Source organism: Indicator indicator, chromosome Z (genome assembly GCF_027791375.1).
Source record: "Indicator indicator isolate 239-I01 chromosome Z, UM_Iind_1.1, whole genome shotgun sequence".
Taxonomy (NCBI): domain Eukaryota; kingdom Metazoa; phylum Chordata; class Aves; order Piciformes; family Indicatoridae; genus Indicator; species Indicator indicator.
In genome coordinates this window covers 33,273,759-33,483,820 of record NC_072053.1, presented here as the reverse complement: position 1 = coordinate 33,483,820, position 210,062 = coordinate 33,273,759, and the positions used below count along the sequence as shown (strand labels likewise).

At 39.7% G+C, this 210,062-nt stretch overlaps 2 protein-coding genes across 3 annotated transcripts; one reads left to right on the top strand and one right to left on the bottom strand.

The window, feature by feature from the left end:
• The first annotated feature begins 13,891 nt into the window (after window positions 1-13,891).
• JMY (junction mediating and regulatory protein, p53 cofactor) lies at window positions 13,892-70,370 on the top strand. Its single transcript, XM_054397262.1, has 12 exons — window positions 13,892-14,344; window positions 14,387-14,782; window positions 33,424-33,597; window positions 46,466-46,616; window positions 47,482-47,651; window positions 50,099-50,264; window positions 53,691-53,878; window positions 60,807-60,893; window positions 63,219-63,314; window positions 64,580-65,120; window positions 67,461-67,771; window positions 70,321-70,370. The coding sequence occupies exons 1-11, from the start codon at window positions 13,892-13,894 to the stop codon at window positions 67,766-67,768; spliced, it is 2,730 nt and encodes a 909-aa protein (XP_054253237.1). The 3' UTR covers window positions 67,769-67,771; window positions 70,321-70,370.
• A 17,540-nt stretch (window positions 70,371-87,910) lies between these two features.
• On the bottom strand, window positions 87,911-156,622 carry HOMER1 (homer scaffold protein 1). 2 transcript variants are annotated; one of them, XM_054397726.1, is made up of 10 exons: window positions 156,443-156,622; window positions 145,012-145,143; window positions 139,763-139,855; window positions 133,644-133,786; window positions 125,700-125,705; window positions 125,198-125,214; window positions 110,865-111,034; window positions 94,910-95,020; window positions 93,277-93,357; window positions 87,911-88,099 (listed from the first exon to the last, which is right to left on the bottom strand). In XM_054397726.1, exons 1-10 carry the CDS (start codon window positions 156,620-156,622, stop codon window positions 87,911-87,913), a joined length of 1,122 nt encoding a protein of 373 aa, XP_054253701.1. The 2 variants fall into 2 exon arrangements, with proteins under 2 accessions (XP_054253701.1, XP_054253702.1); XM_054397727.1 differs by lacking the exons at window positions 125,198-125,214; window positions 125,700-125,705 and having other exon boundaries at window positions 110,865-111,021.
• Between the last annotated feature and the right edge of the window lie 53,440 nt (window positions 156,623-210,062).

The following is a 210,062-nucleotide window of genomic DNA, read 5'->3' as shown; positions in this document are numbered from 1 at the left end:
TACTACCTCTTTCTTCAGCTTCAGCAAATGCAGCTCCTGGAAGACAACTTGTATTCCTGCCCTCATCTTTTCACTTTTTCTCCTTTTCTTCTCCAACACATTCTTTCTGCACCTTTTCCTACATCTTCAGCTTATATCTTAGCAGGCTGGATCACTCTTTTTGGCAGCACTGATGCAAGTCTGAAACAGGAAGGCAGAGTAAAGCAATGCCTTTAAATAGTTCAGTGCTCATAAAAGCAAAATGTTGGAGTCACTATGTGCTAAGCTCAGTCTCCTCTAGCAATGTTGCACATTGAAGTCAGGAGTAGAAACAGAAGGTACATTTTTTCCCCCTTTCCTGTCTTATATGTACTTCTGTTATCATTGAGGAGGCTTTTACCACAACAGTAATAACACCAGGTCTGGCTCATCATCTTAACCTCTTCTTCATCAAAGAACAGTTATTCCTACCTTTAATACCACCTAAGAGGCTGCCAAATACAATTGTTTCCTTTATTATAAGATACAAAATAAAACAAATATCCACTACTGCTGATATGAAGATGGGTTTAAAATCTCCCTCAATCACATTCCTTGCTTTTTTTCTTTGTGGCTAATAAAGGTTTAAACTTCTGAGTGTTTGGGTTTTTGTGGTTTTTTTGTTTTGTTTTGTTCTGTTCTGTTTTTTTCTTTTTTTTCAGATGTGGGTGTATGTTGAAGGACACTTGGGTGTCTAAATGCCCAGACTTTAAAGTATTCAGTATTGTACAGTGGGTCATATAAATAAATACCTTTGACCCTCCTGACTCATTAGTTCCAGTAAAACAGGCTTAATGCTTCTAATTAATACAGGATGTCACTATTATCTCTCCATCCCCCACAGATGACTCTATAAACACTGTGCCATTGTTTCTTCATTATCTTCTTCTTACCAGCATTCTTCCTCTCACTGTTTAGTTGCCATTTCTTCAGTTACCTCACTATCCTTACTGACTTAGAACCACCAACAATCTCTGCTCTCCTCGGGGACAAGCTGCTCTTACCCTGATATGCTTTACTGAAGTGAAAGGCAGTCCTTTATTTAAAACTCAGAAACTTTACTTTAGGTTACATATATCTGAGAAAACACAGTTCTTCCACTAATGATGAAATGAGACCACAGAGCCTTTCTATAGCCCAGATCATTCATATTTTTGCCTTCAATATTATGGTCTATAGCTATGGTATGATTTATTACTCTTTTGAAGCTTGCTCCTCCATTTTAGCCTCAGCAGCCACTGTGAGATCTCCATTTGTTCCCACAACATCACTCTGCCCTGTCTTCTGTATAGTCATTTTCCTTAGAAAGACTCTGTGAACCCCAGGCTCCCAGACATCCCAATTTGTTATTCTCTGCTAATGTCACAGATTCTAGTCAATATGGAGCAAAAGGACGTCACCTGGTATTGAAACTGTAGAAGGTATGCAAGTTAGACACAAGGAAACTTCTTCCCATCACAAAACAACCAAACAATCAACCCCCCCCCGCATCCTCACTTCATTTCTCCATAGCTACAGTAGTGGCTGTTTATTTTGTATTGCATATTATAGTAAGAGAAACTGTTATACTTGGCACCCTTTTAGATGGTATTAAAACTTTATGGTCCACCTAGTAAGACTGAGGAATCTCTGTTGGTCACATCAGACAAAAGATGGCAGGAACATCTAGCACAGATGGGTTACCTGGAGTGGATTACGTTATGGGAGAATGGATGTTTTACCTGGTCAGTTAAGATCCTTCCCAGACATAGTTCCTAATTCTCTAATAAAAGTAGCAACATCTAATTCCACTTAAGGCATATAAGCTCATCCTTAGTTCTGTTCAAGCTGTGGTGAAATTACATTCAAGTCAAGTGCTCAGTAATTATTTAAACAAAGTATGATGTCACCACCTATGGCCCCATTGCAGGCTGCACTTTTTAGACTAACTTTTTTTCAGATCACCTCCTCTGCTTCTTAGTGTTCTGACTGCAAACATGTTAAAAGAAACAGCTTATGTGGAATATTTGTCATATTACTTGGAATGGAAGACAATTCAGGGTAGTAAAGTTAAGCACATACATGTCTATAATGTATCAGTGTAATAACAATGTAGATTGGAGTGACCATGGAGACTCATGTCAAGATAGCTGCAACAAGGAATTACAAATGAACTACACTGAAGTTAATCTTTGATGTTTGAAGTGACGTTGAAGCTTTAGAAATTCCACAAATTAAAAATGGGGTCTTACAGTAAAAAATAATTTTCATTGTCATATAAAATACATTTGGTGTATCCTCAGGAAAATTCCAAATACAATTTGTAAAATTAGAATGAAGGGATGCTAAACAAAGACACCATACAGGAAATCTCTGTTATTAACAAGGTCACCAAGGAAACATTCCTTCCCAGAAGGAAATAATCAGTATCTCACTGCAGTAAAGGTAAACAAAAGATGAGATGACAGGAATTTTTGATTCAAGATGTTGAACTCCTCTGACACATCCAATAAAACCAGAATACATTGCAGCTGACTTGAATTAGTTGCAACAGGTGAAGGTCTTCAGTAGATTAATTTCTGTCAAAAGACATATTCAAAATTTTGGCTGAAAATTATCAAAATATTGAGTAGGTTTAAGTCCATCAAAACTTACAGAAAACAGGAAGCCAGTAAAAAGAATGTAGCTTTTAATTACAGATGAACCAGTGACATTTTAAATAAGTGTGGTTAATGCAGAAATTATTTTTCCGTGTTGGCAGACAAACAAGGAATTACAAAGCAAAAGAAACAGGGACATCGTTCAGTGTTGAACAAATAGAAAATAACATAATCATTAAGAAAATGAACCTTATACTATCAAAAAGTATCCTGTGAACGTTGTCAAGGAAAAAGAATTAACAGGTACTCATAGTATCGATTAACAATATTTAAAGCACATTTTCTCCCTAGCTATTTTTGTCTAATAAAAGAAATCTCTCCTTTATTTTAAACATTTTCAATCTGTATTTTTTTATAACTATGATTATGATAACCTGAATATGTCCAAAAGGAGTACACATACAAAATATAGCTTTGGAATAATTAAACAGAAACATTTTGCCACAGTATAATGACAAGAAATAACCACTAGGAACTTGAATAACAACTCAGAATTCTTTGGAACTTGCATCAACAACAGAGGATGTTGAGATGTGTTTGTCATATGATGCAGTTCTAGGAATAAAGACTGTCTGGAAAAGGTGTCAGCAGGTAATTAATGACAAGTACGTGAGAAATCATCAATAAAAACTATTCCTATGGATAAGGAGCTTTTCTGCAAAAAAACCCCGCATGAACACAGCTTTAAGGCAAATAACAACAGCAAATAAAAAAGTTTGTCTTATGTATGGTGTATTATGTTACATCCAAATAGGTGACTGTTAAAATATAGGATAACTGCTTACAGTGTCATTAGGTTTCACTTCAGTAATGTCAGGTGTGGAGCAAATTTGTTCAACAGATGCTGAAAGTAAACCTTCGTAATATGAGAAGCAGAGCCTGAGCTAGCAAAATTGAAGTGTCAACCTCGGAGTCAACTCCTGCATATGTTACACCAGTCAGATCTTCTGAGAAAACAAGGCTTATGCAATTCCTACCCATCAGCTGGCGTCCCTGCCACTCCACACCTTGTAATATTTGAATGTCCCAGCCAATTTTTGCAGTGAATTGCAAAATAATTCAGGTTGGATGAGTCCAACAGCTGAAGCATCCACAGGTAAATTAATTTTAACAATGTTGAATCACAAAATTATTCAGATTGGATGAGACCTCAAGAGGTCATGTGGTTCAGCTGGTGACATGCCAATGGGTAAAAGCACTTTTTACAAGTTTCAAAAAAATGTACCATTAACATACAGATATATACAGAGTTTATGCTTTGCATCAGCTGACTGACCAACTAAGAGACAAACAGCTTAGGTGAGTCATAGCACAAACTGACGCTTGCCCAGATGGAGTGGCACCTTGTGAGGCTGAGTTAGGGCACTGAACTGAGGACACAGAATATAAATCTGTACAAAAAGTTTTGAATATTCTATTGCTTGAAGAATAAACTGCTTGCCTAAGCCATAAATGTAAGAGCTGAGGCCACAGACTCATTAAATGGACAAGAGAACAACAGCATAAAATCTGACATGGGTAACCTTCTAATTTCAGTTTAAAATTTCATTTCTGCATACAAAGTATAAAGTAACGATATGGACATTGTTTCTATTCTGAAGGGCCTGAACTCAGAAGGTGGATTTCTGTGCAAAGAGTTTGAGCTACTGCTTTAGAGGAAAAATATTTATTTCTAAAAATAAAAGCTGTTCTCCTTTTTTACAACCTGGATTTTCTTTCAGCCCAGCTATTAATCAGAAATCATGTGACACGAATAAAGAATCAGAGAAACAACCACTTTCTACAAATGATGAACAGTATTTGGAATCAGAATGTGTATTATTTCTAACATTATGCCCTCTTTCATCCCACATCCCTGAACTTGGCTGCTTCACTGCAGAATGCCTGCTTAGAGGCTGCCACACAGTAATGCCCAGTGACATTACAAAAAGAAACAAAATTAATCTCCTCTTCCTCACCCTTATTTAAAATACAAATTACAGCTCCATATAATCTATCTCAGAATTTGTTACTCTGACCATCTGGATCTAAGAAGCGATTTTATCCATCTGCTGGGAGGCATGGAAGCCCATCATCAGAAGATCTGGACTTCTCTTTACCACGACTATTTCCCTCCCTCAATGATGGCAGTGGAATCACATGGCAGTTCAGCTGAAGATGGAACCACATGAAGATACCATCTGTTTCTCTTGTACTGAGTCACTGGATCACACTCAAGTATGTAGCAGCTTTGGGTGTAACTATGTCTATAGACAGCAGCTGATGCTATCCAGTATTTCTCCAGAACAGTTTAATATGGATAAGAACTTCTTTACTAAGTGAAGATAAATGTCACACCTTCTTCTGATGTACAGAGGATAACACCTCAGATCTCTTAGATGCAGGGGTCTTGTTCTGACATGCTTTGACATAAACACTCAGGATGAAGGCTCATCTATACTCTCAGTGGCATTATTTTGATATTTCACTTCATAAACTGAGTTTATGCCATTGTGTGGAGTGTTCCCATAGCACTCTGGACAACTTTGTTCCAAGACTTTCTTACTGAGGCACATTTCATTACCCAGTAGAACATACTCTGTCTTCAGCTGTCACCAATATTACCGCATCCCAAAATGCTGGCACAGATCCGCCAGATTATTTCTGCTATCAGTAGCTATTTCTGCCCCAAAGCTGGTAAGACTTCAAACTTCAATCTAACCTGCTAACTTGCACTTTACTAGGAGACAGAATTTTCAAAATGCTTAGGAAAACATTGTTTAGGAAATATCATAGAAGTCTAGTATTTTTTTTTAATGTTCTGAAGTCTGTTACTACCAGTTTTAGTCTGCCTTGTGATTCAGCTGCTGACCCCACCTTAGAAATGCTCTGTTCCTGTTGTGTCAATCAAAAACTAATTTTCTAAGATGCTGCTCTTCAAAGGCCTTAAGTATGACTTAACTGCAGCCAGAGCTGTGACAAACGCATACAATACAGCTTTAACATAAGCAGGTTGGGTATTTAGAATAGTATAGCTGAAATAGCAGGGAGATTACATACAGGCTGAGATGTACCAGTTTCTGTGGTAAGGCTAGCAAGTGACTCAAAACACAATGAACATCCTTGAGATAGCTGAGTGAATAATAAAGAAAATCAGTAAATATTCATGGGCTTTCCCAACCTGTACAAGAGAGGAGCAGAAAGCTAAACAATGGAACATTTTGGTGGAATAAAACATTATAACAGTGTTTTTGTGACAAATTTGATAATTGAGCATGCTTAGAATCTTAAGCAATATAGAGAGAGCAATGACATTAATTGTACAGCAAAAGACCAATTTCCTGCCATTCCCTGAAGACTTAGGCTTTGACTGGAGATCAAATTCATTGCCAGGTAAGTGTTTCGAAAGTCGCAAACAACAGCAAAAAATACTGGTGCTTTCTTGGCTGAGTGCATTTTTTGGTCACTTCAATAAATTATTTTTTTTCATATTTGAGCTAACAACTCTTCAGTATTGGCTAGAAATGGAACACTTACCCATAAACCATGTAAATGAGTAATTTATGTCCATTACTCAGTCTATTCTTAGCCTTTTAGAGATTTCACCATCCAAACTGTGACTCGTAGACAGCATTGGTTGTGCTTAAATAGTTGGTTAGGTTCATCTCAGCCAGCATATAATGCAATGACATAAAGCCCTGAAGAATCTTGCAGGGGTCAGATGGCCTGGAAACATACTGGAAATATGAATGACTCAGTGCTCAGTTTTGCTCTGCCAGACCAAAGGAACAACAGCTTACTTGTTTATGGGAAATGACAGGCTCACACATTGAAAAGATAAGTAGCTGTAGTTAACCTTGGTTTCCAGGTGCCCACCAAGCTCTTTATCACTCCCTTTCCCAGCTCCAGAAGAGAATATAAAATTAAAGTTAAATGCTCACGGGTTGAGATGAGCCCCCCCTCCTCCCACAAAGTGTGGAGGGGGGCAGGGAATAGACATGGCATTCATTCCACTATACATCGCTGTTGCTGCTATTTTCTCCTTACACTCTACCTCAGCTCCAGCATGGGGTCCCACCCACAGAAGAGAGTCTTCTATGAATTTCTCCAACCTGAATCCTAGACACCTAGGCTAGAATTCTCCACAAACTGCTCCAGCATGGGTCCCTTCCATGGGAAGCAGTCCTTCATGAATGGAGTACTCCAGTGTGGGTCCCCTGTGAGGTCACAGATGCTGCCAAAAACCTGCTGCAGCATGGCATCCTCCCCATGGGTCCACAGGAGCCTGCTCAAATAGGTACTCTTCACGGGGTGATGGCTTCCTTCTGGGCATGTCCACCTGCTCTGGCATGGGATCTTTCATAGGCTGCAGTGTGGGTATCTGCTCCACTGCTTGGAGCACCTCCTCCCTCCTCCTTCTTCACTGACCTTGGTGTCTGAAAAGCTGCTTTTCTCACACGTTCTCTCCCAGTTGCTGTTGTACTTTTCTTCCCCCCTTGTCTTGAATAAGTTCCCACAGAGGTTAGCTACACTGCTGATGGTCTCAGCCTTGGCCAGCAGCAGGTCCATTTTGGAGCCTGCTGGCACTGGCTCTGTCAGAAATGGAAGAAGCTTCTGGCATATTACAGAAGCAACCCTCTGCTAACAAATCCCACATAAACCCAATACAGTGGTCAAAAGCAAAGTGGTCTTCAAGTCACTCTTTTCATCCAAAAGGCAATCTAGATTTCTTCAGATAAATCTTCCCTCTATTCAAATTATTTTAATGTAGGCCTGGCATGATCTTGCAGACAGACCAGGACTGTCAGGCTACTCATTTCTCCATCAGTGTATGAAGGATAGAGAGGATGGCTGCTCTAAGACTACCTAAAAACATCTGAACTGTTTTATTGTCACATGTTCCACTGATTAATCAGAAGGCAGACTGTATTCACTGCCACAGGAAATATAACTTCCTGGGTTTACATTCATGTAGGTATTTCATCTGTTGTAACTCAATGCTTGTTCTGTGGTTTGTGGCCTTCTTGCTTAGTTACAGATGTTCTTGATTGAGTTGAATCATGGATGTGGCTAAACATATTACTTCCTCTTTCCTTGAATAACATCTTTCAACGCTCCACCACAGCCTTCATAGTCCAGCATAGCTCAGTACTCTGTATTCAGAGCCAAGTAGGCATCAACTTTATAGATCAATATTTTGAGGAATCTCAAAATATTACCAGTAGAGTTTTTCACTCCTGTCCTCAAAGAAAATATGACTTTTGGGGAACTGCTTGGTATAATTATATTTGTTTAATTATGGGATATTAATCATGATAAAAAGTTATTTTTGTTTATGTTAGAAATATTTCTTGCATTTTTGCACTTAAGACAAAAATGAAATAATTAAAACAAGCCCCCACTTTATATTTCTCAAATATACACACTGTCCTTTCTGTCATGAGGATCTGATCATTTTCCCTCTCCTCACATACTTGGGTAGAGCATGTAAGAATATGGTTTCTTTAAACAAACGAGTTGATGAATTGCTTTATAAACCACTGAAGAGAGTTACAAGCACCACCACTCCCAAATCATTCAGCTTGCAAGACAGGACTGCTCTAATTGTCTCTCTCGTTGCAAACTCTTTTCATACCTACTACAGAGACTACTCATAGCTTTCAGGCAATTTAGTGAAATTCTTACTTAGTAGTTATACTTAGAAATTACTTAAAAATATACTTAGAAATTTCCACTATAATGGCAAGTCTAAAGTGAAAACAGAGGGTTTTGTATCATCTGAGATATCAAAGAGGGCTTTGTTGTGTATTACCAAAGTAATTTTTACTCTATTAAGTACATTCTGCCTTTCCCTTAGACAGACTAACTTTGCCAGGGTGCTTGTTTGGGTAAAAGGGAAAAGATTAACTTTTATGAATGACTGCTTTCAAGGAAGGATTGACTTACATTTAAACAACTAGGTCCTCTGAACAGTAAGTCAGAGATCACATTACATGTTCAGTTTATCACACATTTGCAAAGCTCACCACACAGTAGTAACTCCACATCTTCTACAACTGCAATAATATTTAGTTGCAAAAAAAATTTATTTGGTTTAGAGCCAGCATAAATATTCACAGTATACAGTTTTCCTCTGTAAAATGGATGGGCTATCAAATGCACTGAAGCTATAGGGGTTCTGCTGTACAATGCAATTCTTCATCCTTGGAAACTACTTCAAATCTCTTACATCAAAGCTGTTAAGGGTAGGCACTTCCAGAATTTCAATTACCCTGTTAAGGGTAGGCACTTCCAGAATCTGCAGATACAGATACTACTACAAAGGATGCTTTTTGCTGGATGTTTCATTGCTACTAAGCCATCACAAAGTCAATAGTGCTTTCACGTAACCAGCGTCTTGTCTCACTTCACACAAAGATTCCCCAAAATACTCTTAAACTATTCACGAGAAAAAAAAGACTTCTGACAACATACAGACCTTGCTTGCCCACAATAAATCTGAATTACACTATCAAGAGAAACCTATTAAAAATGCTTGTCGAGCATAGCTGTGTTAAGCACAATGCTAAACTGCAATTTCAGGACACCTACAAATACTCCAAATGCTATGGTCTTTGAAGCATGATACTGAATGTCTTCCCTGCTTCATTTTGACTACCATAAGAGTTAACTGAGAATGCAATAGTCTTGTATTTGGACAGAAATCATGTTGCTACAGCAGTCATTTGGAATTGATCAAAGTTTAAATCAGGTTTCCCAGATGAGATCTGGTTTCCTCAAAAACACTTTGTGTACTAAAATTTGTTTATCCAAGGTATTCAAAGATTCAGATCCCAAATGGTATAATTTCAGATCAGCCTGCAGCATGCTGTAGGAATCACACACTAGGTGCTGGAATGTTTGTGCAAACACTTAGAGCAGTATTTCTGCCCTCCTTCATAACATCAGCCTCCAGGTGATAATTTAGGATCAGATTAGTTTGCAGTGGTTCAGGCTATTCAGTCAACAGAGGTCCCAACGGTTTATGCCCAGCAATAACTAATCCACCTCACACATGTGCCAGTACACATAGGCAGTACTGTAGAGTTTCATCCTTTTCCCAGCCTGGTTCTGCATTTATGTATGGAGCTGCCTAGGCAGGCTGCCTTTTGTGCCGAATTCAGATTCTGTAGTTTCCTTGTCATGGAATCATAAAATGGTTTGGGTTGGAAGGGACCTCCAAAGGTCATCTAGCCTAACCCTCACCCTGCAGTGAGCAGGGACATCCTTAGCTAGATCAGGTTGCTCAGAGCCCTGCCAAGCCTCACCATGAATATCTCCAAGGGTGGGGCCTCAACCACCTCTCTGGGCAACCTGTTCCAGTGTTCCACTACCCTCATGGTAAACAACTCCCCTGTAATGTCCAACCTAAATCTGCTCTTCTTTAAAACCATTGCCCTTTGTCCTATCACTATAGGTCTTTGTAAACAGTCCCCTTCCAGCCTCCTTTTAACCCTCTTCAGGTACTGGAAGGTCACTATTAGGTCTCCCCAGAGTATTCTCCGGGCTGAACAACCCCAGATCCCTCAGCCTGTCCTTGAAGCAGAAGTGTTCCAGCCCCTTGATCATTTTTTTCTCGGTTCTGGCCTGAACTGAGATTATGTTTGAGAAACAGCTGATACAGGCCCAACAAAATGATACTGCAAGGCAGAAAAAAATACAAAGTAACTCTTGGAGGCTCACAAACTTATTCTTCACTGGCTTGCTAATTCAAGATCTGATTAAATATTACTGCCTGGAGACTGCCCAGAGAAAGCAATGAGTCAAAGTATATCCTTCCTTAAAAGTTCTGGCACTTGACTCAATTCTTACCCATAAAATAGGACATCAATTGAATTCCTAACCTTACGTTTCAGCTCACTAGCAACAGGAAGCTTGGGGCTCTCCAAAAGCTTTGGCTTTATAAAATGTAATAACTGTTACCTAAGTAACTGCTGCTTCCAACTGCCCTCTTGGTAAGGTCAGCTAGACCTCTAGTATGTGTAGTTTGCATGATAGCAAGGGGATCCTCATGTGCTCAAGTGCCACGTCCTCAGCAGCAGCATGGCTGTTGTTCCATTCTCTCCAGACAGCTTGCGTTTTCTTCAGAGATACTCCCCAGTAGTTCTTTCATTACTGGACACTTGCCACCTTTCCAAATTGTGGGAATCAACCACAGGTCAGATCGATAGGGCAACACCTAAGCATTTCTGCTTAGTGATGAAGAGTACACCCTCACCAGAGACCAGTTCAGAAAGCAGCCTAGGTTTTAAAGAATTTAAGTTTTTGCTGGTTTATTTGGTAGAAATCAGTGACATATTTCCTTTAACCACCTTTAAGAACAATTCACTGACATCTGACAAGCCTGTTCATATTCCTATAAACGGCAAGTTATACACATTTCCTAACAAAGAAGTTACTATGAAAGCTGCACAGAACTCCTTCATAATAGGATTTTGAAAAATTGTTACTTCCTTGCAGGTTATTCCGTAAGCATACAATTTTCTCAAAGTATAATAGCTACTAAAAGCTGATGGCATGTCTTTTCTGCTGCATGAAAAAAAGGCCTATCAGAAACTCGACCGTTGCCAAGTGATTTCCAGCCAGCTTTTGATGTTCCATTTACCTAGTAACTGCTTAATATCATACCAGCTTTCCCCTCTGCTGTCTGAAAACATCCAGGTTAATACTGCTTCAAACTTATTAGCCTCTAGAGTAATGCATCTGAAAGGCTCAGTCTTGTTCTTTGGCTGATGAGAAAGTTTTAAGTTCATGTTTAATTCTCTTAAATCTTGACATATGTGTGTATATATATATTTCAATCTTCATTGTTTTTTCTTTCATACATTACTAAAGACAAAACTGGATTGCTGCTTATATTAATCTCCTGAAAATTTGTTTCTGAGTCCTTAACAGACTGTATTTCCTCCACCAATGTATTCCTTGCTTCCTTGGACATATCTACATGGTGTATAATCAAATAGTTCAGAGCATTTCACAGGTGCTTTGATCTGATGACTAAACTGACAGCAACAGAAAAACATGCTGCTTTCCAAGCTGTATAGCACACATCATCCTTAGCTTTAGAATAGAGAAACAGCCCTTCCTCTGGCTACTGACCCATAATTTCCTCATATTTTCTAATACCTGTGACTGCATATTCCAGACGTAACTTTTATTCTCCTGCATCTATGAGATTGCTTTATTAACAACCAGAGTATGTTTGGATTCCCAGATGCCCTGCTCAAATACTTGAGCATTCAAGGAGAGGATGCTAGTCAACCCAGTTAACTTTAGAAAAAGTTCTGACTCACTCTTGATTCTCTGGCAGATATGAATGTTTTATTTCCCCAGTACTTCCTTTATTTGGAGCAGGACAACATCACAGAAGGGGTAAGGTCTTATTCTTGTTATACTCAGAAATATTTACTTTAGTTTTGCAGGAGGAGAAACGGAATACTCTGAAGGGCACCAGCAACCCAACCCTTGGCCTTGGTATTGCAGGTGATTGATCATTCCTTCCAGGCATGCCTATGAGAATTCTTTTTCTTGCCTTACTGTGACCTACACACTCTGCAATATACTTGGAAACCTCAGAGAGCACTGTAGGATCTAATTTGCGAGTAGGACTGGTCAATAGGAATGTAAAAGGTCATATTTTGGTGCAGTTAACTTTAGTTATGAAAGTACACAATTGCCCAAACCTGCTATTTCAGGGGATGGCCATGTCTCAAGGTCTCGCTACAGATGTTGCACTTTTTTACAGCCTAGCCACAACTGCAATCCATGGCAAGCCATTAGGAGGTCTTGATAAGGGATATTTAGGGTTTTTTTTGTTCAATCACTAGTCAGTATTAGTCATACAAATGAAAAAAGCTGCCAAAGCAACACATCCATTCTTGTAACCATGCAGAAAACCACTTTCAAAAGCTGAAACAAATCCTCTACAGGTATTATTTACCTTTGAAGGGATTTGTTGTCTGATCTCCATACTTAAAAACCTTCTGTCAGCTTGGAAGCAGAGGCTCGCGAAAGCAGCACCCGCTGCAGTCAGCAGGAGAGTGGGCAGAGGAGCTGCAGTGCAGGACCTCTGTAGTGCAGGACCTCTGTAGTGCAGGACCTCTGTAGTGCAGGACCTCTGTAGTGCAGGACCTCTGTAGTGCAGGACCTCTGTAGTGCAGGACCTCTCTAGTGCAGGACCTCTCTAGTGCAGGACCTCTCTAGTGCAGGACCTCTCTAGTGCAGGACCTCTCTAGTGCAGGACCTCTCTAGTGCAGGATCTCTCTAGTGCAGGACCTCTCTAGTGCAGGACCTCTCTAGTGCAGGACCTCTCTAGTGCAGGACCTCTCTAGTGCAGGACCTCTCTAGTGCAGGACCGCTGAGGCCATCCTGGCTTATGGACCTGGCTACATGGGCAAAATCGCGGCAGCCAGCGCTTCCCTGGCTTCCCTACCCAAGTCCCCGGGAACTACGGTGCAAGCACAGCAGAAGCAGACCTCACCCTGAGCGACCCCCGCCTCCCCCCCGGCTGCTCCATCCCGCTTCCTTCCCGTACCAGGCGCTGCTACCGCCCCACCCCTCAAAGGTCGCTGCCCGCCACGTGCCCTTCCCAGCATGCAACGCGGGACACTGAAAGGCCGCGTCAGGCGTCTCAGGGAAGGAATGGCGTATGACCCTCCCCCGCCCACCACGGGATGGGAAGGAGAAAGGCAGAGAAACCGTGAGCGTGGCCCACGGAAAGGGGAGCTCCGCCTATCTCCCTCCGCCGGAGAAAACAGGACGGCAGCCAATGAGAAAGGCTCTTTGAGGAGCGGGGGGCGGGCCTTGCAGAGGCCGCGGGGCGGGGCCGGCGCTGGGTTGCCGCAGCGCCAGCTCCGCTTGTAAACAGATCCTGTCCCACGTGACGCGCGTGAAGTACCTGTGCGGGGGCACTGGGCATTGTCCGCTGCGGCGCCAGGTTGATGTCCACGGCGGCGTCGGGGTTCCTCCGCGGCGTCGGGCTCCGAGCAAGAGAAGGAGGTGATTCCTCTCCGTCCTCCATCTCCACCCCGTATTTCCCTTGCCACTCCAGTGGGGATCCAGTACATCCTGCCGCCTCGGCGCCCTCCAGTCCCCGCTGCCGATAAGATGGCTGATGGTGGGCGGTGAGGCAGCGCGCGGGGCTGCGAGGAGCCGTTGCCGGCCGGCGCGCGAGCGGGGAGGGTGGGGGGTGCGTGTGTGGGAAGCCGCGCAGCGCCATGTCCGCCTTCGCCTTGGAGGAAACGCTGGAGGCCGATTGGGTGGCCGTCAGGCCTCACGCCTTCCAGGAGCGGGAGAAGCACAAGTTCGCCTTCATCGTGGCCTGGAACGAGATCGAGGGCAAGTTCGCCATCACCTGCCACAACCGTACGGCGCAGCGCCAGCGGAGCGGCTCACGCGAGCTCCGCCGCAGCGGCCCCGCCGGCCCTGAGGCCAGAGCCGCCCTGAAGGCCAGCAGCCCTGCGGTGCGCAGGGACGCCGGTGTATTGCGGGGCTCCTCGCATCCCCGCGCGGAAGCGGGGCTGCGGAGCTCCGAGCGGGGCACAGCGGCTGAGGCGCTATCTAAGAGTCCGCTGCGCACCAAGAGCAACGGGGCCCGGAGGCCGCAGCGGGGCCCGGAGGCGACAGGTGCCGCTGAAGAGATCGAAGTGCTGGAGCTAGGGAAGGAGGAGGCGGTTGCCGGGGCCCTGTCACTGCGGCCGTTGCCTTTGCAGGCAGCCGAACCGGCCGCTCCTGACGCGGAGCTCGGAGGGGAGGAGTGCAGCTGGGCCGGTCTTTTCTCCTTCCAAGACTTGAGGGCTGTGCACCAGCAGCTGTGCTCGGTGAACTCGGAGCTGGAGCCCTATCTTCCTGCCTTCCCCGAGGAGCCCTCGGGCATGTGGACGGTGCTGTTCGGAGCCCCGGAGCTATCCGAGCAGGAGATGGACGCTCTCTGCTACAAACTGCAAGTTTATTTGGTCCATAGCTTGGATACCTGCGGCTGGAAGATCCTTTCGCAGGTGCTGTTCACAGAGACTGACGACCCTGAAGAGTATTATGAAAGCCTGAGTGAGCTGCGACAGAAGGGATACGAGGAGGTGCTGCAACGGGCTCGCCGGCGAATCCAGGAGGTGAGACTACCACATGGTCCAGATATTTCCACGTTAGCATTACGTTTTCCTTAGTGATGTCTTTAGCTATCCTGTCTAGCTGCTGTCCTCCACCTTCGCAGAACTGAGGAACCGTGGGATAAAAAAAAGCAGGAAAACTGTCTAATTTTGAAAAAGATTTAGGAATCTTAGTAAGAAAATGAGGCTTAACATTTCCAAGTTCTCTAGGGACAGGGTTTTAAAAGGTGCAGATTTTCATAGTCATCTAAGTGTGACTCAGTGCTTTATTCTGTACAGTCCAATGTAGATGTTTGTGAACAAGTATCTCATGGGTTTAGCAAGGTCTTGCTTGTAGATTTTTTTTTTCCTTGCATTGCTTTGCACCAGGATGTGTTGGATTCTTGAGTTTTTCTGTATAGTAGGAGCAGCAACATGTGGTGGTTATTTTGACAAATTAGCCACTTGAGGCCAAAAAAAAAATAATTCTAGATTTCTGCAGGCTCTGGGTGCTGAATCTGGTGTTTCAAGTGAGATGATGTTTTCCAGCGCAATAGGAGTAACTACAAGTTTCGTTCATCCAGTAAGTTCTTAAGAGTTGGGGATTTTAAAAGCAAGCACTCTAGTCCTAGCAAGCATTTACTGCTTTTTGGTTACTAATGTCGCAAGGCTTGGATGTTTCAGAACACATCATCTCTCTTTCTCAAACCATGTACTGTTTAGACAAAAGTAGTTGAGGATGTAGCATCAATGTGTGAGATTTTTTTTTTCTCGTTCTTGTGGACTGATTCCACCAGTGTAAAAGGAGAATTTTCCACTTTCTTTTATATTTCAGTGGCCTTGGCCCAGAATGTATCAGGATCTATGTAGGTGTGACTGTGTGTGGATCGGTTTATGGAATTTTTTTATTTTTGCAAACACCATCTAAACTGTGTTGTATGGATATAGGCCAAGTTTGATTTCTTCAGCTGCCTACATGTGTTATACAAATACTGCATGTACAAATATGTGTGGTAGTGAATGTTTTTACCTTGGTGGACCATGAGCATATCTGCTTGCTTGCTGTCTGTCTCTGATGGTATAGTTCTGATTTTTGGTAGGATTCTTTGGATTTAGAGAGTATGAGGAAACTGCTTTATAAATGGTGAAATCATGATAAAAGCATCCAAGTGTAGCATTGTCAGGTAAAAGCTGATTTCCGAACTGTCATGTTAGTTATATGATTGTGATTTTTCTTTTTATCATCTAGAGGGCTGAATTCATCCTCTGTAATTTTGGTGTACAACTGGTAATTAGTCTAGTAGTCTTCTTTAGTAGTTTAGTCCAGAGTATCAAAGCATATTGTCTTCTTTTTTCTGCACACACTCAAGCTGATTTAGCCTTCAACTTGTAAATTTTTGTAAGGAACTGAGCAGAGAAGTTTCTGTTCAACATGTGGAGTTTGGGAACTCAGAACCAAATTCAAAGCATCTGGTGTTTCTGAGGAAATGCTAATTTGAAATTACTGAGCAAGAGCTATTTGTTTCTTGAAGAATCAGAACTATTGGCAAAAATTAAATCAGCTATCAATAGGCAATGCAGGCTTTATCCATGAAGATCCCTAAACTACAACATCTTATATAATGTTCAGAACTTGGAGCAGACAAAACGGCAGAGCCTGTGCGTGTATTTGACTACAGTACAATCTTTCTCTCCCATGGTAACCAATACAGTAGTGTACTTCAATTTAGTACAGCTACACTGTTACTGTAAGTTGTGTAAATTTGATACTTCTTTAATTAAAGATAGTTCATGTTTAAGAAAAGAAACCAGTAGAATTACCTGTTCTTTTCCTCTTGGCTCTCAGGTTTCTCTTTTGCTCACCTGTTGGTGGTTTACTTGGTCAATAGAAAATGTCTTCAACAAATACTGTTTGTCATTGCAATTCTAAGCAAATGAAGCAATGGATAAGGAATACTGTTCAGTATTTCTGAAGTAAAGGTTTTTCATACTTTAAAGAAAACCTATTGAATCCACATTTCATCTCACACTACAATTTACTTTTGCATCTGTGCTTGAAGTCTGCCTGTTAGCTGTTTCTAGGAATGCTGAATTCTTGCAGTTTTAAATGATTTTACCTCTTACAAGAACTTTTGTGAAATGAAATGATTGAGCAGCATTGATAACTGAAATGGTATCTATGATCATAATGAATATTGAAGATCTTCATTAATGTAAAATTGTGTAAAAACAAACATCCCCCCAAAAATCCCCCAATCAACCTCCTCCCAAGCCCCCACAAAACCCAAGAAAAAACCCCTCTAACAGATAAACACAAAACCCCACCCACCCACCACTACCAAAACTAGAAACCGGACAAGTTTAGAACTCCAAGATGTCTTAACATCTTAAAATACGCCTCTGCAGTATGTCATGTATCTCACTTTTCTAGGCCAAATTCCTCTGTGCACTTAGGACATTACTTAGGAAATGCTTGCAGCTCCCTTTGATTATATTCTTTATATTCTTTCTCATGTTTCTTATTTCAGCATCTACTGGCTGGCTGTGGCTTTCCGTAAGTGACACACAAACCAGTTTGTTTTTGCAGCAGTTAATAATTGTTGCTTTTTGTAATAGTCACTTTTATCTATGTCTCAATTATAAACCTTTAATAAGCCAGAAGAATGTTGCAAGTAGAAACAGATCCAATATGAGGAAAAAGTAGTTGTAGAGGAAATGTGTGACCTGGAATTAATTTCTTACGCATAATTTGTAATAGCACTTTTTTTTTTTTTCCCCAGAATTTTTTCCCTTCCCTCTCGCTGTAAACCTTATTAATTCTGGAGTAGTTTAGTAATGTAATTTAGTAATGTAAAAGCTTATATCTAAAGGAGCAAATATTGTTCTGCCTCATTTTGGAAACTAATAAACACTTGTTTGGAGCCTTTGTTCAGTAAGTTTTCCTTGAGTACTCAGCTAAATGTCTAAGCTCCTGAGAAGAAACATGATACAGAGTAAGTTAATGACCAGATAAAACAATGTTATTATTTCAACAGAGAGGATGCTGCTGAATCCTCATTTGGAATTCTAGCTTCTTGGCCAGTATTCCCAAAACGTTAAACTTTGTGTCTGGAAGCAGAAACAGTTTGCCTCTGTACTCCTGCTCCTGCCAGTTTCTCTTCTATGCTCCTCATATAACATGCTTGGAAACTTCTGTGAGTGTGGTAATAACAAAAATGGTGACGTATTTCTTTGTGCTCTGTTGGCCAAATGTTGAATTTAGTCACAGTTTTCCTGAATAAAAAGTGATGTTAGTATAAACTGATTAAGAGGGTTTGGTAGCTTAGTCATTGCAATAGACATACTCCATTGTGTACTTACCTTTTTATTTACACACTCAACAGTGTGTTGTAAGCTCGGGAAGCCTGTCTTTACATTATGTGCCTGTTTCAGCATCTTTGAATTCATGCACCTGTTAATCTTGATGTTACAGCTCTTAAATGCCATGGGAGTTTGAAATGCCATAGGAGCCTGAAATGTGTTGGATGATAGTCTCTAGGATTTTGTATGACAGTGATAAAACTAGACAGAGGTTTATTTTTACATTCTTGTAAAATCTATGAATTCTAGTGTCTGCAGCAGAGTTAAAGACCCCTTGGCATCTCTGTTCTTTGTGCGTTCTTTTGAATTGCATTAATACAGAAGCTCAGAAACACTGTCAAGTGCATGATTAAATTTTGAAAAAAAAAATCTGGGAGTATTTTGTTTTCTGTGGCTAGTTTAAGACTAGCTTGAGAGTGCAGACCTACTGATTTTTTTAAAAATCTCCTTCCCCTGTAAAGTGGAATATTTTAGTGAGCATGAGAACAGAATTGAAAACTTTAATCTTGTACTGGCTGTCTTAATTTTTGTTTGATTCAAAGGGCTAGAGAGGCTAAAAAAAGTCTTCTACCTATTTTTCTGCAGTAACAACTTGTATAAGAAAAAATGCAGATTGGCTTTTTTTAATGGAAAGCTGTATGATCACTTTATTTTCTTAAATCAGTATAGGTACAATTATTTTTTTCAAGTTATGTTTGCATAGTTTTACTAGGCAATTTTTTGTTACTGTTTTGAATGTATCAAATATTGCTGTCAAATTAAACAAATTGGTAAGTAATTGGTTCAGTTATAAATCATGGTTACTTTCCAAGAGTGTTACCACATCTGTCTGCTTACATCAGAAAAGCTCAATAATATCCATGGGTTATTATTATGCTTTGTTGAATCTGTTCTTTTAGTGAACAGGATCATCTTAATAACTAGGAAAATATTATTTCTTTAGTTTTGGTTATGTGAATTCAGTTTCAAAATAAGCGTGTGTGGTAGTTTGTATGGCACTCTACCAAAAATACAAGTTTTCCGAAGGTAAGGTGACCCGTCTGTTCAATGATCTGCTGCTAGGCACAATGTGATTTTAATAGGGATTTGAACACTGATCTCAGAAATAATGCAGAAGTAAATAACACAAAACAGTACAAAAAAGTATTCAGTAATAAGAAAACTAGCAGTAGTGTTTCCATTGATACAGGATCACAAGATGTTAGGGGTTGGAAGGGACCTCTGGAGATGATCTAGTCCAACCCCCCTGCCAGAGAACACCATAGAATCTAGTGCAGGTCTCACAGGAATGCATCCAGATGGGTCTTGAAAGTCCCTAGAGAAGGAGACTCCACAGCCTCTCTGGGGAGCCTGTGCCAGTGCTCTGTGACCCTCCCAGTGAAGAAGTTCCTCCTCATACGGAGGTGGAACCTCCTGTGCTGTAGTTTATAACCATTGCCCCTTGTTCTGTCACAGGGTGCAACTGAGCAGGGTCTGTCCCTTCCCTCTTGATACTCAGCCCCCAGATATTTATAAAAAATTATTAAATCCCCTCTCAGTCTTCTCTTCGCCAGACTAAAAAGTCCCAGGTCTCTCAGCCTCTCCTCACAGGGCACATGCTTCAGTCCCTTATTCATCCTCATAGTCCTCTGTTGGACTCTCTTAAGTAGATCCCTGTCCCTCTTGAACTGGAGAGCCCAAAATTGGATGCAGCATTCCAGGGAAGGTGTCAGCAGGGCAGAGTAGAGGGGGAAGAGAACCTCCCTCTATCTCCTTTTATATACATACCCCTTTTAATACACCCCAGAATACCATTTGCCCTCTTGGCCACAATGGCACATTGCTGTCCCATGGATAACTTGTTATCCACCAGGACTCCCAGGTCCTTCTCCATGGGACTGCTCTTTACCAGATCACCTTCTAACTTTTATTGATGCAATTTGTTATTCCTTCCCAGATGCAGGATTCTGCATTTATCCTTGTTGAACCTCATTAGGTTCCTCCTTGCGCAGCTCTCCAGTCTGTCCAGGTCTTGCTGAATGGCTACACAGCTTTCAGCTTTCAGGTGTATCAGCCAAGCCTTCCAGTTTGGTATCATCAGCAAACATGCTGAGCAGATGCTCTGTCCCCTCATCAATGTCATTGATGAAGATGTTGAACAGCACCAGACCACCACTCTTTGGACTCTATTTTGTAACCAATTCCGAGTTCATCTCACTGTCCTTCTATCCCACACTTCCCAAGCTTGCTCACAAGGATGTTACGGGAGACAGTGTCAAAAGCCTTACTAAGGTCAAGGTAGACTACATCCACTGGTCTCCCTGCATATACCCAGTCAGTTATGATGTCACAGACTGTAAGCAGATTAGTTGAGCATGATTTCCCCTTGGTAAATCCATGCTTACTGCTCCTGGTCATTTTACTCTTTTCTGAGTGCCTAGAGTAGACTTCCAGAATGAGCCACTCCATCGTTTTTCAAGGTATGGAAGTGAAGCTCACAGATCTGTAGTTTCCTGGAACCTCTTTTCTCACCCTTTTTGAAGACTGGATGACATTGACTTTCCTCCAGTCCTCAAGCATCTCTTCTGTCTGCCATGATTTTGCAAAAATGATGGAGAGTGTTAGAGCAACAACATCAGCCAGCTCCCTCAACACTCTTGGGTGCATCTCCTCAGAGCCCATGGTCTTATGAATATTCAATTTATGTAACTGATCCCTAACCCAGTCTTCACTGACTAGTGGAGAGTCTTCCCTCCTTCACGCTTCTTCTCCTTCATCCAGGGTCTGGAATTCATAGGGGAGTTCAGTCTTAGGAGTAAAGACCAAAGCAAAGAAGGCATTCAGCAACTCTGCTTTCTCTTCATCCTCAGTTATCAAGGGTGCCTCCTTGTTCGGCAGTAGGTCCACACTTTCCCTATTCTTCCTTTTCCTACTGATATATTTGAAGAAGTCCTTCTAGTTCTCATCAACTTCTTCTGCCAGTTTTAGTTCCAGTAGGGCTTTGGCCTTCCTTGTTGCCTTCCTGCATCCCATGGCAACTACTCTAGATCTCCCAAGTGGCAAGTTCCTTCTTCCGTGAACTGTAAGTATCTTTCTTCCATGAGGTTTCCTTCAGAAGCTCCTTGCTCATCCATGGAGGTCTCCTGGCACGTCTACCCAATTTTTTTATTCAAGGGAACACACCTATCTTGGGCTCGAAGGAAGTGCTATTTAAAAATTGACTGAATTTCTTGGGCTCCTTTACCCTCCAGAGTCTTAGCCCATGGGATTCCTGCAAGTACATCTCTGAAGAGTACAAAGTTATCTCTGCGGAAGTCCAGGGTTGTAATCCTGCTTATAGCCCTGCTTCTACCGTGTATAATACTGAACTCCCCCATGTCATGAAGACTAAAGACTGAATAGTCTGGAAATCCAAACTATTTTTGTTTGAATGCCTCTTTTTACATACTTGTAATTTGTAGTGTTTCTAGTAAGAATATTTGGATTCACTGCTAAACACTATGTAAAGATTATTTAAGTACTGAATCTGTAATGTAAGTTAGTACTAGCCAACATATGTCAGCAGTGGTATGGCTTGTTCTATAGAACAGGCAAGTAGCCTCTTAAGTTCTTAGGTGACATCTACATGATAGTAGTACTCTAGCTAGTACTTGTGTTGCTATCCAGATGGAGTAATTTTCTCAGTATTTATCTTTCCAACCATTGTTATTTTATTTATCTAATTTGCAACCGGAGTTATTAACAGCTATTTCTGGGTGTTACAAACTTACCCAAAAAAGTTCATCATTTTAGGCATTGGAAGTTCACACCTGCCTCACTCTGCAAGTGTCAAATGCAATAGTAAAGATACTGTGATAGATTTTCAGGTAAGCAGAATTAAATGTTAACTAGTTCATCCCGTGCCCTTTCGTGAAATAACAAAGCTAAGCCGTACAGATGTTTTCAGTGTTGTCATTGAGTTTCTGAATTGTTTTCTGTATAGGTAAGTCTGTTTTAGAAGTTAAATGCTTCATGATAATATGTGTTACTAGTGGAAGACATGGAAGTAGGGTAGAAAGGGCTGTATCACTTGAGATTCTTGGACCCTTATAGCAGCAAGGATAATTAAATATGCAGCAGTAATTAAAGGACATTAGACCACATCACCATAGTATCTGTGCCTCTCTTTGGGCTGTGTATTAAAACCTGCAAAGTCCTAAGCAAAATAACTATTTAATTGAAAATCTTTTATCTTTTATCTTTCTTCCATTTGGTATCTTCTTGAGCTAACTGTTTAATTTTTTCTATTGCCTTTCCCTTTTACTTCTGTTTTATAGGTAGCATCAAATTGTTTCAGATATTATAGACTTTTGATTGTAAGTTAATTAGATTTTGTTGGGTTTTTTTGTCAGCCTTTTTGTTGTCTCTTTTCCAGTTCTACTGTGATACTTGTTTAAAAGTTTAAGATTTTTTCCTTTTCCCCTTTTTACAGTGTACATGTGGCATGTATGTGTGGATAGACTTTTTGCATTGGTTTATTGATGCCTTGTTAATTTGACAAGAGGTAGCTGAAGATGATGAAAACTGCAGTTGCACCTGAAAATACTAGAATGCTTAAAATAATGTACATTTCTTCAAAATATGAACCGATGATAGTTCACAAAGAAAAGGACATTTACTTGAAAAAATAGGTTGGTTTTGACAGAACTTAAGTCTCACTTGACAAATAAGAGTCCAATCTGCAGAATATAGCAATACTGTTCAGTATGATGCTTAGTAAGCTTAGCTTACTTTTTAAAGACTGAAGACAGCAGTTTGCTAGTGTCGTAGTTCATTTCCTTATCCAAGTACCTGGGAGAATAAAAATAAAAAAAGGAAAATGCAGTATATGTTCTGTTTCACTACTAAACTGTCATTGTGAAACCATTTGTGCCCTGTTGTGGGAGTATTCTGCTGATGAGATTTTCTTTGATATTCCCATTTAAAATTTGAAATGTTTAATTTCCCTAGGTGTAGAGGTAGGCTTTCTGTTGTTTTTCGTTTGAGGCTGTTCTAGGTGATACTCAGTTGCAGCATTTTCGTATGCTAGAATATTTTCAAGAGGAGTTAACAACCTGTCTAATACACACTGTGTAATCGATCGTACTTCTTGGGATTCACAGTGCACTTAATTTCTTTGCTTTTAGAGATGGTGTTGGGTTGGAGTTTTTGTGTGTGTGTGTTTACCTTAGTCTTCTTGCATGTTTTTTCCAATTTTTCCAGCATTATTTTCGTTCTCTTAATTGAATGTTCCACTTTCAAGTCAATGCCTTCTAGAACTACTTTCTTAATCTAGTAACTTTTTTTCCTCTCCATTTCTGGCTGAGATTATATTACCCAGTCAGGTTTAGAATTTGAAAGCAGATTCATTATAACAATTTAATATTTATTTTTCTTTTTATAATATGGCATAACACTGTTTGCATATGGTTAGTGATATTTATGCCCTTTCTATACGTAAGTATTGCTACCGCAGAACTAAAGAAGGCAATAAAAAGCAGAGGTTTTCAGAAATGGCTGCACCTATATTTTTCCCTCTTTGAGGAGATGCATTTAACATTTATTTTTTAATATTAATAGAAATGTAACATTGCAGTCCACCAGGATATTGCTGGCAAGAAATTCAGTTGAAGTGAGGATTCAGTTAAACTAAATATACATTGGCAAAACCTTATAATCTTTTCAAGAAATGAATAGTCATAATGAATATAGTGGAGAAAGAAGAAAGATATGATAGGTAGAGAGGGAAGAAGTGTGTTGATATTCTTAAGATGCATATTGACTAACTCAGTGGTTGGAGTATCTTCTAAAGAGACTCAATATTCTATTTTCTCCAGAGAAGAATGAACATTTCGTGATGCTATAGTTTTATTCTGGATGATTCTGTAATGTCACACGATGTTTTTTTAGTTATACAAAAGCCACAGAAGCAAACGAATGTGCAAAATGAACTCTGTAGAGGAACCTGCACTTAGAACCTGGGCAGCTGAAGTACTGTGAGTTGCCCCTAATGTAACAGCTACATGGTTTATTTTCTCCACTGAGAAAAATGTGATTGCTTAGTGGAGTTTTTATTGCAAACATGTTGCTCCTGTAAAGGTGTTCTAAAACACTTCCAGTCATTCAAGTTTTTCAGTTTTTTTTTTCTGAAGGTAAATTGAGTACCTTTGGTTTCTTAAATGTATAAACCAAATAAAAATGTCCGTTACCTACTGTTTTTGTTTAGTTTAAAAGATGCATTTGTAGACAAGTATGTACACAACTTTATTTTGGAAAAAATGCCATGATACTGGTGGGAGGGAACTGGATGGGTGTTTTTTTAATTTGAATTATAGTGTTTAAATAATCAGTAAGAATTTGCTTGTGATGACTTGGCAGACAGTTTTTGTGGGTCATCTAAAAGTAGTAGCACAATTTTTCACATAACAGCATTGCATCATGACTTGTTTTGAATTATATTCTGGAGACAGTATTGTAAAAATTTTTCAATAACTTACAGATACTATGTTAGAACCTCACTGGGTTTTCTAGTTGAATCTCATGTTAAAATAGAACTAATTTTGATGATGGCTTTTTTTTTTTTTTGGTGAAAAAACCTCAGACACCAAACCAAACCAAAATGAAACAAAACAAAACCACAACCTTTACTTAACACTGTGTGCTTTATATCTCTTTTAAGGAATGTTTAAAGAAATAAAAACCCAAATTTATTAATTCAGTTGTGAAACTTTTGAGTGAGTTTTAGAATTTTCCATAAGTCTATTTTTTTTTTTTCTACAAATAGCGTTGTGTATTCAGAGCCCAAATTCTTCAGACTTCAGTACTGTGGTATTCGTTTATTATCATAGGGACTCACTATTTTAAATTGTACTGTTTGGTCATGTCAGAGTAGTGTAACTCAGCAGAAAGTATATGTGGGAAGAGTTTAAAAAATCCGAAACTACTCATAATATCAGAGCTATTCTGGAAGAATTCAATATGCATTATTTCAACTGTTTTCCTCATGCTTTATCACAATTGATTTCATTTTTCCGTATTTATCTGTGAATCCTTTCTTATTTGTTTCTCTGTGAAAACAGGAACAAAACCGACCCAGACAGGTAGAACCACAGAATACAAGTCTGTTTGCCTGATAATATAAATTGCCTTTGTCTGAAATAATGCTTTGAAGAAAGGGTTTTAATAGCTTGTATGCTGTTGGAGTAGTAGGAAAAATACTGTGCTTGAATTTCTTGTATCTTGTTTAGCCTTGTGTGGTAGGCTGTAAATGTGTTCTTTCTGTTTGGCCTTTTAACTTTTATATAAAAAAACCCCATTTTTTTTAGCTTAGAAATTTTAAATTTTTCATTTAGTCATATTAAGTGCTGGTTCCTTCTTAGACTTGCTTTCCCAGGATTTCACAGTTTTAAAAAGGTGTTGAAGAGGATGAAACAATGTTGAGCTCTACCAGCCTTGGGAAGTCACAGAGGGGAGGGCATTTGAGTTATCTATCAGCTGCTCAGGGTCTAAAGACAGTTCATCAGTCTCATTGTTGATGGCCGCTGAAGAACTAGGTTATCAGCTTGCTAGTGCTGAAAGGGATGAATCCTATTGCAGACGTCCTGTCTTTGTGTTCCTTCCTGTTTTGTGCTTCTCTGTACTTGCAGTGTGCTAATAGAACTCAGTAAATTAATCCAAGAGAAACTACAGAAATAACTATCTGCTAGATGCTCAGTGAGTTTGTTGAAGTTTCTGGGATGTCAAATCCAGTGCAATAGAGGAAGAAGGCAGCCCACCAAAGCTGCTCTATCATTCCCTTTGATGAAAGGCTTGTGGGTCAAAGAAAGGACAAAGAAGGGTCACTTACCAACTGCTGTTGTGGGCAAAATGGACTTGGCTTGGAGAAATTCATTTATTGTCAATCACATCAGAGCAGGACAGTGAGAAATAATAACAGATTTTAAAAACAACCTGCCTCCCCACCCCTCCCTTCTTCCAGACTCAGCTTTACTCCTGTTTTTCTCTGCCTCCTCCCCATCAGCAGCACAGGTGGAGAGGGAATGGAGGTTGTGCTTAGTTCATCACATGCTGCCTCTTAGCTTCTTCCTCTGAGGGAGCACTGATCATGCTCTTCCTCTGCTTCAGTATGGTGTCCCTCCCACAGGATACAAAGTCTTCTATGAAACTTCTCCTGTGTGGTTCCTTTCCACAATGGAAAGTCATCAATGGACTGCTTTAGTGCAGGTGCCCAACGAGGTCACAGATCCTGCCAGAAAACTGGGAGTAGCATGGGCTCTTCATGGAGTGACAGTTTCCTTCAGGGCACATCCTGCTCCAGTGTGGGGTGTTTCATGTGGATATCTGCTCTACTAGGGACCTCCACGAGCTACAGGGGGACAACCTGCTTCAGTATGCTCTTTGCCATGGTCTTCAGAGACAGTATGCTTTGGTGTTTGGAGCCCCTTCACCCTCTCCTTGACTGACCTTGGTGTCTACAGAATTTTTTTCTGTCACATATTCTCACTTTTCTCTCCTGGCTGCTGTTGTGCTGTTTTCCCCTTCTCAAATGTGTTACCACAGAGGCACTAACCATCACTGATGGACTCAGCCTTGGCCAGCAGTGGGTCCATCTTGGAGCCAGCTGGCACTGTTTCTGTGAGATGTGAGGGAAGCTTCTGGCATCTTCTCACAGATGCCATCCCTGTAGACCTCTGCTACAAAACCTACACCCACATGTATTGAGGTGTGTGCTCTCTGCATGGAGGTATAAAGCTGTTTTAAATAGGATTTAAAGAAGAATAATATGGCTTACTTGATAAGAGCAGCTCTTCAGAGGCCTAGAAGATACATTTTAACAGAATTGTTCCTTTTTTTGTTTCTAGTGTATTACAAACTCTGTCTCTTACTTTCCAGTGTGGATTGGCTTTTGTTTTGTGCGCATGTGTATCTCTTTGTTTCTTAGAATAACTTCAGGCTTCAAACCTGTTTATTCTGTTTGTGTACATTTGGGTTACGTTTTTTAATTAATGCAGTCCTTCTGTAAACAGCCATTTAGAAAATCCCCCCAAAAATCCAGAGTAAACTTTGCAGTGCATCAGCATACACTTGTTTTTCAGAAGCATTCCCTGTCTTCAGAAACCTGGTTGAAATAATTGGACATTTTGGTCCACTCAGTAGATGATAGATTGCTTTGCATACCAGCAATAAACTGTGTGGTTTCCAGATAAGTTTAGGATGGAATTAACTTGTCTCTTCTTTTAATCTTAGCAGATTGTGAGCTCTAGGTGTGATCTCAAAGATCTTTTCCAGATTCAGCATTTTTATGGTTCTAGGTAGTGCTGGTTCCAATGCTCCTCATGTTGGGCAGTGTTGCTTTATTTATGGTAGTCCAACTCTATCCATCTTTGTGTTCTATTAGATGATTTCTGCTACAACAGTAGAATATATTTTAGATTTATATTGGAGAGTCAGACTTTGGTCTGTTACTGGGGCATTCACCTGCTACAATAATGCAAATGGTCTTTTTGTGCTGCTAAAGAAGGGGTAAGGATTGGTGTTGGCAATGCAATCATGCAATCAGAAAGCTGACTTTCCTCGTCTTTTAACCACAACAGCAGTGACATTTAAATAAAGGGCCATGTGGGTAAGAGAGAGAAAATCGGTTTGCATATAGAACAGAGTCCATGTAGTTTAGATTTCTGCTCAGTACCACAACATGTGGGAGTGTGTCTGTTTTTAACCAGATTGTTTTTGTTTGTTTAAAGATAGCTTGAAAGGAGAATATAAACAATTTAAAGCTCTCTCTGATGTAAGAAATTGCAGTCTTTAGTTCAATGCTAAAGCTTTACGTACAAATTTTATGTACTTTGGAGCTTTATTTCTTTGGGACATGTGTAGAGCTCACTGCAGACTACTTCAAGTGTATCAACAAGGGGGTTTGGTATTTTATTCTTAGGACTGCTGTTTAGTGGAAAGGATGGAGTATCTAAAAACTCTCTGGAAATAATTATCCTTAGTTTTACTTGTGATACTAAATAATGTTGCTTCAGTTAAAAAATATTTAGAAATTTTTCCTGAAAATGGCAGGCAATATTATCAGGCTTAGAAGAATATAAATTAATAGGAAAATACAGTGTTCAGTAATTACTATTATTCCAAAAATACCAAGAAGCTGAGGAAGAGGCTGCAAATTATGGTACTTTTTGGCTAAAAATGGACCAGTGTCATATTGCAATGCTTTTGTAAAATAGGAATAATAGGGAATTTTTTTGTTAATTTAAGAGTCAAGTCTTGAATTATTAAATCAGTCTTTGGATTATGCTTCCATCTGAGCTGAACCTGCACATAATTAACACTGTCTGCTGTAGTGCTTTTAAAGCTACAGACAAAATACTTTTTTACAAAAATACGGAATACTGTTCAAATATGTGTACTGTTAAATTGAAAAAAAATTGTTTCCTGCTGGTTAGAGTCTGTCTGCATAATAGTTGCCTAAAATATACATATTCATTTAGTTGTGAACAATGTAACATCTGTGAAACATGATTCTTAAAATAAATGCAGTATTCAATGGGTGTAGTGCTAGTCAGTCCTGTACAGGATGTTACTCTACCCTCCTCCACTGGATTCTTTAAATAATTTAAAAATTGTGAAAGTCAAAAAATCCATACCAGGACAGTTGAAGTAAATGAATACTGAACATCTGTGCTGAGAATCATAAATGAGTCATAAAACATGTCCTAAAAGTTATTAATGTATTTTATTCTAACATCTTGAAACTGCCTGGTTTTAAGGTACTGGGATGGTTTAGACATTCAACCAACTAAACCAGCGTCTCCATCTTACTAAAAGGTACTAGCTATATTTTTCATCTTTGTTGTAGAGTGTATTTTGTAGGTAGTGCTGGTGTGAAAATTGCAAAATACACAGTTAAACTACCTGTGAGTCTATGGAGGGCTTGGTTTGCCTTATGACATTATTAATTCAGTGAATTCTGTGCTAGACCCAGTGTTACTGTTATCTGATAGTCTGAATACTATGTGGATGGCAGTCAGCTAAAAAATTGCTTCAGTAGACTTTGATATAAGGCAGGAAAACTTCCATTGGGCTGTTTTATAGAAAAAAAAGTGGGAAAGGTCCTCTATGCAGCCAGTTTAGTATCATTTCTTTCCTGTGATGGCAATAACACAGCCCAAACTATTTACCAGACTTGCAGCTTTGTCGAGAAGCAGAATAAAAGCTATCAGTCTCCTGCTCATACCACACTGCATTGGTAAAATCTTGGTGATTCGTAACAGTTCCAAAACGTGGAGAGTAGTCTGACCCTTCTGTATTTAAACTGTGTATAAAGAACCATAGAATTATTTAGGGTTGGAAATGCTGTTAAGATCACGGAGTCCAACCTTATTAGGTGGACTGTCAAATCCTTGATGTCTTTCATGTAGTGAAGGGCCCACAACTGAACATAACATTCGAGGTGTGGCCAGTACCAAGTACAGTGGAACAATCCCCTCCCTACTGCCGCTGGTCACACTATTGCTTATACAAGCTGTGAGACTGTTTGCCTTCTTGGTCATCTGGACATGTATCATAACTATAATTTCAAATGTATGTCATAATTTCTGTGTTGTTTTAAAAACTTTTTTCCCCCCACATTTCCCAGTTTCTTCTTCTCATGCAACTTTTAAGCCATGTGAAATTTGAGGCAGAAAATGGTGTTGATCTGAAAAGAATTTCAGTTTTAGCTGTTTTTTAACCTTTGTAGAAAAGCTTAATGTTTGGGTGTTTTTCACCAAAACTCCATCACAGTGGCCCTGTAGAAGAACATGCTATTATAATTATGGGTGTATTGAGATTGTGTGTGATCAGTGCTCACAGGTTGTTAACTTTTCTACCTGTTTTGAGAATATCACTATTTCACAGCTCTTTGTTCTTGGCTCCAAGCCAGGTAAGATGATACTCCCTGATTTCCAAGTCAGTTTTCATGTTCTGTTCTGTCTTTTCTAGCAGCTGTAGTTAAAATGAAATTTCATCACCATTTTCATTCAGAAAGATCTTCATTAGGAACAGGAAATGGATTCTGTATATGTCATTGCCTTAGGAAGGAAGAATAGTTGTTCACATTCTGTTAATAATTTAAGAATACACATACTAACGTATGAATAACCTACCTTCACTTGTATTTTCTTTTTTCTTTATTGGAGATTTGGTATTTCTGAAGGAGTTGAAGGTTAGGATTAGGATTGGGGTAAACCCAGTAGCACACCTAATAGAACTGGGCATGGGCAAGTCTTTGAAACAATGGGCATTTACTTATCCAACAAGAGCAGGGAGTGGTTGTGCCCCTGTACGTGTCCCTTGTGGGGCCACCCACAGCTTGAGTAATGTATTCAGTTCTGGGAGCCGCAATAGAAGAAAGATGGTGAGGTCCTGGAGCATGTCCAGAGAGCAGCAATGAGACTGGTGAAGGATTTGGAGGGCATGTTGACCAAGGAGCAACTGAGGGAACTGGGGTTGTTTAGTCTGGAGGAGAGAGGGATAAGGGGAGATCTTATTGTGCTCTACCTGAAAGGAGGTGGTAGTGAGGTTGTTGTTGGTTTCTTCTCCAAAGTAACTAGAGGACATGGGTTTATGTTGTGCCAGGGGAGGTTTAGATTGGATATTTGGAAGAATTTTTTTACTGAAAGAGTGATGATGCATTGGAACAGGCTGCCCAGGGAGGTGGTTGAGTTGCCATGCCTGGAGATGTTCAAGAAGTTTGTATGTGGTTCAGCATATAGTTTAGTGGTCGTGGTAGTTGGGTTACAGCTGGATTTGATGATCTTAAAAATCTTTTCCAACTTCATTGATTCCATGATGCTGCAATCTTCTGTATGCACAGAAAAGTAATGAGAATTCATTACTTTATCCATACTGTTTGCAGTGATAGACATGCTTTTCACTGAACAACCCATTAATTATAAGTTGATACTTAATTTTTCTTCTCTTAGGATACCTTTGTACTATACTGATGGTCATAAAATTGAAATGGCCCTTCACTTGAATTTTAACTTCTGCAAAGTTGTGAATGATTTCAGAATATCAGAACTATTAAATAGGCCTTAAGAATGGTCTGTTAAGGGAGAAGGGAATTGTATTGTTCTGTCCTTGGAATGAAATTGCCCTACATTCTACTTTAAATGGTGATAATTTTTCTCTTCATTTTTGTTGTTTTTTGTTGCATCTAGATTTTGTATCCTAGTAGAGCAGTTGTAAATTTTTATTTAATAAGAAGGTGGTAACAGCTTAAGTAACTAAAAGGAAATTAACATTACGGTGTGCTGTAGAGATGGTTCTAATAGTGGAGAACCTCCTTGCAATGGTTGGCTTGGGAAGAAGGGTTTGTTTTTTTCAATACCTTGACAGAATTACAGGTTTGGGACTGCAAGAGGGTTTTCTGATAGTGCCAGGAGGAAGCAAGAGGAGGCAAACTCTGGGTTTAGGCACTAACAACAAGAAAGAGGAGCTGAGGGAGAAGATGGCTTCATAGACTACATGGTTAAAACTAATCCAGCCTAGTGGGCTGGCATAATGTGTGAAATCCACAGGGATTTAGATCCCAAACCCAAGAGCAATAGGGATGATTTCTGTCCCTTTAATTGAAGGTTATGCTTTGTGTATTTAACCCAAAAGTTGAAAAAATGTGGGGTTTACAGACTACAAGCCATAAACCACTACTCAGTAACTCTGAGTGAGAACTCAAATGCCACAAAATGTTACCTGCTGCTGGAGGGGAGCTGAAAGATGTAACAAATGACCCTGCAGTAGAAACAATTTCCTAGGTGAAATTGTTTAGATAATACACATATCCTTTGTGCTGCTGAGAGATGTCACTGATTGTACACCATGTCTCCCAGACCTTTCATCTCTGCTGAGCCTTGCTATGTGAAAGCTCTTGTCATCTGACCATTATTTTAATGCGAAACATGTAAATAAAGCTACTACGAGCCTCTGCGTTCTGCTAATCTTGACCGGTCTTCAGGGTGTCAAGGAAAGCATAGGTAGGATTATGTAGATCTTCAGAAGCAAACTACATTACGAAAAAAGAGAAAAGTTTTCTATCTTGTCAGGTAACTGAAACATAGCATAGTACTATAAATGTAATGGAGCAAAATTGAATATGCAGTCTAGTAACTGTGCCTTCTCTTGAATGTCCCAGGGTATAAATGAACCGGGCACCAAAAGACTGTTGACTAAAGCTTCAATTTCTTATCCGCAGTTCCTCTATTTATGTATCTTGTTATAATGCTTGATGTAATTGAGACCACTGAGAATATTTTATGGAGGTTTGGCATCCAACGTAAACAGATAGATAAGATGTTCTTCCTTAGTGTGCCCAATCTTCATTAAGTTTAAATAAGTGTGGACAGGGAATATACACTTTTAAGATGGTAATATGGAGATCAGAGACTTTGACTTTGAAAATTATATAAAAGGGGAATTAATTTCAGATAATCTAGTCTTTGTAAATACATAAAGTACTCCATATGTCTGTATTAGTTTTTGTGCAACTGTTGAGTGTTATTTTTTTTAGAAACTGCAGCATGTGGGGTCTGTCCAGACAAAAGCCCAAAAGAGATGCAAACCAAACATATATGTTAAAAATACACATTGTAGCAAATTTATGCAATCAAATACTGATGTCATGGCTTTTTATATGACTTAAATTAAGTATTATTTAAAAGCTTATAATACTTAGTTTGTTTCATTAAAAAAAAAAAAAAAAACAAAAAAACCAACAAACTAGCTGAAACTTCATGCATTTGAAATTTTACACCTAAATTGTCTAGGCTGAAATTATAAACCAGAAGGCGAAATTACCAGAAACATAGATCACTGGGGTTTTTTGTTTGGTTCGTTGTTTTTTTTGTTTGTTTGGGTTTTTTCCATATAGATTCTTCTCTTGTGTCTGGAGCTTCACTGTTGTAATGGGACTGTGTGAGTCCAGACCACATCCAAACACCAAAATGTATGAAGCAGTATTTCCTGCTACTGTACTATAGATTCTTGTACTAAGTTGCTTTTTGTGCTCGTGTTCATTACCTTCTAGAGGGTTTTAGAAAGAAAAAAAAAATACGGAGTGCTGAACAGTTTAAGTTATGGTTATGAGACATGCTCATACTTGATGGGCTAAATTCACAATGTGAGTGGGGATTAAGATTTTTTTTTTTGTTTGTTTCTCTGAATGATGATTTTGTGGGACAGGAAAGATGATTCAAGAGGCTAAGCTAAAAATGAATGTCACTTTTAGCAGAAATGTATGTTCACTAAGATTGGCACTTTTCCTACAGCTTCTGGAAAAACATAAAAACACAGAAAGCATGGTAGAGCTGCTTGAACTTTATCAAATGGAAGATGAAGCCTGCAGTAGCCTTGCAGAAGCCACCACAGAGCTCTACCAGTATTTGCTACAGCCATTCCGAGATATGAGGGAACTTGCAATGCTTAGAAGACAGCAGATAAAGGTATGGTAAAGGTAACTGAATTTCTTATTAATGGGAAAATCATGGGTTTTAGTTACTGTTTAGTACTTAAATCATACAGTATATGCAGTGATGGTTTCTCCACTAGATGTTGACCCTATGTTTCTGGTTTCTTCACTTAGAAGTATGTTTTTGAAGAATCTCTGACATACCTAGCCAACTATCACCCATTCAACTTTCTGTGTTTGTTCTAATTGATTGCTGAATGTAATAGGTGAAACTTAGAATGGTGTGATTGCAAGGAATAATGACTAATATATAACACAGAGATTTACATACAGTATCTCTACTATTGAGAATTTTTTCAAAAGATTACAGAGGAAGTTTTTTTTTTTTAGTTTTCTAAAACAATCTGGTAAACCATAAGAAGTCAATAGCTTTTAATCTAGTGTTGTGAAAATACTTAAATGTGGAAGCGTGATAGAAGTACATAATTTGTTGTAATACTTGAGTATAGTTGCTTAAGAGCTGAAAAGTACTGACAGATGAAGAATACTACATTTTGGTAAAATTGTTTTGTAATGTGGATGTTTTTTTTAATTAAAATGAATACTAGTTCTAAATACTTAACTGAAAATGACAAGTGTCACTGCTTATTGCATTCCAGAAGTACTTTTGATAAAATCATTAGTTCTTATGGAGATTATTAAGACTGCAGCTTTCTGATTGCTCTAATATGTATGAGGCTGAAATGAGTTTGTTTAATTTAATCTCTAATTGCAAATGTCACTTTTTTTCAGCTTGGCACATTGTTCAGATAGCCAGCATAGTCTTCTCTGGTTTAAAACTACATTTAATAAATAGCCTTATTAAATTGTTTAAATTTATAGCAGAAAAAAAAAAGATTATTTTTTGTTGCTGTTCTTTTGTCAGTCAAGAAAGTGTGTTTTGCTTTTGCTTTTTGTTTGGTTGGGTTTTTTAACCTCAGTGAGCTCTTGAATTCCACTTTAAAAATACCTAATTTTCCTGAAAGAACAACTGTGGTAAACTGCAAAGGCTTGTTTTATGGTTGATTATTTCAGTTGTATATAGTTACATCTGATGCATAGTTGTTCTCTTCCTGGCAATTTTGAGTTCCAAAACTTGGTCACTGTATTATGTGTTAGAGAAAGATGCCATCTCCATTTTTTTTATTTCATTGTTTGAAATAAAGCGGTACTGTGTCTGTGCTGGCAAAATACACATTATGGTGGATAGCTAATACAGAAGAATCTTTATAAATAGAACTTGTGCATGAAATGGTTTAATGCATGAAATTGCGCTAACTTACTACATGTGCTTTTCTGGCAGGCCTAATAGTGGAGCAAAGATCCTTAAGTTTTAGTAAAACCTTATGGCTGGGGTTAGCTCCAGTTTCCTGCATAACAAAAGCATTTCTGATGCTTGCTGCTTCAGTGAAACGAGAGTCATGAAAATACAATACTCTTTACATATAAAGAATGACAGGGTATCATGGTTTTAGCAAGGGCTAAACTGCCTGCTCCCCCAACACAAAAGTGAGGGGAAGAGTATCATACACAACTCAGGGCTGAGCTAAAGAGATAAGAGTTTAATTTAACATAAGATATCATAAGCATAATGGGTAATTACCTTAGCTAATAATCTAATTAATAATACAATGCATGATTATCTTACTTAGCCTATTTGCAGAAGCAGCACAGTGAAATATACAGGGAAAAAACCCTGCATAAAACAGAGAACCAAACCCAGCAACTACCAGACTCCCACTCTTTCCACCACCATGCTTGCAGAAAAGAGCCCACACCCAAAAGGTGAAACCCAGAAGCAGCAACTTGTGGTGGAACAGGAAGCCTCCCATGTTGCAATCTGAACTTCAAGCCCTATAATACTTTGCTCCAGTTAGCACTTTCATTTTTTGAAGCAAGCATGACTGCATCATGGTATGAATAACAGCAGCAGGTTCAACTAAATCCACGACACAGGGTGAAAGATGAAATTTGGATGTAGATCAGGGTATGAAGCTTATTTTAATTCCATAATGAGAGTTACTATATTACCTCAGGGTGATTAATTATTGAAAAAAATACAAGAAAAAAAGTCTTCAAAACTCATAATCATGTTCATGTTACTGTTTAATGGTCCACATGTGCTGCCTCTGTTGTAGTGTGGTGGGCTGAAATTCCCCTCCCACATTAACAACACCAGACTAGCTCAGTTCGGAAGCAAATGTAGCTGTATTTATGAGCAAAACTACAGTCTATAATGGTGGCAATGAATATGTACAAATATACAGTATTTACAAATATGTACAATTAACAAAAACAGCACAAAACCCTCTTGGCCCAAGCCAGGAAAGCTGCCTCCCCTATCTCCCCCTTCCCTGCCTTCCCCAGGCCCCTTTGGCAAAAGGAAGAAAGACAAGAAGCAGAGAGGTTGTTAGAATTTAGCTTTCAAGGTCAGTATGCAAGTATGTTACCTCTGAAGTAAAGCCAGAAGAGAAATGCTAGACTGCCCAGCAGAAAAACACTAGACAGACAGACTTTGTTTTGAGTACTGACTCAAACATTTCTATCTCACCAATGGAAATGTTTAGAATGATCATTTTGCTTTCTTACACCTGATTATGTATTATTTACATTCTTTTACTTTTCTGCTCAGACTCTGTGAAAGGAAATTAAAGGCATAACCTTAAAACCACCACAGCACCCCATTCTTGACTAGGATAAATGAAGAGTGGTCACTTCCACTGAGGAAGTGTTGTCGGTGAGGAGGAATGTTGCTATGCGTTCTTCATATGCTGCAACCTCCAGAGGATGGTTCCCTGTCTTTTCTCCCAGCTTTTCTCCCGATTACAGCAGCCATCCCTTAGTTACACTACTTTTTTCCCTAGTTCCTATGGTAACATACAACTCTAAATAATAGCTATCTTCTATATAAGTAAACACAAATTACATTATTTAAATGGAATTTTACGATTTAATATATATTTCTATATTTGCTCTAGTGGCAGCGCTTTAGTGGTCTGAGTCTTAATGGCCAGACATCCATTTGGCATGGGGAACCATATATATTTTATCATGATGTCTCAGTTGCTCAATTCTTGTTTCTCTGGCAATTATATGTCCTGTTCTGAGAAAATAAATTTAATGACTGGGAGATTATAATAATTTTTAGGTATTTTGGACTTGAAAACTAGTAATTCATCTCTCAAGAGACTGACAGTTGCCAGTATTTACACTCACAATATGACCATCAGTTTTTATTCCATGTATTCCTGAAACATGCTAGGTACATGACCAAAAGTGGCTGCTTCTTGGGCACTCTGTCTTTTAGCTTGTTATAGTTATTTGGTTTTGATTATAAAGAAAGATAGTAATTACCTTTGGAAAGGCTGCTAGCAGTATTTTTACATTAGTCTTTTTAAAATATTTTTGTCTTACATTTCTTGATGGAGAAATTGAGTCAAGTAGAATTAATTGGCTGGATGGAAAGAGATTACTTTTCCCTATGGAGAGTACTGAAGCCTGTTCAGGCTCTTAGACGCCACAGGGTCTGTTTGTCAGGCAAGCTCAGAAAAGTAGGCTTGCACAGGAGCACAAGCCTGCAAGGAGCAGCAGACAGCTAGACCCCATAGACTGCAGCTTCCAGGGTACCAAAGAGAGCTCTTAAAGTTTGTTGGCACTCAAAGTCATTGACCTGTGTACTGGTCTTAGGGCTATGCCTTTAAAATTTTTCACAGAAAGTAGTAAGAATGTAAATAAATCACTATTGGGTGTAAAAAGGAAAAATAATGATTATTCTAAACGATTCCATTGGAGGGATAGCTCCCTTAAGATTTAGTTCTCCAAACAATGTTCAGTTCTATTGCAGCAGTCTAGCAGGGTGTTTCTGCATTTCTCTTCTTGCTTCCTTCACTGGAAGTAGCTGCCATACTAACCTTGGCTAAGTCTAACATCAATCTCTGTTTCTTTTCTCTCTTTTTTGCCTTTGAACAGGGGGAGAAGAGGGAGAGTCAGAGAGACAGCTTTCCTGGCTTTGGCCAAGAACGTTTTGTGCTTTTTTTAATTGTAAATATCTGTAAATATTGTACATACTCAATATTAGTATATATTCATTGCATTCCATTGTAGATTGTAGTTTTGCTTGTAAATATAGCTCCATTTGCTTCCAAACTGAGCTAGTCTGGTAAAGTTAATGTTGGGGGGAATTTCCAACCCACCACATTACAACAAATTATTGGTGCCTAACATGGAGCAGTGGCTCGATTGATTAATTCCTGCTCAGACTAAGAAAGCAAAATGAAGCTGGTTTAGGTTTTGTGGCATCTGATATATTCTGTTTTGACTGTGGTAATTTATAGATGGTGTGTATTGGTGATGACATATAAAGTAGGTATATATTTAGCATATAAGCTGTTCCTTTGGTTTGAATGCAAGTTAAAAAGTCTGGGTGATTACTGTTTGGGATTTATTGGATTAGGAAAACACAACTATAACTGTTCCTGCTGAAATTTATGAGTTCACCATTCCTGTTACAGAGAGCTATCTAAGCAAATGGGATTCTGAAATAATCTATTTGCTATTCTTGAATCTGCTGTTTGTGATAATAATTGTATGTCTGCTGATAGCACTGTACAGAGAGAGACGTATAGCTGTTTGCCATGCGTCTAAGCGGAGTAGACATAAGAGATGTGAGTCTAATGCAGGCAGTTCCAGTGGTGAGGAGGACACAAGCAGAAGAGGCTGAGGTTGCAGGCAGTTTCAGGCAGGCAGGAGTTAATGGAAAGACTGGGAGAGCTGCTCGGAACGGCGAGACTGTCTTCGAGCGGCTGCGGAAACCCTGCCAGCACCTAAAATGGCGGCAACGGCTTCACAGGCAGCGGCCATTAACGAGGCAAAGACTCTTCCGCCCTCTGCAGCTGGAATGGAAGCAGCAGCAGCGGCAGGGTCCCAAAGGGTACCTGCCGTTCCTGTGAAAAATCCCTCTGCTTCTGCCGATCTTGCCGTGAATTTAAAAGCCATACCTGCTGCTTTGACCAGAAAGGCTAAACGCAAGGGAGCTGCTGATGGAGGTGCAGAAGGAGGTCAGGATCCTGCTGACCAGGATTCTTCTACTGATCAGGGGACTTCTGTTAAAAAGGATGCTTCTGATACATAAGGTTATCTATGGTGATCCGCAGTTGCAGGGAAGCCCCAGTTACAGTGAGGATTTGGAGAACCTTTCCCATCGATCGGGTGGTCCTGCTCAATGTGTCAGCTCATAGGTGAGGCTTCCAAAAATCACTGCAAAAGGGTCCAGCTTTTATATTGTTTAATAAAGAAGTTTGTGATTCTAAATGGAGAAACCTCCGACTTCATCCTCCTCTTGGGGTTTCCTGGAGCCAGGCCAGGGCCCAGGGGAAACCAAGGGCGTGTCTTTATCTATTTGGCTTTGATCACACCCCTCCTCTCAAGGCCAGACATCTGACTTCATGGCCTTGGTGCTCTGTCTCTAAATAAGGAAAGCTGAATACATTCTTATGATGTTTTGATGAGACCTCTACAGGCAGCTGAAAGTAGCTTCAAGATCAAGTGCCCTGGTTCTCATGGGTGACTTCAGTCACTCTGATACTAGTTGGAAAGATCACATAGCGAAACATAAACAGTCCAAAAGGTTCCTGCCGTGCATTGATGACAACTTTCTCCTCCAGATAGTTGAAGAACCAATGAGGAGAAGCATGATGCTGGACCTTGTATTAACAAAGAAGGAATGGCTGTAGATGATAGGGTTGGAGGTAGTCTTGGCTGTAGTGACCACGACGTGTTAGAGTTTAATGTCACTTGACAAAGAAGCAGGGCAATAAACAAAATTTCAACCCTGAACTTTAAGAGGGCTAACTTTACCTTCTTCAAAACTCCACTTAGAAGTATCCAGTGGTCTAGGGCTCTAGGAGGAAGGGAGGTGGCCAAGAGAGGTGGTTAATATTCAGACATTACCTCCTCCAAGCTCAAGAAAAATGTATTCCCTTGGAAAAAAAAACCCCAAAACACCCCCAAAAACAACAGATAAGGGAGGAAGGAGACCTGCAAGGAGAAGCAGGGAACTCTTGGAAAAACTCAAAAAAGGAGGTTTACAATATGTGGAAAAAAGGTCTGGTTAGTTGGGAGGATTATAGAAATATTGCCAGAGAACACAGAGATGTGACAAGAAAGGCCAAAGCTCTCCTGGAACTAAGTCTTGTCATGGAGGTGAAATAAAACAAGAAGAGCTTTTTCAAAGACATCAATGACAACATTAGAGCACGGAAAAAGTGGGCCCACTACTGAATGATTAGGGAGATACGGTAACAGAGGATGCAGAGATGGCAGAGTTGCTGAATGCTTTCTTTGACTCAGGCTTTACTCCTAAGACCAGCCCTCAGGAACCCCAGTCTCTGAAAGGGAGCAGAACTGGAGGAAGTAGGACACTCCACTAGTCAATCAGGACTGGGTTAGAGAGAACTTGTACCAACTGGAAACATACAAATCCATGGGCCTCAATAGGGTGCATCCACAAGTGCTGAGAGAGCTGGCTGATGCTGTTACTGAGCCTCTCTCTGTCATTTTTGAAAAGTCATGGAGAGCAGGAGACTCCAGTCTTCAAGAAAAGCAAGAAGGAAGACCCAGGCAACTACATACCAGTCAGCCTCACCTCCATTCCTGGAAAGATGATGGAGCCAGTCATTCTGGAGTTCATCTCTAATGACATGGAAGGAAAGAGAGTTATCAGGAACAGCCAACATGGATTTACCAAAGGGAGATCTTGCTTGACTAATCTGAGAGTATTCTATGAAATCATGACCAAATGGGTAGATGAAGGAAGAGCAGTGGATGTCAGATACCTTGACTTAAGCAAGGCTTTTGATACTGCCTCCTATAACATCCTCACAGAAAAGCTCAGGAGATGTGGCGTAGATGGTTGGTCTATGAGGTGGATTGAAAGCTGGTTCGACAGCAGAGTTCAGAGGATCGTCATCAGTGGGACAGAGTCAACTTGGAGGCCTGTGGCCAGTGGTGTTCCCCAGGGATTAGTACTGGGCCCAGTTTTGTTCAAAATCTTCATTAACTACTGGGATGAGGGGATTGAGAGTGCCCTCAGCAAGTTCGTTAATGAGACAAAACAGGGGGGGTGGCTGACACCTGTCAGGTTGTGCTGCCATCCAGTGAGATCTGGGCAGGCTGGAGAGCTGGGTGCAGGCAAACCTCATGAAGTTCAGTAAGGACAAGTGCAGGGTCCTGCACCTGGGAAGGAGTAACAGCAGACACCAGCATAGGTTAGGAGTTGCCCTGCTGGAGAGCAGCTCCACAGAGAAAGACCTTGGAGTCCTAGTGAAGAGGAAGTTCTCCACAGGACAGCAATGTGCCTTTGTGGCCAAGAGAGCCAATGGGATCCTGGGATGCGTCAAGAAAAGTGTGTCCAGCAGGTCTAGGGAGGTTCTCCCCCTCTACTCTACCCTGGTGACACCATACCTGGAATACTGTGTCCAGTTTTGGGCTCCCCAATTCAAGAGAGACAGAGACCTGCTGGAGAGAATCCAATGGAGAGCCACAAGGATGATGAGGGAACTTGAGCATCTCCCCTATGAAGAGAGACTGAGAGCTCTGGGGTTGTTTAGTCTTGAGAAGAGAAGGCTGAGAGGGGATCTGATCAATGTCTATAACACACAATGTCTATGACAACATTAATAGATGAGGAGAGAGCAAGTGATGTCATTTACCTGGACCTGAGCAAAGCCTTCAGCACTGTCCCACACCACATCCTGGTCTCCAAACTGGTGACACATGGGTTTGATGGGTGGACCACTAGATCGATAAAGAACTGGCTTGGTGGCTGCACCCGAAGAGTGGCTGTCAATGGCTCCATGTCCCAGTGGAGGCCAGTGACAAGTGGAGTCCCTCAGGGATCAGTCCTGGGACCAGTCTTGTTCAACATCTTTGTCAGTGACCTGGACAGTGACATTGAGTGCACCCTCAGCAAGTTTGTTGATGACACCAAGCTGTGTGGTGCAGCAGACACGCTGGAGGGAAGGGATGGCATCCAGAGGGACCTTGACAGGCTGGAGAGGTGGGCACAAGCCAACCTCATAAGGTTCAACAAGACCAAGTGCAGGGTCCTGCATCTGGGTCAAGGCAATCCCCAGCACAAATCCAGGCTGGGCAGTGACTGGCTGGAAAGCAGCCCTGAAGAAAAGGACCTGGGGGTGCTGGTGGACAAGGAACTCAACACAAGCAACCAGTGTGCACTTGCAGCCCAGAAAGCCAAGCAGCGACTGGGCTGCATCAAGAGAAGTGTGGCCAGCAGGTCGATGGAGGTGATTCTCCCCCTCTACTCAGCTCTGGTGAGACCCCACCTGGAGTACTGTGTCCAGTTCTGGAGCCCCTATTCCAAGAGGGATATGGACATGCTGGAATGTGTCCAGAGAAGGGCCACCAGGATGATCAGAGGGCTGGAGCACCTCTCCTATGAGGAGAGACTGAAAGAGTTGGGGCTGTTCAGTCTGGAGAAGAGAAGGCTCCCAGGTGCCCTTATTGTGTCCTTCCAGTATCTGAAGGGGGCCTACAAGAAAGCTGGGGAGGGACTTTTTAGGCTATTAGGTAGTGATAGGACTAGGGGGAATGGAATAAAGCTGGAAGTGGGGAGATTCAGGCTGGACATGAGGAAGAAGTTCTTCACTATGAGAGTGGTGAGAGCCTGGAATGGGTTGTCCAGGGAGGTGGTTGAGGCCCCGTCCCTGGAGGTGTTTGCAGCCAGGCTGGATGAAGCTCTGGCCAGCCTGCTCTAGTGTGAGGTGTCCCTGCCCATGGCAGGAGGGTTGGAACTCAATGATCCTTGTGGTCCCTTCCAACCCTGACTGATTCTATGAAATATCCGAGGGGTGGGTGTCAAGTAGATGGGGCAAATCTTTTCATTGGTGTGCAATAATAAGACATGGAACAGTGGATAGAAACTTGAACATAGAAGATTTCACCTCAACATGAGGAGAAACTTTACAGTGAGAATGATGGAGCACTGGAACAGGCTGCCCAGGGGAGTCTCATTCTCTGAAGACTTTCAAACCCACCCAGATGCAGACTACCCTAGGTGATCCTGCTTTTGGCAAGGGGTTGGACTCAGTAATCTCTGGAGGTCTCTTCCAAGCTCGAACATTCTGTGATACTGTGATTTCATAACTATATTTTGTCTAAGCTACATCTTTCACTAATAATCAGATACCTATTTTGCTAATGATCAAACACTAACAATCATAAGCAGCAATCAACTATTTTCATTATAACATGTCTTCAAGAGCACAGTGCAGGCTGTGTCCATTGAATTAGTTTCTGGATTCCCATTCTGACAAATCTACTTTCCCCAGGATTGGATCCTCTTATAAAGTCAAATAATAGAGCAAACTGCTTTCCTTCCCGCTTGCATGAGAATCTCTGTCTGCTCTAGGTAAAAGACTACCTGTGTCTGCAATATGCAGTGCCAAGTTCTGGTATGCTGACAGTTAACTTTCCTGATCTTCTGCCCTTCTTCCCTCCCCCATTCATTTGACTTCTACTGCACCGTGAATGGTCTGAGATATCTTCTCTTGCTAATGAGGGGCCTCAATGTGTTACTCTGAACTTCACTAGAGTATGAGTAGAGTTACACAGAGTAGTAAGGATCTTTGCTGCTGGAAACTATTACTCCAGGAATCAGCACAGGGGACTGGATCTTCTGAGCATTTGCACCTATTGCTTATTCTTGAACTTTGTCATTCTGAATTTATCACGTTGAACCTGTTGTCTCTAGCTGGTGTTAATGTTCAGTGGTTGTTGGAGCAATAAGTGTACTCTAGTCTAACAAGTTTGAATGTGAAAGAAACAAGATTCTCAGTTTAAGGTTCATCCTCAGCTCCTAGGAAGCCACCTTTTCTAAGGAAACAGCTGGGGTTTTTCTCCTGACAAAGACCGTTCCCCACTGGCACCTATGTTCTGTCTTCACCAGTTGATTGAACGTTCCCTTTTAAATAGTACAAGTTGTTGTTGTTTAACCCCAGCCAGCAACTAAGCACCACCCAGCCACTCTCTCTGGATGGGAGAGAGAATTGAAGGGAAGAAGTGGGAAAACCTGTGTGTTTGGATAAAGACAGTTTAGTAAGTAAAGCAAAAGACGTACACACAAGCAAAAAAAAAAAAAATCATTCACCACTTTGTATGGGCACAGTTATTCAGCCTTCTCCAGGAAGGCAAACACCATCACTCCAAATGCACCTCAGCTTTTATGGCTGAGCACAATGCCATGTGGAATATCCTTGTGGTGAGTTGGAGTCAGTTGTTTCAGCTGTGTCCTCTTCAGACTAGGGCACTTCCAGCCTACTAGCTGGTGGGCCATTGTGAAAAGCAGAAGAAGCCTTCATGCTGTGTAACCACTGCACATTACTAATGAAAACGTTAGTTTTCATTAATGTATAATGTTGTCTACACTATATAAAACATAGCCTCATCCCACCTACCATGAAGAAAATCACCTCTGTCCCAGCCAAAACCAGTACATCCCTCCTCCGTAATTTCATGTCTTCAGAACCAGAAAGTTAACAGTGCATGGCCCTTGTCAAAGCTGCAGAATACCAAGTTCAAGGATGAACATTAGCTGCAGCTTGGTCTTCCAGTTGTGCTACTTGACTCTTAAAGAAGAATTTTCAGTCTATTCATGTTCATGGTCAATAATTCTGAATTCAACTGTCCTGAGAGATAACAAGCTGTAGATATAGGTATAGGTATATGTTACGAGACTGCTAAGCATTACGATAGGTCAGCTTAAGCATCATTAAGGACATGTTTGTGTCCTATGTATCTTTCTGGGGTTCCTTTCAGGCTTTCAGTAAGCATGTACGTGTTGTTGCATCCTTACGGCACGATGTTGGGCAGCTTTTGTTTATGCAATTACTTGGAAACCTCCTTCCTGATAGTAGTCTTTTGTGGAGTATGCTGCTCAGTGTCTTTTAAACGTGAACGTGTATCTGAGCAGATGTGTAAAGGTTAGTATGAAACTACTATGTTGAACTGATGCATCCTCATAAATATTTGCAAGCCCATCTTATTCCTTGTTCCTCCAGTTTCTGAAGTTTTCCAGGATCATGACCATCTGCTTATGGTTACACATAGATACGCATACTTGTACGGGTATGGCTAAAGCAAAGGCTCCTTGGGTTTTCTGTGCCTTGCTATGTGTATGCCCTTGGTGTGAAAGATGGCATGGATAACATACTTGGGAGTTCAGTCAATGAAAGGTGCTGCTTCTTTTTGTTACTTGTAAATACTTGCTCTAAAGAGCAAAGATACAAATATATTATGCCATCATAAATCTCTTTAGCTTGCATCATGTGTGAATAATATTTTGGCAAGGAAAACTTTATGAAGAAACAACACTTCAATGCTTCTTACTTTCTTAGAATCGATGCCTAGCAAGAACATTGCTCACATTACTCAGTGATCTTGTGTCAATTCCAGTATCAAATTACCCCATATTTACCAAGGAATAGGAAAGGAAAATTTTTAACTGTATTGTTTCTTATCTTGCTGCTCAACGGAACTTGCTTTCTGTAAGAGTTCTGTGTAAATGGAAAGGATAATATCACCAGCTGTCATTCACAGTTTGACATTTATTTGGAAACTCGTGTCTGTCCACTCATAAGCGTTCCCTGTGGGAATCATGGTCCATATATACTCCATCAATTACATGTTACAACCTGTCTCATAAAATTCACTTACCGTTTGTTTGCATTTGTATTTTGCCTATAGCCTTTCTAAATTTTTTGCAAATATTTAAGTAGATTCAAATGCCTTGCTAAAGTAGTTCACACATTTTTCAAGAAATAAAAAATTACCTAGAAGGTATCTATATATAATTTTTACTTTTAAAAGTCATCCCTCTAAGAGATGGGTTAAATGGATATGCAGAGGTAGATCCTGAACAGTCACTGCAAGACCTGTCGTTTGCAGTTCAACTATAAAGTGGAATGACTCTTTGAAACCTGCTGAAGTCAAGATTAATATTTGATGCACTAGAACATCTGGTTAAAATATCTGGGGATAAAAGGTTATGAGCATTTTTGGGCCTACAGTAGTGAGATGTTTTGACTGATGTAAATGAATGTTATTCAGAGTTAAGGTTTTGGGGTTGCAAGAGGAGGCTTAAATAGTTACTTATACATATAGTCTGTTGTCTGTAGTGGTAGTTCTTAATGACTTTTAAAATGTGCAAAAAATGCACAGTTTTGGGAAAGAAAATGATGGTTTTAAATTTTATACAGAATTTTAAAATCTTTTACCAACTTCATGTAGTTGCCAGTTCAACATAAAGTTGCCTTGATCTCAGCAGTGAAAAGATATTTGAATTCTCAGGTACTAAGAAGATAGATTTTTTTAAAGTCACTTATAATAAAGAAAAATTTCTGAAGTATTTCTGGTTAGCAATACCCCAACACATCCATTTTTTCCATTTGCGTTATGACTGATGAGCGTTCATTTAGAATGAAATATTTCAGGCTGGAAGAAAATCTGTATGAAACATGCTTGATATCTGAAGGTAGTAAGGCATTTAATGAAAAGATACTGCCAAATGAAATTTACAGGCCAAGGAAAATTACATTTACAATGTGAGTAATACTGAAACACAGCAGTATTACTGTGCTTCTAGTAAGAATAGTAATGAAATAATGGGTGTACTTTTTCAACAGAAAGGAGCACTTGAAAGAGGTTTATTTTCTATTGAATACAATCTACAGTGATTTCCTGGTTGTTTTCTCTCTTTATTGGTTTTCTTTCTTAGCCACCCTGCAACTGGTTACTGTTGGCAAAATAGCGACAGTTGTGTTGTTAATTATGAACTGATTTATTTTCAGATCTCTATAGAGAATGACTATCTAGGACCCAGAAGAATTGAGAGTCTACAAAAAGAAGATGCTGATTGGCAGAGAAAAGCTCATATGGCTGTGCTCTCTATTCAAGATCTTACAGTTAAATACTTTGAAATAACAGCTAAAACACAGAAAGGTAGTTATTTTCTACTCTTACCAATCAAAGAAAATATATTAAAATGTTATTTAATGTTCACCAAGTTCTGTTTTTTACTATGATTTATTTATTTCATGAGTAAAATGCAGTTGTCATTCCCATTTGTTTTTTCTTTGGTGTTTATTTAAATCTTTCATCAGTAACCCTTTTCAGGATATCAGCAGAAGTAAGCCAAATACAAATTTTAGAAAAAAAGTTTCACCACTTTCTCAATGTGACTGTAGTAGCTGCAACGTGTATTTGCAAAGAATTTAGGGGCTGTAGAGTCCCTGATGGTTTCTGACTTTGATACTGGATATGGCAGTCATTATTGCTTTAAAGTCACTTTCCTTTTTCTGTTTCCTCTGCCTTTCAATAATCAAATCATTTTAATAGCTTTAAATATTAAGAAATTAAATGCCTGGAAACTATTTGCAACCATAGATCTTTGGTATACATGTTGCTTGCCTGTTACAAATAGGAACTGGAGACTTCAGTCAGTGATCATTAGTGCTTTTGGAAGCAGGAAAAATGTAGCCTTATGGTACCATTAGTGAGATTTTTATCGTCAAGAAGCCAGAACCGGTGGTCCAGGTATTCAAATACTGTATATTCAGAATGGGCTCTCTGTGGATAACAAAAACTGGAATTGTAATGATGAAATGATCAACCAATAGCTAATTTCCTATTTACGTGATTCCTAAGAGTGCTTACATTCTGAATTTGAACGTTAATATATAATGCCTGCTCTCTGCTAAAGGAACTTTGTATGCTTTTGGACACAGATTTGTGTGTTGTCCCTGCAGTAGAAACACTAATGATCTGAAGAGTACAATGGTAAGCTGTCTACCTATTCTTTCTGTAGCTGTATATGATCGAATGCGAGCAGACCAGAAAAAATTTGGCAAGGCAGCATGGGCAGCAGCAGTGGAACGTATGGAAAAGCTTCAGTATGCAGTTTCTAAGGAGACTTTGCAGTTGATGCGTGCTAAAGAAATCTGTTTGGAGCAGAAGAAACATGCACTGAAAGAGGAGGTAATTTTTTTAGCAATAAATAGAGAAATAAGACATGCAGAATACCCCCCAACCTTAAAGACTGTTGATGTACTTAAAGCAATTAAACCTCAGACTTGAAAGTTATTTTTAATTTTTTAATAATAAAAGAGTCTCTTACTATGCTCTACCATGTTAGAGAAATGGAGTAGCAAGGTAGGTGTGGTGGTTTTGTGTCACTTGGGTTTTCTATTCACTTTTTCCTGGTTAGTCAACCAAGAAGACAGGTTTTACTGTTAATGTTTACAGCTCTCCACTGAGATGAATAAAATGAACACAAGGCATAGGACCAAAATCTGCTGCTGTGTTATCTCCGCACTTCACCTCTCAGAAGCATGACCCCTTTTATAGAATAATTCTGACATTCCAGGTGGAAGGATTTTGAATATTAGTAAATACACAGATGACTAGCTTGTTACGCTGCTCTCTCTCAACTTACCCTGATTATTAAAGCACTCTTCCAGAGTGCTAACTACAGCTTTCCTGAGGAAACCATTAAACTGTTTAAATGTCTTAGCAGAAAAAAGCCACCTTTATTGGATTTTATTGTACCTGTTTAAAAGCAAAACAAAAAAAAGCTACAAATTCTCTTTTAACATTTGCTATCATATGGATATTCAGTGCTAAGCATTGATAATCGTACAAATGCTTGTTTGCATTCTTTCTAATCAGATACTTGGTTTTAGTGCACATTGTAGGTGTTTTATCAAAACTTGACTACATCTGGTCGCTCTGTTATGAAAGGATTCAAGTGACTTTAGCACTGTATAGTTTGGTAGGTTTGTGCGCCTGATAGACTATGCCTAATTTAGGAGCTTGTTGGAAAGACAGCTTGATCTGCAAGGAAGAGAGAGTTCATGCAATACCTGGAGCACGAAAATAAAGTTTTCTCCATTTCATTGCTTCCTAAACTTAGAAAGCCAAACTGTCTGGAAACTCTGTTTATCGGGTTGTTGCCATCCATAGCTAAGAGCTGATGAGAGAATCCAGCAGTAGTACTACAGAATATCATTTTGAATGTGTTCACATATTTAGAGCAGCCATGCATCCCCTTTTCTGTAGCTCATCTTCGTTTTCTCTCAGTGGAGAATTTCTCTGAATTTTTGTAGAATGAGATCTCGGTCTGAGTGATTGTTTTGATGTACAAAAGCATTAGGGCTTGCATAGGAAAAAGAGAAGCTGATTGGAGGAGTATACAGGGGTCGAAGGGCTCTGAAATGAGAGTTTGGGGCTTTTACGAACAGAGAAACGAGGAACTTCTGATAGGTGTGCATGGGCACTGTGTTTTGGGATGGTGTATTACAAGGAATAGACTAGAGATCTTTAATTCAAAAGATGATGGGGAGATAGGAAGACCAGCTTCTGTTCTGGAGTGTCTTTTTTTGTGCTTTGAGAATATAAAACCTCTAAGGAAGCATGCAAAATTGGATGCAACAGATAGGACTGGGAACCCCATACTGGAGAAGAAGGGTTGCAGTCTTAAAAAGAAAATATCTGCAGAACTGAAACATGTTCTCTGGCAAAACATTTACCTCCTGGTTTCTGGACACAGAAGATAAAACCAGGATATTCTTTTAAAGATAATAAAATGCTGGAGAAGCTAGTTTATCAGGGTTTGAGGTGAAGATTAAGACAGAGAATTCAGAGCAAAGACCATATCTGACTTTATGGAGGATTCTGTCACTGTTCAGCTGGTTGTCTATAGATTTTGAATATTTAGTCTTGGAAAAGGTGAAAGTTAATAAAACCAGTGGAATGGGCCCACTTGTCAAGCTCTTGTCCAGGTCTCTCTTGGTAGCATCCTATTAACTTAGGCATGTCAACCACACGACTCAGCTTGGTGTCACCTGCAGACTTGCTGAAGGTGCACTCAATCCTGCTGTCCTTGTCATTGATGAAGATATTAAACAGCACTGGACACAGTACAGATCCCTGAAGGGCACCACTTATCACCAATCTCCAGTTGGACATCGAGCCATTGACCATTACCCTTCTTATTCACTGAGCAGTAGCTATCTCCATATCTCCAATTTAGAGAGTAAGGTGATAATGGGGGGGCTTTAGTCCAGGGAGATGACATCCATAGTTTGTGCCTTGCCCACTGGTGTAGTCACTACCTCACAGAAAGCTACTAGGTTGGTGAGGCAGGACTTGCTCTTGGTGAAACCATGCTGATGGTCTAGTGCCATGACCTTTTTTTGTTACTATATAGAAAATACATCAGATATTAAAGATCTCTAAAAACGTGTAGCTGATCAAAACCTATTATCTTTATATATTTGATTTTAACATGTTATAGCAGACTGTGTGTAGATGTAATTGTAGTTTGTGGGGTGTTTTTTTCTTATTATCCTGAAGTTGTGTGGGTTTTGGGTGTTCTTTTGTACTGGGTTGTTTTTTTTTTTTTTTTTTCCTCTCTTTTCATTTAGATGCAGAGCCTGAAAGGTGGTACAGAAGCCATAGCCCACTTGGACCAGTTAGAAGCTGATTATTACGATCTACAGCTTCAATTATATGAAGTGCAGTTTGAGATCCTGAAATATGAAGAGCTGCTGCTGACAGCACAACTGGAAAGCATCAGGAGAATGATGTCAGGTGCTCTATGCATTTTAATTAAGACATAAATCTGTAAAAAATAATTCTCTTCATAAATGTCTACTTAAGCCTGTGGGAGTGAAATGAGAATAGTGGATCTTCTAAAATAAGTATTGTTAAATTTAAATTTACACCTGGTTTTAAGGCATATGCATACACATACAGAAGTTTCAGTCTGGTTCTTATTACCTTTGTTTGGAAATAAGCATATTACTGTGTAAGTTTGGGAAAAAGAAATGTGTGGAGAAAAAAATGTCTTAATTACTTGGTGTGTCTCATTAAGTATTTGCATTGATTGTTTATTTCTTTAATGTGATTGCAGGAATACCTTTTGAAAACCAAATCAGAGTCCTTCAGCTAAACTTTGAAGCTTGTTGTATTGTCATCTCACTGATTTAGAGCATTGATGCAGTATTTCCAGAACCTACTATACCTTGTGTAGTTAAAAATCATGAATAGGGTATGGGTACAGTGTTTTTTGAATGCAGTGTCCAGTGTCATTTGGACCTTAACTATAAATAATGCTTTTATTCATGTGAGCCCTGCTTTGTTGTTTAGTACATTAGGGCTTGCATAGCAAGTTTTGTTATAGACGGAGAAGTTTCTTAAGAAGAGAGATTTGAAGTTGGGTTGTGTTGCTAGTCGCCTCTGGGAAACCAGAAAACAATAGGTATCACAGCTTCTTCTTACTGTTGTGTGAATCTCCTTTTAGGCCTGTGGTGGAAACAATTCTGCATGTATGGAAGATGAGGTCTGAAATGACTTGAGAAAAATGTGTCAGCTTTGATGAGTGCCTCTGTTGAGAGCTAGTTAATCCTTCATAGACAAATAGTTTCCGTACTTGGAAAATTGGTATGGCTTGCTTACATGAGAACTGAAGGAGGTATCTTGAACAGGAGGTTGAGGAGTGTGTATCAAAATCCTGATGTAGTGATAGAAAACCTAAGGGCCCTCTGAGATCAGGCGTGCTTTTAAAAATGTGATAGGTCATTACCACTTGTCACTAATGTTTTCACTAGAAATAGGAAAAAATCACAAACCCCACAACCTTACTCAACAAATCTCCCAGTTAGCTGTACAACCAACCCTTTCCTTCCACTATGGCAACATAATAATTCAGGGTGCTGTCTTCCTTTGCTGTTCTAAGTTTGTAAATTGTTTCTTAGTAATAAATCCAAAAGTTCTTGGTTGTGGTGGGTTTTTGTGGGTTTGTTTTTTTCCCTTCCTGTTTTCTGTTTAAAGACAGCTGTATATGTTATCAGAAATTACTGGGTTTTAACAACTCTCAGTTAAAATCCTCTAGGATAGAAATTGAAAATACTATACTTGAAATGTGTGTTGAGTTTTGTTCAAAGGATGGAAATACCTCTTTGGACTTTACGTAGATGGACAGGATAGAATATGAATATGAAGAATGTTGACACTAAAATGACTGCATTTCTTCAAGACTGTTCCGATTGGAATAAAAGCGTCTGAACCCATGGATTTAGTATGTTTTGTCTCCCTGTGCTGTGAAAGAGAAAAGAATGATCTGTTGCATCTTTTGTTATGCTTTGTAGTGTGCCTCACAGTCAGTAAAGTAACAGCCTTTTAACTGTGGACATCTCCATGATTTGGAATACATGTGTCCTAGCGACTCATAGAGGCTGTTACTGTGCTTCACTCTTTGACTGTATTGGCTCTGCAGAGGTATTTCAGAGAATTTTGAATTTTGTTTTAATTTGAGGGACATCAACAGTACTACTAATGAAGTCTCAACAGAATTTTTTCAGAGCGTAATTTGATTTTAGTTGCAAACTAGTAGAAAAAAATACTTTCATCTGCAAATTCAGCACATGAAATCTGAAAAGTATCAGATGATAATAGGTTGTCATGTTCTAAACAAGAGTAGTAATTTTATACTGTCATTAAGCAAATACCTACTCTGAAATTCACAAAATGTGAATTTATTAGATGAGAATTTTAAAGGGTCAAACTGTATCGACACAAACACAACTTGTCCATCCTTGTAACATGGTTTTGTGGTGGATGTGTTTGTAAATTCCTGTCTTTTTTTTTCCACATGAAACTGTTATAAATCTAAATTTCCATGTAAATGCTCTCATTTTATAAGTATGTGGCAAAATATAGTGGTTGTTAGCCATGACTCTTATTTTTACTCTCTGATGTCTCAAAGTAGGTTCATGTGACTTGGCAGTTTTACATATAAATTAAACTTTGGGGCAGTTTTTTGTGGTTGTTGTTTGTTTGTTGTTGTGGTTTTTTTTAACTGAGCACTGGTGTAAAGAAGCTAGCAGGTCTGGTTTTACTAGCTTTTGTTTTGAAGCTAATCCAGTGCTGTGCTTTCTTTTATGGTCAATGTTTTCTGCTGAGCTGAAATTAGCACAACAATCAGAATTTGGGTTGTGGTGGAGACTTTACACATAAATAACATGAAGTGACAACAGCTTTTAAAACAGTGTACTGAAGAAAACTCTACCTCTTTCCCCAAACAATCTAGTAGAAGAAGAAGGAGGAAGTTATGGTCTTGCTGAAGTAGTTGATGAAACTGATACTTCATCAACTTGACAGTTATGACAGCTGTATCTGCCTGTGTCCACCAGCAGTAAGGCATATCCCTCTCAGTGTATAACAAAAATATCTTACTTGGTATGCTGGTAAAAGAAGGAACAAGAGGCCATTGCTGCTGATTCTTCCCAACATTCTGCAAGGATTTAAAATCATCACTCTCTCCTTGGAGGGAAGTCTGCATACAGAATTGAGTTCAGTTTTGCAGTGAATGTGCCACTGAGAAGGCTAAAAACCATGAGTGTTGATAAAATACTAGTAATGATGTCCTTTTCATGCCTGTAATACTTTGAAGAATTGCTTTGGAATTACCTTCCCTCTGCTGCCTCTGAGCAAAAGCAATAACTAGGAGGTCACAAACCTCCTAAGAGAAGATTTTTGGTATTTTGTTGATTGATTCCCATTTTATGAAATTAATAGTTGTTTGTGACAGAAGAATCTTATGCCAAAGACTTCAGATAGTCTGAACTTCACAGTGAAGATCAGGAGATGCTACTGCATGTTATGGGTCCCTTGTATTAGTTAATAGATCCAAAGACATGTGAGGATATTGTACTGAAGTTAGGCCACAGACACAAGCATACGTTGACAGTTAATGTCTGTTTTTTAATGCTCTGAGCTTTTTGCATGCCCGACTGTGCTTCATTGTTAATTGATTTATATTCATACAAGCTTTAAAGCCCTGCAGTGCTTTGCTATTTAGTGCTTATCGTCTGACCTTTCGATAGTCTTCTGAAAGGACTGTAGCATCCTTCTACATTAAATCTTGCAACTGACAGTTGTTGTTAAACAAAAGAGAAGGTTAATCAAATATGAACTACTGATTTGACTTTTTCGTTGCTGACACTTTTAAAACAGAAAAGAGAGATGAAGTGGTATATTATGACACTTACGAAAGTATGGAAGCCATGCTGGAGAAAGAGGATATGGCAACACCTATACATGTACAGAAAGAGGAGCTGCAGAAGTTACAGCAAAAAATCCGCCAGCTGGAAGCAAGACGTGGACGTATTTCAGCCAAGAAAGCCTACCTCAGAAATAAGAAGGTACTATTAAATTGCAAATTTCTAACATAATAGCAAATTTGATAAAACTTCAACACTTCAGATGCAACATCCAGGTCTTACAGTTTTTTGTGGGTTATATTTGCTGCTTAATAGAAGTTGTTTTCAAGAGTACTAGATATATTAGCATGTATTAAATACTCAGTTTACTTTTTAGCTTTAAAGCAGCTTTTAATTACTTTGAAGTTAACAAATAAACTTGTTTCTATTAACTAATCAGAATACTGCCATGTGTAAAGTACGTGCTAGAATGTGATTTTTACAGAGAGTAGTTTTATATATTTCAGCATTTTCAAGCATATTTTCTCACTGAGTTCTGTTTTCATTCTTGTACCTTATCCTTTTAAACTTATGTCACGTGTCACTGATACTCTGTATTAAACAGGCATACATGAAATCCAGGATATATTCTTAATTTGTAGAACTAGGTCTGCTGTTTAGGGAACCTTTCATGTGTTACATGATTAGGGTGTTGTACAGAAAATTCTTTCAGTATAGGTAACATTTTCAAAATCATGTATCAAGTGTATGTAAATATGTTAATTCCTTTTTTCTAGAACAACATGTTCATTGTCCTCTAGCAGTTTGTGGTTGCATCAATATATATTTTTAATGATCAGGGTGGCTTCATGAGTAGAAAAGACCCCAAGAATTTAGAGACCTATTCAAAACTGTCAGTTTGGGATCAGGGTTGGTGTGTTTGTAAATTCCTAGTCACGTCCCTTGATGTGGGAGATGATCCCTCTATCTAAACAGTTCTAGCAGATTGATGATAAAGCCTTCAGATCTTGCTCCTCCTTCACAACTAATACATCTAGGTTTGTACCTGGATTTGAAGCATAACAGAACAAACAAAACAGTAGTTGATACATTTTAGATTTTTTTTATTTCTCCAGCTGCTGTCGTGTCTATGAGTAACACAATATGGAGAAAGCTGCAAATTGTTATGAAAGAAATATGTCATTAGCCAATTCTGTGAAGCAGTAGTTTGCTCAGAGTAACTGAGTTTGTAACAAGAAAAAATACCAAGAAGCTGGCTTTTTGGTGCTTTAAGGAATAAAGACTGTCTGCCATGTTGGGCTAATTAATACAGGCTACATAATTATGTTACTTTCATCTGAATATGAAAAGATACTGCTGGCATCTTACAGATTCAACAAACCTGTTTAAGCGAGAGAGCCTGATTACTGTTCCTTACTTAACCTTAGGGGAGTTAACATGTCAAGAAGGAATCCAGAAGAAGGAGTTGAGATTTTTTTTTTTTTTTTGGCATGGCTTCTTGTGTGTATAATGAACTAGTCATCTTCAATTGACTCATTTGTTTCAAGGTTATGCTATGAAAGAATACCTTGTTTAAGATGAAGAAATCAGTTCTAAGCTGTAACACTTGTTGCAGCATGCATACTTGTGCACTGAGACATGATGTGGAGTTGTACATGGTAGTATTGCTTGTCTTAGTTTGGCTGTAAGGGCAATATAGTCATGTCTGCTCAGCATTCTGCTGGAGGAACATGGCTATACTGCTTTCAGGACCTGAGGTAAAGTCTCTGTGTGGAACTTCATTGCTGGGCATCACAGCATGGACATTGCAGTGCTCTCCGAATTAGTTCGAGCTCTTTACTGCTCTTGTTGCCCATTGTAGCTATATCAGCAGTTGAGTGCCAGATTGAGACACTTACCGTTCAGCTTCTAAAGAAAAAAACCAGGATAGTATGTATTTAAACTTGCAAGGGTAAATCAAAATATTTTTATTCAGTCAACAGATTCAGGCAGAATCTGTTGCCATGTGCCATTTTGTTGTACTCACTGGGCAGAAAAGAACATAGTCATTCTGATGGATATTTATCTTAGAGGTGTTTACTGTAGCAGCTCTTTATTATTGCCAAATAACTCATAGCTCTCCTGAGTTTACTAGCAATTGACTGAAAATCAAGACTCTTGTGCCCTGGATTCAAACATAAACAAGCTTTTCATCTCAAGTGACCATTATAGAGATGGTGTAAAATGTTGTTAATGAATGAAATTTACAGTGCCTGGTGTAGGTAGTTGTACTTTACAAAACTGGGAAGAAAAAAGGGTTCTTGCTCCAAAGAGTCTACAGTTTAAATTAAGCATGCAGAGCAAAGATACAAATGGGATGCAAAACCAGACTGTAAATGGTGAGAATGAGTGCAGTGATGATTGAATGCTAAGTGGAGAAAAAGAATTTTTGAGGATGCATTTGGAAAGTACATATGGTAATGTGGTACATCTCTTTTTCAAAAGTCTGTCTGTTTCTCTCAATTAAGAAACATTTACTATTGAACTGAGATGGGAGTGTACTTAGTCCTTTTCAGTTTGTATTCTGACCGTGCTTGTTTCAGCAAAGTATAATAAGACAGACCTGCAAAACAAGCATACTATTTTGGGTTGTGTTGGTGAGGTTTTGGTGGTGTGGTTTTTGTTTTTTATTCTCTTCTTCTATTTTACTTTATATTGCCAGGCCACTAGTTGAAAATGAAAACCAAGCTGGACAGTAAGTGGTGTATATCACAGTCTTATGATCTGTTTCAAAAATTGCTGTCCTTGTTCTTTATTAGGTTTTCGGCAGCTGAAGATTCCCTTTGGAGAATGCCTCCTTTCTGGCAGCAGATATGATTAAGAGAACAGTAGGGAATCATTCTGTGTCACCAGTTTTTAATTTTCAGAGGAGGTCATTTCATCATCTGGGAATTTGAAAACCTTTCTGTGGAGGAGATAACACAGTTATCAAGGGGATCACTTATTCTGTGTTAGAGCAAGACTATAAGTAGTACAAATATAGACTTCTGTGACTATAGACTTATAAAATGGTAGCAGTTGGAAGGGAACTCTGGTGATCATCTAGTCCAGTCCCGTGGTAATGCAGGTATGTCTAGACCAGGTTGCACAGGAACATGTCCAGTTGAGTGTTGAAAGTCTCCAGAGGAGGAGACTCCAGAACTTTTCTGGGAAGCCTATTCCAGTGCTGTCACCTTCAAAGTAAAGATTCTCCTTAAGTTTGAGAGAAAACTCCTGTGTTCTAGTTTGTACTTATTGCCCCTTCTCCTACCACTAGATACTGCTGAGACGAGCCCAGCCTTGTCCTTATGACCTCCACACTTTGATATTTATATGTAGTGATAAGATCCCCTCTCAGTCTTCTCTTTTGCAGGCTAAAAAGCCTCAGGTCTCAGTTTTTCCTTGTGAGAGAGATTCTGCAGTCCCTTAATGATACCTCTGTTGGACTCTCCCCAGTAGCTTCCTGTCTGGGGGAAGCTGGAAGAACTGGGGAGTCTAGAACTGGACACAGTAGTCAAGTGCGGCCTCACTAGGGCAGAGTAGAGGGTGAGGAGAACCTCCCTCAAGCTGCTGGCTGCACGCTTCTTAATTTACCCCCAGATACCGTTGACCACAAGGGCACATGGCTGGCTCATGGTGAACTTGTTCTCCACAGAGCTGCTTTCCATCACATCAACCCCTAACCTGTATGAATGCAGGAGATACATTCTCTGTTCGTTTTGGTTTTCAGAAGTCTCTTCTCTGTTTTTGCAGTTGATTCTTACATTTTTTTAATGGTGTTGTCAAATATTTGTACTAACAGTATATTTGGAAATGTTTGCTAAAGATTTATTAGAAACCTTATTCAGTTGTCATGATGTGTAACTGAGCCAGCATTATTCAGAAGTATGGTCTTACAGAGGTTGATGCTCTTTCACTGTACTACTGTGAGGAGTATAAATTCTTTATTTTCTTTTTTTTTCTCTACAAAAGTACTCTATTTGTTGATGACAGTGAATTAGTTAATCAAAAACAAGATTTTAATAGTGGTCTCAGTATTTTTCCTATTTCTTGAAGCTAGCTATGAATTTTTAATGCAAGGTATCATTATTGTTATCCCAGTCTACCCCCTACTGGCTGTGGAGTGGTATTAATTAGATTATCATATGGAACAAGCAGCTGTTTTCATTAGTGAGCTGGCTTTGTAGCAAATTGTAAAGATGAAAAAGGTGGAGTGGTGTCGCAGGTGTCTCAAAGAATATATTTGGAAAAATGGATATGTGAATAAATTGAATTATTTTACACCCAGAAAAAGTAATCATTATTATGAGAGGACCGGAAGAATCCTCTGGTTGATGAAGCTGTTTGGTGTACGTTCCTAATGTGTGCTTCGATCTAGGAAGTTTCTTCATGTATCGCTGTGTCCATTTAACAGGACAACTTTACTGCTTTGCAAACTACAATTTAAAGCAGAGTCCATGATAAAACAAGTATCATGTAGGTGCAGTGGCAGCTGGGATAGGATTACTTAGTATCATCGTCATCACTAGGCTTTCATGATTTTGTTGTCGTTACTACTGTTGTTGTTCTTATGACGCAATAACATAAAAGCATAACTACACAGAACAGTCAGAGTAAAATATAGTTTGTGCACATACCAAGCTAAGTGAGAAACTAACCTTTTAATTGGATGCTTTTCAATCTGAAAGCAAGACTCACTAGAATGATTTAATGCAGATTAAATGACTAAAGCAGATCTCTTCTGCATGCATGTTACTAGCTTCAGTATGGTGTCTTATGCGGTGATGAGGATTGAAATGGTTTCTCAGCTCTCCCTTTTTGTCCTTTTAAAGAAGTACAGTTTGATACTGTTAAATTAGTCACATGATTAAAAGAAAAACTAAATTACTTCTTTATGATCTCTTAATTCCATAAAGTTGGTCAAGAGCTTTCTAGAAATATGGCTTTCCCCAGACATAATGCTCCTTCTTTCCTAGTGCTGAGAAGGAGGAATCATTCCACATGTGCAGCAGGCTGTATTCCTGCTCCATTCATCCATTTATGATTTGGGGGTATGTGTTTTTTTGCCGGAGTTTGTTGGTTTTCAACTTGTCGCCTATAATCATCCAAATAGTTTTATTTAATGCTGCTGCCTGGCTTTTGCCTTTTTTTTTTTTTTTTTTTTTGTAGTCACTTTATCTTGTCTACAGTAGAACCCTGCATTTGACCCTAAGAAATTGCAAACCTTGACCCTAAGAAATTGCAACCCTTGTTTTCTTTTAGACCATTTCTGTAATTAGTTACAATTATTTAGATTTCTGACTTTGTACTGCGGCAAGTTTTCATCTCTTTTTGGTCTTTTTTGTTATTTGAAGATACAGAGATCTAAAGTAGTTTGCAGAAAATGTTTCATGAAATTGTGTGTATTTATGAGGCATGTGGAAAAAAAAAAAAGGACCCAAACCGTACATTTTCTCATTATTTTGTAATACTTTTCTACATCTCTTAATATGCATACCTCATTAACTGAACTTAACACATCAATCGAAAATAAACTAGAAAGTTTAATCAGTCACAGTATTACAAAAAAGTCTTTCATATTCTGAAAGTATTGCTGTGTCTTTGAAATGCAGGAATGAGGGAGTTTGTGCTTTTGCAGTTACAAACTAAATGGAATAATTCTCCAGCTGTATTAATTAAAATCTTTTCATCAGGGAAAAAAGCTCCACAAACACTGCTAATGAAGCAGGGACAGATTTCCACAGAAACTTATGCTTTTCTTGTTTCCTTGATATATGGTAGTGACATTGATGGTTCTACAGTTCTAGAAACATTCAAGACAGCCTGGAATTTCTGTCCAATACAGGAATGCTGTGTACCTTTTTGTGTAAACACAGTATGTCAGTAGTCATCTTGAAGGAGAACATCGCTTTTTCAGCATTTCCAAGTATCCAAAACTGTGGGCTTTCCTTATCCCTCTCTTCCTTGTTTCTGTGCCTTTTTGTCACTACTGTAGTATTTTTGTGGATGGCTGATACCTCCATCAGCTGCCCCAAGCTGTGCTTTCAATGGTAACACTCTTGTCTGGCTCCAGCCAGCAAACCAAGTTTACTGATGTCTGGGAAGCCTATACTTCAGTGTTCAAGTTGCTTCCTAACACTGCCCCTTTTACAGAGCTGTCTGTTTCTAACAACACATCAGACTTTGTTCAGTCTGGTGCTTGTACCTAATGTCATTGCCCATGCTGTCTGATTTCCTGGTCCTCAATATTGTCGTATGAACCTGTCTTGTTGCTTTCTGTAAATTCCTGCACATGCTTTTGTAACTGGTTCATAATTCAGTTCTTTTTATATTACATACCTGAAGTTTGAGTGTCATCCTGCTTCTTATCTGTTGAAACATGGCCTGGTTTTAGGTTTTTCTGTGGAGTTTTTTGTTTGTTGTTGGTTCTGGGTTTTTGTTGCTGTTGGGGTAGGTTTTGTGTTTCTGGGGTTTTTTTTTTGGTTCATTTGGTTTTGGGGTTTGTTGTTTTTTGTTTTGGGGGGGTGGGGTGTGGGGAGTTTTTTTGTTTGGTTGGTTTTGCTTTTTACCCACCTGTTACCCACCTGTTTTTTACCCACTGCAGGCAAAGTAATAAGTGCTTGTATTTAAAGTAGACAGTACTTGATGAACTTGATATAATAAATACACCTGCCTGTACATGCATAAACTTGTAATGACCTTTCTGTTTGCGCTTGCTGATTGTTCATGCAAAAGATAAACTGACACTTGTAAATGGGAAGCTCTCTGGTTATGTAATAGAAATATGTTGTATATTTGCGAGTGATTATCAATGTATACAAATATATGGAGTTACACAAGGGTTTTATGAAATATTTGACAAATTGGTGTTTGTTGCCACTTCTAAACTGACTTCAGTTAGGTGTTATTTGTGTATATTGACAGTTACTAGGTTTGGGCTTACTTGTCTTGATTTTGTTTCCTTTTTTTTTATAGTGAGTAAAATTAGCTTGTCTGACATAGGCTTTGTCATTATTATTTTCTAATCCTTTGTGCTGTTTGCTAAATATGGTATTACATCCTGTAAATTGATAAATTCATATTTCATGGATTACATTTTATGTTTCTACAGGAGATCTGTATTGCAAAGCATAATGAAAAGATCCAGCAACGTCACCAGAGTGAGGAGGAATACAAAATGCACCACGCTGTTCAGCTTGTAAGTTTGAATTGCCTGCTGTTAAGTTTAGCTTTTTAGTTAATAGCTTACATTCCCCTCCTTACATTAATTAGGAGAGTATTCAGTGATAGCTATTTTAAAAAGGTGTTAATGTACCCCTAAACTTTGAACCATTCTGTACCATATTATGCTGGCATATATATAAATATATATATATATATATATACACACACACACATATATCTAGATCTAGATATGTATATAGATATAGATATGTATCTATATATATAGATATATAGACCTATATTTATATCTATATATCTGTGTTAGGATGACATGGAACCCAAGCAAATAAAGCAGTTCTTTAAAGCTAGGTTCACAGTCACAATCAATGTTAGATTTAGGCTGCATGCCATTTGTTACTGCACGTGCATAGATGATCTCTGAATGCAGCCTCAGATATGCTGAGTAAGGAATACCATACACTTGTTTTCCTTGAATCTTACTAAGCTTGTTCTTAATTTCTCCTCACCCTACAAAAGCAGGAACTTGGACTGTGTTGTATAAAGATGTAGCTCCTGCTATGTGTTCCACAATTCTCTGCAAAATCTGATCACAGAGAACGGGCTAGCTAGTCTTAACTCTCCTGCTGAGCAGAATAGACTTTATCTTAAAGAATATTCAAATTCTAGGTCTTGGGAGCTGATACAGTTTCAATATTTAAAAACGATCACTGACAAAGATGCATTGAAATCTAAGTCTTTTTAATTCAGGCTTCAATTACATTACTGAAAGTGATTCTGTTTCATCCTTATACATTTTTAACGTTGATATATTTGTCCAGGAAGTCAGCTGTATAATTTATTTTATGAAAAGGCTACTTGCAAAAGACAGTATGTATTGACATATTTTTTCAGGAACTTAATAAAATATTTCACAACCCCACCCCCCCCTCTTGCCCCCACCCCTCCCAAGGTTTTTACATTAAGGCAAAGGAATTTGCTGTGTGGGTTGTAGTCCATATGTCACTCTTAAAAATAAGACTTTACAAAGCTGAAGGACTTTCTTGTTTCTCAGACCCTTCAGAGCTTTTTCATTATTTCATGGAGTTTCCTCTTTGCATTATGTAGTGTTGTGCTAATTTTGGGGATCTTTTTTCTATTAATAATGTGACTGAAACTTTCTACTATTACTGTAAAATAGCTATTGGTTTTCCTGAAGAATTTTGAAACCTCAAGGATGTCCAAACCAGAGACAAATAAAGATGTTCATGTTGCTATTCTTATTTAAAAACAAACAAACACACAAAACCCAAACAAAACACATATACACAATAATACCCCTTGAGTTTGAAACTGCTTCAGAAAAAGTTTGAACTGGTTACATACGTAACATGCGGGTGTGGTGGTAGAACGATATTGCTCTATTTTTTCTTTAACCTCTTTTCTCTATTGCTGTGTTATTTTTATTACTCTTTTACTACGTGCTTCTTGTCCTCTTCACCTTTTCCTGTTTCCTGTCCTTAATATTTTTCAGACATGTTCTCATGTTGCTCTCCCTCAATGCTTCCTCTCCCTAATGCTTCCTCTCTCTACTTAACTTCTTTCCATATCACAGGAGTTGCCTTTTTATGAAGGACTCCAGTACGAGCTGTCTTCTAAAAATGTCAGGCAGGCAAACACTGCTTTTGTGTTGACTGAATGACAAGGTCACATTTTTAATTTGATGATGAAGATGAGGCTTTAAAAGTAACACTAAACATTGTGAGTCAGTTAGGAATTAAATCTGCTGTTTCTGCTCAGAGATTTTTTGTTTATAGTCACCTATTCTCCCACTTTACCTGATAACTTCTGAACTTGTATACATTGGGTTTTCCTGTCACCTGATAAGTAGCAACCCCTTTCAAATACGTGTAGTAACGTTGCCTAAGTTTTGTGAAAATGGATGACTTAGTTAAAGGAGGTGGATCCAAATGTGTGTTTTCAATTAGATAAGATCCATGAACAAGAAAACATGCAACTGGCTAATTTATGCCATTTTTAATATAATGGAGCTTTTTTCATTACAATACTCTGTCACATGACTACCTATTTCTCAGTTTTCAAGGTAATAATTCAACTGTTCCAGTTCTAGATTGAAATCTTTCTTTACTGAGCTTTGCGTTTCTTCAAGATTATAAAACATGAAACATAATATTTTTTAAGAGAAAGATGAAGGTCAAGTTTTGAAATTAAAAATGTGTTTATTTAAGAACTAGAATATTAGATAATTCTTAGGAGTTGGCAGAAGAGTTATTTTCATTACTTTAAAAAAATTATGTTAAACCTAGCATTTGTTGTAATATTTACAACACTATTTTCTCAGAAGCGAGATCAGTTACAAGATGAAGAGGAAAGAAAGAGCTCCTGGGTTAGCCAGGAACGACAGAAAACACTGGACAGACTTCGAACATTTAAACAGGTAACAGAAGAAGAGTTTTTGTTTTTTACCAGTTTCTTTTGCAAAAGAAATTTTCAGTCATTCTAGGGCTATACCATGAGCTATTCTCCTTCATTGTGCAGTTAACTGCTCTTTGCAAAATTTATTAAAAAATATAGCATTAGTGGTAATTAATTCCTCCGAGCCTTGCATTCCCAGTGCTGTAGTAGATTTCTGTTCATTTTTACATCTACAACGTGTGACAAAACACTCAGCAAACCTTCCCAAAGGAAGCATATCCTATATGCTATTTCCCACAAAGAGTGTTGCATCTCACATACTCCCACTACCAAAGAGAGCACCTGGCAATACCTGCCACTTCCTATTACAATGCAAGTGTCAAAGACTGGATAGAAGATGGAACAAAGGGAATATAAGAAAGGGGTGAAAGTGAAAGAAAACAGATAGGATTGATCTGGATTAATTTTTCTTCTGTTCTACCGAATACATCAAAAGATATGGGATAAGTTTCTTTACTCGAAAGCTTTCTTGCTTAGTGTCACGTTCTTCATAGTCTTCTTTGCAAAGCTTGTGAATTGCATAGCATCTGTTAATTAAAGTAGATTTATATATTTTAACCAGAAACTGTTAATAAAGTGACTATGTATGTTTCTATTTTATGCTCTCTATTGCTTTAGGCCTACACAAGTGTGTAAAATGCATAAGACCTGTTGTTTTTTTTTAGAATCTGTTTAATTTTTTGCATAAAAATGGCTTTGGATTAAGCTAATATAAAAAGCCAGATACTGAGGCAGCAAATTTAAGAACGAAACTAAAAATAGTTTGGAAAGTCTCAAAATGTTTTATGCTTTCAAGAGATACTTTTTCAAGCAGTATGATTCACAACTGAGGCATATGTATTAGATCAGAGAGGACTTTGTTGCAGGAGTTAGCCACTGACCAATTTTAGAAAAGAAGAGCAAGAAATTTTAAATTTTACTTTAGAGAAGAAACAGTTTTGAGTGTACAATATGGTTCTTTGTGAAATCCTAATTCTAACCCATATATGTCCCTGACCAGAAAAATTGCTTAGACATTGTGGCTTAACCAAGAATAAAAATCAAGAAAGTGAATAGTTTTTGGAAAAATACGAGGATATATTTACTCTATTTGGACAACTAGAGCAAAACTAATGAAAATAGCAGATGAATTCTATTGTCAAAGACAAACCCTAATGACAGGTACTTAAAACCTAGAGTAGCATGTTGCATGCACTTATCTAATTGTCAATAACTTACTCACTTTAGCGGTACCCTGGGCAAGTAATACTTAAATCAACCAGACTACGGCTGGCTCACGCAAGAAAAAAATGCGCAGCCAGCTCAGTCTCCAATCAGCCTCAATCTTTGCCAGCAACTATACAAATCCAAGAGAAAAGTGAAGAGGTGGAATTGGAGAATACAGTTCAGCCGTTGCAAGTGCAGGAATCCACAAGCTTAGAACAACTTCAAGATATCTCGTTACCTCCCAATGGTGTTACCTCTGAACTGCCTCATGTTAGTACTTCTCTACTCACCAATCATGAGCTTCAATCAGAGACTGTTTCTGTAGTACCACTTCCACCCCCTTTGCCTCCACCACCACCACCTCCGCCTTTGCCCTCCAAGGAAGATGCCACCAAATCCTTAGAGAGAAGCGAAAGCTTTGTTAAACGTCAAAGTGAGGAGAAGGGAGTCCAGCACTCTTCTGGTGTCCCACCAGCACATCTCTTTGACAGCAGTCAGCTAGTCAGTGCCAAGAAGAAGCTTAAGAAAACAGGTGATCTTGAGCGTTTACAGAGGAGGAGAGGTAATGTTTCAGTTTCTGTATTTAATTGCAGTTCCTCTATATTGGTCTGTGTTTCTCTGATTCCTCTGTAGAAAAGTGTATGCTGTAATTCATTTATTGTTATTAATGGGAAAGTTGTTAAATCCTTTTCAGTTGACAAATACTGACAACAGAAAGCTTTGGACCTTTATGACAGCATGTTCAGTTAGGCAGAAAATACTGATACACCATTTAAATTAGCTAGAAAATGGAGCTAAATGTTGTCTGAAAGAATCTTTCCCTATCTAGTTTAAAGCTAGAGCTGCAAATGTTACATGCTTCATAGGAGGGTGTAGTGTTTGTTTTAAAAACAGAATCTTACATCAATTATGACCCAGTAAAATGACTACTTGTCTTGGGACATAGCAAACCTTGTGAATGCTTTCTTCAGATTTTTATACAGAAATCACAAACTCTCAAGTACCCTTGAGAGACACATATAACTACATATAACTACAACTGGAAATTAAATCTGTGATAATTTATCAAAGTATGTTAATAAATGCTTAAAAGATGAAAAATTTCTTTGGAAATTGGAGAATGAATGGAGCACATGCCTGATCTGGATGATTGCTACAACTTCTTGGTTCCATGCTACTTGTTTTTAACTGTTTATCTTTTATTCCACATATAAAATAAGGAGCATGGCAGACATGGTGTTCCAGTAAAATGGAGCAAAGGTTTTATTTGCAAATCAGAGATGAGATTTTCAGAAGTGCACAGGTGAACTGTTTTACTGGAAGTCACTGAGAAAAAGAACCTGGAGTGGACCTTGATTCACGTTTCTATAATACAATTTCATTAAACATTTTATAACATTTTATTAACAATTCTATCTGGCTCTGTCAAAAATTACAGAAAACATTCCTCCTTGAACATTTTCCCTCATCCAGACAAAATTGGAACTCTTCATTAATCAGACAGAAACAAAGAGTGTTTCCTCTAGAATTGTCCTTAAATAACTGAAACCCTTGAAGCAACAACATAGTTGTAGAATTGTTAAGCTCTTAGGAATCTTGGAGGTCAAATATACTGTGTTAAAGTTGATAGTTTTTTGCTCTTGCTGCTCTTCTTTTTTTTCCAGTAGTCCTATTGCTTATTTTTCTGATACCCCTTTTATGTTGCAATCTTATGCAAAGCACATCATAAAATGACAAATATAAAATGAAATTATACACTTCCTGTTAAGAGTATTGTTAATCTCTGCAGCAGCAACTCACCTGCTGTTCTGTATTCCCTGAGGCATGCCAAGTCTCTTGGCTTGAGAAATTTGTGTCTGTACGACAGATGAGTGTTTTAGCATCCTTCCTTCCTCCTCCAAATGTGCAGTCCTGTATTCTTCTTTCATTTCTTTCTATTCCAACTGTCTGTGCCACCAGTCTGATGCACACTCATGAAAGCAAGACAGGTTTTAAACTTGTTTATTCTACAGATTATACTCTTACTCTATTCATGTAAACCTAATACTCTACAACATACAAAAAAAAAAAAAGATGTATGTAAAAATTAAACAGAGAAGAACTGGAAATGGATGTCTATTGATTAATGTGCACTGGATGTTGTATGTGCTAACATATGTGAGCTATTTCAGACTGTTGTACGTAATTATTCTGCATTCTCTGGGATAGAGACCTTACTTACTTGTAGCTCTTCAAAGAGCCAAAACCTGGTTTTTACTTTAGCAAAAAAACCCCTAGTTTCAAACTGGTGATAAATGAAAGGCTTGTGATAAAGTATTAACTCTTATGTATCAGTTTTCACTAATTATAAAGGAAAGAAATTTATATAGGCAGGCTGTGACTAGGTGCTCATTCATACGTGAATCCAGAGCAGCAGGAAAATGCATGCTGTTGCAGTTCACTGTACAGCTGCTTGCTTCACTGGTGTGTAGTAATAGTCATACAGTAGGTAAAATCAGCCATAAAATGCAAGTGCTGAGAATGGACTGCACAGTCCAGTACTTAAGATGTATACTTATTGCCAGAGTTTCAGAGTCAAGAAAGATAATGAAATGAACACTTTCATTGTGTTTAAGTCATTGCAGCGATTTTGATTTTTCCTGACTGCAAACAGGAAAGCCATCTGTTCAAATAGTTTCACTACCTGCCCAATTGGAGGTTGAGTGGGTTCAGACATGAGAATTGTCTGTATACATCAGTTTTGATAGGATAATAGGGAAGATAAAGCAGTATTGGAGCTAATGTTATGATATGGAACTATCACATTAATAGCATGCAGCTGCTTTTTGGTCTGTAGGAAGTATAAATGAAGACAGATAAAATTTAGCAAAAATAACACTAAAGGTCTTTTGATTTACTGCAGTGAGTTCCCCAATGGATGAAGTGCTGGCTTCCTTGAAACGTGGCAGCTTTCACTTAAGAAAAGTTGAGCAGAGAAGTCTCCCTCCTTTTCCTGATGAAGATGATAGCAATAACATCTTGGCACAAATCAGGAAAGGGGTGAAACTGAAGAAGGTGCAGAAAGACGTTTTGAGAGAATCCTTTACAATTCTGCCTGATACTGACCCTCTGACAAGGAGCATCCATGAAGCATTGAGACGAATTAAGGAAGCGTCACCTGAATCAGAGGATGAAGAGGAGAGTTTGCCTTGCACAGACTGGGAAAATTAACCTGTAATTAAACTACATTTTAAGTAATATTTCTTGAACACTTTCTATACAACAATAGTGTCTAAGCCTCAGGTTGTGCATTCTAGGGGATTTAATATGGATGTGACTAAACTCTGACATCCAACATGGTAAAACATGCACAGAAGAGTTTGGTATCAATAGCTTTTCCAAAAAATTTAAGCCTTTTATTGTTTGAATACTTCTGCTGAAGATTGACATGATTGGTCCTATAAAAAGCTTTATTTTATTTAATAATTTTGAAGGGACTGTTTGCAGCTTATTGAAAAGCTTTAAAAAGCATTTTAGTAACAAAGCAGCACAGTCACTCTTCGACACATCTGTACTTACTTTCTGTTTACTCCTGGCCTTGCAAAAATTCAGTGTTTATCGCTTCAGACTGAGTAAGCTCCAAGTGAAGGACAGTTAGTTTTGACTGCCAATCTCATTGGTTACCATTTGTGACTGACTCCTTGATAGCTTGGTTTCAATCTGTAAACTCTTTGCCTTAGCTGAATTTCCAGACTACTAATGGTACTTATACAAATATAATTTATACTTCTGCTACTCTATGAATCCCATGAACTTGCATTATACTAAGCTAGTGTGCCTGAAAGTATAGATACTAGATGTCAGCAGATGAAGTTAATGATTTCAGAGCAAACCACAAACTGGTGCAAGCTTAGTTTTCAAAATTTTGGCGGTATCAGTAGCATGAAGAGATTCTTGGTTACATCAGCAGCACACATCACTACTCTTCTGTGGTGGTTCTTTTCTGCATGTGGATGAAAGTAAGTGTTAATGAAATTACCCAGTAAACCTAAAACTTGGAGAAACGAGAGGTATGGCAACCTGTTAAAGAGTTTAAAAATCTGCTTTGAAATCAAATGCTATTTCCAAGAATGTAGAAGATAAATACTTATAATCCTTGCATCATGGCTAGCAGTAGGAGAAGAGATAACCTTCCTGGATGTTTACAGTCAAACATTTGTACCCTGGTTAGTTATTACTGCAGCTGGAGAGTGACTACCGGTAAAGTGCTTCAGCTGTCTAGAAAGTGATGGTGACTTAGGACATCATCTGCTGAATGTTGTTACGATTACAAAATACTATGTCTCAAATGGTTCCCCTGCTCTGCTATTTTTGAATATTTGAAATTTTTAAAAAGGAAGAAAATTGTTGCCTTAGTTCCTCATGAGCTAGCCATTGGCCATACTAATGATTTAATACTTATTCCATACCAAATGTACTGCTGATTTGGGAGCTGAAAATACAGGAGTGGAGGTGTTCTTAACTCTTGCTGAAACTCAAAGTGAAAATAGTTTTGTTTGGATGTAACTTTTTTCCTATACTTGCATACTGAAAACTCCCACTTCCACAGCCTTTCAGAAATCAAGTGACAGCTATAAAAAAAGACAACCCTTAAAACTGACTTTGCTTTCTGAGTGCAATTACTCTCTTTCTTCATTTCCAAGTAACTAAGCAAATTTAACCTTTGTGATTTGACTTTGATTTTGGTAAATCTAACTTATTCTTTTGGGATCTTGTTTGCAATTTTTAGCAAGAGTACTCTTTAATACTGTGGTAAAAAAAGAAAACGGGGAAGGAAGGAATTTTGCAAGAGTAAATTTTTAGATCTAGTTGGTGAGCCTTCCAACATTTTTTCTATACAATGTTATACTGCTGCTGTCTTTTGCAATCCCACAGAAGCAGTTAGGTCAGAGTGCAAGTTGAAAATCACTGTCATGCTAGTGCACTGGTTCTTGTGTCCTTTTTAACCAGTCTACAGATTTGGCATTGTACTCTCCTGTCAAATGCTGAGATTTCACAAAATTACTTGGACTTAAAGCAGGATGTACTGTCAGTGTATGAGTGTGTGCATCTTGGAGTTCTTTCCTGGGACCTGATGACATGTAGACTGGTTACCCAGAATTTATTACACAAGAGTGAAATCTGATGAAGGTCTATTGTAGACGAAGTAATAGTAACTGATTCCTTCAGGAGATGTAGTAATCTTTTGGATTAAATGCTTTGAGTTTAATTTCTACATAAAGTTACAACTAACTTTTAAGAACAGCTCAACAGCTGTTGAGGCATTGAAGTACATATGAACAAGCAGTGTAAAGATGAAGTGGCTTCTGTATGAAAAATCAGAATTGCTGGTTATCTGAAGTATCTCAGGCCTATCTATGTGTATGTAACAGTACCCATAAATTACTATTGTGCAGTAAGAGTACTAGAAGTAATGTGAAACCTGGGTTCCTGAGACTGACAAAGTAACAGATAAGAAGCCAGCTTTTGCACTCTGTAGTCTTCTTACCCAGTATTTTGGGCCTCATCAAACTCTAATCTGTGCCAATAATACAAGAAGGCAAAAAAAGACCTGGCTGTATTCTTGTATGTCCAGTAGGTCATTACCCTAGGACTAAAGATAATCAAGTTTTTTGATTACAGTGCTCAGTATTGCATGTTGGAATTGCCTGATGAATTGATCAGAGAGTATTTATACAGCTGTTGAGCTTTTCAGATGTTCCTTTTTCTTTTTTCCCAAACAGGTGATTCACAGCCACTGATAGGAGAAAAGAAACCTCAGTTGAAGATCACTTTTCCTCTTCATTTCTGAAAATTCAGACCCAACAGTTAACGACCATCAAATTCCGCAGGAGGCTTTCTTTGGCAAAGAAATAGTCTTTCTTTGGCAAATAATTCAGTATATGGGGAAATGGCCTGAACTGGTAATTTTCAGGTCACTTTCTTCTTTAGTTAGTTTAAAAAATTCTGGTTTGGGTAGAAAGCGGAGTTGTTCAGATGTGCATTTTATGTAATCACAAATGCCCAATTCTTAGTACGTTTTATATCCATGATAATAACGTGTGGCCAGAGAAGCGAGGGGAGCATTTTGAGAGAATGCTTCCTGTTAGGAGAACTTTGAGATTCACCCAAGACATCAAACCAGCTATAAAAAAATCCTCCTCACTGCACTGAATATATCAGCTGTTTGAAAAGCCAAGGAAATGGCTCCTTGCAAAGAAGCAAGTGTGATATTCCAGAAAGAGCAGAATTTCTAGTTGCACTGCAGTAGCTGAAATTCAGTAACGTGCAACTAAGACCTTTTCATTCTTGGTTTGAAAAACTGTGTCAGAATGAGAAGTAACAAGTGACCACAGCACAAGGAGAAACAGGAATTAAATTGAGTACATATTCCAGAATGTGTTTCCAACATGGTACATTTAGCAAGATACACTGCAGCACCTTTTTAGAAGGTCACTTGTAGTCTGACATTTTTTTAAAGTAGACATTCCCATGCTTTAAAAAAAAAAAAATAGCTATGCTGAACTAAGTTAGTTATACTTTTATCATTTGTTATAAGAAGCAATATTTTATAATTTCATACTTAAAATTATTTTTCTCTTTTGGTTCAAAATGGCTTTTGATTAAGCAACCTTCTTTAAAAAAGATCCAAGCACTTAGGCAGACTGATAATTCAGTTGTGAAAATCATGCTTCCGTGCTAGTTTTCACTGTTCCTTTAGTGGCTGTAAAAATGTTTGTATTTCATACCCAAAAGCTTCCTGACTGAAAAAAAAATAGTTCCCTTTTGATTCTGACTTTTTTTAAAGGAGAGTTAAAACTTCCTCTGTGGTTTATGCTTAGAATTAAAGCCTAAACTTCATGGTTAATGGCTGCAGGCAGCTATTCTTGCAATACCACCATGCTGAGAGGTACAAGTAGCCTTGTACCATGTAGAAACTCCATGTGATAATAAAGTCAGCCTGTTACAATTCTTACAAAAACTGCATTTTCACTAGAATTTTATTTTTACTAGCATGACACACATGACTGTGTTTCTCAAACACAGTCCCTGTCTTTTGTGTAGTGTGGTCCATTCACTGTTTCTCTTGTGACTGACAAAACTACTTTGTGGATTTCGTAGTTATGTTTTCTTTTGAGTGGAGTTGTGCATTGCTGCTGTCATATAATGGAACATGTACTGTATTCATTTTGTAACAGGATATTTAACTTTTTGCCATTTACTAACATAAAGAGGAACAGGGGACTTGACCTTAGCAATAGAGTCATAGAGTGCTTTGGGTTGGAAGGGACCTTAAAGATGTCTAGTTCAAATCCCCTGGTATTGGCAGGGACACCTTCCACTAGAACAGGTTGCAGCCTGGCCTCAAACAATTCCAGGGAGAGGACATCCCTTTAGGTTACATAGGCTATGTATCACAAAAACACAGAGTTGTCAGGGTTGGAAGGCGCCTCAAGGATCATCCAGTTCCAACTCCCCTGCCATAGGCCTGGACACTAGATCAGGTTGCCCAGAGCCACATACAGCCTAGCCTTAAAAAATTCCAGGGATGGGGCCTCCACCACTTCCCTGGGCAACCTGTTCCAGTGTCTCATCACCTTTATGGTGAAGAACTTCTTCATAACGTCTAATTTACTCCTCTACCTTGGATCTATTCCCCCTAGTCCCAGTACTACCCAACACCCTACAAGTCCCTCACCAGCTTTCTTGTACACCTACTTCAGATATTGGAAGGCCACAATAAGGTCTCCTCAGACCCTTTTCTTGTCCAAACTGAACAACCCCAATTCTCTTAGCCTGTCCTCACAGGAGAGGTGCTCCAGCTCTCTGGTCATCCTCATGGCCCTTGTCTGGACATGGAACACGTAACATAAAGGAACCTCAGCTCTTTAACCCTTCAGTTGTTCTGCTGTGGCTGTGCTGACATTAAAGCTCTGGCAGACATCTCAGAAAGGTGTCACTTGCTATCAACAGGCATTTTCTTAGCCTTGTTGCCTTATTTATAAAGTTGGTGAACATTCATTTTCAAGCACCTGTGAAGAGCATTACTGTAGAGCTGTATCACTTTTACTGTACTAGCTGTCAGGTCTGTATTTTCCTGTCCCAAGATCAGCTCTATGAAACACTTGATTTTGACTTTCCAATGATCTGTAAGTACACATTGGGGTTTTTTTTCTTACACTGTTTCTGTGAATCCTGAGTTACTTGCTGTGGTTGCAAGCTGTCTACTTCAGTGTTCATGCAGCAATTACAGTGGTTTCAAAGTTCATCCTCTGCACCATAAACTGTGGTATATTTTTGCTCAGCATTTGTCTGTACTTCCAGTCACACCACATGTTAAAACTGAGGTAATGGAATACATTTTATGGGGATGATACAGTTAATCTGAAATGTAATGCTAAATATTAATTTAGCACTTTTAATTAATTTAGTGGTGATGGAGCAACTTTTATGTCTTTTTTTTTCCTATTTTACAGCCTGCAGTTTTATTCCTTAGATTATGCATATGGGACACTAGCAAAATTCCAGGCTGAGAAGAAAAAGTGTAATTTTAAAGTGCAGTGGTCCCCTTGCAAACATTTCTGTCTACAGTTTATCTCTGTGTTGCAATTTATCTTAATAGCTCTATGCTGTACCGTACTACAGCTTTCAGATTTGTTTGCTGTGTAATCTGTCGTATTGGCCTTGAAAAATGTGTGCATGATTGAGACAAATTACTGTCCTACATCTGTTTTATATTTAGCTGAAATCTTAGATTCCTGCAGTAGCTTAGTTGATAGAAATGGAGCTCTCATAGAAACAAGTATTTTGTGTGCACACAAAAAGTAGTTACACTGAGCATAGCAGTTTATATCACTTCACAGCTGCCATCTTCAATATGGAAATAAATTGTTTCTTTTTCCACATAGTACTAAAAAAATTAATTCTGTTTTTTAATTCTTCATGAGTCACTAGATACCACACTTTCACATAGTTCACTATTTTGATGTAAAAATTGTGCATACATAGTGTGCAGGCTAACACATAAAACTTCCCATCTGCTGTAATGTGAAGCTTTGCAGTGGGGATATAGCCACAGCAGCAAATGGGGAGAGTTAGGGTAAGCTTACAGGGGATCTACAGAAATCATGATAGTCCTCCACTGAGTTTGGTTACTCCATAGCTGAGGAAAGCTATAGTAATTGTCTTGATCCTTGAGACACCTTAGAAAGCACCATGACCGCATAAATACCTGCCATGGAAGAAAGCCTCCAGAGAAGACCTTTGTTACTATTGCTGGTGTTCCTCAGTTGTGGCAGGACTTCATTGTTGCGGCCGTGGTGTTCTGTTGCTAGTCATTTATCTGAAGCAGTTTGTCAGCTTTCAGGCTTTTTCCATTTTTAGAAATGTTGTTCAAATTAAGACTGTTTTAATGTAGTGTAACTGATCTAGTGAGGTGAACAGTTAGAATGCATAATGTTTATTGTACGAATGCTTATGTGGGGACTGAAAAAATCTTTTATGAGTGGGAACAAGAAATTAAATACTCAATTTCTACTACCATAAGCAAAATGTAAGGTAAACGGCAGTAGTCTTTTGATTAGAAATGGAATTTGCATCAACATTAATTTCATGCTCATTCACAGAGGTTCCAGATACTTTACAAATGACCAAGTCTTATTTTGTTACATTTTTTTTCATATACTAGTTAATTTACTTGTCTAGGGTAGGTGAAAGCTTTTTTATTTTTTGTAAACATAACTTTTAAGGTGTTTGGTTTTTTAAAAAACAAAACAAAAACCCAAGCAACTGACAGTCTGCATCCTATGCCAGACACCTGTAAAATAAATGATTCTGTATTGTGTTCTTTTATGGCTGCATCAGGGGATAGAGCTCAACATACTTCAATATTTGTAAAGAATAATTTTGAGCATAAGCACCATACTCTGTAATGTTTAAAGTAATTACAGGTGCATTATTGAGGGTGCAGCTTACTAAGGACACAAACTCCTGTTGGTTAATGTTACCCTTACTGTGTTTGCACTGAATTTCAAGAGTGTATGTAAATCAAGTTTGTTCACGTGTAATTGGACTATTTTCATTGTAATGCTTATGTAATTAAATTAACTGTTTATGCTTCTGGTAACGATTCCATAAGCATGAACAGTATGTTGTTATGTTTAACACTACAGAATTAATGTTAGGAACAAGCAAAGCTTCTTGCAAAGAAAAGGAGTAAACAGAAGCACCTTACTGGGAGAACACATTGCATGATTTCAGTGCTGCTGGAGCCGACAGACAAGAGGTCATCCTAAACTTGACTGCAATTGCTCTTTGGTGTAATAAGCACATTATCATACTGCTATCAATTCTGTAAAAAAGTACAGCAGTGGCTATTTTTAACCTATAAATATACTGTAATTTAAAATTTTCCTATGAAACAAATTTATATTTAATTACTGCCTAATACATAAATACTTAGAAGTTTTAGGAGGGTCAAGGGTGGGTGGGCATGCCAGTGTATTTTTGGGAGGGGCTGTTGTATATAGGGGTTTGGGGTTTTTTTGCATCTCCCATTCAGTTTGACTATTAATCCAAAAATCCCAGCTCTGACTGTGTACCTGACACTTAATGTATTATTATTGTGATTCAGGTCTTACATATTCTGTGGCCCGGAGCTTAAGAAAAGCTCATCTTTTTGATAAAAGATCGCCTTTCAATTCTCAAACGTCAATGCTCTGATGTACCTTTACATCATGGAAAAATGACCAACCAATGAATTTCACTCTGCAGAGTTTCTGATATTAATGTAGAATATTATTTAAGGCTGATCTCTAAGGCTGTTAACCAGTAGCATGCTATGTGGAACAAGTAACAAGGATGGTGGCCGTTTTGTTGAGTGTAGTTAAACTCTGCAGAGATTTTATTACACCATAATTAGTTTGCTGTAGACTGGCTTAATTTTCAGTTTTAGAAACATTTTTTTGATTTTTGAATTAGGAAATAGCTGTTAGGATATAGGAGTATTGGGGATTAGGACACAGCAGCTACCAGTGTTTCACTGTGGCTGCCCCATGTTTTTAATGTCATATTAAATGTACACAAATACATCATCATATGATGAAGCTTAAGCAAGGGAGATGGCTGCAGGTTGTCTTGCATTAATGAAACCAGTGAAGTTTAATGAAACTAACATCTTTAAGCTTGTTGAATAAATAAGAAATAACCAAGACCCATTTGCCATTGCTAGCTTTGTGCAATATTATTGGTAGATTCAGACACTACTAGCACATTGTTCTTGGCTTTGAGAAAATTCTTTAACTCCATCATATTCAAAAGGACATATTAAGTGTGTATTTTATTGTAAACAAGTCTGCAAATTTTACAATGCCTAAAAATGCTCAATGCTGTAATGTAATAAACAACAATTATGTTTAAAAAAAATGGTAAAAACTAAACAAACATTTCTAGCAATACCTAAAAAGTAAAAAAAGTTCTGCTTTTTGACCTTTTCTTTAGTACAGCCTTTCTGCAAAGCCTCTTTATTGTTGTGTATTTCATGTTTTTTATTATCACAACTCAAACCTGTACACAAAGTACTGCACTCATCTTCTTGTACATGCAATGTAACATCATACTCACAGTTTTGGTGCTTTAAAATTATTCCTTTTTTCTTTCTTTTTTTTTTCTTCTTTATTAAAGGATATTTATTTGACCACTGTCTGGTTTTAACTTTGAGTCGACCAACATTAAAAGACTTTTTTTGTACAGTTTGGTACCCTCCTCTTCCCCCCCACCCCCAAAAAAACCAAACCAAACCAAAACAAAAAAAAACCCCAAAACCCAAATTCTTAATCTAGTTCATTTAGGTTTCCATTGTTAGTTCTTACCTCCTCAAGCTGCCTGTTGTGGCTTAATGGCAGATGGTTGTGCCTAAGCTATGTTGCAGCACAGAGTAGTTTAATGTAGCTTAACATCCTTGTAAACTTAAGTCACTTAAACTATTCAGGTATTATAGAAGAATCTTGCTCTTAATGCAGGTTAGTTGTTCTTAAACAGAAATCACACATACTTTCCACCTCTTAAAAGACAAAATCACTCAGTGAAAAGGGGTAAAAATTTAAACCCAGAAACAGTAAAAGCTTAGCTGCCTTATTTTCCCCTATAGTTTACCCTCATAGAACTAGCTGATGGCAGTGAAGTTACATGGAGAGCAAGTCTCCTGCAATCAGTGACAAAGATGGCCCTTGAAGACCCACATTAAAAATATCTGATTTGCTCACTAATTCCTCTTTTGGGTATATGAACAATACTATTTCCAAAGCAAACAAGATTATATATGAAGAACTCGGATACCTTAGGAGTACCTTTAAACTTCTTTTCTGGGGGAGGGAAACTCACCCAAAACAGGCAACTGATCATCTGTCAGATGAGCTGCCAGCTGTTCGTTGTTTGGTTTTTGGGTTACTTGGGCTTTTTTGTTGTTACTGTTGTTTGGTTTTCCTATTTTGTGGTGTTACTTCATAGAATCATAGAATTGTTTTCTTTAAAAAAGACCTCCAACATCAGCTAGTCCAACTGTCAACCCAAGACCGCTATAGCCATTAAACCATGTCCCGAAGTGCCATGTCCATGTTTCTTGAAACATCTCCAGATATGGTGACTGTACCACATCCCTGGGCAGTAGAGTAGTGAGGTCTCCCCTCAGCCTCCTTTTTTCCAGACTAAATCCCAGTTCCCTCAGCCACTCCTCATAAGACTTGTTCTCTAGGCCTGTCACCAGCTTCATTGTCCTTCTCTCTACATGCTCCAGCAACTCAATGTCCTTGTAGTGAGGGGCCCAAAACTGAACATAAATCTCACATAAGATTTATGTTAAAAGAACCCTATTTCCTTTCACTCGGGAGTGTCTGGTGCAAGAACTACGGCATGGGTTAAGTGCAAGTAGATTCTATGCTTAGCTAGTCCCATACCATGAGGGAAAAAAAATGATCAGTGTATTTCTGGAACAGAAGTTTTCTAGTGCAAATACAATCCTAGGAAACAAGAAACAAGGGATGACGTTTCTGATAAAAAGGTGAAGCGATGGCTGCTTTTGCAGTACAAGTCTTAAGAACTCTCAGGCCTGTCTGGCTCAGGTTTTCTAATGGTGCTTTTCACTTCTGGCGATAGTGGCTTACGCTGTTAATTCTGGATTGTGGCAGAACGTGTAGAACAAGTAGGGAATGTGTTTCGATGTATGAAAACTCTTTGATCATCTCTGACTTTTCATATGGAAGAGGATGGTGTATAGCAGCCAAGGCCTGTTCCTAATGCTCTTATGTGCCCCACCCCTGGCAGTGTGTGTGGACCTGCTGTGGGTACCTTCAAATGCTCTCTGCAGGAGAAACTCCTGTTCCAGAGTATTTGCTGCCATCAGATGGTGTCTACTTTGGCACTGGCTTCATCAGCTATATAGCTAACTTTCTATGATTCATGGCTATTCCCACAAGTTGGAAGTATATTTAATGCATGCATCAGTACTGCAAATTAGTGAATACATCTGTGGGCACACTTTTAAGGCAGTGGTATGCTGCTCAGAATAAAGCCTAAATGTATAATGCATAGAAGATGGGTGATGGGTAGAACACATTCATTACATGTCAGATGTATATAAAGATTCACTGGGCCATAGTCCTCAAACTGTTAGAAATTAAACCCACACCTTCTTCACAGAAACCGTTAGTTTAGGTAGGGTTTGATTCTGTTACAATGCTCAATACCCAGAAGAGGGAACAGGTAGAAAGAAGAGATAGACAAATGGAAAATAAGTTTGTCGGATCTCTTTCCCCCAAATCAATGAACTGTTCCTTTTCTCAGCAGTTCTTACTGTTGCTTCCCATTGTAGGGAGAAGCCCATTTTACTGGCTTTAGTCTTCCTGCTGAAGGATGGAGATTACACATCCTGGACGTCTTCAGTATTTCTGGATTGCCAAACCACTCTTGTGTCACTGCCACCAGCAAAGCCTGAGCTTTAGGTGCATGTCACAGATCACTTACCAAAGTGTACTGCTATAGAGTTTTGCCACTGTTTTTCAGGAGGGAAGGATTTAATTAACCTAACAATAAAATGACCTCTATAATCTCCAGGTGGAACATATCAGGTATTTAACTGTTATGAGAACCGTGTTGTGACACAACGTGAAGCGCATACAGCCGAAAACAACCCCACAGGTTTGCAGCTTTGCCACAATAAACTGCCTTGTTCACAGATGTGCTGCAAGTTTCTGTCCAAACTGAAAACCCAGCATGTTCCCACAGAGATGCCCTCTTGCCTTTTCCCCCTTTGCACTGAGACTTCCTAAGTCTCGCTTACATTCTCTAAACTTCATGCAAATGAACACTTGTCATGCTGTCGAGATTTTCACCAGCTCAAAGACAGCACAGTACATGTCCCTTGAAATGTTGCCTCAGCAGGAAGGGCTGGTGGATAAAAACAGACAGATTCTTATCTGTGCTGTTACAGCTGCTGCTTGTCTGTATTAGTGCTGGCATTCACTCTCTTCTCATTAACTGACCAAAGCACTGAACAACAACAAAAAAACCCCCAACAAATCAAAGAATCAAGTTCAGAATCACTCTCTGTGATCTGTGCTCTTATCCCTTTGTTCCTACTGTATCTTCATACTTTCTGTGGGATGCTGGAGATGCTTGTGCCACAGGCAAATAATTTCTGTTGCCATCTTTTCATGATCCTCACTGCTGATGACAGTAGACTTCTCCTAGGCATCTATCCCCCATATTGCTTACATAAGGCCAAGCACATTCATGATCTTTCAAACAGAATTCACTGTTTTATTTTAAACAGCTTCTCTAATTGGCATCACGCTGCCTCTGTATATTTCTGCTTAAAAGTAACAGGAATAAGGAAAAAAAAAGAAAAATCATGCAAGTCATACAAAGCATTTATAGTAACTATACTTCTTTCTCAGTACTTCTTTTTATCCCATTAAATTTCAGTGGGAACATAACTGAGCTCTTAGCAGACAAAGTCATCGACGCATGCTCAAACTGCCATGCACATTAACCGTACAATTTAAACAACACAACAGATGTTTTATGATGGCCTTTTTCTTTTCTCCCATGCTTGCTGTGACTGTAGAGGTGGACAGAGTGCTCTCTTTGACAAAGAATTCACTGCACACTGCTCTTTCAAAAAAAAAAAAAAAGTCTCGAATGGTATTAAAAAGTTGATACTATATTTTTTCTTTTTGTTGCTGGAGGACATATGCCTGTATCATGTCTGTAAGTTTCCTGATGGAAAGTCACAGCCTCTCCAAGTGATACATTGCAGTTCCTACTGGTCAAAGGCTTCTCACTATCAAACTATGGTCACAGCTGTTTCTCCTGACCACTACCACAGTATGAACAAATTATTTCCACCCACTCTCTGTTTTAGGTGTTCCATCATCACAATCCCACTTGCTCCGTCACTCAGCTTTAAATTAAACTGTGCTTGGTGGGTCAGCCTAGGCAAGGTCTGACTATTCATGGGCCATTCCTATGGTGCCCTTGGCTAGCACTCAGGATGAAGAAAAGCTGCACAATGGTGAGTGGCACTTGGAGAATGTTTACTGTCTTTCTGATTAGAGATGCGCAGGACTTGTTCTCAGTCAAAGGTAGCATTAGTTAGCCATGCTCAACTGAGTAAATCTCTGTTCTGGAGATGAAGCTTGTCAATTTTCCTTAAAAAAAGGAAAGAAAGAAAAAAAAAGTGTCTACTCAGGCCATGTTTTCAGGGAGAATGTGAGCCACAGGTTGCCTACCAGGACATGGTTCACTTAGATTTCTATTAAAACTAACATATATTACATCTAAGACACATGTAAATACTCAAAAGCAGTTACAGTTCTAAGTCAATGTTATGTCACATTTCAAGAAAAAAAGCAACCAACCCTTCAAGTCTTCAGCAAGAAACTTTAAACAGAACCTCTGTGTGCCAGCCAGGGTTTGTCAAAACTGCACTCTCAGCCATCAGGGATAAACCTGTGTTCTCATCCCAGCCCTTAGCTACCCAACAGATCTAAAGTCTTCCTGCCTCTCAAGGTCCAGATACACAAATTTGCTGCTGTCCTTACTGAATACTCAAACTTCTGAGTAAGAAAGTGTGTGGTAGTCAGTGCCAGCTTGGGTGACTGAATGCAAAGTTTAGCTCCTGGTCCTAGTGGAGCTCACCTAGTGAAAGGAGCCTAGTTGTTTCCAAAGATGTTTTCCATTAGCAAGTCCCTGTGGCATTGCAGTAGTCGCAAAATTTTAAGATTTCCTTAAAAAAAAATTCTAATATGCTGAAATACTGTACATTGGAATTTCTTCTATGTGTCAAGACCTTCCAGCCAGTGAGGGCCTGATCCCTTCACTGTCACCAGCTATTTTCCAAGTAGCTACACTCCAGCTTTTATCCAATGTAAGGCACAGAGCTATGCTTATGTGAGTCATGGAGGTCACCTTGCACCTTCCTCAGGTGGTAGCTCCCTCTTCTGGTGCTGCAAGAGGAAAGGGAGACTTAAAATGTCATGGTGTATTCCACCTTCACCTAGGAGCTACTCCCCAGCCTCAGTGGCTGGTTAATCTGTTTGCTTTTGTCCTGTAAGTAACCTCTCCTCTCTGACAGGGTTACAGAGGGGATTGTGTGCCTGGATGTACCAAGAAGTCACACTCCAGTGTTATTGCTTGTTATAGGAATTTTTCTGCTATAAAGAATGCACAAAATTCTGTGTTCTGGAAATACTTGCATTGCTCTCTGGTTTAGCCAGGTTGGAACCAAAATACTTCCTCATGGTATGCTTCAGTATTGCTTGTTTAGAACATCCCCGATGCATCCTCATTGTCTCTTCTCTTGGCTGGCTGATTCCTTTGCTGAAGCTAAGAGATGTCCATGCACAATAGCCAGCACTCCATACATACAGATATCTTCTATGTTTTTTTTTTTGTCTGGGTTGCTGATATTCCTTCCTGCTGAGCAGTGCACTGGGCATTCATCTATCTTGTTCTGTAAGCACTAAAGGCATTTTTTACACTTACTGTAAACGTACTTGGCTGCTCCACATTATGCAGGAGAAAAATTAATATAGGTAAAAAATAGGAATAATACAAGAAATGCAGGAAAAGAACTTGACTTGTAGGTTCAAATTACAAAAATAATTGCCCCAAATAAAGCTTTTGTATTTTTTTTCTTTCAAAGAAGTGGAAGAAAGGTGCTTGCATCAATCAAACCAGCACATTACTCTGCTTCTATAGAATGAAATTTCCCCTCTGTTTTCTACGTCTGCCAGTGTATCTCCAAATATGCAGAATACTCTGCAGCAAAAGGGCTTCACTGGTCATGATGGGGCTATGGTTCAAACCCACAGCTTCTAAACAAAGGACAACAAACCCTCCAGCATTGCTTCTCTAGACAGGGAGTGCAGCAAGTGCAGCCGCATTTGAGGTAGCTTCCTCACAGCTAGCTGAGTGTAGCAGTGAGGCTGAGCACTGAAGACTCAGTGCAGGATGCTCGCACTAGACACTGCATGAGTTTCTCAACTACATGTTACAATCCTGACTCCTCTGGCTAAGTGAAAGAGAGAACAGATCCTTTCAGTGATGGATTTCTGGTTCCCATTGCTGCAGATTTATGAGAAAGAACACTGCTGGAATTATAGAAATAACAGTATATTCATATACAGAAAAAAATAGATTTAGTTGTTGTATTTCCTCTCACAGGCAAGGGCTCTGATGTCCCTCTTGCAGGGAAGTACAAGATCATTTTGCTTCTCTTTTGTTTTGCTGTCGTCACTTAACAGAATACAAGCCAGCCTCAGAGAATTTCAAAGGTCTTGTTCCCTCTCTGAAAATCTTAAGCTAGCAAGTATCTGCACGACCATATTTAACTCGAAAGAGGGAAATCCATACACACAGATTATATTTAAACATACCTTGTTACTGTAGCTCTTCCTCTCTCTTAGCACCTGGATGCACGTTAGTGTTGTGAAGGTCCTGGGCTCTGCCTCCTTCTTGACCTACTGGCAAAAAATTCCTCCTCTTCAAGAATTACTGCGATCACACTAATGCAAGTTCTCTTCCAAGAAAACTCCTAAGTTGCTATTTTCAATTTAGTGGAAGTAAAAGCATCTGATTCACTCTTGGATCCATGCAGTGAAGTAAGACTTGATGGAGAGACGATGAGAATCCCCAGAGCAGGGATGGGTAAAGTTTGAAACTACTTCAAGTTTAAAAGAGAAGAAAGTGCAGCTCCAAAACTCAGCTCGGAGCTTTGTAACACACACTACAGGCAATAGGAACTGATGGCAGGAAAAGATACAAAGTGTTATCAACCATCTCCAATGACTAACATAGATAGCAAGCCTCTAAGGCGATGCAAAGTCTGAGAGGACATGCGGTTTGCAGAATGTCAGGACTTCAGCTGCATTCATGAAGCACACACCTAATCTTGAACCTTGACAAGCCTACAGCAGTCTGAGCAGAGTTCTGGGGCAAGACAGGTGTGTTCAATATTAGTGATTACCTAAGGAAAGTAAGTTCCTTTTAAACAACCCTTTTTGACTGCTGTGCAGTTCAGAGGCATCTGTCCTTTGCTGTGCAAACCATTCCCACCTCCTGTAAAACAGCTTCTGGCTCCATGTGAGGGAATCTTCTTGAGAACTCACATTTCCACCCCTGCCCCCCCCCCCCCGTCTAAAATACCTTTGACAGTTACTTCTCCCCATACCTGTATTTGAAAATGACACAAACTGCCAGATGTGTTACTGCAGCTGAGCTTTGCTTGTGTGAGACCCAGCAATGACGAGCAGGTGGGTATGAGTTACGTGTTTCTTTGGTCCTAGGATGAGCTGCCAGTAGTGGAGAGGCAGTACTGGAAGCTACAGGTCCCTGAGAGGTTGTGGTGGGCAAGCTATGAATCCCCATATAGTGTCAAAACCCACTTCTGTCTACAGTATCTAAAGGTATTGTGATATAAATAATTGCACCTGCTTTATGGCTATGTTGCACAGCCAGAAACACGGACATGAGCTGAACTGACTCCAGGACCTAACACAAAACTCTGTTTGTTGTTCCCAAACCTTCCGCATAATGGGGAAAATTAATCCTACTTGTCTGAAGTAAGTGGAGTAAAGGAAGTAACTGATGCTACTAAGCAAATCCAGAAACTTAAAAACAAAATTATTAGTCTGTATTATGTTCTCTGCTTTGCACCATTCAGAGGTAGAGCACACATGCAGCATTGCTAAGAAAATGTAAACAAGACATTCTGAATGTTGCTTTGCAGAGTCAGGTCCATTTCCTGAAAAGAAATCAGCATACAGCTGTGCACTTAGCAGCATGCCCAGCTACTGTCCTATGCATGCTTATGTTCCTTTTTTTTTAACTGCTTTTTGACATCCAGAGCTAATCTCTAATCAGGTTTATCTTTGGCCTCAAGATCCAAGATTTCTGCAATCAATCAGATTAAGTGCTTTTACTGACATCCAGAGTTCTGCAGAGAATGAAGGCCTGCAATGGGTGGTATTTCTGAAAAAAAATAAAAGAAAGTTTTGATTTTGGTTTTTCAATGCAGTGCTCACAGAGTGCTGTTCAGGAGCCACTTCAGTACAGAATATTATAAAAGATGATGTAAGGAATTGAGGTTTAGCCTGTAATTCAAGGTAAACCTGAAGTTAATCCCTAAGTGGTTGAAAAATGAGCTGAAATAAAAAATCTTTCAAAACTGACAACTGAAAAGACACATCCCAAAATATTAATCTTTAATTGATGCATTGTTCATTCTTGCAGAGTTTGCTAGAAAGGAATTATCCTTGGAATGCCATCAGTAGCATGAAAGAGTATTTTTTTTTCTCTCTGTGTGTGTTACATCTGGTTTAGCCCTTTATTTATTTATATTTTACCTGAAAAAGACCTTATAATAACATTTCTGCATTATCAGTTCATTTTGTTCTCCTACTTCCTGGATATATTAGCCAGGAAAAGGAATCCCCAGTCTGTAACAGACAGATTCATTCACACATTTTACTTTGTCCATATAGGAAAATGCAATTTCTGGATCATTTGAGGCATATGGATTATGAACAAGACACTCCAAAAAACTAACTACCCAGATGGGGATACACTTACAAAAAATCTTTTATGTTCAAGTCAGGATTTCACAACATAACATGCTAGTGCAAAATCCAGTAGCACCCAAAAGATAAAGGTAGCTGCTGCTATCACTTGCACATACTCGAAGAAGTATTAAGAAATAAAGATTAGAAGTACATTCTCCAGAGAACAGCAAGTGTATTCAAAATTAAAAAAAGAAAAAACAAAACAAAACAAAAAACTGTATTTTTTCTTTTTTTTTTTTTTTTCTTTCCTTTTTTGGTTAGATGTTTCTGTCAGGTTTTTGGTAATTCTTTTTGCCTTTTTTCTTTTACAAGATTGTAGTTGCCAGATAACTTCTGTGTGATGTGACTGCTCTCCCCTGTGGTGCAAGTTCATGTTCATGTTTTCAGGCTGCAGGACTCAACACTCTTTTCTCCTGTGCATATTCCCATAGTTTCATGACAGACAGATATGATGTATAATACCTGTCTCTGGGAAAGTAATGTTTCAAATAGGCAAATTTTTCATCTTAAAACAGAAGTGGGGAGCCTACAGTAGGTACAGTCACTGAAGTATGAACTTTAGGTTACAATTTTTAAACACTCATCTACTGTACATAGACATAAAAAATAGTCTTAGCAACAGGATTTTATTTATATGTGCATGGATGTCCACTTTACCCCATATTTATGTTTGGCATCTCTTTGGGAATTCAAAGGTGCAGCCCTCATTAATTTTGTATTTCAAAGAAGGAAATAAAGTGTTATCTACTCCATGAGAAAAGAAATTCTCAAATATCAACTTCCAATTTTAAATTTAATTTCAATAGGAAAATATTAAAAATGTGCACGTCTAAATTTTTCTATGTTCTGTTATATACATATGTGTGTGTACGTATACATAGAAATACTCAAGTACCACACATAGTCACAAAATTTTATGTGGAAATAGTCTGTTCACTGTTTTTCCCACATGTAAATGACATCATATTTAAAAAATGTTAATATCATTTAAAATAATACTACATTTATTCCATTATCAGCTTTTTGTGTTTTTATTATTTCTTCATCCTTATTATGTCCATAGAGCATTAACAGGCCAGTTTCTCCTTACACTTTAACAGCTGTGATGTCAACTGAAGGTAGCTGACATCACATCAAAGGACACATCTGGTTTACAGCAGCTTCAGTGACAGGAGAACCAGGCCCAAACATCCCCAGGTGAGTTAAAAAGTTGTAGCTGCTCCTCTGGACCTGATGAAGATGCACACATCACCATCTAAAAATCCACCAAATGAAAAACATGTAGTTCACCACAAAGTTTTCAACCAGTAGTAGCACGCTGAACCAAGCTCCCCCCACCCCTTTAATAAATAAAAGGAAAAAATACCCTAAAAATATGGAGAAAACATAAGCATTTTGTACATTACATACCATATAATACATGATGGTTTAGCATTTGGCCCAAACCGTTTTCCTGACTAGTCAGGAGAGACCTGATAAATCACTGGTGAAGAAAAAAAACAACCAGTATTAAAGAAATAAAGCATGTATTTCTAGTATCAGTGACAACCTGTGTGTATTATATGGTATGTACACACAGTATACACATGAAAACAAACTTATATTTTCTAGTTTTGAATAGCAGTCTCTAAGTGGAGAAAATTGTGTTGTACAAATTTAATAAGCAGTTAGATTTCATGTTTAACATTCAAATTAATTTGGGGAGCAAACAAAGGTCCGTGCATCTGTTGACTGTGAAGTCTGACACTCACTCATACATTTTAAAAAAGCCCTCTTCAACATTACAAGCGGTTTATGGCAAGAATGTACTTTGATGCAAGACACATGACACTTGGCTTACCTGTCAAAGAGGTTTGTTTTGTTTTTTTTTTTTTTAAATAAACCTATTATATAAAGAAATGTGTCTTTGCCAAAAGTCTGTTAAAATTACATCAAAACAACTTTAAAACCTGCTCCCTTAGGATAATTGAATTCTCCTTCCTGTTTTTAAACATTTAGTTAACAGTTCGGAATATTGCCTGGTGTAGTTGCAGTAAAGATGTGATATGAAGACCCATAAAAGAGTAAACATGTCTCCATTTAAGTTTTCTATGACAACAGAACTTCTAGAAACAGCTTTGTTGGCTGGACAAGTTCAGTGTATGAGTAATCCCTTGCAATAGCTGTACGCCCTTAATGCAATCTGTAATAAAACAGTGCTCTCCATAAGCCATTATTCACAAAACCCGAAACTCACGTCTGACATTCTCAAAAGGTCTCCTGCAAAACAGGCTAACACTTAACTGAACATACATATTCAAGATACCAAGCAAGGCTATTTCTTGTTATCTGTGCATGTCAAATTTTACATTTAAAATTATCAGGTTTTTTTTTCTTTCTTTTTTTCCCCCCCGCCCCGGGGAGACTCACCTTCCATCATTGGTTGGCTTCAAAATATGGTTAAGCGGAAGATAGTATCTCACTGTAATTACATGAAATTCATATGAAAAAGTAAACCTCACGTTGGACAGTATTGTAGAACACCAGAGTAATCTCCAGAAATATGGTATCTTCCAGCACATATATATATGTGTATAAATATATATATATATATACACATATACACATGTATATAAACAAAAAACAACCAACCAAAAAAAAAACCCAAAAGGAAGAACTTTATACAAGCAGTAATAGCAACTTTGTTTCAATTAAAGATGCAACTCTCTCTCACTCCTGGCAAGAATAAATTGGTAATGGCACTGCTTCTCCACAGTGCAAATCCTGAGAAATTATTAACAACAAAATACAGGGCTGTCATCACTGAGTTCTTGCACAAAACACAGCAATTAGATATCTTAAATAAATAAAACAGCAAATAACCTATATTGTGTCTATCACAAAAAGGGGATATGACCTGGGACACTGCTGATTCTTCCATTATTGATAATTAGAAAAGGTTTGCATTCAATTATATTAATATCTTTCAAGTTATATGTGGCCAATAATGTACAAGGAGGTAATTTGTAATTCAAGTTTTTTTGGTTTTTGTTTGTTTTTCTTTAACTAGCTACAGGCTGAGTTTTAAATTTTACATTGAAATATGACTCAAATTTAAAACAAGCCCTCTCAGAGGAGCATTTTCTGATTTTGTGCAACTTTGATGCAGAGCCCAACACAGTCCTATGAAGAGAGACAGTGCATCTTTAAGCTGATTGGCACTGAAATCCCATTTTCTTTAGCTGCATTCTATTAACTTGGCCAAGTTATCTCGTAACTCTGTTAGTTCAAATATTTTTCCATCAAGAATTTCTAAAAGTGTCTTCAAGTTATTGCGAAAAGCTTCTTGCTCATTCTGACTTTTCTCCAGACGTTGCTCTAGATCAGACAGCTGGCCTTCCAGGTCTTTGTTTCGAATTTCTACTTCCTTCAGAGAAAATACATAACATGTTAATGTGTCAAATGCAAACAGAAAGCAATCTAACCTCCTCCTGGTATTTGTGTGCTACTTTTGCCAACTGGTTTTTAAAACAATTTGTGACCCTGTACAGCTTGCAATAAGCCAAAATTAAAACCAACATCGTTATTACTGTTGTGTAGATGCTACCAATTCCTCTATTTTTTCAGTAATTTGTCTGAAGGACAGAAACTTTTGGAGTGGGATAACATTTGGTCATGATATATTTATTGAGGTAACCTATTGCTTCTATCATTCAGAAATGTTCTACCTAGTGAAAACAGCTCCTCAAAGGTTTACTTAAGTTCAAGTATTCCCAGTTTAAGACTACATGAATTGTTTGAGGACACAGTCTCCATCAAACAGTCTCATACAGTACAGCAGCATTGCCTTAACTGGTATCTCACATTAAAGGCCTTTTCACCCTGAAAATTGAGACAGAAACATAAACTAGCATGACTGATGTCATAGTGACATTGACTGTAACAAATTTAAACCAGCAAGTGCAAGCCGAACATCTTGTCCTGCTTTTTGATGCTCTGGAGCACCCACCTGTGAGCCCCACAGCAGCACGAAGCAAGGAAAACATGCGAACCAGCAGTGCTGTGTTACACACAGATGAGGGGATCTGACCCTGAGCAAGCTCAGCTCTCACTCAGGAGGAAGAGAAACCTGCTTGCACCAGCCCACATTTGCTCCCCCCGCAGAGGGAGGTCATGGCTGCTCAGCTTTGTGCAAACCAAGTGCCCTCTCTTCTATCCAGTTACTAATGCAAACACATGGGTTCTGGAACAGGAATTGTTAACTGTCCATTCATTGCAGGTCTCCTAAGTTCAGGATAAATTTTTTAGTTTCTGATACAAAAATCATTTTCCAAGGCAGCATGGGGAAAGTGTTCAGCACACCACACACTCTGTGCAGCCACTCTGTGGGAAAGTGCATAGTGATTTGGATTTACACACATTAACACCGCTTCCCTTCACGGCAGCTTCGTGTCACCAAGATTCAATGGTCCTGCTCTGATTTTTTACTTTATCCCTCCCAGTGCAAGTGGGAACAGGGACTCCCTTTCTGCCCTCCACTGTTTTAGTTATGATTCTTCTCTCTCTCTCTCTAAGCTAACAAATATATTAATGTTTGCACTGGACAGATCTCAAGCTAACTGTAAGGAAGCTGACCCAGAGTATGTATCTGGGCAATCAAGAGCAACAGCTATAAAATGGCAGCCTTGTGTCAAAGTCCATCCTCAAGACACTTTTTCACCCATAAGTGATCTGATTGGCAAGTGATGAGTGGTCACTGCATCTGGGCCAGAGGAGGGATGGAGTGATGTGGCTGGTGCCCAATTTCAGCTCCAGGCTCTGCAGTGAAGGAGGGCTCTGGAACGCCCAGCAGCACTGCAGGAGGAGAAGGCAGAGCCTCAGGAACTCTGTCTCCTCATAACTGCGGTTGCTTGTGCAGCCAAGGGTTACTTTCAAGCTGAACTCCCTTGTTTCTTGTTTGTAAGTGAGTAAGTCAAAAACTACAGAGTTTTGGGCACTGGTCTCTAATGGCACAGCTGAGAGCAGGAGTCACCCCTTGCTGTCAGGATCAAGGAAAGAATTAGCTTAATCTGTTTAACACTGAACAATGTAGTTGCCAAAGCATTGAAGAAAGCTAACTGAAAAGAGTACTTGTAGAAACAATAAAAATCAAAATACAAACATGTTTATGTAGTGATTAGCTACCCCACCACTGAACAGGATAACTGTTTATAACCCAGCCACACCCTCTGAAGGCTCTTCCACTGAGCCTACTCCTGTGCTCCAAATTGAGTACTGACAAGTACTAGCTGGTGTAGTGACTGCAGGGGATCAAGACCATTTGAGGCCAAGTGACTGCCATACAGTACAAAACCGGAAATGTAAGGTCCTCTCAGGTCTGCAGGGATCACACAGTTCTTTATTTAGTGCCTACAAACCTGACTGCTATTTTTTCATGTTTGCTCACACACCCTGCTTCTCCTGTCACTGCTCCTCTTCTGCTCACCAAAATGTGCGTTCTCTAGGAAGTCTCCTTTCCGCTGCTCTTACTCCAGATACAATAAATTCCATAAGCAGGCAAGCCAGTAATGAAAGCGACCACTTTGGAACAAATTCATAGATACATACATGGCTTTATTTTGTGGTATCTGGGCCTGAGGACCATCCCATTGACCTGTATCTAGCACTGAAGATCATCTTCCAGGCCTTCCTCAGACACACTTAAACTGGGGAATTGTTCTGTTGTGAGTTATTAGGGTGGGAACATTAAGGCAGTGGAAACTTTTATGTTACATTAGGAACTTTTATCCATAATCAGCAATGTGCTAACTCTCTGCTGATAGTACTTGACCTGTATCTCTTCAAATCAGAAGAGTTCCCTTCTTTCTTTTAAACTTCCACCTGGGGTATTTTACTTATATTGCCCTCTTCACATCTCTTTTCTAATCCATACACATTTAGCTTCCCAAACATTTACTCAGATATATTTTCTCGCACATTTCCTCCTGTTTTGTTTTCCCCAGATAATGCCTAACATATGTAATGACGTATGGGAAGTGCAACTAATATGCCAGAAGTGTTGCTTTTTAGTTTCTGAAAAATGTTTCTTCCCAATTTTTACATTTATTCCTTACACATATTTACCCTACATTAGTATTAACGACTTTTGCAATATTATTGCTTTACAAGTTCCTGTCTAGCTCATGCAGTCTCCTATTATAAATCAGTCTACCCTCCAAACTGTTGCTTCCTCACTGCAAGAAGAGAGGTGTCCATATAATGTAATTATAAACTATAAACTAACTCTTGCAGTACATACAGGCCCTTTGAAAGCTGCATTTTGCACTGTTTTTCCAAGCTCTTATTAGAGAAGACACGATTTGTCACACATAGTTTTGTTTAGAAAATAAGTAAGTAACAAGTTACAGCTCTTATAGAGTCCAGTGCAAGGATCTGAATAAAATATTCAAACCATAAACCCTAGCTATATTTAGGAATCAGCCATAGCAATAAAGATATGCTGATTTACTGTGAAAGTCACACTGATCATGACTCACTGTTATGTCTTCTCTACTTTGCAAATGAAATTAAGTAACATGGGCCCCAACACTTACCCTGCACAGTGGTAACACATTGCTCTTCACTGGAATTTGCCCATGATGGATTTCTAATCCATTCCCTGACACGAGTGTGTCAGATATGAAATAGGCCTTGAAATAATTGTAATTTCTTTACATAGCATTTTTCATACAGGCTATATTCCAAAATATTTTTGAGTTATATAATCCGTTTGCAAGCACAAAGAGGGGGAAAAAAACAAAGCAGAAGAAAAGAGTGAGATGAACAGACACAGACCCTACTGACGATCACCCTGAAAACAGAGGATGCGTCAGCTAAGTGACTAGCAGTGACATGGTTAGTCTAGAGCTACAGAAGAAATCATGTTTCACTGATGCACAGATGGAGGCTGAAGTGGCTCAGAGAAGGCCAGCATAATCAAAGCAGGATAATTATAGCAAAGCAAAGATTCAGCGATCGTTTAGGTGGGCTGCATCAGGTCAGTAATAAGTTTTAAGCTTAAAAAAGGCAACTTCTAATTCAGACCCTAAACTATTTGTAAATCTACTTGAATAGAACCATAGAAAACTCTTTTCAGAAACTCATCACCTATAACGTGATACATGGAAACATATACCCTTTACATCCCTTTTGTTACTAAAGATATACCAGTGGGAAGCTACAGAATTTAGAAGGTCAAATTTTACAAAAACTTAGCATTTTCTAGTTTTCCATGTTGTGCTAGTCTCTCATAACTGCTTGCTAAGGAGAGCTGATTCCTGGCTCACTATCACTTTTCACGTGGTCTTTCACTGGAATTATTGCCCATGCTACTGCTGGAACAATTTCCAACTTCCATTATAATCTTTTGGAGTATCTCAGATAAGTGCCTTTCCAGCTGAAATCTCCCATTTTTAGACTAAAGCTAGCAACAATTTTTGGAATAGTGGAACAGGCAAGCTCAGCTGTATTCAAAACAATCTTTATAGATTGTTTCAAGTAATAACATTTTTTTCCCAAATAATTTGACTTAAAAATGGGGCAAAATGAAAGAACACATTTTGTTTCTATGTGGTTTATTCTGTAGATTAAAAGGAAGAGATTCAAGGAAATTCCAGTTCATGTAATGCATTTCATGAATGTCTACTTTATAATTTTTAAGCTGTGGCTAGTTTGACGGGGCATGTTTTCAGCATGATTTAGGTCAAGCCACAGATCAGCAAGGGTCACCTTTTTGTACATTGGATTTGGAGATATTTAGGGCCTGAGTGGGTCCTGCCAAAACTCTGAAGTATGAATTCAGAGTTTAAGCCACCTAAGTTTTGAGTCAGCCTCATTCCAAAGGCAGATTTGACAAGGGATATGATGAACAGTCAGCCCAGTGACAGAGAGGAGTTCAGATGTAGGAAGCCTACTTATTCCAGTAGGCTGAGGAATCTAGCTTTACAGACAGTAAAGAAACAATTCAGAAAAATCAAAACCAAACCAAACCAAACCAAACCAAACCAAAAAAACCAAAACCAAAACCAAAACCAAAACCAAAACCAAAACAAAACAAAAAAAAAAAAACAAAAACAACAAAACCCAAGAAAAGTACAATGATGCTAAATAATTACAAGAAAATGACAAAGTGTGTTTTTGAAGTCTGTACTACACAAGCATGTTTTAACCTTTAATTTCTCAGGGCATATTTAAAAACTGAACACAAACTTATCTCAACCTGATGATACACAGCCCAACAGTTTCAATGGCACTCAAGATCTACAGGAAGACAATGTAGTGAAAATGAAACCAGAATTGCCCAGGACATCGGTCAGCCTGAGAGTATTCTGTGGACTTCTAAATGACATCTGGGGTTGTTCCTTGGGGGAAATAGCAAACTGCAGCAGGTGGAAATGGTGATACAATTTCTTAAGGATTATTCCAACCCACTACTTTGCAATACACTCTAACTTAGATATTTATCTGGTACTTTCAGTGGATATAGCACAAGTTGCTGATGTGAAGTGCTCACCTGATGATAACTTTTCCCTTCTCTCTAAATTCAGATGATACACTATAGCTCACCTGTAACTTCTGAGTCAGAGAATCCCTCTGTGCCTGGAGCTCTCTGGCATTGTCGATCTCTTGTTTCAATCCTTCTATTTCCTAAGGGAGAAGAAACAGCCTTGCTAGCAACATGTTACCTAGTACGGTTTTAGTGCATGTATGCTGACTACTGCTTCTTCTCCTGAGCAAGCCATTGCAATGACACCAAAGCTAGAAGTTGGCTATTGTCCATCACAGCATATAAAGTTTAAGCCCTGATCTCAATACTCCTGAGTCACGGTTCCAAAACAGCGATTCCACTGTGAATAAACAAGAATTTTCTTTTATAAAAGTCCATGTTTTCCCCTCCCACACAAATGATCTGAAATAATTTTTTCCTGGAAAATGAAGAGTCCTTGTGATTAGAGAGGCAATTTTATACTTTAAAGTCTATCAGAATCTAGCTACTTCCATTTTTTCAAGAGAAAAATCCAATTTTCATCTGTGATCTGCTTATTATGTCACTAGCAGCGAGGCTGAGCATCAAAAAATTGCCTGCTTTTACAATTGATTTCTTCAAAAAGAGAGTCTAAAAGAAATGGTATCTTTAATTTAGCAAGATAAATTACAAAAATAACATATATAGATAAAATACTGAATGGGAGAGAAAACTTTCCTTAGGTTACTTTCAGGAGAAAAGAACAGAAACAGTTAATGAAACCAAAAGTACTAAACTTAAAACTATTAAATACTTTTCTCCAGAAGGGCATATTCACCTTCTAGAATTTCTTTGGAAAGATCTCTTTGCAGCCAACAGCTTAGCATAATTCAAAAGGGAATGTGCAACAAAATGGGAAATATTACCATCCTGAGGCTAATCTCTTAAGAATGAGGAAGTTTGGAAAAAGCTTTGTTTCATTTTAGAGGGATATGCTGTAACTACTGTGCCTCTCCTACAACTCTACAGAAACATCTAGCAACTGCCCTGCTGCAGGTAAAGCCTGCAAGACACACTATTCCCTCCAAACTCACATATCACTGCCCACTGCATCTATTATGGAGGGCTCAAGGGATCTGGCCAAATAATCCTGTATATATGACTCTTTCTGCCTCCTTTTTATCATCAAAGAGGTAATTCTCAATCACCATCCCATGCCACAAATCTTTTCTCTAGCACCTGTGCCAGTGCAGGTGTTATTCCAATTTCTTTTTTCTTGCTGGTGGTCCAGCCCAAGAGGGATGACACAATAAAAATCATCAAGTTTCAGGGGAGGGCCTTGGCATAAGTTTAAGGAAAGTTATGACTTTAAGTATCATAGAAGTCAGCTGTATTGCCTTTGAAAAACAGATTGGCCTGAAAGAGGCATTGATCTGTCACTTGTTCCAAACCTTTCTCTCTGGAAACAACTTAAGACTTACTTTTGCACACAGAGATGACTGGTAAAAGCACACAGAAAAACATATTATTTTTTGTTGTTGTTCAGATACTCAGCTCTGTGTTGGAGTAATTATATAAACAAAGAAATATTAATCATTTCAAAGAAGATGAAAATTTTTTCCTTCATAACACCTATCGGAAATAACATGGTATTTGCCAGCCATCACAAGCTTAATGTTGAAAGCCCTTAGAAATGATGTCACAGAAAAATCATGAATAAATGTTAGCAAATACCTCTTCTTTTTTCTTCAGCGTAGACTCTAACTCCTGTATTGTCTGGTTTAATTCTGTTTTGTGTGTGTGGACTGCATTGGCTTGACTGCTCACACACTCTAGCTCAGTCACCTGTTGAAATAAGTAGAAGCAAAACATACAGAATTAGTTTCAGGAAATTCAAGGTACTACTACTTCTTTGCTTTGATGGCTGCATTTGTAATACAGCCGTAGTTCTGGGTGACTTATCTTGATTATAATGGTGAAGGTTCTTTTTAAGTTAGCATAAAACTCCTTAACAAATTATTTAGTGTAAAATGATTGCTATGACTTCTTGGAAATGATAAATTGAGTAAGTTCCAGGCTGAGAAGAACATTAATTAAAATTTATACTTATTAATTACTCAAATTTTCATGAAAGAAGCTGAATTACCAGTTCAGAAACAGTAATGGCTAGATGATTAAACACAGATCAGTCTAACTAACCTCTCCGTCTGACATGTTTTAATCTTGCGTCACATTTATCAGCTAAGCCACGATGCTCACTTACTTCCTAGCAAGCCAATTAACATTTCACAGCCTGAATTTCTGACTTGGCATCAACAATGTAATAACAGACACTCTGCCACCAATGTACAGCTGCCAGCTTCTTACTTCCTCTGGTTTCTGACCTCCTCTCTCCAGTCCCACAGCCAACAGCTAATTGCACAATTTCGATTTGCACAGTTGCTCTTTATTAGCAGACAGCCAACACTCTCCATCTGCCTTTGGATAAGTTAAGTTACTGGCAGTGGTATGCCCTTTTAATTTTATTTTTTAATCAAAGGATATTAATAACTCTCCATTCACAGAGAAGCAGTTGTCAGAAAATAGCTTATGCACTGAAGATATAAAATCCATGCAAACAGAATCTACACAGTAAAGAATCTTTATGTACCTGTCAAATTACAGACCAAAATACCAGGGAATTTTCACACTGTATGTCTGCATGGATGTGTGCACTAACTCCTTTTTTTTAATTAAAAAATGTTAAAATATTAAAAATACTATTTAAAATCTTTTAACTCATTTTTTGTTCAGAGGATATGAGCCTGTCAGTCTTAGTTGTACTGTCTTGAACAGTGCTGCACCATTTACCTACAGTAATTAACACCACAGTGCTCACTAAATCATGTCCCACACTGCCATGTCCTTTTTAGGACTTCCAACTCTACCACTTCTCTGGACAGCCTGTTTCAACGCCTGATCACTCTTTCAGTGGTCTAACCTTCCCCCGGCACAACTTGAAGCCATTTCCTCTCATTCTACCACTTGATACTAGGGAGAAGGGACAGACACCCACCTCACCACAACCTCCCTTCAGGCAGATGTATAAAGCCTCAGCCTCCTTTTCTCCAGACTAAATGACCCCAGTCCTCTCAGCTGCTCCTCAAAAAGCTTGGTCTCCAGACACTTCCCCAGTTTTCTTGCCTTTCTTTTGACATGCTCCTGCACCTTGATACTTGTTGTGTTTTGAGGGGCCCAAAACTGAACACAGTATTCGAAGCGCAGCCTTAGCAGTGCCAAGTAGAAAGGCACAATCACTTCCCTACCTCTTCTGCCCACACTACTCCTAACATAGGCCAGGATGCTGTTGGCACTCCTGGGCACTTGAGCATGCTGCTGGGTCATGTTCAGCTGGCTGTCAACCATCACCCCAAGTCCTTTTCTGCTGGGTAGCTGCCTAGCCACTCTGCCCCAAGCCTGCTGACTAAATATTCACCACAACAATTACTGAAACACAAACAAGGAGAATTGAAACACATCAGTTGGGAGAAACCAAAGTCTACACAGTGTCTTAACATCTAGTTACAGGAAGAATCACAGAGGCAAAGAATTATTTAGGCTAGAAGGAGATCCTGATGGTCAGCTGGTTGAGGTGTCCTGCTCAAAACAGGGCCAGTCCTGGAGTCACGTTTGATCACTCAGTCTCACCCAGTCAAGAACCCTTTACTATTGGCAGAGCTGCTAGAGTTCTATGCAGGTTCCTGCATTTCTGACACCGTGCATTCGTGCCAAGCTCTAGCTCATTCCCAAATTTTGCTGGAACTGTCAAACTCGCTCACCTCATTCACTTTCAGCCCTTCTGATGTTTAGCTTCTTAAACATTTACAAACTTTTCTGCTGAAGTGAGTCTTGAACTGGAGGCAGAAGCCTCTGGGAGCCCTGAGCTAGAGTTGTCTGGGGAACCCAGGGTCAGGCCCTCTTCCACCTGTTTTTAAAGACTGAGACATTGTATGGTAAACTGCAAGAAAGTCTCTCTTCCAAAGCTGCTGCACTCAGCAATACCCACTGGCACTTACCAAGCACTGGCACAGTACAGTCATTTTCACAAAGTGTAAGAGCCTCTCTGGAGAGACAGAAGAAAACTCAGCCCCTAAACCACCTCTGTCCTAGCACCTAGTGCCTTGGAAGGTCTCATGCTGTGTCTAAGGAAAAGCCTGGACTCCCACTGTTCTAGACACAGTCTCCTCTGGGCTGATACACACAGGGAGGATACATGTACTGGTGCAAGCTTGGAATCCAAAGAGAATGCTGCATGAAAAGTTACCGGTCTTGGCTGCATGTTTTGTGACAGACTGAAAGCAGCTTCCACAAGAGCCAGCTGCACGGCTCACATGAATGCTCCATGGTATACTCTGGTCCATACTAACTCAAGACACCTATTGCAAACTGATTAAGTAAACACAGCTCATTTTGCTTGAGCAGAGCAGGAAGTGTTCTCACTAATCTTCTTGCCAACAGAGGCAACTGCTGTCACAAGGGCAATTAATTACCCACACTAAAAGGGCTGTATTGTCTTACTCTGGTCTAGCTTTTCTCTGGGCACACATCCATCTCTTACTGCTTATGCAAGAAAATGATGCATTGTTCAACTGTTTTGTTTACTGTTCACTGAAAGATTAATCCGTTGGGAAAAAAGAACAAATTATATTTAAAAAATGGGGTTAGTTTAATTGCAGTCTTATTTAAGTGCTCATTCCTACAGAGAACTGAAAAGGTATCAGGTATCTTCTTGAATGTACATACAAAAAGAAAATTACATTGTGACCCTTGAAAAAAAATTTTTGAAAAAAAAATTATGTTGAGTAAGATGGGCTGGGAAATGATATAAAGAACATGCAATTGAAAACAGAAGTAAGAAAAGATAAAACTCTAGGGAAAAAATATGGATAGCATTTACTTACTCTATTTCCTTGTTTCAAATTGAATTTATTTTTCTCATGGCCAGTTTATGCATAACTGTTTACGCATGATGCACAGAAGGGGGCAAAAAGGGAAGCTAAAATACTTTAATCAAACACTCCCACGTGCTATTTTCAGGGATACCTCCTCGTTCAGTGGTTCACGCTTAAGAGCAATGCTCAATCAATCATTCAAGCCTTTGCACAGGAACACTGAGCAATGTACCTGTGATTAAGGCTTGTTTCCACTACAGAGTTCAGCCTAACAAAAGTCTTTGAACAGTAACTGATTAAACAAGGGTATTCTATTATGCCATTGCAAGACTGCACTGACTTGCATGTCTGAAAAAAAAGTCAATCCTGTGGCTTCATATTTGAGACTAAAAAATAAAAAAAATATTGCTCTTAGCCTCTGCTTCTTTATTTTGCCTTTACTATCCAGGTAAAGATTGCCCATAGGTAAAAAAATCCTGAAAGGGCATTTTATTGACTATTTGAGTTAACACTTCTAGTATACAGCTGGAATTATCATGGAATCATAGAACTGTTGGCCATATGCCATGGGCAGGGACACCTCACACTAGATCAGGTTGCACAGAGCCACATCCTGCCTGGCCTTAAAAACCTCCAGGGATGAGGCTTCTACCACCTCCCTGGGCAACCTGTTCCAGTGTCTCACCACCCTCATGGCGAAAAACTTCTTCCTAACATCCAATCTGAATGTACCCATTTCTATTTTTACTCCATTCCCCCTAGTCCTATCATTACCTGACACCCTAAAAAGTCCCTCCCCAGCTTTCTTGTAGGTCCCCTTCAGATACTGGAAGGCCACAAGAAGGTCTCCTCAGAGCCTTCTCTTCTCCAGACTGAACAGCCTCAACTCTCTCAGTTTGTCCCCACAGGAGAGGTGCTCCAGCCCTCTGATCATCCTCGTGGCCCTTCTCTGGACACTTTCCAGTACATCCAGATCATTCTCGTGATAGGGGCTCCAGAACTGGACACAGTACTTGAGGTGGGGTCTCACCAGAGTGGAGTAGAGGGGACCCTCCCTCAACCTGCTGGCTATGCTTCTCTTGATGCAGCCCAGGTTGTGATTGGCTTTCTGGGCTGCAAGTGCACACTGGTGGCTCATGTTGAGCTTCTCATCCACCAGCACCCCCAAGTCTTTTTCTTCAGGACTGCTCTCAAGCCACTCACTGCCCAGCCTCGATTAGTGTTTGGAGTTGCCCTGACCCAGATGCAGGACCTTGCACTTGGTCTTTCTGAACCTCATGAGGTTGGCTTGTGCCCACTTCTCCAGCCTGTCAAGGTCCCTCTGGATGCCATCCCTTCCCTCCAGCGTGTCTGCTGCACCACACAGCTTGGTGTCATCAGCAAACCTGCTGAGGGTGCACTTAATGCCACTATCCATGTTGCCAACCGAGATGTTGCACAAGACTGGTCCCAGGACTGAGCCCTAAGGGACTCCACTTGTCACTGGCCTCTACTTGGATGTGGACCCATTGACAGCCACTCTTTGGGTGTGGCCATCATGCCAGTTCTTCATCCAGTGAATGGCCCATCCATCAAACCCATGCACCAGCTTGGAGACCAGGATGTGGTATGGGACATAAAAGTCGAAGGCTTTGCTCAGGTCCAGGTAAATGACATCAGTTGCTTGGCCTTCACCTATTAATGTTGTGACCTTGTCATAGAAGGCCACCAGGTTTGTCAGGCAGGATTTGCCCTTGGTGAAGCCATGCTGACTGTACCCAATCACCTCTTCATTACTCTTCTGCCTCAGCAGTGCCACCAGGAGGATGTGCTCCATGATCTTACTGGGCACAGAGGTGAGACTGACTGCGTGCTGTGGTGAGAAATACGCTCACTGAAATAGAAAGGCAAGTTGTTCTGGCCGAGACTAGCCCTTCTCAGCAGTCTATTCTACAGTTTTCTAGATATTTTAGTCTATGGACAACAGTCTATAAAGACAGAAAACTTCCAGGCAGTTTCCACTGGAGCAGATAGCTAGCACAAAACCCACAAGGACTAACAGCCTTGATGTGAACATAAGGCAGTGACTGCCTGAAGCTACAAAAGACTGAAGAATCTCTCAAAGAAAATAGTCCAAAGCAAATCATAAAGAGAGGACATTGCATCAAATCACAGCTACTTCACAATTAAAGACTTCAGTTAGACAGAGGCAAAGTGAGAATGACAGAAATCCTTTGAGTGGTCACCTTTCACAAGCAATTACTGACTGAATGAGTCTTTGTTATGTTTGCTGCAGGTTGAGTAATTTTTTCAAACTACTTCCTTGAGATAGGTTTGTACATTTCTGCTCTCAAAAAAAAGTTTTTATATGGTGTCTTAAATTCAGAGGACAATACAGAAATTACTTCAACTACTGTAGAAATCTAAGGAAAGATTAGAACACACAACAATAGCATCATTTGGGTTGAAAAAGATCTCTGAGATCCAGCCCAACTGTGAACCTAGCACTGCCAAGCCCACTACTAAATCATGTGCCTAAGCATCACATCTATACATCTTTTAAATAATTCCAGGGGTGGTGACTCCAGCACTTCTTAGGCAGCCAGTTTCAATGCTTGCCAACCCATTCAGTAAAGCAGTGTTTCCTAATATCCAATCTAAATCTTCCCTTGCACAACCTGAGGCCATTTCCTCTTTCCTATTACTTGTGACCTGGGATAAGAGACCCCCCCACCACACTACAACCTCCTTTCAGGTAGTTGTAGAGAGAGCCTAGATCTCTCCTCAGCCTCCGCTTCTTCAGACTAAACAACCTCAGTCCCTGCAGCCATTCTTTTTAAGACTTGAACTCTAGACCCTATACCAGCTTTGCTGCCCTTCTTTGGGCATGTTCAAGCACCTTGATGTCTGTCACGTAGTGGGGGGGCCAAAATTGAACATAGTATTTGAGGTGTGACCAATGTCAAGTACAGGGGGACAATTGCTTCCCTAGTCCTGCTGGTCACACTATTCCTGATACAGGCTGAGATGCTGTTGGCCTTCTTGCCCACCTCAGCACGCTTCTGGCTCAGGTTTAGCCAGCTGTCAATCAACACCCTAAGTTCCTTTTCCACTGAGCAGCTCTCCAGACACTCTTCCTCAAGCCTGTACCGCTGCATGGGGTTGTTGTGACCCAGATGCAGGACCCAGCTGTAAGAGACTAAATCTTGTCTCTCTTGATGTGAATCAAGAAAGATAAAATCACCTTTGCTCCTTGCCCAGACAACAGCTGCCCAGAGATGAGGTGGTAAAAAGAGCCTCTGGAAAGTCCGACAAAAGATAAGACTGTTGTGAACGACCTGCCTGATGGGTCAGCTCTGCCTGCTGATAGCACACATGGCAGTCAGATATGCACTAATGTTACCAGGCATGGGCCAGGGGGAGCTGCAATTAACTGAGTAAAAGACAAGGAGCCTTAGCAGCTCAGACAGAGATAAAAAGACTAAGAGAAAAACCATCACCATGAACATCCAGCCTGGTAGCAGTCCAGGAACCCTCTCTCCACCACTACCAGCAGCAAAGCTGTGCCCTATGTTTTACCTATTGTAAGAAGAAAAGAAGAACTCCTGGAGAAAAGACATCTTTACTGAAGACACATGTTGGAGACTGCTCAGAGAAGGACTTGGACTTTGGGATCTCTCCTTTCCCTCCTCCATCGGAGGACAACACAGCCAACAAGGATGACTTCTCCTCCAAGCCAAAGCGGCAGCACCCTTCCTCAGACCCGAATCATCTTGCAGGGGAGGATGATAATGTATTTCCCTTCCTGCTCTCTCTCTTCTCCATTTTTTCCCTCTCTCTCCCTTCTTCTGTTCCATCCACTTTATTCTGTTAATAAATAGCCCTGCTTTTGATATTTGGCCTTGTTTGTGCCTTTAATTTTACAAGGCCAATGGGATCTGAGGCTGCACTAAGAGGAGCGTGTCCAGCAGATGGAGGGAGGTTCTCCTCCCTTTCTATTGTGCTGAGGTGAGACCTCACCCGGAATACTGCATCCAGTTTTGGGCTCCCCAGTTCAAGAGGGACAGGGATCTACTCGAGAGAGTCCAACGGAGAGCTACCAGGATGATTAAGGGACTGGAGCACATGCCCTATGAGGAGGGGCTGAGAGACCTGGGGCTTTTTTGTCTGAGGTCTAAGACTGACGGGGGATTTGATAAATGTTTATAAATACCTGAAGGTTGGGTGTCAAGAGGGAGGGGACAGGCTTTTCTCAGTTGCACCCTGTGATAGGACTAATGGTAATAGATATAAACTACAGCACAGGAGGTTCCACCTCAACATGAGGAGGAACTTCTTCACTGTGAGGGTCACAGAGCACTGGAACAAGCTGCCCAGGGAGGTTGTGGAGTCTCCTTTCCTTGAGACTTTCAAGACCCATCTGGATGTTTTCCTGTGCTACCTGTGCCAGATTCTATGGTCCTGCTCTGGCAGGAGGGTTGGACTCAATGATTTTTGGAGGTCCCTTCCAACCCCTGACATCCTGTGAACACAGGAACGTTCAAAAAAGAACCAAGTGTCTCTGCCCCTTTGGACTGAGGCACCAGCCCTTGGACATGATGAACGTCAAACCACTAGCCTTGGCCCATCAATCCAGCTGGTCCAGATCCTTCTGTAAAGCCTCCCTACCATCAAATAGATTGACACACCTGCCCAAATTGATGTTGACTGCGAATGTACTGAGGAAACATTCCATTCCTTCATCTAACAAAATTATTAAGGGGAACAGAGAACAGCACTAAGCCCTGCAGAACACTTGTGACTGGCCACCAGCTGGATTTAATTCCATTCACCAACATTCTTAGGACCTGGCCATCCAGTCAGGTTTTTACCCATATTATCGACATATTTTCAGTGTAGCTGAAGCCTATTTTATATAACTGGCTCTATAGTCTTGTCGTTTCCTAATGGCATTTTTATTCCTTCTCTCTACTGTGGAATGCAACATCCAAGGTCTAGCCTAGTCTACAGTGCAGCACAGGTGGAGTGCTCACATACAAGACTCATTTTAAGTAGTAATTATGTATTTTTAGATGGTTGAGTAACATCCCTAAATGGATCATAACTATGACTTTGGCAATATTATTCCATCAATAATTCATGATGAACCTCCCACAAAGAAAAAAGAGCCCATTGCTTTCCACAAGGAGAAGAGAAATCATATTGCATGTTTCAGCAAAGCTAGGAATAACTGCATAACATTTCACATAATTTATTGAGAAGAAGTTTCTCAGGTCTTCATGGTAGACAGTAAGACGCAAGACAACATGCCACAAGACAATCATGAGAATAATTCCAGCACAGTTGCCAGGAATAAAAAAACTCTGGAAGGACGTTTGGTGCTAAGAAATTTGAAAATGCCATAAACAAGGAAAATTACTTTTCAAGATTACTGCTGAAAGAACAAAAAGCACACCATAGTATTATTCATATACATCACTTCTGACAGCAAATTAATTATTTCCAAGATTTACCCATAGATAAAATGATAACCTAGGAGAAGGAGGGAGTTTTGTGCATTACCAACAATTTTTCTCTGTGGGCACTGATGCCTCGAGCCATGGAAATATCGAAATGTCTTCCTCAGTTATTCATTTCAACAGTGATGAAAGAGAAATAATCCATCATCTGCAGTAGGAATACTTGAAAATATTTCAAAGTTTACTAAAGTGGATACTTTGGGCTTCAGACACGCATTATTTGCAACTGATAATGCAAATATCAAGTCCCTGCAATGTATTAAGCAAATACTTTTCCCAAACATCTGGCCAGTTCGTGAAATACATGCAATAGCAAACACAGGATGTGCCATCCTTTAATCCTGAGGATTTTAATTCAGCAATTTCCTCATTCTCCAGCAGAGTTTTAGAATTATAGAATATATTTCGTTCTACAAAGCATATTTTGTGGTATGCCTCTTCAAAGTATGCTCTTCATAGCTCACAGATAAATGGACCTTAATGCTTTTCATAGCTTTTTTAGAAAAACGAAGATGAGGATGAGAGACCCTTCTGTGAAAACCTCGGGTTTCTTTCTTTGGTTGGTGATTTGGGATTTTTTTCAAATTACTATCTTGTATATGATACATTCAGAGAAAATGAATTCCCAGAAATAAAACTAATGAAATAGTCTTGGGTCCCAAATGCTAATCAGCTCTAAATTAAAAAATCAAGGCAAACAGAAGAAGACAGAAAGATTTGCCTTTGGTTCAGCTTCCATTAAAAGAAGCTGAATTCACATCTAGATTTCAAGAACATAACCTTTTTCACCTACTCTGTCTGAAAAGAGATTGTCTTTTTAGTACACGCTAATTATTAATCCAGGGTTGAATCTTGATAAAGGTTAGATATGGATTATTTGCATTAGGAATCATGCACAGAAAGGGAGCCAAGAGTGTGGTGGATATTAGAAACCCTGTCCTAGAAAATGCTACTACAGTCTAACATCAGGCCTGACAACACACACCATTTGAAAAATTATATAGGACTTACAATAGCTGAAATAGGGAGGAGCAAAAATGTACATCTGAGAAAATAATTACCCATCCCTTTAGTGTCCCCTAATGCCATGCAAAGAAGATGGTTAGCCTCTACAGTAGTTTCTTAAGAATTAAAAAAAAAAATTACTTTGGATTTCTTTCTATTAGAAACTACTTCCATTAACAAAAGGATAACCAATCTTACACAGACAGTTACAGCCTGCTCGGAAACTCTTTCTTAAAGTCAAAATTATCACTTAAAAAATAAAATCCAGTCACTATATTCCCATATGTCTTCTAAAAACTCAGCTATCACTTTTAGAACAATTAACCTTTCCAGATAGTAATGTGTCACAGAAATGCTCCCCAGAACATCTCACTTGAACATTTAGTCAATATTTAACTCGTGTTAGAGCTGGCCTTTTTAGGATTTTCTAGAGCAACAGGAGTTTGTTTGGAATTCCAGATGAAAGGACTGAATATGGAAATATACTGACTCCAGTTGTCCATATTTTGTGCACTCAGAACCGCTCCATCTGCGCAGACATTTCTTTCAAATTGAATGCATAGACAAACACTAACAAAAAGATAACCTCGCTCTTTTGATTAAACTGCCAAGACACCCATATCTACCCTGCAAAATGCTCATTTATTTTCATTATAAAAAAAGTGACACCAAGCTGCTATCTAGCTGCATGCTAATGACAGTATCTTAAGAAGAAGGAAGCTATACTTTGATTAAAGAAAAAAGTTGTCCATCGACAATTTGAAATATAACGTATATTTGGATTTTTCAGTAGGAGCAGGAAGAACACAGTCTTAAAAGCAGAATCAAGACAGGCATCACATTAAAAACTTTCATTACCTATACATTTTTGTATCAAAACTCCATTCGTTGATTTCTTGTTACTATACTCTAGTGTGAGGTGTCCCTGCCCATGGCAGTGGGGTTGGAACTAGATGATCCTTGTGGTCCCTTCCAACCCTGACTGATTCTATGATTCTATGATTCTACACTTTCAGTCACTGTCTTTCATATTTCCACTTCTAGATAATGTCCTTCAGCCACACAAAACCCAAAGAGATATTAGTAAGACAATCCAGCAAGAACGAAGCCCACAGTATGGTTTCTGATTCAGTAAGCAACTTTATCACATATGCATGTTCAAAATTTAGTTTTCATTATTCAGTTATTAATGCAGCTGTGAAAACACGAAGGTGACTGCTAAAGGGTCAGTAAGATTTTCCATAGATGACCTAAGCAGATTGCTTACATAGCATTCCACACCTTTTGTGGACTTTAATAACTGTTTTTATAGATTGTTATTTTCTTTAAGAGCACAGTAAGAGCCCAATAAAATGACCATAGTTTTATTTCTGTATGTTCATCCTTTTTTTTTTTAAATATACACTTAAAATGTTCTTTTAACAGTAGTGAAATCAGGGCCCATTGTTTGTCAGGCAGTTTTGATGACTGCATAGATGCCTTCATACTTATTTTACTCGTTGAATAAAAGAACCATAATATAATAGGCTAATTTTATCTATTTCTAAGGAAATTCTGGTGAAATAACAAGCTAGAATTCAAGACTTTACCTCTCTGTTCTTTCAGGATTACCCCAAAGCTTCATCATGCCATTCATCTCTTTTTATCTCATATTTCTTTTCCTGCAGATAGATGATCTACAAGGACTGCAGCTCTTATTATTACGCACTGGTTTTATTACATTGTGCTGTTTCCAGAGGATGATTTACTTTAGCACTTAGCATGCAAGAAAAAAAATCCATACATTTCATTTTTAACATGATGAAGAGCAAACTTTCAGTTATTTTTCATAACTCATCTCACCCTTCAATCCTTTCATTTTTGTGGTATCAGGATCAGTGTAGTACCAAAGCTATTCCATTTGTCTGAAACAGCCCACTTAAGCGTTCTTCTTTCTGTTAATGAGCTATTCTAAACTCACAAATGCCTTCTGACTTCAAAAAGCTACACAAATTGTGTAGGAGTGCTCCCCAGCCACATTTAAGGGAAATCCTTGTTGTTGAGTTGCTTCTCAGCTGATTAGATGAGAGAAGGCTGAGAGCTCCGAGTTAAGCTCTTGACTGGGCATTTTATCTTCTGAGAATTATTACCTCTGTATTCAAGAGGAAAATATCCATGCACTCATTTACTGAATCAGATTTGCCTAAATTGGAAAAGACATTAAAGATCTTCAGTCCAATCATTAACCTACCACTGACAAGTCCTTGACTGAACCATATCTCTAAGCACTATGTTTACACGATGTCTACATGTCTAAATACCCTGCAGGAATGGGGACTCCACCACTGCCCTGTGCAAGCTGAATGATAACCCTTTCAGTAAAGCAGTTCTTCCTGATACCCAATCTAAACTTCCTTTGGTGAGACCTGAGGCCATTTCCTCTCATTCTACCACTTAATACTAGGGAAAATAGACTGATCCCCACCTCTCTACAACCACTTCTCAGATAGTTGTAGAGAGCAATAAGCCTTAGCCTCCTCTTCTCCAGACTAAACAACCCTAGTTTCCTCAGCCACTACTCGTAAGAGTGGCTCTAGGTGCCTCAACAGATTGGTTGCCCTTCTTTGGACACACTCAAGTATCTCAATGTTCTTCTTCTGGTAAGTGCCCCAAAACTAAATACAGTATTCAAGATGTGGCCTCAGCATTCCTGAGTACAGTGGTAAAATCACTTCCCTACTCCTGCTGGCTACAGTATTCCTAGTCCAGGCCAGGATGCAGTTGACCTTCTTGGCCACCTGGGCACAGTGCTGGTTCATGTTCAGCTAGTTGTCAATCAATGCCCACAGGTGTTGATTCTGAAAATTATAATGTATGACAAAAAATTAAAGTACAGTATTTTAGACTTAAATATAATATATCAGAAGGGAGCATAAAACTTTAATTTATGGAAAACTGCACTCAGCCAGTGAAAATGTGATACACAGAAAAACTATTTCAGTGAAATCTAAAAACAACTACAGAATGAAAAATTCTGGGCTCAAAATAATTTAAAACAACATAAAAGGCAAAGTTTGCAACAAATAAAAAAAGCAAAGGATGAGATATAATGTAAAATCAAATGATATTTATATAAAACATGACGAAGTTCAAACTGTGTAAAAAGGTCCCATGAGAAGTAAACTTGTAAGACAGCATTAGCAATATTTTTAATATAAAGAGGAAACTGTGTACATAAGGCTATTTATATAAAAAAACGCAGAAACTAAAGATGGAAATAATAATGCAAAGTTTACTAATTAATATGCATTACTTCCCCCTACACATGACACTTGACAGAGGATACAAGTCTGCTGTAGCTCACGGACAAATGACTCAGGCACCAAAACTTAAATAGAAACCTAAAGCACATAAGGAGTGAATACCACAATTACATTGTATGTAAGCCATACAATACATTACTAAAATACAGCAGTTAATATTGCAGTACCATTCCTCATTTGGGTGCCTGGTCTACTTTTTTTTTTTTTTTTAACCACCTTTCAAGTGAGTATATCACTGCATTGCATATATCTCTAGATTCGTCTTCTCCAGAGGGCAAGATGCTGTGGCAGCCAACTATTCCATACGATCACAGAATTTTAGGGGCTGGCAGGGACCTTGAAAGATCATCTAGTCTAACCCGCCTGCCAGAGCAGCATCACATATACCAGATCACACAGGAATGCACCCAGGTAGGTTTTGAGTATCTCCAGAGAGTCACAGTGAAAACTGTTTCCTCATGTTTCCATGGAACTTCCTATACCCCAACTTCCACCCACTGCCCCTTGTCCTATCATTGGGCATCACCTGTAAGAGCCTGACTTCATCCTTTGGGCACTCACCCTTTACATATTTGTAAACATTAATGAGGTCACCCCTTAATGTCCTCCTCTCCAAACTAAAGAGACCCAGCTTCCTCAGTCTCTCCTGATGGAGAATAACTTCACTACAACTGAAAGTGCAAACTTATTTCCAAATTTTTCTTTCTCCTTGAAATAAAAATTTTCTATGAGTATATCTAAAAATCCAGTCTATTCAACTTTTTTGTTTCTTTTGGATGGAACCCCATTCTTCTTCTGAACAGACAACACATGCAAGTTGCAGCACAGCAAATTCCACTTAGAAAAGATATCAGGAAAAATAATCTGACAAAGTGCTCAAACATTAGAACAGGCTGTGGGATTTCCCTTTTTTTGAGACCTGATTCACAGCTCTGAGTAACCCAGTGTAACCCTGGATTTGGATCTAACTTCAAAGATGGTCCTGCTTTTAATGGAGAATCAGACCAGCGGAGAACTGAACTGCAAAACTCCAAATTCCTCTCTATGCTAAATTATTCTGTGGTTCAATGAACTAAGGATGGAATTTATTTCATCTGACTGAAAATACATCTAGAAGATTATTCTATGGAGAAAGAGAAGCATTTACAGAAGCAAATTCAACTCAACATCTTGGTTTTCTTAAGACTGGGACATTTTCTCTTTGTGCTTTTGTCTCTCCAAGACTTACAAGAAAAAAGATTACCATCTTAGACTTGATATGTAAGTTCTACATAATATCAGATGAAACATTACAGTTTGAGGAACATTTTTTGGATCAACTGAGGCTATGTGTTTATACTGAGCTTAACAGAAAAGCTGAATAGAAAGGTAACATAACACAATGACTTAACACTGCTTGCTATCACATGTACCATATCCAATAATTATCCAGATCTGCCATTTTAACACAACACCTGTGCAAGAGAGAAACATGTGAAGAGCAGTTTAGTTTGAAATGGGGCACTACTTAAATCTGAAAGATCAGTATTCAGCAAGCAGGTTGGAAGAGCTCTTCTATCACACCATGTAAGTTACAGATTGAAACTGACATTTTTTTAACATGATCTACCTACTTTTGCCTAGAGAGCTTGATTTATTGAGTTAGCCAAGCCTGTATTTTTTAAAAAGTAATTCCAACAGAAAGCAGAATTCTTAATGAACTATCCTGTTGTAAATTACAGGTATGCCCAGAGAGACATATGCACACAGTGTTCCTATATTCTGTGCAAGACATCATCAAGACCCAAAGTCACAGATCAAGAACATTTAATTGAGGCATTTAAACAATGATCAAAAGAGCACGGTGTAGATGATTTTGTGTTGCCTCAGAAATATAACACAATTACAGGAAATTTGCTGTGGAAAGGTTATGAAAAATAATCATGTAGTAATGAATGTAGCTATAAAGATTTGGTTACTACTTCTGTTAATTGTAGTATCATATAAAAACAATGTGGCATTTAAGTGATAAAGCTTAAAATTCCTATATTCATTAACTGTATTTTCCAATAACAGATTTTAAATAATATTTGACTAAGAGTGAGACTAACATCAAGAAAAAAGGATCTTTGCATGTCTTCCCTGGTTGAGTCTCCCCATGGCAAATGCAGCTGCTGTTCTTGTGTATTGCTTTTCTTTCTTAGTAAAGGACTGCATTGTCTCAAGTTTTCAACAAAAGCTGTTAATGCATTTAACTAGGAAGAATGCTACCTCATGCCCATGTTTTAGTAATGAGTTCTTTATTGTATAACCTATCCGGTGGCCACATACACCTGAATATTGGCACTATCATAATTTTAATACAAGGTTGCCATTTAAGTAATTTTATTTACAATGACTATTATAATCTATTCACAGACCTGCAGCACAGGTCAGAACTCCCACTCTTGCAATGGAAAAGCTTAAATGAGATGACAAAGTGAAAAGTCTCCCTCTGTACAAACACACATGACAAGCTTATGCCTGACTGGAAAATTTCTGAAGCAAAGCAGTTTCATCAGACACTGCCAGCAGTTTGTAGTCTTAATGGAAAGCAGTCTGCAAAAAGCACCAGTTTTAATTACACTTCCTGCATTTTGTCCCTTCCAGCTATGGCACACATAGTTCGTGTGGGTTTAAATGCAATGTGTGTTGCTGTGGAGAAGGTTCTGAAATGGATGCAATGGCACCAAATGAAGAGTGAAAGCTGGCAAACATGTTGTAACATTAGGTAACTCTCCCTGCAACAATGCCCTTTCCAGAAAAAAACTGCTACAAAGGAAAGAATTTCCCAATAGAGGACCCCCATGTACTCTAAATTAATCATTAATTTCTGTCTCAAATATTAACTTAAAGCCCCAATAATAAATTTATTTGTTTTACTTGAAAATGAGCAAATACAATCACCAGAACCTGGCTATTTGTCTCAACTTACGCGCTTATGAAGACGTTCTGCTTCCTCCTGATACGCGGCAAGTTGTTGTTTCCATTGTTTTACATTGGCAGTGGACTCCAGCAGGGCTGCTGTGAGCTTAGCATTATTACCCTTGAGTGTGGCCAGTTCTGCCTCCCAGTGCTTGCTGATTGTTGAACTGCACAGAGAGAATGAGAACAGTCAGAGCCCACACACCTCCTCCTTTTTTTATCTTAAAATGTCTTAGAATTATTTTTTCAAGATATCCATGAAAAATCATCTGACAGAATGTTCAAATGAGAATTCAAATGCTCAAATCATCAAAATTAGAAATTCAGAAAATACAGATATATCGTCATTTGAAAACAACCTCTTATCTCCCAGTTCAACAGAGTGTTAGGCTTTTTAAAATAAAATGCTAAGGATGATGGAATACACATCAGCCTCACAAAAGCAACACCATATAATTCTAGAATATGTATATAGTACACTGCAGAAGAAGAGGTCACCAATGTAAGTAAAGAGCACTAATGTCATATTTTGGAACTAACAGCTTAGGTGTCCTAATGCAAGCCTTCTATTGCTGAAATTTCCTTATCAAATACCATATTCAATTTGTACTTGCAAACTTAATGGTCTTGAATTTCAACACCATAATACTACTAACATGTCCTTCCTCAGTAATATCAGCAGAGATAGATTGAGTAGCACAGAGATATTATTGCTTTACTGCAAAGAGGAAGCTGATGGTGGGGTTTCCTGAAGTATCCTACAGAGGAACAGTCCTTGACTACAGTTTAGTTAATTTCTGAGCATACACAAGGCCTTAATTTTCACAAGTAATTAGTTTGCCATCATCCACAGACCCCATCTTTGCACTCAGTATTCAAGGGAAAAACAACACAGATACATCAGGTGAATGTATTCTTATGCAAATAACTCACTAATGTTTACTTGTATAATGATAACAGCATATGAGATACTCACCTATATGCAAAATGCACAGAGCAAATAACACATTTTGTCTACCTGGCTTACTATTGAAGGAATCATTGAAAACCAAAGATGTGTAACTCTGGCCAAATTCTTCTTACATAGGTTTGTGATGAATTATGTGGAATTATTATAATCTAATTATTTATTGCATTTAAATATTATTAATTTAATTATAACATCACTATTTTGCATATATGTTTAGAGTTTTATTTTAATTTTGTATACATGCACAATGAAACATTCTGCCACCATTTTGTCCACTGAGTTTCTTTCTTCCATTTCATACATATGCACAACGAACCCCATAAAAGCACATTTTGACACCATGATGATTCCTATAAATGCTTTGAGCATTAAAAATCAACCAACCAGTAAGGAACACGCATTACTAATTCAGATCACATCTGCAGTTTCATTAAAACATAATGTCTGATTCTTCCACGCTCCAGCATTTCCTTCCAAATACATTGCTTATTCCCCTTTAACAAGAGCACAAGTTTCTTCAGAAGAGAACTACAAGTTCTTCCAGATTGCTCTAGCACTTCATGATCTATTCCATTAATTAGAAGTTCTACCACTGGAAATTTGAAATTACTTAATTAAAATGATGACAATCCTACTTCATCAAGGAATAGGTTCACATATAGAAGAAGACGAGAACCAACTTCTGTAACAATGTCTATTTTCCTGGTTTTCTAATCAGATTTGCTTTTTGTTTACAGTAGCACAGCGGATCAATAAATACTGTAGAAAGAAATGGCTTTAAAAAAATCAAGTTCACTATCACATTCATAACTCCTCCTTGATGGTCTGATCTGGCAATCAAATATTCCTTCCAACCATACCATGCAAGTGAGCAGTTCTATTTAGTAGTCACGCTATGGCAAGACAAGTATCAAACTGTGTGCGTATGACACCTGCACATCTTTGCAAGATGTGACTTTCTACTCATCTTTCTCCACAGAAGAAATATACACACAAGATCTTATACTGATGTAATGCAACAGATTAAAGGCTTTGTATCCAGGACACGTACAGGACAAGAACTCTTTGATCATTTAATATCCTAATTTAATATTCAAATACATGGACCTTTTTCAGTGCAATCACGTGAATGCCCACAATGATACAAGGTAAACTTTAAGCCATGAAGATTCCAGAAGACAAACTCTCAGGTAGCTCTGAATGAAAATGCAATGGTGATTTGTGGCACGTTTCACCTTTACCTTTGCCCAGGGCCCTTACTGCCCTATCAAGAAAAGAGTCAGGAGCTTTTCAGTTAATTGCTTGCATACTAGAATGTCAGCATTAAATATGAACCATGTATTTTCTATGAAAGCCATGGCTACCCTGATTCAAAAACTTTCTTTAGAGATGCTTTTTTTAAAATTGGTTTTCAACAGGAATGCACCAGGATTATTTCCCAATTGTACTTTTTAGCTCTAAGAGATCTACACAGGGGGCATGAAACATGTCTATTGTAACGCAGATGTTATTTTTTGGTAGCATGTACTGCTTTTTTCTACAAATAATTTCTACTGTATCTTCTACAAATAGTGCTATGGCTCCACAGAATGAAAATATATTACTTAAATTAGTCTAGTTATGTATCTGAATACACAGAACAACTTTCCAGCTATTTTGACTTACCCGGTTTCTTTTTCCAAAACTCCACATTCTCTGACACAAACACAATCATGTGACGGATATCATGCATACAAAGCACAGAACCAAAGATGTGAATTTTTTGTTTCATAAAATTACTATGTGACTAAGATAACCCAAAACCATTCCTGGCAGAGCTAACTTGCTTTTCTCAAATACTATCTTGACAAACTAAGAAAAAAACAACAAAAAATTCAAAACCATAATTAGAACTTTGCTTTGTGGACTATTCCAGTTAAAACTGGATTTATTTGGATTTAGATTAATTGTATTAAGACTAGATAAAAGCAGACACATGGCAGGCTGTTCTTAAACTACACTGAGAGTACTGGCATTGATTCCTCTATCTGTAGAGCTGTATTGGTTCAAGTTTATCAGCATTTCCAGAGGAAATGCTGAGAAATATATGGTTCAGACACAATGAGAATTCTCCCTCATAAGAGAAAGTGCTGAGGCTAACATTCATGAAAGAGAACACACAGATCTAGAATATGATAGACGTGAGAGGAAATTTCAAAGGGCTCCCTACAACTGCTAGAGCCCATGGTCAGAATTCTAATGGTGGAGCAACTACACTACAGTACCTCAGGACTGGTACTGGAGGGCTGCACACACTCTTTCTCTCTAAGACCTTTTATTTATATCCTGTCTGAAGGGTTTTCCTAAAAGGAATTGATTTTGCCTCAACACATGAGACTGTGTCATAAGAAATACACGCACAGTTCTGTCAAGTTGTCTTAACAGTTGTAAATGTCTAAGCCAAAGCCAAACCTTCTGCTCTAAGAAGCACATGAAATACAAACACTTAGTGATCAAAAGGGATGCAAACTGCAATAAGACTTCTACCAGAATACCTTTCAGTTTTGCACTGCAGTGCAAAGAACAAAGCTGTATGTACTACAAACTACATTTTTAGTCCTGCAGTGACAGAAATCAACCCGCCTGTCAGAATTAACATTGCTCATTGCTTGGCATGCTCAAAATTTCAAGATGGTCCTTCAAAACAGAGACATGATTAACACTCCTGGTTGTTGCCTGATTCTCAGTGTGAAAAAAGCTCAACTGAACTTTTTACAATATTGTATCCGAGATCAAAGCATAGTTTTTTCTCTTGTGAAACTTCTGAATATCTGAAAATACGAAAATGAGGTGGTTTGCATACATGACTACATTAATGCTGAATAGAAGAGGAAGAATGGGCCTCTTATGGAGGACAGGAAAATATGACGTCTATTGGCTCAGATGATCATGCTATAGAAAACGGTTTCCTAGCAGAGCCTTACATCTGATTGCACAGAAAATTATCTTTACAATGACAACTATTTATGGGATTGTAAGCCCTTGCTAGCCAGCAAAAGGTCAAAAGCCTCCTGAGTCTCCAGTTCATGGTACCAGACACAGTATCAGGTATGTGCATAACATCAAACATTCACAGTCAGAATACCACATGGTGCTCTATCATCAAGACAAAGAATTCAGTCAGGTATTTAACATCTCTGACATCCAATAACTCCATCATTACCACAAAACACTCCTAGAGCAACTGCTGGCTAGTATCATATGGCATAACTGTGATACTCCCTGAATATTAAAATAGGAATCAATGATCTTCTGCGCTTTTTGGCATTCTGACCAATTAACACCATTCCAATCGCATTTCTCCTTGGAGATTAGTTACAACTCCAGTAAGTCACTGAGGAATAGCCTTGCTATCTGTCCATCTGTGACCTGAATAGAGTGCCAGAGGCTATAAACGCATGATTATCTTTCTCTGCAAAGTAGGTCACTTAAGGAAAATTAATCCGAAAAGCTCCAGTCACCACATTTAGCCAGTTGGAGGAGGCTTGCAAAGGCAGGGGGGCAGGGAGCACACATTAATAAGTTGCATTCAGAATGAAGATATTTTGAGAGACGTCTTCATGAAACAAAGGAACAAAAGCAGTTGAAATCAAGAGATATTTTCTTCTTTTTTGAATCAGTACTACTTATTCACTGTTGAATTCTGTGTAGTAGTAACACTACAGAACACAGATTAAGCTTTCTCTGAGATTTACAGAGACAAAATGCGTACAGAACTCTGCTTCACTAATATTTTGTGGGTTTTAATACTGGATTCATTGCACAAAATCTGACTTCTAACTATAGTTAAGGTTTCAAAGGACTACAATTACTCAAGAGCAGATAAATACTTTTCTTCATGTGTCACTGTGATCTGCACTGCAGGTGTGCAGTGAACAGTGCTGTCCTGGGATTGCAGAAATGAGAAGGAGTTCCACTGAATAGAGAATGGAGTATTTTCACTACAAAATCTGCCATCTGGTATAGTAACTAAATCCATAAGACATGACAAATATGAACAGAGCAGAGTCCCTGTAGATGCTGCCTAGACTATAAATAATGACATGTGCTGGAAGCAGCCCAAGTGCCTGGTGGAGTCAGCATTACCAATCAGTGGGAGAGGTATATCAACCAGCTGGTAACAATGCATTATCTGTGCTGGCAGCATGGGGTGATGCTTTCTGACAGCATTGCTGGTGAGCCTTAGAGAGCAGCTCTTCATGCTTCAGGAAGCAAAAGGGGGTTGTGGATGATCTGGTCCTGTTACAGTAGTATCTGAGAGCAAAAGTGAATTCAAGTACTGTAGCTTCTTCTGTTTGGGTTTATCCAAAATCACCTGGTGCATCTGCAAAGGAATCCTACACAAGGTCCTTATGAAATTGTACATAATTAAATAAGCTTCAGATAATGCCAAGGTCTCTGCAGCAGGCTATGCTTGCTATTACCTACATTTGAATGATGTGACTGGCGTTAGAAGACGGAGACACATACTGTCCTGGCACAGGTAATGACAGCCGCATCCCTCAAGGTATTCCTCAAAGCATGCAAGAATCCTCTTCTCACTGAGGCTGACAATGAGAGTTAAGCTCCTCATTTCATGTCCTGATTTAGAAATTTTAAACAAGTATTTTGAGAATTTCACCCATTTCCAGAGATTTCAAAAGGTACCTTCTGGGGCCGTATGCTGAATAAATAAAATTGCTTCAAGTTAGAAAGGATTTAAACATGACAGTTTTAGAAGGACCATATAGCATTTGTAATGGTACGGAAATCTTTTCTTCTCTCTTGAACATTTAAAACAGAACTGGAAACAGAAAGTGGTTTTGTCATTTAATTATACCTAATTAGAAGTCTTAGAATGAATAGGAAGCTGCAGAAAGAGCACTGGTGCAGAGAAGCACCTACCCCATCATTCCAGTAAAGAGGCAAGGAAGAAAAATGTTGAGTTGTTCTACCATTTTAATTTTGTACAAAGCTGGCCCAGTACATTTAACCACTCAAAAGACTTCAAACTTACTTATGTGCATGAAGGACACGGTCACCTACAGCATAGTCAAATAATTAAAGCAAAAGAGGCAATGCTACGGTAAGAATGACAGCTTTTGTAAAAAGAAAACTGAAGAATCAAAACAAAATAAACTGGAATTGATTAAAAAAGGGTAAATCCATCCGAAGTTATAATCAAGCTCATTACCAGGAAATTACTTGGAGTTAAATATTTTGAGTGAGGCCAATGAAAAACTAATTAATATTCAAAAAGATCCTTATCCTTAATTAGAGTATTCAAAAGAATTTTTTAGTAAAGGAGGATAGCTCCCCTGGGGAAAGAAGTAGGAACATTAATAGAGCATGGAAGATCTGCTCTTCCCTTTGGGGTAAGGAATATCTACATGATCTCAATGGAGCTACATCAGCACAAACCCAGGGAAACATAGTTGTGAATTAGTTCTTTGAATTGGTCAAATGAAAATTTGACCACAGCAAAGTAGAAGGAGGAGGCCCTTGAAGCACACCATACTCCAAGTGAGGCGACAGATAGCAAAGCCATAGCTTCTACTGAGAAGTGAAAACGGCAGGTGAATAACTGAAATCAGCAGGTGCGAGTATGACATTTCTGAGAGTCTGTCTTCTCTACAAATGTAGACGTTTTATCCCACTCCAGAACATGCTGTTTTGTTTTGTTTCACACACACCTTTGCTCAACCAGAATTCTTGAAATCCAAATTTCTATGCTGGTGTAGAAGTTTTTTCTGCAAATTTGGGCAGAGGGTGCTTATGGAGCTATTACAGATTTCTCTTTAAAGGTGTTTCATTCATGATCTTTCACTTTCACTTAGCTTTTCAGTTTCTGATCATTCTTTTGGATTCTGAATGGTTCAGAGCACCCATGCAACCCATGGACAGAAGAAGAGTTGCCATTCAATATGGAAGCTTATGACTGAGGAATAGACTAGATACTAAATTTATTTAAGGTAGGAAAATATCCTCTATAGTACTCCAGCACAGTATTCTTGAAGAAGACAACAAAGCCAGAGAAAAAAAAATGCCCAAGTATGGTCATAGTCATTGCTTATTGAAACACTAAGAGTCAAAAGCAATGGAAGAGATCCTGAAAGGCACTCCATGAGATGTAGAACATAGGACATAACAAAATTAATTCTTCAGCTATGATCCTTACCAAATGGGGACTTAGATCCCTATCCTGACCCAAGTTAAAGTGGCACAAAGAGAAGAATCACTATTCTCTACAAGAAACAATTAAGTTTCCAGGCTTCTTGTATTGTCTACTAGTGTACACTGGATGTATTTACATAGGTGACACTTAAACTTTGTTTCTCGTTAAACTTCTTAGGAATGTTCCTAGGAACATTTTTATTCGGTTTTTGCACACTGTATAACAACACAAAAGACTTGTATTTAACCTGAATCATCACAGTAGCGCTCAGAAAATCTGATTTCTCTGATGAGGCTCAGCTTTTATTTTAAATTTATTATTTTAATCACACAACTAATACGGTTGGAAAAGACCTCAAGGATCATCAAAGTCCAACCTGTCACCCAAGACCTCATGACTATCTAAACCATGTCACCAAGTGCCACGTCCAATCCCCTCTTGAACACCTCCAGGGATGGTGACTCTACCACCTCCCTGGGCAGCACATTGCAACACCTAACAACTTGCTCTGTGAAGAACTTTCTCATCACCTCAAGCCTAAACTTTTAATTTTAAATGACACTAGGTTATCTCTTCATGCAGGCCATAAAGCATAAGCCAAAAGCAGTATTGTCTTACGACTTTTAGCCCTTTGCAAGAGCAAACATAGATAATTAATTTCTAGCTTTTCATTTTTACACTAAATACTAAAACCCTGGAGACCTAACATTTATCACATACTCTGAAAAAGCAAAAAATATTTGCCCTTGCTCTGTTACTGAAATTACTTAATAGTATCAATGCATGTATTCTATTCATGTGCCTGTAATGTATCTCATATTTTGCACAACTGATACTAAGGTTTTTTAGTGCATTTAAACACTAGCCATAATCCCTTGCTGTTGCTATGGTGCTAAATACTTTAAATAGCCCAACAAAACTACATTTTCCAAAGCAACTTACATCCCATTTTCTAAAACGACTAGTTTTTGGCCACAAAGAAAGTAAAATGAGTAAAATGGCATTTACTCATTTTATGAAACCAACTAGATTATGTGGTTATTGGCAAGTCAGACACCAGGACACGGTGACACTGACACTAAAATCATCTGAGTTATGACCACTTTAATTACAGAACTCATTTGTACATACAAGAATCTAAAGCAGTTTAATAGTAAATTCAAACTTTGAATTAGCACTTTTGCTGAGGTCCCTGGCTAGACAAAACCCTATGTTTCTTTCAAAAGTTCTACCTATAACAACCACTTCTGAACCAATACACACTCAGTCAGCAATGTAACAGAAGAGAATATTCAGCTGCTCTACCCTTCTCTCACCTGCACCATTCTAAGTCTTTCACTGAACTGTGCTCTCAATTACAGATTGGTGAGTTTGAGAAGCCTCCTTAACTTCTCCACAAAAATGCAGTGGTAGTGAAGCAAGGAACAACTCTCCCCAGTGACCACATCTGTGCCACTAATTAAAACAAAAAGCCCAAATGCCCAAAGCTTCTGAAGGTCACAGATAATAGGCAGCTCACACTCTGCAAAGCATGGTGGCCCATGCCAGCTATCCCAAGGATAGTTTGCACAGAGTCAGGTTTAGTACCTTTCTACTTTTACAGTCTTCTGATGCTTTTTGCGATCTGTGACCCTCCCATGCCCATTTGAAATACTTATGGGCATGCAATGCACATCTGTGCTTTTGTGCAAGAACACCACCACTCTGGTGTGTGGCAATGCAGCTCTTGTGACTGCAGATACATGGAACTGGAAAAGGACTACATACAAAGCAGTAACTGTGTCTCACAGCCACTGCACATGGGCACAGAAGAGATCCAGAATCAATGCCTATACACATGGAAATGATTCAGCCCACAGCCCTCAGTGCCCAGGCCCATTTTATTTAGCAGTATAGATGTGGTCCATGAGGCCATTGCACCTACAGCTTGATTACATGGTGCTTAGCAGAGATTCTCAGATTTGCAACAACAGAGTGAAGACAGCAACAGCTATGCTCTAAGTAATTGCAACCATGTCTAGAGCAGTGTGGTGGCTAAAGGGACCTCTCCCAATCCTGTATATCTGGCATTCACCATATGCAAGGGGTGGAGATCCGAGCACAAGCTTCTGCCTGCATTTCTAGGTACTATTACAGCTTTAACTGGAATGTGTTGTGCCTCTTCTGAAGATAGTAGTTGTTACTGGAGTGGCTGAATGTCAAAGATTTGTAAGTACCTATTTTAGATCTTAGTCTAAGCTTCTGTTAGCGATACCACAGGACAGCTCAGCATTAACGATGATTCCTGTCTTACCTTCACAGCAAATGCAGAACACAGCAGAATAATCATTACAGCTGCAGGGCCTCTCAATTCAACTGCCAGTGATAGTAAGACATTTAGCAGAATGACCTCCAGAAATACTTTTGATTAGGCAGTTGCATAAAGATTCTGAACTTGGCCACCACCCAGCTAGTGCATTAGTGCATCTTACAGTATCAAGTAAGCACTAGTGCTGCAATTAATTTTTGCATTACAATTGCCAGTTTGCTTATCCTAGTAAATAAAATTATATGCATTAATCACACAGCATAGGAGATGAAATGTCAGTTTACATCCTGACAATAAAATAATTTTATTCCATTAAGGGAACAGAAGCTATGTGAAAGCATGGCATATTTAATGAAATTTGTCTCCTGTGATAGCCATACATAGATAGCCATTATTTAAGAGTCAATAGCCTAAATATAAAGCCTATACATCACCCACCTATGGAGCTGTCAGAAGTACTCTGAAGGATAAGTAGCAAGCTGTATGAACTACACGATTGCACTAAAACATCTACTGACTGTATAGGGTTAAAAAAAAAAATTGAGAGTGAATTGTAATACTGTTAACTACTGCAACTCGTGGTTCTTCTATTCCAGTTTTTTAAGTGAATGGAAGTAATAAATTTGTCTTGATTAAACCAAATCTGAAACCAAGTAAAGAGTAAATTTCTCACACTATATTTATGCTAGAGTCAAATTTACTTAAAAAATATTAAATAGATAAAAAAATTTAATACATCGGAAGTCTCTGATATTAGCACTTTTTCTATGAGCTACAGCTTAAAATTCCTTAATGTAGGTTTCTCTCTGTACCCTTCTATATCCCAGTTTTACCGGAAAAAAAAAAAAAAACACAACAAATATGGTACTTTCCTTAATTTACTTGTATTTGCTAGCTCTTATTTTCTCAGTCTGGACTAACTCATCTTGTACAGCTTCTCTTCAGAATCATACATAGGTTAGATGACATGGCTCAAAAACTCAGCTGGAAATAAAATATTTACAGACCACTTCCCAGTTCAACACTTAATTGACACAACAATGAAACTGTTGAAACAATTCAACAGAAACTTCTCTGAAACAGAAGAATACAAAGGTTGGCTCCCCACTCGTCTCCTTCCCCATCTTATCACAACCAGTAGGGATGCCAAGAGGATGAAACTGCATGTGAGTTTTGCTAGGTGTGAACCCACAGGTAACAGGAACAGAGGCTGAGCTCCCAACCTTTCATGAGGCTAAGCCTATATGCCACTGCACTGTTTCAGTGCAGTGCCCTAATAAGGCATTTAAGAGTAGGAAAAGAGTAAAACAAACAGCATGATGTGAAAATGTTAAAACAAAAAATCACCTTTCCTGAGCTTCCCACTGTGCTCAAAGTCCAGCACAAATGATCCCTAAGTGCCAAAGAAAAACTGAGAAAGAATACTACATGTCTGGATAGTGCAGAAAGAAGATGCTACATAACTGGTTTTGTCATGTAATTACATTAGCTTTATATTTCAGAGTATTTCCTAAAATGAACAGTAAGTTGCAGTCAAACACAGTGATCAATTAGATCCACTTCAAGCATGTAGGAAGTAATTTCAGATATCCTCTTAAAATTCAGGCCAACTTAATTTAAATACATTGCCCACATGAAAAAGCATTTGGCTTCAGACAACAAACCTGTACCTTATTTCTATACCTACATTCACTATAGTGAAGAGAAAAAAAGCTTATTTTTCTTTCTTTGACAAACTAGAGAGTTGGATAACTTACTATGAGTCAGTCATTTCACTTTTGTTTTGGGTGTTTTGTCTGAGTTGTGTTGATTAAACAAAATTACATTTTAAGTCTCCCAGAAGAATGGTTTCCCCCTATTCTTACTATAATTTGGAAACCAAACTCTTTGCGTTTCATGGCAGGAAGACAGAACATCACTATTTCACAGTGCTACAGAGCAAGATCTGCAAAGACAACCACCCTAAATTGAAGCTTATCACAATGAATGGACTACATGTAATGTTTTGTTATTGTGTACTTGAGAAAACAGACTCCCAGGCATCCCAGATACTTTATTTCAGCACCTTCCCTCAGCTCCATCTTCCTTCAGTTGCCAAATGGCTTAAGAACTGATTTTAAAAAAAAGCCCTCATATTCTAATTCATTGCTGCTTTTTGCCAACTCAATTCATTACAAACAAAACTTGATGGCTGGTGTCACTGTGAAATATTTGATAATGCCTATGAATTGCCAGTTGCACACATCTCACCAAGTGCTATTCAGCAACTTAAATTCATCTGAGTCCCCTGTTATAAGATCAGCACACTGATCAACACAATCCCTTTTCTGCCTGTACAACAGATTGTCACTAGCATCTACATTGATATTAAAGGAACTCACTAGATGTGATAATTTTTTACACTTCCCTAAAGCATAAAGCTAACAGAAAACTACACAGAATCACAGAATGATGTGGGTTGGAAGGGACCGCTGGAGATCATCTAGTCCAATCCCCCTGCCAGAGCAGGTTCACTTAGAGCAGGCTGCACAGGACAGCATCTACGTGGGCTGTGAACAACTCCAGAGATGGAGACTCCACCACATCTCTGGGCAGCCCATTTCGGTGCTACATTGTCCTCAATATAGAGAAGTTCCTCCTCGTGTTTAGATGGAACTTCCTATATTCAACATTGTGCCCATTACCTCTTGTCATGTTACTTGGCACCACTGACGAAAGACCAGTCCCATCTTCCTCAAACCCACCCTTTAGGTATTTATATGAATTGATAAGATCCTCTCTCAGTCTTAATAAACCAGGGAGCCCAGAACTGGTCACAGTATTCCAGATGAGACCTCACCAGGACAGAGCAGAGGGGGAGGATAACCTCCCTCAACCTGGTTGTCACACTCCTCTTAATGCATCCTAGGATGCCATTGGCTTTCTTGGCCACAAGGGCACCTTGCTGTCCATCTGTTATCCACCAGGACTCCCAGATCTGTCTCTGCAGAGCTGTTTTCCAGCGGATCAGCCCCTAACATGAGGTTATTTCTCCCTAATGGCAGAAAGTCCATTACCTCAAAGCGTATGTAATATTCAGAAATGGCTATCTGTACATATGTGCAGCTTCTCATATCAGAAGTCCATGTATCTCATGATCCAACGCTACACCCGAGATAATGCAAAAGGGAGAGTATCATGTTGGTATCAGTAAGAGAATAACTAAACTGGTATCGGTGAGAAGCACTCAGCAGAGCTCCACCTTCCCTCAAAGACTTTTATTTCCCCCTCAGGTGTTCCACTGGCTTTATCCCTGCTGTGTAAAACCCAACATATATATCCTTTCTCTCAGAATAAAGCAGAGACATGAGGTACAGTAACACACAGATCTTTCAGAAGAGCAGAGGAGCAGGCAAAACAGAAACTGTATCTGGTGTAGGCTAGAAGGATGAAGTGACTTGGAAACACAAAGAGATTACATCTGAAAAGAACTGTTAACTGAGAGGTTTGGGATTGCTTTGTTTTGTTTGTTGGAGTTGGGGTTTTGTTTGTTTCAGGTGACTTCATTTTAGCTCAAGTCTTCCTAGTAAAGCAGGAAACTAATTCCTGGTATAAAGAGTCATTAAGTGGTTTGGGCTGGAAGGAATGTTTAAAAATCATCTAGTCCATCTTTCACAAGATGCTGCTCAAAGCTCCATACAACCTGACCCTGAAAACCTCCAATGATGGCGCATCAACTTCTGTAAGAAACATGTTCCAGTCTCTCATCACCCTCACTGTGAAAACCCTGGGTGAAGACACTGAAGTATTGAAGCAACTGAACAACTGGAGATGTTACTTCATTAAAAATACACACAAGACAAATATTCAAGAAAGTATGGGTTGGAGGGCAGGTTTGTGTGGGCTTTAAAAGAGTAAGGCTGTGTTTTGAGAATATGTGGCTGCTATGAGTTGTAATGTATTTTAATGTACCAAAACTGACAGAAAGCCAAGTTTTTCTCTTGCTTTCTGAGCTTTTTTCAAAGCTGTTTTCTAGTTTGTGGACTTTGAATTTAAAACTGTTCAGCAACACTTCAATTTCCTTTACTTATAAGGAATATGACAGAGGCATTCTACCATGACTATAACACCTGTAAATTACGTTAAGTTCATCCATGTTCCCTATATTGATTTCAGAAAATAATCCAAAACTGACAATAACCAAACTGCAAGATGAGTAAAATACAGAAGAATCAAAGTAGAATAGTGAAGCAGGTTGGTCTGCAGCATACTTAAAAGTGACCTGAAGGCAACAAATCTTAAACTATTTTTAATTTCCTTTGTCTAAAACTGTGTAACCTTTTCAATAATTTCTACGCGGATGGGAAATCCAAGTCTAGACTGTTCTCCAGTTTCATAGAAAAAGCTTGTAACTACAGAGTCCAGGCAGAGACAGAAAACAGTCTGGAAAAGTTTCTTTAGAAACCATATAGATGTATAAGTGTTGTATTTTGTGTTGGTAAAGATAAAGGGATAAAGTCTTGCACTTGAAATGGAACAGCTACATACCAGCTACAAGAAACCTTTATCTTCTAACTTTTATTTTCTATCTAACCTTTATCTACTATACCTTTGAGTGGCTTTTGGGGCATAATTTAAAGAAGTCTCTTGGGAATCCCAGAACCACAGAAATAACCAGGTTGGAAAAGACCTTTAGATCATCAAGTCCAACCTATCACCCAACACCACCCAATCAACTCAACCATGGCACTAAGTGCCTCATCCAGTCTTATTTTAAACAGTTCCAGGGATGGTGACTCCACCAAGTTCCTGGGCAGCCCATTCCAATGGCAAAACACTCTTTCTGTGAAGAATTTCTTCCTAACATCCAGCCTAAACCTCCCCTGAGACTGTGTGCTCTCGTTCTGTCACTGCTTGCCTGGGAGAAGAGACCAACCCCCACCTAGCTACAACCTCCCTTCAGGTACTTGTAGACAGCAATAAGGTCTCCCCTGAGCCTCCTCTTCTCCAGGCTGAACAACCCCAGCTCCCTCAGCCTCTCCTCACCGGGCTTGTGCTCCAGACCCCTCACCAGCTTTGTTGCCCTTCTCTGGATACGTTCAAGCAACTCAACATCTTTCTTAAACTGAGGGGACCAGAACTGGACACAGTACTCAAGGTGTGGCCTAACCAGTGCTGAGTACAGAGGCAGAATGACTTCCCTGCTCCTGCTGGCCACACTATTTCTGATACAGGCTAGGATGCCATTGGCCTTCTTGGCCACCTGGGCACACTGCTGGCTCATGTTCAGCCTACTGTCAATCAGTACCCCCAGGTCCCTTTCTGCCTGGCTGCTCTCCAGCCACTCTGTCCCCAGCCTGTAGCACTGCATGAGGTTGTGGCCAATGCATACAACCCAGCACTTAGATGTGTTGAATCTCATGCCATTGGACTCTGCCCATCTGTCCAGCCTGTCAAGGTCCCTCTGCAGAGCCCTCCTAGCCTCTAACAGATCAACACCTGCCCCCAGCTTGGTGTCATCTGCAAACATACTGATGGTGGACTCAATCCCCTCATCCAGATCATCAATAAAGATATTGAACAGGATGGGGCCCAACACTGATCCCTGGGGGACACCACTAGTGACAGGCTGCCAGCTGGATGTGGCACCATTCACCACCAGTGTCTGGGCTCTGCCCTCCAGCCAGTTCCTAACCCAGCGCAGAGTGCTGCTGTCCAAGCCACAGGCTGACAGCTTGGCCAGGAGTTTGCTGTGGGGGACAGTGTCAAAGGCCTTGCTGAAGTCCAGGTAGACTACATCCACAGCCTGCCCCACATCCACCAGGCAGGTTGCCTGATCACAGGAGATCAGGTTGCTCAGGCAGGACCTGCCCCTCCTAAATCCATGCTGCTGGACCTCATCCTTTGGCCATCCTGTAGGTGCTGTGTGGTTGCACTCAAGACAACCTGTTCCATAGTCTTGCCTGGCATTGTGGTCAGGCTGACAGGTCTGTAATTCCCTGGCTCCTCCTTCTAGTCCTTCTTGTGGATGGGCATCACATTGGCAATCTGGGACCTCTCAAGTGAGCCAGGACTGGTGGTAAATGATGGAGAGTGGCTCAGCGAGCTCATCTGCCAGCTCTCTCACTATCCTAGGATGGGTCCCATCTGGTGGGATCCAAGTGGCTCAGCAGGTCTCTAACTGCTTCCTCCTGTATTACAGGGGTACTATACTGCACCCTGACTCCATCTGGCAGCTTGGGAGGCCACTTGTCTGGAAGACAAACTATCCTACTATTGAAAATTGTGTCAAAGAAGGTGTTAAGTACCTCTGTCTTTTCCTCATCTTTTGTTACTGTATTCCCCTCCATGTCCACTAAGGAGTGGAGGTTCTCCTTGCCTCTCCTTTTGCCATTAATATATTTATAAAAACATTTTTTATTGTCCTTCACAGAAGTGGACAGTCTAAGTTCTAAATGGGACAGGCAAGGCATGTGTGTGTGGGATATTCTTACTGGCAGAACAGACTGCCAAAGCAAAGTTTTATTACAAATACTACAAATTCCAGGCTCTGCAGAAAGCAACCATCTCCTCATTAAGAATTAATCCCAGGTGGAAGGTATGGACGTGAATGGTTCACATTATCTTGGTTGTGAAATACTTTCATACACCGAATTTCCTAACCAACTAGGAGGAGACAATGATGTTTCAGTGATCAGACTCTGTGAAGAACATGTTTGTTCTGCAAAACATCCCCTCTGGCTTTTTCCCCCCCTCCTGTTAGTAGCTTCTCAAATAAATTGGAAATTTTTTGAGACTCAAGGGATCAATAGATATGTGGGGTTTTTTCCCCAGTAATTTTAGGTGTTACTGGTTTTCTGTTTTTCTTTAATGGTGGCTGAAAAGTGGTAAGTATGCACTGTAGCTTCTACTCTACACAGGGCATGACATTTGTAGTTTCAAAGTATCATGACTTTCCACAGCGTATTTTAAAATAAAAAGAAGTTTTACTTCCTTTCAAAATTTTTCATTGTGATTTTCTGGTGAACAGTGTATTGAGACCTAACACTTCTCAATTTGGGTCTCAGTTGGAAATACTGACTCAATTTCAGCAAATCTACCCAGAGAAATCTCCACTGTATCAAAGACAATACCTTGGATGACTCTTTCATGGTGTCTGGGGAGAGTTCAGTTTGCAGCTTAACCCTACTTACTACTGGAAAGGTTTCCTATGATGACACTAAACAATATCAAAAACACTGATGGAAGTAGGTGCAAAGAAATCATGAGTTATCAGCTCTCTACATCAGATCTTCTGTAACTACTGTTTTAATTCTTGAAAATATGGCTGTGTGACTGAGGTTACAACTCACAAAACACCAGATTCTAAATAGTACACATACAATTCACATCATAAAACAAACCTCACAGACACTGCTTACAAACGTAAACATTCATACACACTGGCATCAAAATTAAAAATAAAAAAAAATAATTCAGGTAAATAACTAGGAAAATCTAGAACAAAAGAACAGTTTCTCCACCAATGCCTAAAAATGACAGCCACTGTGTACTAAGAGGAGAATCTGAGAATGACAAACACATTTCAGAGAACTGTATTCTTGAAAATACCTAACAAAATCAATGATTGCGAATTAATGGACACAAGGAGAACAACAAAACAACCACCAAAAACACAACAAAAATCCAAACATCAACACAAACCACTCACCCTGCAGAACTTAAATATCATATCCAATTCACAAAGTTAAAGAGTATTAACAAACAATATTTTATCTGTAGTCTGGATAGGTTGAATGCAATGGATGCATTTTATAAAATCGAAGTCTATCCCCTACACCCCTTAGGCAACAGATGTCTTTTTTTTTTAATTTGTTTTCCCCCCTCTGCTTTTACTGAGGGGGAAATTACATGGTATGGGCAGTATGGTTTTGCTTTTATTTTTTTTTTAATATAATCTAATTTCAAACACTCAGCTCACATCATCTGAATGACCCCTTGGAGCTCTTACTAAATGGCAGGAAGTGTGTAAATCCCATGCTCGAAACTAGAACGTGCTTAGGTGCACAAGGGAGGTGGTAAAATTACTCTCTGAAGTGCTAGGCTATTTTTAGTTTTGGCTTTCATCCATTTCACCAGCCATTAAAATCAGCTCTATTAATTGCAGAGTTTCTTCATTTTGAAGAGCTAAGCACCATGACCATTCTGTCAATAGCTGATACTAGTCCTCTCCACCTCTCTTTCCATTACTAGAGATATCTTATGAAAATGTTACAGGACGAGCTGTATTATGCTGTTTGACATGCCCCTGGTTTAAAACCATGCCATGGTTTACTAGATGTTCAAACGATACCTTAAAGAATTTTCTGAAACTGTCCCAACCAGGAAAGTCAGACATAAAAAAAAAAACAAAACCAACACCACACAAGGTAATATTCTCTTTTCAAATTAATAATTTAAAGGATAGCCTGATTCAGCTAGATTCTAGCAGCTTAGGCTGCAGTGCAGGAGTAAAGGAAGCAGCAGGAATTGAGTCAGGGAGTGAGGGGAGAGCAATTCCTCCCCGTGTGCTTCTTCGACAGACCACAAATATCCTGCCTGTGAAGCACAAGAGTCCAAAGAACAATACAGCTACAACCTGCAGAACATTAAACAAATGTTGGTTCTCTGCTTACACTGACAGCAAAACATACCTACCACATTTGAGTTTCTTCTTGAGTATGCCTCAAAAAATAATAACCTTTTCTCAACAGAGTAACTGAATTTACCTCAGGTTCCTCCGGTGTGCCCTAATGCAGCACAATTCATTATAGTACACAGCATTGTGAAGACAGTTACTACCTTTTAGGTTACAGAGAAACCTTTTTAGAAAGCCTGGCTTGATCAGTCTTCATTCTAGAAGATTTTCAAAACTCAACTGGATAAAGCTTAGAGCAGTCTGATCTGATCTAATAGCTGACCTTCTTTGATTAAGTAGCTTGGATTTCAGAGCTCCTGAGCTTCCTCACAACAAGGAATTATTCTATATTTACATTAAATAATATTCATAAACAAGAATTTAAAAATGTAAAATAACACTACTTTGTGAGGAAGCTATATATAACCCTATAAAGAACATCCAAATAGTAGGATTTCAGTATAAATTCGAATTACAAAACCCCAGAAAAATTAACTCAAAACTTTTCCTTAAAGCGAACCTAACAGTTCAGCATGCTCCACAAAGTACCTTTACTGTAACATAATTAAAATATTTAAGATTGTAGAGTAAGTAGTTTTAACACAGACAGTGAAAAATCTACTGAACAGATTTCTGCATACAACTTTTAATGAAAACTCAGTGAAGGAACATGAGCTAGCAGCCGAGTGTTCTGATTCGTTTGTGGGGTTTTTTTTTGTCTTTGTTGTACAGCATTGGATTTACATGCATCTAGACAATAACATATCTAAGATACAAACGTCATTTAAAATAAGTCCATTTTCACTAAGGCAATGAGTTGAAATTCCCTATTAGAGTTTTAATACAAAAATAGGAATTTTAACGAACAAGCAACAAACACACACATATATATTGTCTGATCAAAACATTATGTAATGTTTCTTTATGTATTACAGGAAAAAATGAGGTAACAGGTTCAAGTCATGGTTGACAGAAAATCAAAGACTTTAAAAATTTGTTCCAGAAGAATCCTCTTACATTTTGTTTCTGAAAGCCTGTTTTATCAGCTTCATAAGGAGCCAAAAATGGAACAAAGCTTGCTATGAACAGATGTATTCTCTCTGAGGGTGAAAGAGCAACTTTCACAAACAGTTGCCAGAAAGACCCAAGCAGTAGCTACAGTGTTCACCAGATACACTATTCAGTGTATATTCTAAGGCTGAATAAGCCTAGTTTAGTATTTCTTTGGGCTCATTCATACAACCAGGAATTGTATACTATATACCGTTAGGATAAAAACTTGTACTTTAAAGCCAGTCACATCAGAATTAGTTAAAATTTTGTAGCAACTTTTTTCTCTCCGAACCAAGGAAGATTTATTAAGAATGAAAATATGTACAGCTTTAGTCATAATTATTTTAAGTATTACATTTATTAACTAGCTTTTGTTTTGTTTTTTATTGCTGTTTTTTTTTTAATATAAAAAAGCTTTCCTGGACTAGCTATCATTCAGAAAAGGACTGATCTGTGTGTCTGCGAAGATTTTTTAAAATTCTAATGCCAAACTTAGGCAACATTTTACCTTTATTTGTCCTCACAACATTTACCAATGAGAGGAGTGCTCAGGCTATAGTATATTATAGAATGGGGGATTTCCTAGACAGTATTACTTCACAATTCAGCATTAGCCATCATAGTTTAAAAAAGGCAAGATGTTTAGTTACGAGAGTTTACCTTCTGTGCAATGCTCTTAAAAGCAATTAGGCAGAGTTGCACTCCTTCTGAACAGCATTAGGACTTCCCAGATGATAATAAATTGAAGCAACTCGACTTTGGCTGTATTACGTTCATGGGATATGAATGGGATTTTATCCACATGCTGGAGAATGCCCATTTAAATACTTAACGATTACTTACTGAAATAATCAGAAATTTTAATAACAAAAATGGTGACTTAACTAATGCTGGTTTCCAACTTTTGGGTACAAGTGGTCAGAAAATAATTATAAATACCCATGTAGTCTGCACCTACACTGCTGAAATAACAGGTCCCAAATACTTACACTAAGACATAAAAAGTGCAAAGATCACCTGCAGAAGAGGGCATATATGGCCAGCAAGGATGTTATAACAAAACCAAACTGAGTATTCTTCAGGTGTGCAAATGAAAAATGGCAAGCAGTAAGATGTACACTAAAGCATGATCTCCAAGCCTGTGATTCCTGACTTTGTTAAGTCCTGTGAGACCCTTCCAGTTCAAAGACAGGAAAACTCCTTACCTATATCACTGCCTTGACAGCAATCCGCTTCAAATCTTTACTCTTGTCCTCTGCCACAGTGACACCTGCATTTGTCTAAGCTTGGTGATTCTCTGAACAACAAAGCACTTCCCACCTCATCAGGCACCCTTGCCTTGCTGCAGCAGCTCATGCTGCCCATGAAGCTCCAGGACTTTCCCTCTGGCTGTCTGGAGTCCTGCAGTGTAGTACACCTGCTTTCCCTGTGCTCCTGCCTACACTGGGGCCACTCCTTTTGGTACTTCACGAGAAAGTATGTGTCATTAATGCCAGAGCAGAATATAGTTTTCCTGTGTATGGAAGAAATTAACTTGCTATGGTAGAGTTATTTCAGTGAAGTACCTCAGACAACCTCAGTCTCATATTCCTTACAGGTGAACTTGCCTTTTCCTTTGAAAAGTGTCTAATGGTTGACCAACAGCTCCTGGAGTGAAGGTAGATATGTAAAAAGCACAGCCATGTACAAGACAATGCTCAAATGCCCTTTTTTTCCTTTTTTTTTTCCCCTTCCTCTTAAATCAGAGCAAGCAGATTGCCTGCAGAAAGCACACTTTCAGACAGTACTAGCAGCTAGGTATGTCTAGATAGTATTATGAAATGTCTCCATAGAAACATGCCCATTTAACCAGGACTAACACAATCCTGGAGGGTCTACTTTCCCTCTCTTTCATGCACAAGTTTCATGCATCTTATTTTTATTAAATAAATCATCTTTATTTATCCGTAATAAAAACCTTATCTAGACCAAATACAATTTATTTCAAAATGTTTTAAAAACTGGCACTTTCTTCAGTAATAGCTCACTAAAAAGCGCGACCATTAGCAAGACAAAATTCTGGTCTTTTTGAGAGTCATCATGAGCAGTGACCCACAAAAAATGCAGAGTTATTGTCAGCAGACCAATTCTAGCTAGTATTTAACATGACCAGAAAAGAAAAAAAACAAACAACAAACCCAACCCCCCCCCCCAAAAGAACAAAAAAACAGGCACTCATACTCCATAGATGAAGTAGATATAAAACTCCAAAGCATGTGAATGTTTCGTACCCTCTGTTCTACACCATCAAAAACTTTACCTCAGTAGTTTCAAAATATATCTTCAGTCACGCTCAATACAGAGCAAAGCATACTGGCATACCTGAAAACTTATTTACAGACACATCAGAGGGGAGATCTAGCACCTATAATTTAAAAATAACCCAAACAACATTACTCATGTGTGGACTTTATCACAACTCCTTTTCACAAAATATTAATAGAGAATTCCAACACACAAACAGTATAAATGAACTCATTACAGAACACTGATAGATGTGCAACATTGGTAATACTTCAACATGCACATAGCACTCTTACAAAGCACCATTTCTTCTAAAACATATAACAGATGCATTGCTGACAGTTGAGTATAAAAATAAACACGATCACTCTGTTAAAAAATTAGTGCCAAAGTACAATTTTTTCTCATTTGAAAATGTGTATTATTTTTTCAAGATATGTTTAAGAGTATTCTTTCACAAAAAAAGAGAAGTCATGCAAAATTCCAATTCCACCTCTGCAATCTGAATTGCATGATGTTATCAGACATGCTTGTATTCTGCAATCTTCAAACAAGAGCTATTAAAGTCTGATTAATCTGAAATAGATAATGCCCAAAAATTAGTTCTAGTGTTTCTAACTCTGTTTTAAATTTATTAAATATCTCAGTTACTCTTCATGGTCTCAATACAGTATGCGTTTTATCAAAAAGTAACCATTCACAATCATTTCTAGTAGGCCAGCTAGAAGCCATCTTAAATCATTATTTGTATCATTAAATAAAAAGTCCTAGCTTTCTTAAAGAACAGCACAGCAGAGCATTCCTAATGCAATGAATTATAACTCAGTATGAAGCAGAGCTACACTTCTCATATATTTTTAAATAATTGAAAACAGTTTTCAACTATCAGAGAACTATTTGATTAAAGCTTGCTCTAAACTTCACAATCCAGAAGTGTTGCAAAAGTTTCTTCTCTTCCACAACTTGCCAATGAAAGGTTGGCATCCAGTCTTATTTAAAGAACAGTGCAAAATAATTTACTCAGAATATTCTATGAAACAATTCATTTTATTAAGAAACAATGTTTCCTGTTAAAGGGACACCTACAGTAACCAGTGTTCAAGGGCTTGCATTCATCTGATTAAAGTAGCATTTCCCCAAGTTTTATTCAAGGAGATTTTCTCAGACATGTTTTTCCCTTAAAACAAAGATTATGTTGGATTCTAAAAGCCCATCCACTTTTATTTTGAAGTGCTTGGCTTTGGGGATTTTTTCATACAGTATGGTCCCTTTAACAAGGAAGGAGATGGATATCACTTAATCAGGATGTGGGAATGGAATCTGTACCTATGGGTAAATGGCAATGCGTTCTGGGTTGGTTCAGCCCTTGGTTCTGAGTTCTGCGTCACTTCCGGCGTCGCTCTCTCATCATCTGTCCCATTAATACTCTCTGGTGTCAATGGAGACTGAATATCCCCTCCAGCTGATTCCTTAAGTAAAGCAAGCACATTAAAATTACAAACTCACCTCTCAGGAACATTCTGTGCATATAAGCACTAACATTAATTCTTAAATGATACATACATTTCAGGTAGAATTAATACCCAGATTTTCTGCATCTTTCATAGTCATATTTCATCACACAAACATTGCCTAACACAAACACGACTGGCCTATGAATGATTTGCAAGTAACCTGCTTATTGAAGATGCCTCTCTCTTACCCAGTATTAAATTCAGCCTTCACCATGCCACACAAGGGGTGACTACTGACACCTCAAGTTCCTGTCTCTTAATTTGCACTCCTAACACAGTGAAACAAAGAATTCTAACAGTTGTTTCAAACTCTAGCTTTTGCATTAACCAAAGTGAACAGTGACAGGGCCATTGGTAGTACTTTCACAGTTTCACCTATGAGCCATATGTAAAGAGTATCTGAACTCTTGCAAAATTGTTGTAGGTATGTTAGCTTGACCCAGCTCTTGCTGGTCATGGTCTTATCTGGAAAGAAGAATACTCCAGCTACAGCCTGGCAGCTTCTGCTACTGCTATGTAACTGGAAAAGTGAAAAATTTAATGGCTGCTGCCCAGCACAGGCACTAATGTTGCGTTTATTAATCATCCTTCACGGCATCAACATGTACATTTGTGCTTTGGCCAACAAATATCGTTTGCTAATTTCTAGTCTAGTCCCTGGAAATAACTTTTTTCTTTTTTTTTTAATATAGAGTACACACTTGTATCTCACATCCTAAGTGAGAACATTACAGGCTTTCAAGTTTAAGTCATTTAATTTTAGTATTTTCTATCCTACTATATCCTTTTTCAAGTTATGATTTTTGTAGGATATAAGCTACTTTGAAGTATCTTAGAAGACTATTATTAATCAAGTGGTTGCATTTAAATCTAAGACAGAATTGTTTCATGACTAAAGTTCAATAGATGTCATGGAAAGGTGTTATACAGCAGAGTTGGGTTGAATTCCAATATTTCCAAAAGATAAGCATCTCCTGTGGCCACAGCACCTTCTACCATCCACACAGGGAAGAGACTAAACTGCTATTTAATCTTATTAAACTAAAGCTCAGAGTCTCTGGAAGGTCAGCAGCACCTCTTCCAAGTAATTTGACACTCTGCATAGGAAGCTGAAAGGAAACAATCTCAGAAGGAATTGAAAAGGATCTGAAGATGGTCATGATCTTACAAAACTGGGGTTTTGTTTAGGGCCTCCACTAGTAGCCTTCAACTGGTTTACAAGGATAATGCTATTTGAAAGCCAATACTTTATCTGATCCTACTTCTATATGAAGATGCTTTCCTTGACTCTTGATACTTAACTAGATGGAAAAACTCAGTTCTTTTAAAGAAAGTATGATCTGGGTGTCATCATTACCTTCCACAGCTTTCTAGCGTCCCTTAACCAAAAACATTGTTGTTCCACTGTTTTCATTGCTCTTCAAATTACAATAAGCATTTGCAGCAAAACTATTCCAAAATTTTGCTTTTAGTCTACTATATTTCTCACATAGTAAGAGACATGTAACTCATTCTACAACTTGAATTAGTAGATGATATTAATAATGACTTCCAAGTTCTATGATATATTAATTTAGCATTCATCAAATTATACAATGCACATACACCAATGTCTCCATTCTGCACCTTATTGAATTCCTGCTGATGAAAGTGCAGAAGTAATTGGCTTCCACTGATTTAATTTCATAGATATAAACTGATATTTATAGTATTTTTATTATAGGAATGTAAAAAAAAATTCAGGAAGAATCTTGTTATTTTATACTAAAAATCATTATCTTAAGCGTTCATACTTTAAAATTAAAAATTAAATCTTGATTTTTACATAACAATTTTACTGAACTGAAACGGAATTTAAATTAAGTGTGAAAGGAGAGCAAAGATAGCAAGATAACCAGGCAGATTAATTATTTTATATAAATGATATGGCTTTGTCTATTGCTATCCTGTGATTAGAAAAACAGTTTCCACTGACATTAAATGAAACCGTTATGGACCCAACAGTTTCTCTTTTATTTCTTCCTCTGCCCAAACTATATGAGATATTCTAAAAAATACAGATCACACCCTACAAACTCTGGATGGCTTGTATCTTTAACCTAAAATTCCTACAATACTGTTATTAGATATAAAGCCAGAGTCTAGTTATACAAAATGTTTTAAATGTGAATGCATAAAAATCATTTCAGTGGAAGAAAAGCAAATGTGCAAGTTCCATCTAGGCTTATTTGTCAGTAAAACGCTTTCATAGACTTCTAATGTGAAAAAAATTCAAATCACAGGAATTAATACAGACAAACACCCCAATCTAAAGGTTCACTGCCTGCAAACTCATGGGAGGCTGGTTTTGTATATACAAGAGAAGCATCAGATTCTAGTATGTATTTTTTTCCACCAGTAAGACAGGCTAGTCAGTGCTTTCACATGTTCACAACTATCCTGATAAATAATTTATCTGTGGCCAACTATAATGAGGTTGGTTATGAATAAAGCAACAGAAAAAGCCAGTAATACTGAAAAACATTTAAAAAATGTTCACAGGTAGTATGAGAAAGAAACATTCTTATGAAATATTCATACGTAATGAAGTTTTTATTCCATACCATTGTGGCTTCACACACTCACTCCAGTCAGAATTGAGAAAGAAACCGTGGCCAGCTTAAAAAGACATTTTCACCCTTCCCTTCCAGATCATAGAGGAAGTTAACTCAGTTCTAACATTCAACTGTATAGACATTATATGAAAAAACCCCAGTGCTTAAATTGAAAATGACAAGTCCTCCTGTATATCAATGATGGATTTTAAGACCTGGTATTTCCCAGGTCTTAAAGCAAGGTCTTTCCCAGCTGCAAGCAAGTATTTAATGCATTTGAAAGAAAGGACTAACAGCTCTCCTGTGGTATAAAATCACTACTGTATCAAATATAGGCTTCTGGGATATACTGAACTTCTAAGTCATTCACCAGTCCTGGCCCTACACATGGACTGAGCATTATCATTTTCCTATATAAGAAGTAAATGTGAGAGTTTGACTCAGGTGTACTCAGCTCTGGTGAGGCCACGCCTTCAGTATTGTGTGCAGTTTTGGGCACCACAATACAAGAGACATGGAGGTGCTGGAGTGAGTGCAGAGGAGTGCAATGAAGCTGGGGAAGGGCCTGAAGAATGAATCTTATGAGAAGTGACTGAGGGAGCTGGGGCTGTTTAGTTTAGAAAAGAGAAGGCTGAGGGGAGACCTCATTGCTCTCTAAAACTACCTGAAAGGATGTTGTAGAGAGGCTGGTGCTGGTCTCTTCTCACATGTAATTAGCTAAAGAACAAGCGGGAATGGCCTCAAGCTAGGACTGAGTAGGTTTAGACTGGACATTAGGAAAAAATTTTTCACAAAAAGAGTGGTCAGACATTGGAATGTGCTACCCAAGGAGGTGATTGAGTCACCAACCCTGGATGTGTTTAAAGATCATTTGGATGTGGTGCTTGGGGATATGGTTTAGGGGTAAACTTTGTAGAATAGGATTATCAGTTAGACTTGGTGATCCTGAGGGTCTTTTCCAACCTGAATGTTTCTGTGATTCTGTGACTTTACTATTTAGGAGTTTGTCAGAGAGTTTGCACTGTCCAAAAGAGCTCTGGCCCAACTAATGAACATGCAGAATTCCAGTAATGCCAAGCAGTAAAAAAATTACAATATAATCCAAATATAACAGTTTTGATATGCAGTATCTTCCTGCATATTATGAATTTAATGCAGAAGGTTATCTGCAGGTTAAAGACAGCAGAGGGATTGACACTTGTAGCTAACTGGGTTACTGTTACAGAGCTCGCTACTTACACTGTCTCCCAATGTGTCTTCTGTCAAAGCTTCCTAAAATAATCCCTGCAAAGCCTTGACTGTCCAATAAAAAGATTTCTTTCCGCTGAACAGGCAACAGGCAACACCTCGATTAGTTGCCTTGCAGCTACTTTTTGGCAGATGATCAAATGACAGTAAGTACACCTTCAAATGTCTCTCAGGTCTCACCTTCCCTCCCCACTACCAGCACCCATCTTCCCACCCACCCTTTGAATAAGCCCCAGCAACACACAAGTGCTGCAGCTTGCCATGAAGCCATCACTTCTTATCTGCTCCAAATTCCAGATTTCCTGATGCAACTCTCTCTGGGGAACTAATGAGAAGCATTAAGTATGTGAAAACTATTATGCTGATGTGTCAGGATCTTCATTAACTGTATCTTTCACAATAATATGCTAACTTATGAACACCACAAAAAGCCAAGAGATGAAAAGTAAGGCCTGAATATGACATTATTTTTAAATAATAATTAAATAAAAAATAAATAAATAAGTGCAGTAATTAAATTGCAGTTCTCAATATGCATTACAGAATCACTCAAGGTTAACATTTCTGTAACTGCCTACAGTATAAAACATTAGGTTCCAAGTATAAAAGGAAATCTCTATACAGGAAAATGAAAAAAAACTAATAGCTCATATATTTTAAGAGAAAGCTTTAACCCTGGGCAGCTGCTAAACAAAAGCATCTTCAAATTCATGTTCAAAACAAATAACAAGTCCCATTCAAAGGTGTCTAGACTATTAACGTGTCAGAAGAGAAAGGAGAGTAATTGTTTTGACTGTAACACTGAGTAACTGCAAGCCTGGCTGAAGCACTTCAACTCCTTCTAAAGCCAAGTGTATATTAGACTGTAACACTGAAACACTTACTTCCTTTATCTCTGTGTTCATGAAATTTATCAGAAATTCAGAGACAGTCATGAAAACCAATACAAAAATGACTGACTTATTTTTCTTGTTGCAGTAGAACAAGCAGTTTTCAGTTAACAGCAAAAACTAAGCTAGCACTTGGGCAAAATGCTGGAAAAATAACATGACGTTGGTTCAATGTGTATCTTCTCATGGTTTCACTGACTTCTCTTGGAAAGACATCAGATGGCACCTTTCGGTGGGTAACAGAACTGTTCATGCAGCATGCTGCAAAATGCTTGTCATCCTTGCTCTGTCAGTGATCAGAAGCATATTACAGTGCAAAGCATCCAAGAGATGGACTGAATAATGAGATACACTTAATGAATGAAGACTACCCAGAAAAAAAGTCCAAGCTGCATTCATCCCACTCACTCAGGTACTCTGCTGCACTTTTAAAGCTGTCTTGTTTTCCACGAGAAGGAATTGCCTTTGTCTTCAGTATTGCTTAAAGCAATGCAAATAGTGACACAGAGAGCCAGAAATATGACCAGGGATGCAGGAATGGAGGGGCATAAAAACCTCATGTAATTTCTTTTTTTCAAGGAAAATTCAAAGTACTAATTTTTGAGTAAATTATTTTTAGACATGACTAATGTAAATATCACTATATTAATTTATCCTCCTGTTAAGTCTGTATTAAGCCACTTCAGGTACCAGGTACCTTTAACAAACTCTTCTTTTACATTGTGGCTAACTAGTAAAACTCCAGAACCACCACATGAATCTGTCACCTCCCTTCAACACACTGCACAAGTGAATACCACACAATATGAACTTTGAGTTTTAACATAATGAAGCTTCTGTAAAAGTTTGATACAGTGTGCCACGTGAAGTTTCATAGATACAATAAGAAAACACACAAGAGGTGTTTATTATAGATTTACTTACTATAAATTTACTTCATTTACCATGTTTTCTGGGGAAAGATGGAAGAAAGGAATGAAACTAAACAAAAGGCCAATTTTATTTTAAAGCAAGTCCCTTTGACACTTCTGTAATACTTCAGATGTAGTCTTAAACTTCTGGACATTTCCAGCTGACAGTTGAGAGTATTCAGGGTGACTGGGAAGTACACAGTTTATTTTTTAATAGCACATATGTGTAAGATATATTAAGTTTCACAGACAGGAAGTACTAAGCTTAAATCAGGTAATATGACTCACTTGAGATGGTGTACTTGTTAGCTCCATCTTTTCGTGGGATTTTTCCTTTGCTAGTCGTGCAGCTTCTTTGAACTCCTGAAATTTTTCAGCAAACTGAAGGTACATATGTGAAAAAAAAAAAGGAAAAGAGAAAGAGTAGGCATGATGTAGTACATTACATGCAGAACAGAATGCTCTACTTAACATTTTACAAAGTCAAATTCTGTGAATTGCAGAGTGATACACCTTTCAGTACCTTTCAGGCATAACATACACTGGGTTTATATCAGGAAAATTATGATGCAACAAAGTTTGATTTGTTGCTGATAGTGTTACAAAAAACTTCACCTTAGAGATGGCTAACAATAGTGAAAGACTACCTTACACAGTTGCTTCTAGCTGGTTTTACTCTTCTCCTGATAATAAATGATCTGTTTCTGAACCCTGTTGTGATCACTATTAGCCTAGAGCTCCATTCTTTCATGACTGAAACAATACTGATTTCTTCCAAAATTTTAACAGCATTTATAATTTCAACAGCTTATTAGAAAAGCCGCAATGTGAATACTGAGTCAAGTTCATTTCTCGATTGTTCACTGGCATCAATGAAGGCAAAGAACAAATTCACTGAACTAAAACACTTGCATATACGGAACACTAAATTCATGTTGAACTGCCATACAAAGCCTGATCTCTGTGCTATATGCTATATACACCTCTTCCAGAAAATAGCTAAAGCAGCCATTTAGAGATACATGTACCCTTAAACTTGAGAGATTAAATCAATGTATTAAGAACAGGGCCTAGTTTCTCTGGCTAGAGAAAAATCCAGCTTCATAGATCTCAGCTTGGCACTACACTAACTGCTATAGCAGCCAAGCATTTGGTTTTGTTTCCTACTGCTTTTATAGAGAATGCTATCTTGTTATGATCAGCTTAAGACTGAAATGATTCTGCAAAAACATTGGAAGCTTCACCAACAGCTCCTAAATCTTTTCAGCAGCAGCTGAAATGTTTTGCACTTCATTTATTTGGAAGGAACAAAGGCTGCTACCCTTTGTATGACATAATCTTCACTATTATTTTTCAATCAGAACTCCACTTGCTATGTAAGACCTAAAAAACCTTCTTGTCTTTAAACTTCTTCTCCTGATAGGCTACTAGTATTTGAAGAAATACCCTTTGTCTCCACTTGCATCCTACATTTCATCTGTCAGTTATTTAAAAGCATACATTTCCTGAATACAGGAAACAAACGATACCAGTCCCAAAGTCTCATTCATCATCAAAAAAAATCCCAAAACAGATAAAAAAGTTGGCAACAGATCACCAGAACTAGATGATACTTATTTAAGACATGTACATAGACCTCAATGTCTGATGGGTAATCTGCTATTTAAACCATCTCTAAGACTAGAAGACTAGTAAACAGAAGACATCATGCTGAGGTTTAGAGTAAGTGGCTGAAGAAATATAATGCATTAAATACCTCTTCTGTGTAAGAGAGGGAAACTGAAAAAAAATGTACTAGATAAACAGGTATCATTGTAAAAAGAGCTAACAAGCCTAATGTAGTGGAAATTTTCACAGATTTACAAGAACTCTTTGCGACAGCAAGGTGATAGATAATAGCCATCTCTTGATAAAATAGCTGAATAACAAAGATGAGATCTCATGGTATGAAAGGAAAGGATCTCTGGAAAAATTGTGCAGACAGATTACAAGAGGCTCTGATAAGTGCCTGTGGTGGCACTTTTGCCAATCAGCATATTCTTAAGATATATGTAATAAATCAGTTAAACTAATTCAAAGTGGTAAGACAGAGCAAAACTTAGAAGTATTTCTTCTCATACATAAGCATACTATCAAAAGCAGACTTATATTCTGAAAGTCATCTTGTTTTTTCTGAAAATCATAAAACATTCTGTTCCTCTTACTACAGCAGCAAGACAGACTCTGCTAGCAAATCTTGATCCCTGTGAAAGGCATATTCTTCAACAGAGGAATCAGCTGTCAGGTAACACTAACTTCTGATGGAACAATCCTGAGGTGAAATTTGTGGTTGAGCATACTGAAAAAAAGGTTACTGGAGATAAAGAAATGTTTAATTAATATCTCCTATACTGTTTGTATGTGAAGTTGATTAGAATGCTATTATTTTTCTATCAGATATTCTCACTCTGCTAATTCTGAGTCACAGCAATTGTGGAGGCTACTGCTACTGCACTCTGGTTTAGGAGGACAAAAGCAGACCTTAAGTCAAACATTTACTGTAGGGTAAGTGGATAGTGATTTGAGAATCAACAGTTTATTCTACCTACTCTGATTATTTGCTTCATTAACCTGTTGAAATCAGTAAGACTAGACTGAGGTTTTTGGATTTCAAGCTGTCTTTTGCTCTGTGGAATTTGCAATATTTCACTGAAGCCTAGAGACACTAGTGCAAAACAAATTACACAAACAGGGATGTTCACTTAAGGCCTTTGATAAATCAAATACCTAAAAGAAGTTTCAGAATTGATTTTAAGGCAATTTCTGGAAGCATTTCTGAACAAATGTATTAATACAGTTTATTTGTTAGCCCTATTACTAATATCTAGTAGTACCTTGAGCTCTGAAGTAGATTTCATGTCCTACAGCACTAATATACCAAAGAGTGCTCTGGGAAACCTAACAACAGTGTCAGTGCACAGAAGCAAGAGTTAGTTATCTGAGTAGAGAAACAAGAAAGAGAATAAGTGACATCTCTAAAACTACACAGAAGATTCACAGTTTCCAATTCAGCTTTTCTGATTCCAAGACCAACACACCCATCAACTCCAGTAAATTAAATAGACTGTAATCTAAAGAAAGCTTTCCTTTCCACTATCAAATATTTGTGTAAATTTAAAGATAACATAAAAAGGTATACCTTTAAGAATTTTAGTAGCAATGCTTAGCAATTTCAACTCATATGAATATCAGTTTGATAATTACAATATAACACATCAGAAACACTTTACTGAAAAGGTCTTGAAAAGTCATCACCATAAGCTTCAGAAAAGGTCAGCAACTTGGTATTTTCCTCCACAGATCTGCATATTCTTTGTAAAACACAACAATCTGTATAACTGCTAATCAAGCATGTACTTAAGACAAAGAATCTGCTGTAGTTTTTCAGGTAATTTTTTTCACAGTTTTAAGCCAAGGGCATACCTAAAACTCTCAGACAGCTGTTTGAGGGCAGTGAGAGAACAGTATTGGAACAACTGCAATTAAGAAGACAGTAAGAACGTATCACATGTGGTGAGCGACAACTGAGTCAAGGATGGGACAAATAATAAACCCAAAATATTTTCACTGGCAAGAATAACCTAGTGCTTAAAGTCAGGCAAACACAGAGTCTGCATAACTACAGCATGATACTTTGCCTCCAAGGAACCATTCTGTGATCAAGGAAAACAAGCTAGTTTACCTCTTATAAGAGGTAAGTTAAACTGTCATTTGCGCTAAATCCATTGAAATATTAAGAAAAGTTACCACATTGGTAAGCAAGTGCCTCTGGAACATACACATCAATTTAAATAAGGAACAAAGTTTTCAGGTTCACTCAAGCAGTGATAGGTGCACAGTGCAAATCCAATGTTAGTATCATTCCGAATTGCCTGTATTTGTGTTGCTTCATGGGAAGCATAACACTTGTCCAGATGAAGCAGATGTACTGGTTCTCATTTCAATGGTTTTCTAACAGGCTGTTGTTCATCCTTGGATAGTGACAATTACTTACTTAAAAGATCTGTTATGATTTGTGTATTTTTTTAAATAACAAGTCAATCATTATTCCTTCCTTGAATATATTCTATATATGCCTTTTATTGCACATGGCTTTCCAGATCTTTTCCATACTTCAACACTGAAAATTCTCTGCTTAATGTATAGACATCTTGTAAGTGAACTGAAATTCTTCATCTGGAGAAAAACTACATTGGCCTGTACAGGTTCCTGCACTAATCTACTACAGTAGTGTTGTGATGGTTTGAAACTGTCTTTTTAATTTTTCTTTGCAAAGTTCAAGCAGAGAAAGTGAAAGAATGTAAATAAGTCACTATTGGTGTAAGAAATCAAAAATAATGATTGTTCTAAACACTTCCATAGATAGAAATGTTTAAGAACTACTACTCAAAACAAAGAGGGGCACTCTGCACATTCTGCGTTCTGCAGCGGGGGCAGTTGCTGGGCTGTCTGGCTGCTGTTTCTTCTTCTCTTCTGGCTGAAGATAACACGTACTGACCTTGGCAGCTAAGTTAACAACTTTCTGCTTTAGCTAACTCTGTTTTCTACCAGGAGGGTCTGGGGGGGAGGTCCCTGGGAGAGAGGCCCCTTGGGAAAGGCCCCTTTTGGGGGGAAGCAAAGGGATCTTGGTTGTGCTTTTTCTGTTGATTGTATATATTTGTAAATGCTGTAAATTTTGTATATTTGTACATATTCATTGCATTTCATCATAGATTGTAGATTTGCTTGTAAATACAGCTTTCGTTTGCCTCCAGACTGAGCTAGCCTGGTTATTGTCAGTGGCGGGGGGGGAATTTCAGCTCACACTGACACAAGTGTCAAACCCAGTTAAGTATTGTAGAAAGGGTACTCAGAAGACCCAAACCAGTAGTTTGAGAAACAAAGGTTACTACTTTCCTCAGAATAAGGTATACTTCCCTCCTGAACAAGTAGACCAGAAAAAACAATGTCATGTATGGTACAGGGTTTCTTTGGTAAACATGTCAGCTTGTGTACTCCAACAAAGAAATCCAGTTTTCTTTTGCACTGAATGTATCTCCCGCTAGCTTTACACGAAGGCTGCAGAAATATCTGTAATTTCATGTGCTACATTGTAGAAAAGCAAAAGTTCATGCGGTTTAAAAGACAAAAATGCATCTGAAGACTACCAACATTTTTTCTAGATCTAAATACAGAAGAAACACTAAATTGCCTACTCCTTTAAATTCTATCATGAAAAACTACAATGGAAAAACAACTCTAACAAGACTAACCTAACTAATTAATTAGAAAGTGTTAACACTGTGATATCTCAAATCTCCTTCCTTTCTTCTATCAATTAAACTTTCAGGTATCACAATTCTATCTCGTCTTCTTATACTGTAATGCTGCATACAGAACAATTTTTGTAAAATATTTTAAAACAACAGTAGTGAACACTGAGTCATGATACAATGAGCAGGTGTTAAATATTCTTAAGCCACTTGACTACCCAAACACTTGCAACTGGTTATACTTACTTTTGAAAGGTGATGTTCAGATGAAAATCCCAAGCCATAGACTGTATTCGCCCTGCTGTCTGCCCACTGGCCAAACTTCTGGGATGTTTTAGTAAATGTCATATTGGGGGTGATAGTGCTATTTATTATTGCCTGGAAAAAACAGTAATAGTTGTAAACAATACAGGGTGTGGTTTTGCTTTTTCAAAAAATACTACTCATAACTGAAAATGCCAATAATGTAGTCAAGTAGCTGTGTACACTGAATGAGACACTAGGAATGAGGGAACAGTTTTCTAATTCAATCACAGCTAAAATTACAAAAGCATATTTTCACATACATTCTATAAAAGAAGCAAGTGCTGGGGAGGAGCAGAGCACCTGTTTGCATTTGCAAGCAGGCATTTAGTAGTTAGCAAGTCCAAAAAACGTCTGCACAGGCTAATAAGATTAGAAGAACTAGCAACTCCTTTCTTGTATCACAAGTATATTTCTCTGTCCCCTAACAGCAACACCTCTCAAGCTTCACTGTTGCACTCTCCCCTCCCCCACTGCAAATGTGATTCTCACTGGAAAACACACAATAAAAAAGAAGCATAATTTCTGTTTAAGTTTCTGTAGTCTGTGAACCTGTTTTCCCTTCATACACACACACACAACAAAGAGCTACGCTTAGAATCCTTTTTCTTCTCTAGTTCTTGATAAATACAGGATGGAAAAAGCATATCCTCAAGCACACAAGTTCTGTTAAACAAAATATGTAACTATTAGATAATGTGCTGGTTCCACTAAAAGCAACAGTTTTACTGTGGATTTCATCAGCATTCCACCACAGTAAGTTTGTTTATCATATCTGAATCTGCAATGTAGAACTGCCCAGCTGACAAAGTGTATCAGAATAAAGTCTTATAATGACACTAACAGCTTCTACTTAAGTGAAAAACTGATGCTTAGTACAATTTACAATTAGCCAACATGAACAAAAAAAGAATAGTCATAAACCCAAAGATGTGTGTTTGAAGTTAAATGCAGGCACACTTTCTCATGCCTGGTGCTACTAAAAGACTTTCAGCCACATTTAAATAATTCACAACCCTTTACATGAATTCCTGATGCTTTGTAACACCCACATGAAAGAGAAGGTCCCAGAAAATGGCACACACTGTGAGCAATATAGTTCAGCAAGAACCTTTTGGACATGACAGTTACGGAGTTCCAAAGGTGCTTGTATGTGTCCTACTGCAATTTTCTGGCAGTACTGAGTTGGTAATCTTTTGAACTGCAGTGTGCTTGTTTCCTGCTTCCATTAAACCATAATCCACACCTTATACCTAGCAGATTAAAACCAGTAATTACTGAAGAATCCGAGAGCAGCGACAAAATCCAGAGTGTAAACCATCTCCTCTGTCACAAATAGCAGAATCTGCCTTTTATTCTTTGAACTGTAGGAAATGCGCAGATGTGTATATAATAATAGTATTTTCTCAGATCAGTGACACTGAGAAAATTAAACACGAGAGAGATCAAGCACCACTCTCTCAAGCCCAAGATCTTTTACAAATCAAAATCATTCTATATCATTTGTGTGAGATTGCCTTCTGTGTGGCTATTAAAATGAATAGTTATGGAATATACCTAGAACCTTTGCTTTTGCTGAGATTTAGGTAGCAATGGAGCATACATACACAATTTTATCTGAATTCTACAAGGCAAGTCTGAAAAATTTACAGCCATAGGGGCCAGCTAAGCCCACAAATAGCTCCCATGTGCACACAGTGATTCCCAAATGAGATGGTGAAAAGTACTTCAAGAAAGTTCAGAAGAACACATTGTATCGTAATGTGTAGAAAGACAAGCAAGATATTACAGCACTGATGAATTTAACAAAACTGGCAATATCTGCACTGGCTTTGGCAGTTCCACTATATTTACATTAAATTATATTAAACAGGCATTTCTCTCTGATAACCTCTGTGTAAAAATGCAAATTTTAACTACCATTGTGAACAACTCCTGAAATGACAGAATGCCTGAAAGCCTACATTTGACCTCATCTGGTCAGTGATAGGATCTGCCATTTGACCAAAACCCAGAGAACAATCTCCAGCATTAATTGTACAAACAGTGTCTCCTTAAGATTTTCATACAGGAGAAGCTAGTTGGTAAAGCCCCTGATAATTCAAACATCATTCTCCACTCATTAAGTGTAATGTTTGGAGCAGAAATACAGCCAGTAGGCTTGCACTTACATGAATGCTTCCAACCAATCTCCTAGTGAGTAGTCATCAATGCTACATAAAACAGAAGAGAGAATGTGACTCAGGGAAATTAATTCTTAGAAATGAGGTGTTCTGGAGTCCTTATTTTCTTGAATGTTTCTTGTCTTGTGGTGCACTGTCAGTACTTGGAAGCCTGCTTTTGAAAAAACTTGGTGGAAGCCTAGAACAGAGCTGTTCAAGTTCACTTAATCACCACCCTCTATTGATGTGGAAGCTGTAAACAGTAAGAAGTTTGAAATATCCTGGGGACAGTGCAGAAAAAGGTCTTCCTCCCAACTCCAGTTTTAGCTCTGTTTTCCAGCTTGCTTAGGCCCTATTTCCATTATCATGCATGTAACTTCCTCAAAGCAGAAACAACTCTGAGGCCAGTGACTTCTAGGCAAGCGGCAGATTTAAAGCCTGCAGGACTGGCATTTGCTGCAGTGACAGAGGCAGACCTGGTTACAACTAAACCTGTTGAAAAACCTTGGAGAAATCAATCCGGTTTTGGCTGAGAATGCTCACTGCTTCAGCTGACCATGTGGTTGGTCACACAAGAGAGAACCCGAAATAGCCTGCCTGAACTGGAATGGGGTATGTTTTGACAGCAGCCTGCATTCAGGCTGGGTTACAGTGAGTGTCAAATTGCTTCCTTGCAATGGATAAAGATAAGAAGAAAACCTAGAAATCAAGTATTGAGAAAGAGTTGTGATTTTTCTCTTTATTTTCCAGCAGGAAAAAAAAAAAAAAAGAAGGCTGCTGATAGTCTTTTATGAGGACATAACCATGTGGATAGATGGCAGTGCCGCGGATGTGGTTTATCTCGATCTCAGGAAAGCATTTGACATGATCTCCCACAGCATCCTCACAGATAAACTGAGGAAATGTGGTCTGGATGATCAGGTAGTGGGGTGGACTGTGAACTGGTTAAAGAAAATAAGTCAGAGAGTTGTGATCAGTGGGACAGAGTCTAGTTGGAGGCCTGCGTACCCCAAGGGTCAGTAGCGAGACCAGTACTATTCAATATATTCATCAACAACTTGGATGAAGAAAGAGAGTGCTGTCAGCAAGGTTGCTGAGGACACAAAACTGGGAAGTCAATTCTCTCTGAATTAAAATCATTTGTATGATAAATGTCCCAGGTGCTAAACTAAATCTGCTTTTAGAAAATATAATGCTAGCGCATACTACAGACACAGTTAAGTGTTAGCTACCTCGGGAAAATGCTAGATAGGAATTCTTCACATCTTCAGCTTAAAAAAATATAACTTTTAAAGTAGAATTTATAATCAAGCCTGTCTTGTCTACTCAAATAGGTTATTGCTTTAACTGCTCTTCTCTACCTCAGATTTCAATATAGTTACCAGTATAACGAGTGTCAAATATTTCATCAACTTTCAAGAATGATGTTATTATAAATGTACAAGAATATCTTAAAATCAGAACAGAGTCAATCTGACAGGCAGACATTTAGCTTTTGAAGAAAAGTGATTTTGTTATCTTTAGATTTCTTTTGAATAATAAAATAGCTTTCATGATTTCCTTTCATAATAGTGTAGCTACAAGAAAATAGGGCATGTGTCTTAGCTGTTCATTTTACTGACTGCAAACTCAACAGCTGCAAGATGTATAACAGTGGTCAAACAATCTTACCTTGTGCTACAATTGATAGCAGTAAGCACTGAGACACACAGTATTTTTTCCACTTCTTCAAAGGAAGACCATTGAACACTAATGCTCACAGGCCTTATCTAAAACCTGTATATAGCATTAAAAAGGTTATCACCTTAATGTGTGACTAGTTTAATTTTCAGTCATTAAAAGGTAAGTATCACCTACAACACAAATGGGAGACTTGACTCAGGGATAATACAGGCTCATGGAACCTACAGACTGGAAAAGCACTCTCTTCCAGACTGCTTATTTTAGATGAGCACAAATTATTAGGGTTGTTTTCCTATCTTGCATTTGTGAAAAAATTATCAAAAGAGTTAACTAGTACCACAAGAACTATATTATTCAATCTCTGTTCTTTTCTCACTGACTACCACAGACTGAATGGAAAAGACAGAAGGATTCTGGGAGCAATCCTAGTGCCTGTCTGAAGGAAAAATAATGGAGGCTTCCTTCCATCACATAGGAGAAGGAAGTACTAAACCATGTTTTTCCAAGAAGCTATGAAATTACTATGTAATTTCTAGGAATCAAAAGCCTTGGCAACAACTACTTAATGCTGTTATGTCATATTCCATAAGAAATTTATTTACGAAATGATGATATAATTTATAGGAATCAAAAACTTTAGCAACAATTGTTTAATGTTGTAATACCATATTCCACAAGAAATTTTATTTTTCAGGCTTTCTCTTGGTTCCTAGAGTGGTAGGTGAAAAAGTAACATAAAAGACATTCACTGAAGGGGTCACAGAAAATAACCTTAAATCACAGAAACTAACCTGGAGTTCTGTCAGATTATTTGCATCAGGGTCGTCCCTACCATGGACAACAGGGATCCAGTTACTGTATGTGAATATAAAATATGACCTGTACACTGAACTCTTTATGGTCCTAGAACATTTTTTAAAGTCAAGTTTAAAGGCCATGCATTATTTCTTGAACAAAGCATTTCAGGAGCAGATGCTCTGCATTTATATTTAAACCTTTGTACACATTATATGGTATATGTGCACATATGTTGAAAAACATGGGGCTTTAATTAAAAATAAAAAAATTCTCTGAGAATTATACTGAAAACGTTCCATGGGTCACCCTGCTATTCCCCTGTCCATGTTTCAGAGCAGTGTTGTCATGACTAAAACAATGGGTCTTTCTCAATCATGACTGGGATCTTAGAGCTTAGACACATAGCACTTGGATGAAAACATTATCAGGATTGCATCAATCATAGAAAGTAAATAAAAATTATAGATTTTATTATCAATATATTTTGCCAATAGTATGTAAATTGTGCAGTAGAAAAAGAAAAAAGAACAAATAACTAGATCACAGAACCACAGAATGTTAGGGGTTGGAAGTGATCTCGAAAGATCATCTCTAGTCCAACGCCCCTGCCAAAGCAGGATCACCTAGAGCGGATCACGCAGGAATGCATCCAAGCAGGTTTTGAATACTTCCCAAGAAGGAGACTCCACAACTGCTTGACAATTCAACTCCCCAGGCGCTTTGCAGGAGTTGCAGTTTTGGACAAAGGCAGAAGAACCCCAGTGGGTAACAGAACAAGGATTTTGTAAACTATGCAGGTCAATTGGTAATCTTAATTTCATACAACATATCGTTCCAATACCCAAGTCTTTTATTTTATTTATACACAGTCACAGAAACAGTATTTTAATTTTTTTAACAGAACTAAAAGAATCATTTGAAAGAAGGCTGGGAAGGGAAGAAACAAAGCAAGAATTAAGCACAGAAAAATTAGGGTACACTTTAATACCAGAGTCTCAATCACTTAAAGTAGTCTCATATAAAGATCTTTGACTGTGAGATCTATTTCTGTATACTTTTTCATGATTTAAATTTTGCTTCCTTATTTAAAATAGCAAAACTCTGGACATCTTTTAAAAATGTTGGGTAATATTTTTCAGCCTTCAATAACAAGACCCAAAATCTCTGTGAATACTGCTAAGCTCTGACAGAGCACTTCACTTCCAACCATTATGTACTTATGCATCGGCAGGAGCAGCTGCAAATGGAATTCTTTTGAAAGGATTACAACTTTTGATTATCTTCTACATATCTGTAAAGTCCTTATTGCAGAGTTTTCTGATAAGCTGTTTGTAAAGTTATTGGTTTTATACCTACTAGGTGAAGACCATAAAGAACAGTCAAGCACTTTCCCCACATCAAACTAATTTATTTGACATGGTTTCCTCCAAGAGCAGCTCACCACATTACCCTTTATAATGAACAAAAAAAAAAAAAAAAACAACCTCCCCCAAAAAGTCCCAAAGCCAAATCAACTGAGTTTTGCTAAAAGCTTACCATGAAGAGCTTTATTAGGAAGGAATCCTCACATTCTCTACAGCCAAAATTGGAAGATTATGTAACAAAGGATTTACTAAGTGATTATGAGCACTGAACAGATGTCTCTCATAATCATACAATCACAGAATGTAAGAATGCTGAAGCTAATGATACTGATAGATCATTGAATGCAGAGATGAAACCAGGTTATTGTAACCCTACTTGTACTTTTTAGTGCATCTCACATGAAATGTCTTTTTAGCTTGCTCAAAGTATTAACCAAATGTCCACATTTAGTCCATATCCATGACTGTACTAGAACAGCTCCTCTATCACCTGATGCCCCCTCCCCAGCAAAGAAGGTGGATCAGGAAAAGAAGAGACCCACAGGTTAAAATGAGAATGGATTTAATGAAATAGCCAAATTAATACCAATGCAAATGTAAAGTAAATAAAGCAACACTTAGCAGTGAATGTATGATGGTCATAATAAACAGGAAAGCAATCCACATAGGCTCCCCAATCTCCTCCCCAACATCTTCAGCAAACTCTCTCCTTTATAATGAGTGTCATGTTCGTTGCATGGGATGTATCTACAAGCCAGCTTGGGTCAGATGCCCTGAGGCTGACTTAAAACTATTAACAGGCTGGCCTATGCAAAACCCAGACACTAAGTAAGAGGTCATCACAGAATCACAGAATTTTTGAGGCTGGAATAGATCATCGAGTCCAGCCCATGACCCACCACCATCACGAAGACCACGTCACTAAGTTCCACATCCAATCTTTCCTTACACACCTCCACAGACAGTGACTCCACCACCTCCCTGAGCAGTCCACTCCAGTGTCTAATTACCCTTTCCATGAGGAACTGCTTCCCAACATCCAACCTAAACTTCCCCTGTCACAGCTTCAGGCTGAGCCCTCTCATCCTGTCATCAATTAAATTCAGCAATAGATTTCATAGAATCATAGAATGGTTTGGGTTGGAAGGGACCTTAAAGCTCACCTAGTTCCAACTTCCCTGCCATGAGCAGGGACACCTCCTACTAGACGAGGTTTCTCAAGGCCCCATCTAATCTGGCTTGGAATACTTCAAGGGTTGAGGCCCCCACAACTTCCTTGGGAAACCTGATCCAGTGCCTCACCACCCTCATGGTGAAGAATTTCCTCCTCATGTCTAGTCTAAATCTAACTTCTTACACATTAAATCCATTACCCCTTGTCCTGTTACTCCATGCCTTTGCAAAAAAAGTCCCTCTACAGCTATACTGGAAGCCCTCTTCAAACACTGGCAGGCTACTATAAGGTCTCCCTGGAGCACTCTCTTCTCCAAGCTGAACAAATCCAACTTCTCAGACTGTCTTCACAGGAGAAATGCTCCAGCCTTCTGATCATCTTCATGACCCTCCTCTAAACCTGCTCTAATAGTTGCTTGTCCTCCTTATCTGGTGAGCTCCAGAGCTAGAGAAGTACTCCAGAGGGATCTCATGAGTAGAGGGGAGACTCATTTCCCCCAACCTGCTGATCATGCTTTTGATGCAGCCCAGGATACAGCTGGCTTTCTGGGCTGCAAGTGCACATTGCTGGCTCATGCTGAGCTTCTCATCAAGCAACGGTCTCAAGTCTTTCTCCTTGGGACTGCTCTCTATCCATTCTCCACACAGCCTGTATTCTTGCGTAGGACTGCCCCAACTCAGGTGCAGGACCATGCACTTGGCTTTGCTGAACTTCATGAGGTTGGCATTGGCCCACCTCTCAAACCTGTCAAGGTCCCTTTGGATGGCATCCCTTCCCTCCAACACACTGACTGCACCACACGAGGGTGCACTGTCCATGTCACCGACTGTCTGTGGTTTGGAGAGGAGAGGGTTCATTTTCTTCACAGAAAGTTGGGAGGATCCACACCCAGGGCAGCCAGAGGAACTTGCCAGTGGGATAAGCGATACCGTAAATATCACGTTCCCTATACTAAGAAGGGAGGCTAGTGTGGGCAGTCTAGTTGCTTGTCTGGCACATGCTTTTGGCTCATAGCAGGAGAGGTTGTTACATTCAATATTACTTGTTGTTATATATGACTTTCTTTACTAATATTATTATTATTACAGCTGTTCATTTGTTCTTTGTAGTGTTTTTTTAAACTATCCTCTCAACTTGTGGGGTTTTACTCTGAATTTTGCTCTTAGTTTCTCCTTCCCACCCTCCTGTGGGCAGTTACATGAGTGACCACATAGGGCTGTGTAGCAGCTGGGCTTAAAACTTCGACAGTCATTTCTGGAGCCCAACATGGGGCACAAAGAGTGGAAATAATGTAACATCTGACCAAAACCTCTTAAAATAATTTTGTTATAGAAATTTTTAATATTAGTTAAAACTCTCTGTGTTTACAATGTGGATCCATCTGTTTGCATGGTGGTATTATAAAAATCCTTACACATTCTATGTATTCAAGGTGGTCATGTTTATTACCTTGTGGAAATGGATCAGGTCTATCATATCACTGTATTGGACATTGTCGACCTATTATTATAGCACCAGGCATGGGGTTAAGCTGGTTTTTGGATGTGGTTTTCTTATTTTTAAGTAACCTCAGCCCATTTATGGGTGAGACGGGTAAGGAGATTTTATATTCTTTTTAGAATTTTGATTATCATCAGGACATACAAGCCAACATGCTCTTGCTACTGTGTCTCCAAGTATTGTTCAGGGCTACACAAATTTCTTAGGAAAAATATTTGGGAAAAAATATGTTGTCAGCCCAGCAACTCCCGAAAGATAAAAATCATTGTGATATGCCTACTGAGTCCTTTTCAACACTATTCAGTGCCCTCAATGGGAAAGAGGAGCTCTCTGGGCCTGACAACAGATCAGCAAGCACTGTGGCTACTAAAACCCCAGCAGCAGGTGCTAAAGCTGCACCAGAGAACCATGCGAAAGGATTTCAGCTGCCACCCAGGCAAGAGCATTACCACTTGGCTGCTCCAATGCGGGGATAATGGGGCCATTAACTTGGAATTAGAGTGCAGGGAAGCCAAGCTGCTGGGATCCCTGTCTAGGGAAGGAGGGCATTGACAAAGTGGTTGGAAAACACAGGTCCTCACCTCTGTCACCTCTCAGGCAGCTTCTGTAAGGCACAAAGGAAAGGTACCCCTTCAAGGAATATGTCACATGTCACCCAGGCAAGTGGACCACCATGGAGAGAGGTACCCAGTAGAAGAGGGAATTAGCTGTACTAGAGGTTATTTATAATGGTCTGAATGACAAGCTGTTACCTTTTTCAAGAAGTGTGTGATTGTAATTGGGATTAGAGGGGCCCTTCCTCCAGGCAGGTGGACGAAAGGGACAACTAATTTACTGGATTGTAATGTCCCAGCACATCAGGCCCACAGGAGTATATGGTTCTAGCAGATAGCAGCACACAGTGTATCCTACTGCCATCAAGCCCTAGAACACTCGAACCCATCTGCCTTTCTGGGGCAACAGGAGGATCCCAACAGCTAAGTGTACTGGAAGTTCAAGTCAGTTTAAACAGAAATGAGTGGCATAAACACTCCACTGAGACTGGCCTAGAGGCCCTGCACGCCCTTGGCACAGATTACGTTGGAAAGGAGTATTTCAAGGACCCTAAAGGGTACAGGTGGGCCTTTGGTGTAGCTGCCTGAGAGACAGAAGGAACTAAACAGTTATCCACTTTGCCCGATCTCTCACAGGATCCCTCTATTGATAAGGGTTAAAAACAGCAAATGTCAATTGCTGCCACAACAGTGCACCAGCAGCAACATCATACTGACAGAGATTCCCTGATTCCCATTCCTAAACTGATTTGTTGGTTGGAGAGCCATAGGGTGATCAGCAAAACCCACTCACCCTTTAACAAACTCATAGGGCCAGTGCAAAAGTCTAATGGAAATTGGAGACTGACAGGAGACTGCTATGGCCTGAATGAAGTTATACTAGCAATGAGTACTGCTGTGTCAGACATGCTAGAGCGTCAACACCAACTGGATTCAAAGGCAGGCAAGTGGTATGCCAACTGATATTGCTAATGCGTTCTTCCCTATTGCTATAGCACCAGAACGCAGGACAGTTTGCTTTCTCTTGGAGCAGCGGTCCAGTACTCCTGAAATCGACTGCCCCAGAGGTGGAAACACAGCCCTGCTATTTGCCATGGACTGATCCAGACAGCACCGGAATAGGATGGAGCTCCAACTGAAAAAGAGATATTGGCAGCATGTAAAGGAGTTTGAGCTGCCTCAGAATTGGTTGTTACAAAAGCACAGCTCCTCCTGGCACCCTGACTGGTGCTAGGCTGGATGTTCAAAGGGAACACTTCCCTTTCACACCAACCAAGTGATACCACATGGAGTAAGTGGGTTGCACTAATAACACAACAGGCTCAAAGGGCCCTAAGCAGTTGGAAATCTTTTATAAAAGTGATCACAAACTGACCAGAGGGAAAAGATTTTGGGAGGTTGCCAGAGTTAAATTGTATAATGTTAGTTGTTCAATAACTCTGCTGGGTGTGACATAGAAGGTATAGGGTATGGAGCGGATAATGGCTTCCAGCAGGTAAGGCTGTTGCATTCTGTATCACTGACTGTTATGTATGACTTTATTTAATATTGCTTCTGTTTCAGTTGTTCATTTCCTCTTTGTATTGTTTCTGTTAAACTCTCCTTGTATCAACCTGCAACGTTTTACATTTTGCTCCAAATTTCCCCTTCCCATCCTACTGGGGAGAGGGATGCGGTTGGTGGGAGGGCAGTTGTGTGAGCAACCACATAGTGCTCAGCAGCAGTCAGGCTTAAAACCAAGCAACTGACAAAGATGCCAAGCAGCACAAGTCCCAGTACCAACCCCTGAGGAACACCACTCATCACTTAGACATAAAGCCACTAACCATCACTCTTAGAATGCAATTATAAAGCCAATTACTTATCCACCAAGTGGTCTACCCATCAAATCCATGGCTTTTCAATCAGGACACTGCGATACCATCTGGGACAATATCAAAGTAAATATGAATGCATGGAAAATAATATTTTCATATAAATACTTAAAACTTGCAATAAAGCAATGCTGCTATTCTAACGTGTCAGTAATCCATTAATCAGATAATGAAAAAAACATCTGAGAAGATTCATGAAGGACATTAGACTAGAAAATAAATACAAAAATTCATAAGCAAGCAAGTTTGCTGAATTAAAATTTACCTTTGAGCCATCCAAACTTATTATCCTATAGACATTTCTTGTGCTGTCATAGAAGTAGGACACAGTAACAGCATGCTTGCTGGTGGGAACCCAGTTCTTCTTAGTGTTTGGGTCAATCTGGAAGACATGAGCTCGGGTGCTGAAGATGGGTTGCTCCCTAAAAGACAGAGTAAAAGTCATTAATCTGATGTGTACATAATATATTTGCACCCAAGTTATCTGTCAGCTATGCTTACTGGGTTGTACATACTTCACTCTGCATAATTTTTTTCTTAAGGAATTCTTTATGTGTTTGCTGCACAGAGCAGTTGAGTGCATTAATGCAAGAAAAATGCAAGCCTTCTAAGGCAAAAATCAGCATCCAGCTATGGTGTCAGATAAAGAAAGAAATCTCTTACAGAGATTTAGCCCTGTCCTGCCATTTCCCCATCCCTCACACTCCACCCCTCCCTCTAAACTGACTGGCATTAACACATGCATAACTTCATTTCATTACACTGTGCACCGCAGAATGTATGACTTCAAAACCCAACCCACTCAAAAAATCTCTGGATACTCTGATTATTCTAATTAATTTTAGGCCACAACCTCAAACTCAATCTGATTCAATGCAATTACTCTCAAACTAACATTAATTAGGACCAGGAACATGTATGGTGAAAATCTCACTCTTCAAAGCTTTGTAACTGAACACCTTCTTAGCGAGACTAAATATGTGTAACTGACATGGTTCAAAGTTAACTGGTTAGAGAATAAAATCATGTAAGGTTAAAAACCCCCAAACTACTGGACTGTAGAATTTACAACTTATTTTCCCCATGATCATTACCAGGACATATAGTACTGCACAGAAATCTAAAATTATTTTGCTATCCCTAACATGGTTGTCAGTTTAAATTTAGATACATTTTACTGACAAACGTATTGCTGTATTCTTTAGGGAATGTTGCCATCAAATCCCGAAGATATTAAGTACCAGAAATTCAAGTTGGATTTAGGTTTTTAGGGGTTTCGACACTCTTGTTTTCTCCCATTTCCAGGATGTGAAGAAACACATCCTTTGTCCCTGCCCCCATTACCCTTTAAGAGATAAGCTTTCAATATATTTTTCTATCCAAAATAAAAGCAAAAATAAAAATATAGAATTTTGGGTAGTCATAGTCAAAGGGTTTAAATCTGACCTCATTATAAGCGGGTATATGTCAATTTTCAGACATACCTCTACTGCTTGACAAGAGTAACTGAGTCCGGCTGCTTTCAGCAGCAGAATTACTCAGCTGGGAGTTAAGGCTCCAGAAGATGTGGTGTTCTCATAGTGTTGGGTGTTGGAAGAAGTGCCAAGATACAGAAAAGAGCAAAGACAGTGAAACAGAGTTTCAGCAAAAGCTAAAGGGGAAGCAAGGCAGGCCAGGAGTATCAATGTACATACTAGTTCTCCATACAAATATCACTGTATTCATAACACTGACGGTGCTAAATCGACATGCTCTGGGAGTTTTGGTAGCTGTTTTCCTGATCTGAATTCCCTGCACACAAAAGTTATACAAGGTGACTTTCACAGCCCTTTTGTTTAAGAGAATCTTTGAACCAATTCTTACTGCTCTTCTGAATATCTACAATTATTTCTTCAATCATACTTAAACACTAGTTCTTGTCTTCACTATTAAGATACATTTTGCATTCACCTCTCAATTAAGCAAAATCAAATGTAATGTGAAGTGTATCACCATAACGCAATCAGCTCTTCTTTCTCTGCAAATTTAAAGAGCCCATCAAAACAAAAATCTTAAAAGTTTGGCAATTATTTGGATGAAGACTGAGATCGAAGGGAGAAAATAAAGGCTCTGACCACATTAATCAAAAGACGAAAGAAGAACTGAATCCAAACTGTAGTTATTTAATGAACACATATTTGACCAGCACCCTTCAGGGTGACAGAGGCTAGGCTTGGAGGTGCTGTAAGGACAGTCTTCTCTGCCACAGGGTTTACTGCTTCATGAAGGGAGCCTACAAGAAAGCTGGAGGGCAACTTTTTACAAGGGCTTGTAGTAATGGGACAAGGGGGAATGGATTTAAGCTGGAAGAGGGTAGATTTAGACTGGATATTAGGAAGGTATTCTTTACAGTGAGGGTGGTGAGACACTGGAACAGGTTGCCCAGGGAAGTTGTGTTCAAGTCCAGGATAGATGGGGCCTTGACCTGGTCTAGGGAAGATAACTCTGACCATGGAAGTTGGGGGTTGGAACTAGATTATCTTTAAGGTCCCTTACAACTGAAACCATTCTATGACTCTGTGATACTCAATTCTACCACAGTACAGTATGTCACAAAACTAAGATTTTCAACATACTACAAGTTAGGACTTTAAAATGCAAAAATAGGCGAAAACTGTATGACTTAAAGCAAGCAGGAGTGTCAGTAAAAGTCCAGTTGTTCAGGCCTGAGCTGCCACTCCCTTGTACTCTCAGCACAAAAATCTTCCAAAGCCCCACCTAAATATCCTCAATTTGTTTGGAGAGGTGGCCTGCATATTCCTGCTGACTGTTCAGCAGTGTCACTCAAACACAAACCAGAGCATAATGCAGGGCACATGTGCAGGTCTGGCACAGAGATTACAGTTAAGTATGGAACAGCATAAATGAAGCTTACCTACACTTTTTATTGCTTTTGATAAAACTAAATAGTCTTGTCTTTCCATGTTTTAGCTTGTTATTCAACAAAGCTGTAATTTGAGTTATCTACCCTGTGGAAAAAGCACAGGTCCCTACAGGTCCCTTCATTAAACTAGAGGGATAAATCAAGACTTTGCCAGATTACTGGAGTATTGAGGATTTATTTTCTGACAAAGACACTAACCTTCAGATGCCTCTAGAATTAGATCAGTGTTTTGGCACTTGGTGATGAACACTTATAACAATTATTTCTTCAAACAAATGGAACTTTTGCACCTTATGTCTACAGGACTAAACATGTTATAGAATCTGACACTGGTCTGCTGCTGTAGTCCTCTGAAGCCACTACACATTTAGGTTGTCTGTATCTTTCTGTAGCAAAATATTATAGAGATACTTAAAATTTTAGATTTAGCAAAACATTCAGAAACAAAAAGAAATACATAAAACAGACAACATCTGTAACTTCAGCTGATCAGTATTTTACTCAAATTTTTTGCTCTTCCTTTGTCCACACAGAACATGACGCCCTCCCAGTCAATTCAGTTGATATAATATTAGTTATAGGTGTATTTAGTGTTAGTTAAATAGGAAAATAGCTTCCTTTTTATCATGCTAAAAGTGTGCAGGTAATTAATATATATATAAATTAAAATGTATAATAAATATTTAAATATATCTATATAATTATCTCCTTTTGCTTATATAGAGTTGAGATAGGAAGAAGATAACAGCTTTAAACAAGAAAAAAAATCCTGTCAAAAAAACCTAACAGTTCCCCACTCTTCCCTCTTCCTCTTTCAGCTTTCTCTTGTCATTCTTTCATTACCAGAATTCTCTCAGTAGGCAGCACAGATATGATTTGCAGGCATTAATTTTGCACACAGTGAGTTCTGAGCCTCTATAACATCTGTCATCCAACATAACTTCTCCACATACAGACAACATCAATCTCCTGCATGATTTTTCAGGTATTTGCTGATTACCCTTAAATTTAGAAGAGGACATAGACCTTTTTGCTTTTTCAGAACTACAGCATACCAGGGCTACAACTTTCTCCCAATACCTTGCCACCATCTTAAAAAATACTCTCTCTAGCTTGTTTTTAAAGCTGCATTTTGTTACTTTAAGCAGTTGGAGGAGAGATCCCTGAAAAGAAATTAGTAGAGTGATTAAAAGTGCAGCTCTAGTCAAAACTAATTCATCAACTATGGCATCCAAAGGCAGACAATGGTTTCTCAAGATCTGGATAAACAATTCTGCAAGCACAATTCAAAGCAACAGAAACCCAGAATTTTTCTTATTCCTAAAAATGTTCTGGAGTCTAGTACCTTACATGGTAGCTTGTGGGACATCATTGGCTTCTTGTTTTATGGAAACTCTTTTGAAATAAAAACTTTTACTGGACAGAAAATGATTGACAGCTGACATCTTGAAACTAAAATTACAAGGTACTTGAACTCAGTCTACTTGTGAGACAAGTACATATTAAGATTTTACTTTCTATATTACATACATACAAAAACAATTTTAATATTTCTAAATACTCTTTGAGGTAGTAAAAAAGTCACACTTGAGCAACCAGATCTAATTTTACACTTATATTCTTAGACCTGCTTTTGCTTGTTAGACTTTAGGGTTGAGTCTGGGTTTCTCAAGGTCAGCAAAAACATAGAAATTGCTCCTAAAAAAATTAATTTTTCTGTAAATTTCTTAGCAAAACTAGTCCAGTGAATGGGAAATCACAACATGCTCTGAGATACTATCCAAGTTGTAAGAGGGTTCATATAAAAGTCCCTGGAAAAGAGCCTAGAGGGAAAGACTTCAGAGCACTTGCTATTATTCATAGTGAAAGCATACAGTTAGATAGAACAGGAACACCATGGTGCCCATTCTGGTGGAAATGCGACAGAGATCTTCAGATTCATCCAATTTTACACCTGGATCATTTTGTGTCATACTGAAGAGACAGCATAGCACACAGACCCACACAATCCCTTTGAATGTAGGTGGCAATTTTACGGGCATGTAATCTACAAAATAGTCTGTTTGGGGAAAAAAAATAACTACTTTGTGCCAACCTCAACTAAATGCTCAGGGAGCCCATATATGAGACCTTCCAGAGGTCCAGAGACTTCCCATATATGGGAAAGAAGAAAGGCAGAGAAGTATCCTGCAGGCAGGCACTTGTAAGACAATTACTGACAGTATTTAGAATTTATAGTCGTCATATAAAATTGCAAGAGCTAGGATTACCATACCTTGGGAAATAAGGCTCTTGCTATTAAAAAAAAAAATACAAAAACCTAATTGCGAAAAATTATGAGAAATTGGATTTAAACTCATTTCTTTTCTGAGTGTGCTTCCCATTTATAAGAGACCAGTGAAAGATAGTAGTTATTGGGACACTTTGGAATAGTAAGGAGCTTCAGCACAGATTTAAAATTAACTGTAGCATGGCACAGATATTACAGTCACTGAGTGTTAGGGCTTGGAAGGGACCTCCAGAGATCATTAGGTTCAACCCCCCTGCCAAAGCAGGATCACCTAGGGTAGGCCACACAGGAAAACATCCAGGTTGGCTTTGAAAGTCTTTAGAGGAGACTCCACATCCTCTGGACAGCCTATTCCAGTGCTCCATCACCCTCACTATTGTCTCATGAACTCAGTAACATCAACAGTGACCTAGTTTTGACATACTCAGACCTCCCCTCTTGCCTCATTTCAAGTCATTCTTTTGCCCTCACCAAGTTTTTCTTGGCACTCTCCCACTTAGATAATACCTTTTTCTAGTCTACTTCACCCATGTTTCAGTTCAGACATCTCACTGACTGCGAAACCATCAGGAAAAGGACCCCTTAAAAAGCTGTCCCATAAGGATTTGGACAAGGATCAAAACACTGAGGCGTTTCCTCATAGGCTATAAGCTATGGTGATTTTAATACTAAAAGCCACACCTTGTTTCTGCCAGACCCAAATAAAGCAAACGTCTCAACTCTGTGTTGACCGGCTTCGCACACCAGGTAAAGAACCCTTTTATTTGGGACAACAATATCAGTAAAGACGAATAAAGTGAATTATCTAGTTGAATTGTATTTCTCAGAATACAGTGACAAACTGAATGACGATGCCGATTTGCCTTCAAACATGCAACAGATCATATTCATCTATAATACAGTGAAATCAGATGGGTCTTACTAGATATGCTCAATGTCCACATCAACAGCCAAACTGGAGATAGCAGAAGCTGAAACACGGCGATGCATGTACATTCTTCACAGAAACAACGTAGCACACAGGATTTTGCAGTAAAATTTGGGTTAGCTGTGACTTATACTTACACCTGTAGTTCAGGCATTTCATGATGCTATCTAGGTAGTATTTCACTAGTTGCTTGTTCCTACTATGCTGAACCTCTGCTAGAACTCTATCTCCTTACTGCACAGAACAGCTTGCAATCTTAGCACTACAGTTTTCTGAGGTTCCCAAGAGGAAAGGCATTCCTGTTGAGCTTTAACAAACAGTCAACATGTTCTCAATGTCTTGATAAAAACAGAACACGTGAACTACATTTGCTAGTTATGACTCAAACTTCTATATTCAGAATAAAATAGGTATTACTTAAAATTAAGGCTTATATTCTAGAGGAAAAAATACCCAAACAATTCCAAATGTTTGGAATAATGTCAGTGAACATGGAGCTGTGCGAGATAAAAGTTTAAAAAGCACTTAGAAGTTACAACTTTAAAAAACAAAGAAACCTCAAAAGCCCACAAACAAACAAACAAAAAAAAAAAAACAAACCAAATTAGATTTGCTTTCATTCTTACAATTCTGTGGGGTTTTAGAAAATGCCTGTTCTCCAAACTACTATATGCTACTCAAATTCTGCACATAGGCAGCCAGCAGAAATGTTACATGAAACATCCACACCAAAAATTTATCACTTACTATGAAAATTCTTCCAGTAACTGCATGAAAGTCCATCCCTTTAAGGTTTTCTTTATTCTGTCCTTCTACTCAACATTCAAAAGCTTATTTTCGCATCATGAATCAACTGACAGCTTTGGGAGTCAGATAAGATATAAAAAGTGTATTACCAAGAACAAGCACTCAGCTGTATTTTCACGCTTTTCACTTCAGTTTATTAAGCCATTCCATGAATATAAGCATCTTCATAATTTTTCCAGGTATCTAAGTGATTGTTTCTCTCAACCACACAAGTAAGTGGACAAAGGTATCTCTGAATTAACTTTTACCTTGAATTTGTTTTTAAGTAAAACAAATTAGAGAGAACTAATCATCAGTTCTTAATGACTTAAGAGCAGCTACACTATGTTAGCTTGAATTTTTGGACAGTTATTTACCAACAGTGAAAACATTAAGCAATCGTGACAGAAAATATTGATATAAAGTTTTAGTTTATTCCTGTATTTGGCTTTTTCACAAAAAACAGGGTCAAGCGAGTAAAGGGAGGAGTTCACTCTTTGCAACTAGACGATTAAGATGTGTAACTATTTTCCATAGCTAGTCACTGAATGTGTTAACTAAAAGAAAACAGAAAATCAGCTTCATATCAGGCTAGAAAAAAAAGAAAGTTAACAAATATCCAAAAGCAACTGATAGCCAGGTTTTCTTTTTAATTTCTCTAATTCCTTAAAAATCTCTGTATAGAGGCAATCTTTCCTTTGTAATCTACATCTAAAATCTCCCACTCAATCAACTTGTGTGTCAGTCAGATTACTCCTACAGAACCCATGCAAATACTTCAAGGGAGAACAGAAAGCAGCTTAACTGTCCAGCTTGAACTTCTACTGTTATTTAGCACAGCACTTTAACATGCAGTCATACAATGATTAAGTTACAGCTTCCTGCTTTCTCCACCACCAGGGTTTGGGTTTTTTTAAAAATATATATATATATACATTTTCTAGACTTGGTCCAAAGGGACAGTATCTACATTCTACAAACCCATTACGAGCCATTAAAAAAAAAAAAAGCCATTAAGCAAAAAAAAAAAAAAAAAGAAGAGAGAAGATGGAAAAAAGAAAGCAATAGAGCCCCTATACCAGCAGAACATGCACAGCTCTCCAAATACAGAAGTGGAGACAGCAAGAGCACAAACACGCTCTGACATCCAGACAACGCTGGTGAGCAAGGACTCCATGCTCTGCTTTACAAGCAGGTTCAACAGCACTCTCCTTTCCAGATGCATGAAGGGGAAAGGCTCCAGATGGAAAATGAAATGCAATCAAGCTGTTGAAGGGTCTAAAGCACAGTTCTCATCAGGAGCAGCTGAAGGAGCTGTTAAGCTCGAACTGGGGAAGTAACTATTCAGTGCTGAAGAACTGAGGAAGGCTGCTTAGAAGGGCAAGTAGCAATAGGACACAGGGCAATGATTTTAAACTGGAGCAGAAGAGACTTACTTTAGACATAAGAAAGAAGTTCTTTACAATGAGAGTGGCAAAATACTGGAAGAGGTTGCCCAGAGATGTGGTTCAGGCCCTGTCCCTGGAGACACTCAAGATCCAACTTGACGTGGCCCTGGGCAGATTGATCTAGCTGAAAGTGTCCAGGGTGTTGGGGGGGAGTTGCACAAGATGACTTTTAAGGGTCCATTCAAATTCAATGCAATCTGTGAATCCGTGAACCAGGTTTGTTTAGTCTGAAGAGGAAGTTCAGAGCACACCATCTAACTTGAAAGGAGGTTGTAGCAAGATGGGAACCAGTCTCTTCTCCCAAGAAACAAGCATGGAGGAAATGGTCTCAAATTGCACCTGAGGAGATTTAGATTGGATATGAGAAAAATTTTTTTCACTGAAAGAGTAGTTAAACATTGGAACAGGCCCTCCAGGGCAGTGAAACTCTTCGTGGAACTGTTCAAAAAAATGTGTAAAGGTGGCACTTACAGGCATGTTTTAGTGGTGGACATGGCAGTGTTAGGTTAGCTGATTTATCACGAATGTCTTTTCCAACCTTAATGATTCTATGCTTCTATGATTTTCAGTCTATTGCAATCTCCAGAATGCAAGCCTTATCCCATCTGGCATGCTTTCCTTGTCATGTTTCACAGATGCACTCAAATGAGTTCATGGACTCTTTGAGTAGTTTCCTTTGTACAACAATTTTCTGTTTCAGATAAGGGTTGTTAATGCTACTCACAAATCACTAATTACATTACCTGATGCTGACTAAATAAGTGAGAATTATGCCAAATCAGATGGCACTTCTTAGGTGCTGTTGCTGAGAGACACACAGGATGAACATCACTCTGCAAGCACACGAAAATTTTTTGGTGTTAAACATACAACTTGGTGGGATATAAGGGTCATAAGACATGTTCAAACACAAAGCCGTTGACTGAAACTCCTTGTTTTGTCTCAACATGAAAGCACAAGACTCTCCGAAAATCAAGACCCTCTCTTTTAAAGATTGGCAAGATCAATTTAGTCACTCTAATGAAATCCTTCAGAGCATTGACAAGTATTATTGTGCACAGCTAGTGCAGCAAGAAGGAATCAAGAACAGAGTGTTGGTACTAGGATATGCAATCATGCAAAGCATTGAAATAGTGGTAATCCTGTATTAACTTAAATTCTGTAAAACATAGTAGAGTTAATTAAATAATGTAGATTCAGTATTTTCTAATTTGACATTTAGTGTGATTTTGTGTGCTCCTTCAAGTCTCATCATTGCCTATGACAACAATTTATGTTCTGATGGTTGTATTTCATAGGTATGGGGCAACAGAGACAAAGGTATGGCATTTGACAACAGACAGATGAGAATTTCAGCATCTAGAAATTAAGAGGGAAGAAAAAAATCATAGAATTAATTTATTATGTGTTTCCACTACATAATCAGCAATCACATAGTAAACAGTCACAGTATTTAAATGATGTTCAGATGATGTTGTTTAACTACCACTTTTCCAATCTTCTTTGGCTTTGAGAGACATCACACTAATACTAGTCAAAATTTTGCTATTCTGAAGACTCGATCTCTCAGCAACTTGTTCACAACAGTAAAGCCAAGGAATACATTTCTTTGTTTATGACACTAATATACTTCTGTAGCAAAAGAAGTCACCACAATCTTCAGCAATCTCTCCTTGTAACACTTACCACTTTTATTATTCTCCTTATTGGTTTTAAACTTCCATTTTGCTCCCTTGAGGGTCTTCATACAAAAATGATCACACTTTCTTACCTTACACTCCTCACCTCATCAACCAAATTCACTTTGTCCACATCTTTAGGTTACTAATTTTGACATGCCTTTCCAGAGATCCCTTATGTAAGAAGTTGTCAGCTAAAAGCTTTCAGAGCTTTTACACTTAACCCTCAGAAACAAGCATCTTGAAATAAGCCATGAGAATAACATGCATGTTGATCACAGACACCTCAAAGCTGAAGACATACTTCTACCAGCCCAGGGGAAGTATCAGAACATACAGAGCGGGTGGAATGAACCCGGCTGAGTAAGCATGCATTTCATCATCATCATCATCATCAACAACTTATCCTCAAATAGTTTGCAATCAGCCTGGAGAAAAGGTGGCTCCAGGAAGAACTTACAACAGCCCTCCAGTAGCTGAAGGGGCCCTGCAAAAAAGCTGGGAAGGGACTTTTCACAACGCCTTGTAGTGACTTGACGAGAGGAAAGAGCTTTAAGCTTGAGGAGGGCAGACTTAGGCTAGACATCAGAAATTCTTCACAGTGAGGGTAGTGAGACACAGGAATGGGCTGCCTAGGGAGGTCATGGATACCCGCCCCTCCCTGGAGGTGTCCAAGGCCAGGCTGGATGAGGCCTTGAGCAACCTGATCTAATGGAAGGTGTCCCTGCCTGTGGCAGCAGGGGGTGAAACTAGATGATCTTCAAGGGCCCTTCTAACCTAAACTATTCTGTGAATCTATGAATCCCATCCAGACTGCTACAGCTGCATGCCAAGTTGCAAAAATAATCACTGGTCCGCATCACATGATGAGAATTGGATTATTTCATTTGTATCAAGGAACTAAATTAGACTCCTAGAAAGGTAAACAAATTAGTCGTGTATTCATAAGTAACAAATTAATTTAAATCATTCCACTGAGCATTGCAGGAACTATAAAGCCTCTTCGATTCACTTCACACATAGCATTACCACGCCATCAAGTCCCTCCCTTCTGATAACTTACAGCCTAGTAAACATTATTGAATTTTGGAATCAGTGGCTGCACATATATCGAGCAGTAACTGAAAGAGACATATCTGTTTCCCTGATCGTTCACACCGTAACTATGCCAAATACATTCTGAGGCTCCTTCTAAGGTAGGACACACAAACACAGTTTCTGATAGGCCCCCAGAGCAGTAGGCTCATCAGATCACTGACAGCATTCCTAAGACAGCTCCAAATCCTTCTTCCCCCAACAACATGCCTTGCACTGTCAGGCAACTTCCCACCAATTCACGACAAGCACACAGAGTACAATCTCCTTTAAATACACCAGTATGACCACATGCACAGAGCAAACAGTCCCCTGCACAGCCTGCTGCTGAGTATGATAGGGGAATAGATAGAAAGGTTTGCACAGTCAATACCAGCCAAGGGTCTGTGCCAGGTGCTGTGCCATGGGGGTGGGGCCTAACAGCTGAAGAGGAATGTACATACCTGGATTAGGCTGTCTCACTAACGAACAGCTGACAGGGAAGATTACATTGGAAACAGAATGGCTGCACCAGTACTACCCTTGGGTACTGCTAAGTAATGTTAAGAAACATTTCATCACTGACAGCTCATGCACTTGCTTTGACTAGCAGAAGCTGGTAAAGGTATACTATTTTGTCTTAGTTGTACTGGAACTAGATTACTATCTACTTTGCAAAGCATGCTTCAAAATATAGCTTGTATGTCATAAAGGCACCTACAATGACTACAGTTCTAATCCCAAGATAACAGTTAAGTATCAGAGCTTTACCTGGATGTAAGTTACTTTACTTGCTGGACGTATAATTACAGGGAAAAAATATTTAATAATCAGATCTCAGGAAACTATTCAGCATTTTGACAAACTGAGCAACAAAATGTGCACCCTACAGTTTGTGCAGGAGTGCTGGCTCAAATACCTGTGTGACAGACAAAACTGGAATTTTAACTATTTCAATTGGAATTGCCTAAATTAGAAGCCTGTGTTTAATAGCTTAATAAAAACATTCAAGCAACAAATGCATACTACTATAATTAGTAAGCATCTACTCAAAGACAAGAAAACAGTGCTTCTTAAGAGTTGGTTAGTTATTTCAGTGCAACACTTTTTTACAAATAGGAACAATTTTACTTACATGGTACCTGAATGAGCTGGTAGCATTCAATGAATTCAAAACCCATGTACAAACTAAGAACTAGAAAAGCCTCCCTCAACCATTCCTCTGCTAAACATCAGAACAGATATTGAATGTAAGAAGCCAAGTCCTAGTATTTCTGTATCTATAAAATAAACACCAGCCAGAAAAATCAGAATACTTGCATTTCAAAGACAATTTTAAAGAAAGCTGTATTTAAAAACACTGTACTCATGTATACTAAATGTGGTATAGTCTTCCCAAACTGGAGCACTCAGGCACTCACACATTTACTTACAAAAGAGGCTTAACTGAAGCATCAAATACAAGTCCATAGAGCAGAAACTGCCATTTTCCACTCTCCAACAGGTTTTGTGTTTAGAAACAAAATACATGCTAGGATATAGTACTGCTTAATATAGTTGGTACAATGCCTTGAGCACAAAGTACTAATACCATACTTAATTGCAAAAAAAAATCTCATCATTTACAAGCAAATTAAGAGGAACAGGTCTTCGGGAAGATGAAGAGCATACACACAATACAAGATGATTTACAGCAAAATTCTTTCTCTGACAGTTAAAGGCATCAGTTTCAATTACTACTTCATCAGCTCTGTGTGAATGAAGTTACATCTTGACTGCTAATTTCCTAAACCTCTAGTACACAAGCATATCAGTTTATAACCACAATGGTATCTGAAACCAGAATCTGTCTATTTATTTTGTCTTTCCATAAGGTGTAAGGTGACATAGGCAGGCTATCATAACTGACAAGTTTCAATGAAGAGGTTAACTGCTATTGTGCCACTCTGGTTAGGGGTATTTCTTGCTCAACACCAGCTTCTCATAGAAGAATAGTATCTGCATTTTTCAAATGTGAAAGACAAAATTCCATTTTGTGATCACAATCATCAATGCTAATCATAAACTATGTGTTACAGAGTTCTTAATAGCAGCACATGCCCATGGATATTGCTGTATAGCAAATACAATACCTTGAGGTATTCACACAAGGCACCATTCAATGATGTGATTTGCCAAAAATCAATTGACTTACAGTCTGACATCATCATTCTATCCCTCCCATCATTTATCCTCTATACTCTGAAAGCTAGTAGGATGTGTACTGGGTAAATTTCACCCATTCTCTTCCTGAGGGACTTCTGAAAAGTACTGTCATATTCCAGTTGCAGGATCATCAAGCCAACAATTTTGAGGGTCTGAACAGACTGATTAGGATTTGTGTAGAGCCACACAGCACATCAAATCAAACCTCTGGCCCAGATTCCCACTACATAAACAGCATTTTTAAGGTCATGGAAAAGTTTGAATTATTGGATTTTGTAAAACCACTTTGAGCTGGAACATGTATGTGTTGAGGGTTACTACTCTTCCTCGACAATCCTCCAGCCAAGGTGTTCAACTACTCTTTTACAAACGATTCCAGAAATATATACAGTATCCTACTGTATGATACTGTAAGCAGTAACAAAATCCTCCAAATCAGCAAAGTCCTCAGTTTTACAAAAACAATAGCCAGTGGCAGAAGTAGCAAGACAACAAGCGAGAACATGAAACAGAAGCTAATCTTCACAAGATCTAGACTCAGATCTGTCAGTGCAAGTGATTTGAAGAATACCATGTCCATCTCTGAGCACTCAAGAGCAGAATTATTATATAAAACTGAGATTTAAGTTTGTTACTAAGGAGGACTCTTTATATATTATTTTCACACTAATTAAATTTGGTCTTTCTAGGAACAATTGGGGAAGCAGCAGATTGTTTTCTTTTGTCTAAGAACTTCACTCCAGAATAATATTAATGCTCCAATTCTGGTACCAATAAAAGTTGCAGATGTTATAGAAAAGACCTCTATAATGATCTTCAATCCATCCCAGTAACAGAACTATTCTAGCTTTTGTTCCAATCTCTTTTTAAAAATTGATAATTAATGTGGACAAATAGGAATTTTTTAAAATATGGATCTCATATTTAAGGTTACCAAATACATAAAAATCAGTAAAAATTACCTCAGATCTTGAGTTGCCCGGTAAGATTGGTGTTGTAAGAGATAGATGCATTTGCATTCCAATGTAAGATAACTTAGGGTATGTAGAGTTTAGTGCCCATGTTTCACAGAAATCCTAATGGATCATCACTTAACCATCTGCTTCAGCACCTGTGTCTCTTTACAGAAAATTTCTCCTAGATCCCTGGACTTTTACTATTGTGCATAGCCACACATTCTGCCTGCTGAGCCCTTCTAGGACACAAATCAGCAAGACAGCACCTATTCCCAGGCATTGCCAATCATTTTCCAAGAGGAAACCAATATAGATGCATGTCTAGATGCAGACAGCTCTGTATGTCTGGGTAATACATTTGTTACAGCACACACAGGAAATCCTTCTGTTTTGTAAAAGAGCAAGAACACACATTGACATGAGGGGGACACATTTGGATTTTGAAAACGTACTTGGAAGTCAGTAACCAGAAGCAAAAACTAAGTTAATTCAAGAGAAGCTGAAACTAAGTTAATGCAAGAGAAATTATACCTGTCTAATTGGAGGTTAACTCTTCTAGTCACACATGAGTCACTTGAAAAACATAGGTAGGGTAAAAGCACAGGTGTGCCAGTTTCAAAGTGAGTTGGCCAAATAGCTGCCTAAAATCTCAACTGCTGCATGTGATGATTTGACAACACAGCCACACAGCATGTATTATTCCCATGCACTTACTTTTGTTGGCATGGAAAGTACTTTTTAAGGAGTCCTGATACAGCTGCACACTTAACAGTAAGTCATGTATTTCAGGAAATCCCTGGTTTCTCCAGTATCACACTACACGATTTTACATTTTTGAACAGACAAGCCAGGGCTAGGAAACTGTTGGAAATGAACAGCACAAGAAGAAGGAATTGCAAGAATACTTGTCAAAGATGATTTATTTTGCCAGCACTTCACTGTAAAGTGTTGACCATTTAAAGCTCATTCTTCAGTTTTCAAAAATCAAGGAAGATCTCACTCTATGGCCTGCTACAATAGCTTTGAGATTAACTATGGATTCAAGATTATAGCATGATATTCACAAATAAGTAACTTGTAAGTATTTTAAAATAAACAAATTCTAAACCCTGACAATATTACCTATTATGTTTTTCAGTATGGAAGCCAATATAGAAAGCAGGGAAAAGAAAATAATATTTCTTATCAAGCTGTGAGTCAACCTAGTTAACAGTCTCAAAAAAAACCCACCTCTCCCCACATGAGCTTCAAAACTTGAAGATCAAAATGAGACAGGGACTGACATTTTCGAACGCTTCCCACCAGAATAAAGACAGTGCCATAACAAAAGTCATGTCTATCCCACCTGTAGTGACACTTGCCTTGTGCCAGTGCCTGTATTTATAAGGTCATGGAGTAAGCTAGGTTACAGTACTGATGTGGCTCACTGCACAAATATTTGTGGACACCGAAAAAGCACACAAATGTTTGTAGACACAGGAAAAGCAGCTTCTGTCTACTGTTATTCCCACTTTTAGGTGGCGATCTCAGTGAAAACAATCAAGATGTTGACAAAGGATATAGCCACAATGATTGACAAAACAGTGCCTGTGAATCATTTACATGCTAATGGAGGAAGAAGAAAAACTTGAGAGAAATTATGTATTTCGAGTTCTTCCCTCTTCATTTGGGTAAATGCCATTAGTCAAAACAATTTCATATCCACAGCTAAAAAAAAAAAAAAATGCTTAGATACTGGAACTATCAGTACACGTTTGTATCTGGCAATCCAGCATCATCTATTGCATGTTTGAAGAGCATCTCCCTAGACTAATTTTTTTAATGATGAGTGGCATTCATCACTACTTGCCTCCAGAGGAGAGTGTCAGAATGCAGTGTGTTGCCAGAAGCGTATTTGTCATGCAGTTTCAGAAAATCAATACAGTACTCAAACACAGCTCCATTACTCTGCAGAATGGAGCAGACGATATTAATACCATTACTCTGTGGGTTCAGAACCCAGAGAGCCCAACATTGCATGGTACAAGAGCCAGGTAGAATAAAACCACAGCTCCTGTTAGCCTCCTATCCCATCAAACCTCTCTGTCCTGAACTCAGTACTGATTTTGTGTATCTCAAACAGCCCAATCATGGAAACAAAAGAAACTAAAATACTGGCAACAGAATAGGGAAAACAAACCTATGGGCAAATTTAGGTCTGAAAGTGGATTTTTCACTAGCACATTGCTTCCTCACTCAGTGCACCTTATCTTTGGGACTGAGTACATCTGGAAAGACCCAACAGGAAGAACAGCACGAAACTCAGAACGACAAAGCATGCTCTTGAAAATTTTGTACAGAAGGCTTCAATATAAGTAGGGCTTTTAATTACAAAATTTAACCTAACATGGTATCTTTAAAAATAACTTGGAGAAGTATGCCAATTTTTTATGTTTACTTTAAATAATGTATTTCTATTTTGTCCCTCTGCTCACTGATACAGTTTCCTGCTATTAAAACTATGATCACACACATGGGAAAGTGTGATATTTTTCTCATGTGTGAGACTCAAAGTGCACATTGTTAAAACAGTAGTGCACTTGATTTCTCCAGGCATATATATATATTCATGTGTATATGTATATGTGTATATGTATATGCGTATATATATATATATATATATATGTATATATATATATATATATATATTCATGTGAGTCCTGGTCCAGACCAGGCCTCAGCCTTATTGAATAACTTTAAGCCACACTCACTCCCCTGCTAATATCCTCTGAAACTATAACTTCCGGACTAGAGGAGACATCAGCTCTTGGTAACTACTTTAGGCCTCAACAGCTTCAAACTTATATCTGAAAGAGCAGAAGAACTAAGTTTCTAATCTGTATGAAGTGTTTACATTGTTTAGATGGCCACTAATCTGGAATACACTGGAAAACCATAGGCTCACTTAAAATGATGTCTCAGGCACCTACACTAATGAGAAACTATTAGTAAATTAGTGTTACATCATGAGATAATGCTCTTCTCTTTGCAGTACACTGATGCATGCAATTTGGAAAGCTGTAATTTAAAGAGTGATCAGCTATGAGAGCTTTAAATCAAATTGTAGTCTTACAAGACAATCATAAAGCATAAATGCTTTCTAACAGAATTTCCACTAAACTGTTACCTGAATTCTACTCACTACTTCTATGGCCCAGCAGACAGAAACACTCTAATGCCAGCTAGGTGTCATTACCTCCTCTGATGAGAAGTACTGGGCTGTTACAGTGTTTCAAGTTTTTGCAATCTCTATGGCTTTAAGACTACATATTCCCTTAAGTGTCCTCTTGACATCTGATTATGAGGCAATGGTAACAGGAATTGTGAATCAGCAAGCACTGGGAGAGAGAAATCATAAAAACACTTGACTTGGGACACCAAGAATAAAAATAATCTCGGCATAATAAATGTGAAGAACTCTAATGTTTATTTTCAGCAAAAGCAGGACTTCACCCAAAGAGTTGGTCTATATAATCTTTATAATGCACAGAAATACTGAAACAGATCAGTCACAACCTCAAGGCATTACAAATACCTTCACTAGATCGACATGGAAATCATCCCCCATGTTGTACAGTACACTCATCTACGTGTTGCTAGGCCAGAAGACCTACTTTAGACTTCTTATGCTTATTTCACAGCCACAGAACTACTGTGACAGAAGATAATTTAAGCATGGTAGAGGTCTCAACACATTGCTGCCTGACAAAATAGTTCATTAACCATTTCAAGCTGCTTTATATATAGACAATCTGTCTGCGTATTTATCCTTTTTTCCCGATAATCAAGTTTAGTGGGTGTTATCTATAGTTAAGCGATGTTCATCTGGTTTTGTTATACGTAAACCACTTTGCAGCCATTGCTTTCACACAATAAGCATCTAATTGATCTCTGAGACACCAAAATGGCCAGGAATTGCAGTTAACACTGAAATACTGGCAAGAAGTTGCTCTATTATCTGCAATATTTGTATGTTAGAGAAGACAGAACTCTCACTAAGATAAATTTTTGGGAAAGCTATCATTAAGCCTTGTGGGTGAGAAAAAGACAGGTTAAAGACCCTGAGTCAGATCAAATTCAATAATCAATGATGCACCTGACTCCTAAAAGCTTTCTAGTGTTCATGTCTTATTAGACAGCTCAAAAAAGTACACAAGAAAGTTTAAGGCCAAGACTGTGGTTTGGAACTACCTAAAAAAACAAGTCAACAGCAGCAAACTAATTTCCACAAGATGATTTCTCTATCCCATATATTCAAACAGTACAGAATTTCACATACTTTTAGATTGCAAAGCTTCAAACGGGCTTTGTAAAAATTATTACAACTTACAGTTTTGAATTAGCATGATTTGCCTGTTGCCCTAAACTACAGTATCCTTCCTTCAACATGGGACCCTGCATCTTAAGTGCTCTAAAGAAATGTATTCAACTACTCATCTTTCAAAAAGGGTAAGAGCTACAAGTGGATCAAGAGTAACAGACGTTTTCCTGACTGCAAAAATCAAAATAAAATGCTTATTTCTAGGCAACTACAACACTAATAAGTACATCCTAAAATATTAATCTTCCACAATATTCTCCAGTCAGCTTCAGAACTTAAGTATTCTAATTCTGCCATCTCAAACTGACACATATCATAACCACTTTTATGAAGATAACATACTAAATATAGTCAAACAAAAGTGAAGAGAATCTGAAGTCCTTGTAAAGATACTTTGATTAATATGACATGACAGACAAGCACATCTTACAGAAGCTTTTAGGTTGTAATGCCTTATCATTCAGCAATAGCGGAGAAAAAGCAAGTGAGATACATGTCCACAGCACAGGCAGCCATAACAGAAAGCAGCTATGGAGAGACTGCCTATTAATAAACCAGGAATTAATCCAAGAGATTAAGTTTAACAGGACACCAACTTCTCACCCCAACAAGAATTCATGGCTGTGCAGCTTCCGTACTGAATCCAGCATGAAGTGCATTTATTCCAGGATCACAGTCCACAAATACAAACCTCAAACTCACCTGCCCCCATCTAAAAGTAAAAGCTTTACCAATGATCAGTAAAACATGGTGACAGTTTGTAGTCTTAAGAGGGAATTTACCTAGTCAATGTATACAATAACCTGAGCTACCGATATACAACCTGAGTATGTTTATGTTAAGATCTATTTCTTGAGGATTTTTAATACAATCAAACCTCTGCTCAGAGAAGACTGACTGCAGTATTGACAAATTCTGTATTTCTCAATACTTGGAATGCAAGGAGATACCTTATGAATTACGACTGAACATATTGAGGCCATCTCACACAAAAATCCATGTTTTTCTATCAAAGACTGCTTTATTCTGTGTGGTCAACCCCACAAAGGCTCCACACAAATAAATGGTTCTATCACTCAACAGTCATTGGTAAGATATTGCTTTTATACAACAGGGATGAGGAATTAGGAAAGGAAAGACAGACTGGCAGATACTGAACATTCTATTTGCCTTCCCTATATAATCATTTGGGCTTGATTCATTTACCTTCACTGGTGAGATTAGAGACACCCAGACATACAGGATACAGTACTAAGAGCATCTCCTGAACTACTGCACCCTATAGAAGATCCTCTAGTTTCAAGGTTCTTTCTCCAAATAAAAATTTAATAGCAGCACTGCCCTAGAGACCAGTCACCCACAGCACAGTATCAACCACATACACAGCACAGTATCAACCACATACACAGCACATAATTACCTGGCTTGCGTGATGTGTCAAGCAGGCGCAACTACACTGGCAGAACAGTGAATTCTTCACTATAATAAAAGCCATTGCTGGTTTGGCAAGTCAGTTCCTCTTTCCCATGTGAAGTTTTCTGTGTTCTGATTACTGGAATACATAAACCCTCCACTAGCCAGGTTCTACAAGTTCTCTATACAAGCTTACACAGGATAGCATTAAATACTGAATATAGTACACAGACCCTCCTGTGGCCAGGTATGTGGAATGTCACCATTTTGCTGCTTGCTTCTAAAGCGCTCAATTTAAAGATATTTGTAGAGCATCAGATGACCGGTTTTCCAACTGCAGTGTTATGAGTGCAGTGCACCTTGGTCTAAAATACTCCAAAATCCACAGGCAACTGAATTTATATGCTAGTACAAAGCAGCTACTGATGGAAATATCTGCTCTGAAAACTAGCAAATGTCTAATACTTAGCTGCAGATCCATATGGCTGGTGCTGGCACTGGCCTGGGTGTGCTCTCCACATTAAAAGAGGACAGATCTTACCAGTAACACACATCTCCATTTCTCACTTTGACCACCTTCTTAGAAGAAGGTCTTCAAGGAACTCCATATTGCAATACTCCAATTTGTACTGTCTAAAGATACTTCAAAATCTGTCAGTGAGTTTTGCCTTCTTGACCCTGTTGTGCCAAGATACCACTTGAGTGATCACACCAAGAACTTAATCATTTAGGATTATTTCAATTCCCTCTACAGATAGCTATTTGTATTGTTAAGAAGATACAAGACAAACACCAGCAGTCCTGGAGCTGATAAAATGGGGGAGTCTGCTCAAATACTGGAGAATGTTTACTCTTCTTCAACATTTGTAAAATTAAACACTTAACTGATACATGTACAGACACAACACTGATTTTATATAAATTAGGGGCTTTCCATTATTTTAATTTAAGCACTATATGATTCTGTCTGCTTAGCAGTATTTAAGAATACATCCTAAAAACATAATTTCTCTTAGCCTTTTGACAATTTTTAAAATATATTATCCCTTACTTGCATATGTAGATAGTAGCAAGTTTAGGTTTATCCTATTTCAGATTTTTATTAAATTTTCTTTTTCTTTTTTAATGGAAGGGAAGGCAACAGAAAAATAAAAGCTAACCTACAAAGTCATTCTTTCCTACATCTTGTACCATGAACCCATCATTAAGACAGAGCCAAGGATGCAGCTGTTATCACATCATATACAAGGAAGTTAACACAGAGAATGGAGAATTCCAAGTCTCCTTATCAGCCTGAGGAAAGACACACTTTTAACTTCCATATCAATATACCAATTTCACATTTGAATTCCTGAACTACCAAAACGCAAAGGACATGATTTGTAACTCTTACATTCTGAATCAAGTCAGTCTTAGAAAACAAACATGTTGTTAATGCATGTTAGCCAAATCATACCAGGATTCTGGTTGTTTTGAACATGGATGAGTTTCCACCACATCAGCCAAGCCTGGTAGCAGGGAATACTTAATCACTAAGAATACAACTGTAGGAAGTTTCTAAAGATATCTATGTCACTTTTTTTCTCTAATGTCACTTTCTTCTTCTCTACTAATTTAGATTCGATAAGATTAAAGATTTTATTTCTTCTCAGTTCCTCAAAGCCTCAAGTGGATGTCCAAATTTACTAGGGGACCTGCTGGGAATCAGATTTCCCTAGAGTCTTCTTTAGTATATGTTTTATGTCCACTGAAGACTCCGCAGGAGTTAAAATGAGCCTTCGCTGCTTTGAAGTTCCACCTTGTCACACCGAGCTTAAAGCAGTCGTCTGCATGACTGATCATCCTTCAACGACCTGGGGAGGGTCGCCAGGGTGGGAAATCTGAAGCCAAAGCAACTGCTCCCGCGATCCAACGTGGGTACGGCAGAAGCAAACCTCCGCAACCGCGGCGCGCCCCTCAGGGATCGCGCTGCTTTTTTTCCACCGTGCTGGTGCACCGCACCGACCGCGGTCGGATTCATGCCCCTGCGCAGCCCGCCAGCGGAACCACTCGCGTCCGTGCGCAGCCAGCGGCGCCCACTCGAGCCGCAGCAGCTTGCTCGGGCAGCTGCCTCTAGCCCCCGCCCCAACACCAAGCCCGGCGGCCCCCGCGAGATCCTTACCCCATGGCGGCCGGCAGAGCCGAGTACCGGCGGTGCCGCTCGGGCCGCGTCCCCGGGGCACTCCTTGCCGCGCCGGCAGCTCCGCAGCCCCGTGGCGGCGGGCCGCTGCGCTGGGCTGGCCGCGCCGCGCAGGCCCGGGCAGGGGGGGCCGCGCCGCCGGGTCGCAGCTGCCGGGCCGAACGCGGCTGCCCGCGCCCTAGGGAGCGCCCCCCTCGGGCCGGGCTCCCATGGCCACCGGCCCTGCCAGGCACCAGCAGGCAGCGGCTCCGGCCCCGGGGCGGGCGGTGGCGGCGGCTCCGGGCGCAGACGGGTCCACTCTTGCCGGCAGTCGGGGAGACGGTCGCGTTCTCCGCGAGTGGCTGGCTGCAGTTGCGGTGCTTCTAGCCGGGACGTGAGCGGCCGCCGAGGGCTCCGTGTGCCTCAGAGGCGGAGCGGGATGGGGCAGCCGCTGCGCGCAGGGCTCCACGCCGGCGCTCCCCCTAGCAACCCCGCCGGCAGCGTGGCGGGCACTGATGCATTTCCCCGAGGAGGCAGTACGAGTCGCGGCACCGGTGCTGGCATCGGGCTCCCGGCGTAAGGCAGCTATCGGCGGGCTGCGGCCGCACGCCACCCGCAGGCACCGGAGCGCCGCGCGCCCCCGATCTGCCTGCCCGCCCACCCCTAGCTGCGGAGATGCGGGGCGCCGCTCCTCCTTCCCGCGGCGGCGGCGGGTCCACTCCTCGCCGTCACGCCTTCTTCTGCGGCGAGCGGGCGGGCATCGTCCTGGGGCGCGGCGGGTCGGTCACTGGTAGTGGGCGGCGGGAGGGGCTCCTACGCCGAGCCCGAGTTTCTCTGCGGCGGGGCCACGGGCTCGGCCCCGCCGGTGGGACAGAAGGAGGTAAAAGACTTGATCGCCGCGTCAGGCGGTGCTCAGCTGCTCCGTCTCCCCTGAGCCGCTGCCTATGCTCGCTCGCGTTCCCCGCCTCCGCCTCACACCTCTGCCACCGCCCGCCCGTCCCCTCGCGGTGGGCAGGGACCGCCGCTGCGCGTATCTCGCGCCTCCGTGCCGCTGCTCCCGTGGGAAGGGAATGAAAGGCAAGAGCCGAGCCGAACCGCGGCCGCCGTGCCCAGCCCTGCCCTACAGCTGCCCGCGCACGCCGCCTCACGCTGCTAGCACACTTCTGCTCGCGGCGGCACCTGCTGCCTCTCCCTCCATCCTCCGCCCGGCGAGCTTTAAATAGCACACGTCACCTCGCTCCCCTACGCACTGACGTCACGCACCGCTCCCGGCGCTGACGTCACCGGGGTGCGGGGGATGATGTCAGAGTCGTTCGCGCCGCCGGAAGCTCTTCTATAATAGGGAATTGCGGCAGGGGGAGCGCCAGGAGCGGGGCAGGCAGGGCTTGGTCCCCGCCGCGGCGTGCCGCGGCCGCCTCCGCGTGCCTTCTCGGAGCGGTGGCGGCGGCCGGACCGCCTCTTCCCACCTACGCCGCCTACGGCGGCGTCGCTACAGCAATATCGCGCGCGCCCGCCGCTGCGCCCTGTGCCCGGCGCGGGTGTTGGAGGGCTGCAGTCTGAGCTCTCCTGATGAGCCGCTCCGGGATGCGTCTGCGGCTTCTAGCCCTCTGCCCGGATGCGGGAATGGCAGGGCGTCCCACTCCCGCGGCAGACAGCTCTCCGCCCGCTCCCCCCCCCTCCCCCTCGCCCCCCCACGGCCCGGTTTGCAAACACTTCAACCCGACAGCGTTACCCCCTAAACCGTGAGGAAACAGAGCAGTTATTCTAATATTGCCCCTTGACATGCACGCCCATGCTAGTAGTATTGCAAAAAAAGCAGCCGGTACTGTGAGCTGTCAGATCCTCGTATTTTAAGCTCAGTCCTTCAGGAGTACCATGCAAACAGATTGCTTGCATTGTTGGTTCTAACTCAACAGGGTAGGTCAACTTCCAACACCACTACCATCCTCTGGGGCACCTGCCTTGTCTTAGGGTCAGCAAATACTTCAACTAACTCCCCCAAGTTTTCCTGAATTTATAAACTTCTTAGGTATATAACTGCTCCTAGACAATGGCACTGGGAATACCCAAGGTGAAACATGCATGCCAGATCCTTACCACTTGTAAGACCACTTTCAGTATTTTCATGGTATGTTCCTGCTTAAGTGATGTTGTAGCCATCAGCGTGACATCACACATACAATAAACCTAAGAGGATGATACCCATAAGACACTTGATGTCAATTCTCATATGAAAATTAAGGAAGAGACCCATGTTTTACCAATGGATGTTATGGCATTGTAAAGTATGACAAAACCAGCAATTATGTTCACAGCTGTTGCCTTAAAAAAAAGGTTGTTTGCATTTCATAAGAACTCTGGTTCTTAGTAGGAAGTGTATCCAAGGACCAGGCTAGAATGAAAGATAGACAGAGGATTTACCTAACAATCTGAACTCCCCAGGGTAAGGTCCAGCATTTTTTAAAATTATTTTAAATCAGACGTGCACGTGTTTTGCAGACCCTTCAACATTTTGACATACAGAAGTAATCAGCTATGGGAAGAGTGGAGATAGCTTAAATATCAAGGGAAACCTTCTGCAAACAAAAACAAGCATAAGAATAATTTCTAGCAGCAGCAGCAAGGTGGACTACCTCACACAGGAGAAAACAATCGCTTCCTCAGTTTCCCATTTCTCACACAGAATCACAGAATGCTCAGAATTGGAAGAGACCTCTGGAATTCATGTAGTTGAACCCCATTGCTAAAGCAGGTAAGCCTATATCAGGCTGCAGGTGAATCTGTTAGGGTGTGTGCTGAAAGTCTCTAGAGAAGACTGCAAAATCTCTCTGGGCAGCCTGTTCCAGCGCTCAATCACCCTCGAATTAAAGAATTTTTTCCTTATGATTAGGTGGAGCTTCCTATGTTCCAGTTTGTGCCCATTGCCTATTGCAGTATCACTGGGCACCACTGAAAAGAGTCTTGCTGAATGGCAGCACAGCCTTCTGGTGCATCAGCCACTCCTCCCAGTGTTTTATCATCATCAAACTTCATGAGAGTACACTCCATCCCTTCATCCAGGTTGTTGATGAACACGTAGTACAAAATTGGACTCAATACTGACTCCTGGGGAACACCACTAGCAACAGGCCTCCAGCTAGAGACTACAGCACTGATCACAACTCTCTGTGCATTCTGCTTACTGTACACTCATCTAACTCACACTTCCTAAGCTTACCTATAAGGATGTTACAGGAGACAGCATCCAAAAACTTGCTGAAGTCAAAGTAGACAACATCCACTCACCTACCCAGTTGGTCACCTCATCAGAGAAGTCTATGAGACTGGTCAAAGATGATTTTCCTTTTGTGCATCCACAATGACTAGTCCTGATAATCTTCTTTTCCTCCACGTGCTTAGAAATGACCTCCAGAACAAGCTGTTTCATCACTTTTCCAGGCATGGAGGTGAGGAAGAATGGCATATAGTTTCCTGGGTCGTCCTTGCCCTTTTTGAAGACTGGAGCGACACTGACTTTCCTCCAGTCCCCAGGCAACTATCCTGTTCTCCATGACGTCTCAAAAATGGTGGAGAATGGCTTAGCAATAACATCAGACAGTTCCCTCAGCACTCATGAGTGTATCCCATTGGGTCCCATAGATTTATGGGTGTTCAACTTGCCTAAATGATCTGTATCATAGAATCATAGAATCATAGAATCAAGAAGGCTGGAAGAGACCTCAAAGATCGAGTCCAACCTGCCACCCTAAACCTCATGACTATCTAAACCATGGCACCAAGTGCCACGTCCAATCCCCTCTTGAACACCTCCAGGGATGGTGACTCCACCACCTCCCCGGGCAGCACATTCCAATGGCCAACAACCCTCTCGGTGAAGAACTTTCTCCTCACCTCCAGCCTAAACTGTAATCCAGTCCTCCTCAACTAAGAGAAAGCTTTCCTTCCTCCAGACTTCCTCTCTTACCTCCAGGAACTGGGATTCCTGAGGGCTCATCTTAGCAGTAAAGACTGACACAAAGAAGTAACTCTGCCTTCCCTGTGTCATCTGTCACTACCTCATAACCTAAGTAAAGAAACTAAGCTACAAAAACTTCAGAATGAGCAGCAGCAGTCTAAGGTTTGTTGTGTGTGACAAACTTGCATGGTTAATGTGGGGCTGTATTACTTTCTGGACTGCCATTGTAATTTTTTGGTTGTGTTTCAAGTGCTATCTCTGAAACATAGGAAGTTCTATTTATTTGTCACTAAAAATTGAATTAGATGTACAGGCTTCTATGAGTAAAATTGAGGCAGTCCCCAGTGTTGGTGGGAGAAAGAGGAAGACACATAACAATTGTTTCTTGCATATTATAAGAGTGGAAGAGACTATGCTCAAAAATAATGCAAACTAGGCAAGCATAAACAACATAGAGCTTCTAAATATATTGCTTGATGTCAAGTAGCTACAAGCCAAGATTCATTAGCTTCTAAAAGTCCCACAAGACATTTTGCATGCAGTAATGGCAGGTCAAGAGCAAAGAAACTAAAGCTCTAAATCTGCATATCAGTAATCATTGCATCAGTTTTGTTCCTTCAGCTCTCACATTAATGCAAATGCTTTAGTATTTCTTTATATCCACAGTATTTTATTTAGATAGCACAGAGATGTCTCCATCTGTCTCTGCCTTTCAACTTGTTCACATATTTGGCTTACAGGAAGTATGTTTTCCCACAGCATGTGTGCAAAACCAGAAACCCCCTTGACTGAAGAGAAAAGCAAAAATATAAAAGAAACCAAATACACACTGAGCCCTGGAGGGAACAGAGTCAGGGGTGAAGAAGCATTGCTATCTCCAGAACAACCCCATTTGTCTTTACCAACTTGTGTAATGCCGTGTATATTTCATGCTCCTCTATTTGTAACACAACATGAATACTGTGACAGATAAGATCCCAGGCAGGGGAACAGAACCATAGGGACAAAGAAAGCATCACTCCACTTAAATATCAAGGTTCATCTTTGTGTCTTCTTAATTCTTATTTTAAACAGTGTTAACTGGTTATTATAATTAAGTGTAGAATCTCCACATAATTGGTTACTTTCCATATTTATTGTTACAATTCCTCCGAGTCTGACAGCTTTCTCTAAGCCTTAAGCTTTATACCAGTTATGTCCTTTTAAAATGTTGATGAGTTTCCAGGTTGATTTGGTTGAATTAACATTATTTGTCATGTGGGAAAAGCCTTTGTTTATGCTTGCCATGCTTACTGAAATCAATTCTCCATCTTGCCATTCCCAAAATTAATATATGGTATTAAAACATTCTGACATTTGTCACCAAAGGCTGAACTGTGCATGTTGGTACAAAGAAAGGCAGCAAGGTGATTAAATCATAGAGATTAATAGAAGAAACAATACAGAGTCACCTCATCTTGGAGACTGAAATAATATAAGAATGAGAGATTTAATGGTGGTAACAAAAGGCTCAGGTCTAAGTTGGTTGGAGTTTCCCCCTGCTATTTTAGAATACTTTGTCTACAGCACTCTGATGGAGGGAGTCTTGAGCTGTAGGGAGCATGGTGTCTGATGGAAACAACCAGCAGGTCAGTTGCTGTTACTTCACAAAGATACCTAGCAATGCCACAATTGAAAAAGAGACAGATGGCTTCAGGCAAGGCAAAATCTAGAGTAGTGCAGGAGAAAGACTGCTGTTTGCTGCTCTGAAGTAGCATGTTCCTAGCATGTATACTCATAGATAACAATCAAGCTGACAAACCCTGTTCTGAGATCCTTGTGCTGAATGACCATCAGCCAAGGTGACACTTACATACTTGGCAGCAGTATCAATACCTATGAAAGGAGTGTTGGGTGGACTGTCCTAGCGGGATATCTGTAGACAGGAGAAAACTCAGAAGGCTTTACTATCTGAATCTCAATCCGGCTGAGTATCAACATGCCACTGAGCTGCCCAAAGTCCTCTAAGAGCAGCCAAATAGAGCTGGAAGAGCAAGGTACACCACAATGGTCAGTCCTCATTTTTCCTAACCCTCCATGGTACTTCCATATTCTCCATGTAAAACTAGATTTATACATGTTGATCAGACATTAGACAGGAACTACCATTCCCATGGAAAGGAGAATTGTGCTTGTAAGAGACAGGAAAATCCCCTTTTCATTGGATAAAGCACTGGAAAGTTTTGAACTGCATTTCCTTGTTCAGCTCTGGTCAGCACACTTAAGGGAATTCCAGCTCCACCAAAACTGGAGAGAAACTTGAAGGATGTTTAGAAAACCTCAGAGCTGTTATTTGAGAACAGAAAAACAAAAACTAGCTTTGTTTGGTTTATGCAATACAATGTGCTATTACGGTCTCCCTATATTTTGGGTGAGGGTCACACAATTTAAGGAGCAAAAAGAGCTATCAAATGGCAATAGAATAAATTAGTATAAACTCACTATAAATATTTTTTCCTGGCACTCAAAAGGTTGTTGATCTTCAAGGAGTTAGTATCATCAACAGTAACCTTCCAAAAAAAGATCTGGGTGGAATAGAAACAATAACTGAAAAGTAATCACAGATAGCAATCATTACTGCCTCCATGTGGGAAGAGCTGAAAGTATTTGGAAAGATAGAAATATTCTTCCTCTGGCAGCTTGCAGCCGCAGACACTACTTCCTACAGGACTCTGGGCTGGGGTACTATGGCTGCTCCATTACATCAGCTGATCTTTGGCTTAATACCAGATAAGTGTAAATTCCAAAATCCTGGAGGAAACCGAGGATGTTTATTCCCTTTGAAGAGGAGGGAGACAGAATTTCACACTTCCCTCACTTCTTATTCATTGCTGGTGTTTAGTATCTCTTCCTTCCTCCTACTCCTTTATGCCTTTTTCTTACCCTTCTTTCTCCTGTCTAATCACAAATCTCCCTCTCCACACATATGCTTTTTTCGGTGAGTGGGATCACTTCTCCATCATTTAATTTATAAATGAAGTAGATAAAAGAGGGGGAAAGATTAAATGGCACCCTCTTTCCTGAGTTCAAGGTTTCTGCCTGCATTTTCATCAGTCTAGAAAAATCTCCACTGTCATATCAGGTGGGCCTTGGAAGGATTCTGGAGAAATTTACGTTCATTATTCTTTTCTCCTGGAATAGTTGAAGAAACTAAGTCTTGCCTTATATTCAAGTAAATGCCATACTCTCAAACTAAGATTAGACTGATTTTGAAAGCAACCATATGACATAATTCCCTGAGATGCCTTATGGTCCAGTATTTCTAACTCCATCCTGTTGGTAGTTAATGCTAGTTTTCCAGCAGTCATTTTCAACATCTCATTGTCTTACAACCAGAAATAGATGGCACATCTCCTACACAGCTCTCATGCACTACACCCCTACAGGAATTGTTTAAAGATACCAAGCCCTGAGTAATGCTTCTATGTCTTAGTCAGATTTATGAGTGGCTGTTACTTCCTCTAGTTTATTTTCTGACCACATGGAAAGACCAGTTTATGTCAGTAGACTAATTATGTCAGCTTGTCATTTCTGTCAAATTGACCTGTTTGTCTAGCTTTGCTCCCCAAAATCCTGCAGATATTTCTGCATTTTCAGCTGAAGATTATAATAATTATGTAAAAAAACAGTGTATTTTCTGCTTATGAGGTTTGAGTGCAGCAATAATGGCATTGTGGATCTGAAAATCCTCCAAGAGCATCCCTTTCTTGGTAAAACGCTATTTGTACACAATGAGTCTTCTTTTCTAGTGTTTCTTCTGTGAATCACATCTGGGAAACCACGTACTGGCAAAAAAGGTTTTCCATCATATTTACGTTATAGACAACATGGTCTCTGTTTTCAGAAAGTCATATAGCAATCACATAGGATTTTTCTTTTTGATCATTCCTGCCAAACCAGACTGAATAGATTTCTAAAGAACTAACAAATTCCAAACATTACCTATGATTTTTGCATCCATTCTTCCTAACTTTGAAATAATAGCTTAATAGTTTTATTTCTCAGGGTCTCAAAGCTTGTCATGTATGAAGTACTCATTCACCAGTGAATATGAGATTGCCTTAGAATCAATAGCTTCTGGTTTCAGGGCAATTTTATTCCTTAAAATCTCACCTTCCAAAACATGAGGATGGCCTGTTCTTGTGCCTCCTGGACTTCCCTCTTGAAGACTGTCTAGTTTTCCTGGACTCCTTTGCTCTCCAGGACTACCTCCCAAGGGACTCTCAATCAGCCTTCTAAGCAGGCCAAAGTCTGTTCTCCAGAAGTCCAGGGTGGCAGTCCTACCGACGTTCCTGCTTACTCTATCCTTTCATGATCACTATGCCCAGGCATCATCAAAGCATCACATCACTCACCAGTCCTCTCTGTTCATAAATATCAGGGTGCCTTCCCTAGTTGGCTAACTCACCAGCTGTATCAGGAAGTTATCTTCCACACTCCTACACTGTATCCCCTCTGCTGTGTTGTATTTCCAGCAGACATCTGGGAGGTTGAAGTCTCCCATGAGAACAAGGGCTAGAGAATGTGAGATTTCACTCATTTGCTTACTATCCTCTCTGGATGGCCTGTAACAGACTTCCACAAAGATATCTGCCTTGTTGGCTTTCCCCTGATTTTAAGCCATAAACACTCAACTGCATCATCACCATCACAGAGCTCAAGGCAATCAAAACACTCTCTAACAGACAGGGTCAACTCACCACCTCTCCTTCCTTGCCTATCTTTCTGAAGACCCTGTAGTCATCCGTGGCAGCACTTCAGTTCTGTGAGCTGTCCCACCACATTTCTGTGATGGCAACTATTTCGTAATTTTTCTGGCACAGGACGTCTTCCAGCTCCTTCTATTTGTTGCCCATCCCGCATGCATTGGTGTACATGCACTTCAGTTGGGCTATTGATCCTGCCACCTTTTTGCAGGGAGAAGACCTAATTCCTACCTGTCTATTCTCAGGCACTCTCATGGTTACTAACCAATCTGTAACCCTTGCATTTCTTCTACTGCATCTATCCTCTTTCTATCCCCTTCAAATCTGGTTTAAATATAGCTGAACCTGCCTCTGGCCAAGCCCAAGCCTATCAGTGCTTCTGTAATAACGTATTCAAGAGGGATGAACACCTGTTGGGTAAATTCTTTTGTTTTGGGTGTTCTTTTCATTTGGAGATGAGTGGGATGTGAGGGAAACAACCATGTAGACACTGAGGTCAAGGAGGAAGGAGGGAAGTAGTCAGACTAGAGCAGCTGTTCCCCTTTGGCCTGTAGTAAGATGGTAGACTGAGTCCTTAGACAATGAAGCAAAATCTTGCCCACGGCCCATGAAGGATCCCATGCCAGAGCAAGGGACTGCTCTAAAAGAAGGCCATGACTGAGGAAAGCCCACACTAGAGAAGTCAGTCACTGAGAGGATTGGTGCCTGAAGAACAGATCCACACTGTTAGATGGCAGTTCATGGAGGACTGTGTCCATGGGAGGGATGCCACATTGCCACAGGAGTGTTTTCTCCCTGAGGAGCAGCAGAAACAACATGGGATGGTGTGTCGGTGTGAGCTGAAATTCCCCCCCCACCGACAATAACCAGGCTAGCCCAGTCTGGAAGCAAATGAAAAGCTGTATTTACAAGCAGAGTCTAAAATCTACAATGAAATGCAATGAATATGTACAAATATACAAAATTCACAACATTCATAAATATATACAATCAACAGAAAAAGCACAATCGATCTCCCTTTGCTTCCCCCCAAGGGGACCCTCCCAAAGGGGCCTCCCTCTCCCAGGAGCTTCCCCCCAGACCCCCCTGGACAGAGAAGCACAGTTAGTTAAGCAGAAAGTTGTTAACTTAGCTGTCAAGGTCAGTGTGTTATCTTCAGCCAGAAGAGAAGAAGAAACAGCAGCCAGACAGCCCAGCAACTGCCCCCACTGCCGAACGCAGAATGTGCAGAATGCCTACTTTGTTTTGGGTAATAGTTCTTAAACATTTCTATCTATCCAATGGAAGTGTTTAGAACAATCGTTATTTTGCTTTCTTACACCCAATAGTGACTTATTTACATTCTTTCACTTTCTCTGTTTTGAACTTTGCAAGGAAAAATTAAAAAGACAGTTTCAAACCATCACAGATGGACTGACCACAATTCCTATTCCTTGTGTCATGAGAAGAAGAAATTGGTAGCAGAGCTGAACTTGGGAATAGGGGAGGGAGAGGGAAGGTGTTTGTGTGATGCAGTTGTATTTATTGTTGCCCTTCTCCCTCTCACTTGGTAAACTCGTGGTAGTTTTGTTGCTTAAATTTAATTGGTTTTGCTTCCCCAGGCTGAGTCTGCCTTTTGCCCCTGACCTTATGTAACTGGTGAGTGAACCCTTCCAGTCCTTTGTCTCAACCCTAAAGTCTCTTTTATTGTCTCACCTCATTCCATCAGAGAGCAGTAGGAATGAGGAGATGAATGGTACTTTGTTGCCTGCTGGGCTGGTTTAAACCCCAACACACAAACAACCTCATTCCTGTCATTTCCTAGTCTGGAATATTTGGGTTTATATTTGAATTCTGTTGGCATAGTTTGGCATAGTTTTCCCTATGTCTAAGATTTATGTGGAGGGATTGAGTTTTTCCTTCTTACAAATGAGTGAAACAGAGAGATCAGACTAGGATGTTGCCTTTCTTTTCCACCATTTTCTCCTTTATTTTGTTATTTCCTTTGTCTTCTGTGTACTTTCATGTTCTCAATCCTGATCACTAAATCACCATAACAAACTCTGTAATAGCCCTGTGTCAGTGCCCACTGTCTTGCCCCACTGGCAGCCGGGACATTGCCACCCTCGTATTGCTTTCAAACGGCCCAAGAAAATAACATTTCCCCTCTTCTTCTGATTGGGCCAAATACCTCTTTCTGCCCATTCATTTGTTGTGCCTCAGCTTTTGTTGGTCACATTCATAGCTCATGGGCTGAGTAGGGCAGCCAACAGAGTCTTCAGTGCAGTCCTGTCCAACATCTCCTTCCTTTGGTCATGGTCTCTCGGTGGGACAGAACAGGGAACAGAACAGAATAAGAATAAGAATAAGAATAAGAATAAGAATAAGAATAAGAATAAGAATAAGAATAAGAATAAGAATAAGAATAGAATAGGAGTCTCTTTCAGTTGGAAAGGGGACCTATAGACCTACAGCAATCATGTAGTCCAAGTGCCTGACCAGTCCTGGGCCTGCCAAAATTAAAGCACTATATTAAGGACATAGTATTTTTATCTATGATATAGATGGCAGGATTTGGTGCATCATCAGCAAGTTTGCAGATGACACCAAGCTGAGTGGTGCTGTTGATATGCTAGAAGATGACATCCAGAGGGACCTGGATAAACTGGAGAGGTGAGCCCAGGTGAGCGTCATGAGGTTCAACAAGAGCAAGGGCACCTGGGCTGGAACAACCCTCACTATCAATATAGACCGGGGGATGAGGTGATAGAAAGCAGCCCTGTGGAAAAGGACTTGGGGATGCTGATGGATGAGAAGCTGGACATGAGCAGACAGTGTGTGCTTGCTGCCCAGGAGGCCAATCACACCCTGGGCTGCATCAAAGGATGCATTTCCAGCAGATCCAGAAAGGTCATTCTGCCACTTTACTCCAGGTGAGGCCTCACCTGGAGTACTGTGTGCAGGTTCGAAGCCCTCAAAACAGGAAGAACATGGACCTGATGGAGTGGGGTCCAGAGGATGGCCATGAAAATGATCAGGAGGTTGGAGCACCTCTGCTACAAGGATAGGCTGAGGGAACTGGGAGTGTTCAGCCTGGAGAAGAGGAGGCTCCAGGGAGACCAAATAGCAGCCTGCCAGTACCTGAAGGGGGCCTACAGGAAGGATGGAGAGGGAGAGACTGTTTACAAAGGACTGAACGCATAAAGGATGAGGGGCAATGGCTTCAAACTAGAAAAGAACAGTTTTAGATTGAATGTTAGGAACAAGTTCTTTACCATGAGGGTAGTGGAACACTGGAAAAGGTTGCCCAGGGAAGTGGTTGAGGCTTCATCCCTGGTGTTATTCAAGGTAACGCTTGTTAGGGCTCTGGGCAACCTTATACTAGTTAAGGATGCCCCTGCTTACTGCAGAGGGGGCTGGACTACATGAACTTTTTATAGGCCTGCTGGACAAGAAGGGGGGAGTGGAATAAACCACCTTTGATCCAGGGCACCCCTTCTCCTGGCAGGGGAAAGAACCAAGTCCCACCTGGATTAAGTTTCTTTTGTCCATCTGGGGGCCTGGGTTCTTTCAGCCCCATCCAGGCTGGGTGTAACCCAGCACATCTGATCTTCAGAACCAGCATATGAATTAATCAATCACACAATATATATCATTGTGCTTCTCACAGAAGGCAGTACAAAACTTTTGATACATCCCTTGCAGTGACACTGTGCAGTGTCCTGGCCTGAGTTTGGCTAGAACAGAGTTAATTCTCTCACAAGAAGTTGGGAGGGCCCACACCCAGGGCAGCCAGATGAACCAGCAGTGGGGTATTCCATGCCTTTCTGACATCATGCCTCCTATGTAACGGGAGGTGCAGCACTGGCAGTCACCGCTAGCTGATTGAGTGTTTTATAACTCACTTCATATATTACTTCATTGTTATTATGATTATTCCTGTGGTTTTCTTTGTTCTTTGTTTCATTCCACGAAACTCTCCTTTTATCAGCCTGCAGGCAGCTGAGTGGGTTGGACTCAGCAACTAGCTGGGTATAAACCACAACACGGCCTCACAATCGAACCATTCCAGTTCTTGAGTTTCTACAGCTGAATGTTCTCCTGGATGCATGAGCTCCTGCAGCACCTCACACCCGAGCCAGGGTGGCTTCCTGCCCTCCCTGGCACCGCCACTCCCTGCAGTGGCTTTTGGAAGTCAGGGAAGCCTCCTAGTCATTGCTACAGTGCTTGGGGCTGGAGAAGCTCAGCTGCTGTTGCTGGCAAGTGTCAGAGTGGGGCTCAGAGGGCTGTGACTGGAAAATGACAGGGGCCATTTAGGTGCACAGGCATGAGCAGGAGGTCATAGCAAGGGCAGGGCTGTCAGCATGGCCTCTGTCTGTGGCATCTGGCTTAACAGGTCTTCAGGACTGGTGGTCCAGCTAATGGTCAAGGGTCTTGAACAGCCCTGCCCCCTGGATCTTTAAGCATTTTCCACAAAGGCAATCAGCCTCTCTCTCAGTGCCAGCAGGTTGTAGCAGGGAACTGGTCTATGTGCTGGGCTGGCTAGATGCTGCTCAGCAGCCTGTTGGGCCAAGGTGTTGGAGTGCCCCAGAGCTGTGTTGCCCCATGCCCCTCAAAGCCTCCCCACAGGCCCCTTTCTCCCAGCAGCAGGTTCGTCATTGGTGGGTCTGTTGTTGTTGAGTCTGGGGCGCAGGTTGTAATGCGGCTGTGGGGATCTGCTGCTCACCCTCTGCCTGTCCACAGTCCTCTGCTGGCAAATGGATGACCCGACCATGTACTGCTGGTAGTCATTGCCTGCCCTCACTGTGTGCAGGACGTGGTCAAAAGGCCGCCTGCAGAGTGGGCATACAGCTCTCATGGCAGCCCATTGCTGGATGCAGCCAAAGCAGAAGACAAGGAAGCATACGTCAATGTAGCTTGCATTGTTTATCTTCTTCTGGCAGATGCAGCACTGGTCATCAGCTGCAGCTGCCCCCTGCCCTACCCACTGCAGCTGGCTGGTGATGTTTGTCATGGCAGAACAACTCTGCTCCAAAGCCTCCTCAGCAACTGATGCCAAGTCCTCCAAGAGAAATGTTTAAGGGACCTGAGTTTTCCTGACACTAGGAACAGAAAAACAATAAAAGACACAGAAAGCAGTGGGAGAGGCAAAAGCTTCCTGAAGCATCTCCTTGTGGGTTGAAAAGTAGCAGCAGAAGCATCCCTGTGGACCAACCAGACTCAAGGGCTGCCTCTCCTGCCTGTCCCCCTTGGCTTCCTGCAAAAACACTGATTCCAGTCCAAGACCTCCACCCAGCTCTGCTTCCCCCAGACAACCAGCACAACTAGAGCTAGCACAGGGTGCCTGAAGGAGACAGTCAAGCCAGGTGCAGGAACTGGTTGGAATTCTTCAGTGGTGCCCACAGCCACTGGCACAGTTGTGGCTGCAGGACCCAAAACAGCCCTGCCAGTCAAATCTCTGCACAAAGGCAGCACTTCATGCACAGCTCTGCTGAAGCTTGCACACTGTGCATGTGCACTTGCAGGACCCTTGGACAAAAGGCACTGGAACAGAGCCTGAAGCTATGGAGAGCAGTGACATCATAGTTGTCTTGGAGGCTACCACCCTCTGGGGCTACCACCCTCTGGGGCTGCCACTCAACCTGGCAACATGCAATCAAAGTATCATAGAATGGTTGCAGGTGGGGAATCTTGCTGACATTACTGGTGTCAAAGGATAGGGTGATAGGGTCCTCCAGGAGCTATCACCCTTTGTCTGTGATGTTAAAGTCACACACATCTTGTCTAGCAGCCCTGCCTGCCTAAAGCCAGCTGCATAGAACCATGTCCAGATGGCTTTTGAACATGTCCAAGGATGGGAATTCAACAAGGAGATTCTCTGGGCAACCTTGCCATTGCTCTGTTATACTTACAGTCAAAAAGTGATTCCTGATATTTGTGAGTAATCTTCTGTGTATCTGTATCCACTGCCTCTTGTCACTGGGCACCTGTAGAAAAATCCCAGGTCCATCTTATTTAGGCTCCTCCTCACTAGCGGTGGTGATCTTTACCATCATCTAATAGCAATCCTGGATAACTGGGGAAGTTTCACTTGACTGGAGACTGGCAAACTTGATGCTTGTAAGGAGGGTCTGGGGAACTACAGATGTGTTAGTCTGACCTTGGTGCCAGGGAAGGTCATGGAGACAGTCATCTTAAGGACCATTACTGCAACATGTGCAGGGCAATCATGCCCAGTCAATGTTGGTTCATGAAGGGCAGGTCCTGCTTGATAAACCTGATCTCATTCTAAGACAAGGTAACCCAATTAGTGGATGAGAGAAAGGCTGTGGATGTTGTTTTCCTGGACGTCAGTAAGGCATTTGACACTATCTTCCACAGCATCCTCCTGGAGAAATTGGCTCTATGTGGCTTGGATGAGCAGATGATTTGCTGGGTTAAAAACTGTTTGCATGGCTGGGCTCAAAGAGTGGTGGTGAACTTCAGTTGGCAGCTAGTCACAAATGATGTTTCCCCAGGCTTGGTTTCGGGACACTCTTGTTTAGTATCTTTACCAATGATCTGGATGAGGGGGTTGAGTGTACCCTCAGTAAGTTTGCAGAGAACACTGAATGGAGTAGGAGCAGTGAACTGCTCAAAAGTAGGAAGGTTTTGCAGAGGGATCTGGACAGGCTGAATAGATGGACCATGGTCAATTGTGTGAGCTTTAACAAGGCCAAGTACCGGATCCTATACTTCGGTCACAACCCCATGCAACATTACAGGCTTGGGATGGAGTGGCTGGGAAGCTGCCTGGAAGAAAAGGCCCCGGGGGTGCTGGCTGACAGCTAGCTGAACATGAGCCAGCAGTGTGCTCAGATGACCAAAAAGGCCAACAGTTTCCTGGTCTGTATCAGGAATAGTGTGGACAACAGGAGTAGACAAGTGACTGTGCCCCTGTACACAGCACTGGTGAGACCACACCTCAAATGCTGTGCTCAGTTTTGGGGCCCTCACTACAAGGACATTGAGGAGCTGGAGCATGTCCAGAGAAGGGCAACAAAGCTGGTGAGGAGTCTGGAGAACAAGTGTTATGCAGAACCAGCTGAGGGAACTTGGATTGTTTAATCTTGAAAGAGGCTGAAGGGAGATCGTATTACTCTACAACCACCTGAAAGGAGTTCACTTCAGTGTTTCCAGTCAAGACCAAGACCAGAGTTCGTGTCTACTTGGGAAACTCTTGCAGCTAGATCTGCCTGATGGTTGTGTTGTTGTTCTTCAGTAGCTTTGCTCTTAGGAATGTGAGCATCGATGTGTCTCACTTTCACTGGGATTCTCTCAATGCGAGCAGCAATGTCTTGCCACAGACCTGCCGCCCAAATAGGCTTTCCTTTCCTCTGCCAGCCATTCCTTTTCCAGTCCTTTAGCCAACCCCACAAGGCATTGGCTACCATCCATGAATCAGTGTAGAGATAAAGCTTTGGCCATCTCTCATGTTCAGATACATCTAGAGCTAGCTGGACAGCTTTTACCTCTGCAAATTGATTGGATTCTCCTTCTCCATTTCTTGCCTCTACAACTCTGTGTGTTGGACTCCACACTGCAGACTTCCACCTTCACTTGTTCCCAACCAGACGACAGGAACCGTCTGTGAACAAAGCATATTTCTTTTCATTATCAGAAAGATCACTCTAAGAAAGAGCTTTCTCAGCACGAGTTACTCTCTCCTCTGGAGTTTTTGCACAGCTTGTGCCTTCTGGCCAGTTTGTGATCACTTCCACCAGACCAGGTCTTTCAAGATTTCCCATTTGAGCTCTCTGTCTTATCAGAGCCATTCACTTAGACCAGGTGGCATCTGTTGCATGATGTGGCCACCTGAAAGGAGGTTGTAGTGAGGTGGATGATGGCATCGTCTCCCTAGTATCAAGTCATAGAACAAGAAGAAATGGCCTCACATTGTGCCAGAGGGGTTTAGATTCGATATTAGGAAAAATTTCCTTACTGAAAGAGTGGTCAGGAATTAGAAAAGGCTGCCCAGGGAGGTGGTGGAGTCACCATCCCTACAGGTGTTCAGAAAACATGTAGACATGGCACTCTGTAACATGATGTAATAGCCATGGTGGTCTTAGGTCAATGGTTGGACTCAATGATCTTATGTCTTTTCCTGCCCAAACATTCTATGATTCTGTGATTCTATACCTTGATGGTACCTTCCCCAAGCAGCCTTGGCTACCAAAGCACACTCCTGGCTCATTCTCTGTTTGGTATTCATCAGGACCTCCAGATCCTCCAGCTGCAAAGCTGTTTTCCAATTAGTTAACATATACTGACTAATAACCCCAGCATATACTGATGCCTAGGCTTGTGCATCCCTAGGTGCAGGACTTCAATTTCAGTAATTGCACCTGATGATATTCCTTGCAGCCCATTTGTCCAGCCCATCCTTCTGGATGGCAGCATGACCTCCTGTGTACCAGCCACTCCTCACAGTTTTATGTCATCAGATTTGCTGAGGGCATGCTCTGCCTCCTCACCCAGTTGTTAATGGAGATGTTGAAGAACACTGGACAAAGTACTGACCCCAGGATACATTGCCAGTTACCAGCCTCCAACTCTTGCCTTAGTACAGAAGAAACTCTGAGGTGATAATCATCTAAGTTCTTGATTCTGCAGCCACATCATGTGAAGTTTCTTAGCTTTTTTGTCCTTTTTATCTTTTGCTAGCTTTTGCTGGTAGCAGGAAGTTCATGCCAGTCATGCCTAGATAACCAATGATAGCTGGGATGGAAAGGAAATAACAAAGGAAATAATAAATTAGTGAAGCTGTAATTTTCAAGCATGATACAACAGCGACATGTGAAGAATTAATTCTGACACAGAAGAGATGAGACAAACACTAATTCATTTGGATTAACTTGGTATTGTGAGCAGAGGAGGAGGTTGAAAGTAGAGAAGGAGGCCTTAAGGGACAGCTGGAACAGATAGAATTTTAGTGGGCACAAGGGAAGTCTTTATTAGGAGTACTAGAAGCTGATCATCTGCTGTAAACAGAAGAGGGTAGCATAGGTTTTGAGAGTCAGGATAAATTTTGCTGGAAGTTCTGTATATGAGTGGGTTGGTCTTTTTGTGGGGGTAGGCCATGACACATGGCCAGTACAAATCCAGACAGGCCTCAAGATGTCTAGACAGGTCCTTTCTCTCCCCTCCTTCCTGCCCCAACAACAGGGCAAGGTGGGAAAAGGAACAAAGGGGACAGGACCTTGCCTGTCTGGTAAACATGATGCCCATCTGGGGTCAGAGCAGGTAAGCTTCCCCACATACGAGGTCCTTGCCTCTGCCTTTTATGGTCATATCATGGCAGAACGCTTTCCATTGGGCAGCTACATGTTAGCTTCAGTGCCCCATCGGACCAAGTGACCTCTGGCATTTTATATATATACAAGTGGCTAGGGAGCCTGGGGGCTTCTGCTCAAATCAGCTCTTGTTCAGATCCACCTTGCTCAGATCCTCCTCGCTCACATCTGCTGAAGCCTCGCCTCACTTCAAGCCTTGTCCTCTCGAGTGTCCTGCCTTGCTTCGAGTGTCTGGTCCAGAGCCCTGGGATAAAGCCTGAGCCTCGAACTGGATTACAAACCGACAGTTTCTGGAGCTTGTCAGCAGAGAGAGCAAGCTAGGGACCATCTCCAAATTCCCACTGTAATCCTCGTGGGTAAACCCTGGCCTGCTCATATCTTCCTAAGGGTTATTGGTTGGCCTTTGGTTTATAAGTGGGTGAAGCTATTTGTGTCATAGCTTTTCCAGTCTCTGAACTCTCTAAATTGTGTCAAAATTGCCATTAAGCATCCTGGAAGAATTCACAACCGAATAGAACCTGTAAATAATTCTATCAGTTTTGTACATAGTTTTGGGGTGGGGTTTTGGGAAAATAAAATAACTATGTTTTATAATTCCCACCTTGTTAATTTAACTCAAAACTAATACACTTTTGAGGACATTGTGGAAAAGAGGTGATAAGAGAGAGTTACTTTTTGAGGAGGGCATTGAACTGCAAGAATGCTCACCCACTGCTCTGGCATTTATGCACATGCTCCACCTTCTGCCCTTGCACCAGGGTTCTCTCTTGCCACGTAGATGACTGTCTTTGTTCTCTGGTCTGCTTTCTACCATGGGTGAGCATTCTTGCAGAAAAGGAGGCCTCTAAAGTTGCAGCAATGCTGCAATAGATCCTATCTATGAGTAAGAAGTGTCCCAAGAATTGGTAAGATTTCAATTAGTCCTTTTCAAATGATTTGTCCTTGGAGAAAGAAAAGGGGTTGACTTTACAAAGGTTTAGAGGCATCCTTTTTCCTGCTTATGACAGGAAACAAGGACAGGCTGCCAGCTCCATCACTGGCCACTGTCGAAAGAGAGAAAAGTAAAATAAAGAAACTAGATAAATACTCCAGCTTAGCTGGTTATTCAGTGTGCAGGAATGGAAAAAAGCAGCTCATGGATAAATTGCAAACAAAGGTATAGCATCCAAGCATTGGGTGATATGAAAATGCAGGAAGGACACAAAAGGAACCTCAGATACCTCCTTCTGTATTCAGCAGGAGTGCCAAAAAGTAACTCCAGCACTACAGTGTGGGAGAAGAATATCAGTTTTGCAGTTAGAATTAATTGCTCCTCACCTTGAAGTATTACTTAGAAGATTTTTCTCCTCTTCCAGTCCCATTTCCCCCACTACCCTCAATCCTTTCATCAGGAGATGGTGAAGATTATATGCACAGTTTTTAGCCATGGTCACTTGGGCTGCATTTACACTTTCTTGCAATGTGGCTGTTTTTTATGGCCTGAAGTGATGGTATGAAGGACACTGTCCTACAAGAGAAAAACAGTGCTGAGGTAAGAAAATTTTTCAAAATAAATTTTAAGATAATTAAGCCATTTATCAATAAGCTTGATATTTTTTCTATTCAAAACCTGGTACAATTTTATAAGGAAAAGCTGATTCAATCCATTTTATATTTCAACAAATTCCTTGGCTATTTGAGAACTCAAGGCTTTGACAACTTTTTCTTTTCTTGCTCCTTCCAGAGCAATAAAGTCTTTAAGGAGAATACCAGCCTGATAAACTGAAATTTTTGCTACTGACTTAAGTGGACTGGTATTTCAGGAAGTGTGCTACTGCAGAAACACAAAGGTGTGACAGTTTCATTTAGGAATCAATAACACATATTTTTTTCTAACAGTGATTATGCAGGAGAAGATAAGTAAAAACAAAAAAAAAGATTCCCAACATCAAGATATCAGTCAGCATATAGTGGCTTAGATAAGGGGGGAAAAATAAAAAAGTTTGCTGTAATCCTTACAAATGTTCCATGACAGAAGCTAAGAAGAAAGCAGAAATAGCTTATTTGCTCTTAAATACAAACCATGACAGAAGTCAGTTACAATTTCTAGTATTTCTCTATTTGTTAGATGTGGCTCTTAGCTCAGAGGTTAAAAAATTTCAGATGTTTAGGCTAACTATCACTGAAGGGGAAACAACTCCAAACAATCACAATCACAGAATGTTAGGAGTTGGAAGAGACCTCCAGAGATCATTGAGTCCAACACCCTTGCCAAAGCAGGTCACCCAGGGCAGGACACACAGGAACGGATTCAGGTGGGTTTTTAAAGTCTCCAGAGAAAGAGACTCCACAACTTCTCTGGGCAGCCTGTTTCAGTGCTCTGTCACCCTCACCATAAAGAAGAATCTCCTCATGTGGAGGTAGAACCCCCTGTGTTCTAGCTAGCACCCATTGTTCCTTGTCCTATCACTGGGCATCACTGAAAAGAGACCATTGCCTTCACCTTGACACCCACCCCTCAGATATTTATAGACATTGATCAGATCCCCTCTCAGCCTTCTCTCCTCAAGACTAAACAACCCCAGGTCTCTCAGTTTTTCTTCACAGAACAGATATTCAAGTCCCGCAATCATCCTTGTAGCTCTGTGTTGGATTCTCTCCAGCAGATCCCTTTCTCTCCATCAAACTGGGGAGCCAAAAACTGGACGCAGTACTCTAGGGGTGGTCTCACCAGGGCAGAGTAGAGCGGGACAACAACCTCCCTAGACCTGCTGCACACACCCAAGCTCATCAGAAAACAGCAGGTCCACTAATCCAGCCCTTGTGTTCTGAGGCTGAAGCTAATGGCCTGCCAAGTCAACCACACTATCTCTTTAAATGTGTTTCCTGGCTGATGTGTGCATTGCTGGTATTACTTCTTTGTTTAATTTTATTACTAGAATAAATTACCTGGATTGTGTCCAACTTAGCTCCATTTAATCTCACCACAAAGAAATCTATTTTGAACAAGGAAAATAAAGAGCAAATGTTTTATTTTAGTGCATCCTTTGTGCCGATTGTGAAAACTTGTGTAGACAGGCTGAGAGAGAGAAGTGTGCTCATAACCACCAGCCTGGTGGAGCATGACCAGCACAGAATGCTCTGTGTTGAAGGACAGACCAGTAGAAGAGCAACAGCTTAGGTGCACTTAGGTGGAATATTTTGAAGGGCCTGTTTTATTACTCACTTAAGACATTGTCTCTGGGATATCTGATTAAATATAAGGGCAGAACAGGCAAAAGTGGTGTAGGGCTCTATGGCATTTACAATAAAACCTTCTGGATACTTTCTAAAGTCTGGCAAGGTTACAGGAGTACAAGTTGCTTCCTTGTTAGGTTTTTTGCATGGTTCTGTTTAATATTTTTGTCAATGACATAGACAGTGAGATTGATTGCACCATCAGCAAAGTTTGCAGATGACACCAAGCTGAGTGGAGCTGTTGACATGCCAGAGGGACAGGATGTCCTCCAGAGAGACCTGGACAAGCTGGAGAGGTGGGCCCAGGTGAACCTCATGAGGTTCAACAAGAACAAGTGCAGAGTTCTGCACCTGAGCCAGAACAATCCTCACTGTAAATACAGACTGGGGGATGAGGTGATAGAAAGCACCCCTGTGGAAAAGGCCGTGGGGGTGCTGATGGATGAAAAGCTGAACATGAGCAGGCAGTGTGTGCTTGCTGCCCAGAAGGCAAATCACATCCTGGGCTGCATCAAAAGATGCATTGCCAGCAGATCCAGAGAGGTGATTCTGCCACTTTAGTCTGCTCTGGTGAGACCTCATCTGGAGTACTGTGTGCAGATCTGGAACCCTCAATTCAGGAGGGACAAGGACCTGATGGATCAGGTGCAGAGGAAGGTCAATAAAATGATCAGGGGGTTGGAGCAACTCTGTTATGAAGGCAGGCTGAGGGAGCTGAGGTTGTTCAGCCTGGGGAAGAGGAGGCTCTGGAGAGAACTAATAGTGACCTTCCAGTAGCTGAAGGGGGCCTATAAGAAGGATGAAGAGAGACTGTTTACAAAGGCCTGTAGCAAAGGCCTGTAGCAATAGAACGAGGGGCAATGGCTCCAAACTACAGAAGAGTACATTTAGATTGGATATTAGGAACAAGTTCTTTACCATGAGGGAAGTGGAACACTGGAACAGGATGCCCAGGGAGGTGGTTGGGGCCCTATTCCTGGAGATATTCATGGTGAGGCTTGACGACTCTGGGCAACCTGATCTAGTTGAGGATGCCCCTGCTTTCTGCAGAGGGGGCTGGACTAGATGACCTTTGGAGATCCCTTCCAGCCCAGACCATTCTATGATCCTATGATTCTATAAGTTTATCTTCTTCTGGGAAGTTTATGTCTCTAGATTCTCGCTCATGCTGCTACACAAAATGTAACCCTGCCATGGGAGGAAGTTCACAGCATGGAGCCAAGTTAGGCTTCTGCTCCACAGAAACGTACGTTCACTGCAGAGGCAGCACAGCCCTTCCGAAACAGGTTTTTTTCAGAGGTTCTGTGGAGGTGCTCCGCAGTGCCATTTGCTATATCTAAACTTGGAGATTTGAGAGAACTTCCTTGCTCTCAGTAGGACCAGACATGTCCTCTGGCTACTGCCTAGTGTTGAGAAGCAACATTTTACTCTTTTCCCCAGCTGCTCTGGTCTTTGTTAGGAAACCTGGGTGTGCAGATAAGGAGGAAACGCTGGTGTGTTCCAACAGGACCTCTACTGGGCACAGACAAGTGCATTTGGTCCACTCCAGGAACACAGTTGCAGTGTTCACTAAGGGACACTGAGCAGATACTGTGAAGAAACACCTCTCCTCTGTGGGGTGAGACCAGCTTTTAAAGTCTGCTGGCCAGAAAAGTGGAAGGAAGACCCTCCTTTTAATAAAATTCTCTCTAGCACTGTTGAGCTTTTTCTCTGCTCCGATACCCAGCAAGCTTTCACCAGGGAACAGTGCAAACTAGCAGGTATTTGTTTCTAGCTGGTCTTTTCTTCTAAGATTCTGCTTACAGATTACTCTGTTTAGGAATACTGGTAATCAAATATTGTTAGTGCTGAAGTAGTGTGCTAAAACCCTCATTTTACAATTTGCCCAGGTGCTTTCTCTTAACAGTGATTTCTAACTGTAGGAGATTCTGGTTGTGAGTTTTTCTCATGATTCCATGTTAGTCACTATAGTACTTGAAATACAAATCAGATATTCCTGCTACCACAAGGTTTAGGAAACTCAGGGATATTGGTTTAGCAAAATTTAGTACATTTAGCACTAGCCTAAAGGAAGTGGAGAGTCCAGACAGCTATAAGAGGAGGACACATCAACATTCAAATGCCAAAATCATAGCAAAATATTATTTGCTTTCTTTTTGAACAACTTAGAACTCTGAGCTTTATCACTTGTAGAGGATTCGACCAGTTTGGTTTTATTTAAAAAGATAGCATGCTTCCTACTCATTGGTATGTGCAGCCAGCTTGCTCTCCCTTGACAGAGGACTGACACAGCTCCTTAATGAATTCAGAGGGACTGCAGGGACAGCTACCCCAGCCATCAGGAGGGACTGAGATGCTCTCTTGTGCATTTACAGTCTGAGTTTTGGACTTTCAAGAAGCAGTTCCAAATGAAAACTGTAGCTATACAGATTTTATTTTGTATGAGTATCATGCTTATTTGTTTTAGTGTTTATACATTACAAAGATATATTTACTATTACCAAAACAGTAGAGCCTAAAATGCTACCAAGAACCTGAGGGGAAAAACCCTCAAAAACTAATAGTGCTCATTTTTAAATGTTTAGCACAGTGCATTCCTTCACTTACACTATATTGATTAGGCTTACAACATTTAATGAACGTACTGGAAATTTTAGTTGCAAGTGTGTCCTCTCCTTGAATAGATTCACCTAGACATCGTATGAATTGCTGTCATGGATAGAGGACATTTTCTGAGCAATATGCCATTCAATTTGCTAACCAAAGATATCATATTGAAGATGCTAGCTTCCTGCCAGGTCTTTCAGCTTCAGGTTCTTTATGTTCCAACATCAAGGAATTATTTGTATATCAGTTGAGCTAACTACAAGAAAAAACACCATATAAACCTGCCCCTTTAGCAGACATATAGGAATTTAGAACTGGGATGAAAAAAGTTTTATGTTTGTAGCCTAACATAAACTTTGAAGAGCCTCCATACTGTTCATCAAGTTGTTGTGAAGGAAACCAGAGGAGAAGGATTGAGATCTACGTCCTGTTGCACACAAGATGAGGTCCTGGAGGGAAGAATGTATGCTTGTACAGCACTGATGCTGTATTTTCAAGTTTTGCTGAAAAAACTTACCAACATCCTGGTCAAACCTTTACAAAGTAGTATTTTCAGCTTAACTGCTGTTAATTACCTGTGTTTTCTAAGATTCTACTCTTCTTGGAATAGTACACTGTAGTTTAAAGGCCATACCATGCAACTATAACTCAGAAAAAAAAGATGTAATACCTTGGCCAAGATGTTAGTCATATTATTTTCTAGATACATATCATACAGTCACCAGAATGTTAGAGTGCAACATGCAGCTGGCCACAGTTAACATCCAATTTGTGATGTTTGTTCAGCAGCCAGTGCAATTAATATGTACTATAAATTTACAGCATTCAATATAAAAAAAAAAAATCACATAAGAAAAGGAAAACACCTACATAGAGTTGTGTAAAACAGTAATTAAAACCATAGCATTCTACCTAACTAAAGGTGCAGAGTTAAGGTTCCCACGGCAACCTTAACTGCATTTTCTGTCTTTTGTGATTTCAAAAGCTCAGGTTCAGTGTTGTTTAACATACTATTTCACACTTCTATTTTACCAATAGAAGGATTACTTTCAAATCTGGCATTTCCAGGGCTTGTAATACTAACCTGCTTTGCACTATTCAGAAGAAACTGTACTAATACCTATCTCACAACAAAGACTGAACTTGCTGGTGTAATGCATTATGGATATGTGGTAGACTTCATAGATAAGGTGCTGGCAGCTTCCCTTTGGAGCCCTACTTCATTTCCTCTGTAACACTCGCTGAAAAAGTATCTGTCCTGAAAAATGCCAGATAAAAACTGAAGGCATGAAAGAACACATCTGTAAATTTAAAACGGAAAAAAACCCGTTTATTTAAATTGCAACTCATGAAAGAGTATACACTACATGCACCTGGAAAAAATACTGGTTGTCACTCTGCATTTTCAGAGCCAAAGTTCATAGGTACCGCGACACAGAGACGAGACAAAGCTTGATGCAAGCAAGGTGTCAGTTTATTGTATACAGCTTTTCCTTTATATAGGCTAACATAATCTCAGAAGGCAGCTTGTAATTGGTCATTAGTATGTCCAGGCAACAGTTGTAAACTCATGATTGGCTACAGAGAAAAAGTATCACGCGAACGCATATATTTTACCAAGACTTAAACAAACGTCAGACAAGAGATAAAAGATTCTACAGCTCTGCATCTTCGATGTTACAACTTTTACCAAGTTCCCGTTATCAGGTCCCTGTATAACTCCCTTACGTCATGGTGACCATTAGGAGCCACCTATCTGTGTTTTCCTTTCTACACAGCTGCATTCCGTTCCCAGGGTTTACGACCCACCAGGATGAAAACATTTCCTTCTATCAGTAAAGCAATGTCTGGGGTCCTGGTCCCCAAATTATGCCCTACACATAGGTCAAATTCTTTATAGGCAGTGTTACTTAAATGCTAAGTAAAAAGTATAGGTTATTCCTGTTACAAGACTTTACAGAAAAGCCTTGAAGGAAATACATTTACACATACTGTAAAGTTTAAGGTAATTAAACTTGTTAACAAAACTGTGGCAGTTTGGGCTGGGTGCCCCCTGCCACTGCTGCATGAGATACACCTCTGGTGTCCCAGGTACCCGCCCACTAGGGGTGGACACAGGAAACAGTGTATTTCTACCCATAAATCCTGCACCCTATAAAGCCATCTGCAGAGTCATCCTCTTCCTCTTTCTTCCCTCTCTGCTCCCATGGGAGATGCTCTCTTATCGGGTAATGCCAGGGGAGTATCTCAGGCCTCTTAGGCCTGACTAGGCCTAATGCCAGGAGGAGAATGGGGGGGGGGGGGGGGCAGTCTCAGACCTGGCCAGCCTGAGACTTGCCTAGCAGTGGGAGGGGAGAAGAAGGAGCCCTGGGGGTTTGGGTAGACCCTCAGGTGGGAGGAGGGAAGGATTGGGAAACCTCTGGGTACTATGTAGGGAACTTTGTATGCTTTAGGATGTTCTTTTCCACTATGCTTTGTAGTTTGTAGTTTTTTTCTGTATTTTCACCAATCGCTTTTCCACTTAAACTTTCCATCACTCTCCAATCCGTTTGTGTGTGTCATTCTTTTGTCCCTTTCGGGGCAAGAGATGTTCTGGCTGGCCTCAAAGCAGCACATTATTTCTTGAGTAAAAGCTCTTAAACACTAGCACATTTTATTTCAGAGTTTTTGTGGTCCCTGAAAATGTATTTGAAATCTGGCAAAATCTGCAAGAGCTTTTGTGTAAGGAGGCTTGTAATACCCAGAATAGTAGTATCTGTAATAATCTGCTTTAGAGGAATAAGACTAAGGAATTTCTTAGTTGATAAGTAAATATCTTTGCCAGCAAAACCACTACGCAAAATTATGCTACATAACATAAAATATTTTCATCATTTATATCCAACTGATGAAATTTAGTTTTCAAACATGGGAAAATTCCTGAATCACATAAAATGGGTGTTCAGATAGATTTTTCACAAATAAGTAAGCAATCAAAACCAGACAGAAAATTCCGAAGAGAGTGAAGAAATGTAATACAACAGAATTCAAGTTGAGCAGCAACAGCTAGCTCTTGCACCTTACTCAACCTTTGGTAATTGCACATGGAAATGTTAGGAAAAAACACAGCAGGTAGGGCCTTCCAAGTTTGTTCAAAGATCACTATGGTCATTGAGAGTCATAATTTCTAAGCATATGCTTAATTTAGTTAAAAGTCATGTATAAAACAGAAATGATCTTGTGTCATTAAAATGTTTAGTTTGAGAAAGAAAAAAGTTTGCATCTCTCTGTACCCCAAAGTTAAATTAATGAGTAGGTATTGCCTCCAGATCAATTAACCTTAAATTGATTTTTCTCAGCTGCCAATAAAAACTGGGCCACTGTGAAATATGTGCTAGACCTTTGCAACAATAATCAAATTCCTTCTTAAATTCCTAATCCTCAGGAACTGACATATCAGGCAAACATTTCAAAAACTTTACCGACTGCTTTAGGACTTGGTAAACATGATTATTCTCCCAAGAATACAATGGATTAAAGCAAAACTAAATCAAAACCAAACCAAAACAGGTTTTTAGAGTTTTGCAGAATTAATTGTCACCATCTACTGTTTTCAATCAAAATTAATGATTATTTTACAACTTTTATTTCTTCAAAGGAGAAACCCCAAACTTAACACCTTTCTTTAAAGAAGTTGCATTTAAAGTAGTTTAATTAAAAAATTTACAGAACTAAAGAACTGAAGCAAATATTAATCTAACAAGTACATAGTATTAATCTTTTATAAGAACAGCCTTAATTCTCATCAAAAACAAATACTGTAGTTTCAACAGTAATCTCAAATGGTGCAGTAAAACAGGGATGATTCATATGTAGACTGGTTTTTAGATCACCCCAAATAAAGTATGTATTTTACTATAAATCAACACAATAGACACAACATGTTTGCATAGTTAATTAACATTTTAATAACAATGCCTATGATACTGTAATTAAATTTCAGAACAACTGCATTAGTATGTGGTAACACATTTATACACATACACACAAATTTTATGTTGTGCTCAAATATATCAACTGAGCTCACTTCAAAAGCACTAATGAAAGCATTTGAAGTCATACATAAACATCACTGAACTTGGCTGAATGCTGAACATTAGATTTAAGAAGCTGCAGTGGAAAAAAAACTACTGCATTTGTTTAAGAAAATTATTAATGTTTCCTTCAGTACTTATATACTATCTTGTTTTAATGTGGTGGACATTTACATGGACACCTGCCAAACTTCAGCAATTGATTTCTGCCTTTTAAATATTGTTTCTTAATGTACACCTAATTTAAATTATTTATATTATTATTAAAATCTTGTATTGTTTTTCTGAGGAAAGTTGCTCTTTACCAGCTACATAAAATTTATTATAGCCTTAAGTCTCTGGTTTGCCACAAATCCCATCATAGCCTTATTTCTGAATAAACCACAAAGCATATCACATGGGTATCATGATTAAAAACCATATTAATTCCCATTATAGCTTAATTTTTTTCACTGGAGTTGCATTTCTTATTTTACTATACTTGCCATGTTTGGTCTCAGTACAAAAATATGAAAATGGAAACTGAAAATGTTTCAAGTTGAATGATTTACCAGCAGGGAAAGGATGAGTACATGAATACATGTTTATACTCACTCTTAATAAGGTAGCATATTTAAAATACTGTTTCATAAGGATGTTTGCTATGGTACAGCACATTCTAAGTACATACCTGACCCAGTTCCCATAGGCCTTGTGTGGCACCAAGAGATAGAGAACAGAGTCCATAGACTAATTTTAAAGATAGACAAAGCCTGCCATACTGGAATAGGTGTTTTTTTGTTGTTACTGTTTTTTTTTTTTTTTTGTTTGTTTGGTTGGTTGGTTGGTTTTTCTTTCTTTAATTATCTTTTCTCTTTAAACTACTGAACACTGAGCTGCTCTAACCAGACCTTGCAGCACTATTCACCTTCAGACAGCAACTATACCCTGAAGCACGTTAGTTCTGAAAGTTTCAGTAAATTCCAAATGGCACAGAACTTTAATGTTGTGTAATTGTTTCCATTCTATGAGAGACTGCAGATTTTGTAAACAGAGACCCCTTGGCTAATGATTTCTGGAAACTACTCTCTATTGCTTATAGTTTTGAGAGACAGCTTCTATCAGAAATCATAAATTATTCCATTGGTCATGCATTTTCCTTGCTGTTTTTCCAATAAATTACTTAAAACTGTTCTGTTACAACAAATGTATCATTTTCATTCTACAGAAACATTTCTCTTTGGAGGCGGAAACACACCCTAATTCCATCCTGCTTTTAATGATCTGGTGGAATTCCTAATGCTAGTTCTCAAATTCCTTGTTGTATAGTTGTTTAAAGTGTCTCTTGACCTGCAGTTGGATTCTTAGCTTGAATGATAAAATTCAGAAGTAAGGCTTTGTAGGTCTTTTCTGACAGAAGAGAATGCAACTTACTAACTTTCTGAAATAACAGTCAGGGTCAGGAACTAAGGCAGCAGATACTGAAAAAAACCCCAGATTTCTTCTCAGCATGTCAAAGCACAGAGATTTGTTTCAGAAGACTGTTGGCAATTTGTAAAATGTCAGGTTATTTGAGGTGCCTCACTAAAATGTGTACTTATTTTGACATGTTGATGCAGGTAAGGCATAAGGGGAAAAACCCTTAAGGGTGAACAGTCTGTGCCCAAAATAAGGTTAGTGTCCAGATGAAGGCAACTACAAATGTCAGGTTGCCTTGTGCCAAGAAGTGGAGGAAAAGGAGACAAGGCTAAATAACAGCAACACAAGTTACTTTAATCAGGTAAATACATTGCCTTTTTTTTTCCCCTTTTTGCTGTACAAAAAATGTTGATGCTTAACACACTACTACAAATTTTGCCTGCTACCAGGTATATCAATTGTATTAGATAATACTGTAGGCCTGATGGCAAACGTGAAAAGCCTGAAGAATGAAATGCAATTGGTAAATGGATAGATTATGGAGTGGTCTTCTGTTTAAGCTCTCACAGGACTGAGTCCCTTCACAATAAACTTTTCCTTATTTTTACTTCTAATTTCAAATCCTTATCAACACCCTCCCTCAATCAACTCACCCCAGGACTTTGTAACATTTATAAATCCTATGCCCTAATCTAGCCTTAATTTGTAGTCTGGCCTTAGCCAAAAAATCTCGAACAACCTAGATGGAAAATCTCTCAGGGGAGAATTCAGTGTGATGCATAAACCTGCCGTTGGTAGCCATTTCACAGCCCCCTCACAACAGGACCCTTCTGCTCTCTCTTCTAATCCTCACACTTTTTTAGTTTTCAGGTAGCCCTTACACCCAGAAAACCCGAACTGTGACACAAATGAAAAAATTTTAAGAAGCGAGCCAATTTGGCAGCACACACCTCCCCCTGCCACTCTGTGTGCCATTCATTTTGTCCAGATCCCCAGCTCTGCTGCACTTTGAACCTTCTAGAAACACATACAGCTTTAACACCAGACACCTCAAACATGGCTCAGATAAAAACAGTCCCCAGAGAGTTCCTTATGCAGCACAGATCTTCCTCAGCAGTGCTAATCCAGCTAAACCACTAGGAACTGTCCCCTCCTCAATGTGCCTAGGGCCATAAATACACGTAAACTCAAATGTGACCCTGATCGAAGCCTCTGAGTGCAATTCTTCTGCAGACCAAACCATCCCTAGGTTGCCCTTTTGCAGCCCCCTAGGACAGACCCCTAGGAACTGTCTCTTCTAACCCTAGAATTTCTCAGAATTCACATTCTGCTAGGAACTGTCACTCTTCTAACCCCTGAAAGTTCCCAGAAGTCACTTTCTGCAGCCCAAACCTTCCCTTGGCAGCTTTTCTGCAGCTCTGCTCTATCTGAACCACTAGGCTTAGTCTCTCTTTGAAGTCAAATACTAGCCTCAACCCAATTCATGTGCTGACCCTTACCCTAAGACCCCAAATAAATGAAATAACAGCAGTAATAGCCAAAATAAAAAATTAAGGAAAATTGCTTTGTGGCTTAAGTTTCCCTTGGCACTACCTTTGCAGCTTCACTCCATATATATTGCTACGGTTTGTCTCTCATAAATGTAATGCTAACTATCATCATGGTCTGATCTTTATACAAGGACCCCAAGCCATGGCCAAGATTAAAAACCTTCCCCTGCCAGTCAATTTGCAGCCCCACTTCACCCGGGCCCCTGCCCTTTGTCTCTTTCTTATCGATTAAGCCTATCTCTAAGCGGCCAGAGCCTTAAGTAATGACAACTCTGGTTGTGACCTGCTCTCATCTGAGCAAGTCTTCAAGTAAGACTCTCAGATGAAGTCAGAAGTCCTCAACTTTCACTCTCAAAGACAGAAGATTCAACAGTTTGTGTGCGCACAAGCTCTTTGTCTCAGTACCTACTCAATGCAGAGAGCTCACTTACAGTAATTGTCCTCTCCAGAGAAAAGAAACAAACTTTGACCTCCTATCTTCTGAACTCTCGAATCTTCAGAGTGCAAGCATTTTAGCCTGCCCTTGACTTTGGATTTATCCTACCACACCAATTTCAGGAGGACAGATCACAGTACATTAGAAGTTGGAAGGGACCGCAAGAGATCACCGATTCCAAGCCCCTGCCAAAGCAGGATCAGTTAAGGTAGTCTGCACAGGAATGCATCCAGCTGGGTTTTGAAAGTCTCCAGAGGAGACTCCACAACCCCCCTGGGCAGTCTGTTCCAGTGCTCTGTCACCCTGACTGTAAAGTTTCTCCTCATGTTGAGGTGAAATCTTCTATGTTCAAGCTTGAACCCATCGTTTCTTAT

Bases quoted from the DNA above. Each gene is read 5' to 3' on its own strand.
- JMY (XM_054397262.1), top strand. From the start codon at position 13,892: ATGTCCGCCTTCGCCTTGGAGGAAACGCTGGAGGCCGATTGGGTGGCC. The intron at 14,345-14,386 runs GCGGTTGCCGGG...TTGCCTTTGCAG, and splicing joins TGGAGCTAGGGAAGGAGGAG to GCAGCCGAACCGGCCGCTCC. The intron at 14,783-33,423 runs GTGAGACTACCA...CTTTTCCTACAG, and splicing joins CTCGCCGGCGAATCCAGGAG to CTTCTGGAAAAACATAAAAA.
- HOMER1 (XM_054397726.1), bottom strand. From the start codon at position 156,622: ATGACTTTTACTCTGTCTTTTAGGGAGCAACCCATCTTCAGCACCCGA. The intron at 95,021-110,864 runs GTAAGTTGAGAC...TTATTTCAACAG, and splicing joins CAGAACGTCTTCATAAGCGC to GTGACTGAGCTAGAGTGTGT. The intron at 93,358-94,909 runs GTATTTGCTAAC...CTTCTCCCTTAG, and splicing joins CGCTGAAGAAAAAAGAAGAG to GAAATAGAAGGATTGAAACA.